This window comes from Plecotus auritus, assembly GCF_963455305.1.
Source record: "Plecotus auritus genome assembly, chromosome: 4".
In the NCBI taxonomy this organism is placed as follows: Eukaryota; Metazoa; Chordata; class Mammalia; order Chiroptera; family Vespertilionidae; genus Plecotus; species Plecotus auritus.
In genome coordinates, this window is record NC_137775.1 from 128,340,504 (window position 1) to 128,584,931 (window position 244,428).

At 38.7% G+C, this 244,428-nt stretch overlaps 1 protein-coding gene across 4 annotated transcripts; it reads left to right on the plus strand.

Annotated features, from left to right (window-relative positions):
* Positions 1–8,196: 8,196 nt before the first annotated feature.
* MKLN1 (muskelin 1) lies at positions 8,197–232,096 on the plus strand. 4 transcript variants are annotated; one of them, XM_080663161.1, is made up of 18 exons: positions 8,197–8,322; positions 89,100–89,169; positions 104,347–104,489; positions 106,777–106,865; positions 119,499–119,608; positions 122,341–122,533; positions 142,418–142,495; positions 146,283–146,348; positions 158,636–158,748; positions 169,034–169,246; positions 175,268–175,489; positions 178,578–178,707; positions 198,396–198,543; positions 200,205–200,319; positions 203,263–203,402; positions 211,797–211,899; positions 219,476–219,530; positions 230,543–232,096. In XM_080663161.1, the coding sequence occupies exons 1-18, from the start codon at positions 8,315–8,317 to the stop codon at positions 230,662–230,664; spliced, it is 2,118 nt and encodes a 705-aa protein (XP_080519287.1). In that variant the 5' UTR covers positions 8,197–8,314; the 3' UTR covers positions 230,665–232,096. The 4 variants fall into 4 exon arrangements, with proteins under 4 accessions (XP_080519287.1, XP_080519289.1, XP_080519286.1 ...); XM_080663160.1 differs by lacking the exon at positions 8,197–8,322 and adding an exon at positions 70,246–70,438; XM_080663162.1 differs by lacking the exons at positions 8,197–8,322; positions 104,347–104,489 and adding an exon at positions 70,304–70,438.
* The last annotated feature ends 12,332 nt before the right edge of the window (positions 232,097–244,428 follow it).

Here is a 244,428-nt window from a genome sequence, read left to right on the forward strand (position 1 = left end):
CCGATCCCCTTGCAGGAATTTTATGCATCAGGTCTCTAGTATATATAATAAAGTTTACTGTTTTGACCATTTTTAAATGTGTAATTCAGAGGCATTAAAGTCTCTTCATAATCTTATGCAACTATCATAACTATATCTAAAACTTTACTTACCATTCAAAACAAAAACTATAACCATTAGGCAATAACTTCCATTAGGGTGGGCCCAAAATGTTTTAAACAACTTTATTATGCTGTGATAACTCTGCCTACCAGGCAGGATGATGGTTTGACTCCTGCATATAAGCAAACTGTGTTGATCTTAATTTGGTCAGTTGCTCTGATTCAAACCTGGAGTTTTGGGCCAGAGAATCCTTGTGCTGTGGGTGGATTTGTTAAACCTAATTTCTGTAGGGATTTTAATGACTGATGAGACTTATTAACCTTGATATCCAAGTTATCCAAATGGCTTGTGACAGTGCATTATTAAGAAGTCTGTAAAAATTAAGTGAGGGATACAGGTCCTCATAAAAATCCTACTGGAGGCAAGCTTTGTTCCAAAATTCAAACTTTTTTGTAAAATTCAACAGTGAAGTCACCTTGAGACTAGGCTTTTCTTTGTAGGAAGTTTTAAATTCATAACTCAATAATTTCATTTGTTATAGGTTTATTATGATCTTCTATTCCTCTTAAGTCAGTTTTGGTGGCTTTGTCTTTCAAATAATTGGTCCATATTATCTAAGTTATGTAATTTATTGGCATAGAGTTGTTCATATTATTCCCCCCTCCTTTTTTTAAGTATTCCCCTTTTTTAAGTCTAACCTTTTTTATTTTTGTATAGTCAATAGTAAGGTCACCTTCTTTTTGTGTGTGTGATTTTAGTATTTTAAGACTTCTCTTTTTTTTTCTCTTGGTCAGTCTAGCTAAAGGCCTACTATAAGTTTTATTGATCTTTTTAAAGAACCAACTTTTGGGTTTCTTCATTTTCTCTATTGTTTTTCTCACTCTTTGTTTCATCAATTTCCACTATAATTTACTATTTCCTTTATTCAGGTTTAGTTTGCTCTTCTTTTCCTAGTTTCTTAAAGTAAAATGATAGGTTATTGATTTGAAATCTTTCTCTTTTTTTAAATAAAGTTATCTACATCTATAAATTTCCCCTCTAAGAACTGCTTTGATACATTCCATAAGTTTTAATATGTTTTGCTTCCATTTTAATCTTAAAGTATTTTCTAACTTCCCTTATAATATTTTGACCTATTGGTTATTTAGGAGTTTATAGATGAATATCCACATATTTGTGAAATTATCAAATTTCCTGATTCTAATTTCTTTCCATTGTGGTCAAAAGTCATATTTTGCATAATTTCAGATCTTTTAAATTTATTAGGATTTGTTTTATAACTTAGGATAGTGCCTAACCTGGAAAATAGTCCATATTCACCTGAGAAGATGTGTATTCTGCTGTTGATGGTTGGAGCATTTTATAGATAGATGCCTGTTAGGTCTAGTTGGTTTATAGTTCTGTTACAAACTATTTAATACATTGTTATAAAATATGATTTTATACCTTTTAAAGAAGTTGACAAAAAAAAGCAAAGTAAATTACATTTAGAGTTTGTTATATCAACCTTCTTATTTACCATTTCTGGTTCTCTTCATTTGTTCCTGTGGAATTGAGTTATCATCTTGTAACTAATTTCTTACTCAAATTCAGCTTTGTTCTCATACACCTCCTTTGTGCTATCATTGTCAAATATATTCTTGTATAAAATTGTTTTTTAGATTATTTTAGAAAGTAAATGAGAAGAAATAAACTGGTACATTGATATACTGCCTTTGATAATATATAATTACATTTACCAGTGATCTTTGATCTTTGTGTGTGGACTTCAGTCACTGACTAGACTCACTTATGTTCAGCCTGAAGAACCTCCTTTTTTCTTGTAACTTTGGTCAGCTAGCAATGAATTCTCTCAGATTTTGTTGATCTGGGAATGTCTTCATTTTACGCGAGACAGTTTTACTAGATAAAAGATTCTTTGTTGACAGGGGTTCCCCACCCCCGCCCCCCAGCACTTTGAATATACTATTTCAATGTCTTCTGACTCTCATTGTTTTTGGTGATAAGTCAGATGTTAATCTTATTTGGGTTCTGTTGTATGGAATTAGCTTTTTATTTTTTCTTGCTGTTTTCAAGATTTTTCTCTTTCAACATTTTTACTAGGTTGTGTCTAAATGTGGATCACTTTATATTTTATCTGTTGAGGTTAGTTGAGCTTTTTGAATGTGTAGACTAATGTTTTTCACCAAATTTCACCAAGTTTTCAGCCAGTATTTCTTCATATATATGTGTGTGTGTGTGTGTGTGTATTGCTCCTCTCTTCTTTTTCTGCTAATCCATTATGCATATGTTAATGTGTTTAATAGTATCTCATATTTTTCTGAGGTTCTGTTCATATTCTTGTTCTTTCTCTCTGCTCTTAAGGTCAAATAATAACTATCTATCTATCAATCATCTATCTATCTATCTTCAAGTTGGCCAATTCTTTCTTCTACCAGGTCAGATATACTATTGAGCCCCACCAAGGATTTTTTTTTCTGTTATTGTACTTTTCAAGTTTACAGTATTCATTGGTTTCTTTTAAAAATATACACTGAGTGGCCAGATTATTATGATTTCTGAACACATAATAATCTGGCCACTCAGTGTGTGTGTGTGTGTGTGTGTGTGTGTGTGTGTGTGTGTATATATATATATATATATATATATATATATATATATATATATATATTAGAGGCCCGGTGCATGAATTCATGCATGGGTAGGGTCTGGCCAGCCTGGCCAGGGGCAGGGGACATGGGTGGTTGGCTGGCCTGCCTGCTAGTCGAACACCTGGTTGAGGGGACAATTTGCATATTAGCCTTTTATTATGTAGGATATACACTGAGTGGCCAGATTATTATGCATTCAGAGATCATAATAATCTGGCCACTCAGTGTATATATCTATATATCTCTTTAGTAATTACCTTATGAGAAATTGTCATTATGCCTTCTTTTGCTTCTTCTTTTTTTTCTTGTTAATCCACACCTTAGGACATTTTTCCATTGATTTTTAGAGAGAGAGGAAGGGAGGGGGAGAGACAAAGAGAGAGAAACATCGATGTAAGTGAGACACGTCAATTGTTTGCTTCCCACATGCACCCTGCCCAGGGCCAGGGATTGAGGATTAAGCCTGCAATTGAGGTATGTGCCCTTGACCAGAATGGAACCTGAAACCCTTCAGTCCACTGGCTGATGCTCCATAAATTGAGCCAAACCATCTTGGGTTTCTTTTGTGTGCCTTTTAAATCCTCACCTGAAGACATGTTTCCACTGATTCTAGAAAGAAAGGAAGGGGAGAGAGAGAGAGAGAGAGAGAGAGAGAGAGAGAGAGAGAGAGAAACATTGATGTGAGAGAGAAATATCCGATGCCTCCCGCACACACCCTGACTGGGGATCGAATCCACAATCTAGGTATGTGCCCTGATTGGGAATTGAATCTGAAACCTTTTGGTGTATGGGATGATGCTCCAACAAACTGAGTCATCCAGCCAGAGCTTCTTTTGCTTCTTTATACATGGTTTTCTTTAGTTCATTGAACATATTTATAATAGCTGCTTTGAAGTTTTTGCTAAGTTGGGAATCTGGGTCCTCTCACAGGGAATTTCTGTTGATTGCTTTTTTCCACCCATGTGTAAGTAGCAAAGCACTTTCCTGTTTCTTTGCAGGTATAATAATTTTTTTGTTATATACTGGACATCTATATATATAAAAGCCTAAGCGACCAGCCGACTGGCTGACCATTCTACCATCTAACCGGTAGCTATGACATGCACTGACCACCAGGGGGCAAACACTCAACGCAGGAGCTGCTGAGCTGTGGTAACTTGGCAGCTGCGATTCTCGGGTGACGTACCCGGAACCAGAGAGAAGGGAGCCCAATTCCAGGGTGCATCACCCAAGAACCGCCCTCTCCCAATCCAGGACCCCTTGGGGGATGTCAGAGAGACGGTTTTGGCCCAATCCTCACAGGCCAGGCCAAGGGACCCCACTGGTGCATGAATCTGTGCCACCAGGCCTCTAATTTTAGATAATGTAATGTAGCAACTCTGGATATTGATTCCCTTAACCTTATTGCTTATTTTTGAGCTTATAAACTTACTGTTATAGTTTGCTTTTGTTGCTTGTTTAGTGACTTAGCTAGACTATTTTAATAAAGTCAATTTCCTTGCAGTGTGAAACCTCTGATGTTGCTCCTTAGAATATGCATGCTTGGTCTTGTGCACAGTCATCCTGGGGTGACAGTGATTTTAACACAGCTCTCTTGGACTGTCTCTATCCTTGATTTCTCGGTTAAGTTGTCTGCCTCTATTGGTATGATCACCAGCTGTTAGGCTTCATTAGATTCTAACTAACCACTCTATTGTTTTCAACAATGCTCTGGAGCATAAATTGCTCCACAATCTGATCCAGAGGTAGTTTTTGAGGCCAGACTTTGAGATTTATTCTGACCCCGGGAGGGCTCTTCTTAGATGTTCTTTTTTCTGGTTCTTTCTGGTACACTAGATAGCCTACAGTCTAGCTTGTTGCAACCAGCTTCCTCTTAATTGCATATCACCAAAATATCCATTGTTTTCCAGAACTCTCTTCAGCGTGACTTCCCCAAACTCTGTTCCAAATAAAGTCTGTTCTCTTGTGGAGAGCTTCAGAACTCTCGGTTCTTATCACCTGCCTCTTCCCCTGGGCAATATCTCTTGAGATTCTGCTCTCAAATTGGGGACAGGGAAAACAACCACTTCTCTTGGAGTGATAACCCTGCTTTATAAGCAGGCCACTGAGTGGCAGCAAGTAGCCTTTGGTCTTCTTGGCTTTTATTTCCCTTTGTGGAACAAGAACTTCAATGGTTGTTTTAAAAGTAATTTTCACCAGTATGGTTATTGTGCTGAAGCGTGGGTCTTTGGAGCTCCTTACCTACCATTCTGGAAATTGTCCCCTAATATCATCTTAATAACAGTAAACCTTTTCTTAACTGCTAACAGTATTTTATGGACTTCTACCCAAAATTTGGTTTCTGATTGAAAATAAATGCAATATGAAGACTATATTGGAGGTGAATTGGAGATAAAGGTACTGATAGATTACCCCAGACCAAATGAAAGCTTTATGGAGAGGCTCTGAGAACTATCTCCCTTGTGCATTCCAAGCACAGAATACCAAAAGATACTGATCAAAATAAACCACTAAACCAGGAATTAGGTGACAAAGGTACTACTTCTTAGTTCTCTTTCTGGTTTTCCGGATGACCATAAGTAACCCAGGCAACATACTCTGAGCTCTAGTTCCTAGGAATAGTATATTGCGTTAAAAGTATTTGTCTCACTACTGGTCCCCAAAATAGGGAATGTAATGTAGATTGTGTTTATGATGGAATGATTTTACTAAATCTTCCCTGGTCCTTTTCCCTCTGCTGTCTCTTGTGACTGACATCATGCATCTGGGAAGCATCTGTCTATACATTAAAAGTTATTACTGTTTTGGATCTGTGAACTCCAGGCTGAGCTTTGGTCTATAATCACCATTTTCTAAATACCTTGAACTTGTTGGATGAGGAAATAAAGTCACAAAGGCTTATCTCTTCCCTCACTAAATGTTTTAATTTGTGAAAGAAAAGGGAGTGGGACACTTGGAATTTTCTGATCGTAGTCTAATTCTAAGCCAGAATTATGTCTCTTCTTACCCAGGCACTATCATTTTTGGTTACTTAAAATGAAGTTGGTTCAAAGCCCAGGTCCAATATGACTTCACTCTTTAATTTTACCACAATATAAAGAATTAATGGAAATTCTTCACAAACTCTTCCAAAAAATAGAAGAGGAATAAACACTTCCCTACTCATTCTTTGAGGTCAGTATGATCCTAATACCAAAACCAGACATCACAATATAAGTACAGAACAATATTGCTTTATGAATGCAGATGCAAAACATTTATGCTAGAACTTGAAAATAGCAACATATAAATATGACTATACACTCTTAGGGAAAAAAAAAACATGGGACAAAAACTTCATAACACTGAATTTGGCAATGCTTTTTGGATAGGACACCAAAGGCATAGGTAACAAAAGGAAAAATAAACATTAAACTTCATGAAAATTAAACATTTTTGTATATCAAGACACTATCAACAGAGTAAAAAGGCAACACACAGAATGGGAGAAAATATTTTCAAGTCATATGTTTGGTAAAGGATTAATATCCAGAATATATAAAGAACTCCTAAAACTCAACAACAACAAAAAAAGCAAACCAATTCAAAATGAGCAAAGGACTTGAATAGACGTTTCTCCAAAGATATGCAAATGACTAATAAGGACAAGAAAAGATGCTTAATATCCCTAACCATTAGGGGGCTGCAAATCAAACTATAATTAGACTACCTCATACCCAGTAAGATGATTGCTATAAAAAAAAATCTAAAAAACAGAAAACAAGTATGGCAAGGATGTAGAGAAATGAGAACTCTTGCGCCTTGTCAGTGAGAATGTTAAGTGGTATAGAAGCTGAGAAAACAGTAAGGCAGTTTTTTTTAAAAAAAAAAAAAATAGAATTACCATATGATGCAGCAAATTCTCTTCTAGATATATACCCAAAATAATTGAAAGCAGGGTCTTGAAGAGATACTTGTATGCCTATATTCACAGCATTTTCACAATAGTTAAAATACAGAAGCAACCCAAATATCCATTGACAGATGAATGGGTAAGCAAAATGTGGTATATACATACAATGGAATATTATTCAGCCTTTAAAGTAAGGAAATTCTGACATATGCTATATGCTACAACATGGAACCTGAGGATATTATGCTAAGTGAAATAAACTAGTAACAAAATCGCAAATACAATATGATTCCACTAATATGAAGTCTCTAGAGTAGTCAAAATCATAGAGACAGAATGTTGGTTTCCAGGGGATGGGGGAAGGGAGAAATGGGAATTTATTGTTTAATGAGTATAAACTTTCAATATTATAACATGAAAAGAGTTATGAAGATGTGATGTTGCACAAGATTATGAATGTATTTAACACTACTGAACTGTATACTTCAAAATATTTAAGGTGGTAAATTTTATGTTATGTGTATTTTAAAACAGTTTTTAAAAATTGGGGGGGAGGGGGAGACTCTCTAGAATGATCAAGTGGGAATTCTCCCAGGAAAGCAAGGTTGGTTTTACAGCCAAAAATCAATTAATGCAATACCACATATCAATAGAATAAAGGTCAAAAACCACATGAACATCTCAACAGATGCTGGGAAAAAAAACATCTGTTCTGTTCATATATTATTTACAATAGCCAAAATATAAAAGCAACAATCCAAGTGCCCATCCATAGACGAATGGATAAAGAAGATGTGGTACATATATGACTGGAATATACTTAGCCATAACAAAAGAATGAAATCTTGCTATTTGCAACAACATGTATGGATCTATAGGGTATTATGCTAAGTAAAATAAGTCAGACACAGAAAGACAAATACTATATGGTTTCATTTAATGTGGAATCTAAAAAAACAAAATAAACAAACAAAATAGAAACAAACTCTTAAATATAGAGAACAAATTGATGCTTATCTGATGGGAGGGGGTTTTGGGTCATAGAAAAAGGTAAAGGGATTAACACATACAAATTACCAGCTATAAAAACAGTTGCAGGGATGTGAAATACACCATAGAGAATATAGTCAATAATAGTGTATGGTGTCAAATGGATACTAGACTTATCGGGGTGATAAGTCTTAAGTTAGATAAATGTCTAATCACTATGTTGCACACCTAAAACTAATATAATACTGCATGTTAACTGTAATTGAAAAGTAAAAAAAAAAAAATTAAAGAACATTATAAGAACAGAGGAGAAACAAATGATCGAGTTTCATTACATGAGGGAGAAATGCCCTCCTGAGACCACCTAGAAAGAAAAGGAAAAAAAAACAAAAAAAAAAAAACAGAAGAAAGGCTAGGGAAGGGAAAAGGGCAGAAGGGGAGTGGGGAGGAAGGGGATGGGAGGGGAGAAGGTTGGGGAGAGGAAGGGAGATACCCTACTCACTGTAATGTGGCCCTATACCTGCAATCAGAGTACTGTCTCCTCTTGCAGAATAGGAAGGAGAGGACAGAGAAGGTCGATTTCCCTCTCCTAGATGCTCTTTAATTGGAGGAAGATTCCTGACAGAGATGTAGAGATGCAAGTAGCAGAGAAGAAAGGATCAAACCAAACCTGAGCAGAATGCCTTGGTGAGTAAAGAATACCTAACAGTTCCTTGCAAATCAAAGACCCTTAAGAAAGCTGCTCATTTTGAGATTTGTAAGATTTTAACCCATAAGGAAATTGAAGAATTATTAAAGTGATTTGTGCTTTACAGCAAGGACACAACTGTTGGTATAAATGAAGTGCTTTGCAGATGTTATAAGATATTGTGGGCAGGGGAAGCCATCCATTTACATTCCCAGAGCTTTACTTTATTAAGTGCCTTGAGTGGTTATTTTTTCAAAGTCTTCTTCCCTTCTCTTCTGAGTGCACTTCTAGTAGGGCATGCTAAAGTTCTATTCATGAAGAAGAATCATTTTTTTCTTCATAATGATCTAGAAGAGACACAACCTAGTGACTTGCTTTCTGGAGCATTGATTTGTAAAAGAGAAATGACCTACAGGGTGCCTTTGGTGAAAACAGTTCTTTCTCTCTGTTTAGCTTCCAGAACTGCAACAGTCTGACCTTTCAGTGCTATTAAAGACTAAACCCTGGGGGAGGAGGTGGAGGTAGCTGGGGAGCCCGTTATAGTTGATAGTAATGATTCTTTGTGCAGACTTCCTGCACTCTGGCTTTGGAGTGACACTTTTTCTTCACCCTTTTGAACTTTCTTTTGGGCTACTTATATATTTACTTATTTATTTATTATTTTAATTCTCACCCAAGGATATGTTCTATTGATTTTTTTTTTTATTTTATTTTATTTTATTTTTTTGGAGAGAGAGGAAAGGAGAGAGGAAGAAAAAAAAAAAAAAAGAAAGAAAGAAACACTGATGTGAGAGAGAAACATCAATTGGTTGCCTCCTGTACATGCACCGACTGGGGATGGAACTGGCAACCTAGGCATGTGCCCTGACCAGGAATCAAAACCTCACTTATTGGTGAATGGGATGATGCTCCCACCAACTGAACCACTGGCCAGGACTGGCTTTTTGATATACACATGACTATGACCACTAAGTCTTCTTACCCCTGGGAAGTGTGGCTTCCAGACAGCATCCCCTCAGGGTAGCTCATGTTTCCATTTCAGAACTCCAATCACAAGTTTGTGGTGTTGTACAGAGAGGTGATTTGCCCATGCTTCCCCTCTCCTTTTCAAAATTCTAGTACATACAGAAAAAGAATCAGAATATTATGATGATCATCCAATATCCATCACCTAGATCAAACAATTGCAAAAATTTGCCACATATTTTTTATTTTTCCTTTTTATTCTTTTTTATGCTGCAGTCATTTAAAGCAAGTTTAAGTATATATATATTTCACCCCTAAATACTTCAAAATTCATCCAGAAATAATTAATACATCTTTGTTAGGTAAACACAGGTCTGTTGTCACATTTAACAAGATTCACATAATTTTCAATACATTCATATATTCCCTATTGTAAAATTTATTTATTTATTTATTTATTTTAGAGAGAGAGGAAGGGAGAAGGAGAGAAACATTTACATGAGAGCGAAACATTGATGGGCTGCCTCCTGCATGCCCCCTACCGGGAATAGAGCCCACAAAGTGTACAATTCAGAGGCACTAAATACCTTTACAATGTTATACAACCACCACCACTATTTCCAGAACATTTTCATTATCCCAAATAAACCCTATACCCTTTAAGAATAACTCCCCAGTTACCCCAAACAATCTTTTAAAGATGGTTAATTCAATAAGCTCCACATATTTCATTTGGTTGTTGTATTTCTTAAGATTTCTAATCTGAACTGCCTCCTCTTGCCACACTCACATATATTTTATTTTCATGACATTGACTTGTTGACAATTCTGGCCAATTGTTCTGTAGAATGTCCCATCTTCTGGATTTGTCTGATTGTTTTCTCATGGTGTTGTTAAACATGTTCTTCTGTCTTCTGTATTTCTTATAAGCTCAGAGAAAGGCTTGATAAGAATCAGGTTAAACTTTTTGATAAGAATTCTTCCTACTGCATCGTATTAGGCTGTACATAATGTCTGGTTGTTCCCCTATTGATGAGGCTAATATTGGTCACTGAATTAAAAATGGGTTTTTAAAAATGGGTTCTTAACTACTTGTGTAGTTTTCAAATGATTATCTCTACTTTGAATGTTCAGATAAAGGGACTCTGAGATGTTGCATGGCACCTAGGAGACAGCCTTTATCCAGTATAAAGGATAAGAGGATTAAGACTGAGGCTTTATGCTCTTTATGGAGTACTAGAGGCCTGGTGCATGAAATTTGTGCATTGGAGGGGCAGAAGGGGGGGTGTCCCTCTGCCTGGCCTGCTCCCTCTCGCAGTCCAGGATCCCTCAGGGGATGTCCGTAAGTGCAGTCAGAGATCCCTCTTACAGTCCGGGGCTCTCGTAGTCCGGGACCCCTCGCTCCTTACCACCCTCCTGCAGCGGAGGCAGGAGAGGCTCCTGTCACCGCCACTGCACTCGCCAGCCTTGAGCCTGACTTCTGGCTGAGCAGCACTCCCCCTGTGGGAGTGTACTGACCACCAGGAAGCAGCTCCTGCATTAAGCGTCTACCCCCTGGTGGTCATTGTGCATCAGAGCGACCGGTCGTTCCCCCGTCCGGTTGATTTGCATATTAGGGTTTTATTATATAGGATATGCAAGTCTGCAAATTTATTGCTAAGGGTGGTCAATCAAGGTAGAAATTTTTGGAATATGAAGTCCAGCAGAGACTACTTTTTCTCTGGGCCCAAAAGAAAATACTCTGAAATTCATTTTTAGCCAGAATTTAGCCATGGAGAAGTAGATCTCTTTGCTAACAATTATTAAAGACAGTGAAATCACTTTGGGAATTCAGATACAGAAGAATCTTTTATGGCATTTTACAATAATTCCCTATCCACCTTCAACTCCCCCACCCCTGCCAAACAACAACAACAACACTTTAAACTCTAGAATAAAAAATTTAGGAAGGGCATTTTCTTTGAATGCAGAATAGATAGATCTTTAGATGTTTCTTGAGTACTGTTTAAATTTTAGAGTAAGGAAAAGTATGTATCTGCTCTCTTTCTTTGATGTTTACCTTTTGTCTTTTAGCTACTATAAACTAAATAACTGATCCGTTGAAAATATAAGCAAGTAGGTTAAAGGATGTCATTATTTAAACTAAGAATTTGGGTTTCTAAAGTTATTTTTAATCTCCATATAAACACTTTTATTTTACAGCAATTAAATATCCAAGTCAGTTAAACTCTGCTCAAGGTTGCCCAGTATTTCTGGATACCCAAAGGGGATTTGGGGTTATTATTGCTTTGAGTGTGTTTGTTTGTTTTTATTATTTTGTTTTTAAGCTAACACAAAGATAGGGGAGTTGTTGTGAATTTTCTGCATAGCAGTACAGAATTTAACCATAGGATACTGGACCAACAATTTTCATTTTACTACTGGAATTAGTAATATCCTTTTTCTTAACTTTTCTGTAATTTTTAAAGATTCTGGCTTCAAAGTTACCAGTTGGGTAGGGAAGGTTGTGCAGGTCCCTTTGATAAATGAGTTCTGCAACAAAAGTACTACCAGAAGGCCTAGCAACACTTTCCCATCACCTTCCATTGGGGATTACTTCATTTGGTGAAGACCTCACCGGTAGATTACAAAACCAATCAGTGGAAAGGGTCAGCCATCCTTTCCCTTTTCTTTTTCCCCCCCTCTTCTTCTTTTCTCTTTTCTTCTCCTCCTCCTCCTTCTTCTCCTCCTCTTATTCTTCTCTTCTTGTCCCTCTCCCTCCTTGTTTTGTTACAAGAGTGTTTTTTGTGTTTTTTAAATCAAATCATAACAAAGCTGGCTTGGCTGCTCTCAGAGCCTCCCAAATTATCAAATGTCTGTCTCTCACTCTGGCCAGTCCTGTCTTTTCTCTTCTCTTCATTGTCACTCATCCTAGGCTGTCATTCTTCAATGACTCCTCTTATTCCCATCAAATGTTGTATTCCCTAAGGATTCCCTTCCTTGCATCAGTCCATGGTATGTCACTGAATACTCAATAGAATCAAAGGAGTGAAAGAATGAATCCAGTGGAGGAGGTCTGTGCCTAAACCTATATTCTAAACTCCCTCTGCCCAACTTCCATTTGTTTTGAACTGCCAGCTCCAGTTTCCTGTCTGGATTCTCTAGGCTCTTGGTATTCTATAAGGATAACCTATGCCAGATCCAGCTCTCCAACATCCCCCAAGGGGTCCTGGATTGTGAGAGGGCGCAGGCCAGGCCGAGGGACCCCATCGGTGCACAAGTGGGGCCTGGGAGAGAGGTGGGAGGTTGGCCAGCAGGGGAGGGACCGCAGGAGGGCTCTAGGGCGTGTCCAGCCTGTCTCACTCAGTCCCGATTGGCTGGACCCCAGCAGCAAGCTAACCTACCCGTTGGAGCGTCTGCCCCCTGGTGGTCAGTGCACATCATAGTGAGCAGTTGAGCGGCCTTAGCATATCATTAGCATATTATGCTTTGATTGGTTGAACGGCCGACCAGACGACTGGACACTTAGCATATTAGGCTTTTATTATATAGGATAATGGAATTACTTGAACCATGCCCAGTACTTCAAAAAAAAGCCTAGAAGACTGTATATGTAGTCACAACAAACTGGACCAGATTGACTAAATAATGGAAAACTTCTTTTCTTTTTGGAGGAGTGGGCAACTGGAAGATGGGGAGATTAACCCACACTAACTCCCTGCAAAGGCTGTATGTTCCTACTAAGAAGGAGTTCTTGTTGGTTGTGTGTGTTTTCTATAAGGTAGGGAGAGTATATTGGAAAGAATACAGGTGTAGAGGTGAGGCCAATCAGAATTTAGTTTCTAGCAATAAGACTTAGACTATTTATTTAACATCTCCAAAACTCAGTTTACTCATCTGTAAAATGGGACTAATAATTTCCATTTTTTTCAGACTACTTGAGGGTTTTTAGGCAATGTGTGTAAAGCACTCATTAATACAATACCTAATAAATATTTAATACTAGAGGCCCAGTGTATGAAATTTGTGCACTGGTAGGGTCCCTGGCGGCTGCCGGCTGCCAGCCAGGTACTCCCTCCCTCCCCCCAGCCACCTGCCAGTGCCAAGGCCTCCCTCCCTTCCTCTGGCCATCTGCTACCTCCCTCCCTTCTCCCAGCTGGTCTGCCCCCTGGTCGAACTCCTGGAAGAACTCAGGTCCAGGGGACAATTTGCATACTACACTTTTATTATATAGGATGTTTTCTTTAGAAATGTGATTTATTTAGTAACACATTACTAAATATAATGATTTTTAGATTAAAACCTTTCAAGGAATAAAGCTCTTGGGGAAAAGAATGAATCTGATTATTGAGAGAAGAGATTGAGAAGCATTAGCATAACAGCTCTACATAGAAACACCAGTACTCCCTTAAGAACTCCTGCCAAGTCCTGAGGGCTCTGACTAGGGAATGTATAAGGAGGTTGCACATCCTTTGTGTTGATGAATGAATCCTAACTTGAGGGGGGACAGTCAGTTCGCTAATCATATCATAACAACATATCCTTAACAACCACCTGCTCCTGTGCTGTGATTCTGACATAGCTCTGGTGATGAGCTTTCAAGAAGTACCAGGTCTGCTCCCAGCTGCCTGTTTATAGAAGCTTGGGATTTTAAGTGGGACGTAAAAGGAATGGAGTGCCATGGGAAAGGGGATAGAAGATGAAGTTTGTGGAAGAGATGAAGGAAGTTAAAGGACCATCATGACTTAGTTTGCACCCCTTGAAAATGGGGCAACAGAATTTATTTCTTGAAGAGATAAGTACTGTTCCAAATCCATTTCTTTCATCTCAGCACCACGGGGATTCTACTAAAAAGTGAAACTTCCTCCTAAATTTCTTACCTCTTCCTCCCCGTAGGCCCTGACAGTTTCCCAGTTCATCCCTTTCTCTAGGCACTCCCAAGATAGGGAGATCAACTGTCCCCTTTCCATTAATGGGCTTAGTTTACGACTAAGAGCCAGAAGCAGGCCAGCACTTTCGAGAGCGCCTGTCCCAGGCCACTGCTAAATGTCCTTTGGTGGAGAGTCTTTGGAGAGGTGACTTGTGGAATCCAACTTCTGAGTTGTTTTTTTTTTCTGTTGGACAAGCCAAATGAATTTGGAATATTCTGTTTTGGGTTGAATTTATCCCTTGTTATTTTAATGGCTGTAACAAGTTGTTTTTGAAATGTTTCCAATCAGCACATCTTTATTTACTGCCCTTAACACCCGGAGGCTACTTGAAGGAGGATTTAATTTCCAAAGTCCATTAAGTAAACAAAAGTTTTCCAATAACATCTTCAGGCAAGCACTGAAAGACCTCATTTTTGCCACAGCACTTGCTTGGCTCCCCCATAATACTTCATTAGTACTGTGCTCAACAAACCTTGTACCATCATTTAAAAACTAAACACAAAGTTACTTACTAATTTATTTTTCTTCTTCTTAATCACCATGTTTAACAAAAAAACAGAAGCAAAAGCAAAACATGTTTTAAATGTGGTACTATCTGACTAGACCCTACGTATATTAAATCAAATAGGCCATGTGGGGGATACATATGATACCTAGTTGGGAGATGGTTATTCACTCTTCTCCTGAGAGAATGAAAATGTCCAGAAGGCACTGATTAGATAAGCAGAGGCTAGCAGGCATGGCTTCGGCTATGTAGGAATTTCTATGGCTTTAAAATTAACTCCAGAATCCCATTAAATGCAATATTCACTGATATTGGGTATGTTCTCTGTTACCTTCTTTTATCTTAATCCTTTGAGAGTCCAGAAATTTAAGGGTTGTATTCATCAAAATAGGCTAATTGTTTTAACAAGTGACTAAAATCTCAATGGTTTGACCCAACAAAATGTATTCTTCTCTTTGTCCATTCTCTTGTCACAGTCCAAAATGGATTGGTAGGGGTAGAAGTGCGTGGAATGTGGTGGTCAATGTCCTATTCAGTAATTCAGGGACCTAGGCTCCTTCCAACTTATACTCTATGTTCCTCTAGGTCAGAATCCTCTCCATTCAGCCAATGGGTAGAGAAAGAGTATACTGCGCACTGCACGGGAGGCTTTTCATGGGCCAGACCTGAAATTGGCACCCATTACTTCCATCCACATTCTTGTGGCCAAAACTCAGTCACGTGGCTCTGCCTAATTGCAATGAAGAGAGCTAGGAAGTATAGTCCAGCAATGTGCCAAACTCACAGGCAAGACAGAGAGCTCTTTGAGGCAGGCCAATCGTTCTTCTGTTCTTGTATATTACCAAAGGTGTGTGAAAAAATGTACTGTCCTATTTACAGGTCACTTAATGCCTAGCCCTGCCACTAATGTCTTGGTCAGTTCCTGGCAAAAGCCCATCTGTCAACATCAACATCAACCTCATTACCACTCAAATGAGTCCACATTGCAAATTTATTCTATTATATTTAGGACTTTCCAGAGGTCCAAGATAACCTGGACCGGGCCTGTGAAGAGGTTCCGATTAAAAGTTGCCTGACAAAGTCATATGTAATATCTAAACCAAATTTTGTCACATGGGACCTATGAGAACAATAAATGTGTTACAAACATTTAAAGGACTGTCTCAATACCTCTTCAAAAACTATGAAAACATATGTTTGTCTTTTTTCAATCACTGTATTTTTCACAGTTGTCATGATTCTGTAATTGTCTGCACTCTTGCTTCCTGCTTCTTTCATTAACCAATTTACAAAGGCTATCTGATAGTGCAACCATTTTAGAGACATCCATTTGTCCTCATTTACTCATCGGCTACTATCCCCGTTGAGATTTTAGCTTCCTCCAAAAATGTTTGTTCATCCTCTTACATAAAGGGGATGATGCTATGGGCCATGTAAGGTAATGATGTTAAAGTCCTCGTGCATTCTGGGCTGTCTTTCTAGTTGTGGTAGGTTTTTACTGCCCTATCCATACTTTCCTTGGATAAGCCAAGCTAAGCATTTATTATATGGCTCATGCAATTAAGGATGCAGTCTTCATTCATTTCTTTATCCATTCATTCCTTCTGAAATATTTATTGAGTATCTACTATGTGCCAGACAGTATGCTAGATACTAGAATCAGAGCAAAGAACAATACATATAAGGCCCCTACCCTTGTGGAGTTTATGAGAGAGACATATTCTAAATAAATAATAATGCAAAATATTAATTACAACTGTAGCATTTACATGGGAAGCTTATTTTCTTTTTAGCAGTTTAGATGACCTCAAATCACCAAGAGTTCTGTTATTTTTTACATTGAGGTCTTTGTTCCTCTGTAAAAACCAGCTTCTTTTCTTTAAGGTAATCATTCATTCATTCTTTCATTTACTGATAATATTCATTAATTCATTAAATATCATTATAAAACTACTATTTACCAGGCACTATGCTAAGGTTTCCAAATACAAAAACAAAAAAACAAGATTCCTGCCTCAGGGGTCATAGTTCAGTTAAGTAGACTGGCATGCAAACCACACAGTATCCTATATAATAAAAGCTTAATATGCAAATCTACCGAACACCAGAATGACTGGTGGAACGACCAGTAGAATGACCGGTCGCTATGATATGCACTGATCACCAGGGGCAGACACTCAATGCAGGAGCTGCTCACAGCCCGCAGGCCCCAGGCCAGCCAAGGTGGGTGCCAGCAGGGGCCCCTCAATCGCCCCGCCGGTCGCCCCATAGATCGGCCCTGATCACCAGCCAGGCCTAGCAACCCTACCCATGCACCATTTTCGTGCACCATACCTCTAGTATTATGATAATAGTCCTAATGGAGAAGTAAAATGTGCAGTGAGGGATAGGAAAGGAGGGCCTAAATCCGCCTGCGTAGATCAGGGAAGACTTCACAAAGGAGGTAGCACTTGGATTTGAAGGGTGAATAAGCCTTTGCTAAGTAGAGAAGTCAAGGAAGAGCATGTGATGGCTGGTTGATCATCAAAGAGTTGTGCTTTCTCATTCCATAGTATGAAAATGTTCTAGGAAGTGGCCCTACTTATTTCCAGTTCCCTATACATCTACAAGTGACAAGTGACACGTTCTCATTAATGGGATGTGAACAGAAGTGATTGCATCATTTCTGGGCTGGGTTAAGAAGTAGGTGTGCCTTTTCTTCATTCTTTTTCCCAGCTGTTAGCTCTGGAAGTAAAACACTGAAGCTTAGAGGATGGCAAAGCTGCAAAATAGAAGGATTCTGGATGGAAGGCTGCTTGTCACACTGAACTGTTATATGACTAAGAAATAACTTTCTGTTGTGTTAATCTATATAGCTTATTTGTTACAGCAGCAAGCTCTAGTTTAGTTAATACAGGGCAGTCCAAGCAAAGTGAACAGTATGTTCAAAGGCTTACTGGTGTGTCTAGCACAGAGTGCATACTCATAAATATTTGATATTGCAGTAAGAGTATTTTAGGAAAATACAAATAGTCCAGTATTGCCAGAGTATAAAATACATGATTGGTGAATATAAAGGGAGGGTGGCTGGATAGGCATGGTGGACCACAAAAAACCTTGAATGCCATGTTGAAGAATCTAGGTTTGATTTGTGGAAGGCGGGAAGCCAATGAAGAATGCTGAAAAGGTTGAGGCATGATACCTAGAATAACAGGATGTCTGAGAAACAACACTCAGGAGCTTCCTTTAAATTTTCTTTAAATGTAAAATGGTAATTCAAAGTCAAAATATAGGATTTCAGAATCAGAACACATCATAGTCTGGTCAAACCTCATTTAACAAATGAGGAAAGCGAGGCCCAGAGAAGCTAAGTACCTATGCCAAGGTCACCCAGCTAAAATCTGGCAGAGATGGGGATAGAAGGCTAGTCTCTTGTTTACCAGCCCTATAGCATTGCTCTTTCCACTGTACCGCAGTGCTTCGGAGCAGTGGAGACCAGCTGGTGTGCCTGTGCTTTCAGTTCTCTAAAGAAGACATTGGGGATTTGGAGGCAGGGTATTTTCCATGGAAGGCTGTCTTCTCTGTAATTCCTCATCTGGCTTGAACCACTACTTTGGAATAGGTCCATTTTTCAGCATCAGATTTCCCTGGAGGGCCACTGGGAATGTGCTTAGTGACCTGTGGGGTGCCCTTGCACTTTCTGAGCATTTGTTGGGAAGATGAGAAGTAGCAGTGGTTTGAGCTCCTGGAAATGCTGCTTGGTACCTTGGCAGCATTGTTGGCTCTCTCAGCGACTGTGGTTCAGCCCTCCAGCTGATTGTCCTTCAGGGGTGAGATCAAAATATCTTCTTCAGCTTGTCTACTTAAAGGGTCAGCCCCTATAGTTGCCATTTTCTGCTCATCATTTCACTACTTCTTGTTTTCATACATTGTTGAGCTGATTCATTATTCATTTTAGAGGCCCAGTGCACGAAATTCATGCATGGGGGAGAGGGGTGTGTCCCTCAGCTGAGCCTGCACCCTCTCCAATCTGGGACCCCTCGAAGGATGTGAGTTGGACATCCCTCTCACAATCCAGGACTGCTGGCTCCCAACCGCTCGCCTGCCTGCCTTCCTGATTGCCCCTAACCGCTTCGGCCTGCCATCCTGATCATCCCCTAACCACTCCCCTGCCAGCCTGATCAACGCCTAACTGCTCCCCTGCTGGCCTGATTGCCCCTAACTGCCCTCCCCTGCTGGCCTGGTCACCCCCAACTGCCCTCCCCTGCTGGCCCGGTCCCCCCTAACTGCCCTCCCCCGGAGGCCTGGTTGCCTCCAACTGCCCTCCCCTGCAGGCCTGTTCCCCCCAACTGCCCTCCCCTGCAGGCCTGTGTCCCCCACAACTGTCCTCCTTTGCAGGCCTGTTTGCCCCCAACTGTGCTCCTCTGCCGGCCTGGTCACCCCTAACTGCCCTCCCCTGCAGGCCTGATCCCCCCAAGTGCCCTCCCTTGCAGGCCTGGTCCCTCCCAACTGCCCTCTCCTGCTGTCCTGATCAGCCACAACTGCCTTCCCCTGCCGGCCATCTTGTGGCGGCCATCTTTGACCACATTGGGGTGGCCATCTTGTGTGTTGGAGTGATCGTCAATTTGCGTATTACCTCTTTATTATATATGATAGTTATTTTACTCCATGTGCTACCCAAGACCATATGACATCCATTTTTAAAATGGGCAAAGGGCAACTATGCTGAAGCCAGTCTCAGGGGAGCATGGCATGTGGTCTGATTTAAGAAGGACAGGATATTAATGAATTATTTTACAACCAGGAAGCCAGAGCACTAGTTGGGGAACAGGGGAGGTCATTTGTCTAAAAGCTTCCAAGAAATCTGGGGAAAATATATTTCTTGATGTTTTTGGTCTAGAGTTATATAATCACCCATTCCTTGTAGTTTGGTTGTATCACCTTTGCCTCCCTTGCATGTTGCTCAATTGATAGCTCAGTGGACTAGGATGAAGTATTAAATGCAGATGAGATTGCTACCTCGGTCCCTAAGGAGTGTCTTGGTGGCACCCAAGGACAATGTCTGATGCAATGTATAGTGCTTGAACATTGAAGTCAGAGCGACATCTGTCACTCACTCATTGTGAGACCTCTGGCAAGTTTCTAAACTCTCTGAGCACCAGTTTCCTCTTATGGAAAATGGGAAAATACTGTAAACTACTGGAGGTTGTTGTGGAATTAAATAAATGAACATATCTAAGGCTTCATTCTGGGCAAGTGGTTGGCTCTTAACAAACACTTTTCAGGCCCCTGAGAAGTTACCATAAATAGCATTCTTTTCTCCAATCTGAATTTTAGGATTCAGATCAAGATGAGAAATGAGACAAAAGAGTAGGCAGATGGAGACCAAAATATTACCTTGATTGCTGTTTACTATGAGATAGAATGGGATACTAAATACTAAATGAGTCTCAGCTTTAGGTAGACTTATTTACCCAGTCACAAGTAACACTTGACCAGGACAGGTCTTCTCATTCTGGGGATGAGGGTTGGGGTAGGAAGGGGACCCTGCCCCAGAGAAGCAGAGCATCCTCACTGTAGCAGGCAGATACCTAAGAGGAAGAAAGGAGGAACTAAACTGAGCATGCCCTATGTAGGCTTCACAATTCCCCAATCAGAATAAGCCCCTCCTCTGTGGAGAGACAAGAAGCTAGAGCAGCCGTGGGCAAACTACTGCCCGTTTGGCTGTTCTATCCAGCCCTCGGAACCGGAACCGAAAGAGCAGAGGATTCTCTTGCTCTCCCCTCCGCTCCTTCACCAGCAGCAGTGTTAACATGGCAACGTCAGGAAACACGGCCGCAGCTCCTTCTTCTGAGTGGGTGTATTTATATCCGCCCATTCAGTAGAAGGAACAACCTCTCAATCTTCCAGAGGCTCCTTGTAATGCCCGTGGACGAGTCCCCCGACATCACCCTGGGAATGCATAGACACATTATCGTGGTGATGTAGGGAGACACGCCCCTGGAGAGCACAGTATCAGAGCATTAGCTAAAAAGGAGACCAACAACACTGTTCCCACTGAAGTTGATGTTTTAAAGACCAAAAACCTTTCAACCCAGCCTACATTGCCATCTACATCTACGTCCCGGGCATAATTTGGAAGTTGCACTAAAGAAAATGTTTAATTTACTGTTTACACATTTTGTTCTTTTCTATTTGTTTTAGTTTTAAATTATTTTATTATATTTAAGTTTAATTTGAAAGGCTTTTGTACCTTTCCTTTGTTAGGCAATTTTATTTTGCCTTTGCCATCTTCAATATAAGGTATGTTACTGTGCTATGATTCCTCCATTTTTTGAAGTTTCAAATTATAATAATTAGTGTTTACATTCTTCTTGTTAAAATGTTTGAAATGAATAAAACTATTGAAATTAAAAAAAAAGACCGTACCCTTTTATGTAATGATGTTTACTTTGAATTTATATTAGTTCACACAAACACTCCATCCATGCTTTTGTTCCGGCCCTCCGGTCCAGTTTAAGAACCCATTGTGGCCCTCGAGTCAAAAAGTTTGCCCACCCCTGAGCTAGACAGAGGGACAGAAGTGTCAAACCTCCACAGGGAAGGAAACCTCAGAAGCATTTCTCCTAATATTTCCCTTCTCTTGCCCTCCTACGATCATCTTGTGCCTGTTACTTCTCAGCCTCTCTGCTTATGAGGGATACATGTAGCCATGTGCCACTGTAGGTAGCCTTGAGTACAAAATGTTTGGAAGAAAAGTGTGGGACAGGGAGGGAGAGGTTGGGTTGAGTTGTTCCTAATTTCAGAATTAGGGGTTAGAGTTCTGAAAGGAGGATCAGTGTTCAGAGACCTGTTCTAGACAGGAGGGCACTGCAGGAGCATAATCAGAATTTCCAGGCATGGGGCAACATCCAATGCCTCAATCCCAAGAGGACAGGTGGGCAGCAGGGTTCCAGCAGCACTTGCATCTGATCTATGAGTCCCAGAACTTTGTCTTCTGGAGATGACTCTCAATACTAGTTATATATGCTCTGCCCAGTTTTTAAAAGTATATATTTTTATTGATTTCAGAGAGAAAGGGAGAAGGAGAGAGAGATAGAAACATCAATGATGAGAGAGAATCCTTGATCGGCTGCCTCCTGCACACCCCACACTGGGTTGAGCTGTAACCCAGGCATATGCTCTGACCAGGAATCAAACTGTGACTTCTTGGTTCACAGGTCGACGCTCAACCACTGAGCCAAGCTGGCTGGGCTTGCTCTGCCCCATTTTTAACCCCATTTTAAAATATAAGCATATTTTGTGATTATAAAAATAATACATACCCACTTTGGAAAATTCAGAAATATAGAGAAGTATAAAGAAAAAAACCAAACTACCCCCGGAGCTGCGGGCTTGGACGCGGAGTCTGCGCCATCTTGATCCGGAAAGTGGAGCTTATCTGAAGCCTGAGAATCCACAACTGCGGCACCCCAGGAACAGCTGCGAGCCCCAGAACAACGCTCCCCAACTGGCGCAAGCACACGGGTTCAGAGGAGCTCTACACTCCACCACGGAAAGGTCAGATTTCGCCTGGGATAAGGTGAGGTCTCTGGTCCCGGCGGGAGAGAGGAACGCGTGTTTTGCGGGAGCTGGAGGACCAGGGAAGTCTGTGCCTAGAAAAGTCCGTGGCTGTAGGGGCTGGCGTGATCTGTGATTGTGGAAAGGGGTCCTCAGAGCTGCTAAGAGAAGGGCACTCTAAAAAGCAACCCATTTTGATCTGAAGTGCAGGGACACCCTAAGAATTTCAGGCTGTCCAGACTTACGCGCAGCCCGTGCGCTCCCTTTGTGCCTGGGTTTACTCGCAGTCCTGGAGTTCGCACACTTGGGCTTTTTCCTCTTCAAATCCTTGCTTCTGATTACTAAGCCCAATACATAGGATCATCCAGTTGGGGACACCCTGGGAGACTGCAGGGGAAAGTTGTTTTTCTGGAACCTGGGGATCGGAGCGGGGAGTGACCATCAGAGAGTCAGCTCTGAGGTAGACCACGCCCACAGGCCGGTGGCAGTGCCACAGGGAAAGAAGGCTCTAACACTGCCTAGAGAGGCCATAGATAGACCCGGAAGTCAATCCAGAAACACTGCCACCCAGGGGCTGAATCACAAATTGACTCTTGCGTAATCAAAAATAAAGGAATACGAGAAATTAAGACACACCGCCTGCTTAAAATCAGGACTGGCTTACAACACCGAAGAGCAGTGGATCGCAGGGAACTGCAATACTGTCTGGACTGAGAAACAGGCGTGCCAAACAGAAAAACAGAGGAAGTGAATGACCTTCACTACTTCACATTTTATTTTTACCTTTTATTTTTTTATTTTTTTATTTTTTTTTATTTTCATTTTTTGCATCTTTTAATCAAGAAACTTTTTTTTCTTTTTTCATCACTTGATTTTACCTTTTTAATGATTACATTTTTATTTTCAATCCGTATTATTACTACTGCTATTTTATCTTTTTTTTTTTTTTTAAAGTGTCATTTTATTTTCTCTTCATTTTATTTTGGGATTAGGGTTCTACATTCTATTTTTTATCTTTCCTTTAGCATCGTTTTACTCTATCTCAACTCTACCTTTAGGCCATCACTCTCTTCCCAACCTCCCCCTTTTCAGTGTCCTGTTTGTCTTACCCTTTTACTGCTTTAGATTTTCCCTATTCTTTCTGTTTACCCCTTGTTAAAATTTCTCCCTACTTACATATCTAATCTCTAATCCCCTGCTCCAAGCCCACATACACCTCTCCCTTCGCTCTCTGAGCTATCCATAAACTTGTCCTTCTCTCTGTCCTTTTGTTGTTGTTTGCTTGAATGTAGATTATATCCAATTTTTATGCTGTTTTTGTGAGATTGTTTTGCTTATTCTTCTTTTGTTTATTTTTTTGTTTGTTTTGTGCTTCAGCTTTCCCTTGCCTCAATCCATATTAGTTGGTGTTGTAGTTTGTATTAATCCCCAGGCACTTGTTGCTGGCATTTGCTGGGATTAGTGATTGTTCTATTGGAGTTTTATCCCCAATATATATAGTCTGTTCCCCTTTCTCTCTTAGTCACTTTCTTGTCTCTCTTACTTTTTTTTTTCTCTTTACTTTCCCTTTTCCCAATTTCATTTTCACACTCCTTTTTTCTTTTTTTCTTTCTTTCTTTCTTTTTTCCTCTTCTTCTTTCTCTCCTATCACCTAATTCGCCTTTCTCTGGTGGTCACCTTTATTGGAGGTTATTAATATTGTGAATACATTCCTGTTCAGTGCCTTGTGAGTTGTACCTGGTAGTGCTGTATTTTGTGCCTTTAAATCAACCCAGGAGAGAGAGAACTACATAACCAGACACCCAGAGAAGAGAGACCATGGGGAGACAAAGAAGCAGCCCGCATATGAAAGAAAAGCAGGCATCACCAGAAAAGGAAGTAAACGAAATGGAGGCAAGCAACCTTCCAGAAAAAGAATTCAGAGAAATGGTCATAAGGTGGCTGAAAAGAATGGAAGACAAATTCGACAATATGAGCAAGAACCAAGAGGAAATGAAGAAGAACCAAGAAGAAATGAAAAATGACATCGCTGCTGTAAAGAACTCAATAGAAAGCATCAAGAGTAGACTAGAAGAAGCAGAGGACCGCATCAGTGAGCTAGAAGACAAGATGGAAAAAAATACCCAAGAAAAGCAACTTCTAGAAAAAAAAATTAAAAGGCAGGAGGAGAGTCTAAGGGAACTTTGGGACAACACGAAACAAAACAACATCCGCATAATAGGGGTTCCAGAAGGAAAGGAAGCTGAGCAAGGAATAGAAAACCTCTTTGAAGAAATAATGACAGAAAATTTCCCAGATATAGGGAAGAAAAAACCCACACAAATCCAAGAAGCTCACAGAGTCCCAAGCAAAATGAACCCCAAAAGACCGACGCCAAGGCACATTATAATTAAATTGGCAAACACCAACGACAAAGTAAGAATCTTAAAAGCAGCAAGAGAGAGACAGAAAGTTACATACAAAGGAACCCCCATCAGACTAGCAACTGATTTCTCAACAGAAACTCATCAGGCCAGAAGGGAATGGAATGAAATATACAAAGTCATGCAAAGGAAGGGGCTGAATCCAAGAATACTGTACCCAGCAAGGCTGTCAATCAAAATTGAAGGTGAAATCAGGAGCTTCACAGACAAAAAAGGACTAAGGGAATTTATTACCACCAAACCAGCAATGCAAGAAATGCTAAAGGGTCTACTGTAAAAAAAAAAAAAAGAAAGAAAGAAACAGGAAGCGAAGAAGTAACACAGGGGTAAAGAATAGGAATGGCGACAAATAAGTACCTATCAATAATAACTTTAAATGTAAATGGATTAAATGCCCCAATCAAAAGACATAGGGTAACAGATTGGATAAGAAAACACGACCCATATATCTGCTGTCTACAAGAAACCCACCTCAGAAAAAAAGACGCACACAGACTGAGGGTGAAGGGATGGAAAAAGGTTTTCCAGGCAAATGGAACTGAAAAAAAAGCTGGGGTAGCAATACTTATTTCTGACAAATTAGATCTCAAACTGAAGGACATAACAAGAGATAAGGAAGGCCATTTCATAATACTAAAGGGAGCAATCCAACAAGAAGAAATAACTCTGGTAAACATATATGCACCCAATACAGGAGCACCCAAATACATAAAAAAACTCCTGGAGGATATTAAGGGAGACATTGACAGCAATACAATCATAGTAGGAGACTTTAATACCCCACTATCACCATTGGACAAATCCTCTAAACAAAACATCAGCAAAGAAACATCAATCCTAAATGACTCACTAGACCAGATGGAATTAATTGACATCTTCAGAACATTTCACCCCAAAGCCACAGAATATACATTCTTCTCAAGCGCACATGGGTCATTTTCAAAGATAGACCATATGTTGGGACATAGGCAAAGTCTCTTCAAATTCAAGAAGATAGAAATCATATCAAGCATCTTCTCAGACCACAGTGGCATAAAACTGGAAATCAACTACAATAAAAACAACCCAAAGAAATCAAACACATGGAGACTAAACAGCATGCTATTAAACCATGACTGGGTTACCAGAGAGATCAAAGAAGAAATAAAAAACATCATGACAACAAATGACAATGAAAACACTACAATCCAAAATCTATGGGACACAGCGAAAGCAGTCTTGAGAGGGAAGTTCATAGCTCTACAAGCCTACTGCAAAAAACAAGAAACAGGGGTAATAAATTACCTAACCCAACAACTCAAAGAGTTAGAAAAAGAGCAACAAGAAAAGCCCAGTGTAAGCAGAAGGAAGGAAATAATAAAGATCAGAGCACAGATAAACGACATAGAGACCAAAGAAACAATACAAAAGATCAACAAAACCAAGAGCTGGTTCTTTGAAAGGATAAACAAGATTGATGAACCTCTAGCCAGGCTCACCAAGAAGCAAAGGGAGAGGACCCAAATAAACAAGATCAGAAATGAAAGAGGTGAAATAACAACAGATCCCGCCGAAATACAAAGGATTGTTAAAAAATACTACGAACAACTCTATTCCAACAAACTGGACAACCTGGAGGAAATGGACATATTCCTAGAAAAATATAACCTTCCAAAACTCAATCAGGAAGAATCTAAACAGCTCAACATGCCAGTAACTATGGAAGAAATTGAAGCAGTCATCAAAGAGCTTCCGGCAAACAAAAGCCCGGGGCCAGACGGCTTCACAGGAGAGTTCTACCAAACATTCAAGGAAGAACTAAAACCTATCCTCCTCAGACTATTCCAAAAAATTCAAGAGGAAGGAACACTTCCCAGCTCCTTCTATGAAGCCAGCATCACCCTAATACAAAAACCAGATAAAGACAACACAATGAAGGAGAATTACAGGCCAATATCCCTCATGAATGTAGATGCCAAAATCCTCAATAAAATTCTAGCAAATAGGATCCAGCAGTACATCAGAAAGATCATACACCATGACCAAGTAGGATTTATCCCAGGAATGCAAGGATGGTTCAATATCCGCAAATCAATAAATGTGATACATCACATAAACAAATTGAGAGATAAAAATCACATAGTCATATCAATTGATGCAGAAAAAGCATTTGACAAAATCCAACACCCTTTCTTGATAAAAACTCTCAACAAGGTGGGAATAGAAGGATCATACCTCAACATCATAAAAGCTATATATGATAAACCCACAGCTAACATCATACTCAATGGGCAAAAACTAAAACCATTTCCCCTAAGAACAGGAACAAGACAGGGATGCCCACTCTCACCACTCCTGTTTGACATAGTACTGGAAGTATTAGCCACTGCAATTAGACAAGAAGAAGAAATAAAAGGCATCCAAATTGGAAAAGAAGAAGTAAAGCTGTCCTTATTTGCAGATGACATGATATTGTACATAAAAAACCCGAAAGACTCCATCAAAAAACTAACAGACTTAATAAATGAATTCGGCAATGTAGCAGGATACAAAATTAACACCAAGAAATCTATGGCATTTCTATACACCAACAATGAACTTACAGAAAGAGAGACTAAAAAAGCAATCCCATTTTCCATCGCACCAAAAAAATTAAGATACTTAGGAATAAACCTAACCAAGGAGGTAAAAGACCTATATGCGGAAAACTACAGGACACTGAAAAAAGAGATAGAGGAAGATGTAAACAGATGGAAGAACATACCATGTTCATGGATTGGTAGAATCAACATCATTAAAATGTCCATACTACCCAAAGCAATCTATAGATTCAATGCACTCCCCATTAAAATACCAACGGCGTATTTCACAGACCTAGAAAGAACTCTCCAAAAATTCATCTGGAATAAAAAAAGACCCCGAATAGCCACAGCAATCCTGAGAAAGAAGAATAAAGTAGGAGGGATCTCAATACCAGATTTCAAGCTGTATTACAAAGCCACTGTCATCAAAACAGCCTGGTACTGGCACAAGAACAGACATATAGATCAATGGAACAGAATAGAGAATCCAGATATCGACCCAAACCAATATGCGCATTTAATATTTGACAAAGGAGGCATGAGCATACAATGGAGTCAAGACAGTCTCTTTAATAAATGGTGTTGGGAAAATTGGACAGATACATGCAAAAAAATGAAACTAGATCACCAACTTACACCATACACAAAAATAAACTCAAAATGGGTACAGGACTTAAATATAAGACGGGAAACCATAAAAATACTAGAGGAATCCACAGGCAGCAAAATCTCAGACATATGCCAAAAGAACTTTTTCAGTGATACTGCCCCTAGGGTAATGGAAGCCAAACAGAAAATAAACAAATGGGACTACATCAAAATAAAAAGCTTTTGCACAGCAAAAGAAACCATCAACAAAACAACAAGAAACCCCACTGTATGGGAGAACATATTTGCAAATGGTATCACTGATAAAGGTTTAATTTCCAACATCTACAGGCAGCTTATACAACTTAATAAAAGGAAGATAAATGATCCAATAAAAAAATGGGCAACGGACCTAAATAGAAGCTTTTCGAAAGAAGACAGAAGGAAGGCCAAGAGACACATGAAAACATGCTCAAAGTCACTAATTATCCGAGAGATGCAAATCAAAACAACAATGCGATACCATCTCACACCTGTCAGAATGGCTATCATCAACAAATCAACAAACGACAAGTGTTGGCGAGGATGCGGAGAAAAAGGAACCCTCGTGCACTGCTGGTGGGAATGCAGACTGGTGCAGCCACTGTGGAGAACAGTATGGAGTTTCCTCAAAAAACTGAAAATGGAACTCCCATTTGACCCAGTAATCCCACTCCTAGGAATATATCCTAAGAAACCAGAAACACCAATCAGAAAGGATATATGCACCCCTATGTTCATAGCAGCACAATTTACAATAGCTAAGATTTGGAAACAGCCTAAATGCCCATCAGCAGATGACTGGATCAGAAAACTGTGGTACATCTACACAATGGAATACTATGCTGCCGTAAAAAAGAAGGAATTACTACCATTTGTAGGCACTTGGATGGAATTAGAGAACATTATGCTAAGTGAAATAAGCCAGTCAATGAAAGAAAAATACCACATGATCCCACTCATTTAGGGATAATGAAAAACATTATAAACTGATGAACAAAAAGATAGTTACAGAGGCAGTAAAGCATCAAACAGACTGTCAAATTACAGTGGTAAGGTTAGGGAGAGGTGGGGGAAATAAGAGATCAACTGAAGGACTTATATGCATGTATATAAGAGTAACCAACGGATGCAAAACATTGGGGGGTGAGGGCATATATGGGAGTGGGGTGGGGGTCGGGGGCAATGATAAGATATGTACACATATAATACCTTAATAAAAATTTGGAAAAAAAAAAAAAAAAGAAAAAAACCAAACTAACACATAGTCTCACTATAGAGAAAAAAAATGTTAACTTTGACTATATTTCTATTCAGTCTTTCTTCTATGCATAGCATCACACAGATAAAATGATTCTACCTATACATATTAAATTTGCATGCTGACTTTTTACTTTAATATTAGAGTATTAGAATCACTTCCCCATGTTATTAAAAGTTCTCAGTAATTAATCATCATTTTAAATGACATTTTCCCAGGTTTCGAGCACATTTGGATCAATTTCTACCAATTTATGAAAATCCCAAAGGTCTGGAGAGATCCAAGTATTTACCTTCTTTTGGGTTGATGAAGGGGGCATTCTCAAAGGCCAGGGCTCTCTGGGGCCTGTGCATGATAATTACTGTACAGTACCTAATCTTCTGGAATCTGGAGAGTTTTCACATTTCTAACAATTGATGACATAAGTGATCAAAAGATGCTACCCTGCAAAATGCAATAATTCAAAACATAGGCCTTTCTTATACATGATGTCATTGTTACATGTTCAAAAGAACCAGTGTTAGTTTGTTACAGCTGCCATAACAAAATACCACAGCTTGGTAGCTGTGGGCTTGCCCATATTTTAACTGGGTTTGCTTTTCACTATTGAGTTGTAATAGATTTTTATATATTCTGAATATAAGTTTCTTGTCAAATATATTTTCAGCAAAGATTTTCTCTCATCCTGTGGGTTGTCTCTTACTTTCTTGATGGTGTTCTGTGTTTTTAATTTTGAAATCCAATTCATCTATTATTTTCTTTTGTTACCTCTGCTTTTTGTGACATATCTAAGAAACCATTGACAAATTTAGGTCATAAAGATTTACTCCTGTGTTTTCTCCTAGGAGTTTTATAGTTTTAATTCTTACATTTAGGTCTATGATCTATTTTGAATTAATTTATTTGTATGGTGTGAGGTATTGCCCAACATATTCTTTTGCATGTGGATATCCAGTTGTTCCAGCATCGTTTATTGAAAAAACTATTATTTCCCTATTGACTTGTCTTGGCATCTTTGGCAAAAAACCAACTGACCTTAAATGTGAGGGTTTATTTGTGGACACTCAATTCTATTCCATTGATCTCTATGTGAATACTTATGCCAATGTCTTCATAATTGTAGTTTTGTTGTAGGTTTAGAAATCAGGAAATGTGTATTTTCCAGCTTTGTTTTTCCTCTTCAAGAGTGTTTTGGCTATTCGGGTTACATTTCCATATGAATTACAGATCAGCTTGCCAATTTCTGAAACACATACACACACACACACCTGGGATCTGGATCTGGACTGCATTGAATTTCATTTTAATTTTCAGATTGTTCATTGCTAGTGTATAGAAATACAATTGGTTTTTGTATATTGATCTTGTGTCCTGCCACATCTCTAAACTTGTTTTATCCTTTTTATTTGTTTTTTAAGGATATTTTTTCCATTTATTATTTTATTTTTATTTTTTTTAGAGAGAGTAGAAGGGAGGGAGTGTAGAGGAAAGAGAGAGAAAGAGAGATAGAAACATCTGTGTGAGAGAGACACATTGATTGGTTACCTCCCCAACCAGGGTCAGGGATCAAACTACAACCCAGGTATGTGCCCTTGACTGGGAATCGAACCTGCCACCCTTTCGTGCATGGACCAATGCTCTAACCACTGAGCAATGTTGGCCAGGGCTATCTTCCATTTTTAATCATGCTTTACTGTTTACTCTGCTCAAGGTGTTGTGTTAGCTACTATAGAAAATGCAAAGAGCAACACGATATGGTCCCTGTCCTGAGTGAGTTTATAGCCTAATTCAAGATATAAGACATAAATCTATTGAGTCAATAATAGCCCATTACAGTAATGTAAAGGGAAGTACAGACTTGCCCAACGAACTTACAGATTACAGCTCTAGCAAAGTTCAGAGGATGGAGAGACATTCAAGGTTGGAGAATGGGTGAAAACAGATTAGGAAGGATTTGAAAGCTTATTGTCCCTCCCTTTCTTCCTTCTTCCCCCCCTTTAATTTTCTTGCTTCTTTTTCTCCCATCCCAACTTCTTTGAAAACATTAATAAAACATAATCATGTTTGTTAGTGGTGCTGTTAGACCTCAATCTTTGAGTATGGCTAGAATTCAAGCCAAGAACTCTACTCAAAGAGAAAGTTTATTTAGAAAGTCACAGAGGTAGAAGTGAGCCAGCTGGGCTGCATGGACTCAGGAAACAAGTTACAGAGGCAAAAGGAGGGCCCTTGGAGCTTAGGGGAAAGAAAGAAAAGATACTCGCCTTAAAGAAAAGGGAGTGGGGAGTCATGGGCATGCTGTAGAGCAGGGGTGGGGAACCTTTATTCTGCTAAGGGCCATTTGGATATTTATAGCATCATCCGTGGGCCATACAAAATTATCAACTTAAAAATTAGCCTGCTACATTTGCTCAAACATTTAATTAACTCACCCCTAATGTCTTGCCAGGGCCAGACCAAATGATTTCTCAGGCCTGAGGGCCAGACGTTTCCCACCCCTGCTCAAGAAAGAAAGCATGCACAGGGTCCTTCATCTTAAGGGTTTTTATCTGTTTTCCAAAGGCAGGGATTTGGGGGGTGTGTGTGGGTGGGTGGGTGGGTGGGGCGGGATCTCAATATAATATTCATCAGCTTTCCACCGTGTGTTCTTTCACGGTTGTGGTCTCTAGTGATTGGTTGGTGCTAGCGTAGGGGGTCATCATTCATTTCATCTGGTCCTGATATCAGTCATTGGGTTGCTTCATCTGGTTTTGCTGCTTTTTCACCCTCATTTATCTCAAACTAGAGACAACTGAGGCCTAGATGTTATCTCTAGTTTGACCAAAACTCTATCTCTGTGGTCAACAGACCCAAAGCTTTGTTACCAAAATTATGTGATGTGGGTCAGAACCTCTTTGTCCTGAGGACTTAATGCTTGAGGGAATGGTCGTGCAAGGGAGAAGGAGGCAGGTGAGTCAGGGTGCTGGATGGGGCCAGTTTGAATCAGCTATTTGTCTCAGTTTCCCCATTCCACTTGCCAAGAAATTTTCCTAACTTCTTACTATCCTGCCTCATGATTATGTATCCTCATTTTTCAAACCTGGCTGATTATCAGAATCTCGTGACAAGCCTGTTAAAAATATAGATTCCTGGTTTCACCTCAGAACTACTATATCATATTCCAGAGGCTGGGGCATAGACAATGGAATTAAAATTTTTATCTGGTGATTATGACTTTAAACTAGGTTTGGGAATCTCTGATGATTATAATAATGGTCTCCAAATGTGGACAGATCCCTAGCTTCATTCCATTGCACCTCTGACTCTATTAAGAATGCTTACAAATCCAGGAGGTCAGAAGCACACCTGAGTAGGAGAGTGTTTGTGAATCTGTGTAATAACTCCTTCATTAATGAAAACATCTCAAAGTATCTACATTACTAAGAGGGATGAGTAGTGTCATCTGTGTTTATGGGAAAGACTTATCCCTGTAAACAAACTTTTATTTTCAGTATTTGTGAATCCTAAAAATCTTGAAAGATCCTTCTGCTATGGAAGATCTTCAGAGTCACTTGTGGGACAAATATCCAGTACTGAGATTTTATAAATTTTAACAGCTTGCCATATTTGCTTAAGATTAAAAATAAATAAATAAATAAATAAATAAATAAATAAATAAATAAATAAATAAAATATTTTTGTTACAAAAGAGGGCCTTCCATCCCATCTCTACCTAGAGGTAACTAATCTCTTAAAGATGGTGGGAATCCTTCTCACATGTTTTTATGTTTTTACTATACAATATATATGTTTTGGGTGTTTAAAGATGTATATAAATAGTGTACATATTTTTCTGGATATTGTGTTTTTTCAACATCATGTTTTTGTGATTTATCATTTGATACTTGTAAAGCTAGTTCTTTCTTTATAATATAGTAATATTATACTAAATCATACTGCAGTATCGTCCCATACTATAAATGTTCTAGAATAATTATTCCGTAGATGAATATTTATGATAGTTTTTAGCTATTTCAAATCATGATGTAATTAATGTCCTTATGTATACTTCATTGGGCACAGGTGTGAGAATTCTTCTAGAATATATCTGGAAAGGAACTTTCTAGGGATACATTCTCAACTTCACAAGATTGCTCTTTAGATTGCTCTCCACAGTAGCTGAACTCATTTTTACTCTCATCAATGATATCTGAGAATTTCTCTTTCCCACATTCTAACCAATACTGCCAAGTTTTAAAAAAATGTACATATCTAGGCCCTGTTTTCAGATTCTGGTAGGGTAGCTCTGGAGTGTGGTTTAAAACAGACCACAGGTGACATAGGAACACAAATATCATTGAGAGCTTCTTCTTCCTGTATGTATATATACACAATCTTAATATATTGATAAGTGAATTGGCACAGTGAGAGCATTCTGTTGCTTTGTTGTAACATCTGTGTTAGCTGCATTTATTTATTTATAAATATATTTTTATTTATTTCAGAGAGGAAGGGAGAGGGAGAGAGAGAAAAACATCAATGATGAGAGAGAATCATTGATCAGCTGCCTCCTGCATGGCCTCCTCTGGGGATCAAGCTCACAACCGGGCATATACCCTGATGGGGAATCAAACCATGACCTCCTAGTTCAAAGCTCAACCAATGAGGCATGCTAGCTGGGCTGTATTGGCTTCATTTAGATCCTTGAAGAAAGGGTAGAGAAGTACCACTGTCCAACATACCTTGCAGATGTATTATGCATCAAACAGGGGTCTGTGATTTACTAGTCCCCTGGGTGGTACTTAATCTAAAGTCCCACCTTTACCAGCTAAGCTGATGGGGAAGGGGCTGGCTTTCTGGACACTATCTTGACTCTTCCTAGGTGTAAGGCTGGGTGTCAGTTGTCAGGGCTTGCATACGTGCCATCGCTTAGGGCTGGGTGCGTGACAGTGATGTCTGCCAGCCCTCTGGGTGGTGTCACTGTGTGGAGCATTTGTGGCTTTTTCAAAGCCCTGAGGAATCTGAGAAGTGAGGGAATGATGCATGAAAACAAAAGGCAGTGGAAAGAGTGACCAGCCAGCAGGCTCCAGCAGGCTAGAACGCTCTGTCCTTGTTATTACTGCTTCATGAAAATGCCGCCGGCTTCCTGGCAAGGTCTGGGAGGTAGAGGCTTCTTAAGAAAACAAGGACAAGTGATCTGTACTTTAAGGTTTGAATCTGGTTTCTCAGCTTCCTCATTTTCCAATGGAAGCTACAGGGTGAGGATGGGGGAACCCTCTGCCCCTTGGTGGGTTATGTCAGTCTTTCCCTCTCTCCTGGCTGCTTTCCCAGGAGTTTTCTCCTCCCACTCATAAGCAACACAGCTCTGGTCTCAGAGGCCTAGAAGGGCTGACTGGGGAGAGATGTTGGGCGGTGCCCCTGACAGAGCAGTTCCCCAAGGAGTGATGTGAAGGTCAGTCTATGGCAGGAAAAAGGGCCTCAGCCATTATTCCCATTCAAGGGGGCTTTGCCACAAAGATATGCTTCCTAGTTTGGGGTAATGAGGCAAAGGGGTGCTCTCATTCCTTGCCTGCTTTCCTCTGAGTTATTCATGCCCTGCTACCACACAGGCTCACAGGATAGCCCACCTCAGTTTTCAGAATTGAGGTAGAAGCTCAGGAAAGGTAAGAGTGTTTATGAACTCACTAGTGGCCCGATGCACGAAATTCGTGCACATTAAAAGGGGATTAATTAGAGGAAATAATTTAATATTGCTATTTGCCCTTTCTCTATAATAGAAGTGTCAGAGATGAAAGAAAATTAGTAAAATGTATATGAAAACCTTCCTCCTATCAGAGTCTGGGGCGCACCATGGGACCCAGAGTCAAGTCCCTGCCCACCCACATACGCCTCAAAATCCTGTGAGACCCAGACCCAGCCGTGCCCCCCCCTCCAATGGGCTAGATCCAGACCTGGCCAGTCCCACCCTTGTCAAGCCCCACCAGTCAGAGGACGTAGCCTCAGATCCCTTGGCCTGGTGCCAGGACGGGGGGCATGGCCTGAGGTCCCCCAGCCCAGACCGGGATGGGGGTGTGCCTTGAGGTCTCCTGTCAAGCCCCGCCAGGTGGGGGACACGGCCTGAGATCCCCTGTCAAGCCCCGCTGGGTTGGGGGCACAGCCTGAGGTCCCCCGGCCTGGCGCTGGGGCGAGGGGAGCAGCCTGAGGTCCCCTAGCCCAGCACCAGGACGGGAAGCGCACCTTGAGGTCCCCTGTCAAGCCCTGCTGGGCGGGGGGCGTGGCCTGAGGTCCCCTGTAAAGCCCCACGGGGGCAGTGGAGGGCTCTCAGGTCCCTGCTGATTGCTCGTTAAGGCTCCTTATGGGAACTTGGCCTCAGCTGTGGGTGCAGCCATCTTTGTGATGGAGTGATGGTCAATTAGCATATTCCCTCTTTATTAGATAGGATTATTGCATGGCTATTTGGACTTATCATTATTGAGCTTGTAAAAGGTCAACCTCTACTTTTCCTCCTGATACCCTCCTTTCTTTGATGCAAATCTAGATGCAAAGTAGGAAGCTGTCCAAATTCTCTTCCTTACTATCTAGCTACGAGGACGATGAATAAAAATAAGGTCAGATACAATAGGGCTGAGCTAAGGGTGTGGTTTGCTTGGCAAAGTTATTTCTCTTGGTTCCCAGTGCTTCTGACTTTGCCTGTGCCTGATGAAGTCCTAAAAAACTAGCTTGAATGTGACTTTTTTTTTTTTTTTTTTTTTTTTTGGTGAAATTCCCATCCATAGACTTAATCTGGTTCCACAGTATCTTATTCTTATAAAAAGCATTCGTCATATTGTGTCACAATTACTTGGGACCATGCCTTATTCTGTGTGTTTGTGTTTTTCCGGCATTTATGGATTCTACTTTAACATAATAGTCCTTTAATGAATATTTACGGGGTGAATCAAATTCCTGAGAGAACACCAATATTCAGCTCTTACATTTTATTAAGGATGCCCTGCCCTTTCCTGGGGGTGACTGCAAGCAGGTTCAGCTCCACATGAAATGGAGGACATGCTACAACAAAATGTAATTTTTTTCTGAGGCACTGCTCCAGCAGGAGCTGGTGTTTCAGATCTATCATTTTGTTACAGGTACAGAAAGTGTTTCCGGGAAACACTGCCACTATTATTTCTGAAAGGCAAGTCAGTGGAAATTGTTACTTTTCCATTTACAGATGGACAAATGGAAGTTTTCTTTCTTTCTCATTTACCAATTACAGAATATCCACTCGTTCAAAGTACTGGGCTAGGGTTTTCATGGCCTACAAAGATGTACAAGGCAAGGTTCTTGTTCGCAACAAGAATGTGGTCATCAGATTAGAATGAAAAGATATTTGTAGCAAAAGTAACTATAACTTGGGAGCATTTAACTTGAATCATATGAGTTGTCCAGAAAGAAGTACCAACGTGAATAAAGAAGGTAGGCAAAAGAATTCCCAGCAAAGGTGATCAGGGCATTATTGTGGTCAATTTGGCATTCAGAGTTGAATAGATTTTATGCTGGTAATTCTCCATTTGGCTGGTCCCTGTATTTCCTGTGACTGCCGTAACAAATGACCACAAACTGGGTGGCTTTAAAAAACCAGAATTTTAGAGAGGCCTCAGAAGAAACCAACTAACACTTTGATCTCAGACTTCTACCCTCTAGAAAATAAATTTCTGTTGTTTAAGCCAAAAAACAAACAAAAACCAAACAAACAGAAAAGCCCAGAATCTTATCTTTTTACAGTTCTGGAGGCCAGAAACCCAAAATCAAGGTTGTGGCAGGGCCATGCTCCCTTAGAAGGCTCTAGGGGAGACTGCTCCTCGCCTCTTCCCTCTTTTGATGGCTCCAGGCTTCCCTTGGCTTGTGGCCACTTCACTCCAATTTCTGATTCTGAAGTCACATTGCCTCCTCCTTTTCCTTTTTCAAAACTACCCGTTTTTCTTTTATTAGGATTCATATGATTGCATTTAGGGCCCACCAAAATAAACTAGGATAAATTCCTCTACTCAGGATCCTAAACTTAAGCACATCTTTTGCTATATAAGGTAGTGTTCTCAGGTTCTGGGTATTAGGGCATGGACATATCCCCCCCTCCCCCACTCCTTTAGAGAGACCACTAGTCAGCCCATGATAGCTCTCCCTCACCCCCATCCCTCTCTGTTCTGCACCTCATGAGGTTGTTATCCACAAATGACATCACCTGGGCTCTCCTGCCTTCTTTCTTTCTTTTAAATATATTTTTATTGATTTCAGAGAGAAAGGGAGTGGGAGAGAGAGATAGAAACATCAATGATAAGAGAGAATCATCAATCGGCTGCCCCCTGCACGCCCTATACTGGGGATCGAGCCCACAACCCTGACTGGGAATCAAACTGTGACCTCCTGGTTCATAGGTAAATGCTCCACCACTGAGCTCTGCCGCCGGCGGGCTCTACTGTCTTCTTTCTTACTGTAGGGTTTGGGCAGTGAGAGGCATCAGCAAGTATCAGAGGGTACGAGGAAAAAGAGACTGATATGCTTCTTTCTCCCAGCTTTAGCACCATGATTCTGGCAGCAGCTGTGCCCCTTCAGGCTCTAGCTCTTTCTAGACTCCCATCACACGACCACAGTTTCCTTCCCTTGTCTCTTCAGCCCTGAATTTCCACTCTTGCTAGTCCTTGGGCGCCTCAATTTTCCTCCCCACTTCCTGCAAACCTGCCTACATCCTTGTAAATAGTGTCTTCAATTATTTTCAAAACCCCAGCTGAGTTGCCTTTAGTTTCCTGCTATGATCTTGACTGATAGAGATACCGGAGGCAAAAATTTAATTTCCAGAAGAGAGAGAGACTCAGGTTGCCTCAATCTAAGTTTAAGTAATGTCCAGTGGGAACTGGAAGATGAGTCAGCACACAATACAGCTGGTTATCTCGTGGGTTCTTCAGCAGTAATATCTGTTGCTTTGTTCTCTATCTGCTATTATTATGACTCTGCTGCTGCTACCCTTGCTACTAAGTACTTTCTAGTTCTTTCTCTATCTCACAGCTTCTATTGCTTCCTGGTTTCTGCTGCCACATCTTTTAGCTTCTCCCTACTGCTAACTGATGGCTCTGCCCCTGTACTTCATATTAACTTCCCCAAAGGGCCGGACTAGGTTAGCTGCTCACCATCAAGTGCAGGCTGTTAGGTGGAGCTTCTTTGATAACGCATCACATCCACATAGATAGGTTTATTGGCCTAGGACGCTCTAGCTCCTGGACTAAATGGTTTTGTTCGGGATGGCAGAATAAATGAACACATAATTTGGTGTCCTATTAAAGGTTGGCATTCTTTAGTAGTTATGGGAGGTAGTTATGGGAGGTATTTTGATACTTCCCCGGAGGGGTTGGGGGAAGTACCAAAACCCACAAATACTTCTGTTGTCCAGTTCCATTGCAGAGGCATGGTGGTCTTGGAAAAGTACAATATATGTTTGAGAAAAGCATGCAGCCCAGAATAGCTGGTGGTATAATTCACATAGAGAAACACTATAGTTGGTAGTAAAGCTGGAAATGTAGGTCACCGGTCACCGGTTTATAAAGGGCCTTGAGTGAAGATTAGTTTTAGAAGGAACTTTACACATTATTCTAGGGGTAGTGAGAAATTACTGAAAGTTTTTCAACATAGGGAAGCAAGATAAAATCAGCTTTTAGGACTATTTATCTGATGGCAGTGATATTCAGATTCGATCAGAAGTAGGTGAATATGGAAACAGAAAGACAATTTGGGAAGGTGTTCAATAGTCCAGTCCAAGTAAGAATACTGGGGACCCAAACCACGGCATTGCTGGAAAGGAAAGGAAAAGCTGGTTGTGAGATACTCAGGATATGAGTGGATTTAAGATTGATGCTAGTTTTGAGCTACTGGTTCAGAATCTTTTCACCATCAGGGATCCTTTCAATTATTTTTATTTTTGGAGGAATACATGAATTCTATCATGTATACTGATAAAAATGACAATAGTATCAGATATTACTATCTCTTGAAAGCTTGACTTTGAGCCAAGAGAATTTAGAAAGTGGTGGTACCAATGAGAGAAATTGAGTCTAGATATCTTAGCCTATGTTTTCTAGAAAAATAGAACTCCAACCAAGAATTAATACTAATGTTTTATTTAGGAGATGCAATCCCAGGGCAGTAAGAGTGAGACAAAAAGGGAAGAGAAACAGAGAAAGATGAGAAGTAATGCAAGATGATGGTTGGACAATCTGCAGAGACAGTAGGTATGCCTTCATGTCCAAGCAGAATATCTCCAGACATGCTATATGGTGAAAACATGCTCAGGTAAGTTCTTGGGAGGGAGACAGGAAAATGAATCCCTCTTTGTGGTTCCCTCCCATCTCCTATTTTGGTTATTATCCTCATACCTCTAGGTTATGTCATATTTTGCCATTGTTAGTCTCTCAGCAAGCCACAGCCAATGCTCTGCGGTATGGCCTTTAATCATGATTGGGAGTAGAGAGAGAATTCACGGCATGTAGCTGGTGAGCCTGATTATTCAGTGGCAGTCAAGGGGGCAGGGGCAGGCTGGGAAAATGGCAGATATAGTAGCAGGACTATGTCGGCCCAAACAAAGCAAGTTAGCTGCCGTGGTGGCTGAGACAGAACAAGGAACTGAGGATTTGAGAAATGATAAGAAACCTGATGAGGCACATAAGATGTGTCTGAAAAACTGAGCAGTACAAAAAAGGTGAAGGCTGAAACTTGCACTTGTGTACAACAGGCAGCTGGAAACTCAGAACTGGAACCACCTCCAGAGAGTCACTGTTAACCTTCTTGAAGGTTACAGAAGAAAGAGTCATAGAGAATTCTATTCCTGACCTGGACAGTATAGAATAAATGAGTAGGCATATGGGCTTGGAGACAAGTAGAGCTGTGTTTACGTCACAGCTGTATATGATCTTGGACAATTTAGTGAATCTCTTTAAGCCTTAGTTTACTATATAGCTCATGCTTGTAAAGCATTTTGCATGATGCTAGGCCTACAGTAAATGCTGACTATATTGTGGTAATTATTATGATCATTAATGTCATTCTTAGATAATTGTGATCTTTTCAATGCTTTCTCTTCTCCAGACTGACTCTGCCTGTGCTACTCCTAAATGCTCCTTGAGCAGGATGGTTGGCTTGAGCCAGAGTCCTTTAGATACTCTCAAGTGCAGGTGCCTCTGGATCACTCTGCACTGGAGGTCATGGTAAGGTGCTAAAACATTAAGCCCCCAAAAGGCAGCACTGCTGACCCACCATCTTTGGTATGTAGCTAGGACATATCTTAGCTAGTCCATTTGCTCTCATAATCCCCGCCCCCCAACCCCGGCCCCGCTTCAAAGTAGGAAAACAAAGTTTTTTGCTCATAACTTTGCCTTGGGGCCTCCCAAAATGCATAGCCAAGTACATAAGTATTTCTAGATCCTCACAATAAAGAGGTTCTTGTAAGACTTTAAAAATAGAAGAGATTAACCTTACACATATAGTATTTGATAGGATAACATCTCTAAATTATACATATCAAATTTTCTTTGTTCCCATAAACGGATATCCTTTTGAATTTATACCAGTATATTAAATGCCAAGAGCAACACATACCTTAAGTACATAACTGCTTTGGAAATTTCTGGAACAACAAAACAAACACATATCACTCTTCTGTTTAAAACTCATATCACTCAGAATAAAAACTCAAAACCTTACCAATGGCCTTTAAGGACTTATGGGATCTAGCCCCCAGTTATCAGCCTCATCTCTTACTATTAGGAGGCAGCACAACAACTTGGCTGCTTAAAAGCTCCCAAAGTCTCTAGAGACAGACTATCTGATGCAGTCCTGGCTCTATAACTTGATAGTTATGTGACTTGGGGGAAGTTATTTAATTTTCTTGTGCCTCAGTCTCCTCACCTAAAAAAGAGAAAAACAGCAGAAAAACAGCATCCACTTTACATAGTTATTGGGAGGATGAGTTAACATTTTCAAGTGCTACTAGTGACAGCTATTTTTTTTTTCCAAATACAAGTGAAAGTTTATTTAGAAAGACACAGAGGCAGAAAAAGTGAGCCAGTAGGGCTGGGGCTGCGTGGGCTCAGGAAACAAGTTACAAAGGGCAGTTGGAGCTTAGGAGACAGAGAGAGAGAGAGAGAGAGAGAGAGAGAGAGAGAGAGAGAGAGAGAGAGAGAGAGAGAGAGAGAGAGAAAGAGAGAGAGAGAGTGTGTGTGAAGGTATGCCCCTTGAGGGGAAAGGTGGGGGGAGTGTGCTCCAGAGAGGGGGGGCACTGCACGACCACTAGAGAGGGCTATTTAAGTGTTTGTTGGATAAATAAAATACTTCCCTCATTCACTGCACTCCAGCCACACTAGCCTCCTTGCTGTGTCTCTAGCAGGCCAAGCGCACTCCTGCCCAAGGGCCTTGTATTTGTTGTTCTCCCAGATGGCCACATGACCAATTTCCTCACCTTCTTCAAGTCTTTGCTCAAATATCACCTTTTAAATGAAGACAGCCCTACTTAAAATTGCAATCCCCTCCTCTATACCTCTGCTTAGCTTATATTTCTCATTAGTACTTACCTACTTCTAAACCTCTGTGTAATTTGCAAATGTATTTGTCTTTCACCTATCTTCCCAAGTGCCTAGAACACTGTATATGACATAGTAGGTATTCAATACAATTTATGGAAAGAATGAATGCACTGTTTGCAACAAAGCTGAGCCTATTCTGAAGACTAATTTGTAAATGAACTTCCTAATGTGTGTGTAAAATGAAAAAGATCTCCCCAAAAGTTGTTCTCTTAATTTGAATAGATATGATCTCCTTCCCACAACATTGTTTAAAAAATTGACAAACTGGTTTTTCCCCCAAAGATATTTAAAGATAAACTTTACTTGAGACTTAGGTCAAGCTATCTTTAATTCCTAGTGAGCATATTCTGAATAGATTAACTCCTGATTAATTGCTAGTGGATTCTGTGGCACTGTCTTTTATCCAAAATGACCTAGAAGTCATGGCCTGTCATCAGGCTATGGAAAGAAGAAAACTAATAAACACCTACTCTAGGTTAGGTAAGCTGCGGGGCTCAAACCTAAGAGGCAAATGTCATCATCGCCATAATAGAGATAAACAAACCAAGGCCCAAATCACATGCCTAAGAGGTGGTAGAGCCAGGATTCAAACCATCAGTTTGCAAAATCCATGTTCTTTCAGTATCTCACTTTTTAAGCCTCAGACTTCTCATTTGTAATATGTAGTAACATTACATAGGCAGTTATTATGACAATTAAAATAACATGTAAAGCAGAGAATACTCAATAAATGACAGCTTTTTCTTATGGCCATACTTTAGGAATGATATGAGATTTTTTTTTCCCATGGGGAGTAATCACATGGCCTCCCCAGGGAGAAAATTATGAGCCCTGACTTATTTGGACTTCATAAGTAAATCCAATGGGATAGATTAGGAGTGGTCACATTTTAAAAATAAAAATTTTTAATTTATTATACTTTCCTTCATTAAGAGTTGACTTTATGGGCTCTATCTAGCCAAATGTGAAACAATTTGATCACCAAAATTTTGTCTGTATTGTACAAAAATGATGGTTGATATGATATTGGATAAAACATCACATAATGGTTATATGAAAGTAATAAAAAGAAAAAGCCAAACATTCAAAGTGATTTAAAAAGTGAGGGAGGGAAGAGGAAGAGATGGGGAAGAAACAGGAAAACAAAACCTTTTTTACAGAACAATGCCAGCTAATAAATGTTGAAGAAATGGTGAGGCCTAAGAAACACACTGTTGTGCAACCCCCAATGTAATAATTGAGTCAATCAAGGACTACCAATGGATGATAAAACCTTTGAGTGAAGAGATGATGGGTGTTATGGGTTGAATTATGTTTCCCAAAAGAGGCAAGTTGAAATTCTAACCCCCAGGACCCTAGAATGTGATCTTATTTTGAAATAGGGTTGTATCAGACATAATTAGTAAAGATGAGGTCATAATCCAGTAGGATGGGATCCTAATCCAATATGACTGGTGTTCTTATAAGAAAAATTTCATGTGAAGACAGAGACACAGGGAGAATGTCATATAAAGATGGAGGGGGGATTGAAGTGCTGCAGCAGCAAGCCAAGGAATGTCTGGGACTACCAGACACTGGAAGAGGCAAGGAAGGTTTCAGAAGGAGCCCTGCTGACACATTGTTTACAGAACTGCGAGACAATAAATTTCTGTTGCTTTAAGCCTCCCAATTTGTGGGTACTTTGTTATAGCAGCCCTAGGTAAGTAACACAGTGGTGAACAGGATAGACACCCTGTATCAAAATATCAATGCACAGATATAGAAAACAAGATGGCGGCATAGGTAAGCACCTAAACTGCTGCCTCACACAACAATTTCAAAACTACAACTAAAAGACAGAACGGACACCATCCAGAACCACAGGAAAGCTGGCTGAGTGAAAATTCTACAAATAGAAGGAAAGAGAAAAGCTCACAGAGAATTGGAGGTACGGCAAAGGGTCTTTGTGTGCGCAGAGAGGAAGGGTGGCTGAGAGCCTGGCTGACTTTCTCTGGCGGAAGGGGGAAGGAAGCCCCCGACCGCACTGAACCCCAGTTCTGACTGCACTGAACCCCAGTTCCAGGCGAGCCTCTGGGGACCCACGCTCTTACGGGGGGAGTCTGGACTCTCGGGCGGAGACTCGGGAGCCGGGGAAGGCAGAGGTCTGAAGGAGCATGCGTGCCAGTGCGCACAAAGGCTGCGGAGGTTGCCACACGCGTGCCAGTGTGCACAAAGGCTGCGGAGGTTGCCACAGGCTTTTCCTAGTGGAAGGGAGTCGGAGGCTCCTGACTTCACTGAACCCCAGTTCTGACTGCACTGAACCCCGGTTCCAGGCGAGCCCCTGGGGACCCATGCTCTTGTGGGGGGAGTCTGGACTCTCGGGCGGAGACTCAGGAGCCAGGGAAGGCAGAGGTCTGAAGGCGCGCGCGTGCCAGTGCGCACAAAGGCAGCGGAAGTTGCCACAGGTTTTGCCTAGTGGAACGGAGTCAGAGGCTCCTGACTGCACTGAACCCCAGTTCTGACTGCACTGAACCCCAGTTCCAGGTGAGCCCCTGGGGACCCACGCTCTTGTAGGGGGAGTCTGGACTCTCGGGCGGAGACTCAGGAGCCGGGGAAGGCAGAGGTCTGAAGACGCGCGCGTGCCAGTACGCACAAAGGCAGCGGAAGTTGCCACAGGCTTTCCCTAGTGGAAGGGAGTCAGAGGCTCCTGACTTCACTGAACCCCAGTTCTGACTGCACTGAACCCCAGTTCCAGGTGAGCCCCTGGGGACCCACGCTCTTGTAGGGGGAGTCTGGACTCTCGGGCGGAGACTCAGGAGCCGGGGAAGGCAGAGGTCTGAAGACGCGCGTGTGCCAGTGCGCACAAAGGCAGCGGAAGTTGCCACAGGCTTTCCCTAGTGGAAGGGAGTCAGAGGCTCCTGACTGCACTGAGCCCCAGTTCCAGGCGAGCCCCTGGGGACCCATGCTCTTGTGGGGGGAGTCTGAACTCTCGGGCGGAGACTCGGGAGCTGGGGAAGGCAGAGGTCTACGAGTGCGCGCAAAGGCAAGGCTAACGGGAAGCCAAGACTGTCTGCTCCGCCCTGAGACTCCACCCCATCCAAGCTGAGCACAGAGGCTATTGCTATTTGGCAAGTCTAATCCTATAAGGCTGTCTCCAGCACCGAACTTCTCCCAGCATAGACACAGCTGATCCTTACAGCCAACTGACCTGGAGGTCAATTCCTCCCAGTGATACCAACAACAATCAAGACTTAATTACAACAAGGCTGTACACACAGTCCACAAAGGGGTGCACCAAGAGTGTCCACCTCAGGTTAACTGGGGAGGCAGACCCACTGGGCCATATTGGAAACCGAGCACACAAATCTACCTTACCAACTCAGGGAAGCAGTAAAAATGCGGCATTAAAGAAACAGATCACAAACGAAAGAAATGGAGGAAAACAAACGACTGGATATAGAATTCAAAACCACGGTTATAAGGCTTTTCAAGAATATCCTAGAAAAGGCCGATAAATATAACGAGACCCTCGAAGATATGAAAAAGGACCAACTAGAAATTAAACATACACTGACTGAAATAAAAAATATTATACAGAGACCCAAAAACAGACTAGAGGAACACAAGAATCAAGTCAAAGAATTGAAATACAAAGAAGCAAAAAACACTCAACCGAAAAAGAAAAAAAAAAAATCCCAAAAGTTGAAGATAGTGTAAGAAGACTCTGGGACTACTTCAAGCGTACCAACATCAGAATTATGGGGGTGCCAGAAGAAGAGAGAGAGCAAGATACTGAAAACCTATTTGAAGAAATAATGACTGAAAACTTCCCCCACCTGGTGAAAGAAATAGACTTACAAGTCCAGGAAGCGCACAGAACCCCAAACAAAAGGAATCCAAAGAGGACCACACCAAGACACATCATAATTAAAATGCCAAGAGCAAAAGACAAAGAGAGAATATTAAAAGCAGCAAGAGAAAAACAGTTAATTACCTACAAGGGAGCACCCATACGACTGTCAGCTGATTTCTCAACAGAAACTATGCAGGCCAGACGGGAGTGGCAAGAAATTTTCAAAGTGATGAATAGCAAGAACCTACAACCAAGATTACTCTACCCAGCAAAGCTATCATTCAGAATTGAAGGGCAGATAAAGAGCTTCACAGATAAGAAAAAGCTAAAGGAGTTCATCACCACCAAACCAGTATTATATGAAATGCTGAAAGGTATTCTTAAAGAAGAGGAAGAAGAAAAAAGTAAAGATAAAAATTATGAACAACAAATACATATCTATCAACAAGTGAACCTAAAATTCAAGTGAATTAAAAACCTGAGGAACAGAATAATCTGGTGAATATAATAGAATCAGGGGCATAGAAAGGGAGTGGACTGATAATTCTCAGGGGGAAAGGGGTAGGGGGGGTTCAGGAAGAGACTGGACAAAAATCATACACCTATGGATGAGGACAGTGGCGGGGGGAGGTAAGGGCAGAAGGTGGGGTGGGAACCGGGTGGAGGGGAACTATGGGGGGAAAAAGGAGAAACAATTGTAATAATCTGAATAAAGATTTATTTTAAAAAAAATATCAATGCACAGACATGAAAGATAGATCCAAAGGTGAGCTTTGTCCGTTACCATTTAATCAAGCCTCAAACTTAACATCACTAGTGCTGGGCCAATTTGACATTATTTATCTCTGGATCTGATGCAATAAAAGATATGCAATATCACTTTGATAGACTGATTGCAATAGGCCCAGATTCACACTTCCCTCATCTACACCCCTTGCAATGACTGTGCAGCAATTCCCATTAAGAGGTACAGTTTATTTCTCTACCACTTGAATCTATGCTGGCTTTGTTACCTTCTTTAGGCAACATAATGCAGTGGAAGTGACAGAATGTCAGTTCCAAGCCTGGGCTTCAAAAGATCTTGCACGCTTCCACTATCTTTCAGACCCCTGTCTCCTCCATGAGAATAGCCTGCTAAGTGTGATAGGTAAATGGAGCTGAGCCAAGTAATCCCAGATGAGGTCATCCTAGACCAGCCAGCACCTAGTCAATCTATTAAATGACTGCAGATTCATGAATGAGTCTGGCCAAAATCAGCTGAGCCCAGCCCAGATCAACAGAATGACTTAGCCAATGGCTGTTAATATATGTCACTGAGTTTTGGGGTAGGTTGTTAGGCAGTAATAGCTAACTGTTGCATGACTTATACAATATTCTTGCCAAATATGTTTAAATGGAAACTAATCATGAGAAAACAATCAGAAAAAATCTAGAATGTGGAACATTCTACATTATAACTGGCCTGGACACTAAAAGTCAATGTCATGAAAAGCAACAAAAAGTAAGGAGACTATTTCAGATAGACAAGGTTTTTCAATCTCAGCAATAATTGACATTTTGGACCAAGTAATTCTTTGTTGGGGGTTGTCCTGTGTACTGTAAGATATTTAGCAGACATCCTTCCTTGGTTTCTATCTACTAGGGGCTATTAGCACCCACAGCTGTGACAATCAAAAGTATCTATCTCCAGGCATGCTAAATGTCCATTTGGGGCACTGGATTAGAGAGACAGAATCAAATGTAATATATGAACTTTGTTAAGATGTTGGTTCAAACATAAAAAGATGGTAATAAAAGACATTTGGAACAATTAGAGAATATGAATGTGGAATTAAATATATTGAAGTGTTAATTTTCCTAGGTCTGAGAAATTGTATCAGTGTTATATAAGTGAATGCTTTTATTCTTGGGAGATGTGTGCAGAATTATTTTGAATGAACTGCCATAAGGTATTCAACCTACTTCCAAATGCTTCAATGGATAAAAATGTATGTTTATAGAAAGATATAAAGCAAAGGTGACAAAATGTTAACAATTGGTGAAGTATTCATTGTATCATTCTTTTAACCTTTTGAGTTTGAACTTTTTTGAAATATAAAGTTGGGGGTAACTTTAAAAAGAGTTAATCTCATCTTCAATGCCTGATTCACTATTAATTTATTTTTTTTTTTTTTTTTTTTCAAATTTTTATTAAGGTATTATATGTGTACATATCTTATCATTGCCCCCGACCCCCACCCCACTCCCATATATGCCCTCACCCCCCAATGTTTTGCATCCGTTGGTTACTCTTATATACATGCATATAAGTCCTTCAGTTGATCTCTTATTTCCCCCACCTCTCCCTAACCTTACCACTGTAATTTGACAGTCTGTTTGATGCTTTACTGCCTCTGTAACTATCTTTTTGTTCATCAGTTTATAATGTTTTTCATTATCCCCAAATGAGTGGGATCATGTGGTATTTTTCTTTCATTGACTGGCTTATTTCACTTAGCATAATGTTCTCTAATTCCATCCAAGTGCCTACAAATGGTAGTAATTCCTTCTTTTTTATGGCAGCATAGTATTCCATTGTGTAGATGTACCACAGTTTTCTGATCCAGTCATCTGCTGATGGGCATTTAGGCTGTTTCCAAATCTTAGCTATTGTAAATTGTGCTGCTATGAACATAGGGGTGCATATATCCTTTCTGATTGGTGTTTCTGGTTTCTTAGGATATATTCCTAGGAGTGGGATTACTGGGTCAAATGGGAGTTCCATTTTCAGTTTTTTGAGGAAACTCCATACTGTTCTCCACAGTGGCTGCACCAGTCTGCATTCCCACCAGCAGTGCACGAGGGTTCCTTTTTCTCCGCATCCTCGCCAACACTTGTCGTTTGTTGATTTGTTGATGATAGCCATTCTGACAGGTGTGAGATGGTATCGCATTGTTGTTTTGATTTGCATCTCTCGGATAATTAGTGACTTTGAGCATGTTTTCATGTGTCTCTTGGCCTTCCTTCTGTCTTCTTTTGAAAAGCTTCTATTTAGGTCCGTTGCCCATTTTTTTATTGGATCATTTATCTTCCTTTTATTAAGTTGTATAAGCTGCCTGTAGATGTTGGAAATTAAACCTTTATCAGTGATACCATTTGCAAATATGTTCTCCCATACAGTGGGGTTTCTTGTTGTTTTGTTGATGGTTTCTTTTGCTGTGCAAAAGCTTTTTATTTTGATGTAGTCCCATTTGTTTATTTTCTGTTTGGCTTCCATTACCCTAGGGGCAGTATCACTGAAAAAGTTCTTTTGGCATATGTCTGAGATTTTGCTGCCTGTGGATTCCTCTAGTATTTTTATGGTTTCCCGTCTTATATTTAAGTCCTGTACCCATTTTGAGTTTATTTTTGTGTATGGTGTAAGTTGGTGATCTAGTTTCATTTTTTTGCATGTATCTGTCCAATTTTCCCAACACCATTTATTAAAGAGACTGTCTTGACTCCATTGTATGCTCATGCCTCCTTTGTCAAATATTAAATGCGCATATTGGTTTGGGTCGATATCTGGATTCTCTGTTCTGTTCCATTGATCTATATGTCTGTTCTTGTGCCAGTACCAGGCTGTTTTGAGGACAGTGGCTTTGTAATACAGCTTGAAATCTGGTATTGAGATCCCTCCTACTTTATTCTTCTTTCTCAGGATTGCTGTGGCTATTCGGGGTCTTTTTTTATTCCAGATGAATTTTTGGAGAGTTCTTTCTAGGTCTGTGAAATACGCCGTTGGTATTTTAATGGGGAGTGCATTGAATCTATAGATTGCTTTGGGTAGTATGGACATTTTAATGATGTTGATTCTACCAATCCATGAACATGGTATGTTCTTCCATCTGTTTACATCTTCCTCTATCTCTTTTTTCAGTGTCCTGTAGTTTTCCGCATATAGGTCTTTTACCTCCTTGGTTAGGTTTATTCCTAAGTATCTTAATTTTTTTGGTGCGATGGAAAATGGGATTGCTTTTTTAGTCTCTCTTTCTGTAAGTTCATTGTTGGTGTATAGAAATGCCATAGATTTCTTGGTGTTAATTTTGTATCCTGCTACATTGCCGAATTCATTTATTAAGTCTGTTAGTTTTTTGATGGAGTCTTTCGGGTTTTTTATGTACAATATCATGTCATCTGCAAATAAGGACAGCTTTACTTCTTCTTTTCCAATTTGGATGCCTTTTATTTCTTCTTCTTGTCTAATTGCAGTGGCTAATACTTCCAGTACTATGTCAAACAGGAGTGGTGAGAGTGGGCATCCCTGTCTTGTTCCTGTTCTTAGGGGAAATGGTTTTAGTTTTTGCCCATTGAGTATGATGTTAGCTGTGGGTTTATCATATATAGCTTTTATGATGTTGAGGTATGATCCTTCTATTCCCACCTTGTTGAGAGTTTTTATCAAGAAAGGGTGTTGGATTTTGTCAAATGCTTTTTCTGCATCAATTGATATGACTATGTGATTTTTATCTCTCAATTTGTTTATGTGATGTATCACATTTATTGATTTGCGGATATTGAACCATCCTTGCATTCCTGGGATAAATCCTACTTGGTCATGGTGTATGATCTTTCTGATGTACTGCTGGATCCTATTTGCTAGAATTTTATTGAGGATTTTGGCATCTACATTCATGAGGGATATTGGCCTGTAATTCTCCTTCATTGTGTTGTCTTTATCTGGTTTTTGTATTAGGGTGATGCTGGCTTCATAGAAGGAGCTGGGAAGTGTTCCTTCCTCTTGAATTTTTTGGAATAGTCTGAGGAGGATAGGTTTTAGTTCTTCCTTGAATGTTTGGTAGAACTCTCCTGTGAAGCCGTCTGGCCCCGGGCTTTTGTTTGCCGGAAGCTCTTTGATGACTGCTTCAATTTCTTCCATAGTTACTGGCATGTTGAGCTGTTTAGATTCTTCCTGATTGAGTTTTGGAAGGTTATATTTTTCTAGGAATATGTCCATTTCCTCCAGGTTGTCCAGTTTGTTGGAATAGAGTTGTTCGTAGTATTTTTTAACAATCCTTTGTATTTCGGCGGGATCTGTTGTTATTTCACCTCTTTCATTTCTGATCTTGTTTATTTGGGTCCTCTCCCTTTGCTTCTTGGTGAGCCTGGCTAGAGGTTCATCAATCTTGTTTATCCTTTCAAAGAACCAGCTCTTGGTTTTGTTGATCTTTTGTATTGTTTCTTTGGTCTCTATGTCGTTTATCTGTGCTCTGATCTTTATTATTTCCTTCCTTCTGCTTACACTGGGCTTTTCTTGTTGCTCTTTTTCTAACTCTTTGAGTTGTTGGGTTAGGTAATTTATTACCCCTGTTTCTTGTTTTTTGCAGTAGGCTTGTAGAGCTATGAACTTCCCTCTCAAGACTGCTTTCGCTGTGTCCCATAGATTTTGGATTGTAGTGTTTTCATTGTCATTTGTTGTCATGATGTTTTTTATTTCTTCTTTGATCTCTCTGGTAACCCAGTCATGGTTTAATAGCATGCTGTTTAGTCTCCATGTGTTTGATTTCTTTGGGTTGTTTTTATTGTAGTTGATTTCCAGTTTTATGCCACTGTGGTCTGAGAAGATGCTTGATATGATTTCTATCTTCTTGAATTTGAAGAGACTTTGCCTATGTCCCAACATATGGTCTATCTTTGAAAATGACCCATGTGCGCTTGAGAAGAATGTATATTCTGTGGCTTTGGGGTGAAATGTTCTGAAGATGTCAATTAATTCCATCTGGTCTAGTGAGTCATTTAGGATTGATGTTTCTTTGCTGATGTTTTGTTTAGAGGATTTGTCCAATGGTGATAGTGGGGTATTAAAGTCTCCTACTATGATTGTATTGCTGTCAATGTCTCCCTTAATATCCTCCAGGAGTTTTTTTATGTATTTGGGTGCTCCTGTATTGGGTGCATATATGTTTACCAGAGTTATTTCTTCTTGTTGGATTGCTCCCTTTAGTATTATGAAATGGCCTTCCTTATCTCTTGTTATGTCCTTCAGTTTGAGATCTAATTTGTCAGAAATAAGTATTGCTACCCCAGCTTTTTTTTCAGTTCCATTTGCCTGGAAAACCTTTTTCCATCCCTTCACCCTCAGTCTGTGTGCGTCTTTTTTTCTGAGGTGGGTTTCTTGTAGACAGCAGATATATGGGTCGTGTTTTCTTATCCAATCTGTTACCCTATGTCTTTTGATTGGGGCATTTAATCCATTTACATTTAAAGTTATTATTGATAGGTACTTATTTGTCGCCATTCCTATTCTTTACCCCTGTGTTACTTCTTCGCTTCCTGTTTCTTTCTTTCTTTTTTTTTTTTTTTACAGTAGACCCTTTAGCATTTCTTGCATTGCTGGTTTGGTGGTAATAAATTCCCTTAGTCCTTTTTTGTCTGTGAAGCTCCTGATTTCACCTTCAATTTTGATTGACAGCCTTGCTGGGTACAGTATTCTTGGATTCAGCCCCTTCCTTTGCATGACTTTGTATATTTCATTCCATTCCCTTCTGGCCTGATGAGTTTCTGTTGAGAAATCAGTTGCTAGTCTGATGGGGGTTCCTTTGTATGTAACTTTCTGTCTCTCTCTTGCTGCTTTTAAGATTCTTACTTTGTCGTTGGTGTTTGCCAATTTAATTATAATGTGCCTTGGCGTCGGTCTTTTGGGGTTCATTTTGCTTGGGACTCTGTGAGCTTCTTGGATTTGTGTGGGTTTTTTCTTCCCTATATCTGGGAAATTTTCTGTCATTATTTCTTCAAAGAGGTTTTCTATTCCTTGCTCAGCTTCCTTTCCTTCTGGAACCCCTATTATGCGGATGTTGTTTTGTTTCGTGTTGTCCCAAAGTTCCCTTAGACTCTCCTCCTGCCTTTTAATTTTTTTTTCTAGAAGTTGCTTTTCTTGGGTATTTTTTTCCATCTTGTCTTCTAGCTCACTGATGCGGTCCTCTGCTTCTTCTAGTCTACTCTTGATGCTTTCTATTGAGTTCTTTACAGCAGCGATGTCATTTTTCATTTCTTCTTGGTTCTTCTTCATTTCCTCTTGGTTCTTGCTCATATTGTCGAATTTGTCTTCCATTCTTTTCAGCCACCTTATGACCATTTCTCTGAATTCTTTTTCTGGAAGGTTGCTTGCCTCCATTTCGTTTACTTCCTTTTCTGGTGATGCCTGCTTTTCTTTCATATGCGGGCTGCTTCTTTGTCTCCCCATGGTCTCTCTTCTCTGGGTGTCTGGTTATGTAGTTCTCTCTCTCCTGGGTTGATTTAAAGGCACAAAATATAGCACTACCAGGTACAACTCACAAGGCACTGAACAGAAATGTATTCACGATATTAATAACCTCCAATAAAGGTGACCACCAGAGAAAGGCAAATTAGGTGATAGGAGAGAAAGAAGAAGAGGAAAAAAGAAAGAAAGAAAGAAAAAAAGAAAAAAGGAGTGTGAAAATGAAATTGGGAAAAGGGAAAGTAAAGAGAAAAAAAAAAGTAAGAGAGACAAGAAAGTGACTAAGAGAGAAAGGGGAACAGACTATATATATTGGGGATAAAACTCCAATAGAACAATCACTAATCCCAGCAAATGCCAGCAACAAGTGCCTGGGGATTAATACAAACTACAACACCAACTAATATGGATTGAGGCAAGGGAAAGCTGAAGCACAAAACAAACAAAAAAATAAACAAAAGAAGAATAAGCAAAACAATCTCACAAAAACAGCATAAAAATTGGATATAATCTACATTCAAGCAAACAACAACAAACGGACAGAGAGAAGGACAAGTTTATGGATAGCTCAGACAGCGAAGGGAGAGGTGTATGTGGACTTGGAGCAGGGGATTAGAGATTAGATATGTAAGTAGGGAGAAATTTTAACAAGGGGTAAACAGAAAGAATAGGGAAAATCTAAAGCAGTAAAAGGGTAAGACAAACAGGACACTGAAAAGGGGGAGGTTGGGAAGAGAGTGATGGCCTAAAGGTAGAGTTGAGATAGAGTAAAACGATGCTAAAGGAAAGATAAAAAATAGAATGTAGAACCCTAATCCCAAAATAAAATGAAGAGAAAATAAAATGACACTTTAAAAAAAAAAAAAAGATAAAATAGCAGTAGTAATAATACGGATTGAAAATAAAAATGTAATCATTAAAAAGGTAAAATCAAGTGATGAAAAAAGAAAAAAAAGTTTCTTGATTAAAGGATGCAAAAAATGAAAATAAAAAAAAATAAAAAAATAAAAGGTAAAAATAAAATGTGAAGTAGTGAAGGTCATTCACTTCCTCTGTTTTTCTGTTTGGCACGCCTGTTTCTCAGTCCAGACAGTATTGCAGTTCCCTGCGATCCACTGCTCTTTGGTGTTGTAAGCCAGTCCTGATTTTAAGCAGGCGGTGTGTCTTAATTTCTCGTATTCCTTTATTTTTGATTACGCAAGAGTCAATTTGTGATTCAGCCCCTGGGTGGCAGTGTTTCTGGATTGACTTCCGGGTCTATCTATGGCCTCTCTAGGCAGTGTTAGAGCCTTCTTTCCCTGTGGCACTGCCACCGGCCTGTGGGCGTGGTCTGCCTCAGAGCTGACTCTCTGATGGTCACTCCCCGCTCCGATCCCCAGGTTCCAGAAAAACAACTTTCCCCTGCAGTCTCCCAGGGTGTCCCCAACTGGGTGATCCTATGTATTGGGCTTAGTAATCAGAAGCAAGGATTTGAAGAGGAAAAAGCCCAAGTGTGCGAACTCCAGGACTGCGAGTAAACCCAGGCACAAAGGGAGCGCACGGGCTGCGCGTAAGTCTGGACAGCCTGAAATTCTTAGGGTGTCCCTGCACTTCAGATCAAAATGGGTTGCTTTTTAGAGTGCCCTTCTCTTAGCAGCTCTGAGGACCCCTTTCCACAATCACAGATCACGCCAGCCCCTACAGCCACGGATTTTTCTAGGCACAGACTTCCCTGGTCCTCCAGCTCCCGCAAAACACGCGTTCCTCTCTCCCGCCGGGACCAGAGACCTCACCTTATCCCAGGCGAAATCTGACCTTTCCGTGGTGGAGTGTAGAGCTCCTCTGAACCCGTGTGCTTGCGCCAGTTGGGGAGCGTTGTTCTGGGGCTCGCAGCTGTTCCTGGGGTGCCGCAGTTGTGGATTCTCAGGCTTCAGATAAGCTCCACTTTCCGGATCAAGATGGCGCAGACTCCGCGTCCAAGCCCGCAGCTCCGGGAGGGGACCCAGCCGCAGTTGGTGCTGCCAGGTCAGGGGAACCCCGTTCAGCAGTCCCCCACCTCCTTCTGGAATTCAGCTGTCTCCCAACCAGCCAACAAACACTCCTTGTGCGTCCCTCAGCTGTTCTTTCTTTCTGCTCCGGGACAAGGCTCGGAACACGTCTGTCTATTCCGCCGCCATTATTCCCTCTCTCACTATTAATTTAATACAATACAAGGAGCAGGCTTGTGTTAAATGAATCTGGGTGCTCCTTCTCTGTTGCCTGGACAATAAACTGGCTCAAACAAGGTATGGGGCCTGGTGCTGAGGAAAAGGGCTGCTCCCAGCCTGAGAAACTATACAAGCTCAGCTTCCATGGGACCACTGGCTTCCTTTCTTGGGTAACATCCTACAGGACCAAAGTCTAGGTGCAGGGCAGCTTGTGTGTGTTTCCCAGACAACTCTGGCAAACAGCTGGCACCGAAATCTGGGCTGCCTGGTGCCAAGGCTGTCTGATTTTTCCATTCACTGATAAGGCTACTCTTGTACTTGTTCCATACAAGGAGACCAAAAGAGGGGCAAAGTTCCCTTTCCTGGAATACAAATCATTCTGCAAGGCCAGCAGGTCAGCCAGGGACAATAAGAGGATAGGGTCTCTGTGCCCTCCCTTCTCTCAATGGCCTTGACATTGTAAGTTTCCTCTTTCCACAGTAAAGCCTAGTTTTTTAACCTGTATCATACCATGCAGTAGAATTCAAATCAAACACGGGCGCATTAAAGTGGCAACTGCAGAGACTCTCCTTGCACGAGAGCTAATATTTAAAACAGACAAAACTCAGAAACCAAAAAGAAAAATGCTGATAAATGCTTTCATGTAAAACGTTTAAAAATTTTATATGGTAAAAGTGAATATAGCAACAACAAGAAAATACAGTAAATACAGCAAAAGACAAATAGCACAGAGGAAAAAATTATTTGCAACTCAAGAGAAAATGTACATACTTCTTTATTATATAAAGAGATATTACAGTTTTATAAGGAAAAAAGGAACAGAAAAATGGGCCAAGAATATGAACAGATATTACATAAAGAAAATAAGAATGGAAAAAATTTACTTGAAAATCATTTAACTTCATTAGTGCTTAGAAAAGTGCAAATCACAACAATGTGATACTATTATTACCTATCAGATTGACAACAAGTTGAAAGTCTGAAAAAACTCAGGTCTGACAGGGTCAAAAATAAACTTAAACTGTTGATGAAAATGTGTATTGGAACCATTTAGGGGTTACAATTTGGGAACATCTAACCCAATCTTAAATGTACACATATTTTGACCTGGCAATTTCATTTCAAGGAATTTATCCTACAGATAGAGTAATACAAGTTCCCAATGACATATGTGTAAGGATATTTATGGAAATATTGTTTACAATAATAATAATGGATATGATTGGAATGTTCATCAGTGGGGCAATGGTTAAATAAATTATGGCACATCCAGTGATTAAAAGATCTTGTAAGATCTGTATGTGTTGACATGGAAATATTTCTGATATATTATTAAATAAATAAAGCAGGGAATAGGGGTTCAGGAAAAACTCACTCTTCCTCCTGTGTCTCTCTCCTTCAATCTCACATTACCACCACACTTTCAACACTTCTGACATCAAGCACTTCTCTGTGACACATTCTGGGTGTCCTATAATTTAATTAAAATTTGATACAATCTACCTGGAGATAGTGTTCGATCCCACAGGTTAAGTGCTCAGTCCTATGAAACTTCCCCACTTCAGATGCCAATCTCAAATAGTAAGTCCCCAGGTTATCTACAACTTCTGACTTGGCTACAAAGGGAGGTTCTTGTGACCACCGCCCCCTTGGATTCGATTATTTGCCAGAACAGCTGACAGAACTCTGGGAAACAAAGTTATATTTACCAGTTTATTGCATAATAGCAACTTAAAGGATACAGATGAACAGCCAGATGGAGAGAAACATTGGGCGAGATCTAGGAGGGACCCTAGTGCAGGAGCTTCTGTCACTGTGAAGCTGGGCTGCCTCACCCTCCAGTTAGGTGGATGTTCACCCCTCTGGAAGCTCTCTGAATCCCATACTATTGGGATTTTTATGGAGGCTTCACCACATAGGTGTGATCAATTGTTAACTCCATTTCTAGTCCTCCTCCTCTCTCTGGAGGATGAAGGGTGGGTCTGGAAATTCCAAGCTTTTCATCATAGCTTGGTCTGTCTGGGGACCAGCCCCCATCCAGGAGCCATTTAGGAGCCCACCTCGTTAGAGCAAAAGATACTCCTATCACCCAGGAAATTCAAAGGGGTTTAGGAACTCTGTATTAGGAAGCGGAGACTAAATGTTAGGACAAACATATACTCCTAGTACTCTTAACATTTAGGAATTTTTACAAGGGTTTTAGCTCTGTGCCAACGGAAGGCAGAGACCAATATATGTATTTTCTATTATCTCACAAGAGGACACTGTATATGATGTAATCTGCTTTGTGTAAAAATGGTATATATATTATATATGCTATGTGGAAAGAATACACTGGAAATAGTTAATGATGCTTACCATCAGATAAAAGTGGGAAGGAGGTTTGCCTTTCCATTTTAAACTTTTTTAATAACAATACATTTTTAAAATATATTTTTATTGATATAGAGGAAGGGAGAAGGAGAGAGAACATCAATGATGAGAGAGAATCATGGATCCGCTACCTCCTGCATGACCCCCACTGGGGATTGAGCCCAAAACCCGGGCATGTGCCCTTGACCGGAATCGAACCCGGGACCATTCAGTCTGCAGGCCAATGCTCTATACACTGAGCCAAACCGGCCAGGGCTTAAACATTTTTGATGTTTGAATTTATTTTTATGTTGGTGTCTTACTTACTTTCACAATGAAAAAAATATAGTAAGTCCTCACTTAATGTCATCAATAGGTTCTGAAACTTTGAGCAAAATGATGTATAATGAAACCAATTTTACCACAGGCTAATTGATATAAATGAAAGTGAAATTCCTAAGGCATCTCATCAACCTTATAATGAAAGGATTTTGAACAAAACAATGTTATGCAAGAAATGCTGTACCTAGATTGTGCCTTGAAACAATTTTCAAAATGTCAGTGACCCTTCCAATACTTTTGTAGAAAATATTTTAATTACTGAAACAGGACAAGGATGTGTGCAGGCAAATTGATTTTAGCTGGGGATGCAAATATGAAAATAATATTGAGCCACTGCAATTGGGTATATGATTTTTAGAATTTAGGAAGACTGAATCAGAGCAGTTTGATTAAAGCAGTCTTGAATCATTCACCCTTTTTAAATTGCTCAGACCAAGCCTTCAGCAAGACTCCCATTGGAAAGCCCAGCAAGGAAAGAGCAATCTGATAGGAAATTTTCTTCCTCCTTCTCTCTCTCTCCTGAGTTTCTTCAGGAACATCGAAGTTAAGATATAAACATGATTCAGAAGCACTGAGATATAAAGAAAATTTGCCAAGGTGCTTGGATGATTCTTGCCCTTTATAAATGCACCATATTTGTGTCTGGCTGATCCTCTTTAAAACACCCAAGGTACTAATCTGAGAGGACAGCTTTTATCAGGGGAACAATTTCTGTTCCCAGTGAAGTGGCACATTCAGTTCCTGATGCAGGCTCACTTAATTCCTATTAGTCATTTCACAGCTGTATGTTGGGAAGAGAAAATCTCAAATGCTTTCGGCTTTCACAAGTAAACCCAAAACAAGGCCTTCCCTCTTTTCCCATAGTTCCTCTTTGTTTACAAATTTCAAGTCAATAAAACCTGTCTATCTTTGTGGCTAATTCTCCTAAATGTTTTAGTTTGTGTGCTGACCTATCTACCTGGTTTCTACTCTACCTGTACGTAGATTTATTGCCATAACAAAGCAGGTGGATGCTGGGTCACCCACCCGTTTGTCATTGAATTGATGGTGCAATTTTTGTGTGGTGGTTTTATGTTTCTAAGGTTGTTCCGGGACACTGCTTAAACACACAGGTCAACTACCAAGTGAGACACTGGCTCTGATCAAGGTTTGTTTATTATTTTCTAGGTTGCTTAAGGACATTAGATGAGTGCACAAATTTGTTATTGTAGAGTTGCTATGAATACTGAAGATGCACATACAAGATTATTATTGTAGGTTAGTTTGTGACAACTGGCCCTGTTTTAGTGATTTCCTCAAGAAGACACTTCGACCAATTATTTAAATGCCTCCCCTCTGCAATTACAATAATAATCATGATGATGACTTTGCAAACGAATATGCATACACTCAACTACAGTTTTTAGTTTCTCTTTTACATTGCTATCAGCTGCTGTCGTTGGGATTATTGAAGAACCGAGAAACATTTTTCTATTGAGGGTCACTGAACTACTTGAAAAAAAAGTAATCTAGGGCCAATACAGGAAGTTATAAAAATAATTATTAGTTAGTATTTAAGGAGTACTAACTATGACGAGGGAGAAAAATAGCACTTTTTCTCCTTGGAGAGAGAAATATAGCAGTTTCAGAACTCATCTGCTTTTAAAATTAACAACAAAATAACTTATTTAATATGATAAATATCTGACAATGGTTTTGTTCTACAGTATAGTTAATTGAGGAGCTGTAAGTGTGAAAGATAATGAAATAAAGGAAACAATGTATGTTGTGGGTAAGGGGAAGAGAATAGAGTAAAAAATGGATCAGATGCAGAAGGTATAGGGGTGAGGCAGAGGGTAAGAAAAGAAAAACAAGGGGTAACAGTCACACCGTTACTCCTGGGAGAGCAGCTGAAGGAGACAGGCAGAGAGAGGAAGGGAAAGAGAAAAATGGGTAAAGAAAGAGGAGAGGGAAAAGACTGAGTAGTGCGGGGATTTAAAAAAATACATTTATGTTTGTTTTAAAGATGAATTTGGGATTTCTAAAGTGTGGCATCTTTATCACCATCACTTGTTTACAATTCTCTTTGACATACTGATTAACCACTGTTCACAGCTCTTTAAGTACTGGAATAATATTAAACGTAGACTTAGTGAATAAGGTGGTAAAGTTGAAATGGAAACCTTACAAAGTGGAGGTCCAAGCTAGCACCATTGCAGTATCTGGTTTCTCCATGCAGATTTTCAGGAAACATTCCAAAGGAAGCAGGAGAGCTCAGGTGTCAGTTACCAGCTGACTGGCTTCCTGCCTGTCAGTTACCAGGCTTTTTGCCTGTCACTGTCCTAAGACATAAAGGGAAAAGTTCTCAACCTTGGCTGCACATACACATCTTTTCATGAATTTAACATTAATATATTGATGCCTAGGTCCCTACCTAATATGTAATTGATTTGGGATGTGGTATGGGGACTTTTAAAAGTTTCCCATGTGTTTCCAATATGCAGCCAAGAGAGAGAGCCACGCTTCTCTCTGAATGTGCACACCAGAATCCCACTGCAATGCTGGGTTTTGGGGCTATGAGAGCAAATTTAATGACTTACAGTAAATTGGATAAAGTAAGTCAAAGGCCAGAGGTTCTCAACCCTTGTGCTATATATTTAGTAAATGGCATGGCTGAAAATCAGATGTAAAGGTTGGGGAAGGGGATTTGAGCTTATTTGGAAATATACAGGAGGAAATACAAATTATCAATATGATAAAAAAGGTCTCTAAAAAGATTTGCATTTGAGAAATGATTTGACCTGATTCCAACATACGAAGGCATCTTGCATCTCCTAGAAGAAAAACGTCAGTTGACCTCCTCAGACTCATCTGAGATGTGGGGGAACCAGAAGATGGTTTGCTCCTTTTCTGCTTGTTTGTGGTCCCACTGGACATCCATGTGTTGCCTTATTCTCTGACCTGCTCTCCAAATTAGATATGGTTCTCTTTTCTAGTGTGGAGCCAGCCTAAAATTTGCCATCACCATGCTCTCCTATTATTGTCATCCCTCAGTTCCTTGTTTCAGGAACACTGAAACCTGTTTAACCTGCCCATACCTGTGCTAATATTCTCAGGAGGAAAAGGCAGAGGAGGAAGCTGTCCCCTCTCAGCCCATGCCTGGTAACAGACACATATTTCCATTTATAGTGGCCTTCTGGGACCAAAGCTTCCTAACCCAGGATGGGATTCTAATATGACGACTTTCATGGAAAATAGGAAGAGGGTTGCCTTGACAGATCCACAGGGGCCAATAGGACAATGAAATTATCTTTACATAATTCCATTATGTTCTGGGGATAGCTTTAATTAGGAAATATATTTGGCCTGTGGTCTTTATGAAGATAATGCTACCACCACTTATGACCACTATTATTTCTTCATATTTTATATGCTAATCCTTTCTGAGTTATTTTAGCCCATTTAATATCTGACTACTTGATTGTGAGCTCCTTAATAGTTAGGTGTTCCCAGCACCTGACACATAGTAGGTGCTCAATAAGTGATTACTGAATGAATAGATAAAAGTTTAAGCAGTCCAGTGAAGGTGACAGCACCAAGATGAAGTGGGGTGGATGGGATGGGGGAATGAGAGGAGCTAGTTCTGTCTCCTCCTTCACAAAAGACCAGGTGATGGGACAAAAGCACTGGCAGATCCTGACTTAAGAATCCTCTTTAACATTTCTTTACCCAGAGGGCTGGATAAATTTTTCTGAGCCAATTTTACTTTTCCCAAAAGACCTTTTCATTCTAAATACATTAGGAATCAGTGTTAATTGCTTTTTGGAATATTATTTTGTCAGATTCATTTAGATGTGGTAATTTGCAAAGTAACTCCCAGCAATTGACAGCTCATCCATAGCCATGTGGTGTTCAGACATTTCCTGGGATTCCTGCCCACCTCTTAGGCAGCTGGCAGGGTTCACCAAACCAGGATATGTGCTCACCTGGGATTAACTTGGAACCAGTAGTTCTTTGTTGCGTGTGGGATTTTTTTAAATTCTGAAAGGGTGAAGGCCCAACCTTACTTAATCCAGAAAAATAAAAGTTCATTAACTCATAATTTAAGAATTAGCAGGCACTTAAAGACCACCTAGTGTTGAGGAAATTGCAGCTGAGACAGATTCAATGACAAGGTCAGTTGTCAGGTAGCTGGGCAACTATGTCTAGAATCTATATTCTTGGTATAGCACCGAAGTGGGAGCTGGGGTCCTCTGGATTTATGCCTGTGTGGATGGAAGTGTTCAATTACAGGTTCTTTTTGAAGCTCTTTTCCTTGGCCAAAGACTTCCTGGTCCTCCTTCACACACACTTCAAGGTCACGCCTCAGACCAAAGTGTTTATAAAAACTAGGCACTTAGGAGAGGAATTGTTGCCAGTTCCTGTACCCCGGCTCCAATCAACCTCAGCAAAGAAAAGGAGGGATTTAGTGGTCGCTGGAACCAGGAATTTCGAGGTTTGGATGCCAATAGGCAAAAGGAATTCTGTCTGATTTCTCTAGCAGGCTATGGCTGCTGCTGCTGCCACCTCCTGGGAGAAACCGACCCAAGCTTCACACTTGAAGCTAGTCTCAATGTTCACCTATGACCTGTGCAAAGGCCCCAGGGGGGGTTGAAATTCCTTTGTTTTAGAAAATAAAGGGGATATCCCCTTACTTAGCAAACAAAACTTTGGCATTTGCTTTTCATCTGCTCCTTTCGGTTGTGTTGTGCTCAAAGAAAAGATTTCAAACAACAATAACAAAGTTAAAATGAGTTAATATAGAAATCAAGAGAGAACAGAAGATTGAGGCAGAACAGTTATCTTTAAGAATACAAGATTGATTCTCTTGGTCTTCTGGATCCTGAATGCTGGGGTGATGTTAGGAATGCATACATTTGAGAATTGTATAATAAAGAGGGCACACATGAGTTTGGTGAATTTTAACCTCCAAGAAACTGAGTACCTGCAAGACTGTTGTGAAGATTAACTGAAATAATGGTGTAAATTCCTGGCATGCAAGAAATGTCCAATGGGAATTATACTGGGGCAAATTCACTCCTCTAATCCCCATGGTGATGTTCTTCATTTACTGACCAAAAAATAGATTGACAGCCCCCATGCCTTTAATTCTTTTAGTCTTCTAATTTATAGATGATCCCTAAGCAAATTCCTTTTATTAAAAAACATAATAATAATAAATTAGTGCTTATGGACTGAATGTTTTTCCCTAAATTTCATATGTTGAAGCCCTAATCCCCTATGTGATGTTATTTGGAAATGGAGCCTTTGGGAAATAATTAGGTTTAGATGAGGTCATGGGGTGGAACCTAATGATGGCATTAGAGACCTTACACTGGGTGCATGCTGGAAAAAATCAATATTGCTGTGAAGGAATCCCTAAAGGTGATTCTGGTGAAAGCTCAGAAAGAGAAGAGGCCAGCTGGAGAGAAAGCTTCTATCTTCTTAGAGAATACATAAATAATTATGTACAGAATGTTGGTAGAAATGTGGACAATAAAGACCATTCTTGTCTTACACAGAAATGAGGAGCATGGTATTGGAAACTGGAGGAAAGGTGATCCTTGTTATAAATTGGCAAAGAACTTGGATGAACTTGCTAGACCTTGATGACAATTCAGAGCAGCCGCAGAAAGGTTGGCCGCCCCCAACTCAGAAGGGTAGTTAGGGAGGGGAGAGCGAGGTTGCAAGGAAGGGGCGAGGTTCGCGGTGTTTGTGTTCCAGTGTTTTGTGGAAGGTAGAACTTACAAGTGATGAAACTGGACATCAAGCAGAGGCGATTTCTATGCAAAGTGTTGAAGAAGTGGCTTGGTTCTACTTGACTGCTTATAGTAAAATGCAAAAAGAGAGAAATAAATTGAGGATGGGACTGTTAAGAGAAAGGAATCAGAATTTAAAGATATGGAAATTTCTTAGCCTATCTATATTACAAAAAAATGAGAAAGCAGTGTTTGGAAAAGAACCCCATGTGTGTGGTTAACTGATCACTTGATAAGGAGATCAGTGTGGATGTGAACCACAGACCTAATCATCTCCCCAGCTGGAACTCCTAGTTTGAACTGAAGGGGGTGGAATGAAGCAAGACTGTTGGACTTCTTGAATTTTACTAGTACAGGACCTGGTTAGAGCAAGGCTATTATTCTTCGAGACTAGGGAAGGATGACCTTGATGACAATTCAAGGATTAGGGCTGCCTCCATGGTTTCAAAAGGGCATCACAACAGTCAGTCCTCACCCAAAGCCTTGACCACCACCAGATAGAGCCCTGGCCTGGTAGAACTGCAGGGCAGGGGTTGGGGGAGGTTTTCAGAAAGTGGGAGAGGGATGAGGGGAAGAAGGTGTCCAGAAGGCAGAGCATCAGGAGAAAGAGATTTATTCTCAAGCCTTGAGATCTCATGGAGTTTGCCTGGATAGGTTTCAGACATGCTTGGGACTAAACATGCTTCTGTCCTTCCTTCTTCCTGTTGGAGTGGGGATGTCTATCCTTTGTAGGTTTGGCTTCACAGGCTCATAGCTGGAAAGGAATTTTGCTTCAGGGTGAGTCTCACCCATATCTAATTTGGATGATAGATAAGACTTTGGACTTTATAGACTTTAGAGTTGATGCTAGTGGGGTTGTTGGGATGGAATTTTGTATGTAAGAACATCCATTTTAGGGGTCAGGGGCAGAAGCAAGAAGGTGGCTGTCTGCAAACCAGGAAGAAGGCTCTCACCAGATACTGAATATACTGGCACCTTGATCTTGCACTTCCCAGCCTTCAGAAGTGTGAGAAATGTTTGTTGTTTAAGCCATCCAGTCTATCATATTTTTGTTGTAACAGCCTCAACTGACTAACACAATTATTGAGAAGGAATTCAGGAGGGACTAAGAGATTCAATTCAAGAACTATTTCTTGAGAATCTACTATGTGGTAGTTATAGAGGATTTAAAGAAGAATAACATAGGTGTAGAGCTAAAAATTTCCCATTAATTAGGAAAAAAAGTGACTGTGAATTAGACACTTGGGTTCTAGATTCAGATCTGTAAACAGACCAGTTGTATAAGTGAATTTAGGCATAACGTCTAACATATTTTGGTATCAGTCTCTTCATTTGATACATACTAACATTGTAAAGGTAAATTCTTCCATTTACAGCATAGCTTGCCTAGGAGATAAGACACTGATTACTGTACTGTGCTTCAACTCTCCAAACCAGCTAAAGCTGTTAAAGAAACCATGAACTTTGAACAACCCCAGTAAGTTAAAGTAAGACCCTTATAGGACCCATGTGAAGATCCCCCCAACCCCGACCTATGAAGTATGGGGCTTGTTTTAAATAGTCATGCACAGAGCTGAGGATTTATTCCAGCCTATTTGGAGTATTTGTTTCAATCTTTAATTCCTGTAACAACCATGACGCCCATTACTAACAATTAAAAACACCTTCTTTCCCACTTCAGCCAATTAGTGTATTCCTTTGCCTAGAAACAAATAAAATCAGCTGTATATGTTTTGCTTTTAAACTCTGGTGATCTTCATTATTTGACAATATCTTGTATTTGAATAGTACTTTACAGTTTACTAAGTCTCTTTCCACTTAGAAGAATGGGATGTAATAAAAAAGGATGGGCTTTTGAGCCAAAGAGATTCTGACTCTGTCACTGACTAGCTATATTTCTTTGGAATAAGTTATTGTATCAGTTAGGGTCCTAGCTGGAAACAGATGGCATTCTGTAATTGGGCAATTTGAGAAGGGACTATTTATAAAGATGTGAGAACATACCAGGAAATCACAGGGAGCAAAACGTAGTTGATTACTGGAACCTAGAACCAGAGAGAGCTGTGGAGAGGCCACTTAGGAGGAGGGCTTGTTACCTTTGCTTGTAAAGGACAGTCAGCCCAGAGTCTTGCAGGCAGGGAGTCAGGGGAACAAATACCCAGTCTCACTCTCTTCTCTCCTGCACATCTGGTGCAGTGGTAAACAGAAGACAAATAATTATTTGGCATTTCTGAGTCTCATTTTTTTCCTTTGTGAAAGGGGAAATAATATTATTTATCTCTCAGGGTTCTGTGAGAGTTAAATGAGAGCTTATATCATAGCAGACAAGCACTTTTCCTTCATTTGGTCTTTAAAACTCCTTGTAAAATAGAAAAGATACATTTTATTAAATTCACTTTATAGTGGTGGAAAATGAGACTCAGAGAAATTGTGACTTTTCCACAGTCTCATAGCTAGAAAAGTAGCAGAACTGGGACTGAAACTGAGATTTTCAACATATACTCTAGGTTTCTTTCGCTAGGCCCGTGGTCGGCAAACTGCGGCTTGCGAGCCACATGCGGCTCTTTGGCCCCTTAAGTGTGGCTCTTCCACAAAATACCACAGCCTGGGCGAGTCAATTTTGAAGAAGTGGCGTTAGAAGTTTAAGTTTAAAAAATTTGGCTCTCAAAAGAAATTTCAATCGTTGTACTGTTGATATTTGGCTCTGTTGACTAATGAGTTTGCCGACCACTGCCCTAGACTATTCTTGTACAGCTGCATCCCTTCTGCAGAAGGCTGCCACGGATGGTTTCTTCTATATAGAGCTGCTGTACCTGGAGCTATGGTGACCATGCTACTCAAGAGAAAAATTTACTGACCTTGTGCCAAAGCCAAAAGAAAAAAAGCAACTCTTGATTGGTTAGATATGAAGAAGGCCAAATGCCTATGGGGTGGTTTGATATAAGACTCTGACCAATACAGGTCTCACATTGGATCCTTGGCAATTCCACTTGGCTATCTATTAGGCATCCCACTGAAGTTAGAATTCTTGATTCCTTCAACCTAAAACTGTTTCATCCTCAAATTCTCCCTTCTCCATAAAAGCATCAATATCTACATAGTGGTGCAAACCCCAAACCCAGGAGTTATCTTAATTCTTTCCTTTTCTTCCTGCCTTACTCATTAGCAAGTTTAAGGACTTTACTTCCAAAATATGTCAACCACCTCTATCTCCTCTGCTAGTCCAAGCCACCCTCATTTTCTTCCCTTTGCATTTCCATGTCATGACTTCTTACCAAGACTGTTAGGGCCTTCTTTGTTCTGACTACACCAGCCGTGGGCAAACTACGGCCCGCGGGCCGGATCCGCCTGTTCTATCCCGTTCTCTTGCTCTCCCCTCTGCTCCTTTACTTTGAATTTATATTAGTTCACACAAACACTCCATCCATGCTTTTGTTCCGGCCCTCCGGTCCAGTTTAAGAACCCATTGTGGCCCTCGAGTCAAAAAGTTTGCCCACCTCTGGACTACACTCTCTCCTCCGTCCTTTGCTCCAGCCACACTTTCTTTTCTTTGAACACACCAAGCATTTTCCTGCTGTAGGCCCATTGCACTTGCTTATTCTCTCTGCCTAGAAGGTTTTTTATCCACTTCTGCATGGCTGGCATTTCTCATTATTGTACAGGTATTAGCTCAAATATTACCTTCTTAGAGAAGCTTTCCTTTACCATCCAATCTAAATATTACTCCAGTGCAGTCTCTTCTTAGCATCTAAATACACAAACTAAAATGATCTAGTTGACCTATTTGTTTATTATACGTTGGCCTACCAGAATGTAAGATCCATGAAAGCAGTGTCCTTGTCTGTACATCCTGACTCCTTAGCATCTAGGACAGAGCCTGGCACATCACAGCCTTTTAATAAATCTTTTTTTTTGCAGGTGACAAACCAAATACAATCAGTTACTCTCTCCAGGAAGTATTCACTGTGAGAACCATACTGAGATTACAAGATGAGTAAAGATGATCACTTTTAGGGGATGACATGATGACTGGGTCACTAGAGTTGCTGATCCCTGAAAAATGATGATCTATTATCCAGGTCTCCATGAAGCCATCAATATGTTCCAATCTTTGAAGTGTGGGGGAACTAGAGGGACTAAATGGCTGCTGACAGTTTCCAGGACTTCCCCATATATCCTTACAATAAACCTCATCACTTAAGGTAATGCCCCAAAGGCAGGAGATAAAGGTTTACCCCTAGGAGACATGAGCTACTGGCAGACTCCTGCAAAATTTGTAATTTCTTTAGTTTTCTACTTTATCTTAACATTTACACAAATGTTGGGTTCAGTATGATCTTTACCTGTAGACATAAATCCAGTGCTTTAAATTATTTTACCATTTGTAAAATCTGTGCTGTAGGAAAGCCATGCTATCCTGAATCTTTCACATTCCCCATGGCAATCATACCGCAGGGATACATGTTAGCAGTCTGAGAAGTTCTGGCATTCTTATTCCTTTGAAACCCAAGTTTTCTTTTAGCACAATCCACTCATTCTTCAAGAAATATTATTGAACATCTATTATATGCTAGAATCTAGACACTCTGACAGGACTGAGGATACAACTGTGAACAAGATATGCTTGATCCATACCTTTATGAGAATTACAGTTTAGGGAGAGAAAATGAGAAATAAAGAGATTAAAATATATTGTAATGCTTGCTAATATAAGGAGGGAAACTCAGGGTACCAAGGAAAATGTAGAAAATGGCACATAATCCCAAAATAAGTGATGAGGAATGATTTTCCAGAATGAAAGAAACTGAAAAAGGAGGAGTTAGACAGGTGAAGAATGGGGGAGGGTATTCCTGGCTTGGCTTACACCAGTGGTCGGCAAACTGCGGCTCTGTTGACTTATGAGTTTGCCGACCACTGGCTTAGACTAAGCCCTTGAGGGAGGCCAGAGAGAACACAAGTTATAGGAGCCGATCCCATGTGTTAGTTCAGTGTGGCTGGAGTAGAGTGCAAAGGAGAAAGGAGAGAGAGAGAGAGAGAGAGAGAGAGAGAGAGAAGGCTGGAGAGGTAGGCAAGGCAGGATGTGATAGGTATCTGCTAAGGCCTTTTGATGTTACCCAAAGGGAACAGAAAGTCATAGAAAGTCACTTGGGAAGAACTGGCTTATATGTGTTTCTTAAAAAAGATTACTCATAGCCCTGGCCAGTGTGGCTCAGTTGGTTGGAACGCCGTCCCATGCACCAAAGGTTGCCGTCTTCGATTCCCAGGCAAGGCACATACCTAGTTTGTGGGTTCAATCCCTGGTTGGGCGTGTAAGGGAGGTAAACGATCGATGTTTCTCTCTTTCCCTTCCCCTCTCTCTAAAATCAGTAAAGCATATCCTTGGGTGAGGATTAAAAAAAAAAAATCACTCATAAACAATAACTCTATGTCTGGAAAAGAACAAGGACTCTATGACATTAGAGTAAGAGGTATACTTAGCACAGGAGGAGCCCCAAATGAATTGAACTGAGTCATCATCTTAATCTTCTCCCCTTAAAAGTATTTCCTTCCCCCAAAGATAACCACTCATCATCCTTGGGGCTAACCTCCTCTGGTCCTACCCACTATCTCTGGACTCCCAGCTGGAGTCACTGGGGTTATAGCATTGCCTAAGGAACACATACTTTTCCAACATGCTGCAACACGCAGAGCACACGTGATCTTGAAGGTTGACATACTGTGGCCTATTTAGCTAGTGGAGGCCACTATTAAGTCTTCCCCTGTGGAAATAAAAAGTCAGGAAAAGATCTGAGGGAGTTTCGGCAGGTTAATGATTATAACGTAAAGAGAATACAATTATCGAGGCGTTTTGACTTTGCATGAGATTTTTCATCCGTCCGGTGGAGATGGAGACACGGTCCAGGCTTTCAAGGGTAAGACCTCTGAGACAATGAGTGACAAGGACTCTGGTGACCACAATGGCTACGCCAAGGGACCAACATGCATACCCCTGACCACCATGTGCCGGATGGGAGCACTGCCTAAAGCTGCCAGGCGTTTAGAGCAAGTGCTCCTTTTTAGATAAAGAAGCTGGTATGATGCCCATATGGCCTTCGGAGCACAAGGATTGTTAGTCCCCCTGGGGTCTTTTTCTTTAAATTTCTCTGTCTCTCGCTGTTTCTGAACTTTTAGGCTAAATGTCTGTCAGAGTTAAAAGTGGGCAGATGTACCAACTAGAAAGTTGATGCCACACAGCTTCCCCAACTGCTTAAAGATTTTTTTTGGTCTGGTCTGGGGTGGGTGGGGGTTTGGGGGTGTGTGTGGCTGAATGTCTGACTGAGTAAACCAATCCCACAGATTCGTGTGAGAGGCTCACAACCAATATTCACACTGAAGGGCAGAGAACCCGGGGCGGACCCGGGAGCGGTTCCTTTTCCCGCCGCCGTGCGCCTCTGGAACCGGCACAGGACGTTGAAAACCACGACAGCTCCAGAGGGAAAAGGCATTCGCTATTGACTCCAGTTCCCTTCAATGCTGTGTCCTTAAAGGGCTTATAAACTGGAGAGGGCAGTGGTTTCCGAAGTCTCCAAGTTCGTCTTCTCCGGTTCCCTCCCTGGCCCATAGTTCCCATTTTTTCTTTCCATCATATATTCTTGGCTTTTTCCTTACCTCCGCTTGTAAGACAGTCCTTTGCGCCACTCCCTCCAAGCCCCACAGGAGAGCCCCTCAGGTGCTCACACTCCCGTCCCAGTTTCGGTAAGTCATTAAGGAGGGTTCAGCTTTGGAAACTCGGAGGGAATCGCGGACCCGCGCGCGCCTCAGCCCTCGGGGCAGCGGTACCCGTGACGCGCAGACCCAGGCTGCGGACGGCCGGGCGGGCCGCGGCCCCTTTAAGACCAGGCCACGCCCCCTCCTCTGGTACGGCCCGCGGTCGGTGGCGACCGCTCTGGTGCTGACAAGATGGCGGCTGGCGGGGCTGTTGCTGCGGCGCCTGAGTGCCGGCTTCTGCCCTATGCGCTGCACAAGTGGAGCTCCTTCTCCTCCACCTACCTTCCTGAGTAAGTGCCGGGCCTTGGGCTGGTGCTACCCTTCTCTTCGGCGTAAGCTCGGCTGGGCCGGGCGGGCAGCGGAGGGCGCCGAGCCGTGAGGCCCAGGCGGGGCCTGGTGAAGGGACGCGCGGCCTCGGAGTCATTTCAGCCGCCGAGAGGTTGGCCGCCCCCGACTCGGGGAGGGTAGTTAGAGAGGGGAGCGCGAGGTTGCGGGGAAGGGGCAAGGTTCGCGGCGGTCCTGGGACGCTTCCACCCAGAGCTGGTGATGCTGCACTCGGGATTTGGGACTTGAGGGCTTGGGGGGCGGGCGGCTCGGGGAGGTGGGACAGGAGTTGCAGCTTTTGGGGTCCGGGCGGCGGGCAGACGGGTGGGGATGTTTCTAAGGTCGTCAGAGCTGGCGGGAGGCGGGGGGCCGATAGTCCAGTCGAGTGCTGCCGGGGCAAAGTGTAAAGCTGAGATGAGGGTTTTGTGTGTGTGTGTGAGTGTGTGTGTGTTTGTTTTTTTGGGGGGGAGCGGGGGAGGTGTCATTAAAAGTGATCAACAGCAAAACAGTGGTGAAACTTACGAAGACTGCAAAGTTGTGCAATTCACCCGAGTCCTTGCAAGTGGGGAGATTTGCAGGGCTCATTTTCCCCTGGCTGGTAGTTCTAAAAAAGATAGGGAGTGGGCAGGAGGGACCTTACAGAGGAGTTCCATTTATATTATGGCTCAGAACATGTATTTATATAGACACAGACCAATTTCCCCAACCTAGAAATTCAAATGTAGACAGAAAAGTCATACTTTAATGAACTTGACTTCCAACGCTGTCTTGGTCTGGATCTCCGATTTAGGTGTTAAAAAGAGTTCCATTACTGCCATTGCATATGTGATACATACTGCATATGTTTTTCTGTAGAAAATTCTGAAAGTACTTTAATGCAGAATTTACTTATCTTTAACTTATTTTGAGAGAAGGAGCAGATCTAATTCCAGTTTTAAAATACAGATAGAGTAACTGATTTTAGTAAAGTTTTTAAGACCCGTGCAGACCCTGAAGAAAAGTGACAGTTGTCCCCCTGGACCATCATCTCATTAGACCAGAATGATTTTATGAACAAAACACATTACAAATAATACACTTTTATGTTACTGAACAAATGAAGTGACAAATCTGTGAAGCACATTCCAAGAAGTTTTCCTCCTATGTTTCAAAAATTCTTCACATCTTATCAAATTTGATTTGTCGAGTCAAATCCATCAAGAGTCTTGAAACAGAGTGGTGGCTAGAAGAATCTAACTCTTGATTGCCAGGCCATTGTCCTGTTGGTCAGGTCAAGGGGTTGGCAGGCAGGCCTTCAGTAGATCTGGTTCCATGAAGGGGGCCAAGTGACCTGTGGTCTGATCTGGCCTGTGTATCTTATTGATGGCTGCTGTATGGCCATGACCTGATTGGTGCTGGTTGAAACTTCTTATTTGAGAGTGAGCCAGGTAAACATTCTTAGCCCTCAGCTGGAGTTGAAATGTGGCCCTAGGTACTTGACTTCTGATTTTCAGGGCTAACAAGTTCTTGAACCTGAAGATAACATCATTTTTCTGTACCCAGGTTAGGAACTCAGACTGTTGGGGATTGGGTGGCATTGTTTGATCCAATAACTATGAAGATACTTTACTGGTCTTGAGTTAAGCTACTTCCAGGATTTTACTCCTCAAGTGTCACAAGTCCCATCTGAGTTACCAGTAATAAGGGAAGAGTACCTTTCAAGCAGGAAATGATCTAATGGGATGGCAACTTGACTGTGACTTACGTTTCTTTATCCTGGCCCCAGAGCACTAGTTTTGGGTTTAGAAGGCAGCTGTTTGAAATTGGAGAAATCTGTTATAATTTTCTCAAATATATTCATAAACTCATATTTAATGTATATTTCACTTTCAAACACTTTCAATTACAGTGTCTTATTTAATGTCTATAATAGGCTGTTGACTTTTGCAACATAGATTTTATTTTAAAGCACTAAACTATTATAATAGAAGAGTGATCTGAACTTTTTTCTTTGAAGGAATGTAGTTGAGTATCACGGAGCTTGAATTTGAGAATTCTGTGTCTGCTGGATTGGTGTATGCCATACCTAAATTGTAAAACTCTTTTTGGTACTGAACTTCTATTAGCAAGTAACGATGCTACAGCTTTGTATGATAGGAATTGTAAGAAGGGATAGACTTTCCTTACATTTACCATAAAATCCTAATAGCAACTGCTCTATCTTTGCTGGCCTTGACAGTCATGTTAAGATACTTCTAAGCAGGTCTAATATTAAGTAAAGCCATTTGTTGAAATTTTCTACAGAGTAGCAAATATTTATGGATTACAAGTCACAGATCTAGGCATTTTGAGGGGTAATAATGTAATGACAACAAAGGGAAACATAACTTGCCTTCAATAGGCTAGCTTCTCTTATGAACACTTTAAGGTTTAATCCTTAAAACAACTGTATGAGGAATCTACATTTTTCAGGAAACAGGCATGGGGAGGTTAAAACTAAGGTCACACTGTTAGATGGAGGCAAAATTTGAACCCAGGCAGTCTGGCTCCACAGTCCATGGTCTTAACTATAGTACTGTTCTGCTTCTGCACAAAGGTGGAGACAGGAAATCAGAGATTTGAAACAGTTGTTGTATTAAAGGCACTTACACTTTAGTTGTGTAAAGATGTGAAATTATGAAAAAAATAGAAGAGTTCAGATTTCTGTTTTCTTCCTAAGGACTTATAATTTTTCTTCCTGAGGACTTAAAATTGCAGAAAGAAACAAACATTTCCCCTTCTGACCCTTTTAGATTTATTTGGACTTAAAATTTTTTTAAAGCAAATCTAGTTATAGATAATGTATTTTTACTTTGAAACTAGTGAAGTGGCCCTTTATCTTTTTAGTGTGCTTAAGAAAACGGTCTGTATTTTACTTTTTTTTTCTGAAATTTACACCTAACTTGGGAATTAAGAGAAATACACTTATTTAAATGATGAATAATTCTTAGAATTACATGTACTTTTTTAAAATATAAGAATATTTTAAAAACTGCTAATCCCTATACTCAAATGTTTCATTGCTATAGCTAATAGTGATACCGCAATTTACTGAGTAGCTACTGTATGCAATATGATTTTTCTATCTAGTTTTATCTAATCGTACAAACCTGCAAGATAGGTATTATATCTGTTTTGCAGATGAGGAAACTGAGGTATATAAAGGTTAAGTAACTTTTCAAGAGGCTTGGTAAGGTCATACAGGTTCAAGAGGCTTAGCAAATTCTGTGACTTAAAAACTGTGGCACATGCCTCTACTCACAACCACCACTTATTGGGTACCTTCTGCTAGTAGTCTTCAGGCACTAGGCTTACCACTTGTAGTTTTTTATTTAGTCTTTTACAAAAACTCTATGATAAATATTATCATTTTATTTTATAACTAGGGAAACTGAGAGGTAAGTTAACTTGCCCAGGTCTAGGAGTTGAAAGGGTAGGAGATAGGATTCTGATCTTGGGCCTATGACTTCTATTACCAAAGCTCCTTCACTATTTTACTGGACTGTAATATGTGCCAGGTTGGGAATACAGATAAGAAATGATATAAAATTAGAATAGAGAGGGAATGATATTTAGGTCTATTTTATCTTTACATTTATGTCTTTGATGTATTAATATGAAAATTGGAAGGACTGTTGAAAGTGTTTTTTATACATTAGGTAATTTCATTGATTTGGAATGACTTGTGTTTGCATATTATTTAAAGACAACATAAGTTTGCGCTAACCGGTTTGGCTCAGTGGATAGAGCGTCGGCCTGCGGACTGAAGGGTCCTGGGTTCGATTCCGGTCAAGGGCATGTACCTTGGTTGCGGGCACATCCCCAGTAGGGGTGTGCAGGAGGCAGCTGATCGATTTTTCTCTCTCATCGATGTTTCTAACTCTCTATCCCTCTCCCTTCCTCTCTGTAAAATATCAATAAAATATATTAAAAAAAAATAAAGACAACGTAAGTTTAGATAGTAAAATTTGATGAATCGTTAAGTGTGTTTACCTTTTTTCTATAAGTCTTTATTTCTTAAAATCAAACATTGATCAAAATTGTTTCTTGAGTTAACATATGGTTCAGAGTAAAAGTGATATATATGATTTGACTACTAGGATAGGAAGTGAACCTATTTCAGCTATTTTAAAATTTCACATTTAAAAATGAATTTGTATTTTTTTCTAATTGCAAAACATCCTAAGAAGTATTTTGTGGAATATTTGCAAAATATTGACCCACAGAAACAACATATATTACTCTTAATACTACCACCCAAAGATAACTCATCACCCTTTGATATATATTGTTCCAGATATTTTGTTGTGTCTGTATGTATATTTCAGTTTTGTTTTGGCTTTTGTTTGCTGTTCTGTATTCTTTTTTCTCTTTAATGTATAATAAATATATCCTCATGTTATTAAATAGCCCTCTGTATTGGCATTTTATTTAATTGGTCCCCTATTCGATATACATAGGCTTTGTGCTTCTTTTGTTTTTGTTTGTTGTTGTTCTTTGACGGTTAAGAGTAATGAGACAGTGTGCTTTACAGAAACAAATCTTGAAATTATTTATGATGAGTTCCTAGATATTGAATTATTGGATTAAGGCTATCAGTTTATTTTCTTACTGTCTGTGTAGGAAACTTCGTTTGATGTACCTTGGCTTTAGTTTGACATTATCCTTAGTAAGTTGGGATTACGAATGTGGTTTTGATCAGACAAGTCCATAGAAATGTATCTTGCAACCCATTGAGTTGGGGACTGTCATACTTTTCCTTTTCCTAAACTCAGATTAGGCATTGGCCTTGTTTGGGAACCTTACAGGCCACTGAAAGTTCTGATATTCTTAGTCTGGTAATCTTACAACTTTAGAAAAATAAAGATTCCCACGATAAAGAAAAAGTATCATGAGGTGGATGGAGGTCTAAAGATTGAATCTGCAGAACTGGCTCCTGGAATTAGAACTTTGTGACTTTTAGCAAGTTATGATTCTTCTCTGAGCATCTTTAGTTTCCTTATGCAGTATTTGTTATCTTGACCAAATGCTGGGAGATTTTATATTATGTTAAAATATTTTTTTTTTTTTTGCTCATAGGCAAATGGTTCTATTATTTGCATAAACTTTTAGATAAATGTGGATTTTTAATAAATGATTTTTGAGCCAGATACAGGGACTTTGTGATGTTTTACATGTAGATAAGATACATTTCAGCTATTTGTGGCGATATAAATTTGCTGTAGTTCAATCATTCAAAAATCATTTTAATTTTAGAGATATAACTATTAGCACCTAAGAATATGGTGATTTTCTTTATATTTACTCTAGGGTTTCTGGTACCCCTTGGATCTGTAGCATGACTCATCAATTCTGAAAAAAAATTTGAGATTCTTCAGATATTGTTTCTGCCCCACTCCTTTTTTCCTTCCCTCTATGACACCAATTAAATCTATATTATATATTTTGTCATGTCCCATTTGTCCCTTACACTTTCTATTATTTTTTTCTCTCCTTATTCCATTCTGGATAGGTTTGACTTGCCTGTGTTCCAGCTCACAAATTCTCTATTCAGCTATGCTCAGTCTGATTTTAACCCTATCTATTTTTTTCTTGATTTCAGCTATAGGGTTTTTTTTTTTAGGGCTAGAATTTTCAGTTGGTATTCCCTCCCCTACCCCTTCTCTCTTCACAATAGACTCTAATTCTCTGGTGAAAATCTCTATATTGTCATAAAATTTCTTGAACATACCAGTCAAACTGCTTTAAAGCCTGTGTCTGGAAACTTCAATACTATCTGGATCACTCATAGGTCTATTTCTATCATCTTTTTCCTTTTGTTTAAGTATCTTGGTTGGTCTAGTAGTTATTGTAATTTTTATTATTATTTATAACTTTTAATTGAATGCCAGACATTATATGCAGATTTAAACGCAATTACAGTTGCAAACCTAATAAATATATTTCTCTAGAGAGGATTCACACATCTTTTGGTAGGCAGGTAGAATAGAGGCAAATCGCCTCAACAGTCAAGAACTAAGCTGACTTAAAGTTGGGTTTTAGGTTTTGTAAACCTCTAGTTTGCCCAACTTTGGTAACCCTGCAGGGAACCTAGCTGAGAGATTGAATTTTTATTGGTCCTCTCCTGCTTTTGTCTCTCCAGCAGCATGAGAGTCCTAAAAGCTTTTCCTTGCTTTTCAATTGCTTTCTGCTGTTTTTTTTTTTTTTTTTTTTTTTTGTGTGTGTGTGTGTGTGTGTGTGTGTGTGTGTGTTTTTAAACTTCTTGCTCTGTATAGTTTAAGAATCAACAAATGCCTCAAGAGGAAAATCAGTACATAGTGTTGTTGGCTTTGTTCTTCTGTGTCTCCCTTCATTATGGAATCTTGACTTCTTAAGTCCTGGGTGTTATGGCAAGATCCAACTACCAAGTTTTGTTCCTTTGGCTCTGTGAAATTATTAAAAGCTTGGCTGACTTTTCTGCCCTTTAGTGGCTGTCCTTTCCTGGTTTCTCAGTCCCTTTCCCTGTGCCATTAAAGAAATAGATGGAATGAACTGAGAGAGGGAAAGCTGTACAGGATGTGGGACTCATTTCAATTAGGTTTTTTTGGCATTCCAGTCTTAGTTCCTCAGAAAGTCTCTGATATCGTAAGAGCTTTTTTCATCCTATATGTTATACAGCCTTTCTAGTTCTAAACGGGAATGTTTTTCTGCTACAGGCTATTCTATCATATCCAGAAGCAGAAAACTGTGTTTAGTTCTTATGGAATAGACTTATACCTTGTAGGTTATGAATTCCTCATAATAATTTTAATGTAATAACCTGACACTTGAACCCCATATTTTTTTGCTCAGTGTTTTTCTTCATTTTTCCTTTTGGCACTTTTAAGTGCTTATTACTAATATCTGATGGGAAAAATTATGGAATAAACATAACATTATTTGTTTAAATTGTTTTAAGTACTTATTGACTAGGAGTTAAAATGAGATTTATTCTTGGTTATGTTGATTTGTAAATCTCTTGAGACTTACTTGTTTATGAAGTCCAGAAGTTGAGAGTTTAATCTTTGCCAGAAATATCTAGTTATTTTCCTTTCCTGGTAATGTAATTTTTATATTATCTACCTTTTTACTAGAATTTTTATGGCAATATTATATTTATGTGAAGACACAGTTTAGAAGGAAGATACTTGGGTCTAATGTAAAGTTGTTGTTTTGTAAATATTGTCAGTATTTAGTACTATTTATTTTTCCTTACATTCCTTTAGTATGACTGATATTTATTATAATTGTCACCTATGTATTTGTTGTTAAGGCATGTTGTTTTGTATAAATAGCAACAGTAAATTATTTTAAGCATCCTTCAATATGTACCCTTTTCCTTCCTTTCATTGTCCCCTTTTTTCCTTTCCCTCTGATTTAAGTAGTTCTAGCAGAAGAGCTATAAAACCTAACTCCTACTTATTCTTTAGCTGTTGCTAAATTGTTGCTTTCTCAGGAAACCTTGTCTTACCCTGTCCCCCCAATGTGTCTGGCATCCCTTCCTCTGCTCCAACAGTTAAATGCTTTCATACAAATGTATACCTTTCTCATATGTCACTTTATACAATTTTAATTATGCACTTATTTGTATGATTACTTGATTAATAGCTATCCCTCCAACTAAACCACAGGCTTCATAGGAACTATGGAAAATTTCCCCCTCCTCTCATATCATTGTCATCCAGCATAATGTTTATTAAATTGATAAGTGAGTGAATTAGCTGTCACAAAAATAATAATTGTTCTATAGTTATGGACATATACATCTATTTTTCTTATAGTTACATACATAATCATAGAAAAAGATCTGAAATCTACAACAAAAAGAAAAAAAGATAAGAAAAATGTTAGTGAAAAGTTTAGACATGGTAGCTAGCCTTGATCCAGAAGGTCCACTTTTGTATTTTCATGGTTTAATGAACAGATGATACTTTTTGACCAGGATATAGGTCTAGGTTAAGTGGGACACAGGTTGGATTTCAGCTTTTACTCCTTAGTGGGTTCTTCTTGAGCAAAAAGTACAACCTGTGCAACAGTATATAGCAGCCCTGCACTTTATACCTGATAGTAGGTCTAGAAAGTTACCAGAAAAAAAAGAGAGAGAGAAGGTTGAAATTTTAAAAATAGAGGAAAATTTTTCTGAGCTGAAGAAAGATTGAAGTCATTAGTTTGAAAAGGCCTGAGAGACTGAAAAAAAAATACCCTCAAGAAGTATACATTCTGATGTAGGAGCCTGGTGCTAGAAAAGCTGCTCACATGAACACTTTGAGGAAGCCACATATGCTGCAGGAGCAGGATGCTGAAGAAACATCTGTAGTGCAGGAGTCTTCTGGGTAAGCATATCTGAACAAGGGAGCAAAACCACTCCTTATTTCTTGAGGTGACTCTCCTGCCCCCTCTGCTGACAAAGCTTAACTTTTGCCAGCTGGCAAAGGAAAGTTACTTAAAGGGACCAAATTCATTTTCAAAGAGTAGGCAAAAAGGGTGAATTTGGAGGTGAGAGTGAACCTATACTAATAAAAGAGTAATATGCTAATTAGACCGGGAGACCTTCCAGACGTCCTTCTGGAAAAAGCCATGGTGGCGGGGCTGGGCATAGGCGGTTAGGGGCGATCAGGTCAGGAGGGGAGGGCAGTTGGGGGTGATCAGGCCGGCGGGGGGGGGGCAGTTGGGGCAATCAGGCCAGCAGGGGGGGCTGCTGGGGGTGATCAGGCTGGTGGGGGGGGCAATTGGGGGTGATCAGGCCGGCAGGGGGCAGTTGGGGGCGATCATGCCGGCAAGGGGGGGCAGTTGGGGGTGAGAAGGCCAGTGGGGGGGGGGGCAGTTGGGGGCAATCAGGCAGGCAGGCAAGTGAGCAGTTAGGAGCCAGCGGTCCTGGATTGCGAGAGGGATGTCCCAGATTGGAGAGGGTGCAGGCTGGGCTGAGGGACACCCCCCCCACCCCCACCCCCATGCATGAATTTCGTGCACCAGGCCACTAATGGGTCCATAATTGGCACACTTATACTTTAGCTTTTGATGTGATTTTTTACTAGTAAACTTTCTCAGCGTTCCATTTATATTTAAGCTGGTTAAGTCTATTTAGTGCAGCCGTGGGCAAACTACGGCCCGCGGGCCGGATTCGGCCCGTTCGGCTGTTCTATCCGGCCCACGGAGCTGAAAGAGCGGAGGGTTCTCTTGCTCTCCCCTCTGCTCCTTTACTTTGAATTTATATTAATTCACACAAACACTCCATCCATGCTTTTGTTCTGGCCCTCCGGTCCAGTTTAAGAACCCATTGTGGCCCTCGAGTAAAAAAGTTTGCCCACCCCTGATTTAGTGTCTGAAGTTTTCTTTTTGGATCACTTGATGATGCCCAATATTGTTTTAGTTGAATTAATATTACGAGTAGGCTTTCACATTTTTATTTTTCATTCATTCTTATAAAATAATAGAACTGCAATAAAATATTTTTTAAAATTATAAAAATGGACATTGGGAGTCCTTTGGAAACAAATGTTGGCTGGCATGTTGGGCATGTTAGCATGTAGGATCTTGACTGACATAGTATTTTAAAGTATTGGTTTATCAACTGATGAACATTCTAAATTTGATAAAGGAAAGGCTGAGAGCTTTAAGCATGTACGATACATATAAGTTGTCTGAAAGTTGAATAAGGAGAATTGATTATCTGTAATAAACTTGTTTTCAAAATTTTATCAAACTGCTTACATTCCATATAATAATTTAAAAAGTCAGAAAAACACTTCAAATTTATATTTGGGCTACAGTGATCTATAATGTGACTTTCCATGTGACATACCTTATTAAGCTTTGAGGAGAGCATTAAAACCAAACAGTCCTGAGCCTTATCCAACTAGTATTTATGTTATAGTTGTGAATTGTGAATTTTACTTGAACAGACATGTGTAGAACTTAAATTTTAAAAGACCAGCATATAATTAGAGTCATATAAATCAGTGACACACTTTGAAAAGCTTATATTGATACAGAGATTTCGGGAGAAATTTTTCTCCAAAGTTAGCATAAAAGCAAAGTAAACAAGTTTTTTTGTGGAGAGTGATATCCATTTGGTCTAAAGTACTTTTGAAATTTTTTTTTCTTAGTTTATCACCATCATTTATGAAATCAGACCTAGGGAAAGAACTAGGTCTGGGGACAACACGTGCATGGTCTTAATATAGCAAACACTTAGCCTGCCCTGATTATTACCAAATCAGAACACCGGGAGTATTTGCAGTGAATTTTAAAAATAGGTTTAAGAATAGTTAAATACGTTTTTCAAATGCTTATAGATCCTTTGTAGTATTTCTGAGGAACAGAGTTTTTAAAATGCTGTGCCATAGGACTTAAGAGGTGAAAGGTCTCTATTAAGACCATGTCAAACTCAAAGGCTAACACAGGCCAAATAAGGTTTAAGTTTATGTGGGCTGCAAAAAAACACAAAAGCTTCAATTTTCATAGAAACATAGGTTTATTTTGATAGAGACATGCTGAATACAAAGGGCTGAAATAAATGAGTCATCGTTAACATAAAATAATAGAACATTTTAATAAAAATTAATATTTTTTCTTGAACATTAACTTACCAGACACCGAATAATTGCACGAATTAATAAGTGTAACACAAATAAACCTATTTTTCTTGTTCTCTGAAAGCGAAATATTTCCTGTTGCGCACACCAAACAAGTCAGTACAAGACTAATGATGTGGTAATGGCTGCTAAAATACTCTCTGCTAGTATTAGTGGAGAGATATGGTGCGCCTGTAAGGGAAATGAGTGCAACATGATTATAGTAATCAGTCATTAGCAAACGTTGTAGTTCATTATTAATAATTATGTATAGTAGGATATTGTAAAAATTAAGTTACTAAATTTTTATTAAAACGTTTCTTACATACTGTTATATTGGCTGGGCTGCAAAAATATTCATTGTGGGCCACATGTGGGCCGCAAGTTTGACATGCTTAAGCGGGTAGGGGGAGAAGTCTCACAAAATGAATGCATTTGGATTAGTTAATATTGGTTTGATCTCTCACCATTAGTACAATTTGAATTATTGCATTAATCTGAGGGGAGGAGTTAGATCTGGTACAAAGGAAAACATGAAAAAATCTAAACAGTAGCATAGAGAGAACACTGAACAAGGACAGGAGACTTGGGCTCTAATCGCAGTTTTGCCACCAATTAATTGGTAATTTTGGATCAATCATTAATTTCTCTGGCCTTTTATTTATTTTTCATACGAAATGAGAGGATTAGATTAAGGCCTTTTTGGCACAGGATAATAGCAAGATGTTGATATTACAGAATAGTTTTTTAAATAAATGTACCTCCCCCATTACACATGTAGTAACTCAAATTAAGCTAAATTATTTGCCCAACAAAGATATTTTTGGAACTTGATTTAGTAAGAAGGTGATTATGATTATTTTCATGTAATTACATGTAAATGCAGCTTTTGAGGGTGCTTGGAAAGAATTGGATATCTTAAATCTCTAATTTCTTTGTAGATATATTGTTATTTTGTCTGAGGTTTGGAGATGTGCATATTAAGCAGTAAACCTTTTCCATATCATGTCCAACTTTAATGGTCTTTGCTTTAGATAGAAAAGGGCAATTTTTACTTTGGAAATATATTCTGAAGGGCCAGTTGTTTAATTTTAGAAGATTGTGATTCAAGCTTTCTGAGGAGTATTTTTATATGGCTGTCTCAGCAAATTTTTCTGTTGTTTGGAGACCCCCAAACCACATTAGTTAGTTTTCTGATTTTGTGCTAGTGAGGGTTTCCAATTTTACCATTCTGTATGGGAATGTTTGTTTATTTTGTTGCCATTCTCTTTTCCCCAGTGATTGCTACATTTTACTTATGTGGAGTGTGTACACATAAGTATGTGATCCCAAAGTGCTTTGAATCCTTAGAGATAATTGCTACAGGCTCAAACATTTTCGAGTGCTTGGTAATAAGGTGACTTGAGTTTTGCTCTGGGTGTTGATAAGCAGATGCCTACTACTATTTGTTAGGCTATTGACATCCTGCAATTTTCAACAATGACTCTTCAGAGTGTAATGTAGGTATTAATTTTGAAATGGAGAAACTTAGGCCAGTAAGAGTGTAACCAAAGTCATTTATTAAGGGAGCATTGAAGCAGAGTTTAGAGTCCACATCTTAATACTGTAAATTCAGTCATATTTTCTACATGACTAGAGTATATTATCAGTGTGAAAAAATTTTAAATTTTACTAATATAAACTTTTTTGTTAATGAAAATGATATCATTGTGTGTCCAGGGTACACTTAAGCATTATGAAATGTACCTGTGCTTAATTTTCTGCATTTTTTTTTTTTTTTTTTTTTTTTTGTCTGTTAAAATGGGAGAGATCATTTTAGGTTAGTTCTTTCACTTACACTTTGGATCTTATTCTGATTTTGTTCATTCAATTATCTCTTTTTTCCCTATGTTATCCACCACTCAGTTTCTACTTCTGCCCCCATTCAATGCCCATTAAACCAACTTTCATTAGTCTTTAAAAAACTTTGCCTTAATCTCACATGTCCCATTTATCTGCTTCCCTACACAGCTAAACTCCCAAGAGCTTGTGTGTTTCTGTCATCATTACTTCACTAATTCATTCATTCAAAAACTTTTAATGAACATTTTCCAAGCATACTCAGCAATAGAGAAAAATGAATACTAATAAATCCATCTTCAACAACTATCAGCATTTTGCCTGACTTTTTATAAAACAATCTATTTGCACCCACCTCTTTTTCTTTCTTCTGGTATGTTTTAAGATGAATATAAAATGAATATAAGATTATTTCATTCTTAAATATTTCCATATGCATCAATAAGAGGACATTGTGTTAGTTTTTGATCGCTCTATAACAAATTATCACAAATTTAGCAGCCTCAAACAATACACATTTATTATTGCACAGTTTATGAGGGTCAAGATTTTGGGCATAGTTTACTATGTAGGTGTATCCTCTGCTTCAGATCTGTTACAGGGCTATAGTCAAGGTGTTGGCAAGGGATGGGGTTTTATCTTGAGTCTTGAGTGGGGAAGAATCTGCATTTAAGTTCATGTGATTGTTGGCAGGATTGTTTCTTGAAAGTTGTTGCCTACATTCTGCCCTTAGTTCATTTCCAATTTTCCCAACACCATTTATTGAAGACTGTCTTGACTCCATGGTATGCTCTTACCTCCTTTGTCAAATATTAATTGAGTATAATGGCTTGGGTCTACTTCTGGAGTCTCTGTTCTGTTCCATTGATCTATATGTCTTGTGCCAGTACCAGGCTGTTTTGATTACAGTGGCTTTGTAATATAACTTGATATCTGGTATTGTGATCCCTCCAACTTTGTTCTTCTTTCTCAAGATAGCTGTGGTTATTCAGGGTCTTTTTGGTTCCATATAAGTTTTTGAAATGTTTGTTCATGTTGTGAAATATGCCATTGGTATTTTACTGGGGATTGCATTGAATCTATAGATTGCTTTAGGTAGTATGGACATATTAACCATGTTAATTCTACCAATCCATGATCATGGTATATTCTTCCACTTGTTTATATCTTCCTCTGTCTCTTTTTTCAATGTCCTGTAGTTTTCTGAGTGCAAGTATTTTACCTCCTTGGTTAAATTTATTCCTGAGTATCTTTTTTATTTTTATTTTTATTTATTTCAGAGAGGAAAGGAGATGGAGAGATAGAAACATCAATGATGAGAGAGAATCATTTATCTCTGCCTCTTGCCCACCCCCCACTCAGGATCCAGCTTGAAACCTGGGCATGTGCCCAGAATGGGAATTGAACCATGACCTCCTGGTTCATGGGGTGACACTCAACCATTAAGCCACAACGGCTGGGCGTCACCGTGTGGCTTTAAGCAGACCCTTTACACAAATGGACTGCAGATAGGAACCCAAGGGCATGCAGACCCTATACACAAATGGAATGCAGATGGAAACACAAACTAAGCTAACTGTGCTTTATTATAGAGTAGAGACTCTGGCCAGTGGATTTAATCTTAGACCTTCTGAGGACAAGATTAGACTTTTTCCATGGCAAGACAGAGGAAGATGGGACCTTGGAAGGGAACCCCCTTAATTTTACATAATCAATAAAGTGTTCTACCATACCTCATCATTTTGTGAGGGCCTCAGGAAATTCTTTTCCCTGTGGTACCCCAAGAACTCCTTTTCCACCAGTAACAGGTGGAGATGCTGAGGGCACCCTACAAAAGCACAAAGAAGGCAAAAAGATTGTTCTCATCTCAACATTGAGAGCTATTGTAGTATATGTTCTTTGTCTTTTCTCCACCAATGTTATTATTACACTAGAGGCCCAATGCACAAAGATTCGTGCAAGAATGGGCCTTCCTTGCCCTGGCTGCCGGCACGGCCTTCGCTCCGGCCCGGAGCCACCTTTTTGCCTTCCCACACTGCCCAGAGGCCCGGAGCGACTGGGATGGGGTGGGCCGTCTTTGTTGGGTTAATTTGCATACTCACTCCTGATTGGCTGGTGGGCGTTGTGAAGGTACGGTCAATTTAAATCTTACTCTTTTTTTTTTTTATTAGTGTAGATGCAACACTTGATTAATCATGTATGTACTGTAAACTACTTTTTCCCTTCACTTAGTATGTAGTGAACATTTGCAACTATACTAAAGTCAGGCTGTAGAATACATCATGATTACATGGTATTCTGTAACATAGGTATGTCATAATTTGTTTAATGAATTCCTTATTGTTAGACAACTAGGTTGTTTACAGTTTGGCTGTTATAAATTGTGCTGTGATGAATGTGGGTGATTTACATGTCCTAGATTATTGTTTAGGTTAAGTTCCAAGAAGTGGAATAATACCGAGGTTGTATAGTGTGGTGATTAAGAGCATTGACTTTGGAATCAGATTGCTTGGGTTCCGATCCTTACTTCTTAGGTGTGTATATTTAGGCAAATTAATTTATCTGTCTCAGTTTCTTAATAGCTTATGTATGGAAAATACTTAGAACAGTGTCTGGGATATAGTAAAAGCTCACAAATGTTAGATGCTAACACAGGGGTGGGCAAACTTTTTGACTCGAGGGCCACAATGGGTTCTTAACCTGGACCGGAGGGCCAGAACAAAAGCATGGATGGAGTCTTTGTGTGAACTAATATAAATTCAAAGTAAAGGAGCGGAGGGGAGAGCAAGAGAACCCTCTGCTCTTTTGGCTCTGCGGGCCGGATAGAACAGCCAAACGGGCCGGATCCGGCCCGCGGGCCGTAGTTTGCCCACGGCTGTCATCATCATGGTTGGCATCATTATTTTTATTTAAAGTATATGCACACTTAAAATGTTTTTGATATGTATTATATTAAAGTTCTCTCCTAAAAAGTTGTATCAATTTACATTCCTACTAGCAAAATATGAAATACTATTTACTGGCTCTAGCCAACAACTGAGATTATAATTAAAGCATTTTTTTTTTTTTTAGGGTGTGAGCACAATATTATAGGGATAATCTATCTTTGTTTTATCTCCAATTTTTGGTTATTATTGATTCTGAATGTTTAAGTTACTTTTTTGTATTTTACATTGCTTATATTTTTCTAGTTGGTTGTTTGCCTTTTAATTTTGTTTGAGGTCTTTTATGTATTTATTTTTACCTTTGTGAGATGTGTATGTAAAAATAATTTTCTGTATAGTTCTGCCTTTAAAGATTTTTATTCACTCATCTATTTGATATTTATTAAGTACCTTCTGTGTACCAGGTATAGATCTAACTTTTTAAAAGTATACTTTTTATTTGAGAATGATTTTACATTTATAGCAGCTCCTCAAATAACCTTGTTTCCTTATTAGATTGATGAAATGCTGAGGAAACTTTTGTTATATCAGTTAAACTTATGGTAAAATTGGGTTCATTATATGTTGTTTCACTTGAAGTCACAGAACCTATTGACAGTGTTAAGGGAGGACTTACTATACAGAAGAGTAGCAAAGGCAGTACAGAGTTCCCATATGCCACTCACCTAGTTTGTCCCTTTGCTAACACCTTATATTACTACTAGAGTCCTGGTGCACGAAATTTGTGCACTTGGAGGGGGTTCTCTCAGCCCGACCTGTGCCCTCTTGCAGTCTGGGAGCCCTCGGGGGATGTCTGACTGACAGCGTAGGCCCGCTCTCTGCAGAGCCATCAGTCAGACATCCTTTGCGCTGCCACGGAGGTGGGAGAGGCTCCTGCCACTGCCACTGTGCTCGTCAGCCGTGAGCCCGGCTCAGGGCTTCTGGCTGAGCGGCGCTCTGCACTGACCACCAGGGGACAGTTCCTGTGTTGAGCATCTGCCCCCTGGTGGTCAGTGCGTGTCATAGCAACTGGTCGTTCTGCCTTTCGGTCATTTGCACATTAGCCTTTTATTATATAGGAAGGACTAGAGGCCAAGTGCATGGATTCGTGCACCCGTGTGGTCCCTTGGCTTGGCCTGCGGATATCGGGCTAAAACTGGCTCTCTGACATCCTCGAGGGGTCCTGGATTGTGAGAGGGCACAGGCCAGGCCGAGGGACCCCACGGGTGCATGAATCCATGCACCAGGCCTCTAGTATGCATATAAGATCTTTGGTTAATCTCTTCCTGCCCTTCCCCCCTTCCCTCTGAGATTCATCAGTCTGTTCCATGTTTTCATGCCTGTGGTTTCCGCTCCTGCATTGAGCGTCTGCCCCCTGGTGGTCAGTGCATGTCATAGCTACCGGTTTGGGTGGTTGAACGGTTGGCCAGTTGCTTAGGCTTTTATATATATAGATGGTACATTTGTCACAACTAAGGTACCAACATTGATTGATGCATTACTGTTACCTAAAATCCACATTTTATTTGTATTTCACTAGTTTCCCACTAATGTTCACTTTCTGATTCAGAATACCATTGAAGATACCATTGACCCTTGAACAACATGCTGGTTAGGGGTGCTGACCCCTCGTTGTAAAAAATCTGCATGTAACTTTTGACGCCCTGCCCCAACTTACCAATAACGTAAACAGTCAATTAATACATATTTTATATATTCTTTTTTTTTATGTAATGTGTTCTTTCAATAAAGTAAGTTAGAGAAAAGAATATGTTAAGAAAATCATAAGAAAGAGAAAAATACTGTCACAGTGCTGCCCTTAGTTATTGAAAAACATCCTCATTTAAGTAGACCCAATCAAGGGTTAACTACTTTTAGTTGTCATGTTCCCTTATTCTTCTCTGGTCTGTGACAGTTTTTCAGTCTTCCTGCTTTTCATTTTATTTAGAGTTTTTAAGACTACTGGTCATGTATTTTGTGGAATGAGGATGTTAATTTGAGGTTGTTTTTCTGATCATTAGACTGGGGAATATCAGTATGGACCCGTGGATATATTTATTTTATACTTTGGCTTATAATCTAATACTACATTATTTATTTTGTTTTTTATATTATTTCAGCTTTGACCATTTATTCTTCTTTCATGTTGATTTCTCTGCACCTTTGGCATGCCCCAGTTATTTTCTTCTTTTTTGTTTGTTTGTTTTTGGTAATATTACATGATGTTCTGGGCTTTAATCTTCTGAATTCCCTGCCCTGACCCTAGAATCAGCCACTTCCCCAACAATCCCTATTTATTTTATTGGACTGTGGTATGTAGAAACCAAGATCTGGGTGTGTTCATTGCCACTGAAGTGTCACTGCTTCTAGTCTCTTTTAGGAACAGAAGTAGGATTAGTGTGTGTACACACACATCTCTATTATTACTTGTGAACCTATTTATATTAAACTAAACATGAGTTCACATTGATATCTTTGATTTTAATCCAATACCACTGGTTCTTTCTAACCCCCCATCCCTTGCTTTTCTGTCCCCACTCCAATGTGAGAAGCTTAGCTCCCACCAGCTACAATCCGTTTATTTATTTGTTCAACCTGAATGTACATATAAAGTGTTTCAGAATTAACCCATGTTCCTGTGAAAGACAAGTTTACCAAATAAAGTACAGTTTTTATGTATGGTTCCATTTATCTTTAGTTTACAGTTTACAGTGAAGGCACCGTTTTAGTTATATCAATTTCTTTTTTATTATATCAATAATATAATAAAGTTAGTTATATCAATTTCTTTTTTCACCTACAGTTCTGCTTTTGATGATGGACTAAAAGAATTTCTTGGTCCATAGATTGATTATATAAATATTACATAAAATGTAATATGTAACAATTATATAATATGTAATAATACAATATAATTGTATCTAATGTATTATATTTATTATTAGGTATTTTACTGCTTTGTTTTTACCTAAAATTCCTAAGTACATCTTCAGGTCATTTTGTCACTTGATATGAAGTAGAACTATGTTTTTCTTGGTTTTCTCAATATTTTGAAATGCTATCTTTATCATATTTTAGAATATAATATATACTAGATGTTTTCTGTTTCTGTTTTATTTTCTCCTCTTTTTCAAGTTCCAGACATTATATACCTTGATAATAATTTTAGCATCTGGTAAATTATTCATCTCTTGGCATATTTATGTTCACTTATTCTTTTAATTTCTATAATTTTCTTTTTTTTTTTATTTCAGGAATATTTTAGTGGATAAACCAAATGACCAATCTTCAAGGTGGTCTTCAGAGAGCAATTATCCTCCCCAGGTAAGATTATGTGTAGCTTCAGATACTATTTAGAAATTAAAATTTAATTAGATAATTGATTGGCATTTATATGGATTTCATTAATAGTTTATTCAGTATTTGAAATTATGAGGTAAATTTTTATTTCCTCTTTTTTTGCTTGTTTAAATTTTGGAAGGATTTTTATTTCATAGGTAAATGCAGTGTGGGATTTGATGAAACATAAACTTTATACTTCTGTCTACTGAAATGTTTAAAATCTAATTTCTATTTTTTCTGGATTACTAATGATAAAAAACTAAGTTTCTTGATCCTTTTGAGAGAAATATTAACTAAAAAGAACTGGTTAAACCCGGCCCATGTGGCTCAGTTGTTGAGCATTGACCTATGAACCAGGAGGTCACAGTTCCATTCCCTGTCAGGGCACATGCCTGGGTTGTAGGCTCGATCCCCAGTAGGCAGGAGGCAGCTGATCAATGATTCCCTCTCATCATTGATGTTTTTATCTCTCCCTTTCCCTTCGTTTCATATATATATGAAATAAATAAAAAGAACTGGTTAAGGTGCTGTTACTGTTCTGAGTGGTAAAACTGATTGGAGTACTGATCTGAGCAGAAGTTGTGACTTCTGCAATGAAACTCAAGTCATTCTGTGTATGTTTAAGGAAATCTAAGATGAACTTTGACTCAATGATACCTTTAGGGGAAAATAAACTTAATATAATTTGTTATTTTTCTGAAGTAGCGTATTTAGATGACATCAGGAACATGAGGTAAATTTTTTCCTTGGGAAGTGATGCGGGTGCCCCACGTTGAACGCCAGTTGCGAGTATTCCCCCCATGTCCCACGTGGTTCAGGGTTCGGGCTCTGGAGGAGGCCGCACGCAAATGAAAGAGACTAGACAAGAAAATAGTTATTTGGAAATATTGGAGGCCAGGCGGGAGCCCAGCTCAAGAGGAAGGACTCCGCTTTGCTCTGGCCTTGCCATCCTTTTTATTCAGGTCTGGGATACACACATAGCCCTTAGGCAGGCAATTCCAATAATAGCTCGATGATAGCCCATCAGCAAGGATTTACATAAGACTAAAAGGTGGAAGTTGCTTCAGCTCCCTTTGTCTCAACTAGACAGTGGGTGCTTGGCTCTAACCCTTGCCAGAGCCTTCAAGGTTAACCAGCCTTCCGGATTCCTTGTCCACCTCTTTCTGCTAGTGAAGGCAATGGGCAGCTTCCAACAAAGTGGTGTCTGTAGACATCTGGATTTAAAGGTAAGTATTCTTTCTGTTATATACTTTCAGTATTAACACATTATGTCCTTATCTTTGAGGAAGAATTAATATTCTCATAGGAAAAACAGATGGGTAAATAAAACTTTATTTTTTTATTCTACTGTAATTCTTGGAAACTAGTCTCTGTACTTATTTTTTCTTTTATTTTTTTTACTATTTGCATATCTTTTGAACCACCTGGTGTTTAAATGTTTCATTACAAAGACACATTTAAACACCATTCTTTGGTGTCCAAAGAATAGACACAGCTTTTATCTATAAAAGACCTGTGGCTGTCACACCCTAACGTGGAACGACCAAACAACCGGTTACCAGGAGGTGCTGGAGCACCTCTTGGTTCCTCCCCCCAGCTCGCAAGCAGCTCGTGGAGGTGGGACAGGGCTTGCGGCTCATGCGGCGCGGCGGGACTCACACGGGGCTGGCAGGGCTGGTGTGGCGGAGGCGGGGCCCGTGGCTCTCGCAGGGCGGGTCTGGGGTACCGCCAGCGCGGAGGGTCTGGGTCTCACGCGATTTCGCGCACTGGGCCTCTAGTATACAATATAAAAAATAATAAAACACCAATTTACTCATCAACCATTTTTAAAAATGAAAATTGACCACAACCTTTTGAAGTCTCCTGTGAGCCCCATCTATTATCCATCCTCTAATTCCATTCCAATAACTATTATTTCATATTTTGTTAAGCACTTTCTTACAGTACTGTTATATGTATATGTTTATAAATATCCTATAATTTAAGCTTTGAAGAGTTTCTTTGAAGTAGAATTGCTGGATCATAGGGTATATGTATGTACAACTTTTTTTTTTTTTTTTAATTGATTTAACAGAGAGAGAGAAAAACATCGATTTGTTCCACTATTATGCATTCATTGTTTGCTTCTTGTCTGTGCCCTGACTGGGATCAAATCTGCAAACTTCCTGTATCGAGACAGTGCCCAAACCAACTGAGCTACCTGGCTGGGGACTATGTTCAACTTTTATTAGGCAGTGCAAAATTGTGTTACAAAATGGCTATATAATTTATATTTTCACTGGCAGTGTATAAAAGTACCTAAGCATTGTATTCTCCCTGTCTTTCTATGGCTGATTTTTAGATTTTGCCAGTCTGGTGGATCTTTCATTGTAACTCACTGAGTTAGGTTCCTGTGAGCTTCTGGTCACATTTTCATCAGCCACTCAATACATAACCTTATTTTATGTGTGTTTCTGTTTAAAGACACTTTATTTTATAGATATTATTTATTCATTAGCATTGAACTCATAGCCAACAGCATTATACTCATGCCTGAACGAAGCTTATTTAACACATTTTCTCTGGAAGGCACATCACAGTCTTCTTATATTTAGAAACACTATATAGAACTTCAGCACTATACGTGGGGACCAATTTAGACAGGGAAATACTAACAGAAAGCACAAAAATATAAAAAATCTGGCACTGCATAGTCATGAAAAGGACACTTATTTATATTATGAAAGCTAAAACAAGAAGGTAGTGTCCCTTGTTTGACCTCATCTGGGAGAACGTGCATCAGGAGACTCAATTTTTTTGCTGTTCTGTGTGATTCCGGGATGACTGAAAGTGCTGTTGGTATTGAGTTTGGTGATAAAAATAAATTTTAGTGAGTAGGCGAATTCACAAATATGTAATCCATAAATAATGAAGAGTGACGATACTGTAACTAACAATTAATTTAGCTTAACTTGAACAGCTTTGAGAATTAGAAAGAGGAAAAGAGGATTCTGAAAAAGATCATCATGATGAAATTTTAGGTCTTGAGGACTTTTTCTAGAATCTACTTTGGATATACTGTTGTTCTGTTTGGTTAATTATTTCATCAGGTTTCAGCAACTGGAAGCAATTTTGTGCATGGGGTGCACAACTGACCAAGTGTTATGAGGGAGAAGACAAAAAAAATCTCAGTAACAAATAGAAAAACAAAAATATAACATATTTAGGGCATTGTTAGTATAAGGATAAGTAATATTCTACTAGGATATTTTAGTGGCCTCTAGGATAGTGTTATCTAGTAAACTTTCTGTAGTGATGAAAATATTCTATAATTTATGCTGTATAATATGGTAGGTGCCAGCAACATGTGGCTATTGAGCAGTTGAAATGAGGTTAGTGCAACTGACAAAAGCAATTTTTAATTTTATTAAATTTTCATTAGCTTAGATTAAATAGCCCCAGGTGGCCATTGGCTATGAATTAGATTTCACAGATCTAAGGCATTACTATTATTAGGGTGTACTGTTTGATTCTGATAGTACTTTACTCTGTCTGTAAGAAATGTTAATTATGTTTAGTATATACACCTTAAGCAGATAAGAAACATAATGGTGCAGGTTATCTAGAGAAGGGTGGTAATCAAACTCAACACCTCTTAGTTACTCCTTTCTTTGCCCAGAATGAGGAAGGACTTACATGTATGCATTGGTGCTAGGATGTATAGCATGTTTTGAGAATGGCACCCCAGAGTGAATAAACCCTAAATACCTCTCTCTAAAGCTCATGTTGGGGTATGAGTGGGGTAGGTAGAAATATAAATATTTTTCTTTTAATATATGTCTATTATAGTTTTTTTTCAAATGGCAACTAAATTGTCAGGACTTAAATACTTGTTAAGTTGTTTGGCCATAACTACTTAATAAGTTGAACTGTTAATATTTCTTTTGGTTTTGGGTGCTGTATTTAGTCATCTATTGCTCTTTAACAAATTACCCTAAAACAATGCAGTTAAAAAACAATAAGCATTTATTATTTCACACTGTTACTGAGGGTCAGGAATCTGAAAGTGCCTTAGCTGGGTTGTTCTGGCTCAGGAAAACAAAAGAATACCCATGTATAGGGGAATGCTGGGATACATTTACTGGTAGACAAAATGAACTGGCATGCCAGTTTACTTGAAGGGATTTCCACTGTAAAATGAGAAAAGCATGATGTAGGGAAGCACCTATAACAGGGGTGGGCAAACTTTTTGACTCGAGGGCCACAGTTGGTTCTTAAACTGGACCGGAGGGCCGGAACAAAAGCATGGATGGAGTGTTTGTGTGAGCTAATATAAATTCAAAGTAAACATCATTACATAAAAGGGTACGGTCTTTTTTTTTTTTATTTCAATAGTTTTATTCATTTCAAACATTTTAACAAGAAGAATGTAAACACTAATTATTATAATTTGAAACTTCAAAAAATGGAGGAATCATAGCACAATAACATACCTTATATTGAATATGGCAAAGGCAAAATAAAATTGCCTAACAAAGGAAAGGTACAAAAGCCTTTCAAATTAAACTTAAATATAATAAAATAATTTAAAACTAAAACAAATAGAAAAGAACAAAATGTGTAGTGTGAAAGAGCCCATTATCAATGTCAGATTGCATCCACTGGACTCTATAAAAACAACCAAGTGCCACTTTTAAATGCCCATTGCAACAGTTTTTCTTATTAAAAGCTGGAAATGGCAGGATATTTATATATATACCCCTACTGTGACAGCCTGGCAGAGCATTACAAAGGAGAAAACCCAGCATCTGGTGATGTCCATAAGTACAAGACTTCAGGCTGTCATTACCAGGAAAGGGTTTCATCCAAGTATTAGATATGAACATTTGATTTTCAGTTTTTCATTTGTCCAATTACTTCTGAAACCCTGAAATTAAGCGATTTTGTAATAAAATCTTTAGTTCATCACATTTCTATACAATCTTTTTGTTCAACCCACTGAATTAGGGTTCGTTCACACTAGCCGTGCTGCCGTTGCAGTGTGGTGCAGTACTGCAATGCAGCGCAGCTAGGGTTAATGCAGGGTACACAGGTTTCCATCATGTTTGCGTTGATGCTAATGTGCAGTGGTGCATGTTAACACAAATGCCCTGTAGCATGCGTTTTTACAGGCGCAAGGGGGAGAAGCAAACACAGCGCAAAGTGCATTTGTTTTGCCGCTAACACATGCGGTTAGTGGCCACGGTAGCGTTACTGATACCGCATCCGTATAGCAAAAAAATGCAGCTGCAGCATGGCTAGTGTGACATGTCCTCTGTGTGTCTTTTTCCCTGCTGTGCGCGTCCGCAGTGGGAAAAAAAACTGCAGTGGATACAAGCCCTAAAAGCTGAAAGTCTTTGTTGTTTTATTAACAAGTCATTGTGATGTACAGAATGTGGGAACAGGAAAGAATTGTGTTTGAGTAGAGCTCTTAATCTTACCTCAGAAAGGCTCTGATACTGTGCTCTCCAGGGGCGTGTCTCCCTACACACCACGATAAGGTGTCTACGCATTCCCAGGGTGATGTCGGGAGACGCGTCCGCGGGCATTACAAGGAGCCTCTGGAAGATTGAGAGGTTGTTCCTTCTACTGAATGGGCGGATATAAATCCGCCCACTCAGAAGAAGGAGCTGTGGCCGTGTTTCCCGACGTTGCCATGTTAACGCTGCTGGTGAAGGAGCTGAGCGGAGAGCAAGAGAACCCTCCGCTCTTTCGGCTCCGTGGGCCAGATTGAACAGCCGAACAGACCGGATCCGGCACGCAGGCCATAGTATGCCCACGGCTGACCTATAATAAGATTCTACCTAAATAATGACTCTCCTTCCCTCACTAATATGTGTATAGCTATGTATGTATGTATATTTGCATTTGATGTCAAGAGCCAAGAAAAAAGAAATGAAAGGATGCACATCTGGTTGTTGGCATTGGTTATTTAAGAGAGGAGGAGATGAAGGAGGAAAATGAGAAAAAATTATTCTAAAAAGTTATTTCAATTAATAAACATTTATGATATTCCATCTGTAAAGTATGTGTGTGTGAGTGTGCATAGAGAGTGAATTTGAAAAATTATCAAAATGGTGGTAGTGGTTATATCAGGATGATGGAATTCAGGTGATTTTTAATTTATTTTAAATTTCAGTCATACTTCTATCTCTTTTATTTTCATTTTCAATTATTTGTAATTTTTATCAACAGAAAAAAATTACGGCCATGTTCATTGTAGTAGGAAGCATATATCTTGAGATTTAATGAGGAAACATTGTATTGATTCTGGATCATCTTTACTAGTAGGGAGTAAATGTAGCATGAATGAAAATCCCATAAATACTTAAAGATAGGATAGTAATTGTATCGTTCTCCATTATCAAATACGTTCCATAGGAGAGACTGATACTGCCACAGAAAACATGCATTTCAAGGTGACTGGTGCATACTTTAGAATTGGTTAAAATGTTTGCATGGGCAGTTACAGATGTCTTGATAATTGCTTTAAAAAGATTAGATCACAGCTCTTTTATAATTATATGCTCCTTCTAAGGTAGTTTAAGGAAAAGTATGGTATTAGGTAATATACTTTGCTTTCTGGGGTTAGAGAGAGCATTTAAAGTTGTTTAACAAACATCAAACATTCTGCTTTTGTATAATCTAAACAGGTCAAAGAAGCTATAGTGATTATTTAATACACTTAGGGTGTGAGTGTATGGGGGGGTGCTTTCGCTTTTGTAATACACTGATACTGATGTTATTCTTTCTCTGTTTGATAAACCATAAGAAGAATATTATAAGAATAAGGGTTACTTGCTAAATGAGAGAATAAATAGAAAATATATGCACTTTAACATAATTTCTACCTGTTTTTATGGTGTTTTGTCTAAGTTTGTGAAAAGATCATTGTATATATTGTATAATACACTTTAATTAATATAATTTATATACAATGAAATGCATGGACCTTAGGTGTAGTTGAAAAATGCATGCACTAATATAATTCATACCCCTGTCAAGATATGAAATGTTTTCATCACCTCAAATCATTCCTTTCAGTCCTTACCAATGAATCTTTAACTCTCACACACTCCACCCAGATGCAAACACTGTTTGGATTTCGTGTGCCATAGATTAGTTTTGCCAATTCTAAAATGTAATATAAATGGATTCATGGAGCATATGTGTGTGTGTGTGTGTGTGTGTGTGTGTGTGTGTGTGTGTGTATATGTATGTATGTATGTATGCATGTATATGTATATATATATTTTTTCTATATGGCTTTTTTTAAATGTGTATCTTTATTGATTTCAGAGAGAAGAGAGAGGGAGAGAGAGATAGAAACATCAGTGAGAGAGAATCATTGATTGGCTGCTTCCTATACTCGCCCTACCAGGGATCGAGCTCTCAACCACAGCCTGTGCCCTGACCAGTAATTGAACTTTGACCTCCTCATTCATAGGTTGACACTCAACCACAGAGCCACAACTGCAGGGATATTAACCTTTTAATAACAGAAATCCTATTTATTTGGTTGTCAATAAAATTTTATCCTATATAATAAAAGCCTAATATGCTAAGTGTCCGGTCATCCTGCTGGCTGTTCAACCAATCAAAGCATGATATGCTAAGGCTGCTCAACTGGATGCTATGAAGTGCACTGACCACCAGGGGGCAGACACTTCGATTGGTAGGTTAGCTTACTGCTTGGGCCCGGTCAATCGGGACTGAGTGAGATGGGCCGGATACGCCCTGGACCCCTCCTGCGGTCCCTCCCCAGCTGGCTAACCTCCTGCGTCCCTCCCCCAGCTCCAGTTGTGCATCGGTGGGGTCCCTTGTCCTGGCCTGCACCCTCTTTCAATCCAGGACCCCTCGGGGGATGTCAGAGAGCTGGTTTTGGCCTGATCCTACAGGCCAGGCCGAGGGACCCCACTGGTGCACAAATTCGTGCACCGGGCCTCTAGTGTGTGTGTGTGTGTGTGTGTGTGTGTGTGTGTGTGTGTGTGTATACACACACACACACACACACACACACACACACTAATATGAAGATATTTTCTATTGGATTTAGAGTTGTCATAAGTGGAGTGATGAATGGTGTACACCATATTGTATAAACACTAATTTTTTAGTAGTTACAACACTGTACCCAACTAACCATTTGTCAGGGAAAACTGACATCTATCTAAACCAGCCGTGGGCAAACTACAGCCCACGGGCCGGATCCAGCCCGTTCGGCTGTTCTATCCGGCCTGCGGAGCCAAAAGAGTGGAGGGTTCTCTTGCTCTCCCCTCCACTCCTTTACTTTGAATTTATATTAGTTCACACAAACACTCCATCCATGCTTTTGTTCCGGCCCTCCTGTCAAAAAGTTTGCCCACCCCTGACAAGATTTAAAACGATGAATAAAGGGTGAAAGGAGGAGAAAAGGATGGGAGGGCATGTACATTAATGAGAAAGACAGAGATGTGAAAGCTCTCTTGCCTACCTGACAGTTGTATTCTTTTTTCTTTTCTTTTTTTTTTAATCTTTATTGTTGAAAGTATTACATAGGTCCTCCTTTTCCCCCATTAATAAATACAGTAGTATTCTTAAGAAACTTTGAGTTACTAAAGATCATATTACCACAGCCATATTATATGGATAAAAGGGATTAATGACTAAAGAATAGCTATCTCAATTTTCTAATTCATTGTCTATAATAACATTTAATGGTTAAATATCCACAAAACAATATGATACATCAACAAAACCAAGAATAAGAATCATATGAGCATCTCAATAGATGCAGAAAAAGCATTTGACAAAATTCAACATCAATTTATGATGAAGAACCAAGATGGCAGCATAGGTAAATGCCTGTACTGGTAGCCTCCCACAACCACATCAAAATTACTGTTAAGTTGCCCTGACCGGTTTGGCTCAGTGGATAGAGCATTGGGCTGTGGACTGAAAGGTCCCGGGTTTGATTCTGGTTGGTTGAGGGCATCTACCTTGGTTGCAGTAGGTTCGATCCCCAGTAGGGGGCGTGCAGGAGGCAGCTGATTGATGCTTCTCACTCATCGATGTTTCTTTATCCCTCTCTCTTCCTCTCTATAAAAAAAATCAATAAGAATATATATTTTTAAAAAATTACAATTAGCGCCCTAACTGATTTGGCTCAGTGGATAAAGTGTCGGCCTATGGACTGAAGGGTCTCAGGTTTGATTCTGGTCAAGGGCATGTACCTTGGTTTAGGCACATCCCCAGTAGGGGGTGTGCAGGAGGCAGCTGATTGATGTTTCTCTCTCAGTGATGTTTCTAACTCTATCCCTCTCCCTTCCTCTCTGTAAAAAAAAATCAATAAAATATATATTTTTAAAAATTACAACTAAGCTCAGCTAGTCCAATTCACATGCCCAGATTGCAGGCTTGATCCCCAGTTAGGGGGTGTGCAGAAAGCAGCCTGTCAATGATGTTTCTGTCTCTCTATCCTTCTCCCTTCCTCTCTCTCTAAAATCAATAAATCATATTTTTAAAAAGTTACAATTAAAATACAGAACAACTATAATTCAGAACTTTCTGAAGGCTGGCTGAATGGAAATCCTACAATCAGAGAAGTATGAAAGAAAGCACTAAGAGACTGCTAGGAGGGATGGAGGCTTGGAACAGGCTGGTCCAATATCCATGTGTGGCATTTGTTTAATCAGGAGACATACTGTGGCTGCAGAGGCCTGCCATGAGGAGCAAGGGATCCCAGCCTCACACCAGCGCCCCCAGCCCAGGGTTCCAGAACTGGGAAGAGAAGTCCCCATAACTTCGGCCTCTAAAAACCAGCAAGGATTGTGGCTAAGTAACCCAGAGGCTGCTGGAAACTCAGGTAGTTTCTCTTAAAGGGCCAGCACATTAAATTACATGGACTTGCTTCCTCTGAGCTCCAGCGCTGGGACAATGGCTGGGGGCGGGCGGACCCAGGGACATACAGGAAGCAACTGGATTGTCTGGCATCAAAGCAAGAACTCGCGGGTGGCTTTCAAGGGTCATCGTTCCTATGCTAAGACCTCTCCTGTCGCAGAACTGACAGGCAGCTATATCTGAGTTTCTATCACCTTGGCCCACACTGTTCTCTCCACCCTGGTGATTCTGAGACTCCGCCCCATCCAATTTGCAGACCCACCCAAACTGTTGCAGTGGCTTTTCCATATGAATGGCCTATCTTGGCTCAGGCTTCAGGCTTTCCTAATATCTCTCAAACAAGCAGCAGCTGGTTTGAGCATGCCCCAGGCCTATCAATAAGAAGCTCAAGACAACTTGGCCTTGCCTGGGTACTTCCAATTCCAACTCAAGTAGCAGCCATCTGTAGATGGCTCTGTAGCTCATGCTGAATGGCCCCAGGCAATGGCTGACTTTGCACCTCCCTGGAGGCCCCAGAGCCAGGTATCCCGGTGGGCAGCTTCAGACCCTGCCATATTACACCTTTACACATCCACAAGCAACACACTCAAGGGACAGACTCAGTGAGCACCAAAGCCCCAATGAAGCAAGTCCTGCTCCATAGGGGTGTCTCCTGCACAGCAGCTCTTCCAATGTAGACACAGATGGTCCATTCCTCCCAGTGATGCCAACAATAATCAAGGCTTGACTACAACAAGACTGTGTATACAGCCCACAAAGGGGTGCACCTAGAGTGCCCAGCTCAGGTGACTGGGGAGGCTGAGGCCCTGGACCCTACAGGACACCTACTACACATAGCAGTTTTACCTAATACATAAAGAACAGAAGAAGTCTCCAGAAAAGGAATTAAATGAAATGGAAGCGAGCGCACTACTAGATATAGTTAAAAACAGTGGTTATACGGTTGCTCAAGGATCTGAATGAGAGTTTCAAGGGACTTAATGAGACTTTCAAGAATCTTGGTGAGAATTTCAATGAAAAAGGACCAGTCAGAAATTAAGCATACACTAACTGAAGTAAAGAATAATTTACAGGGATTCAACAGTAGAGTTGAGGATTCTGAGAATCAAACCAATAATTTGAAATATGAGGAAGGCAAAAAACACCCAATCAGAAGAACAAAAAGAAATGGAAGCAAGCCAATTACTGGATACAGAGTTCAAAACCATGATTATAAGGTTACTCAAGGATCTTCACAAGACTTTCACGGATCTTAGTGAGGACTTCAAGGAACTTAGTGAGAACATCAATAATGTAAAAAAGGACCTGTCAGAAATGAAGGATACACTACCTGAAATTAAGACTAATTTAGTGAGAACCAACTATAGAGTAGAGGATGCCAAGAATCAAATCAAGCAATTTGGAAGATGAGGAAGCAAAAAAAACAAAAACAAACAAAAAAAAAACAACAACAAAAAACCTAATCAGAAGAGCAAAAAGAAAAAAGAATCCAAAAATATGAAGAGAGTATAAGGAGCCTCTGGGACAACTTCAGGTATACCAACATTCCCATCATGGGAGTCCAGAAGGAGAGGAGAGGCAATATTCTACAGAAGGAGAGGAGAGGGAGCAAGATATTGAAAATCTATTTGAAAAAATAATGACAGAAAACTTCCCCTGCCTGGTGAAAGAAATACACTTAACAAGTGCAGAGGGTCCCAAACAAGAGGAAGAGGCACACACCAAGACACGTCATAATTAAAATGGCAAAGGTTAAAGACAAAGAATCTTAAAAGCAGCAAGAGAAAAGCAGTTACCTTCAAGGGAACGCCCATACAACTGTCAGCTGATTTCTCAACAGAAACTTTGCATGCCAGAAGGGAGTGGCAAGAAATATTCAAAGTGATAAAAAGTAAGGACCTACAACTAAGATTACTCTACCCAGCAAAGCTATCATTTAGAATTGAAGGTCAGATAAAGAACTTACCATACAAGGAAAAAGCTAAAGAGTTCATCACCACCAAACCAATATTACATGATATGTTGAAGTGTCTTCTTTAAAAAGAAGGAAAAATAAGATAAAAAACATGAATAATAAAAAGGCAATAAATACATATCCATCAACAATTGAATTAAAAGTCAAAATAAATGAATAAGAATTTGTTATACATTTATTCTTGGCTGCAAGGTGGCTAGGAAGAACTGGCTTGAGAATGGAGGTTGGGTCAGCCAACCAACAGTGTCAACCAAAGTCTGATTGACTGATTGTAATCTCAGCACTGTCATTTATTAGCTGTGTAACTATAGTCAAGTTATTTAGCCTTTTCAAGCCACAATGTCTTCATCTGTGAAATGAGGATGAAGAGGATGATTGTTGTCATTAAAATACTACTCCTGTTCCTCCTCCTACTAAAATGAGATAATGCATGTTAAAATCTGAACAGTGTGACAGACAAGAGACTTACTGCTCACAAAATATTAGTTCTGATCTTATCTTTCATGTCATCACCAGCTTCATTCTTTTATTTTGTTAAGATGAAATTCACACAACCTAAAATTAATCATTTTAAAGGGTACAATTCAGTAGTATTTAGTATATTCACAGTGTTGTATAACTATCACTTCTATCTAGTTCCAAAATATTTCCATCATCCCAAAGGAAATCTAGTATCAATTAGGCACTCTCCTTTTCCCCTTAATCCTGCTCCTGGCAACCATTAATCTGCTTTCTACCTCAGTGGATTTAACTGTCCTGAATGTTTTATGGAAATGGTACCATACAATATATGACCTTTGTGTTTGACTTGTTTCACTTAGCATGTTTTTGAGGTGCAGCCACATTGTAGCACATATCAGTACTCTATTCCTTTTTATGGCTGAATAATATAAATATTCCCTTTTGTTCATCCACTTATCAGTTGTTGGACATTTGGGTTGTTTGCATTTTTTGGCCATTGTGAATAGTGCTGCTCTTAGCATTTATGTACAAGTGTTTGGACACCTTTTTCACTTTATATATACTAGAACTCCTGGGCCATATAGTAATTATATATTTAACTTTTTGTGGAGCTGCCATACTATATTCTACATTGTCTGCACTGTTTTACATTCCCACCAGCAATATATGAGTTATAGTTTTTTTCAACTTCACCGATACTTACTATTTTATTTTTATAATAGAGGCCGGGTGCACGAAATTTGTGCACTCGGGGGGAGGGAGGTGGTCCCTAAGCCTGGATTGTGAGAAGGTACAGGCCAGGCCGAGAGACCCCACCAGTGCATGATTGGGGCTGGGGAGGGATGCGGGAAGTTGGCCAGCTGGGGAGGGACCACGGGAGGGCTCCAGGGCGCGTCCGGCCTGTCTCACTCAGTCCCGATCGGCGGATCCCAGCAGCAAGCTAACCTACCAGTCAGAGCATCTGCCTCCTGGTGGTCAGTGCACATCATAGCAAGTGGTTGAGCGGCCTTAGCATATCATTAGCATATTATGCTTTGATTGGTTGAACGGCCGACCAGACACTTAACATGTTAGGCTTTTATTATATAGGATTATTAGTATAGCCATCCTAGTGGGTGTGAAGTTTTATTGCATTGTGGTTTTGATTTGCATTTTCTTGAGGACTAATGAACATTTTTTAACTTATCCATTGGCCATTTGTTTATTTTCTTTGGTCCAAGGGGTATTGAGGTCCTTTGCCCATTTTTAAATTCGGTTTTCTATCTTTTTGTTGTTGGGCTATAAGAATTCTTTATATATTCTAAATATTAAACCCTTATCAGATATATTATTTGCAATTATTTCTATTCTGTGGGTTGTCTTTCTGATTTCTTGATAGTGTCCTTTGATACAGAAAACTTTAATTTTGATGAAGCTTCTTTAGTTTGTATTTTGTTGCTTGTACTTTTGGTGTCAGTATCTAAGAATTCATTGTCAAATTTCAAATCATGAAGATTTACTCATATTTTCATCTAAGATTTTATGGTTTTAACTCTTACATTTAGATCTTTGATCTTAGAGGATCCATTTGGATTAATTTGATTCATTTTGAGTTAATTTTTCTATATGGAATGAAGTAGGACCACCAACTTCATTCTGATCACCTTTATCACCTGTATTACCCATTGATGTGAATCATGAAGACACTACAGCATGATGAGTTGTTTTTCTGTATAGCTTTTCCCCATGTGTTCAGTCAGTGGTAGTTTCCTTTTTAATTTTTACTAGAGGCCTGGTGCACAGATTCATGTACTGGTGGGGTCCCTCGGACTGGCCTGTGGGGATTGGGCTAAAAACGGCTCTCCGACATCCCCCGAGGGGTCCCGGATTGCGAGAGGGTGGTTCTTGGGTGATGCACCCCGGAATCGGGCTCTCTTCTCTCTGGTTCTGAGTGCGTCACCCAAGAACCGCAACTTCCAAGTCACTGCAGCTCGGCAGCTCCTGCGTTGAGCATCTGCCCCCTGGTGGTCATTGCACATCATAGCTACTGGTCGGATGGTCGCTTAGGCTTTTATATACACTGAGTGGCCAGATTATTATGATCTCTGAACGCATAATAATCTGGCCACTCAGTATGTATATGGGGACATGGTTGGTTGGCCGGCCTGCCTGCTGGTCGAACTCCTAGTCGAGGGGACAATTTGCATATTAGCCTTTTATTATATAGGATATACAATGAGTGGCCAGATTATTATGCGTTCAGAGATCATAATAATCTGGCCACTAAGTGTATATAGGTAATTGAAAATATTCTTCCTAATGTAAAATGTGTTTCCTAATTAACTGATAAAATAATCCCATCTTATCCTGTGTATAATAGGAAAATGTGAGTACATTAGACATGTTTATAGTAGGTCTGGGTGTTTTAATTTATAAAATTTGCAGCAGTGATTACTAAATCTCCTGTTTGTTTCTAGGTTTAAATTTTTGCTATTATAGTCAATCAGAATATAATTGCTATTTTTGCATTATAATATTGTTTTATTTGGTTATTCATAGTCTGTTATGTCTTTTCTTGAGTGATATTTCTTGATTATAAGTGGTCTACTAGTCCTTTTTTCCTCCTTCATCTACAGATGTATTTTCCGGCAGAAAAGTGGTATGTTATGGTAGCCTATATAAGGCTGTTGCATACAATTCTTTAGCATTAAAATAAAATCTACCCGTGCAGGATGGACAGAATAGACCTTATATGTACTTCTCTTATCTGTCCCAAATTTTAACTTTTAAAGTTGTCTCTTTGTTTTAAAAAGAGGAGGATATAATTTGGTCATTCCTTTTTTTAGTACTTGGTTCTGAAGCTTGAAAGGCCTGCTATAGTCCAGAATATCACATTTGGAAAATATGAGAAAACGCATGTCTGTAATTTGAAGAAATTTAAAGTCTTTGGTGGAATGAATGAAGAAAATATGACAGAGCTATTGTCCAGGTGAGTTATGATTATGGGGTGGAAAGAGTTGTCTTCTAAACAAGGTGCAGTCTTAGTTTAGTCTTTTTGTATCTAAATCTGCGTGGTTTGATTTTTCTTTCAAGGTAGGAAAGAATATTTCCACTATTCTATTTCTAGTGACTTATTTTAGTGTTATGGCTTGAGTTAGCTTTTAAAAACAAAACAAAACAAAACAAAAAAAAAAAACCCCACCAGATTCTAGTTAATGTTATTGGAGAATTGCATGGGTGGATTTCTCCAGTGTTAGTGGGAGTGGAATTCTTATGATATCTTGAGAAAAGGAGTTTTTTAAGACTCCTATGGGAGAATGAGATTTGGTAGAAAGGCTTATTTGCATGAAATTACATCCCTCAGTTTCCAAAGTCCAATTTCTCTTAAACCAGTCCTGGAAAAGTTGCAGCTGGGGCTTCAGCAGAGCTAGAATCAAAGCCAATGTCCAAAGTTTCTGTTCCATGGCGAAGTTGAGTTGGGCACAGCACCAGGCTAATTTTAGTCCATCAGTCCATTGTGTGTGGGGTCCACATGACTGTGGGACATGTGGGCTAATGCAGGGGAGCTCGCTCCTTGCAACAAGAGAGTCAAAAGTGCAAGAGGGGACTTGCTTTGTTCAGGATTTTAAATAGTAAATCTTCTGGTGCTTGCAGTGGCTATGCCTATTCTAGCCCATGGTCTGTTTCCAGATATGGCTGACAGGTAAGCACCTTCCCACGTCACCAGATTTTACTGGGCATGTGTCTGTTTTCCAGTCCCTTCCCCCAGTGATCTGTGGGGAACAGACCTGGAGAGTGTTCAACTGCAGTTTCCTGGTAAAGCTGTACAAATGGCATGCCTGTGTAATTTAGCCTTCCCTTTGCTCCTTTTCTGTTAAATAACTAATAACTGGGTTAATTATAATGGTATCAGTTAATATTGTTACCAAACAAGAAAGAATAAAATTTTGTCTTTTTCTAATTATTTTTTAGTCTTCTTTTTGGACTGTAATGACTTTATTTTTTTTTCTTTTCTTTATTTTTTTATTTTTATTTTATTTTATTTTTATTAATTAATTAATTTATTTTTTAATTTTATTTTTTTTAATTGTTTGAAGTATTACAAATAGTACATATGTCTCCTTTTTTTCCCCCATTGACCTTCCCCTAGCCTCCCCTTCCCCCCAGTACATGCCTTTACCTGCCCCCCCCCCCAGTGTTTTTTATCCATTGGTTATGCTTATATGCATGCATACAAGTCCTTTGGTTGATCTAGAAAACTTTCAACTTTAATCAAATCTTTGCTATAATCTTTGCTATAAAAATATAGATTCTATGTATGGATGCATGGAACAGAATAACAGATCTCAATGGTGGAATGGGGAGTGGGAGGGGACAGGAAGAGATTAACCGAAGAACATAAATGCATATATGCATAGTTCGTGGACATAGACAATAGCATGGGGAAGACCTGGGGTAGGGTGGGGTTGGGTGGAGGGGGGCAAAAGGGGAAAAAATGGGAGACATCTGTAATACTGTCAATAATAAAAAATAAAAATATATAGGTTTTATACAAAACATTAAGATTGGTTGCCCTATCCAGAAGTAATATTCTGGGAATTTACTCTAAATTGGAGACTAAAAAGAGAAAAAGTATCTGACTAGCACAGTGCCTACCACTTAGAAAGAGCTCAGAAAATTTGAATTTTAACAACATAGACCACTAGGAATGAAAGGGTTAATTTACCTCATAGATAATGAAAAATCAAATAGCCAGTGGAATGGACAAATAAAGCCATGAGGTTTTAGAATATATTTGTGACAGAGTATGTCCCATTAGCACAATAGATTATATAAGTAAATATTACATTAGTACTGATTACATTTATACTAATTACATTTACATTAATTAAATAACTTAATTCTTTGACAAATTTTGGCCCTGTTTAAATTATAAGATATGAGGGTGAATTGTGTTTTTTTTTATTTTCTTCTTACTGCTTGAATATTTTGTTATATTCAGTTATACATTAAGGATGGTAGGTCATCACAGATTTCCATTTTTTAAGTTAATATTGAACATTTTTCACTAGCCCTCATAATTAAGAGAATACAGTAATAATGCAGATGGTATGAATGTACAAGTTTTGACCTATATTTTCATGTTCAACTACTTCTTTGGTCATATATTTTTAGCATTATTTTAACCTTAAAATCTGAGGGTGGTACTAATCTGAGTTTTAGTGCAGTTACTAAATTATAAAATCAGATTTGACAATCTTATTTTTTTTCCACAGTGGCTTAAAGAATGATTATAACAAAGAAACATTCACCTTGAAGCATAAAATTGATGAACAGATGTTTCCTTGTCGATTCATCAAAATAGGTAAGGTTTTTAGCATTCTGAAGTATAAATAAATTCGTAATACCATCGGTCAGCAAACTACGCCTGGCTGAATCCTGCAGGCCCCCTCTTTTTTAATTAAACATTGCCACGCAGGTTGTTCACATAATGTCTGTCTGCTTTTGCACTACCAAGGTAAAGTTCAGTAATTGCAAGAGACCACATAGCCCACAAAGCCCAAATGTTTCAAACTTTGTAAGAAAAGTTTTCTGACTCCTCCTTTGTAACTCTATAACTGACAGTTATTTGAAGTGGAACTGTTTCCAAATATTTTCTCATTTGAAAGTTTATTAGAAGATTTTATGAGATACAGTGATTTGATTGCTTTGATTGTTTTATTGAAGATTTATCAGTTCTAAAGCTATAACATTTTACAATCAAATACTGATGAATTTCTTAAGGCAGTTTATTATATTCTCTATTCTGTTCTTTTGTATTTCATTGTCTTAGTGAAATGTTGCTCAAACACATAAAACTAATTTCATGACCTTAAGTAATAAATTGCAGAGTATTGTTTGAAAAGTACTACCAAAGGCATGTATTTATTTACCAAGTGTTTTAGCTTGAGAAAATACTTATAATGCCTCTTCAGAATTAATATTTTAGGGTTATTTTATTTTCCTTTAAGATTTATTATTTAGAGGGTAGAAAAGTTAAGGACTGGAATATTTTAATTTCTATCTATATTGCATACCTTTGGAAATATGGTAAAATTGAGATTAAAGTGAATCAGACCCCTCAGAGAATAATAATGAAAGCCAGAATCCCATGTTTTGATTTGGAAGATAATTTCCTCTTTTGGAACAAGCAGTATATTTCATACTCATTCTTTGCTATTCTATCAGGAGTTAGCCTCTTTATTTCATTAAGTCAAATAGTACTGTTGTGCAAAAAGAATATCTGAGGTCTTAATAAAGATTGCCTATAGAGGGAAAACTTTTTTAAATAGTTGGGCTATCCAGTGTATTGTGGGTTGTTTTTTTTTGTAATTATAGTTTCAATTATAATAAATAAGTATAAATAAGAACCTGTGTTCTGTTTTCCTGTGAGAATTTATGAACAAGCAAAGTTTTGTTTTTTTTTTCAAATACGTTTAACTCTTGGTTGTCTCTTCTTTTGTTAATGAATAATTCTTTTCTCAGCATGCAGATCACCCAGTTTTTACAGACTCTTGCATAGATTTAACACTTCTATAATCTTATATTTCAAATGTATAAGCAGTGAAAATATCTTATATTTTCATATAATATGAAACTAGAATTTTTAGTTTTAAAGTACTTATTTAGCTTCTCTTTTGCTTATTCAGGCAAAATGAAGTGTTGTGTTTTTTTTTGTGTTGTTTTTTTAAGCTCTTTTCTTGGTGTTTTTTGTACCTTTCCTTTGGTCATTAGTTTTCTAGAAAATATATACTGATGCTTCTATAGCTCTTAATCCTCTAGTATCATTATTCATTAGAAGAAGTATCAGTAAAAGTCTGTTTTCCTTAGTTGCATAGTTTCTTTTCTTAAAATGTTATAAGAAGACAACTGAGGTTTCTTAGGGACCAATTAGATATTCATCTGCCTAAAGACAAGAATTTGGACCTTATTTCCAGCTCTTTCTATCAAACTTTTAATTATAGGATATAATGATTTTTTTTTTTTTACTTTACCCTGGTGGGTTAGTTTTATGGTATTCAGGCAAAATGTTAAATGGAGCTTCCCCCAAAATTGTAGACACTTACTAGCTCAGCTGATATTTAGGATATTAATATTTAGATAACTTCATATTTCTCACTTTTCTGTTAAAAACTGTTAATGGTGGTCTGCAGTACCTTTGCTTTCCAACCTTTTCCCAACATTTTCTTGCTAAGTTTAAAAAAAAAAAAAAGGAAAATGTGAAACTAAAAGCTTGTATGTTAGGTTAGTATTTTTATTGCTATGTTTCCTTTAAAAATTATGTCAATAAAGCACTTGAGTAATGGTTAGCTCTCTTTTGGTGGTGATTTAGCCCAGATATTTGTTTTACCTAGTTGGTATAAATTGTTAAATTTCTCCTTAAAAGAAAAAATGTCTTTGAGTACTTCATATTTATGGCCTACAATAATATGTTTGAAAGATCTTGCTTTATTTTTAAAAAGTTTATCCTTAAACAAATACAATTTTTTAAATATAATTAGCATTCAGTTAGTCACAGTAAGACTAACTCAATGGCAGATAATTTCCAGATTTGATAATGAATATAGCATCATTAGATTTGGCTTAAACCAAATTTAAGTAAGGCTTAAAAAGTAATTTAAGCTCATATTTATGAAAGATTGTTTCATTTTGAATGTATCCTTTTGTGCATTTTTATACTTATATTCAAATAGTTCTGGTTTACATAATTTCTTAAATGTAATATTTCGGGTACTACAGAAAATGAATATGCACAGATATAATTTGAATCATGTCATTTCAGCATTTATTATTTAGAGCTTCTTATGTTTTATGGTTTTTTATAGTATGTAAGTGCTTTCAATGTGGTATCTCATTTGAACATTATACTGACAGATAAAATTTTTCCTTTTTTGATTGAGGATATTAACAATGGACCAAAGACATAGCATCTAGTATATGCTTACATATGTGCTTATATTGTTTTAAAGTAATAATAATAGTAGGTATTGTTTATGAAGCATCTACCTAACACTGTGTGAGATAGGCATTATTACAGTCACTTTACAGATGAGAAAAGTGAAGTTTAGAGGTTAATTGGCTGGACCAAAACCATACAGGTAGTAAAAAGTAGAGGTGGGATTCAAACTTAAGTCTATTCTCTTACTGTGTGATATATGTAAGTTTTGTTTCCTCAGGTAGATTGTGAAATCTTTGAGGATAGGGACCCTGTATTTTGTTTCCTCAAATTTCAAAAGCACCAAGCAAACTGCTTGCCTCATTAGAGACATTGTATATACACTTTTTGAGTTTATTGTACAGGAGTTTAGAAGGATTAATCAATGGTTTTATGAATTTGATGGAAGAAAAGTTGCATCTTTATCTTCTCTAACCTTAAATACATTTAACATTTCTTCCAATTATGAATATAGGCAATAATTCATAGTAATATTAGCAATAATTCATAGTAATATTGTGACTTGTCACAAATAGAAGTTACAGATTTTCCCCATCACTTTATAGCATGGCAAATATAATAACTTTGAAATTGTAATTATTGGACTGGCCTCTAGATCTTGTTATCTAATGTATCAGTAAAAAAACATATATATGTCTTTACAATTTTTTTTTAGTTGATTTTAGAGAGGAGAGAGAGAGAGGGAGAGAAGGAGAGAGAGATGAGAGAGAGAGAGAGAGAGAGAGAGAGAGAGAGAGAGAGAGAAACATTGATGTGAGAAAGAAATATTGATCGGTTGCCCCACAAATGTGCCCTAACCAGGATCAAATCCACAACCTGGGCATGTGCCCTGACCAAGCGGGAATCCGACCCACCACCTTTCGGTGAACAGGATGATGCTCCAACCAGTTGAGCCACCTGGACAGGGCAAGCATATACACTGAGTGGCCAGATTATTATGATCTCTGAACGCATAATAATCTGGCCACTCAGTATCTATATCTATATATCTATATCTATATGAGGCCCGGTGCATGAATTCGTGCATGGGTGGGGTCCGGCCAGCCTGGCCAGGGGCAGGGGACATGGGTGGTTGGCCGGCCTGCCTGCTGGTCGAACTCCTGGTCAAGGGGACAATTTGCATATTAGCCTTTTATTATATAGGATATATACTGAGTGGCCAGATTATTATGCATTCAGAGATCATAATAATCTGGCCACTCGGTGTATATTTTCTATATTATAATTTTGTTTATTGTTTTTATAACTATATTTCAATACAATTGCTTTACTCTGTATTCCCATGTATTTTCCTTTATGTATTTAAATCTGAGGGGTGTTGGATTATAGGGCTCACCAAACAGCTAAAGGGGGATTCATGGCACAAAAAGGGCAAAGAGTTCATTCAGGACTTATTGTGGAAGTTGAGAGTTGGCATTAGGAAGAAGCTAGATTACAGTAAGGCCTGTAACTAAAAGGAGAAGTTAGTAAAGAAGGGGAGTTATTAGTTGGGACCCAGATTCGAGAGAGCAAGTTAAAAATTCGGAAGGGAAAACTTCCTCAGTGGGAAATGAGAAAACATAAAGTGGAATGGGATGAGGGTATTGGTTACAGAGGACTAGAAGGGCTTACATCCTGAGTCATAGATAAGATAACAGCTATGTGAAGAAATTAGCAAGGTGAGGTAGGGGCAAAGAACGTACCTGGGAGAACTCTTAGAAAGATTCTGGGGGAGTCCTGGTTTTTGGCAGATAGGATGACTTCGATTTCTATGGAGTTCTGGGATTTTTTGTGGCCTGGATGGTTGTGGTTGCTTTAGGGAGAAGCTTCAGCTCTGGCTGGATTCGGCCTGCATTCTGCATTCTCAGGAGTATTTCGAAGTCTAGGATGAGTACTAAGTCTGGGGATGGGGAGGTACCCTGATGGTGGCCCTTCATGAGAACATGTGGAAAGGCAACATTTTAAAAGTGTACTATTAAAAGGGAAATTAATGTAGTAGTAATAGGAGTAGTAGCTATCTTTTATTGAGCACTTACTATGTGCCAGTTACTGTGCTAAGTGCTTTGTGTGCTCATCTGGTTGATTCTTTCAGAATGGTTAAACTTGAATTTTTAGGGACTTCCAGAGTCTGATCTTAAAGTTACTAGCATCTTTCAATAGTTGTTTTAGCTATCTAGGCAAGGGTTTTCCAAGTGATACTACCAAAGTACATTGTGCCACAGATATGTTTCATTGTGTTGAGATGTTGACCCCCTACCCCACTATTCCTGGAGTAATTGAGCCTGCAACCTAGTACCTACCCTTGTGTGCTTTTAAAATATTATCATTTTCTCTGCATGCCATTATGAAAAAGGATGAGAAGCACTGATTCTGATCATATCTCTGTCTGATTGTCTCATGGGAAAAAACTGGTGGTTGGATCCTAGAATATAATCTCTTAGCCTTGGGAATGTGTGTTAGGAATTTCTAATCTTTTTATTTGAGGTGGGAGCAAAGGCATTATTCATTGGAGAACAAAGAATGTGTGCTTGTAGCTCCAATTCACATTTAGATTTCTGACATATAATACATAGTATGTCTAATATGCATTATTAGTGTTGTTAATACCACCAAAAATTATTGGTAAAATTTTAAGTGGGAGTACTTCATTCTGTTCATTCTGTATATATCTCTTTAGTCTTAAACATTAACTGCAGTTGACCCTTGAACAACATGAGTTTGAACTGTGTGGGTCCACTTATATGCAGAACTTTTTCAGTACATTATATAGAGTTGTCCCTTCATATCTGTGTTTCACATCTGCAGACTTAACCCAAATCCAGATAAAAAAACAGATTTTCTATCCAGAGCTGGGAATCCACGGCTGGCTCATACATTATTCTACGTCATTTTACGTAAGGAACTTGACTATCTGCCAACGTGGCTATTAGCAGGGGGTCCTAGAACCATTCCCCTGTAGATGCTGAGGGACAACTGGGTTTTGGGGGGAGTCAAAAGTTATACGTGGATTTTTGTGCGTGGGCCAGTACCTCAGCCTTCATATTGTTTAAGAGTCAACTGTATATATTTTTTAATCCTCACCCAACGATATGTTATTGTTATTGATTTCAGAGAGAGAGAGAGAGAGGGAGAGAGAGAGAGAGAGAGAAACTCAATTGGTTGCCTGCTGTAGAAACCCTGACCGGGGATCAAACCTGCAACCTAGATATGTGCCCTGACTAGAAATTGTACCTGGGACCCTTCCTTGTACGGGATGATGCTCCAGCCAACTTAATCACACCAGCCAGTACTCAACTGTATGTTCTTCATTCATCTATAATATATGATGTTTTTCTGATATAACTTCCTAATTAACCTCCAGCCCAACAATGTTCTTTGAAAGGTGTTAAGAATTAAAACTACCCTGGCCAGTGTGGCTCAGTTGGTTGAGTGTCGTCCTGTGCAACAAAAGGTCACTGATTTGATTCCCAGTCAGGGTATATGCCCAGGTTTCAGGCTGGGTCTCCAGTAGGGGTGTGCAGGAGGCAGCTGATGAATGTTTCTCTCTCCCTCCTCTCCAAAATCAATAAAAACTTTTTTTAAAGGTACAATTACCATTATTTTTTTCCAATAACTTTTTTTCAGTTCTTAAGAACTTAGCTCCTTACATGCGCTTTGGTGGAGGTCATAGGGCAGCACCCACAGATCTAAATCAGGGTGGGGTCTTTGGTCCTTTCGGGCTTTATGAGAACGACTCCTGACTACCTTGCTGTGAATGGCAGAGCTCACATAGTAATGCAGCTTCACATACAGCTTGGGCAGCATATAGACACTGAAGACACTCACTTTGGGAATGCCCCAAATGACTGCAGCCTCTATGTTTCAAATGACAAACTTCTTATTAAGAAACTAGAGGCCTGATGCACGAAATTCCTACAAGAGTAGGCCTTCCTTCCCCCGGCTGCCAGCACCGGCTTCCCTCTGGCATCCGGGACCTGGGCTTCCCTCTGGCCGCTGGCAGGCACCCGTAACCCGGGCTTCCCTCACAGCCCCTGTTGTGAGGATGTCCAGTCTAATTAGCATATTATACTTTTATTATTATAGATATTATTATAGATAGATGGCCTTGTCCTTGGGCACGCAGCGGGCGCAGTTGGTGCAACAAAAAAGCTACACATGGCCATGGCCTTTTTTGGCATGAGCGTTCCTTCTTATCTTGGTCATCTTGGATGTGAGGACCTGAGAGCAATAAAAACATATTTTTTAAAAAGCTAACATAATTACTTGAAAGGTTTTAAGAAAAGAACTTTTTATTGGGATTTGAATAGACGTAATAGGAAAATTTTTTTTTTCATCCTGATTTTATTGATCTTGGACCTCGAACTTGATAATGAATTTCAGATCTCTAACTAATATTATTTTCTTATTAAAATTTTTTTAATGTTGACACAGATCTTTAATATTAGATGTCTGTTTAAACTTGCAGACTATCTTCTTGGGGCCTTGGGTTTAGAATTCTATTTTATTCAGATTGTTATACTAGTTGATGGTTATTCCTGTGATGTAGTAGATACGCTTTTTAAATGGTACTGCCACATAAAGAAATGAATACCAGAACAATAATTTAATATTTGTTGCTATAAAACTTTTTTAAATTTGTGTTTGCATATATAAACTGAAAGCCATATTCAATGTCCCAGGAGTTTGTCTTATAATCTAATGACTGGTTGATATTGACTGTGTCTGTCTTCACTCACAAAGCTTCTTTTGGCATCTAATACATCTTAGCTCATTGAGTCTTTGTTGGATATTTTTTCCATTGCTTTTCAGAGTAGGAGAGAAGGGCGGGAGGGAGCGAAGGGTGGCGGGAGAGGTAGGGAAGGAGAGAGAGAAACATCGATATGAGACACATTGACTGGTTGCCTGCTGCACACATGCTCCCCGACTGGGCCAGGGAGCAAACCCAAAACCCAGGTAGGTTCCCTTGATCGGGAATTGAACCTGAGACCCTTTGGTGCACAGGCTGATGCTCTAACCACTGAACCATGTCAGCCAGGGCTTATTGAGTCTTGATATTGCTAAAAAAAAAAAAAAAAGAGTAATGGACTTGGAAATTAGTTCCTTCAATGTTGATATACTGGACTTTCTGTTTTGATACTTAATTAAATTTGGTAAGTGTTAGTTTCTTAAAGATAGTCTCATTATTCACTTTGAACCATATCAGTGTTAATTAAAATCATTTGGCCTGTCTTGCACTTTGAATTAATCTTTTATCCATGCATGGTTTTGTAACATCATTCATCGGTCATTTTGAAAACATGATTCGCTGAGTTATGCAGATCTTTTAAATGTTAAAACATTTCATTGTATAATTTTAAAAAAATAATCACACTCAGTAACATCACCACCAGTCTCATCAGAAAAGTTGTAAGTGTTGGAAAGTAGTTAAGATCACAGTGGTGGATACCAGTTTTCCAAAATTCTAATTTTTCTGTGAGAGCTTGAATTTTATACTTGGCAACAAATACTGCCAGTTATTTTCTTTGAAATGACAGGTAAATATCTGGCATATACTAAATCTAAATAAATCATAGATGGTGAATCAAGAAAAAGTAGTTCCTGGGGGTCAGGGAACAGCAGGACAAATGGCTATTTTAGCTCACAACTTTCAACTGTACAGGTCCTTTTCCTTGCAGTAAACTTCATACTTTGGTACATAGCAAAGTACTTTGTGTGTAGTTCCCATTGTGTCACACAAAATATTAAAAAGATGTGTACTTAATGATAGGTATTATTAAAATTACTTTTTACTGCATCAGGGACATTCTTAAATGGATTGGCTTTTATGTTTTAGCTGCAAGTGTGTGATGGTGAGGAATACAGTACAATGTGTATCATATTAAGGAATTCTATGCACTTTCATTCCACTACTTTCCATGGTGCCAGCAGTCTTGGTCGTCATTGCTTTTGAACCATGAGTACAAATGTCAGTACGCACGTACACAAAAGTCCTAGTCTTATAAAAACTAGAGGCCCGGTGCACGAAGTTCATGCACTCAGGGGCGGGGGGGTCCCCTCAGCCCAGCCTGTGCCCTCTTGCAGTCCGTGAGCCCTCAGGGGATGTCTTAAGCCAGTAGTTGGACATCCTTAGCGCTGCCGCGGAGGCAGCAGAGGCTCCCGCCACTGCCGCTGTGCTCACCAGCCGTGAGCCCAGCTCAGGGCTTCTGGCTGAGCAGCGTGCCCCCTGTGGGAGTGCACTGGCCACTAGGGGACAGCTCCTGCATTGAGTGTCTGCCCCCTGGTGATCAGTGCGCATCATAGCGACCAGTCGTTCTGCCATTTGGTCCATTTGCATATTAGCCTTTTATTATATAGGATAGTTTCGACTCCATGGGACCTCCTGAAACTATTGTTGGGATTTCCAGGAGCCCATGAATCGCATGTTAAAAACCTCTACTCTGTTCTGTCATTACTGATTATCCTATTTTAAATTCCTTTAAATACTTAAGAGATTTTTTTGATACACTCTTCTCTAATGATTTACCTTCCTTTCCCTCACTAATATCAAACTTAGTTACTAAAAAAAAACACCAAACTTATAATTACTGTATTATTTTAGTATATTTTTTATTATTTTTATTATTTAGGGTATTTTTGTCTTACTTTCAGATTAGCTTTTTCAGTCACATGTCAAGGAAAAATGGATATATACCATTGGGATTTTTATTGCAATTACATTAAATTTACAATTAATTTGACAGGAATTGACACGTGTACAAACATTTGCATTTTCCCATCTAGGAATATAGTATGTCTGTCTATTCAATTCTTATTTAAGATTTTATATTTTCTTAAATAGCTCTTGTATATTTTAAAGTTTATTCTGAGATATTTTAAGCTTTCTTTGCTGTTATAAAGGGGACATTTTTCATTATATTTTCTAGTGGGCTATTATAGGTGTAGGGAAAGTTGATTTTCATATGTTTACTGTGCATATAAACTTAAGAATATTATTTTAGGTAGATAGCTATATCATCTGTAAATGATAGTGTTTTTTTAATTTCCATTTTTCCCTTTTTGCACTGGCGAAGATCTCCCATATAGTATTGAATAGTAGAGATATTGGGCCTCTTTGTCTTGTTGCTGACTTGAATAGCAATACTTAAAGTTTCTCCATTAGGTTTAATTTTTAAGCATTTTTTTATACTTAAAAAATAACCTAGATAAGGAAGTTTTATTTTGCCTTCTATTTATGATGTTTTTGTTAGTGACTAGAAATAAATTTTATTAGTTTACTGTGGCACCAGTTGAGGTAATCAAATTTGTTTCTTCTTTACTTCGTCAACATTGTGAATTATATTAATACTAGAACCCCAGTGCATGAATCATGCACGGGAGGGAGGGGGCGGGGAGAGGAGGGACTGCAGGAGGTTGGCCACTGGCCCTGAGGAGGGAGCTGGCCCACAGCCCCCCTCGGAAAGGGGCCGTGTCCGCCACCACCCAACCCTGGTTCCCCATCCCAGCCCAGGGCCTGAAGGCCCCGGTGGGGTTGGGAGAGAAGGCGACGGTCCGACAGCGCCCCACCACTGTGTGGTTCCCTGCCTTAACCCCCGCTCCTTCCCTCACCGCTGACAAACCCTTGTGTCGAGGGCTGACTTTCAGTAGATCACAGCGAGGGAGCTGCTCTGCTATGTACAAAATCTCGACCCAGAAGCAGGTTTCTACAGATGGTATAGCACCAGGGGCTGATGGGGGCCGTCTGGCTGGGGGAAGGGGCCGGGGGAGGTTGGCCGTGAGGGTGCACTGACCACCAGGGGCAACTCCTGTGTTGAGCATCTGCTCCCTGGTGGTCAGTGTGCGTCATAGCGACTGGTAGACCAGTCGTTTGGTTGTAACAGTCGCTTAGGCTTTTATATATATAGATAGTTCCTATTATTTAACCATCCTTTTATTCATAGAAGGAACTCTACAATGGTTACAGTGAAAACCTGGTAGTATTTTTTGCAACTTAAAGAAAAATTTTTAATATGTCTTCATAGTTGAGATTGGCCTTAAATTTTATTTCTTCTGGATTTGTTTTCATGATTGTGCCACTTTGATAAGTAATTGAACTTTCAGTCTCTTTCTGATATAGTTTAAATTACATCATAATTATTTGTTTTTTGTGGGTTTGGTAGAATTTGCCTAAATCATCTAGCCCTCACCCTGTTTTTTTGGGATGTGTAAATGACCACTTCGACTTTATCTTGCTATCTATTCTATCTAATAAAAGAGTAATATGCAAATTGACCGTACCTCCACTACACCCACAAGCCACGCCCACAAGCCAATCAGGAGCGACCATGCAAATAAACCCAACCAAGATGGCTGTGGCCACAAAGAGCAGGAGGGAGGCTTGGGTTTCCCCGGCAATGGAGGAAGCCAAGCTTTCTGCACACCCTGGCCTGCCTTGGCTTCCACTTAAGGCTATAAAGTTTCAATTATAGAAGATAAATAAATCCCAACAGAAATGGCTGCTGCCACAGAGGGAGCAGAAGGCTTGGCTCCACTCTAGGCTACAAAGTTTCAATTGTAGAAGATAAATAAATCCCAGATACCAGGGCCTCTGCTTGGGTCACCAGGGGGCGTGGTCGGCCTGCAAACCACCACAGTCCCCTTGCCCAGACCGCCCCACGCCCCAAGGGAACCCCCACCCTGATCCGGGACACCCTTAGGGCAAACCAGCTGGCCCCCACCCTTGCACCAGACCTCTATCCTATCTAATAAAAGAGTAATATGCAAATGACCATCACTCCAACACACAAGATGGCTGCCCCCATGTGGTCAAAGATCCTGCCCCCCTGTGGACACAAGATGGCCACCACAAGATGGCCAACAGGGGAGGGCAGTTAGGGGTGACCAGGCCGGCAGAGGAGGGAAGTTGGGGGTGACCGGGCCTGCAGGGAAGGGCAGTTGGAGGGGACCGAGGCCTGCAGGGGAGGGCAGTTAGGGGTGACCAGGCCTGCAGGGGAGGGCAGTTAGGGGCAAACAGGCTGGCAGGGGAGCAGTTAGGCATCAATCAGACTGGCAGGGGAGTGGTTAGGGGGTGATCAGGCTGGCAGGCAGAAGCGGTTAGGGGCAATCAGGAAGGCAGGCAGGTGAGCAGTTGGGAGCCAGCAGTCCTGTATTGTGAGAGGGATGTCCGACTGCCCATTTAGGCCCGATCCTGATCGGGCCTAAACGGGCAGTCAGACATCCCTCGAGGGTCCCAGATTGGAGAGTGTGCAGGCTGGGCTGAGGGACCACCCCCCCCCCCGCTGTGCACGAATTTCGTGCATCGGGCCTCTAGTATATATATAAAAGCCTAAGCGCCTGGCTGACCAGCTAACCGTTTGACTGTCCGATTAGTAGCTGTGATGCACACTGACCACTAGGGGGCAGATGCTCAATGCAGGAGCTGCCGAGCTGCAGTTCTTGAGTGATGCACCCGGAACCAGAGAGGAGGGAGCCTGATTCTGGGGTGCATCGCCTGAGAACCACCCTCTCGCAACCCCGGGCCCCTCAGGGCATGTCGGAGAGCTGGTTTTGGCCCTATCCCCGGAGGCCAGGCTGAGGGACCTGGGCCTTTAGTCTATATATATAAAAGCCTAAGTGACCGGCCGACCAACTGGCTGACCGGAAACTATGATGCGCACTGACCACCAGGGGGCAGACGCTCAACACAGGAGCGGAAACCACAGGCATGGAAACATGGAACAGACTGATGAGTCTCAGAGTGTGTGGGGGGAGATGGGAAGAGATTAACCAAAGACCTTATATGCATACTAGAGGGCCTCTAGTATTTTTATAATTAAAAAAGCCTCGTGATGGCAATCATGTTTCATTTTGCTCTTGTAGCCCCAGCACTTAATAGTACAGTGCTAGGTACATATAAAGTGTTGAGAGAAAATTTGTTGAATGACTCCTAATAGGCTTGAATAGTGATTTTACTTTGCTAAAGTTTTATTTGAACTATGTTAATTTTTTATTTTTCTTTATTCCTTTTTTTTTTTTTCCTCCTCAAAGTTCCACTCTTATCCTGGGGACCCAGCTTTAACTTTAGCATCTGGTATGTTGAACTTAGTGGCATTGATGATCCCGATGTAGTACAACCTTGTCTCAACTGGTATAGCAAGGTAGGACTATATTTTAAAATCCTTATATCATGTTTCTAATGTCTGTAAAGAGAGAATTATGTTTCTCTCTTGTCTTCATTGAGAATAATTTAAAATATTGAGAATAGTGATAATTATTATGATTAATCAACTAACTGTATTGCTCATTTATATTCTCTCAGCTTCTAAGCAGCCTTTATTACTTATTAAATCATTACCACTCTATGAGATAAGTATAATTATTATCTATATTTTACAGATGATGAAGTGAAACACTGAGAGGTTAAGTATTTTGCCTAAGATCACATAGTTATAAAGTGGTTAAGCCAGTATATAGACTCGGGCATTCTGGCTCCAGACTCTGCCATTTTATTATTATAATCTGACCATTAATTTTGTTTTTAACCTATATTGATTGAAATAATTAAACACAGTTTTTAGTGGGGTAATTTTGGTTCTAAATTGCTTTTATCATATATGCCTTCATTCCTATGAAAAATTCCTTTTATAAGAATTTTTGCTTTTCCTTTTAAAGAATTTAATACAGTTTCTATAAATATTCTGATCTTGTGTTTATAGGAAAAAGAAAAATTAAATTTACAGTTTTTTAAAAAATGTATTTTTATTGATTTTAGAGAGGAAGGGAGCGGGAGAGAGAGCTAGAAACACCAATGATGAGAGGGAATCATTGATCAACTGCCTCCTGCATACCCCCACTGGGATTTGAGTTGTGATCTCTTGGTTCATAGGTCGATGCTGAACCGCTGAGCCACGGCTGGGCATATTTAACGATTTTATTCATAGGTCATTTTATATAGATACAGACTGAGAAATGTGTTTAAATTATTGAGAACTAGGCGTTCTGTTTTTGTTTTTTTTTTAAATATCTTTCATGCTTCATTTTTGTTTTTAATGTTTTTAATTTATTTGACTCTTGGCTAATTTGCGGAGAGGCCTCTTTCTTGTCAATCTACTCACTAGTTCCTGATATTTTTATTTGTGAGTAAACTGATTTACTCATAGGAGATTGGGAAACAATATAATATTTTTGTATGGAATTTCAGCTTTTTTGGTCAGTTTAATTGAGAAACTTTTGACTAATTTATTTTTGGCATTTGATTACATTCAATTTAAAATAGATGCTGACTTTTCTGTATTTTGCGTATATTTTTGGATCTCAATATTGTAAATTCTTTCAAGGTGAAGACGATATTTTTAAATGTTAAAAAACACCTTTACAGTGTAATTCACATAGTAGATAGTAAGTCTTTGAAAGGTGCTTCTTTAAGTAAAAAATATTTAGATCCTCTGATAGTTGAATTTTCTCTTTAGCCTATGATATGAATGTGTGTTTTCTTTAATATATTCACATGAACTCTTGATATTTCAGGAAGTTGCAAATTTCACCTCTTTCCCCAACACTATGGAAAGATTATATTTGAGAACTTAAAATTGTTCAACCACATTCACTTTTCAGGTTCTCTATATTTACTCTGAACCTCTAGAAATTAAAATTAAAGTCTTTACCCTCTGAGATTCAATCCTGTTTTGAAGCATTAAAATTCTATTATTTCATAAATCTTCTACTATGTATCTATATACCACCTGATAGAAAATTTAAATGGGGATGATTCAGACTCCTAAGGTCAACACAATAAGAAGGTATTACTGTTTAATATGGTTCTGGATAGTTATGATAAATTTTTATTTACAGGCCAAGGGTAAGAAACTAATAATGTAAAATTAGTTTGGGTATAGAATTATTCAATGAGGGAGAATCTTGGTTAACTACAGTGCTTAAGGAAGTATTTTCAATAACCTTTTATTAATAAAAAAATCAGGCAACTGATTTTTTTTTTCTTGTGAAGCTTCCTAAAAGGTAGCATCTTATTTTCCTGCTTTATTAAAGGATATTGCTTACAAGTAAATCACATTTTTGTTCGATTATCATGTATTGCTTCTGTGTCATTAGTTTTGTTCATTCTTATTTAGAAAATTTGGAAATCTCAAAACGTATTCTTGAACTTACTTTTTATCTTTAAAAATTCTTTATATGAGCTTGTATTTTTGGCATTCATCCTATTACAGGAAAGATTTAGTAAATTAAACATTCCTGTTTTGGGATTCTAGTTTATTAAGATTTTTACTTATTGCTGTTTAAATAGATGAAGTAGTCGAGGGTTAGAAAAAAATATACAATTTAAATAGTCTCTTTCTCATGATTTTGAGTCATAAAACCAGTATGTGAATTTAAAATACATAAATATTTGTCATTCAAGTAATAACTTAATACCAAGAACCAAGAATAAAAAGCATAATATAATTTATGTATATTATTTAATGGTTTCTAGTGGGGTAGAACCAACATTATAATCTGATTAGTAAAAGCCATGAAGTTATAATTTTTACAATCTTAGGTGGGTTTTCATAAGTAGTTTTCCTGCTTTTCTTGAAAGTTCAGGCTCTAGAATTAGGTCTAGTTTCATCTCTTTATATCTTTCATCTTCATGAAAGCTATATCTATATATCTTTATCTCATTCTTATCTTTCTGTTACATATTTTGTGACCTTTGACAGGTTATTATAATTGACTATGCATCAGTTTTGCCATTTAAAAGTGAAAATAACAATATAAGGAATAGGTTTAGCACATAATACATGCTCACTTTAGGTTGGTTAGTTGTCACTTACTATTCCTATAGTAATAACTAAGCAAATCTCTTCTTTTCATATTTTCTCTTGTGTTCCAGTAGTACCGTGAACAGGAAGCCATTCGTCTTTGCCTAAAACACTTTAGACAACACAATTATACAGAAGCCTTTGAATCACTACAAAAGAAAACCAAGATTGCCCTGGAACATCCTATGTTAACAGATCTGCATGATAAACTGGTGTTGAAGGGTGATTTTGATGCTTGTGAAGAGCTGATTGAAAAAGCTGTAAATGGTATGTTATAGACATTAAACTTAGTTGGTTATTAGTGTGATTTCAAATATATTCAAGAAACTTTAAAAAAGAACGTACGCTTATGTGAGTTATTTCCTTTTTTTCTTGTGTGTTTTTTGTTGTTTGTTTTTTACTCTGTAAAGATTGTTAGGTCCTTGGTTAGGGACCTCTTTTATTAAGATAGGTATACAATGTAATGAGACTTGAAAAACAAAAAAGAAGCACATTGAATCACATAGCTAAATCTAAGTTGTCGTCTTGGGAAATCATGCACTTATGAATGAATGATAACATTGACTAGCACTAAACCATGTGGAAAAGGCTTCTAATGTTATCCTCAGTATTAGTAGCCTATTTATTTATGTCATTTTTGTTGATAGCAAATTGTCATTGTTTAAAAGTGTAATTTGAGGAAGGAGATGGTTGGATAAGCCAAAAATGTTATTAATAGAAGGTTATAATGAATGAGGAAATTTATAATGGAAACATCTTTTGTGTGGTGTGAATGCTACATAATTGATGATATTCTTAGGTTTTGAAAGAAATGTGATGTTAGAACATAATGTAATCTCACAAGGTAACTATGTTATAGAACAGTGGTTGGCAAACTCATTAGTCAACAGAGCCAAATATCAACAGTACAACGATTGAAATTTCTTTTGAGAGCCAAATTTATTAAACTTAAACTTCTAACGCCACTTCTTCAAAATAGACTCTCCTAGGCTGTGGTATTTTGTGGAAGAGCCACACTCAAGGGTCCAAAGAGCCGCATGTGGCTCGCGAGCCGCAGTTTACCGACCACTGTTGTAGGATGACACCCATTTGAATATTTAAGGTCTGATATGTTTTGTTATTTTACAAAGGATCTTTGTTGTTTTATAGCAACGGTTTTCAATCTTTTTCATCTCATGGCACACATAAACTAATTATTAAAATTCTGCAGCACACCAAAATATATGTTTTGCAGGTCTGACAAAAGAAAAGATGTAATTTTGATTTATTCACATTGAATAGCCATTGCTGTGTTGACAACTGTCATTTTTTTATTTGACAGTCTAAGAGAAAAGAGGTTAGTGCCCTAGACTAAATAGTCAGGTATTGCGCCTGGCTGGCATTGCTCAGTGGTTAAGCGTCGACCTATGAACTAGTAGGTCATAGTTCAATTCCCGGTCAGGGCACATGCCAGGGTTGTGAGCTCGATCCCCAGAATGGGGCATGCAGGAGGCAGCTAGTCAGTGATTCTCTCTCATCGTAGATGTTTTTTATCTCTCTCTCCCTTTTCCTTCTCTCTGAAACCAATTTAAAAAAATAGTCAGGTATTGTATGTTTTAAAAATTGCACACCAGTTGAAAATCTCTGCTTTATACAATGGCCTCCTTTAAAACAGTTTCCCACAGTGACTTTCATGGTGACAAAGAACAGAATAGGTGCTTCTGGTATAATAAAAAAAATACATATATATATATATATATATATTTGGTCTTTGTACAGTTCCTGGCCCAAGCTTCTTTAACCCTTGAAATATGTGGAGGGATAAGAGCGTCTTGCTTGCTGAGATGACTGGTGGCTGGGTTCCTAGATAGCTTCAGATCTCCAGAAAGACCAAAATATGTGATTAGAGGCTGGAAATTTCAGTAGCACCTACCTCACCACCTCTAATGAGGGGAAAGGGGTCAGAGATTGAGTTTAGTCACCAACAGCCAGTGGAACCTCAACAAAAAAAGGCCCTAAACAACTTGGTTCAAAGAGCTTTCAATTTGGTGAACACATCGAAGTGCTGGGAGAAAGGTATGCCTAGGGAGGGCATGGAAGCTTTACACACACACTTGCCCTATGCCTTTCTTCCATTTGGCTATCCTGAGTTGTATCCTTTATAATAATAATAAGTAAATGACTTTCCTGAATTATGTGATCACACTAAGTTATTGAACTTTGAGGAGAGTTGTGGAAAGCCTTGATTTGTGACCTCTGGGACTTGTGCTTGGCATCTGAAGTGGGGATCATCTTGTGGGACTTTTAACTTGTGGAATCTGATGCTTAACTCCAGATAGATAATGTCAGCATTAAATTGAATTGTTGGATACCTGGTTGGTGTCAGAATTAGAGAAATGGTTGCTTTAAGAAAAACCCCCACACATTTGGTGTCAAAACCATTGTGAGTAAAAGCTGCTTAATGCTCAATATAAAACTTGTGGAATAAAATTTGGTGAATCTTTTATAGAAAGAAATAATCATAGACTTTCTCAATGTTTTTATATATTTTAATCTTATCATTGTTATTATCTAGTATTATTAGGTACTCATCTGATATTGGTAGCATTTTACAACAGAAGAAAACAGAACCAGTACTGCCTTCTTTATAAATTTAAAGTTAACTTAAAATGAGGTGCTCTAGCTCCATTGAGTTACAACAATAAACCTGCCTCTCAGCCTTGTACATTGTTACTGCTTATTTAATTGGGAATGATACTTGCAATTAAATGATTATTATGGCCCTAACTGGTTTGGCTCAGTGGATAGAGCATCGGCCTGCGGACTGAAGGGTCCCAGGTTCGATTCCGGTCAAGGGCATGTACCTTGGTTTCAGGCACATCCCCAGTAGGGGTGTGCAGGAGGCAGCTCGTTGATGTTTCTCTCTCATCGATGTTTCTAACTCTCTCTCCCTCTCCCTTCCTCTCTGTAAAATATCAATAAAATACATTTTTTAAAAATAAATAAATGGTTATTATGTATGAAATAGAATATACTTTGGAATATAAACAAATAGAATATATATGATAATCCTTCCCAAACCATTAAACTGCCACTAGTGAAAGTATATGTGTATGCATGTATGCCATTTCAGAGAATGAATTCTATATATTTTTTAAACTTACGGAATAAGAAAGATACAAGTAATTTTATGAGGTTTTTGTTTTATTTCAAATCTTTGTCATGTAATATTTTGTTAAGGTAAACAACAATAATAGCAAGAAAAATTTCTGACAACTTCCTGAATTCTTAAGCTAAAAGCAGTTACATTTTAAAACTGTGTAGTTATATACACATTTAAGAGAATTTCTTAAAATCATGTCCAACTTTGATACTATGTAGACTTATCTTTCCTGCTCTAGAAAGGAACCAAGTTAAATTGGTAGAAACTATTCTTGAAACTTAGAGTCAAGTCATATTTTTTGTACTCCTCAACTGGCTTGCAACAGTGTTTAGTTAATAAACATTCTTTCCAGGGTTGTTCAGTTTGCTGCTGACTTCACTGATGATAATTTGTTGCACAAATAAGGAACTAAACATTGCAGAGGTTTTTGGCTTCTGTTCCACTAAAAACAGCAGAAAAGGACAAGAAGTTCCTCCTTGCTAAATAGGAAAGTCTAGAGAATCAAAAGCATCTTTTATCAAGCATCTTATAATGGGGGGAAAATACTTGAGATATCTCAAGTATTTTCCCCCCATTATAAGATACTTGAAGAGTATAATAATATACTATATACTATATAGTATATTATTACACTCTTCAAGTATGATCTATATTTTAAGGAAGTGTCTCTAATCAGCCTTTTTTATTTATTTATTTATTTATTTATTTATTTATTTATTTATTTATTTTAATAAATCTTTATTCAGATTATTACAATTGTTTCTCCTTTTTCCCCCCCATAGCTCCCCTCCACCCGGTTCCCACCCCACCTTCTGCCCTTACCTCCCCCCCCACTGTCCTCATCCATAGGTGTATGATTTTTGTCCAGTCTCTTCCTGAACCCCCCCATACCTCTTTCCCCCTGAGAATTATCAGTCCACTCCCTTTCTATGCCCCTGATTCTATTATATTCACCAGATTATTCTGTTCCTCAGGTTTTTAATTCACTTGATTTTTAGGTTCACTTGTTGATAGATATGTATTTGTTGTTCATAATTTTTATCTTTACTTTTTTCTTCTTCCTCTTCTTTAAGAATACCTTTCAGCAATTCATATAATACTGGTTTGGTGGTGATGAACTCCTTTAGCTTTTTCTTATCTGTGAAGCTCTTTATCTGCCCTTCCATTCTGAATGATAGCTTTGCTGGGTAGAGTAATCTTGGTTGTAGGTTCTTGCTATTCATGACATTGAAAATTTCTTGCCACTCCCGTCTGGCCTGCATAGTTTCTGTTGAGAAATCAGCTGACAGTCGTATGGGTGCTCCCTTGTAGGTAATTAACTGTTTTTCTCTTGCTGCTTTTAATATTCTCTCTTTGTCTTTTGCTCTTGGCATTTTAATTATGATGTGTCTTGGTGTGGTCCTCTTTGGATTCCTTTTGTTTGGGGTTCTGTGCGCTTCCTGGACTTGTAAGTCTATTTCTTTCACTAGGTGGGGGAAGTTTTCAGTCATTATTTCTTCAAATAGGTTTTCAGTATCTTGCTCTCTCTCTTCTTCTGGCACCCCCATAATTCAGATGTTGGTATGCTTGAAGTTGTCCCAGAGGCTTCTTACACTGTCTTCAACTTTTTGGATTTTTTTTTCTTTTTTCTTTTTTGGTTGAGTGTTTTTTGCTTCTTTGTATTTCACATCTTTGACTTGATTCTTGTGTTCCTCTAGTCTGTTGTTGGGTCTCTGTATAATATTTTTTATTTCAGTCAGTGTATGTTTAATTTCTAGTTGGTCCTTTTTCATAACTTTGAGGGTCTCGTTATATTTATTGGCCTTTTCTAGGATATTCTTGAAAAGCCTTGTAACTGTGGTTTTGAATTCTATATCCAGTCGTTTGTTTTCCACCATTTCTTTCGTTTGTGATCTGTTTCTTTGTCGCCGCATTTTCACTGCTTCCCTGAGTTGGCAGGGTAGCTTTGTGTGCTAGGTTTCCTATATGGCCCAGTGGGTCGACCTCCCCAGTTAACCTGAGGTGGATACTCTTGGTGCACCCCTTTGTGGACTGTGTGTACAGCCTTGTTGTAGTTAAGTCTTGATTGTTGTTGGTATCACTGGGAGGAATTGACCTCCAGGCCAGTTGGCTGTGAGGATCAGCTGTGTCTACGCTGGGAGAAGTTTGGTGCTGGAGACAGCCTTATAGGATTAGACTTGCTAAATTGCAAAAGCCTCTGTGCTTAGCTTGGATGGGGTGGAGTCTCAGGGCGGAGCAGACAGTCTTGGCTTCCCGGCAGCCTTGCCCTTGCGTGCGCGCGCTTCCAGACCTCTGCCTTCCCCGGCTCCCGAGTCTCCGCCTGAGAGTCCAGATTCCCCCCGTAAGAGCGTGGGTCCCCAGGGGCTTGCCTGGAACTGGGGTTCAGTGCAGTCAGGAGCTTCCGACTCCCTTCTGCTAGGGAAAGCCTGTGGCAACCTCCGCAGCCTTTGTGCACACTGGCGCGTGCGCCTCCAGACCCCTGCCCGCCGGGGCTCCCCCGGGTCTCCGAGTCTCTGGGTGCCTTTCTCTCTACCTGACAGTCCAGACTTCCCCTGTATGAGCCTGGGTCCATGGGGTTTCGCCCGGAACTGGGGTTCAGTGCAGTCGGAACTGGGGTTTAGTGCAGTTTGGGGCTTTCTTCCCCCTCCCGCCAGTGAAAGTCAGCCTGGCTCTCAGCCACCCTTCCTCTCTGCGCACACAAAGACCCTTTGCCGTACCTCCAATTCTCTGTGCGCTTTTCTCTTTCCTTCTAGTTGTAGAATTTTCACTCAGCCAGCTTTCCTGTGGTTCTGGATGGTGTCCGTTCTGTCTTTTAGTTGTAGTTTTGAAATTGTTGTGCGAGGCAGCAGTTTAGGTGCTTACCTATGCCGCCATCTTGGTTTCTCCCTCTAATTAGCTTTTTATTTGCCTAGAAATATCTTTATATTAAAGGTGATTCCTGAACCAATCATTGCCACTTCCTCTCTGACAATGCCAGGGGAAAAAGGAATAATCCAGTGATGATGGGCAAAAGTAATCACCTAGGAACAGGAAATTATCAAAGAAAACCTCTTTTTGCCGTATTTATCCTATTGCCTTTTGAAATGAAAGTTTACTTTGTGAGAAGTGGGTGGATTAAAGTTGTATAAATAGCACTCCAACAGGCTCACTAGTCTGAATTTCCTTAAGTTTCAACTTGAGGTCTTGGTCTCCTTTCTTCCCTCCCCTTTACCTCCTTTATTTCTCCCTTCTTACTCCCCTCTTTGCCTCCTCTTCTTTTTTTTCTCTCTGTAATTTGTCCCTTTTCACCCTTTGGTTTATGCAGTGGTTATTAACCCTCCTTAAATTTTTTTTTAAGTGAGACCTCAAATCTTGTTAGAGTTACCTTTGTGGCAAGGTTCTTAACAGCAAATTTAGTATTATCAATAGCTCTAGGACTATTTATATTCTGTATTTCTACTTGAGTGAGCATTGGTAGTTTATGTATTTGAGGAATATGCTCATTTCATCTTAGTTGGTGAATTTATTGATATAAGGTTGTTCATAATATTTTGAATTTATTGATATAAGGTTGTTCATAATATTTTGTTATCCTCTTCATACCTTTATGTCATCTATTATTTTTGATATTGGTAATTTTTGTCTTTTTTTCCTTAGCAATCTAGCTAGAGAGCTCTTAACTTTATTTTAAGAAAACATTTCTTGGTTTTCCTTTGTCTTTTTCCCCTCTCTGTATATATTTTTCTATTTCATTGATTTATTTTGTCTTTATTTCCTTTCTTCTACTTGCTTTTGTTTTCATTTGCTCTTTTCTGTTTTCATAAATTGAAAGCAGAGGCCATTAACTTGAGATCCTTCTTTTCTAATGTAGGCATTTGATGTCAAGAGTTTCCCTTTAAGCATTCATTTTCTTAGTTCTAAGTCACAAATTTTATTATGCTATGTTTTATTTTTGTTCAGTTTAAGATACTTATGCATAATGACTCATTTTTCTTTCCAACCCTTATGCTTTTTCCCCCTTGTGTTTAGTCTTTTGGACAGGATACTTAGTGCAAGGGTGAGGTGACATAATGATAGTGGAGATACTTGTGTAGTTAGTTCATCATCTCAAAAGAAATGCTTTCAATATTCCATAATTAAAATGATTTTTGATCTGTGATTATTGGAAATCCTGTATCAGATTCCTAGATTGCTAAGAGTTTATGTTATAAATAGATAGTGAATTTTATCACTTTTTTCTTTATCCTTTGTGATATGATTTTTTCCAGCTTTATTCTATTAATATGGGAAATCATAGTAATTGATTTTCTGATGTTAAACCCCAGATATTCTTAACTTGGTCATATAATTTTTTGCTGTATTTTGCTCTATTGGAAATTTTTGTATCAATTTCATTTCTTTAAATGTTTTAGGACTATTCAGGATTGTTGTTTGGTTGGTTTAAAAAGTTATATTTTTCTAGGAATTTGTCAGTGTCATTTAAAATTTCAAACTTATAGACATGAAAATATGCCTAATATCCACTTATTATTTCTTTAATGTTTGCATGATTTCTTGGGATTTCTTTTTTTATTCCTTGTAGTTCTTTTTGTTTTGTCTTTTTCTTTCCATCACTTACTCACACCAGAATTTTATCTAACTCACTGGGTTTTCTTTTTGTTGTTTTTTTTTTTAAGGAACCAATTTCTGTATTGTTGATCCTTTCTGTTACTTTTAATGTCCTTGACTTATGCTCTACTAGATATGTTTAATGTCTTTCTCTCTTTGGGATTAATTTGTTGTCTTATTGAGATGAATGCTTAGCATATTAATTTCCAAACATCCCATTTAAGAATATTAATTTCCCTTTGAGGTAGGCAGTTAGACAGACATGAGCAAATTAAGGACGACGGGCCAGGTACAGAAGGTCACCAAGTACCTAGCAATGGGCAAAACTGGGCTGGGACCTTGCCCCTAGAGCAGGGGTGGGCAAACTTTTTGACTCAAGGGCCACAATGGGTTCTTAAACTGGACCGGAGGGCCGGAACAAAAGTATGGATGGAGTGTTTGTGTGAACTAATATAAATTCAAAGTAAAGGAGCAGAGGGGAGAGCAAGAGAACCGGATAGAACAGCCGGATCCGGCCCGCGGGCCATAGTTTGCCCACGGCTGCCCTAGAGTGACCTTTCCTCCCCTAGCATATTGCTGGTCATGTGGTTCAGACCCTTTTCTGACCTTACTTCCCTAAAGTATTGCTAGGCATCTGCATTAGACCCCCTTAGAAGGAGAATGAACAAGGAGGCTATAGAATAGCCCTTAAGCATTAAGCCCCCAGGATAATGAGGTGCAGACCTGCATCAGATACATCTAGGCCTCAGTTGTGTTTCAGTTCCAGGCCCTGAAATGTAGCAAACGAAATAAGGGATGTCATGGCTGACATCAGGACCAGCTACATTGACCCCTGCCCTGGCCCCAATCAGTTGAAGCCATTACCCAGCCTAAAAGGACACACTTAGAAAGCTGATTAAGATTCTGTTGGAATTTTCCCTTGAGACCTCCAGATAAATTCCCTCAAGATGGAGCACCCAGTGCAGCTCTCTGTGGAATGTGCCTCTGCCTTCCTGCACTCCCTTCCTCCAGGCAGGTTTCCCTTGCCTCTCGCTTTCTCGTAAGCTCCAAGGACCCTACTTTTGCCTCTGTAACTTGTCTGTGCCCGTTTTTTTCTATGGCTCACTTCTTTTACTTCTGTGACTTTGTAAATAAACTTTCTCTTATAGTTTGGGTATTGGTTTTGAATTCTTTCTTAGTCAGAGCGCAAGCACAGGTCTAACACCTGGTGCCATTTTGCTGCCAACACCTCTACTTATTTTTCAGTTGTGCTATGAAGTTTATTTTTATCCAGTTCAGTAATTTCATTATGAAATAATATGGTTGTTTTGTGCGCCATAGTTATATAGAAATATAGTTTTCAGTTTTCAAATACATAAAGATTTTATTTGTTACTGACTTCTAGCATAAGTGAATAGTAGTCAGAGTACATGTTCTGTACAATTTTAGTCCTTTGAAATTTTATGAGACTTAATATATGGCCCACTTTGTTCAATTTGTATAAACATATTTATACTTGGACAGAATGTGAGTTCTTTAGTTGTTGGAGCACAGTTCCATATATCTGTTTGGTTCAGTTTGCTAATCATGTTGCATAAATCTTTACCAATATTGATTTTTTTTTATTTTCACAATTACTAAGAAAAATATGTTAATACTTCCCCCTATGATTGTGGAATTGTCTATCCTCTTATAGTTCTGTCATTTTTTTTGCTTTATATATTTTGAAGCCATGTTTCTAGACATATGAATTTTACATTCTTTTATTTTGAATTAAATCTTTTATTGTTATGAAGTGTGTTTTTATCTTTAGTAATATTTTGTCTTGAAGTATAACTTGTCTTACATTAAGATCTGCTTTCATTTGCTAAGTGTTTGCATAGCCTATCTTTTTCCATCTTTTCTTTTCAACCCTTCTGTATCCTTTTTTAAAAGAAGTATGTCCTGGAAATGTAGTTGGATTTCTTATAATCTGCCTTCTCCTTTTTTTTTTTTTTTTTTTTTTTTTGTTAATCCCCACCCAAGGATATTTTTCCATTGATTTTTTTTTTTTTTTTTTTAGGGAGAGTGGAAGAGAGAGGGAAAGACAGAGAGAAACATCGATGTGAGAGAAACACATCGATTGGTTGCCTCCTGCACAATCTCTGACCAGGGCTTGGGCAGGGGAGAAGCCTGCAACCAAGGTATGTGCCCTTGACTGGAATTGAACCTGGGACCCTTTGGTCCACAAGTTGATGCTCTGTCCACAGAGCCAAACTTGCTAGGGCAAATCTGCCCTTTTTTGATTTAACCATGTGTTTACATGTTTGAATTACTGATAAATATATACATTTAAACCTACCACTTTATATTCTTTGTCATATCTGTTCTTCTTTTTGGTTGTTTCCTATTGTTTTCACTTTTTAATCTTTTCATTTTTATTCATTTGGAAGTAATGCACTCTGTGTATATTTTATTTATGAAATTATGACAAGTATATATACTGTCTAGAAATTATGACAAGTATATATACTTCACAAAATTCATCAGTTCCTTTTCCCTCTTCCCTTTCAACCATTACTATTAGTATAGACTTTCAACTCTCATCTACTCACCTTCCAACTCATACTATTGTCCTTTATTTTGAAATTTGATTCAAAGACCCTATAAAATAGTACTGTTCTTGTTTTATACAGCCAATGTTCATTAATTTTACCCAGATATTTACTAATTTTTTTCTTCATTAATATTTGCATTGCTGATCTTAAAAGTAGGATCATCTTCCTTCTGCCTTAAACACTTCTTTTACAATTTCTCCTAATGCAGATTAACTCTCTCAGTTTTTTTTTTTTAATATATTTTTTATTGATTTTTTACAGAGAGGAAGGGAGAGGAATAGAGAGTTAGAAACATTGATGTGAGAGAAACATCGATCAACTGCCTCCTGCACACCCCCTACTGGGGATGTTCCCACAACCAAGGTACATGCCCTTGACCGGAATTGAACCTGGGACCCTTGAGTCCCCAGGCCGACGCTCTATCCACTGAGCCAGACCGGTTAGGGCTCTCAGTTTTTATTTGCTCAACAATTTTATCTCTTTTCTTGAAGAATATATTTGCTGAATATGGAATTTTAGGTTGACAGTTATCTTCTTCAAATACCTTTTTGGATATTATTCTGCTATTAACCAGTTATTATTTCCAATATTATCAAGAGTATACCATAATTGTCAACTCTTGCTCCTTTGAATTTAATTTTTTTTTCTATGGCTGTTTAAGTATTTCATTTTAGTTTTAGATTGTTTTAAAGTTATACTAACAGGGCAACTCTAATGTGGCAGCACTGTCAGCTTTGTGTATTTTGTTTCCTTCTAATTAAATGTATGTTGCCTTTGTCTATTCTTTCATTTTCTCATTTGTTCTTTTTAACAGTACATTTATGCTGAATCCTTCAAGCTTCTCTAAATCCTTTATCTCATTTCCATTACTATGTTATTAGTATGGTCTTACACCTTGGCCTTCATTTCTGTGATGTTTTAATTTTTTTCTTTCTCTTTTCGTTCAAGTCTAACAACTCATATTTTATTTCCTCTTATTGCTTTACCATATCTTTTCTAAGTATTTATATTTCTACTTTTCACCTGTTTATATATTTACCTTGTGCTTGTATTTTATAGAGAGGGTTGCTTAACTTTTTTATATTCATGGTAAAAAATTTAACTATTTTCATCTATTACATGAGTTCATTTTTTTTGTTAATCAGATTAATTTGCCACTTAAAATAATTCTTTCTTCCTCTTCCTTTTTATATCTTTGTATAGCTCTTGAGTTGATTTTTTTTTTTGTTAGTATTATTAATCTTTAAATGAGATGAGTTTCTTATTGATCAGTAGCTAGGGTTGTGTTGTAGGATAGCAAGATTTTTGCTTTTCACCTTAGGATACTGTTTCTTCTCAGCAGGACTCAAAATGCAAAATCTCTTTTTCCCCACATGACTGCCAGACTGCTTTTGGAAACATGGCTTCTTTCCATATTCTTGCCCATTCATGTCTTTGTGCCTTTGTTTATGCTCTATTCCCTTACCTGATTACTTCTCTTTCTATCACTATTCACTCTTAACTCATTCTTCAAGGCCAGCTCTTTCAAGATAGCTTCTTTTATTATTCCTATACCCCAGTCACTTCCCCTTCTCTTAACTCCTTTTAGCCTTTGTGTTGAAGTTCTCATTTTGTGCATAAAAGATTGTTAGTTTTCTGCCAAGTATAGTTCCAAATATTACATAATTAAAATTATAATAACATGAATTTGAGGGTATTACAATGTGCCATTTACTTTACTGAATTCTATATAAAGTCCTGACTGGGTAGCTTAATTGGTTAGAGCATCGTCCCTATACACCAAGGTTGAGAGTTCCAGTCCTGGTCAGGGTACAATACAAGAAACAACCAATGAATGCGTAAACAAATGGAACAACATCTCAGTGTTTCTCTCTCTCACTCTCTCGCCTTCTTTCCTCTCCCTCCCGCCCTCTCTCTCTAAAAAAATCAGTTAATACAAATTTTTTTTTAATGTATGAAACTCTATATAAGAATTAATTTGTTTAATTCTTATACCTACTTTCTAGGGTAAGTATTGTTGTTATCCCCATTTGATAAATGAGAATGTTAAGTAATTTTCCTAAGACAGCGTAAGCTAGCAAGTGGCAGAGCTAAGATTTGAATCCATACTTTTTACTACTATGCTTTACTATACTAGTAAATATTTACAGATTCAGTTTTCCCATTATTATTGTACTATAAATGCCTTAATTCATATTTTTCTTCAGAATTTGAACAAACTGCTGAAATACATTATTTTTAAAATCTTTTACCTAGCCATTATTACTCTTGAATTATCAAAAAGGTTTTTATGCTCTGCACATTATATACCTATAAATTAATTTTTAATTTTTAAAAATGTGATCTGTGTTTTGATGAGAAATCAGGCAGCAGTACCATAATCTCTGCTCTTTTTGAGGGGGATCTTAGGTGAGGTTATTTTTTTCTTTTGGCAAAAGCTTCCTAAGTTTCATTTTTTGTCATGTACTTTTTAAGATAGTATACACTATTGGAGACAAGAACAGCTTGTGCTTAATTTGGACTACATGAAATGTGTTTATCCTATATAATAAAAGCCTAATATGTTAAATGCCGGTCATCTGTTCAACCAATCAAAGTGTAATATGCTGATGATATGCTAAGACTGCTCAACCACTCACTATGACGTGCACTGACCACCAGGGGGCAGACGCTCTGACCAGTAGGTTAGCTTGCTGCTGGGGTCCGGCCTATCGGGCCTGAACATGCCCTGGAGCCCTCCTGCAGTCCTTCTCCAGCTGGTCAACCTCTGGCGCCTCTCCTCGGCCCTGATTGTGCACCGTCCCTCGGCCTGGCCTGTGCCTTCTCAGAATCTGGGACCCCTCGGGGGATGTCAGAGAACAGGTTTCGGCCCGATCCCACAGGCCAGGCTGAGGGACCCCACTGGTGCACAAATTTGTGCACAGGGCCTCTAGTTTATAATAACCATAAGGGGAAAATGAGGTAGTTTTGGACTGGAGCCTTTAAATAGTTTGAAAATTGTTAGCAACTAGGTCTTAGTGTGCTTTCTCCAAAGTTATATTTCCATTTCTCTTTTATAACTTTATTTTTCTGATTTCCTACTTCAGATTTTATAAAAAATAGATAAATAGAAATATTAGCAACTGCCTGGCTTCCTCTTTAAAAATAGCATTTTTAAAATGTAGATTGTTCCCAGGAACATTTAAATGCCTCACTGTTTCATTTGTTTTTGAGATTTTCAAAACAGTGTAATGGGTGTTGTTATATTTTTATAGATGAGAATGTCATTGTTTCAGTAGAAAGCCTAAATTTTTTTGCTGAATTATATAGAATATCAAAACAAAAGGCCTTTCAAGAATTAGAAATATAGAGAACATGGTAATATTATTTGGGATAGACATGTGAACTTCTCATTTGTTTTTAGATACTGAAAGGAAGTTCTTAAACATTAAAACAATATACTGAAAGCAATGTATTTTGAAAAAAATCTTTACCCTGCTTTAATGTTTGAAGCATTTTTGATTGCCTCAAAGAATTTCAACTTTATGACTTTGATTTCTAAAACTTAAATTTTTTCTATTAAAAAATAAAGTTTCTTTAGCATGTCTCATGGTTTTGAAACAGAATTTACTATTTACCAAAGCCTTAATAAACATTTGTATTACTCCTTTTTGAAATGTAAAATAAGATTCTTAAGTATGTTGTTATATTGAAATAGCGACTAAATGTAAGCTGCTCCAGATTTGATCTGGGCTATTTATTGATAACCCAGTTTTCCTGGCAAAAGGCAATAATGTGTCTTTAAATGAGAGTCATCTTTATCATGTTTCTCTGAAAAGTGCAGCATTCTTTTTTAATCTCTATATTATTTTTTATTTGCAGTGATTGGATGATTTAATATTATAAAATGAAAATGTCAGAAAGGTAATAATGAGTGGGATATTTGTAATGTAAAGAGATGTGAGAGGGCTGTAATTTATGTTTGTTTGTTTTTTTCCAATTGATTTTAGAGAGAGAGGAAGGGAAAGGAAAGGGTGGGAGAGAGAGAAACATTGATCTGTGCCTCCCACACCCCTCCCGATCGGCCAGGGATTGAACTGCAACCTGGCTATGTGCCCTGACTGGGAACCAAACCTGCGACCACTCATTTCACAGGACAGTGCTCTAATCAACTGAGCCACACAAGGCCAGGGCTGTTTCTTGCTGTTGTGTCTTATGTGAAAACATGATTTCTCCGAAAGAAGAGATGTTTCATTTTGTTGTGTTTTTTTGTTGTTGTTGTTTTGGTAGAACAGCTAGCTTCACAAACTGGCTATTGATACAGAACCACTTCCAACTAACAAGAATGCTTCTGTTAAGTTAGTAAGTAGTCTGGAGTAATGGCAAACCAGTGTTCCAGAGAAGAATCAAAACATAAAAAGTAAACTTTAGCTATAGTAGCCAGTGTCTTAAGAGAGAGATTGCATTTTTTCCTTTAAATCATAAGTGATATATTTCAACGTCTTTAGTTTTATGTTTTATTATTCTTTTATAATATTGAATTTGTTTAATCTCATAGTAGAATGGTCTGATATGGTGAGTTTTTTTTCTCCAAAGTCTTGTGTGTGTTTTTCATTTTACCATGTCTATTATTAATAACATTTTATGTTAGATTTCAATTTAAAAACTAGTCTATTATATGTGTGTTAGTCTGTTATATATGTGTGTATCTATATTCACATGTTGTCTATGAAGCGTTGAAAAGGTGTTGGACTTTGGAATGGGGCTTTATACTGTTTCTTTTGAGTTGTTGGGCATGTTATTTAACTTCTCTAAACCTTGATTTTCTAATCTTTGCAGTAATTAATGACCATTGCATAGGTTTAAGTAGTAAATGAGTAAACCTTTGTGGTGTCTTCCACACAGGAGATACTCAATAAAAGTAATTTCTTCTCTTAAGGTGTTTTTAAAAGTTATTTCCAGATTTAATAGTGCCATCCTATATAATAAAAGGGTAATATGCAAATTGACCCTAACTGCGGAACAACCGGGAATGACTGGTCACTATGATGTGCACTGACCACCAGGGAGCAGATGCTCAATGCAGGAGCTGACACCTGGTGGTCAGTGCGCTTCCACAGGGGGAGCGCCGCTCAGCCAGAAGTTGGCTCATGGCTGGCCAGCACAGGGGACCAGGCCTAAGCCATTAGTTGGACATCCCCTGAGGGCTCCCGGACTGCGAGAGGGTGCAGGCCGGGCTGAGGGCACCCCCCTCCCCCCCGAGTGCACAAATTTTCGTGCACCGGGCCTCTAGTATCTAAATAATTTTCTTCAAGTTTTCTAATCGTCTGCACAGAAAAGTAAGAGATAGCAAAGAAAATTGTGTGTGTGACTTTAGACTAGTGAAGACAAAAGGGATTTGTTAGGGAAACGGAGGCAAATTAAAAAGTTCTCAAAACAATTTTTTAAAATGTTTGCATGACTATTTTGTGTGAACTGGTATGACTTGTCAGTGTGCCATTATGTACTAGGAATGTGCTTTATTGAAAGGGGGATTTTTATGAGTAGATTGTTTAAAGGTAAGGAACTTAGTAACATTAAGATGACTTAGAGGAAATGACAACTATGTGGCTCGGAAAGTTTTCCACCCCCTGCCTTTTTTTCTGTTCTAAGCATTTAATATACTGAGCATTTCTGATTATACACTATTAACTATCGTTATTTAGAAGAAGATTAACTTTATTGACCTAGAGTAAGATCATAATTTCTAATATTTTCTGTTTGGGGTACTTAATATTATAAATTTTAGAAGTAATATCTTCTGCATTCCTGATTGTAAATCCTTCAGGCATATTTGAGCGTATACTTTATCCTTGTTAAAACAAGCTAATGTCCCCTGGCCGGGTGGCTTGGTTGGAGTGTCGTCCCATGTACCAAAAGGTTTGGGGTTCCATTCTGGTCAGGGCACATAACTAGGTTGTGAGTTTAATCCCCTGTCGGGCTGTGTACCAGAAGCAACCAATTAATGTTTCTCCCTCTCCCTTTCCCTCCCTCTCCCTCTTTCTCCTTCCTTCTTCCTCTCCCTTCCTCTCTAAAAACTCAATAAAAACATATCTTTTGGTGAGGATTAAAACATTCAAAAAAGCTACTGTCAATGTACAAAGCAATGCTTGTAGAAACATAGCTGTGTCAAGTGAGCTGGCAGGAATAGGCATTTCAGGGATAACAAAAGATGTGAAATGACTTATATTGGTAATAACTATGTTACAAAGTTTTCCTAAGGTTCAGAAAATAGTTCTATATATCTGGTTGTTTTGTGGCTTTTCTTCTGGTAATTATAGTGTTTGATACAAAAAATTGGGGTAACATAAAAGTACACAGAAGAAACCCCCAAATCAAAAATCACCCTAATCTTGTCAAACAAAATCACTTTTAAATTTTTGATGTATGTCAATGTTGAATTTTTGCCATCTGTGAGTTTGTGTGTATATTTAAGAAATTACTTTACAAAAATTATATAATGTTTGAGAGTTTGCTTTTTTTTACTTTGAAAATTACTGACAGTATTTTCTTAGGACAGTTGTCTTTGATAGGAAACAAATAGAATGAAGATCTTGATGGGTAGAGTATTTGTAAGCTTTTCAGGTTATTAAGAGTGAGGCTAAGATTGGTTGAAAAAGCAATTAGAGAATTGAATTTTACCTGCAGTATCCAGAATGACTTAAGATCAGGGATGGGGTCCTTCATCTGATGAGAGCCGTTTCTGTGATCACTCCTTTTGGAGTATTAGCAGAATTTTCCCCATTGGGATTGTGATTTCTCTCTCAGTGGTCATAGAATGCATAAGGGGAAAAAAGGAGATAGAGACATTCCTAAGATGAACATAAGGTAGAACCAGCCAGACACACATAGTTTCAATAAATATATTGGTTCTAACAGTGGTAAAGTTCTAACATGCCTGCATTTGGAAGGATCTTCCGGCTCTATCCAACTCTTAAACACCTTTTTTTTTTTTTCAGATAAAGAACTTAATTGACTTATTTAAAGTTGTGTAACTATATGGGAGACAAGTAATATGGTAATTAGTTACTTTTTTTTAATAGATTTTTATTGATTTCACAGAGGAAGGGAGAGGGAAAGAGATAGAAACATTAATGATGAGAATCATTGATTGGCTGCCTCCTGCACATCCCCCACTGGGGATAAAGCCTGCAACCCAGGCATGTGCCCTTGACTGGAATCGAACCTGGGACCCTTCAGTCCGCAGGTTGACGCTCTATCCACTGAGCCAAACCAGATAGGGCGTAATTGGTTACTTTTAAATAATTTGAAATTTATTACTTTTATACATTTTGCTTTGTATTTTTCATGTGTGCAATTTGCTCATCTCCTTCAGTTTTTCTACTCATTTCTATATATTCCCATCTTTTTCTCTTTCCTCTTCAGTAGCTATTATGTAGACTTGGTGTATATTTTAAAATTATTGTCTTTATTGAATAATTTTATCTTCTCTGTTTAAAAGGAGTATTTAATTTTTTTTTTATTATTGACACTATTACAGATGTCCCCATTTTCCCCTACTTTGTCCCCCTCTACCCTCCCTCACCCCCCCTTCCCTCTGGCCATCATCACACTATTGTCTTTGTACTATTATCTATGTCCATGGGTTATGCATATATGTTCTTTGGCTAATCCCTTCACCTTCTTTCATCCAGTCCCCCTTCCTGGATGAAATAGTATTTAACTCATAGGTGCCTTTCTCAAAACTGAAAAACATTTAATTACTGTGTTTTCTTTCCATATAGTTGTAAATTTACAATTTATATTTTTACTATAATCTTATCTTTACTATTATTAAGAGCTCCACAACATTATATCTGAAAAAAGGATTACCAGCTCTTATAATGAGGGAAGAGTATTGGTTAAAATAGGCTCAATGGGACAAGAATTATCAGAAAAGCCCATGGGGAGTAAATTATATTATAGAAACTTTCTCACTGAGATAAGTTGTGAATCTACTTGTTCCTCTTACTTTGACAAAATATAAATGCTAATTTATTAGTGCTAATTTTAAAAGGAGGAAAGGATAGTAGAACTTTCTTTTTTAAGGAATTTTGAAAAGCCCAAAAGGCAAAGAAAAAGTAAAAATTAAGTGTATATATGGACGTTTCCATTAAAGCCATCTGAAAAGACTTGAAGTGTTGTGGTGTGGTTACAATTCAGCTTCATGATTAGCCAGAAAAAGAGACTAGGGAAATTTCTGTATATTACACAGTCCCTGATGAGTATACAAATCATGGAGAACAGATAGTTTTACTTGTAAGTTCTTTGGAAAAGTATTTGCTTTGAAAGAATTTATCATATAGGTAACTTTATAATCTATTTGGGCTCCTGTAAAAGAAAACCGTAGTTTAAAAAGTAAGGAACTGTTATTATCTATACTAACCTCTATTCTATACTAATAAAAGCCTATGTGGTTGTCACGCCCTCACACCATGATGCCCTCACACGGTAACAATCCATCACCAGGAGGCTTCGTGTGCAGCAGGCGCATGTGGGTGGGCGTGGCAGGGCTGCGTGCGTAGCAAGGCGCGCACAAGTGGGTGGGGACTTGACATTGAGTGCGCAGAGTGGAGGTGGGTCCTGGTGGCTCCGTGCGGTGCGTAGGCAGGTCCCCTGTCTCCAGCATACCTCTTTGGGGCAATCTATCGAGGAGCCCCACATGGGTGGGCGGGGCCTACCCCTTTGGGGAGATCGATCACGGGGCTCCTTCGCTGTGAGAGAGCACAGGCCAGGCTGGGGAACCCCCCCCCCTCCACCCGAGTTCATGAATTTCGTGCACCAGGCCTCTAGTATCACATAACAAGAATTCCATAGGTAGTTTCATGGTTGGTCGATTCAGTGATCCAGTTTCTTTATCTCTGTCTGCTCTGTTATCATCATAGAACTGACTTCATTTTCATACCTCTACAGATTGCTGTAGTAATTGTGTACATTGCATATAGATATGAAAATTTTTAAAAGAATAAAAATAGATTTTTCTTCTCTGTATGTCTGTTTAGAAGTAGGGAACATTTCCTAGAAGTACCCTCAAAAAATCCTCATGGTTCAGTAGCCAGTATTGTGTTCCTTTCTTAATCTTTGTTGAGAGGCATGGGATTAGGGATTGATAATTATTTGGGGGTAGGATATATGTATGTGTGGAGTTCATTCTCCATGATCATTATAGTAACTAGTGTAACAATTCCTCTTAAGAAGTAAATTAAGAATTTATTGATGTGTGATCTAGGTTAAAAGATGTGCTTGCGGTTAAATTTCTTAATTTCTCCCTTTCCCCATCTGTAAAATGGAGATGATAATGCCTTGTACATAAGGTTGTTTTTAGAATTAAATCAGATATTTAAGATAGCATGGATTCTAATTTTAGTAAGTATTCAATAAACATATTAGTAACTATTACTGGTACTTTGATCTCTATGTAGTTTTATACTCAAAGAAAACTATAAAAATGGAATTTTCACTTTAGTGGATTAGTGTTTTTTGTGTTGTTTTTTTTTCCCCTGAAGATATAAGGGCCAAACCAAAGTAGTTGGAGCTTCCATTTTCTTCTCTAGTTTTTTTGTTAGAAGTGACAAAATGGGAAAGCATAGTGAGCTTAATTGAACTGCCATCAAGACAATTGCTTTACATGGTTTTGTCAACCAATACTTTTTATATTTGAGGTAGCATGAAAACTGCAGTGATACATTTTATGAAAATGTGCTATTGTATTAATGATATATTAATAATTTACCTTAATGTAGGCTTCTACATTTTTGTCTTTTTTTCTGCAATAAAAAATTTAAGCTGGTTAAGTTGTAATTCTCTCTCATTCTTTGCTATTTCCAGATGGATTGTTCAATCAGTACATCAGTCAACAGGAATATAAGCCACGATGGAGTCAGATCATTCCCAAAAGCACCAAAGGTTAGCCCTATCTTCTAGGTGTGGGTGCTTTTGCTGTAATGTCTTGATTTCATTTTTTCCCCAGGTAGCTCAAGTTTCAAAGTGCTCTGTTAATGAAAAGCAGGTTTTAAAACAAGACAGTGGGGGCTTGTCCTGGGAGGTGGGAGTGGCCGGGGAGGGGTCGATGGGGGGAAAAGGAAACATATGTAATACTTTAAACAATAAAAAAGAAATTAATTTTAAAAAATAATAAAAAACGTAAAACAAGACATAGGTTCCTTAAGTAGGTGGCAGACTTAGTTTATTATATTAAATTTTTCTTTTAAACCTTTTTGTTTTACTGCTATAACAGAAGATTGGGCAGTTTTTACATAGAATACTATCATAAATTACTTTTATAGAGACACTAAAATTATACGCCATTCTGTTGTAATGCCAAACATGTTTCTGAAAAACCTTAAGTTCTTCAAAATTGCTCACCAGAGCTAATAGGGCTTATGAGAAAAATAGAAATGGGGCATACCATTCTAGATCTACGGAACTTTATAAACAGATACTAATAAAAATGAGAGTAGTAATCCTAATAAAAATAAATAATATTAATACAGTTAAATCTTTGCAGGCACTTCTGTTGAGCATCAAAATGAGTTTGGAGCCTTAAATTCTGGTGCTCATGCTTTCTCCTTATAACTGTAGAACCTAGAGAGCATTTGTTTCTAATAAAGACTGTTTTAATCAAACTTGAAATCTGATTCAGGGTGTAGTCTTCTTCATTAACCTATTTTTTCAGGTGGAGGAAGTTTTTGTCACCCCATCTGCACTCATTACTCTGCCAGATGGTTAGTATAGTAGAAAGTGCAGCAATTCTCTAATGCAACTACTTGCATTAAAGGAAGGCAGTTCTGTCTGGTTGATGTTGCTCAATGGTTGAGTGTCACCCTATGAACCAGGAGGTCATTATTTGATTCCTGGTCAGGGCACATGCTCGGGTTGGAGGCTCGATCCCCATTAGGGGGTGTGCAGGAGGCAGCCAATCAATGGTTCTCTCTCATCTTTCATGTTTCTATCTCTCCGCCCTTCTCTGAAATCAATAAAAATAATTTTTTTAAAAAAAGAAGGAAGGCAGTTCTGTAGATATTCAGCTTTTTCCTGTGATCATCGTATATTGATTGCTAAGGTCTTCTCTTTAATTGTGAGAAAACTTTCTTCTAAAAGTGTTAAACATTAATATACTAAAGAAAATTGCTATGAGCACCCATAATTTCTGCATTATAGGAATATCAATTCTCCTGTTTTTATCAGTCATATATGAGATAATTTTATTCAAAGAAGCAGATTTACAGCAAACATTATAATTGCGTATTTGAAAACTAATGGATTAAATATATAAAGTACAAACATACAATAAATTTATTTCAGTGTTTTCTTAATCTGTTCTTGCAAGTGACATTACTGACTGGGTGAAAAAAGAAGAAAAGGACAAAGCTTCAATGATAATGAATTGCAAAATCTAAACCTAACTATTAGAAAGGAGGAAGAATTTGCAGAGACCTTTTGAATGATTAGCTCTTGAGTACCATAGTAATGAAAAACTTCAGTTTTGCATCTTATTTTTTATATAAGAACTGACTTTTTTTTTTTTTTTTTTTTTTGGTCAGGGTAAGTTAGAATTTATTTTGTCTTTCCATACACAGAAATAAAGGGTTAAGTAGAATTTTAATTCTGTCTCATATAAAAAAAAAAATGCCCAAAAGGTAGTAAATGCATTTTTTTTAATTTATTTAATTCTTTATTTTTTTTAATTATTGTTTTTTATTGTTTAAAGTGTTACATATGTCTCCTTCTTTGGCAACATTCTTTTTTTTATTTTCTTTATTGATTAAGGTATTACATCCTTATCCCCCTTTTGCCCCTCCACCACCCCACTCATGCCCTCACCCGCCCTGGTGTCTGTGTCCATTGGTTATGCTTATATGCATGCATACAAGTCCTTTGGATGATCTCTTCCCCTTACCCCCACCCTCCCCTACCTTCCCTCTGAGGTTTGACGGTCTGATGGATGCTTCTCTGTCTCTGGATCTGTTTTTGTTCGTCAGTTTATGTTGTTCATTATATTCCACAGAAGGGTGAGATCATGTGATATTTATCTTTCTCTGACTGACTTATTTCCCTTAGCGTAATGCTCTCCAGGTCCATCCATGCTGTTGCAAATGACATCTTAGTCTTTTTCATAGTATCCCTGTGAAATTAGTAAAAGTTGCATGTTTCCTATTTTACATAGGCAGAAGCTAATACAAGGAAAGTTATTAGCCAAAGTAATATATTTCCATTAATATGAGAGTTATAAAGAAAACTTTGGGTTCTCTGGTTTATATGTCAAGTAAGATATTAGAATCCTGTAACCTATTGAACCATTGCAATGAAGTTATATCTTCATTTATATAAAATTTTGTATAAAGTAAGATTAGATATAAGTTTAGGAATGGTTTTCTCCTACAGAAGTTTAAAAATTTTTCTGATTATATTGAAACATACCTGTTAAGCTTTGTAATGGAAATAATAAAAGAAAAGCAAATCTTAGTTTTCTCAGTCAGTGCTCATATAAAATAGGTGGTCTTTTATGTGGAAACTATTTTCTGAAATACTGGCACAAAGTTAACACAGTAAGAAAATTATCAAGGGTATAAAACTTGATAAAATCTTAATTTTCAGTTGCTAGTTTTGTGAACTTTAAAACTGTACATTCTACTTATAAGTTGTGCCTGGATTATAGACCTGATATCTAATTCTGTAATTGTTTCCCACCTCACTTTGTCACTTCAGTAGTTTAGAGTTTTCTTGTCTGAGGTTTTTGTGGAATATCCTATATTATTGATGATTTATGACATTGGTCATAAATACATTGAAAATAGCTTCTAATTGCAATAATAGCCAGAAAGCAATTGGAAAAAAGAGCAAGATAATTATTATAAACAATAGGGGCCCAGTGCACGAATTTGTGCATCTTGAAAGGAACTGTGGGCCACAAGGCTGCAGTGGGCACAGGGGTGGGTCTTGGCCCATCCTCCGCACCCCCACCTGGCCCCTCCTGTCATGGCCTCCGGACCCCTGTCTGCCGGCAGCCCTGCTCCCTGCACTGGCCCCACTCGCACCCGTTGACAGCATGGAGCTATTGGGGCCGGCACCAGTAGTGGGTGTGAGTGGCGGCTGCTGCCCCAATCTCCCCTCAGGAGTAGGGGGCGGTGGAGAAGCCCTCAGGGGCGATCAGGCCAGCAGCTGCTGCTTGCACCTGCTGACAGCACCGAGCGATCAGGATGGGCGCCGGGCACCAGCAGCGGGTGCGAGCGGCTGCTCTGGTGCTGGCAATGGGTGCAAGCAGGGCTGGCACTGGCAGCAGGTGCAAGCGCCGGCAGGACCATGGTGCATGGGAGCAAAGAATTTTCAGTAACCACCAGAGGCTTGCCCTGATGACAGCAATCAGCACCCCGCCTTAGTCTGGCGCCCCTGCTTACCTGCTCCACCATCCCGCCGTGCTGACACCCACCATGTTCCCTGCGTGCCCCTAGTGGTCAGCACACATCATAGCAACCGGTTGTTCGGTTGTTCCACCATTCTGTCTATTTGCATATTAGCCTTTTATTATATAGGATAGCTATGTGTCATATTATTTCTTTTGAGTCTTTTTACTTACTGTTAAAAGAATAAGTGTGTGTTATTTTCACTAGTCATTACAAGCTTATGAATAAAGTTACTTTGGGTTTGCGGTTCTGTGTTTTTCCTTTAAAAGAAAATATTATTTCTACTTCAGGTGATGGAGAAGATAACCGACCAGGAATGAGAGGGGGCCATCAGATGGTTATTGATGTTCAAACAGGTGAGGGATACTTGCAAAGGAAAGCAAATTTTAAAATAAATTTATGCATTTTTAAATATCAGGTAAACATGAATTTACATTCCATTCATTCCAAAGGTTAAATGTTAATGCCTATAACCAAGTAGCAAAGAAAATAGGCATTAGCCACAGGCATAATCTAAACTAGGTAGTGACCCAGGAGAGGAGAGGCTGCTGAACAAATGAAATTAAATAACCTAAAAGAAATGTAATGTGTAGCCCTTTATAGCTGTGTGTGTGTGTGGGGGGGGGGTGTGTATTTGTATTTGATTTTCATAGTAAGCTTTGATATATTTCTGGATTTTCAGTGCATTTATATTTTAATGTCATACTATGGGAATTATAGTAATGAAGGGGATGACACAAGATATATTTTAGAGGGAGAGACTATCAAATTAGTCTTGTTGGACTAATTAAGTGTTGTTGGATCCATTAATTGCTAAACACTGTTCACAAGCCTCTGAATCATTTACTTTATTCTTTTTTGCTACCTTTTAAATTTTCTATAATTTGGTATGGAAAATTTTTCTTAGGTTACTGTAGGCGAGGACAGCTTAAATATCATTATATTTAGAGGTTAATGCTAAAATTATAATAGGTTTCAAATTACCACCTTGAAAAGCAAATGCCAAAATTTTAGTTTAATTTGACTTTATTATCTGATATTAAAACTCTTTACTACATAGAGTGCTAATATTCATTCACTCATAGTACTTTAGGAATAAATAAGTTATTATTGTTGACATAAAATAATTAAGAGTAAAAATTATTTCAGTGCAGATAATCTAGGCATTAATGTACATTCACAAATATTTTGTAAATAACGAGAGAATATATTTTATTTAAAATTAACTGCTAAATTCATATAGTAACCTGTGAACTTGTTTACCAGTATTATTAGGTCTCTTTGGAAAAGGTTCATTTCAAGGCCTAGCGATTTGTTTTCCTGATCTTGGTCCCTCTTCTTCCTCCCACAGAAATAGGTTTGACTCAGTTTTAGAATCTTAGGCATCTAGGCTTTTTTTTTTCTACCCAAGTGTCTAGGAAATGTACGTATGCTTATTTCTTAAAGAATCAGATTTATGTACAAATGGTTTTAAATCTAGAACAATTAAATACTTGATGAAAATTTGTGTTTAGATTGTCTCCAGTATATATTTTTTTCAAACTCCTTTGAAAATATAGTGGAATTTATAATGCCTTTGTTATGTCTGGGTGGCAGTTACCTAGTGGTTTAAAATTTTCCACTCTAAAATGGAGTTGCAGAAAATTTTATTCACCAGCATTCCTTTTAGAAATGAATTATTATTTGGAAAGGTGCGTGGGGTACAACCTAAAATGCCTAGGAGAACTGATTATAGAAGGAACTATTCTTTGCAGTACAATGAGAACTTTTAAGACCAGAGAAAGGGGACAAGGAAAAACATAGAGATAAATGGTAGTGGAGCCAGCAAATGGCAGAATGCATACTTTTTGTGACATGAGTCTTCTGTCACCAAAATCTTACAAGTTTTCTCTAATAAAATTGAGTTGGGAATGTGTGTGTGTGTGTGTTGGGGGTTTGGTGGATTAGGGTGGAAGAACTGGTGGTGCAATTAGGTTTGGGGTCTAGTGTGAGGTGGGGCAGGAGCGCAATTTCTGAGAATTTAGTTGTCTGGAAGCAGAGAGAAATGTAAGGAAAGATGCCCTAGAACAATGGTCGACGAACTGCGGCTCGTGAGCCATGGTTTGCCGCTCTGTTGACCAATGAGTTTGCCGACCACTAACCTAGACTCTCGATTCCAATAATTACAGGCCGTTGTTGTTCCTTGTGATTAAGCCCCTATCCCAGAGGTCGGCAAACTTATTAGTTAACAGAGCTACGAACTGCGGCTTGCGAGCCGCAGTTTGCCGACCACTGCCCTAGGACAAGTCAGAGAAAGATTTTTGAACTTTCACAAGACTGCAATTATGGTTTAGGTTAAGTTTAAACAGATGTCTGGGTAATCCAGGAGTCTGTTATGATCAAGAAAAAAAAGTAAAAAAAAAAATTAATACTATTGAAAAATCTAGTAACTTTTATATCTTGGCATTCCCAGTCTTTTCCTAACCATTACTGTCTATATTCCTTTCTGTCACCATTCTGTATCCTATTAGTATTTCAGTGTTTTCTTTTTTGTTTTTTTGTTAATCCTCACCTGAGGATATTTTCCATTGATTTTTAGGGAGAGAAAGGGAGGGAAAGACACACAGAGAGAAATATCAATGTGAGAGAAAGACATTGATTAGTTGTCTTCTGCACCAGGGCCAGGGATTGAGCCTGCAACCGAGGTACATGTTCTTGACTTGAACCAGGCACCCTTCGGTCCGCAGGTTGACTCTCTGTCCACTGAGCCAAACCGGCCAAGGCTTAATCAGGTTGATCTTAATCATCTTCAAAATGATTGTATTTTTTTGTAAATATTTAAAAGAACCTTTTCTATTCCAGTCTTACTTATATAACAACCAAATATAGTGTTTGGGGATTGAGTTTGTAGGAAAGGCGTGTGTGTGTGTGTTAGACATAGGACTTTTGACTTTTTGTTTGATCTTGAATGAGTTATAATAATTTTGATAAAAATAGGAATAATAAATTAAGCTATACTGAAATTATAAGAAATAATGTACTTTATATGTAAAGTATGTATTGTTTATGTAATTTATATGCAGCATATTAATATGCAGTTTATATTGTGGTTTTTGACAGAATCTCACAGTGGAAATATTTTTAAATAATTAAAAAATTTATAAAACAATTTAAAATAACTTGAAAAGCAGTGTTTGCGGGGAGGGAGAATAACTTACCCAGTATTATTTTGGTATATTTGTCTCATCCTATTAATATAAAAGCCTATGTGGTCGTGACACCCTCACGCTATAATGAGCAATCACCAGGAGGCTGCATGTGCAGTGGGCGCACGTGGGTGGGCGGGAGCTTAACACTGTGTGAACGGCGCGGAGGCGGGTGTCGCGGCTTTGCGCGGCAAGGCCGGGCGTCCCGAGGCTCCACGCGGCACGGAGGCAGGTCTTGCGGCTCCGGCCTACTTCTTTGGGGCAATCCGTCGAGGAGACCTGGATGGGTGGGCAGGGCCTACCTCTTTGGTGTGATCGATCACGGGGCTTTCGCACTGTGAGAGGGCACAGGCCAGGCTGGGGGACTTCCCCCCCTCCAGTGCATGAATTTCATGCACTGGGCCTCTATTATATATGTTGTCCTAATTTTAGAAAGTAAGGGAAGCCATATACTTTTAAGATTTTTAGAAAAAAAAAAAATTAAACCCCATTTAGTAATTTAGTTGATAATGTGTAGGTAGGGTTAGTAATGAAGAATGATTTTTCCAAGTAGAGTTTGAAGAACCTGGAAGTTTCATCTTTATGAAGTTGGTACCTAAGGAGTAAAATAGAGTGTAGAGAAGCCCAGTTGTTAATTTAAGTATGCATTCCGTAGGTTTCCAAAATGAAGGCTCTTAATCTGTTGAAGTTATATACAAAAATTTTGTTTGTATGTACATTTTTCTGGGAAGAGAATCCATGAATTCTGATCATCAAAGGGACTTTTGACTCAAAAAATTAAGAACAACTTCACTAGAGTAAAACTTCGTAATCTTTTTAAAGTGGCTTCGTAGTGTTTCATATATGTTGTTTTCTTAAATATTAAATACTTAATAATACCTAAATTTTATTTCTTTTTTAGTCTATAGGTTTTTTTTTTCCATTTTGCTGCAGCTCTAAGAATAGAGTTACCATTTTTAAAGGTACATGATGATGAAGAAAAAAATTAAAAAATAAAAAAGTACATGATGACATAAATGTTACTATTTAATTTTCAAACCTTCCTTCCTTCCTAAGTGAATTCTATCATTTATACCATGATAGAGAAGGAATTTAGTATTTTGTTCTACTGGATGTATATGTCAGTTTCATTTATTATAATCTCTGTAGCTGGTACCTCTCTACTTATTAGATGCTTCTACTCTGAATTGGGTTTCCACTCTGAGGAAATTAGGTGAATAAAAAGAGAGAAAAGGCATGTCTTTTTTTTTCAGGGTTCAAGTCTGTTCAGATGAAAATTTAACTGTTCATTCTACCAGGAAGTTCTTTGTTATGTAACTTGCACTAAATTTTGAGAACCTGTAATGCCTGCCTTTTTCCCTCTGTCAATCAGAATAGATAGTAAGACCCAGGCAAAACCCCAGTATTTGATATCTACAAAAGAAGTTTGAGGGGGTGATGCTTGTCACTTGGAAGAGCCTTTCTATGGAAAGCTGTACCTTTGACTATTCTATATTAATTCTGTGCAAGTGCCTTTTTTTTTTTTTTTTTTTTTGCACTCAGTGCCACATAATTGATTTTTCTAATGTTCCTTAAAGAAACCTTTGAAGGAAGTAGGTGAACATGGGTTTTTGTTGTGAATTACAAATATATTCAGATGGCTATAGATCTGTAGCTATATATACACTGAGTGGCCAGATTATTATGATCTCTGAACGCATAATAATCTGGTCACTCAGTGTACTTCTCTTGAGTACCTCATTTATTTGATATCAAAGATACTAGAAATCGTGCACCTGATCAGTTTTCCCCTTTGCACTGGCTGATAGAAAGCTCAGGGCAAATAGGTGGTTGATCTCCAGCAAAAGTCTAGAATACTTTTGGTACCCATTTGAGATACAAATATACTGAGTGGCCAGATTATTATGCGTTCAGAGATCATAATAATTTGGCCACTCAGTGTATACTGTTATCACAAAGGAGTTCTGAAATATAACCTTAATTAAGAATACAATGTATATTGTCATAGGCAGAAAATACAACCTTTTAGCTGGGAAAATAACTGTGTTGAATTTGCTAAAAAGATCAGTGTTATCTAGATAGGTTTTAAATCATAACTTTCTGTTTTAAAAAGGGAGGTGGATGAATCCAGTTGATAATCTGCTGGATCCTGAGAGTTCAAGGAAATGACTGAAGCTTATAAAACATCTTTCCCCTTCTTTTTTATTGCTCTCTTCAAATTTTCTCATGTCCATTTAAGGTCTTCCTAATTGTATTTTTAGAAGGATTAAACTTTTAAACTAAATATTCTGACAATGTTTAATTTATCTTGAGTATAAATTTGTATTTCGTAAAATTGCATTTTCCACTTCATTTTTTCCCCTTTCGGTGTCTATATTAAACTAAGAATTAAGATAACCTCCTTCACTAGCCTGTTAACACTTCTACTTCTTCTGTTTGACACAAGAATTTTATCTTAAGATTGGGCTCATGCTGTGTTAGTGCGATAGCGTATGTATTCTATACTGTTTCAAACTGGAAAAATGAATTTAACTACAAAAATAGTGTGCCATCTTGTGGAGGATAATGCAATCAGCACAGTCAGTTTTACCATTAAAAATCAGAATAGGATAGATAATTGCATTCAGGTTCTTAAAATAAAAAGCCTGCTTTGTGAAAAATGGTGGGAAGACACTGATGTGTTAACATATCTACCTTGTTTTTAGTGTACATAAGATATGTAGTTTGGTACTACTGGCACTAAGTAGCTGTAGGGTTTATTCAGTACTGCTACCAAAAAGACCTGTACCAAAGAATATGGTTGAATTTTAGTTTTATGGCCTAAGTAATGAGAGATTTATTGATTGGTTGATGATTGATTCATTTATAGTCTCTTAGAATGAAATTGGTTTAAAATTTTGAACATACGCTATTATTGGTCAATTTAATTCCAATTCCTTTCTTTTATTGGCTCCTCCTTTTCAGTCAGTCTTATATGCTGCAATATGCTATCTTATATGCTGCAAGTTGCTAAGTCTGCCTAAAATCTTCTGTAGCTACTCCAAAGTCTGTGGCGTCAAGTTCTTAGTTTCTATATTTTCATTTAAACCCTTCCATTCCATGTTCTGGCCACTGCCTGTCTTTTTACCCTCATTACCTTCTGTGTTCTTCTTTTAAATTGAACAGTGCATTTATTCATTGCACAGTTTTTACCACTTTGCATGCATTAATTAAGTCACAGTTGCTTTATGAGATAGGCACTGGGTGCCATTTTAGAGATGAGGAAATCAGTGGTTAAGGAACTTGATGATGGGGATCACACAGCTGTGGTGGTAGAGCTACAATTCTGTTCGAGACCTGTGTGACTTAAGAGTCCATGTCTTTTAAAACACTTTTTGTGTTTTTCTGTCTTTACCTTTATTTTTACTCTGCTGAAATGTCCTCTTTTTGTCCCGCATTCTGTCAACAAAGCCACCTTGTGATGCAAATACCACTGTTACCATGAAACCTTTCTGATGACACTTATCTACCCTGCAATCATGGTGATTTATGTACTTGTTTTAAAAATATGTTTTTATTGATTTTTTTTAGAGTGAGAGAAAGGGCGAGGGAGAGGGAACAAGATAAACATTGATGTGAGAGGGAAACATTGATTCGTTGCCTCCCGCACTTGCCTCAACTGAGAATTGAACGAGCAACCTGGGTATGCACCCTGACCAGGAATTGAACTGGCAACCTTTCAGTGCATTGGATGACGCTCAGTCAATTGAACCACACCAGGCAGGGCGATATACTTGTTTTATATTGTTGATTTGAGTGTAAGCTCCTTGAGGATAGGGACTCTTTTTTTATTGTTTTTTTTTTTTTATATATATTTTATTGATATTTCACAGAGAGGAAGGGAGAGGGATAGAGAGCTAGAAACATCGATGAGAGAGAAACATCGATCAGCTGCCTCCTGCACACCTCCCACTGAGGATGTGCCCGCAACCAAGGTACATGCCCTTGACCGGAATCGAACCCGGGACCTTTCAGTCCGCAGGCCGACACTCTATCCACTGAGCCAAACCGGTTTCGGCAGGGACTCTTTTTTTAAAAAAATCTTTATTGTTGATAGTATTACAGATGTCCCTCTTTTGTCCCCCATTGCTCCCCTCCACCTGGTTCCCACCCCATCTCAGGCCTTCATCACCCTATTTTCTGCATCCATAGGTAATGCGTATATGCATATAAGATCTTTGGTTAATCTCTTCTCGCCTCTCTCCCCCACCCCTGCCTCCTTCCCTCTGGGATTCATTAGTCTGTTCCATGTTTCCATGCCTCTGATTCTATTTTATTCATTAGTTTGTTTTGTCTATTATAGTGCTTGTTTATTTTGTTTTTTAGATTCAACTGTTGATAGATATGCATTTATTGCTATTTTATTAATATGTTTTATTTATATTTTTCTTCTTAAAGAAGACCCTTTAACATCTCATATAATACTGATTTGGTGGTGATAAACTCCTTTATTTTTTCTTGTTTGGGAAGCACTTTATCATTGATTTAATTCTTGGAATCCTCTATTCTACTGCCTATTCCCTGTATTCTTACAATTCTAAATGATAGCTTTGCTGGGTAGCGTAATCTTGGTTGTAGGTCCTTGTTTTTCATTATTTTGAATATTTCTTGCCATTCCCTTCTGGCCTGGAACGTTTCTGTTGAGAAATCAGCTGACAGTCATATGGGCACTCCCTTGTAGGTAACTAACTGCTTTTCTCTTGCTGCTTTTAAAGTTCTCTGTCTTTAATCCTTGGCATTTTAATTATGATGCATGGGCCTCTTTGGGTTCCTCTTGTTTGGGACTCTCTGGGCTTCCTGGTCTGTTTCTTTCACCAGGTAGGGGAAGTTTTCTGTCATCATTTCTTTAAATAGCTTTTCCATATCTTGTTTTCTCTCTTCTACTTCTGGCATCCCCATAATGTGAATGTTGGTATGCTTGAAGTTGTCCCAGAGGCTCCTTACTGTCTTCATATTTTTGAGTTATTTTTTATTTCATTTTGTTCTTCTGATTGGGTTATTTTTGAGTTATTTTTATTTCATTTTGTTCTTCCTCATATTCCAAATTGTTGACTTAATTCTTGGAATCCTCTATTCTACTGTTGATTCCCTGTAAATTATTATTTATTTCAGTTAGTGTATGCTTAATTTCTGACTGGTCCTTTTTCATGTTAACATTCTCAGTAAGATCCTCGAAAGTCTCACTAAGTCCCTTGATGCGCTCATTAAGTCCCTTGAAGCTCTCATTAAGATCCTTGAAGCTCTCATTAACATCCTTGAGTAACCGTATAACCATTGTTTTGAACTCTATATCCAGCATTTTGCTTGCTTTCATTTCTTTCATTTGTAACATGTTTCTTTGTCTCTGCATTTTGGTTGTTTCCCTGTGCTTATTTCTATGTATTAGGTAGAGCTGTTATGTCTCCTGGAATTGGTAGAGTGGCCTTTGTATTAGGGGTTACGTAGGGCCAGGTGGCTCAGTCTCCCAAGTAACCTGAGCTGGGGACTCTAGGTGTGTCCCTGTGTGGGTTGTGTGTACAGTCTTGTTATAGTTGAGCCTTGATTGCCATTGGCGTCACTGGGAGGAGTTGGCTGTGAGGACCAGCTGTGTCTACAGTGAAAAAGCTGCTGTGCAGGAGACACGCCTATGGAGCAGGACTTGCTTCATTGGGGCTTTGGTGCTCACTGAGTCTGCCCCTAGAGCGTGTTCCTTGTGGATGCATAGACTTGTAATATGGTATGGTCTGAAGCTGTCCATCGGGTGCACTGGCTCTGAGACCTCCCAGGAGGTGCAAAGTCAGGCACTGCCTAGGGCCACTGGCAGGAGCTACAGTGAGATCTGCAGATGGCTATGACTTGTATGGGCTAAGAAGTGCCTGGGTGAGGCCCAGCTATGAAGCAAGGCGTTCTGGTGTTAGTGCTGGGTCTTGGGCTTTTTATTAATTGGTTTGGGGCATGGTGATGCCAACTGCTGCTTGTTTAAGAGTTTTTAACAATGTCTTAAGCCTGAGCCAGGACAGACCATATATGGAAAAGCAATTGCAAACAACTTGGATGGGGCTGCAAATTGGATTGGGTGGGGTCTCAGGGAATCACCAGGGTGGAGAGAACAGTGTGGGCCAAGCTGATGGAAACTCAGATATGACTGCCAGTTTTGCGATGGGGGGAGGTCCCACAGGAACATGACCCCTAGGAGCACCCCTGTGGGAGAAAGCTGCACCCAAGTTCCTGTTCCTATGCCAATTCCTCCCCGTATGTCCCTGGATTCCCCCAAAGCTTCTGCCCTGTACTGGAGCTCAGAGGAAGCGAGACCATGTAAATTCTTGTGTGGGCCCTTTAAGAGGAAAACCTGGGTATCCAGCAGCCTCCATGTCACTCAGCCACAATCCCTGCTGGTTTTTACAGCCTGAAGTTATAGGGACTTCTCTTCCCAGCTCTGGAACCCTGGGCTGGGGGTCTGGTGTGCGGCTGGGACCCCCGCTTCCTTGGAGATATCCCTCCCAGTTAAAAAAACGCAACATGTGAGTGTTGGACCAGCTCAGTCTATGCCTCCGCTCCTCCTACCAGTCTCAATGTGCTTTCTTCTTTGCTTCTCTAATTGTAGGACTTCCATTCAGCTAGATTTCAGGTGGTTCTGAATGATGGTTGTTCTGTATTATAGTTATAATTTTGATGTGATTGTGGGAGGCGGTGAGTACAGGTGTTTACCTAAACCGCCATCTTAGTTCCTTCCCTTGTCTTTTTTTTTTTTTTTTTAATCTCTAATGTGCCTTGCCAATTCAGATTAGTATTCAAAAAATATTGACCATACATGCCTCTGAGTGCTGGAAGAAATGGGTAACTTCTATAGCCTGTTCTCCTTTAAGAAAAAATAAAAAGAGAGGGCTGCTGCTTGAGGAGGATTATACTGTCCCATGGATATACATGAATTGTTATATAATCTTTAAGCTTGAGAATGGACATTCAGTAAACCAAACTACTATCCTGTTGCAAATAATGTTTTTTTCTACTTTCTTAACTTCTCACTACAGTTCTCTCCAATTATTTCTATACTCTTTAAAAGTTCCTTACATTATTTATCCATTAAATAATACTTTTGCTGCCATTTGTTTCTAGATAATATCTCATCTCTGAATGATTTGAATTAAATAATTAGATGATTTAATTAAAATTTTGTTATGCATTTCATTCAGGTATGTCAAAAGGTCCTATTTCTCTCTGATTTATTCAATTTTACTATTAAACTTCAACTGGGACCACAAAGTATTCATGGACAAGAATGACATCTTGGATTAATTCCATTGGGATGCTTGCTCTGTGCCAGATTTTATTTTGCTCAGCTATCAATGAGGCTGTTGTGGAAATGTGGGTTTTCTTTGCTGTGAGAATTTATGCGTACAAAGAGATCTGCTTTCAGAAAGAACATTGAGAACCCAGAGTCCAAGAGGAAGGGTTATTAAAGTTAATGAACCAGGATAACCTTATCCAGAGGGTGCCCAGAAACATTATAAAACAAAAGGTCAATTGCTATTGCTATTTTAGTTATAAACCCCCGCCCTCTCTAGGCTTCAGAGTTTAACAGGGTTAACTGCCTTTACAGTGAGGCCTTGGCAAATAATATTTAAGCCAGATGAAAATTTTTTAATTTTTTTCCTGTAAAATTCTATGTATCTGGGCAGTATTGTGTGCCATTTCAGAAACAGAATGTTACTTAACTAATGAGAGTGGATTGTTTTGTAGTTCTGATACAGTAGTTCACATTTGTACAGAGCCAAAGTGTTCTAGGTACTGAGTTAGACATGGAATCAGACGCAAGTATTTTTTATTTCTGTGCGTTGTAAAGCTAGAAATGCTGTTCATACTTGACAGCCTTCAGAATGTTTTCATGAACTTGTATCTGAAGAACTTCACAACACTGGGAGTTTTGTAAATAAGAAAACTAACAACCAGTGAGGTTAAGTGACCTGTCACTGAGTTAGCACTAGAACTCAGTCCTGTTCCAGTGGTCTATTCTTATCCAGAGTATTGTTTTGATTTCCCAAAATTCTTGGGGCGTAGAATGGGATGTTTCACTTAGAAAGTTTACTTAGAGTTTGAAATTATATGACAAAATTGCAAAAACCTCTTAGAAGACAGCCCAACTCTATGAATGGCAAGACACTTCTTAAAGGGTATGACAGTATTTCCAAGTGTACTTTGAATTATAACCCTTTATGGTGGGGCATAACTTTGATGACAGTCTCTTCATATATAGGACTAGGGCAGTGGTCGGCAAACTCAGTCAACAGAGCCAAATATCAACAGTACAACAATTGAAATTTCTTTTGAGAGCCAAATTTTTTAAACTTCTTCTAACGCCACTTCTTCAAAATAGACTCGCCCAGGCCGTGGTATTTTGTGGAAGAGCCACACTCAAGGGGCCAAAGAGCCGCATGTGGCTCGCGAGCCGCAGTTTGCCGACCATGGGAGTAGGGCATGTTAGTTAGAGAGTAGATGGCTTTATAGTTTTCCTGTGATGTCTAATTAAATTTATAAAAAATAATTGTTGGGATTGTATAACTGGTAGACATAAGACATTTATTTACAAAGGGGGGAAGTATTTGAAGAAAAGGCACTTATTATACAAAGAAGAATGGTATGATACACATTGTTATGTGTAAAGATTTTCACATTTTACTGAACAAGAGATCAAGTTTTCTCACAGGGATAAAGTCTATGGATATAGTAGATATTTCAGAATTAGAAGATGCCAAATTCTCACGATACCTACAAATGACTGAAAGGTTGACTTATAAGGAGTAAAAGCTACCACAGTATATATGGAAAAATTTCCCATGGGAATACCGAAGCCATATGCATCACTTTATTCTTAAGATATCTAACTCTAACTTACAGCTAATTATTGTTTTTGGTGTTGCATTAGAGAGAAAACAGTTATAATGTGATTTTTTTTTCCAGAAATAGCTAGATGTCTATGTTATATTTTACATTATGTATTTCTTGGGTATTTTTTTCTTTCTCTTTTTTCTCTTTGCAGTCTGAAGCTGCATTATTAAGAAGATGGGAAATGTAAATTTTTCGTGGCCTAACACAGAAACTCCTATACTGGCTGAATATCAGATTCACCCTGGATACTTTAAAAATATAGACTCTTTTTTACCTACTAAATACCTATGGAAGCAGAATCTTCTGGAATTCCTCCCCATTGTCTGTATTTTTATAAATCTCTCAATGTAGTGGTTCTACAGCAGCCTTTCCACTCATGTTTAGGAAATACTAGTCTAGAAATATTTTTGGAATGCTACCAGTTTAAAATTTTTAAGTTTATTTAGATGTACCTTTTTAAATGGTTTTAGAGACAACTGGCTAGGTCTGGATGCCTAGACTTAAATTTTGTCCTTAAGTTTATCTTTTTACGCATATTTTTCTAATTTTCATAGAGACCGTTTATTTGTTTGGTGGCTGGGATGGAACACAAGATCTTGCTGACTTCTGGGCGTACAGTGTGAAGGAGAACCAGTGGACATGTATCTCTAGAGACACTGAGAAAGAGGCAAGTTCTCACACTTTTCATCTATCGGTATTGCAGTAGGGGTGTGGGTTTACACTTCTTTTTTCTGGATAATTTCTATTCTAATATATATCAGCAGTGATAGCAGAAGAATTTGTGGTGAACAAGTTTGGCTTAAGTACTTTTACATTCCAGCTTCTATACATGCTTCTTCAATTACTTGTACATGAACAAATCTATTTTACAGAATTAAATAGCAGTGGTTATCTGATACTAGAGGCACGGTGCATGAGTTCATGCACGGGTGGGGTCTCTTGGCCTGGCCAGCAGTCGGGGCCGTCTTGCCCAGGCTTGGGGGGAGGGACCGCGGAACATGGCCCGGCCGGCCCCGATCAGAGCTGGCCGGCTGCAGGGAGAGACTGCAAGAGGTTGGCCAGCCAGGGGGAGGGACCATGGGAGGTTGGCCAGCCACTGGAGGTTGGCCAGCCACTGGAGGTTGGCAGTGGGAATGCACTGACCACCAGGGGTTAGCTCCTGTGTTGGGCGTCTGCCCCCTGGTGGTCATTGCACGTCAAAGCGACCAGTCGTTCGGTCGCTCAGGCTTTTATATATATATATATCATTTAGTTTTTACTACTTTCCTGGGAATGTAACTGTAACTATCTTGTTTTTTTAAGTTCCTGTCACCTCTACTCTTATTTCAAGCATTCATCATATTTTGAGTTCTTCTGGAAAATTGTGCTTTGGATGTCTTCACTATCTCACTATTTTGGCCCCTTACTATTTAACAACATATCAGTTTTATGAATGAAACATTTTATTTTTACCTAAAATTGTATGTATGTATTTGTGCTTCTTGATACATGTATCCATCAAGCATTTCGGTAGTGAATAAGATGGCTTGATTTGTGGCTTTGAATTAAGTAAGTACATAATTATACACTGGTATAAAGTAAAAATTAATTCTGTTTTTTTTTTCCCCAAATCTTTTTTTTTAATGTTTTTATTTATTTTAGAGAGAGGGAAAAAGAGAGGGATAGAGAGATAGAAGCATCGATGAAAGAGAAACATCCATCTGCTACCTTCTGCATGCCCCTTACTGGGGATTGAGCCCACAACCCAGGCATGTGCCCTGACCAGGAATCTTATCTGGTGACCACTTGGATTATGGATCAACGCTCAACCACTGAGCCAGCCTTGCTGGGCCCAAATCTTTATAGAACGTTTCATTGTATCCTATGTCTAAGATGTTTCAGATTACGAGGTTAGATATAAACTGTAACAAAACAGTAGGAGCTGCAAGTGAAAAGTGGGAGAAAAAGACCTAATTTAAAACCCACTGAGTTTCATCTAGGGAGGCCATTTCAAAAAAGATCTGATGCTGTGTCTTTAATCCCAGGACACTGGATTCTTGCATACTCATGTATTCCCTGGGTTAATAATTTAATTAATCATTCTTATCTTTCCAAAGGTATTTTAAAATTCAGATTTCTATTTATTATTTCAGTAAAAGTATGTAAAAATGGCCTTTGTTTTTAATATTAAAGTACCATTTTCTGAAATGATATTTCTATCCTCAACAAAAATAAAGACACCTAAAAAAATACCTAACTTTCTTCTCTTCAACTATTTTATTATTTTAAATTTATCTTTATTGTTGAAAATATTACAGATGTCCCCCTTCCCCCCCACCCACTAACCCCCTCCACTCCACACCTGCCCCTCCCAGGCCTTTATCACACTATTGTCTGTGACCATGGGCTATGAATATCCTATATAATAAAACCTTATATGCCAATCAACCAAACATCGGAACAACTGGTCACTATGATGCACACTGACCACCAGGGGGCAGACGCTCAACCCAGGAGCTGCCCACAGGCCCCAGGCCAGTCAAGGCTGGTGCAAGTGGGGGACCCCAATTACCCCGCCAGTCACCCCGCAGAGGGAGGTGACCTGCAATGGTGGGTGGTGGGGCCAGTGAGTGGGCAGCGCCAGGCCGACCAAAGCAGGTGCCAGCGGGCCCCCCACCCCCACCGCATCGCCCTGCAGATTGGCCCTGATCACCAGTCAGGCCTAGGGATCCTACCCGTGAACGAATTTCATGCACTGGGCCTCTAGTATATGCATATAAATTCTCTGGTTAATCTCTCCCCTCCCGCCCCACTTCCTTCTGAGATTCATCAGTCTGTTCTATGTTTCTAAGTCTCTGGATCTATTTTGTTCATCACTTTATTTTGTTCATTAGATTCCACATATGAGTGAGATCATGTGATACTTATCTTTCTCTGACTGGCTTATTTCACTTAGCGTAATATTCTCCAGGTCACTCCATGCTGTCTTAAAGGGTAAGAGAGCTTTTTTTTTTTACAGCTGCATGGTATTCCATGGTGAAATGTACAACAGCTTTATTATCCACTCGTCTACTGATGGGCACTTGGGCTATTTCTAGATCTTAGGTATTATAAATTGCGCTGCTATGAACATAGGGGTGCATATATTCTTTCTGATTGGTGTTTTGCGTTTTTTAGGATATATTCCCAGAAGTGAGATAACTGGGTCAAATGGGAGTTCCATTTTTAATTTTTTGAGGAAACTCTATACTCTTCCACAGTGGTTGCACCAATCTGCATTCCCACAAGCAGTATATTAGGGTTCCCTTTTCTCCACATCCTCGCCAGCACTTGTCATTTGTTGGTTTGTTGATGATAGCCATTCTGACAAGTGTTAGGTGGATACCTCATTGCTGTTTTAATTTATATCTCTCAGATTATTAGTGACTTTGAGCATTTTTCCATATGTCTCTTGGCCTGCTGTATGTCCACTTTGGAGAAGTGTCTATTTAGGTCCTTTACCCATTTTTTAATTGGGTTGTTTGTCTTCCTTTTCTTAATTGTATGAGTTCCTTATAAATTTTGGAAATTAACCCCATATCAAATGTATCATTGCCAAATATGTTCTCCCGTGCAGTGGACTCCCTTTTCATTTTGTTGATAGCTGCTTTTGCTTTGCAGAAGCTTTTTTTTTTCTTTTGATGGAGTCCCATTTGTTTATTTTCTCCTTAGTTTCCCTTGCCCTAGGAGATGTATCGGTAAACATACTGCTACGAGAGATGTCTGGGATTTTCCTTCCTATGGTTTCTTCTAAGATTTTTATCTTCAACTATTTTAAATGTAGGTTGATTGCATTTGTAATTACTCTTGCAATAAACCTAGAATTTATCCAGAAAATCTCCTTCTTATTCATAGAGTGCATCTAATTAATGCCTAAGTTTCAGCACTTCTAACACCCAGTATGACATTTCACATGTCTTTTCCTGTCTTCTTGGCATTAATTCCAACTTTATAGTTTCTTTCTTAAAATTTTTACCTCTGTTGTTGACTCCAGATCTATTTTCCATTTATTAGCACAGCTTTTAGAAAGCATATTGGGTCATGTGACACCTGCTCAAACCCCATGGTTAGCTTCAATCCATTTCAGTTATCTATTGTATTCTATTTCATTTTGAACTTAACAAAACTTCAGTGGCAAATAATAATACGCATTATTTTACTCAAAAGTTTACAGATTGGTTGGGTCATTGTTTTGGTTTTGGCTGGGCTCACTAATGTGTCGGGACTCAGCTGGCTGTCAGCTAGTGCAGGATAGCTTCAGCTGGGACAATTTGGCTCTGTTCTAAGTGGTTGCTTACCTTCCTGTTGGCTAGCTGGGGACTTGTTCTCATGTCTGGGGTAGGGCTGCAAGAGGAATGAGGTGGACATGAGTATGCCACCAAATTTACTATTGTTCCATTGGCCAAAGAAAGTCATGTGACCAAGTCCGGTGTCACTGTGTGGTGAGGGGTACTGTCAAAGGGTATAGATACAAGGAAGTTAGAATAACAACAGCAGTAATCAGAATGATAAAGCAATTTATCTACCTAGCTTTTGTTTGTGGGTTTTTTTGTTGTTGTTTGTTTGTTTGTTTGTTTAGAGTAAAAACTTCAAATTTCTCATCAGGATTTGTTCACCATTTCTAGCCTCATCTCCTGACTTTGTATGCTAGCCATATCTATAGTTGCTGGAATTATTTGACTTTCTCATCTGTATCCTTTGGCAATAGTTTTTTCCCTGTTTGGAATTAACAGAGGGTTGTCCTCCCATGCACCCTGCTTCCTCTGTGTAGTGTCCGTGTCTTCTCCATGCAGAATTAGTAGCTTTTTTTTTCTTTTTTATGTGCCCATTTAATGCCTTATATTCCTTGAATGGGTTATTGTAATGATTGGTTTGCATTCCTGTGTTCCTACGCAGACTCTGAATTCCTTAAGGCATAAATGATATACTTACTCTTCAGTGAATAATTAGGTGATATTAATTAAATGAAAAGTTAATACTGGGGGCGATCAGGCTGGCACGCAGAGGCAGTGAGGGGCAATCAGGCCAGTGGGGGCGGGGCAGTTTGGGGTGATCAGGCAGGCAGGCAGGCAGGTGAGCAATTAGGAGCCAGCGGTCCAGAATTGTGAGAGGGATGTCCAACTGCCAGGTTAGGCCCGGTCCCCAGGATCAGGCCTAAACCAGCAGTCGGACATCCCCCAATGGGTCCCGGATTGGAGAGGGTGCAGGCTGGGCTGAGGAGACACCCCCCCTCCGTGCACGAATTTCATGCACCGGGCCTCTAGTTATGAAAATAACATTGATTTTGTGGACTCCCTGAAGTGTTTTTGAAGACTTCAGACTGCACTGAGAATAGCTGCTTTAATGTAATCCACAATCCCTATTCAGAGGTAGATAATCATCCCAATAATTTCTTAGTAATGTCCTCTTAGGTGTTCCACTGTCAGCCTAACCCCTATCCCTGACTTAGGACTCTGTTCATGATCATGCATTGCATTTCAACGTCATGTTTTTTTAGTCACCTTCAGTCTGGAATAGTTCCTTAACCTTTTCTTGACTTTGACATTTTTGGAATACAAAGAAGTTATTTTGTAGACTGTCCCTCAATTGGGTTTGTCTATTTCCTTAAGATTGCATTTAGGTTAGGCATCTTTAGCAGGAATACCATGTAGATGACATGACATTGGGTCTTCCTTATTGTATTTTACCATAGATTTGTCTGATACTAGCTTTGATCAGTTGGTCAAGGAAGGTGCCCTCCAGACTTTCCCATTCTGTAATTAATAAATAAATTTCGAGATTATGAAAATATCCTGTTACTCATCAAACTTTTATCCTTTTAGCATCCATTGATGAAACTGTTGAAGCTTTCCCAAAGTAGTTGTACCATTTTATATTCTTGCCAAAAATATTTGAGAGTTGTTGTTGCTCCCTATCTTCATCCCCATTGATCTTTGTCAAAATCAATTGGTCATACAAGTATATGTCTCTTTTTGGACACTCTATTCTGCTCCATTATCTTTTGGTCTGTTCATATATCAATATGGTACTCCTTAAGGTCAGGTAATGTAGAACCTCTTTATTCTTTTTTTTAAATTATTCAGATTCTTCTAGGTCCTTCACATTTGCATATAAATTTTAGAATATTGTCCATTTTTAAAACTGTTGGGATTGCCGAAACCGGTTTGGCTCAGTGGTAGAGCGTCGGCCTGCGGACTGAAAGGTCCCAGGTTCGATTCCGGTCAAGGGCATGTACCTTGGTTGCGGGCATGTCCCCAGTAGGGGGTGTGCAGGAGGCAGCTGATCGATGTTTCTCTCTCATCGATGTTTCTAACTCTCTATCCCTCTCCCTTCCTCTCTGTAAAAAATCAATAAAATATATTTTAAAAAAAACAAAAAAAAAACTGTTGGGATTATTGGGAATGTAATGAATCTATAAAGCAATTTGGAGAGAATTGCTGTCTTATTTAATAGTCTTGTAATCCATGAACATCGTTAAATCTCCATTTATTTCAATCTTCTTTAATATCTCTCAGTATTCTTAGAATTTTCATGTTAGAGGTCTTGGATATTTTTTATTCAATTGATCCCAGTATATTTTGAATTTTCATGCTATTTTAAATGGTACTTAAAATTTTTTTATTAGCAAACAAGCTGCTAATATAAAGAAGTAAATTGTTTTTTTAACTATTGCCTTTGTATATGTTACTTTTCTAAATCCACTTCTAATAGTTTCTTTGTTGATTTCTTTGGCTGTTTTCATCAAATAGTCATGTCATCTATGAATAGGAACCGTTTTACTTTTTTTTCCATTCTCTTTTTCTATCATAACTTGCTATTTTATTTTTTTAAATTAATGCCTTATTGCACCGACTTGGACTTCCAGTATAATGTTAAATAGAAGAGGTGAGACTAGATATCCTTATCTTGTTTCAGATCCTAGCAGGATCTGTATTTCACCACTAAGTGAAAATTAGATTCTGGATTTTTATACATTCCTTATTAGATTAAGGAAGTTTCTGTTCCTAGTTTGCTGTGAGTTTTTCCTCATGAATATATGCTGAGGAAAAATGCTTTTTCTATATGTACTGATACAATCATGTTTTTCCCTTTAATTCTGTTAATGTGATGAATTAATTTGATTGATTTTCAAATATAAAATCAACTTTGCATTCCTGAGATAAACCCTTTAGTTATAAAATATCCTTTTTATATCTTGCTGCATTCTGTTTGATAATATTTTGTTAAAAATTAGTTTTGTGTCTCTGTGTACTAACTGCCTGTATATTATTTCTCCTCCTCCTTTGTAATATTGTTACTTGGTTTCAGTGTTATATTGTCCTCATAAAGTAAATTAGGAATGGAATACAGTACAGATTTAAAATGGAAGTTATTTTTCCTTTTCTGAAAAATTTTGTATAAATTTGATATTATTTTTTTCTTTAAGTGTTTGATAAAATTTACCAGTGTAGGTACATAGGAGTAGTGCTCTTTGTAGGAAGATTTTAAATTATAAATGCAATTTTCCAGTAGATATAATGATTTCAGATTTTCTCTTTTGTGTCAATTTTGGTAATTTTCAAGGACTATGTCTATTTTATCTACATTGCCAGATTTTACTTGTTTTTTTATACTGGGCCCTTATTTCTTTTTAATTTGTAGTGAACTTGTAGTAATATTTCTGCTTTCATTTATAATATTGGCAATTTGTATTTTCTCTTTTTAAAAAATTAGTCTTAGAATGGTTTATAATTCTATTAATCTTTCAAAGAACCAAGTTTGTTGGTTTTGTCTGTTTCCTATTCTATTTATTCCTATTATTTTATTTTTTAACAGGTTATAATTGCTCAACATTTTAATAGCACTCTTTTTTAAAAATACATATTTTTATTGATTTCAGAGAGAAAGGGAGAGAGAGATAGAAACATCAATGATGAGAGAGAATCATTGACTGACCTCCTCCTGCATGCCCCCTACTGGGAATTGAGCCTGCATCCCTGGCATGTGCCCTTGACTGGAATTGACCCTGGGACCCTACAGTCTGCAGGCTGATGCTCTATCCACTGAGCCAAACCAGCTAGGGCAAGGGTGGGCATACTTTTTGACTCGAGGGCCACAATGGGTTCTTAAACTGGACCGGAGGGCCGGAACAAAAGCATGGATGGAGTGTTTGTGTGAACTAATATAAATTCAAAGTAAACATCATTACATAAAAGGGTACGGTCTTTTTTTTTTATTTCAATAGTTTTATTCATTTCAAACATTTTAACAAGAATGTAAACACTAATTATTATAATTTGAAACTTCAAAAAATGGAGGAATCATAGCACAATAACATACCTTATATTGAATATGGCAAAGGCAAAATAAAATTGCCTAACAAAGGAAAGGTACAAAAGCCTTTCAAATTAAACTTAAATATAATAAAATAATTTAAAACTAAAACAAATAGAAAAGAACAAAATGTGTAAACAGTAAATGCGGTTAGTGGCCACGGTAGCGTTACTGATACCGCATCCGTATCAGCAAAAAAATGCAGCCACAGCATGGCTAGTGTGACATGTCCTCTGTGTGTCTTTTTCCCTGTTGCACGCGTCCGCAGTGGGGAAAAAAAACTGCAGTGGATACAAGCCCTAAAAGCTGAAAGTCTTTGTTGTTTTATTAACAAGTCATTGTGATGTACAGAATGTGGGAACAGGAAAGAATTGTGTTTGAGTAGAGCTCTTAATCTTACCTCAGAAAGGCTCTGATACTGTGCTTTCCAGGGGCGTGTCTCCCTACACACCAGGATAAGTTGTCTACGCATTCCCAGGGTGATGTCGGGAGACGCGTCCGCGGGCATTACAAGGAGCCTCTGGAAGATTGAGAGGTTGTTCCTTCTACTGAATGGGCGGATATAAATCCGCCCACTCAGAAGAAGGAGCTGTGGCCGTGTTTCCCGACGTTGCCATGTTAACACTACTGCTGGTGAAGGAGCGGAGGGGAGAGCAAGAGAACCCTCCGCTCTTTCGGCTCCGCGGGCCAGATTGAACAGCCGAACAGATTGAACAGCCGAACGGGCCGTAGTTTGCCCACGGCTGAGCTAGGGCTTTAATAGCACTCTTGCTACTGAAAATGAAGCAAGAAGTTGTTACTCTCCTAATACAATTTCAAATTTCACATTCTAGGAAGTATGGAATTGATTTATTTATTATATATTACCCCATCCTTGTTTTTGAGATTATTTAATTATACAAGAAATTCTTTCTCAAAACTTTTCACCTTATCTATTGAAGATTTTTCTTGATAAAAATCTTTAAAAATAAGTTTTAGGATAATAATTAGTATGAATACTAAAATGCAGATTGATTTATTTAAGTATATTTTTATTGATTTCAGAGAGGAAGGGAGAGGGAGAGAGAAAGATAGATGAGAGAGAATCATTGATGGATGCATGCCCCACACTGGGGATCGAGCCCACAACCTGGGCATGTGCCCTGACCTGGAATTGAACCGTGACCTCCTGGTTCATAGGTCGACATTCAACCACTGAGCAACATCGGCCAGACTAACATGCAGATTTAAATCAACTTAATATCTGGGTTAATAACATTAATGTCAAACTGTTCTTTATGCTGAAGACCTTTATTGCTTCAAGTAATCTAAATAATGCTAGATTACTCTTCATATAGTACCACTTTTTAATTTTATTTCCTGCTCTAGAAACTTGTAATAGTTATTTATTGCTTATAAGATTTTATCTAGTCTCGTCTGTCACATTCACCAAGCTTTCTATTTCTGCCTTATACTTCAACTCTTTTGTTTCTGCAGCAGCAATTCTTCATCTCAGTCATAACCATACACATTGTAGTAAATGTATTTTTGCTTTTGTTTCTCTTCTGGAAAAAACAACAGTCTGGAATAGTGGAAAGAACATAGTTTTTGCCTTGGTTGTCCTGGGGCTTAGATTCTCTATCTTACTTTCTAGTTTTGTGACTGTGGACAAATTACTTAGACTCTATGAAATGATATTTCCTTATAGAGTTGTTATACAGATTAAATGAAATATATACACACACACATAGTAATAATATAGACAGAATTTAGGAGATATTTAACAAATATCAGTTCTGGTTTCTTTTCCATCTTTCAACTAATTCAGTCTTGCCCATTTGAAGGTTTTTTTTTTTTTTTTTTTTTTTTTTCGCTTCATGAACTCTACTTTTAGTTTATACTATAATAATTTTTACCTTTTATTCAGTCCTGTGATATAAATGATCTCAACTAATTGATTTTTTTTTTTTTTTGGTAATATACTGTTCTTCCTATATTCCCCTAATTGTGTTATTGATTCAGTCAGGAAAGTCACTTTTATATAATATAAAGTGTAGATGAAAAAGCCAAAGACTTGGATTCTCATTCTGCTTGTCTCACTAGTGTACTAGTTTTCAGGAGGATGCCTCTTATCTTTTGACTTTTAGTTCCTGTCTTTAAAAGGGGTTAATTGAACTAGAGATTTTATAAAGGGTCCTATTATGAAATTCAGTGATTCTAGATATTCTTGGAATGCCTATCTGTGCTAGATTCTGGTGAGAAATTCTGATGAGAAATATTTTAAAGGACTAAATGTGTCTTTAAGTAGATCAACATATAATAGAGAATTAAACTCTGTGCACAAATGATTAAAATGCAATGGAGTATGTAATAGAAGCCATATAAGTGTTATGAACAGAATGCCATAGGGTACAGAATAGTTCATCTCATCTTTCCTGGTAGATTTTAAGCATTTCTATGGAAAGATTATCTCCTACTACTTCTTTTGCTTTCCTTGAGAGATTTAAGCCTAGTGTTGGGCTTGTATTAGTTGACTTGCTATGAGTTTCTGAACAAAGCTTGTAATGAAAGTCAACAAAAAGAGGCATTTAATTTTATTTTGTTATTCTTTTAATTTCTTGTTCTTTTTTTTCTCTCCATAGAATGGTCCCAGTGCCAGATCATGTCATAAAATGTGCATTGACATTCAACGAAGGCAAATCTACACATTGGGCCGTTATTTGGATTCCTCTGTGAGGAACAGCAAATCTCTGAAAAGTGACTTTTATCGTTATGACATTGACACTAACACATGGATGTTACTCAGTGAGGATACTGCTGCTGATGGAGGGCCGAAATTGGTGTTTGATCATCAGGTTTGGTGCACAGCTAAATATATGGTAGAATTAATTAGTGCTTAGTAACTTTCTTTTAGTGTTTATGTCACATGTTATGCTTAATAATCTAAGTTATCTCTTAGATTTCTATTACAAATACCTGTGACAGATAATAGAAATAACTTGTACCAGTAGTTGTAAAGTTATCCTTTAAAATTTTTTTCTTTTGTATATTGCAGGATAAAATACTAAGATCTCAGAACACAAATGTTAATTTATAAAAACTTTAGATAGTAGATGGAGCAGTACATATCAGGAAAAACAAATTTAGTTGTATAAAAAAATCTAGGAATCATAACAATAACAATTTTCCCTTTTAAAACTAATTATTCTACATTCCTGGAAGAAATTTAAAATTACTTTATAATGAATTCAGGAATTTGAAATCTAGAGCTTTTCTTCCAATTTGTGTGAAATATATTTACCTTTGTATATAATCACAAACATTATAAAACAGATAGAAATTTGATATAAACTAGATGAAGTTTAAAATCGGCACCAATAAAAATCATATAATGATGTTGTAGACAAGACTACACATAGCGATATTGTAAGCCATTTTAATATTAATATGCATGTAAGTCTCATCATCTCCATCAGTGTCATTATCATTTTTATCTATATTTGAATATGTACTCCATGTCAATCAGTTCAGTATAGTTCAGTACCTCAAACAAAACACTAACCACTTTGAATTCTGTAGGCAGTTTTATTTGATTTAAACCATGTCCAAAGTTTTTTTTGGAGTGTGGGGGAGAGAAAACTTTCAAAAAATCTTTAACACTGTAATGATGAACATAGCATTGTCTAGTACTTGAGAAATAGGAGATGGTGCTATAATTACGATCGAATCTAGTTTAGGCCTAGCTTATCTCCTATCTTATATCTGAATTAAAACCAAGTCTTTATTTATTGTTTATTACATATTTTTGTTAATTATTTACTTTAAAAGTATTCTTGCGCTATATTTATATTAACAATTAGTTGTTATAGTAGATTGGTAAGGAAAAGAGGAGTGGGTTATATGCCTATCAAGTAAGTGGTGGGTGGAAAATCAAAAACATTAGTCCTCAAGTATTCTTCCCCAGATTGAATTTGGAACTTCTGCTGGCTCTACGTAACTGAGCTCTGCAAAGCTTTTGCACTTCCCTGCGACATCCTCAGTGTTTTCATGTGGAAAATAAGAGCTCCAAAAAAAGTTTGGCTGGTTCTGATCTTTTAAAAACAAAACATGAACAGATAACATTTTGAGGGAAACAATTTATTTTCTTGCTTTCAACTGGTTACAAATGTCTTTTACAAAAGATGCTTATGTCTTTATTTTCACAAGTTGAAAAAAGAATAGCTTAGGGGTAGTCTTAAGTACAAGTATATTGTCCTTATGTGTGGTCTTTGTTTCTCTTGACTGCGATAAAATAGAATGTTCCTTGGAAGCTAGGTTCTGTTAAATGTTTGGTTTTCAACTGATTAGATGTTTGATCATCTAATCAAACATCTAATCAGAAGAAACCAGGATTTCAGTGCTAATTCAGCTAATAACTAGCTCTGTGACCTTGTGTAATCTGTATAAGCCTCTAGTTTCTATTTTGTTTCATGTAAATAAAGCTATAAGTAGGAACTTCAAAATTACTTAGGGCTGTTCATGACACTTTAAGATTTGACACAACGCTCAAGAATGTGAGAAAGCTAGAGGCATAAAAACGCTTTAAAAAGTTACTTTGCAATTTTGAATTTAACAGTTAATAAATTTAAAGCTTTGGATTTATTAAGAACGTAGTGGCAGCTTAGTTCTGAAGCTTTCGATGTTGTTGCTTTGTGTGATTTTCAGGAACAATGAGAACCAAACCAAAAAAAAAAAAAAAGATTTAAAAAAAAAACACAAGTCACATATTCAGCAAAACCAGGAGCCAAAGAAAACCCACAACTCCCAATTTCTTGTAAGTTTAGCCAAAAATAACTGATATATTCAGAACCTGTATTCAAGCTGACAGCAATGTAACAGGGGAGAACTGGGAATGTAGAGGGAGCCTAGCAGAGTTACATCTTAGCAGGGCAGACTCTGGGGGAGTTAGTGAGATAAAATATGCAAAGCACCCAGAATGGCTCAGAAGTGGTAGATATCAGAAAGCACCATCTTCTAAAAGTTTGGGAAACACCGTGACAAGTGTGAACAGTGCTCCTTTTGCAATATCTAGTGAAGGAACTAGAGGAAATCAAGTCTTGAGATAGAAACACACCCCCCAGACACACACACACACACACACACACACACACACACAGATGAGGGTTCATAGAGTTTAAAAAAGACAGGGCTTCACAGATGGACTACATTTTGAAGAAGCCATTTAATTCAGTAGCAACAGAGGAGGGAGTCCTTGAGCAAGAACATTACCCTTTCATAGGAACCTTCTGTTATCTGGTCCAGGGAAATTCAACAAATTTAAATATGAACATTTAAAAAGCTTAAAACACGAAATTTTCAGAGAGGTACTCTAAGGAAAATTAATAAAAAGAAGACCAGCAAAACTTTCCTTCACACAATAGCAGATGAAAATTATATATCAGTATCTGAACATGAATTAAATGATTTAATGAAGCTTGATACTTTGAAGAAAACTACAAAGCATAAATTCAGTAGTGCAGATGAGATGACCAAATAAGAGGAGCAGGTGAAACGGGACCTGGTAAAATTCAGGAAAGAAATTGAAGAAAACATAGTAGCATTTTCAGAAATGAAAATCTACATAGAGCATAATAAAGAATAGGTAAGGGTCATATAGCATAGAAATAAGAAGAGCAGGTAATATAGAAATAAAGATTAAGAAAAGGATTAGTCAGAAAATTATAGATAGAGAAGACAGGCAAAAATAAGCCAACATACATATAATTGGAGACATTAAATACAGAAACCAAAATAATGGAGCAACAAATATTTATAATAAAATTCAAGAAGACTTTTCTGAAGAAAGAAGACTATTTCACATTTCAAAAGGGTGTGTTATAATCAGAAAGGAAAAAAGTTGACCTATGCATTCAATTCTAAGACTTATGTTAGTAACAGTGGATTTCAAATATAAAGAAGCCATTTTAGGGGGAAACTAGGCAAAATGATCAAGTCACCTATAAGAGGAATAAAATGAGACTGGTATCAGATTTCTCTACAGCTACATTCAGTACAGGAAACATTAGAGCAACATCTAGAAGGTAGGAAAAGACAATGTGAGTCAAGGATTTTATATCTAGAGAAACTGTCCATCAAGTATGACAACCTTTTGAAGAAATTACTAGAAAAAGGAATATAAGCTAGCCAAGAATTGGCAGGAGAAACTTCAGTCAAGGATTGGAGATCTCAGCTCATTGACATTCACCTTGGGTCAGTGTGGATCATTGGCAGGCTGAACACATACTTTTACTGTTCTCCTGCCCGTATCCTATGAAATGACAATAGAACACATTAGTAATAGTGTTGAAAACAAAAAAGAATGCCCTTTGGAAACTTAAAATTAATTGGGGGTGCGGGGGGTGGGGGGGAGAATTCCTTTAAGGTAGAAAGCAGATAGGACGAGATCCAACCGGAAGAAACTAGAGCCTATATGATGGAAGCCACAAAGTTTATATAGCTAAGGCAAACATTAGATGATCAGTGGGAGACTGAACAGCAAAGCATTCTTCAGTTTGAGTAGCACTTAAGTGTGATATTGTCCATAGGTCAGGTGTTGAGTGTTGGCATTGGAGCTGGAAAGGTAGAGCAATACTCCCAAGGGCAGCTGAAGAGCAGCGGTGGAACCCTTCATAGCATCACATGTCATTTCTCCCATCCAGTCCCTTTAGGCCGGCTATTGTATATGTAGCAGGCAAATGACTAGTGATTCTCAGATATAAAAGAGGACTAGAACAACAACCAAAAAATCCATATATTTTAATGTAATTAATACCATGAGACGGGTGCTGAAGTCAACAAATTAAGAATTAACAAAGAAAAACAGTAGTATAAACTGAAGAAGCCTTTAGGATAAGTTTAAGTGATATTTTTAGAGCAATTCAGACAGCTATTGCATTCATAAAAGACATACCTAGAAAAGTTACAAATTAAAGGTTTTTTTAAAAATCTCAGCAAATTATTTGAAAAGCAGAATGGACACACCTCAAAATGGTTACTAAACTAATGAGCTGAAATTATGAGAGAAAAGTTAAGAAACAGAGAGAAGGTCCTGAAGTTCCAATACCATCTAATAGGAGTTCTAGAAGAAGAGAATGCTGGCCAAAACAAACTCAAGGTAAAAATGAAGAAAACTCCTAAAGATGAAGAAAGACAGTTTTCAGAACGATGGGAACACCAAGTGCAGTTCAGGATGAATGAAAAAGAATATCCCTGCCTAGATACTTAATGAAATTTCATAACCAAGGATTAAGAGAAAATCCTAAAAGCCTCAGAGAGAAGGCTGACAACTGAGAACAAGCGCATCAAAATTAAATATCCCCCAAAGGAAAGAGACAATCCCTTTGTAGCCATATGAAGTAGAATTTAGGGGCTAAATAACCATAGGAAACCTGATAACAGAGATTTGCCAAAATTAGTATAACTCTGAATTTATGAAAATATAATTGCCTTATGTAATGTGTGTCCCTCGGGATTTTCAGCATGATCCCCAGGTGTTTGGAGAGACTTACGCCTTAAGTATTTAGGACAGGGTACTGTGACTCAGCTTCAGTGCAGCCCTAGACAGTAATATATATAGTAGGTGAATGGGGCCATACTGAGTTGTCTTCAGGAACGTATGTATTGCTTTTAATGATAGGATTATTGAAGATTAAAGAGTGAGAACACTTTCTTTGGGAGGCCAGGGACATGAAAACTTTATCTCAGTTTTGCAACCATATTCATTATTTCTATTTATTCATTAAGATTTCACCTTTGAGGTATAGTAGATTTTCATCTTAATTTATGAAAATCTGCTAGAAACCTGGGAAATGGCAAATAAGTGGATCTTTTTAGTGGTAGCTAAAGATTAGAAGATGCTAGAGTCTTTTTTTTTATTTTAATTGTTTAAATTTTATTGGGGTGACATTGGTTAGAATCTTCTTTTTAACATTAATTTTAAAACCAAATTTTACAATTATTAAAAAAACCTTTTTATTAAAATGCAAAAAATGAAAAGCAGAAGTAATTGGAGGAGAGAATTGAACATACAATGGCTAGTGTTTGTGCTTTCGCAAAATAATGTTTTGTGTGCACAATTTTTTTAATTATAAATGCCACTTGTATTCAGTATCTAATTTCCAACTTATACTTACATATTCTTTGAAATAGAATTTAATTCTTATTTATTATCTTCGACAAATGACTTTTCTCAGATATTTTTATGAAAAACTATCATCTGAGTTGAAAGAATTAAGTTTGGCTTTTGAACTTAAGTTGCATAACATACCTCAAAGAAAATTAAATTTATAGTATTGTGTTAAAGAAATCAGTCTGGAGACTGTTGCAAATGTCAGTTTGTTTTACTGTTTTCTAACATAATTTGAAGAGTTTTGTAAAATAAATGCAGAGAGATGAATTTAGTTGCATCACTCATTCACATATCTGCTCTCTTATTTAATGGTAGCAAGATTAATAGAATGCTTGCAAGGAGTGTGATCACTTTTTACCCATAGAGTATGACCTGTATTCACTCTTAGGTTTACAGATCAGCACCTCATGTATTATTTGTTGGTTGATGTGGTATAAAAATTATGCGGTTTCAAGAATGCATAAAGCTCTTTAACCCAACATATTTTATTCTCAGAGGGAAAAATTGAAACGAAAAGGTATTTAGAAATCCATCTGCCAGATGGTTGACAGTATTGCAATAAATGCGTATGATAATCAGGGGTGGTACTTAGCATTATTAAGACATGGTTCAAGTTTTTTTGAGAATCTAAAACTACACACATTGGTTTCATTTTAACACATGACAGGAACAATCTAAAACTGTTCAATCTATTTTTTTATTCTGATAGATGTGTATGGACTCAGAAAAACATATGATCTACACCTTTGGAGGTAGAATTTTGACTTGTAATGGCAGTGTAGACGACAGCAGAGCCAGTGAACCACAATTCAGTGGGTTGTTTGCTTTCAACTGTCAATGTCAAACCTGGAAACTTCTTCGAGAAGACTCCTGCAATGCTGGGCCTGAGGATATCCAGTCTCGGATAGGACACTGCATGCTATTTCACTCAGTAAGAATATTCTGTACATTGTGTTATGTTATTTTGTCATGTGTATCTCAGTAAGAAAAGTGGTGAAATCTAATTCCTCAGTAAGTGATCAAAACTTTTCATTAGATATAAATGATTAGTGTTAGCAATGATAGACAAAAAATAAAACTTTTTAACAGTGAACTGTTATAATTGAGGCTCTTTTCCATCAACTTAGTAATTCCTAAATAGTTATCACCTGAATAATAATATAGGTATTTTTTTACTAACTTCATTGCTTATATAGATCTATTTCTATTTATTTATTAACTGCAAGATCAATTTTCTTATCTGTTCTTATTTTTCCCTTTGCTATTCTTCATTAAGTGCAAATAATTAAGAATTGACATTATAGAATTAAAATTAAAATTTATCAGCAAAACCAACATACAGACATTGCATTAAACTTTTCAGATGCTACAGTATAAACTTGGGCCTCTTTCTGTGAATATAACTTTAAAAATATATTATGGAATATTTTAATCATATGCCAAAGTGGGGAGAAGAGTATGATAAATTCCTGTGTACTTGTTAATTTCAACAGTTATCAATATTTCACTGTTTTTCATATATCTACCCCACTTATATATCTTTTTTTTTAAATGTTCCTTTGATTTTTTTAAGTGCTGGGGTATTTTAAAGCAAATCCCAGTTACTCTTACCATGACACCTATAAATATGATAGTGTGTCACTAACAGTTAAGGATTGAAAAAAACATAATTGCAATACTATTATATTATTAACCAAAGTAAAAGCAATTTCTTAACAACATTTAATGCATAGAATTTTTCTGAAAAACTGAAAAGTACCTTTTCATAATTGGTTTATTCAAGTCAGGGTTCAGAAAAGTCTAAGTATTACATTTGGTTGTCAGATCTCTTAATTTTATTTAATCCATAATAGTACTCACCCCTCTTATTTTATTCCCCACATACCACTTATTTGTTAAAGAAACTGAATTATGCGAGCTTTAGAATTTCTTGTATTTTTGATTTAGCTGATTTTATTTTCTCATAATGTCATTTATTGTGATCTTTTATCCATATTTCCTGGTAGTTAAATCCAGAGTCACTTTAAAACAATAATTTTTCAATTACAGTTGACATATAATATTAGTTTCAGATGTACAACCCAGTGATTAGATATGTATATAACTTACAAAGTGATCACTTCCATAAATCTAGTATTTGATTTTAGATTCACTCTCCCTTTTGGGGAGCGCAAAAGGAAAGGTGCAGGAATACTTCATAGGTGGTCTGATTGCAAAATATCGAGAGGCATTTAATGTGTAGTTGTCATACTTTTGGTGGTGTTAAAATTGTTCAGTGAATTCAGGTGCTATCAACCTGATTATTAATTATAAAGTTCTCTGTCAACATTTTACCTCATGGCTCTAGCAGCCATTATAGTCATTGCCTAGATTTCATTAAGATTTGTCAAATGGTGATTTTTCTAATTGTGCCATTTCTTCTGCATTTATTAACTGATTGTATTATTAAAAACTTATTCTCATTAACTGTATGGCTACTCTGATATGTAAACTGCATAGGATAGGTAATATAAATTGATTTTCTTCCTTTATCACTTTTTTTATATTAATGAGTTGAGGCTCCAAAGTTAACCGATAGATTTTTTTAAGTGTTATTATGAACTCATCAATTTTTATATATTTGATGTGTTTAATCCAGTGATATCATTACTCTTTAAGTCCTCACCCAAGGATATTTTTCCCATTTATTTTCAGAGAGGGTGGAAAAGGGGGTTGAGGGGACATCAATGTGAGAGAGACACATGCATTGTCTGCCTCCTGCATGTGTCCCAACTTGGGCCAGAGATTGGAATCAAACCGGTGACACATTGGTGCCACACCGGCCAGGGCCATTAATTTTTTTGATGCCCAAAAATTTTCTCTATTTTTGGCCAGTAGGCATGCCCCCCTCCCAGTATATGTGTGTGTGTGTGTGTGTGTATGTGTGTGTGTGTGTGTGTGTATGTGCATGCATAATGTATATGTGTATATATGTATGTTTGTGTGTATAATATATATATATCCTTTTTAGTAAGAGAAAAATTAAATCATGAGTTTATACTGATATATCTAATACAAATGAAAGATTATAATTTTTAATATCTTTGATTTTTATATATCTTTTAAGTTTAAAATCTTCCTTCCTAATGTCAGTATTTTATTATTCTGTCTTATAGTTAACAGAATAGCAAAACTAACAGCAAAATCATGAAATGCTGTTTAAAATTGCTTTCTTATTATTTTTCTGTTTAGGATATAGCCCACTAAGAAAGATATTCAAAAACATGAATTAAAATCACTAGAAATATTCTCTATGTGGTCATATCTTTGTGTACCGATAGGTTTATTTTTTTTTTCCTAATTTCAGAGATTTTTTTCATTTGAGTTAATTTGTTTTCTAATTAAATAAAAACATACACCTGGTTCTAAAGGCAAACCCAAAAGTCTGGGTACTTTAAGAGAGATCTAGTGTTATCCCTGTTGTCTTCCTGTTCTGTCCCTTCTCCAAGAAGTAACTGTCTTTTATTAGTTTACTTTCTTTGTTTCTTTTTGGAGAAAGAAACAAACACATACACATTTCTTTTTTTCCTTTCTTGCACAAGAGAGCACCTTGTATACATTATTCTGCACCTTGCTTTTTTTTAATGTTTTTATTGATTTTTTAAAAATTATTTTTAGCAAGGAAGGGAGAATGAGAGATAGATACATTCATGAGATCAATTGTGGCTTCCTCAACTCGGGCATGTGCCCTGACCGGGAATCGAACCAGTGATCTCTTGGTGCATGGAACTCTGCTCAACTGAGTCACACTGGATGGGCTGCACTTTGCTTTTTTACTTTAATAAGATATCCTGGAGATCACCTCTTAGCCGTATATAGAAAGCATCTTCATTTTTCTTTGCACCGTCATAGTACTCCACTGCATGGGATCTGTCATAAAATTACTTTTATAGAGGTTTAAATTTTTTAAAGATCATTCTGAATTTTTCATGGAAGTGACTACTTTCTCTGTTCTTTGCCATTTTTTTCTTATTTTTCAGAAAAATCGTTGCTTATATGTATTTGGTGGCCAGCGATCGAAGACCTATTTGAATGATTTCTTTAGTTATGATGTGGATTCTGATCATGTAGACATAATATCAGATGGCACCAAGAAAGACTCTGGAATGGGTAAAGGCATTTAATGATTCTTCTCTCATGTCTTAAATACTTTAGAAGGTGGACGACTATAGCCCATTTTCTTTTCTTTCTATCCATTCCTCACCCTTTCCCCATTTCTTGAATTGAGGTAATTCTGACTAAGAGGTCAGAAAACTTGTTTTTGTCTCTTTCTTCCAGCTAAATTATTCAATTCTCTGTTTAAAATATATTAATATTTCCTTGGAGCAGAAAGATAGTATATGAATCTCTATGGGAATATTTTGTGTGCTTATTGAGGAGGAGGGGCTTTGCAAGAATTGATATCCTAAAAACTATATTATTCTATATTTGCTAATCAGTTTCATTTTCTGCTTTCAGTATAGTAACTTATATTATGCACTAGCATAGTAGAGTCTGTCTTTGTTCTGAAGGAGGACATGTAATGGTAATGCCTTTTAAGTTTACAAATTCAGCATTCAAGAAGTTATTCTCCTCATAATAGGGTGAAAGGTTTGCCTCAGATAATCCCAGTTTTATGTATATTGCCCTGAAATAATTATTAAAACTGCCCCATTCACTCTCAAAAGTATCCTATTTTAGATGATACACAGTTACCCTACATAGTAGTCACTTTGCCTGTGATTAGTATGCACAGGAGAATGGTATTTTTGTTTAAGGCCAGTGGTTTAAAATGCCTAATTTGAGCAATAGGGTGAGAAATTAGAATAGCTTGCTTTTCCTTTTAGCTATTATTTATAAAAACAGATTTTTTAAATTATAATAGTTGTTCATATTTAGGAGGGAAAGTTTCCTTTTAACAAAAGATTGCACCATTGTAAAAAGAAACAAACAAAAAAAACCCACACATGAAGTAGTTTGCCTTTAGGACCCTTCTCCCATACTTTCTACTAGCACTTTTTTTTCTGGGGAAAAATGAAATGATAAAGGCTCTGTGGAGGCAAAGGGGTCAGGGCAGAAAATAGGACAGTTAAACCTATAAACTGAATAGTAGAACTTCTAACCACATCCCTGTTCCCAGAATGCCAGACATATGTCTCTTACAAAAGACTGGAATCACCTTTTTTGGAGGAAATGTCTGGCCTCAGAGAAGATATTTCCACATACTTTTGTTTGGGGACCCTCCATGTCAATAAAATGGCTAATCTCGCTGCCTGGTCCACTTTCACAGCCCAGTCCCCCTATAGTGTTGCCCACGATATACATAACATTTTCAGTTTTTTTTATTTCGTCACTCTTATTGAACTGTCAGTTAAGTATCTTCTGTATTAGGACCTTCACTATGGAAGAGAGAAAAAACAAAACAAACTTGAAAACAGAAATCTGGAGTAATGCACTGAACACAAGTAAATTAAAATAATAATGATCAAGGCCAGTTTTCTTAGAGGAAAGGATCTGCATCCATAAAACTATAATAGGATGCAATGAAAAATCAGAGACTAAGAAAGAGCTTTCGGAAAAGAAATTTTGTTAGAATAAAAAAGTAGAAGAGTTGTAAGAAATCTGAAAAATAGACAAAAAGACAGAGTTGAAAATTAGAGAAAATAAGGACCTTAGAAAATCAATCCAGGAGTTCCAATATTGAACTAATAAGAGTTTCTCAAGCTATAGAGAACAGGGAAAATGGAGGAGACTAGAGCCTATCTAATAAAGAGGGAATATGCTAATTGACCCTCATGTCGTTGCAAAGATGGCGGTGCCTACAGCCAATAAGGAGGGAATATGCTAATTGACTGTCCTGCCCTCAAAGATGGTGGGACCCACAGCCAATAAGTGGGGAATATGCTAATTGACTGCCCCCCTCAAAGATGGCAGCGCCCACAGCCAATAAGGAGGGAATATGCTAATTGACTGCCATGCCTCAAAGATGGTGGCGCCCAGTCCCCTCAGCCCTGCCAGGGCGGCAAGGCCAGGCCCGCCCCCAGGCAGGCCCGGCCGCTCTGTGCGCCTGCCTCCAGAGTTCCTCAGACCCCCAGCCGGCCAGGGCCAGCCTGAAGCATAGGCAAGCCTTGGATGGCGGCTGCCCAGCCACCCAGGGTCACCCGAGGCTCAGGTAACCAGGGCCAGCTGAGGCTTGCGCTTCCGGCAGTGGCAGCAGCAGAGGTGTGATGGGGCGTTGCCTTCTGATCGCCAGGTCGCCTCCTGCCCCTGAGGGCTCCCGGACTGTGAGAGGGGGCAGACCGGGCTGAGGGATCCCCCCTCCAGTGCATGAATTTTCATGCACCGGGCCTTTAGTTTATAAAATAAAGAAATAGCAGAAAATTTCTCTAAACATTGGCTCCAGATTATAAATGGACACCTACAGAAGTCAGTATGTCAAATTTAGCAAAATAAAAACCATCATTGTTCACCGTGGAATTTCACATATCAGGGTAAAAGAATATCTTAAAATTTTCTAGGGTAAAATGAGGTCACATTCAAAGGACTAGGACTTAGAGTGGATATACAAATTCTCAACAGTATTAGAAACTGTAAGATAAGGGGAAACAAGGTCTTAAAATTCTGAGGGATAATTATCATGACCTAGATTTCTACTTATAGCCAAAACACCAATGAAGCAAGAGGGAAGAAATACTGTTTTCAAATATGTATGGCTTATGAATAGAATCTGTTTGCCTCAAGTAATAGAAAACCTAGGGAACCATGGCTTAAACATATAAGGAATTTTTTCTCTCACAGAATAAGAAATCCAAAGATAGATAATCTGGACTGATGCAGTGACTCAAGCAGTATCTTAAAGGCCCCCAAGTTCTTTTAAATTGTTCTGTTTTCCATCCTTAACATGGTGATAGTCTCATGGTGGTAAGTTGGCTGATGCACCTCAAACGATGTCCTCATTTTAAATAGGAGAGGAGGAAAGAAAGCAAAACTTGCCCAGAAAGCTCCCTGTGAAACCTGGCTTCAAGAGAGTCTGGGAAAGCAAGTATTTAGCTTTTCCAGCCTATATTTATGTAGTACACTGGGGAAAGGGTTTGGAAGTGGCTATTAGATCAGGCAATCAAAAGTGTCTGCCACACAATAATAAAATATGATAGATCTGCTCTAGCTGGTGTGGCTCAGTTGGTTGAGCATCATCCAGTGCACTGAAAGGTCACCAGTTTGATACCTGGTCAGGGCACATACCTAGGTTAGAGGTTTGATCCCAGGTTGGGGTATATACAGGAGGCAACTGGTTGATGTTTCTCTCTCTATTCTCCTCCCTTCCTCTCTCTAAAATCCATTAAACATTTTTATAAAAATTATAAAGAGCAAGGATTTGAAGTTTGAGTGCAAATAAAGTCATCCCCGTGCCCTCCCCCCCTCCCCCCCCCCCCAATTCTAAGTAAGCTGCTTCCCAAGATAAAAAGAAAAAAGTGGCAAAGAGTAATAGTGGTATAGAATTAGTAAAAGAATAAGTAAAAGATTTCACTGTCATAAGTAGGCTTTAATGACTGTTATTTGAAGGTTTTAAAAAATAATTAGTATAATGCTTCATTCATTGTTATGATTAGACTTAGAGCCATCAAAGTATAATTGTTTTGTTTTTTAGTTCAATTTTGTTTTGATTATAAAAGTAACATTCTCATTGTAGATAATTTGGAAAATATAGAAATATGCAAAAAAGAAAATGTATCAAACCATCCAGATGTAATCTGTTAACATTTTTATGTAGTTCCTTCTACTCTTTTTAAACTTATTTATTGTATAAAATTTAGTACAATTTTATTCTGTTTTTACATTTTCATTGAATTGACATTTTTTCCCATCAATATAATTTTATTATTATGGATTAGAGGTATTAGTAGAAAAGACAAGAAGATTCAGTTTCTAAGTTACTGCTATAATCAGCTTTTGTGAAATCAGAATCACCAATTTTGCTATGCGTTAATTTTTAATTTATGGTGCATTATCCCACCATGCAAATTAATTCATTAATTTAATAACCTTTGTTAGCATCTAAGTTTGACCCTCTCCATTCCTCCTTCCCAACATATTTCAGTGCCTTTATATGCCAGGTGTGTTTTATAGATTGTATAAGATCCCTTCTCAAAAAGAACTCACATTGTAGTGGAGAGAAACATGCAGTTGCCTTCTACGTACTGTGAAGTAAAAAAATTGGATGTTATGATAATGAGTAACATTGGAAGTCCCACTTAGGTAGAGTGGGTTGGAAAATCATCTCTGAGGAAGTAATCTTTAAGATTTAAGACAAAAAGTAGAGAATTAGGAAGAACTATGTTAAGAACTGAGAGAAAAGCAAGTACAAAGGTCCCAAAGCAGGAAATAACTTAGCATGTTCCAGAAACAGTGGGGCTGGTGCAAATTGAGAGTGGGAAAAGTTGGTATGAAATGACGTTGAAGAAATAGTTGTCTGATTATTCAGTGCCTTTTACAAATGCAAGAACTTTCGATTTTTTTTTTAATAGGAGATTATTGAAAGGCTTAATTACAGGGTCTTGATCGAATTTAAGTTTTGAAAATATCACTCTTTTGTCTACATACAGAATGGTTAATTTTGTCAGTATGCTGATAAATTGCGTTGTCCAAAGGCTGTATGTATGATGGATGCCTTAACTGAATTTTTTATGGCATGGTTGATCAGTTAGAACTTCTGTACTTGGGAAATTTTCCCAACTAAAACTTTTTGGTTATACTTGGAATTGTGGAACCTTAGTGGTTCTGTTGGCATATTAGGAAACTGAAATTCTCTCTTTTTTTAAATTTTTTTCCATCTCTTTTCCTCCATCCCTCCTTTCTCCCTTCTCTCCTTTTCCTCCTTCCTTACTTCCCTTTCTTCCTCCTTCCCATCTTCCTGTCCCTCTCTCTCCCCCTTTGCCTCTCCTCTCATTTTTCCCTTCTGTTTTAGTTTCTTCCCCATTCCCCCCTTTCTCTCACTGTTTCCCTTGTCTCCCACCCCAGGAGCTTTTGATATGTGGCCAAGATTGAAAATCACTGTCTTCAAGCCTATCTCATTTCTTAGTCAAAGTAACCTTGAGTAAATTGCTTCATGTCTCAGCCTTAGCTTGCATGTCTGTAAGTGTCCAAAATTGCATTTCAAGGAAAATAGTGTCCCTGCTCATGGCAGGGTAGAGATGGGTTGACCCTCTAGTGTAAACTGGTGTTAATTTGGGTACTTCAGTTTTTACAAGAGTATGTCAGTACTACCTAAGTTCAGTACTATCCAGTAATCAAGTCATGTCGGTTTTACCTCCATCTTCTCTGTATTCCCATTGCTACTCACTGGTTTAGGCTATCATCACCTATTTGGCCTCTGTTTCTAGCCTTCCTCTTCCTGTGACTCCTATCCTTCTCCCCAACCCATTCTTCACATTGTAAGCAGAACATAGCTGTTCCCTGTTAACACCAGTAAGTACATAACCATGCATTTTAACGTTTAAAAAATATTTTTTTTTATTGATTTCAGAGAGGAATGAAGAGGGAGAGAGTTAGAAACATCAATGATGAGAGAGAATCATTGATCAGCTGCCTCCTGCATGCCCCGTACTGGGGATCAAGCCCACAACCTGGGCATGTGCCCTGACCGGGAATTGAACCCTGATCTCTTAGTTCATAGGTCAATACTCAACCACTGAGCCATGCCAGCCAGGTGCACTTTAACATTTATACAACAGATTTTTTTTGGTCACCTACTAGATGCTAGATAAGCACTAGAGATACAACTGTAATTAAGCTCTATTTTTATGGAACTTATAGTTGCTCATAGGGAGAAAAAAGTAGACGGACAGCCTTACGTTTTGGTTACTGCTAATAAGGTAAGAAAATCCCTTTTAAAAATACAAACCTGATAGTTTTCCTTCCCTGCTTAAAATCTTTGTTTCTTTTTGTCCTCAGGATTAAGTATAAACTAAGCCTGACTCACAGCTTCCTTAATGATATGCTCCAGCTTACTTAGTTCCAGCCCCATTCTTGCTATCCACCCACACCTTGCCACCAGTTCTTTGTTTCATGACCACTGAATATTAATTCTTTATGTATAGAATACTTTTTCTTGCCTTCGGTTTTCTGCTCATGCTGTTCTTCCTACCTGATCACTCTTCCCTCCTACCTCCAAAAGTTAACTTCTGCTCCTCTTTCATATTTTAGCCTATTGACCATCATCTCCTGAAATTCTCTAACTCCTCAAGCTCAGGTTAGAAATTGAAGCATATAGTTCTAACCTTAGTTGTTAACACAATTCTAGGTATTCACCTTGCAGCATAATCTACTAGTAGACTGTGCTTTTTAAAACCTGTGAAAAGCTCAGCTAAAATACATAGACTTTACTTAAGATTTCTTAAGGAGCATTTAGTCTTTTTAGTACTCCAGATCAAAAAAATCTTTTACTGGATTTAGTTAGAGTTAGACCATTTGGAAAACCTCACATTAGAGGATTATGGTATAATGCAGCGATTTTCAACCTTTTTCAACTCATGGCACACATAAACTAATTACTAAAATTCTGCAGAACACCTACAAATATATTATACTTTTGATTCATTCACACCAGACAGCTATTATTGTGTTGGCTGTTGTCACTTTTTTTATTTGACAATCTAAGGGAAAAGAGGTTAGTGTCCCTGACCAAATAGTCAGGTATTACATGTTTTAAAAATTCTTTCACCACACTGGTTGAAAATCACTGGTATAATGTATTGAACTCCCATAGAATTACTTTTACCTTATTTAAAGTTCATTTAAATTTAATTTTATCTTATTTTGTAAGCCATGAAAAGTCCTTTTAAAGACAAGGCAGGATACTATTTAAATGTCCACATTATTTAATATTCTTAGAAACACTAATTTCATTCCATTACATGGATGCTCTGTAGCTTATTTAAATATTCTATTTATTAACTGTTCTTCTGAAGCTTTTTTTTTACTATAGTTAATTACTGTAATTTGAGATGGACTTAACATATAATTACTATGTTTATATATGATTCAGTAATGTGAGTTATTTGATTAAAACTGCATTTATGATGTGAGTTTCAATTGGATTGTTTGAAATCATAGAAATTTGTTTGAACTTTTGAGGTCACCAATTAGAGATGATATATCTAATTCTAAAATGGTTGCTTCTTGTTATAATTTTTTATTTTGCAGATACTATAAAATCTTACATTGTTGTTCTTTATAATCACTTAAATGAATTATCTCAAGATTGAAGAAACCTCAACTCTTACTTTTTCACCAGAGTATAATAATTGTATGCTCCCCTCAGGAGAAAATTATAATTTAAATGAGAGGATTGGCAGCTGCTTAGAAAGAAGGGATTTATTAGCATTGTGTCTAACACATACATAATTAACATCAAAATTCAGCACATGTAAAATTTGGGTTTATTTCTGAATAACTTGGCAATAAATCCATGGACACAGTGGGTTTAACAGACTCTCCATATGTAAGCTCTCTATTTAACACTAATTGGAAATTATGTTTAGAAGATAGTCTGTCATACCAACATAGCTCTATGGTATGCTATTATAATAGAACTAGAGGCCCAGTGCATGAATTCATGCATGGGTGGGGTCCTGCCGGCCCGCCCTGTTGGGAGCCGATCAGGTGGGGCCGGCGTGGGGAGGGGACGCGGTAGGTTGGCCAGCTGGCCCCAACCCCAATTGGGGTGGGGAGCTGGCTGGGGGGGGGGGGGGGGGCCGCCCCCAATCGGGCCGGTTGGCCAGCAGCATTGCACATCATAGCGACTGGTCGTTCTGGTCGTTCCAGTCATTCCAGTCATTCCGGTGTTCCAGTCGCTTGGCTTTTATATATATAGATTACTTTCTCATGGCTGTATTAAATGCAAGGTAACAAACATATTGAGTCTTCGTCATTTGCCAGATGTTAAGTCAAGCATTGGTGATACAGAGCTCTTACAACCTAATTCCTATTCTAAAATAGCTTTGTGTTTACTTGCTTTGTTCCTTAAATTTGGTTGACTTTATTTTCCCACATCTGCCACTCTTTTTTCTAACCATAGTGGCAGATGGTTATAATTGAAAGAATAGTGAACTGAGAATCAGAAAACTTGGTCTCTTCATCTGGGTCTGCCACTCTTTTCTCTGCAACTTTGGCAAAATTATATAACTTCTCTGGACCTGATTATTCATCTGAAAATGAGGGGATGAGACAGTTGATCTTAAGGCCTCATCTAACTCCGAAATTTTGACAGTTAAATTTCCTACCCTTCTGTTATCAGGCAGTGAAATTAACACAAGTGCTATGTTAGTTATGTCTGCAAGATCCTATTTATCTATAAACATATTTTCATGAACCTTAAAAGCAAAATCTTACTGTCATCTCAGCCCTAGGAATATGCTTTTATTGTGCTAATTGACATTGTGTTTTTAAACATATAAAGTTTTAATGTTTTTGACCCTTTTAGACTTGTATCAATTAACTAAATAAGGCCAATTCATCAGTACAGAGAAGATTATGAGGCTAATGATTTGCTGTCATTAATATAGATTAGTTAACCAAGCTAGAAAATGATAGTGCTTATATTCAACATAACTTGGTTTCATTGCTTTCCATTTAGCATCTTTCATATTTGATATGCCATTCTGCTAAAACTGGATTATGTACATTTTTCTCTCAATATTATTGTAAATAATAACTTTCCATAATTTCTCCCTTTTAATTCTCCCCAGGAGTGTATTTCCTAGTTACAGGCTCATCATGAAAGTACAGTATTCATATTTTTAATATAAAATTTGTCATTTGATAATGTTAAAGTTCACCTTAAACATAAAACATGCAAGAACAATGAAGACAATTTTGAAAATGAAAGGTAATAAAGTAGTATTAACACAACAATTTATATTTATAAAGCTACAGATTAATGAAATGGAATAGAATAGATCATATAAAAATATCTCCAAATACATATGAGAATTTATTGTATGATAAAGTGGTATTTCCACTCAGAGAAGGAAAATGAATTATGCAATAAATGACATTAAGATGCCACTTAGAATTGGTTAAAAATAAAATAAAATCTGCATCTCTGATGTCTATCACAAAAATGCTAGAGAGATTTTAAAAATGTTTTTTGAATCTTTATTGTTGAAAGTATTACAGATGTCCCCCTTTTTCCCCCCTGTTGACCCTCTCCACAGCACTCCCACCCCCTCCTCAAGCCTTCACTGCACTATTATCTGTGTGCATGGGTTATGCATATATGCATATACATTCTTTAGTTAATCTCTTCCCACCCCCCACCCTGAGAATTATCAGTCTGCTGCATGCTTCCATGTTTCTGGATCTATTTTGTTTGTCAGTGTATTTTGTTCATTAGATTTTACATATAAGTGAGATCATGTGATATTTGTCTTCCTCTGACTGGCTTATTTCACTTAGCTTAATACTCTTCAGGTCCCTCCATGTTGTTTCAAAGGGGAAGAGTTTTGTTGTTTTTTTTAGGCCTACGTAGTATTCCATTGTATAAATGTACCATAGCGTTTTTATCCACTCATCTACTGATGGGCACTTGGACTAATTCCAAATCTTAGCTATTGTAAATTTTATGCTTAAGAAATAAAATTATAAGTCTGGTTGTTTTTAATAATTTAGGATTGGGAGAAGACCTTTCTAAATATGATACAAAACCCAGACGTTATTAAAAAAAAAAGTTTTGGTTTTTTTTTACATATTAAAAAATATATGGAAAATATTTATATCAAATAATGATAAACTAACAACTCAGACAAAGGTTAATGTCCTGCTATAAACAAAAAGCTCATACAAACCAATAAAAAGGAATAATTTTCTAGTAGAACATGGCAAATGACATGAACATATAGTTCAAAGAATAAAAAATAATTCAAATAGCCAATACATTTAATTAAAAGATTGCTCACTGAATATTGGTATTTATTAAAATATAACATATGTATACTCTGGGTAAGCAGATTTCCCCCAGGAATTTTTCCTAGTCATATACTGCTACAGATGCATAAAGATAACCTATACAGAGATATTTATTACAGTACTAGAGGCCCGGTGCATGAAATTCATGCACTGGGGGTGGGGGGGGGGGGCAGTTGTCCCTCAGCCCAGCCTGCAACCTGTCCATTCTGGGACCCTCTCACAATCTGGGACTGCTGGCTCCCAACTGCTCACCTGCCTGCCTATGTGATTGCCCCAACCGCTTCTGCCTGCCTGCCTGTTCCCCCCTAACCACTCCCCTGCCAGCCTGATCGACGCCTAACTGCTCCCCTGCCGGCCTGATCGCTCCCAGCTGCCCTCCCCTGCCGGCCCGATCGCCCCCAACTGCCCTCCCCTGCCTGCCCGTTTGTCCCCAACTGCCCTCCCCTGCTGGCCCAGTCGCCCCTAACTGCCTCCCCTGCAGGCCTGGTCACCCCCAACTCCCTCCCCTGCAGGCCTGGTCATCCCCAACTGCCCTCCCCTGCCGGCCCGATCGCCCCCAACTGCCCTCCCCTGCCTGCCCGTTTGTCCCCAACTGCCTTCCCTGCTGGCCTGGTCGCCCCCAACTGCCTCCCCTGCAGGCCTGGTTGCCCCCAACTGCCCACCCCTGCAGGCCCAGTCGCCCCCCAACTGCCCTCCCCTGCAGGCCTGGTTGCCCCTAACTGCCCTCCCCTTAGGCCTGGTCCCCCCCAACTGCCCTCCCTCCCCTGCAGGCCCGGTCATCCCCAACTGCCCTCCCCTGCTGACCATCTTGTGGCGGCCATCTTGTGACCACATGGGGGCAGCCATCTTGTGCAAGGGTGTGACGGTCAATTTTCATATTACCTCTTTATTATATAGGATTGTTTGCAAGAGTAAAAAAATCTGGAAACAGCTCTACTTGTCCACCAGTCAGTAATCAGTTAATAAGTTATGGTTGATGTATTTAGTGAGTTGAATTCATTGTAGCTTAATATAACTGAGATAGATCAATAAATACTATATTGCCCAGTGTCAAAAGTTAGTTAGGATTTTACAAAAAGTAAATGATGAGTGCTAGAAACCCAGGTTCAGGTAAAATAATATAAGTTTTAAACTAGAGTTATTAATGGAGCTTAATAAAGTCTCATTTAATGTTTGAAATATCCCTAATTTAGAAGATAAGAAGGTGGCAGACACTGTTGGTTGCCATTGGCCTTTCTTAACCAAACCATGATTCCTTTAATGGCAAGTTGCCCAGCCCAGGGGATGAATCATGATTAGTCTCAAGCATTCATTGTTCCTTTGCCAGATTCCCTTTCCATGCCTCACATGTGACAGAGTTCTGGCCAATGATATGCAAGGAAAATCTCCTGGAAGACATTAGGGAAAAATGTCCTCCCTAAGGAAGTGATGCTTAGAAGTGGTACTTGGAACTTTCCAAAAATGAGAGGAAGGACCAGACAATTATAGGGATGTTAACCTAATGTCACGATTTAGTTGAATTGCTGAGCCACAACAACTGGGCTGAATTCTACTTTTTAAATTATGTACATTGCATTACTTCTTTAATAATTTTTCCTTGTGAGTTATTTTATAAAGACTAGTTAAGTTTCTTGGCATTTAGTCAAGCTTTTTGGCTGTTGAGTCTAAAAGCTATTAAAATATTATCTGTTGCAAATCTCCTATCCATTCCCCCTCCCCCTGCTACTACCCATTAAAAACTGTTAAATTGAAAAGATAGCCTTATTTTCATCTTGGGAAGAAAATTAATACAGAAGGTGTATTAGTACTTATAACATGTTAGAATGAAAGCTTTTCTTAATCTTTAGGTGTTTTTAGTTTTTGATAACACTATTTTTGTTCAACTAGTTTTTAGTAGTTTTATACTAGAGGCCTAGTGCATGAGATTCATGCACTCAGGGGGGTCCCTCAGCCCGGCCTGCGCCCTCTCGCAGTACGGGAGCCCTCCAGGGATGTTTGACTGATGGCTTAGGCCCACTTCCTTAGCAGCTCCTGGCTGAGTGGCGCTCCCCCTGTGGGAGCGCACTGACCACCATGGGGCAGCTCCTGCCCTTGAGTGTTTGCCCCCTTGTGTTCAATGCGCATCATAGTGACTGTTCATTCCGCTGTCTGGTCGATTTGCATATTAGCCTTTTATTATATAGGATATTTACTAGAGGCACGGTGCACGAAATTCACGCATGGGTAGGGTCCCGAGGCCTGGTCAGCGATCAGGGCCGATTTGTGGGGCGATGGGGCTCCCACTGGCACCCACCTTGGCTGGCCTGGTGCTGCCCACTCGCCAGCCCCAACCCCTGCCGCTGCCATTGGTTGGCTCCCCCTGTGGGGCGATCAGGAGGGCCCCCCCTGGCACCCCCCTTGGCTGTCCTGGGGCCTGCAGGCTGGGGGCAGTCCTGCGTTGAGTGTCTGCTCCCTGGTGGTCAGTGCATGTCATAGCGACCAGTCGTTCCACTGGTTGTTCTGCCAGTCAGTCAATTTGCATATTAAGCTTTTATTATATAGGATTTTTTCCTGTGTTTTTCCTTTTTTTCTTCTGTGTTTTTTATCTTTCCTATATACTAGTGTATGTTGTTTGGCTACTCTCCTCACCTTCTTTTATCCAGGCTACATCCCTCCTCCCTCCCCTCTGATCTCTGTCAGTCTGTTGCATGCTTCCATGCCTCTGGTTCTATTTTGGTCATCAGTTTATTTTGTTCATTAGATTCCACATACAAGTGAGATCATATGGTACTTGTCTCTCTCTGACTGGAATATTTCACTTAGCATAATGCTCTTCAGGTCCATCCATGCTGTTGAAAAGGATAACAATTCCTTCTTTTTTTACAGTGTGTAGTATTCTATTGCGTAAATGTACCACAGCTTTTTTTTTATTCACTCATCTACTGATGGCACTTAGGAGTGTGCAGGAGGCAGTCAATAGATGATGTTTCTCTCTCATCCATGTTTCTATCTATCCCTCTCCCTTTCTCTTTCTCTAAAAATCAATAAAACATTTATTTTTAGTAGAATTCAAACAACATAAAGAGCTACAAAATAAAAAGTATTTCTGCCAAAATAGCAAACTAACACAGGCTCTTCATTCTCTTCCCTAAAACCAACTCTGGAAAAATAAGGAAAGGCAACTGGCCTTCAGAAACTCTTTAAATGAGATAGAAGACTTTCTCTCCCCTAAATTAACTTGAGTCAGTTCTTATTCCTTCACTGTAGAAACTAGCAGGAGTAATCCATCCCACTAGTCCCAGAATCCAAAGAACATTATGCATTATGACAGTGCACAATCCCTATGGGAGCTAAGAATTGATAAAAATAGATGTGGACGACTGTCATCGGAAAGGGACTGGGACTGAGGTGGGTGTGCCCTGTCATGGTCTGGAATGTGTGGGTTCTTTTTTTTTTTTTTTAATCCTTACATAAGGACATTTTTATTGTGTTTTTTCTTTGAGCGAGAGAGAGGGAGAGAGAAAAACGAACATCTTTGTGGAAACATCAATAGGTTGCCTCCCATACACACCCCCAATGGCGATCAAACCCATGACTAGCAATGTGCCCTGACTGGGAATTGAACCCAAAACCTTTTTGGTGTATAGCACAAGCTCCATCTGAGCCACCTAGCCCTGGGTGAATGTGTGGGTTCTTGACTTTGTGCAGGAAATAAGTGATAAATGGTGATGAAATTATCTTGAGAAAATTTGTTGCCTGAAGAATAACACTAGGACCAAAATTCTAAGCAATAAAAACAGTGAGGGAGGGGAAATGGGGCACCATATAAATTCTGGAATTGTGATTGGACTTACAGGGAAGAAAATACTCTCTATTATTAAAACTTTTTTCAGCCAAAACCGGTTTAGCTCCGTGAATAGAGCGTCGGCCTGCGGACTGAAAGGTCCCAGGTTCGATTCCGGTCAAGGGCATGTACCTTGGTTGCGGGCACATCCCCAGTGGGGAGTGTGCAGGAGGCAGCTGATCGATGTTTCTCTCTCATCGATGTTTCTAGCTCTCTATCCCTCTCCCTTCCTCTCTGTGAAATATCAATAAAATATATTAAAAAAAAATTTAAAAAAAAAAAACTTTTTTCATTCCAAAATATATTATACAAGGCTCAAAATCTAATGGATCTTTATTTTCTTTCATGCTTTCTTTTCCTGTGTCATATATCACTACCACTGTTTCTTATATCCCATGTCATTTTTTCTTGGATTCCATTTTTTGGTTTGTTTTATTGAAATAGCTCCTCAAAGAATTTGTAAAGATTAAAGATTTATTGAGGTGAAATAACTTGATAATATGAAACTAGTATTGAAACCAGTGGTTTAATATCCTCATTTGACTGCAATTTTTCATTTTTTGCTTTGAAAAACAGTGTCTTGATTTAGGTGCTTAGCATACATATTATTATGAGTTATTATGTCATCTAACTGGCTAGCACAAAATCAATACTACAGCACAGTGACAACAGTAGAAGAGATAAATTGGACTTTATAAAAATGAGAAACTTTTGTGCTTCAAAGGATACCATCAAGAAAGTGTAAAGACAACCTCTAGAATGGGGGAGGGGTAATTCTGCTAATTATAAATCTGATAAGGGACTTGCATCCAGAGTATATAAAGAACTCTTAAAATCTATCCTATATAATAAAGAGGTAATATGCAAACTGATCATCATGCCCTCACAAGATGGCTGCCTATGACCAGGCCGCCAGGGGGGTTAGTGAGGGACGACCAAATGACTGAACAAGCAGGCTGTGTGGGGCAACCAGGCCAGCAGGGAGGTTAGTGAGGGATGACCAAATGACTGAACAAGCAGGCTGCATGGGGCGACCAGGCCGGCAGGGGGGTTAGTGAGGGATGACCAAACGACTGAACAAGCAGGCTGCATGGGGCAACCAGGCTGGTAGGGGGGCAGTTGGGGGCGACCAGGCCAGCAGAGGGACAGTTGGGGGCAATTAGGCTGGCAGGGGGGGCAGTGAGGGGCAACTAGGCTGGTGGGGGTGGGCAGTTGGGGGCGACCAGGCCAGCAGGGGAGGCAGTAAGGGGTGACCAGGCTGGCAGGGGGGGCAGTTAGGAGCAACCAGGCCAGCAGGGAGGGGGCAGTTGGGGGCGACCTGGCCAGTAGGGGGGGGCAGTTAGGGGTGATCAGGCCGGCATGCAGAGGCAGTGAGGGGCGATCAGGCTGGCATGGGGGGGGGGCAGTTAGGGGCAACTAGGTAGGCAGGCAGGTGAGCAATTAGGAGCCAGCGGTCCAGGATTTTGAGAGGGATGTCTGACTGCTGGTTTAGGCCCGATCCTGGGGATTGGGCCTAAACTGGCAGTCGGACAGCCCCCGAGGAGTCCCAGATTAGAGAGAGTGCAGGCTGGGCTGAGGAGACCCCCCTCCCATGCATGAATTTTGTGCACCGGGCCTCTAGTATATATATAAAAGCCTAAGCGACCAGTCACCTGGTCACTATGACCTGCACTGACCACCATGGGGGTAGACACTCAATGCAGGAGCTGCCCCCTGGTGGTTAGTGCGCTCCCACAGTGGGAGCACCGCTCAGCTGACTAAAGGGCACCAGACCAGGGCTCACGGCAGGCGAGTGGCTGCTGAGCTCCGCTGTGGTGGCACGATCCTCTCCTGATCGATCGGTACTAATGACCCTGTAGCAGGCATAGCTGGGCTGGGGCCAGGATGAGCGGGAGTGGCAGGCGGTGTTGGACTGCTGGCTTGGGCCCAATCCCCGCAGGCCATGCTGAGGGACCCTACTGGTGCAAGAATACGCGCACTGGGCCCCTAGTTCAATAATAAAGAAACAAATAACACACTTCTAAAATAGGCAAAGGATTTAAATAGACATTTCTCCAAAGAAGATATACAAATGGCTGATAACCACATGAAGAGATACCTAACATCATTAATCATTCAAATGCAAATCAAAACCACAATAGGATATCACTCTATATCCACTAAGATGTAGTAAAAACGATGGACAATAGCAAATGTTGACGATGTGGAGAAATTAAAACCTTTTTAAATTGTCGGACATGTCAAATGATGCAGCCTATTCCATGAGGAGTTGGGAATGGGGAATGGGGAGTGACCGTTAATGTATATAGGGTTTCCTTTTGGAGTAATTAAAATATTCTAAAATTAGATTGTGATGATGGTTTTCCAGTGGGTATACTAAAAAATACCAAGCGGTACACTTTAAATGGGTGAATTTTATGGTATGTGAAATATATCTCTATAAACATGGTAGTCTTACCTACCTGAGTATTGTAAACCTGCCCACTGCTTAAACGACCCTTGTCATTTTTCTCTTCTGATACTAAGGTGCTTTTAGGCAAAATGTGACCATATGGAAAAAAACGGAAGCATGTACAACTTGTTCTTACATTCTTCTATGTTCTTATATTTCTTCCCCAGCTCAGTACTATTTTAATCCCCTCTCTTTGATGACTCCACCCCCACTTAGGGAATTCAAAATATCTTTCTCCACTGATTTCCATTTCGCTCAAAAATTTCCATTTCCTCAGTGGGTCCTTATTTAAAGTAAGCAGTTTGTTGCATTAGTTTCTAACACATAATCTCTGATATTTGCATTTTAAAAGATTATAGAACAAAGGTCAATAAACTATTTCTATAATAAACCAGATGTAAGTATGGCGTGTCCCCCCAAAAATGTGTACACACTTTGAATGATTATAAAGTCAGTACTTACTAACATACAGTTCATTTTCAAATTTTAAAAGAATCTATAGAAATGACTCAATTTTTTTGTCAATACCTGTTTTAGAACTGATGACCGTCCTGGTCCAGGCACTGTTGATAACACAAAGCAATGGAATCACAAACATCAAGAATCATTTCCTTTGGTATTTGTGTGCCCCCCGTTTGTTGACTCTTGCAGTTTTGTACTATAAACTTTATCTTTTATGTATCCCCATAAAAGAAAAGTCTAGTGAATTTTTTAGGATAAATTTTCTTTGTTCAGAGCTTAGTCTGGCTTTACCCATTATTTCAAATCAGTTAAACCTGAAAAGGAGTGAAAATTAAGTGAGTTATCAGCTGTTAAAGTGTATATACATTTTGGGGGACACCCTACCTATATTTTGAGTTTTACCAGCCATAAGTGTTCTGTTGCAGCTACTAAGCCTTGCTACTATAGGGTGAAAATAGCCAGAGATACAATGTAAATGAATTGATGAGGCCTTATTTGACCCTGATCAGATCAAGCCATAGTTTGCCAATCTATATTATAGATTTCTTAATTTTAAGGCTCAGTATTAAGACAAAATGGGAGAAAGAAATTTAAGTGCAATAAATTTAGGCAGTTATGTCCTCCACTTCCACCACTAATAAAAAATTATTTCATTTTCACCTGGCCGGTGTGTCTCAGTGATTGAATCAGGAGATCACAGTTCTATTCTTGGTGAGGGCACATGCCCGGTTGCAGGCTCATCCCCAGTAGAGGGGGTGCAGGAGGCAGCCAGTCAGTGATTCTCTCTCATCATTGATGTCTCTCTCTCTCTCTCTCTCTCTCTCTCTCTCTCTCTCTCTCTCTCTCTCTCTCCCTCCCTCCCTCCCTCCCTCTCTGAAATCAATAAAAATATGTATATTTTTATAAAGTGATTACATATTTTTACAGTTTTATCTTTTTTCCAAGGTTATTTTAGGAATAGAGGTCAAAATCTTGGCCCTTTGAAAGTTTACCAAGACTTATTAAGAAAATATCAGAGTTTACATAAACACTAAGGAGTATGGCACGAGGGTCTAGGTTTTTGTTAAGATTGGGTCTGTGTTTGAATGAATATAAATATACATAAATATACTTGTGTATGGATGCATACAAATTATTGTTTTGTGTGTATAATCTTTAAATACACTTACTGTGGAATACATTTGGATGTTCTCTAAAATATCTCAAATTTATTGAATAGCAGTTTAAGAGGACACATGAATTTAAGGTAAATTGGAAAAAAATAAATATAGTATGGCTAGCATCTCCTATTCTGAATTGATTTGAGATATTTTTCTTTAGTTTGATGTTTGTTTAGCTTTCTGAGCATATGATAATTGTTTATCTATAAGAAATGTAGTGTTGCCCTGGCTGGCGTGGCTCAGTAGTTAAACCGTCGGCCTGGGCACCAGAGGGTCATGGGTTTTATTCTGGTCAAGGGCATATACCTGGGTTGCAGGTTCAATCCTGGGTCCCTCTCCGAGCATGTGAGGGAGGCAACCAATATATGTTTCTCTCTTACATTGATGTTTCTCTCTCTCTTCCTCTCTTTCTTTCTCTCTCTCCCTGCCCTCCCCTTTCACTCTCTGAAAATCAATGGAAAATGTCCTTTGGTGAGGATTAACAAAACAAAAAAAGAAAGAAATGTAGTGTTGAAACAATACATTGTTTTAGATACATGGCAATTATGTTTAATATAAAATTATATTTCAACTAATATCCTATATAATAAAGATGTAATATGCAAATGGTCGTTACGCCGTGAAGCATAACAACTGACTGTGTAATGACCGACTGCGTAACGACTGGATCACGGGTCAGCAGGATAGTGGGGCAGTGAGCTACAAGCGGGCAGCGGAGAGCTACAGGAGGGGGCAGGGCGGCAAGGTATGAGGAGGGGCGGGGGGACAGAGGGAGCTACAGGAGTGCAGGGCAGCGGGCAGAGAGCTACAGGAGGGTGGCAGCGAGCTACTGGCTACAAGCGGGCAGTGGAGAACTATAGGAGGGGCAGGGCAGCAAGCTATGAGGGGGGAGGGAGAGCTACAGGAGGGTGGGGCAGTGGGCGGAGAGCTACTGGTGAGCTACTGGCATATGGATTCGTGCGCAGGGCTACTAGTTTCCAAATAACATGGATGAGAACAATTTACATTTGCCATATCAATGTTTTACAAATTTCTGGGTAATGCAGAATGACCATCATTCATTTAATGGATTTCAAAAAAAAAAAATAAAACATTAACTCTAGGGAGTTCGATCTACTCTGGAAAATATATTTGGGGCATATTATACACCAACATTTTTTTTTCTTGGAAATTATGTCATTTCATATTATATCATGACAAATATTTTAAATGCTTCTGACCATATTAAACAAATCTGTTTCAGTTTTTGTCAAATTTTGTTTTTCCAGATCAAGATTTGAATATTTTATCTCTATTATTAAATTAGAGCTGACCCAGATAATAAATCAGTTCAAGTATTGCCCTTTTTCTCAGTCAAAATGATTACATTGCATTCTTCCTTCTATCTCTTTTTTAGCTCCATTCTGGTAGTTATCATTTATTTATTCTGTCAACAAATAGTTGATAACTATTGTATGGCAGCCATTAGGAACAAAATCATGAACCAAATAACCTTGGCCCTTGTACAGCCTATATTCTAGAGTGGAGAGAAAACAATAAACCATTATTTGTTTGTTTACATTTATTTATTTTACCTTTTTTTTTTTAACCTGAGAATGTGTTTTTTTATTTTAAAGAGAGAGGAAGGTAGAGAGAGAGAAACATCAATTGGTTGCCTCTGGTACCTGCTCTAACCATGCCCCATGGGATAGAACCCCCATCCTGGATGTGTGCCCTGACCTGGAATCAAAATGCAACCTTTTGGTCCAAACTATGCTACAACCAAGTGAGCCACTGGCCAGGGCTGTTTATTGTTTAATATAAAAGTTATGTAGTGTGTTAAAAAATAAGTTGTGGTCTTACCCTACAGAGTAGGGTAAGGATGTATTAATCTTTAACAGAATAGCACTAATCTTTTACCTAATGAAACACTGTCTATGTGAACATTGTCCTCTTATTGTTTTCTTTCATTTTATAGTTCCAATGACAGGATTCACACAGAGAGCAACCATTGATCCAGAACTGAATGAAATACATGTCTTATCTGGACTCAGCAAGGACAAGGAAAAGAGGGAAGAGAATGTCAGAAATTCATTCTGGATTTATGACATAGTGAGGAATAGTTGGTAAGGAGCTCTTGTCTGTACTGCAGTTCCAATTTAACATTTCTTGAGGTTGTATATTCAGAAGAAGAGGGAACTGGAGGACTTGTGTTAATTTGTGATGTTAAAACAGGGCACTTAAGAGAACTTCTTCCATTCCGTAATGGAGGGTAGTGCTCAACAACTGAAGAATTTATTATTTTCTAAATACGACATTTATTTACAGTAACAATGAAAGTGTACTGTAGTTTTATTGTGAATAGGTAAATGGGTTTTTAGCTCTTTCAGCCTTTGTTTTGAACCTTCATAAATGTTTGTGTTTCAAAACATGAGGTAGGTTGTTCTTAAGTGAGGTTTTGATGGACATTAAAAGAACTTAAGATCTCAGTTCTCACAAATCAGATTATTTTATGGGAATGACCAGAACTTTAAGATTTGATGTAAACAAATTTATAATTGTTTTGTGGGTAATTAGACATGCAATTAATTTGCTGTCTACAATTGTATTAACACTAGAGGCCTGGTGCATGAAATTTGTGCACTCGGGGGAGGGGGTCCCTCAGCCCAGCCTGTGCCCTCTCGCAATCTGGGAGCCCTCGGGGGATGTCCGACAGAGGGCTCAGGCCCTAAGCCGGGGAGTGGGGCTAAGCTCGCAGTCAGACATCCTTAGCACTGCACAGAGGTGGGAGAGGCTTCCGCCATTGCTGCTGTGCTCTCCAGTTGTGAGCCCGGCTCAGGGCTTCTGGCTGAGTAGCACTCCCGCTGTGGGAGCGCACTGACCAACAAGGGGCAGTTCCTGCATTGAACATCTGCCCCCGGGTGGTCAGTGTGCATCATAGTGACCAGTTGTTCCGCAGTTTGGTCGATTTGCATATTAGCCTTTTATTATATAGGACTAGAGGCCCGGTGCACGAAATTTGTGCATGGGGGGTTGTCCCCTCAACCCAGCCTGCACCCTCTCCAATCCGGGACCCCTTGTGGGATGTCCGACTGCCAGTTTAGGCCTGATCCTGGATCAGGCCTAAACCGGCAGTCGGACATCACTCTCACAATCCTGAACTGCTGGCTCTTAATCGCTCACCTATCTGCCTGCCTGGTTGCCCCTAACTGCCCCCCCCCCCCCGCCAGCCTGATTGCCCCTAACTTCCCCCCCTGCTGGCCAGGTCACCCCCAACTGCCCCCTCCCTTCCGGCCTGGTTGCTCCTAACTGCCCCCCCCCCCCCCGCCAGCCTGGTCACCCCTTACTGGCCTCCCTGCTGGCCTGATCACCCCCAACTACCCCCCTCTGCTGGTCTGGTCACCCCCAACTGCCCCCCTTGCTGGCCTGGTTGCCCCCAACTGCACCCCCCCTCCAGCCTGGTTCCCCTAACTGCTCCACCCCCTCTGGCCTGGTCACCCCAACTGGCCCCCTGCTGGCCTGGTCGCCCCCAACTGCCCCCCTGCCGGCCTTGTCGCCCCACGCAGCCTGCTGTCAGTTGTTTGGTCATCCCTCACTTCCCTCACTAACCTCCCTCCCAGCCTGTTCACCCCACACAGCCTGCTTGCTCAGTCGTTTGGTTGTCCCTCACTAACCCCCCTGCCAGCCTGGTCATAGGCAGCCATCTTGAGCTTGCATATTACCTCTTTAGGATTATGTATACTGCTAATTTTCTAGGATAGCATGCCTTAAAAGCAATGTCTTGCAGGTCTTGTGTCTATAAAAATGATCAAGCTGCAAAGGATAATCCAAGTAAAAGTCTTCAAGAAGAAGAACCCTGTCCAAGATTTGCCCATCAGCTTGTATATGATGAGTTACACAAGGTATCCTAACTACATTGACCTGTAAATTTTCCATGACCTGCAGTCTGAAAGAATCCAAAAAATATGTTTTTTATTATTTTTAAGTGGATTTGAATAAAAAATTATAATACATACCAGACATTTAATAGAGTATGTAGCAGGCGTTCAATGTTATTTTCCCCTAAAATTCCTTAAGAGAATAAACATTTTTGCATAGATGGTAACTCCTTGAACTTTCCTCTTTGGAAAATGGTCAGTGGCTACTTCTTAATTCATAGATCAGATACATAGCATGGCCTATTGTATAGTTTTCAGCATTTGGGTTCCATGTCTCATGATATGAAAAGGTATATATAACTTCCTGATTTTAGATTTCATTGTTTAAGAAATCTTTTTATCTTTATTTTTCCTATCTATGAGTGACATATCTTTTCCATCTGCTTTGTGAAATAGTATGGCATTCTGAAGTTTAAGTGTCAGTTAGTGTTCAGAATGTTTTCTTTAACTATTTCTCCCTTAAGCTTTACATGTAGTTTAGTGATTGGGCTCAGATTATATAGTAAGCTACTGACATAACCTATATAATTTCCATTTAGATCACAGATGAATATTTAAATTTTATATCATTTGAGACCTTCATGTTAAAGATACCATGGGAGTGGATAAAAGCCCTTTCTCTTAGTGTCTCCCAAATTAAAGGGTAAATGAATTTCCATCCTTAGGATAGAAATAATATTGCGATTCTATTACACTATTCAATATAAATTTATTTTTTTGATGAATCCTCACCTGAGGATATTTTTTCCATGGATTTTTAGAAAGAGAGGAAGGGAGGGAGTTGTAGGGGAGGAAGGAGGGAGGGAGGGAGACAGAGAGAGAAACATCACTGTGAGAGAGACACATCGATTGGTTGCTTCCCGCATGTACCCCGATGGGCTGGGGATCAAACCTGCAACCCAGGTATGTGCCCTTGACCAGAAATCGAACCCAAGACCCTGCAGTGCAAAGTTCAATACTAACCACTGAACACACTGGCCAGGGCTTGAATATAAATGTTTTTAAAATTTCAGAAAATGCCTTTAACACTTTGTGCAAGTACAGAATATCACTAAAACTAAATAATATAATAGTGAACATTATTGCATTCCTTTTACATTTATTTTTTGGTACTAATTGAGTAATGGAATATTTTAAAAGTTATTTCACAAATTATATGTGCCATTTAATATTTGACCTTAAGGCTAAAGCTAAATTAAGATGCTAAAATTTTTTAAAAGTTTCTAATTACTATTGACCTTCAGTGATTTGACATCTTTTTTTAATAGTTTTTTAAAATATGTCTTTTTATTAATTTTAGAGAGAGAAGAGAGAGAGGGAGAGAGTAACATTGATTGACTGTCTCCTGTACACCCCCTACTGAGGATTGAGCCTGAAACCAGGGCATGTGCCCTAACCTCGAATCCAACCAGCGATCTCTTGATGCTTGGGATGATGTTCAACCAACTAAAGCACACCGGCCAGGTTGTCATCTGTCCTTTTTAAAGATATAATTTATTATAATCAACACTTGATTAACTTGATAATCCCCATTATTCATTGCCCTCAAAGTATACATTGGATTAGCTTCTTGCTATTGTTAATAAACAAAATATAACTGAGCAAATTTGAAGGTCACATTGGGTATTAAGCCATTTATGAATTCAGCAGCATCTTATCTAGCAAGCAGAGAAATTCTCTGAGGGATTAAGTGTTGTCCTGGTCAGTGTGGCACAGTTGGTTGGAGCATCGTCTAGCTCATTGGTAGGCAAACTCATTAGTCAACAGAGTGGCAAACCGCGGCTTGCGAGCATATGTGGCTCGCGAGCCGCAGTTTGCCGACCACTGGTCTAGCTCACCAAAAGGTGGCAGGTTCAATCCCTGGTCAGGACATAGGGCATGTTAGGAAGGCAACTGATTGATGTTTCTCACCTCTCTCTCTTTCTCTCTCTCTCTCTCTCTCTCTCTCTCTCTCTCTCTCTCTCTCTCTCTCTCTCTCTCTCCCCTCCCCCCCACCCTTCCTATCTCTAAAATCAATTAAAAAAAACATTTTTTAAAATATATTTTATTGATTTTTTACAGAGAGGAAGGGAGAGGGAGAGCGAGAGAAACATCGATGAGAGAGAAACATCCATCAGCTGCCTCCTGCACACCCACTACTGGGAATGTGCCTGCAAACAAGGTACATGCCCTTGACCGGAATGGAACCTGGGACCCTTGAGTCCACAGGCCAATGCTCTATTCACTGAGCCAAACTGGTTAGGGCTAAAAAAAAAACTTTTTAAGATGGAAGTCTTTTATAGAAAAGAGGGTGAGGCAAGTAAGTCATCAATAAGAGAGAAATGAAAGTTCATGGAGGAAAGTAAAGAGTTTAGGTGACGCTGGCTTCTCACTAGGTGAGCTGTGGAGTTTCAGTTGGCTGGGCTTCTTGCTGGACAAAAAGAAAATCTTCCTGCTTAGGTGTTAAAGCAGTTGCGCTTTCTGTTTGGGAACGAAAGGGCCTCTCTTTCTGTTGGGGTTTGTAGTTGATGTCTTCCAATATGGGGGTATTTGACTTCCAGTGATAGGTAATTGACTTCTATAGTCTATCCCAACTTCAGTTTTGGTTGAAGTTTTCTTTATTCATTTTTACACTATCATTGCTTTTGTTTGATGTGTCCATTGTCAGTGTAATCATGGTAATAGAACTTATTTTAATATAAAATGTAATTTAGGAAGTAGTCACAGTAATTTAAAAAGTAAAGTGGAAACTTGAGAAAAATTAAGAGAAGCAATAATATTTTGATTTTTTTTTTTTTAATATGAGTAAGGCTAAGAAAGGTACCTATTACACAGTATTAGCAAAATGAAGAAGTTTTACTGTCACTTAACATAGTTTCTTAAGTATGCACGTCTTTTTAAAAGTCTGGTTTGTTTTGTTTATTACAGGTCCATTATTTATTTGGTGGGAATCCAGGAAAATCTTGCTCCCCAAAAATGAGATTAGATGACTTCTGGTCACTGAAGTTGTGTAGGCCTTCAAAAGATTACTTACTGAGGCATTGCAAGTACCTCATAAGAAAACACAGGTATAAAAATAATTCACGGGAAACTTTTATTTAACTTTGTCAGCTATTGTTAGTATTATATTACCTAAGCTTTAGAGATGTGCCTTTGTCTTTGGAAAGTTAGTAACATAAAAGTGTAAACACTGAAGGTCATGACTTTTGTAGGTGCCCTGTTATCCTCCTAATTTTGGTTTCTTCTTTCAAAGGAAGACACAAAGTGAAAATAGATATTGATGCTAAATTTTTAAAATATAGGACAAGGAAATTTTGCAACTGTTAAAATAATGGAAAAAGTTTCTGTGAAGGTGATTAACTTAACATCAAGTAACTTAAGGCCTAACCACTACAAATTACATCAGTTCTAGATTATTGACATATGCCTGACTTGTTGATAACTTTAACTGTGAATGTGATGATATAGTTTATTAATAATATGTTTATAATTTGATGTTTCAGAATACAACTTTAAATAGAATTAGTTTTATGTCATTACCTTTGCTAATTAATTGTAAAATCATGTAATTAAACATTTTCATGTATGTCTCTTGAGTCATGTTTGCTTTTTAAAAAGACCTAGCAGGTGTTAAGCTACTAAAAAAATGTAGAAAAGTATATCTGTCCTTTTGGTTTCTGATAGTGTTAGATGATAAATATTTATAGTTTGAAAGAAGTTAACCTTTAATGATGATAAAAGCTACCATTTATTGAACAATTTTTGTGTGCTAGATCTTGTATGTTATTCTCACAATAAGCCAATGGAGGAAGAACTGTTACTGTCACTTTTTTATAAAAGAAGAAATGATGGAGAAACTTTTAAATGGGTTATATAACTCATCTAAGGTCACTCAACCGTACGTGACAGATAGAATTTGATCCTGAGTATTCTGATTCCAGAATTCTCCATTTCATCACCATCACCACCACCAACACCACCACTACCACCACCACACACACGCACAGAGGCACATACTAGTGTGTATACACACGTATGTTTATCTGTTTATTATATAATATGTTTTATATAGAATATAAATACATGAAAGTCTGTGTAGATATAAATTAGACTATTCCTTTATCATATGTTTACTTATTGTTGCTTTTCACAAGTTATACTTGAGAGATAAATTAATAACAGAAGCTAGTTCTGTTTCTTTGGCATTACTGTGAATAATTAGTATATTTTCTGTAGAATCTACAGGAGAAAGGGTCTGAATCTTCACATTGTCTGGATGGCAAGAATAAATTCTGTTTTATTAACAAGATTTAAGCTTGAGGTACCTTTGCTAATGTTTACATTGCTAAATTTTATTCTTCAGTACTTTACTTAATGTACCTAGATACTTAATATTAAACTTTGTTTTTATAAGGATATGGGGAAGTTATAGAGCTCTTTTTCTACCTTAAATATAACAACTGGTCATTGGAATGTTAGAGTGAGCTTTTTAAAAAAATTTCCTGACCAAAAGTCCATTAGAAATTAAAGGAAATTGTTTAATGCTGCATGTAAAGAATTGGAACTCACAAATACTTCCCTCTGGCTTTGAATTGTAAAAGTATTGCATGGGTAATAATAAAGAAGAAAATGAGTCTTCTCTCCCTACCAAAAGAATTGAATCACTTATCATCCCTCCATTCAGGAGTAATATTTTGGTGTATATCCTTCTAACTATATGTACACACTATTGTTTTGAATCTGATTTCTTTCAGTGAATGATGTATTATAAACATTACCATGTTAATAAATACAAGTACAAATCATAATTGTAATGGCTGCATAGCATTCTACTTTATGTAATTCACTTAACCTTTTATAGAATATTTATTCTCAATTTATTTGCTATAGTTAATATTACTGTAGTTAAATAATATTATTGTTAATATATATATTTCTATATGCACCTCTATCTAAAAATTCTGTAGGATAGTGGTAGAATTGGGAAATTATCATTTTCCCTCCTTCCCATAGCCCAGCCATCCTCAGAAGTGTTACTCTTTTTTATCTTTGGAAGTTGTTTTTCTCCTTTAGAAATATATCAGTGGGCAGGTGAAATGACAGTTTGGGAATCTGAAATATTATGTATTAGGGCATGCTTTAAGTTTTAAGTACAATCATCATTGCTAGTAACTTGATTCTAGTAAAGGTGTAGAGTGAGGAGTGAAAGTTGATGAACAATAAACGAATAATCAGTAACAAATCACTTAGACTCTTAAATATATGATGAAAGAGTCTTACAAATGTTGTACAAGACTAAGTCATTAAATAAAATGACTGAAATTGAAAGGCAGTAAGTTTGTGTGGTTGGGCAAATAATCAACATTGGAAATTTTCTACTATGGGAAAGAAAGTGTGCCAGTTTATTTCAGAACCTCAGAAAAGCTCTTGAAGGGGAATATAAGAATGTTTTATATAGATTATCCATTTATATATATTATTTTCAGTAGAGTAATAATAGCATAAAAATGTGGACCATAGTACTCTTCTTTTCTGATCTTGACTACTCTTTGCCTCTAGTTCTGTAGCTAATAGTTATATTGGAAAAATATTATACCTGAACCTTGGATTGATATTCAAGCCTTCTAGTTTAATCTTTCTGGAGATTACTTTGCTTATGTGTAAAATGGCCAAAGCAACCACTTAAGTGTTTTTATAAACATCAATAAAACTATTCATATAAGAAATATTTATTGAGCACCTTTACTGTGCTAGATATTGTCTTAGGTTCTGTGGATATGTCAGTGAAGAATACAAAAATTTCTATCCTCAAGTTTCCTTCTTAATAAAGGGAGGCTAACAATAAGCTTAATAAGGAACTTATATGTTAGATAGTAAGTCTTCATGAAAAAAACTCAATCAGGTTAAGAACTATTTTTGTATAGGTGAGGGAGCTGGGGATGTGATTTTTAAATAAGAATATTAGGATAGACCTCACTGCAAAGAAGACATTTGAGTAGAGACCTAAAGAACATGAGAGAATGGATCATATAGATATTTGAGAGGGAAAGTGTTCCAGATAGGTAATAGACAAGGCTCTGAGGTTAAAAATATGCCTGGATTATTTGAGAAATAAATTGAGGAGGACAGTGTGATAGAAGTGGAATAAGTGAAGTGATTATGGTAGGAGACAGGTAAGAGAGATAAAAAAGGGGTCAGATTGTGAAGGTCCTTTGGCTTTTACTCTGAGTGAAAGGGTAGCATTGAAAGATTTTACATTGAGGAATGACACGTTCAGATTTAGCTTTTATTTAAAACAATTCTGGCGGGGGGAAAAGGAGATATATGTACTACTATATGTAATACTTTAAACAATAAAATTAAATTTAAAAAAAAAAAACACCAAAAAAAATTCTGGATTTTCTTCCAGAAGAACTGGGTAAAAGGTCATGGCTATTTTCACTCGGGGGGAATTCTTTAGAAACAGCAAGTTAATGTAGTTCAGTTTGGTGCACTTAAAGTTCTGGAGATCAAAGAAACCAAGATGGCGGCATAGGTAAGCACCTAAACTGCTGCCTCACACAACAATTTCAAAACTACAACTAAAAGACAGAACGGACATTATCCAGAACCACAGGAAAGCTGGCTGAGTGGAAATTCTACAACTAGAAGGAAAGAGCAAAGCTCACGGGGAATCAGAGGAGCGGCAAAGGGCTGAGGTACGGAGACACATGCGCAGAGAGGAAGGGCGGCTGAGTGCCTGGCTGACTTTCTCTGGCGGGAGGGGGAAGGAAGCCCCTGACTGCACTGAACCCCAATTCCAACTGCACTGAACCCCATTTCGGAGCGAAACCCCATGGACCCAGACTCATACAGGGGGAGTCTGGACTGTCAGGTAGAGAGAAAGGCACACGGAGACTCGGAGCCGCGGCGGGCAGGGGTCTGGAGGTGTGCGCATGCGAGTGCTCGCAGAGCAGATTGAATGCAGAGGTTGCTGCAGGCTTTCCCTAGCGGAAGGGAGTCGGAAGCTCCTGACTGCACTGAACCCCAGTTCCCACTGCACTGAACCCCAGTTCCGGGCGAGCCCCTGGGGACCCACGCTCTTAAGGGGGGAATCTGGACTGTCAGGAGGAAACTTAGGGGAGCCGCGGAAGGCAGAGGTCTGGAGGCACACGCGCAAGGGCAGGGCTGATGGGAAGCCAAGACTGTCTGCTCTGCCCTGAGACTCCACCCCATCCAAGCTGAGCACAGAGGCTTTTGCAATTTTGCAAGTCTAATCCTATAAGGCTGTCTCCAGCACCAAACTTCTCCCAGCGTACACACAGCTGATCCTCACAGCCAACTGGCCTGGAGGTCAATTCCTCCCAGTGATACCAACAACAATCAAGACTTAACTACAACAAGGCTGTACACACAGTCCACAAAGGGGTGCACCAAGAGTGTCCACCTCAGGTTAACTGGGGTGGCCGACCCACTGGGCCATATAGGAAACCTAGCACACAAAGCTACCCTGCCAACTCAGGGAAGCAGCAAAAATGCGGAGACAAAGAAACAGATCACAAATGAAAGAAATGGAGGAAAACAAACGACTGGATATAGAATTCAAAACCATGGTTATAAGGTTTTTCAAGAATATCCTAGAAAAGGCCAATAAATTTAGCGAGACCCTCGAAGATATGAAGAAGGACCAACTAGAAATTAAACATACACTGACTGAAATAAAAAATATTATACAGAGACCCAACAGCAGACTAGAACGCAAGAATCAAGTCAAAGATTTGAAATACAAAGAAGCAAAAAACACTCAACCGGAAAAGCAAAAGAAAAAAGAATCCAAAAAGTTGAAGATAGTGTAAGAAGCCTCTGGGACAACTTCAAGCATACCAACATCTGAATTATGGGGGTGCCAGAAGAAGAGAGAGAGCAAGATACTGAAAACCTATTTGAAGAAATAATGACTGAAAACTTCTCCCACCTGGTGAAAGAAATAGACTTACAAGTCCAGGAAGCGCACAGAACTCCAAACAAAAGGAATCCAAAAGGGACCACACCAAGACACATCATAATTAAAATGCCAAGAGCAAAAGACAAAGAGAGAATATTAAAAACAGCAAGAGAAAAACAGTTAGTTACCTACAAGGGAGCACCCATACGATTGTCAGCTGATTTCTCAACAGAAACTATGCAGGCCAGACGGGAGTCGCAAGAAATATTCAAAGTGATGAATAGTAAGAACCTACAACCAAGATTACTCTACCCAGCAAAGTTATCATTCAGAATGGAAGGTCAGATAAAGAGCTTCACAGACAAGAAAAAGCTAAAGGAGTTCATCATCACCAAACCAGTATTATATGAAATGCTGAAAGATATTCTTTAAGACGAGGAAGAAGAAAAAAGTAAAGTGAAAAATTATGAACAACAAATACATATCTATCAACAAGTGAACCTAAAAATCAAGTGAATTAAAAATCTGAGGAACAGAATAAACTGGTGAATATAATAGAATCAGGGACATAGAAAGGGAGTGGACTGATAATTCTCAGGGGGAAAGGGGTATGGGGGGGGGGTCCAGGAAGAGACTGGACAAAAATCGTACACCTATGGATGAGGACAGTGCGGGGGAGGTAAGGGCAGAGGATGGGGTGGGAACCGGGTGGAGGGGAGCTATGGGGGGAAAAAGGAAAAACAATTGTAATAATCTGAACAATAAAGATTTATTAAATTTTTTTTTAAAAAGTTCTGGAGATCATCTATTAGCATTTGGGGGAAAGATGTTGGCTGTATTACATTAGTGAGTCATCAGTAAGGAAAAGGAGCTTGCTCAGGAAGAGTAGAGGGATGTAGGGCATTATCTGAGGATCACCACTGTTTGAGGGAAGGCAGAGGAAGGGATATTCCATAAAAGAGATCCAGAAAGTACAGTAAGATTCCAGAAAACTTTGAAGGTTGCAACAACTGAATTTCTTGATGGATTTGATATGGGTATGAGAAAAACAATAGTTAAGGATGACTGCTAGGGTATCTTAAGAATCTTGTCTACTAAATTGAACTGACAATAAAAGGCCCAACTTAGACATTTGAGAAAAACAGACTCTTTTTTTTTTCTACCACCTTTTAAAATGACTTAGAGTTTTGAGGGGCTTATTACATTGGGGACAGAATAGATAGAAATTGATTTCTGAATTGAACATGAAAATTACCTTTTTAATTCAAATCTCATATTAAATTAGATACCAGGTCTTTCATTATATAAAAGCTTACCCTGTACTGATGTGCTGGCTTATTTATTTTTGTTGTTCTTTTGGGAAATAACTACTTCTTTTTCAATAAAATATAAGTTTGGAGGGAGAGAAGTATATTGTATGCCAAGAAAGTGTCTCCTGGTTCTTAATGGTACCATGTAATATAGCAAATAAAGTGCCACTATATATATATATATATATATACATATATATATATATATATGTATATATGTATATATGTATATATGTATATATATATGTATATATGTATATGTATATGTATGTATGTATAAAATGTTCAAGTTTCCAAAATTGTTTATGAATTGGGGCATAGAAAGGGGCAAAAGAAAAGAAATTTAATAGGGTTAATTCCTGTTCCTTTTACAGGGCAGAATTGTTGGCTGAAATACAATTCTAGCCTGCAAACCCAAATCCAGTGATAAAATTTTGCAAGCCAAATAAAAGCTTAGAAAAGGAAGAGAGAGAGGATAACTTACAGGAAAATTGATCTCTTTACTGGATTTAATAGGATGGTAGGTGTGTTTTGGTTAGGTTATTTCAGGTTGCAAAGGAGAAAGACATGCTTAAAATAAATTCACTGAAAGAGAATTTATTATGAGAATTAAGGCAGTTTCTCAGCATTTAAACACTGAGGCATATGGAGAATCTCTGCCTAAGGAACTCTCCTCTGAGGTTTGTAAGGCTGGCTGACAGTCATGGTATTGTCTGGTATACGAGAACTGTAATATATTGATAGTCTTTGCCCCTGCCTGAAATACAGGTAACCCTATCACTAAGGTTAGCTCTAAAGACAGGAAATTATTGAGGCCATCAGCCTTAACACCATTGTGAATAGCTCATTATTTTCATTTTCCAACTGAAATTAAATGTCTTTTCTTTCTCTCTGAACATTTGAAAAGCATACAAATTTATTATAAATAAATCCATATATAGTTATGCTATAACAAAAGGACATTATCTTATTTAAATAGATAGTCCCAAACAGACTTTTAAAAAAAAAAAAAAAAAAAAGATCTCATTCTTTCCTTTTCAGCCTTGGAATCAGATAGTCCTGTGTTAGATTCTGCTTCTGCCACTTACTACCTCTTATCTTGGCCAAATTCATTCTCAGGTCTCAGTTTCTCATCTGTTGTTTTTTGTTGTTTTTTTTTAATGATGATAAAGTTATTGTCATCATAGAGTTACTAGAGGCCTGGTGCATGGATTCGTGCATATTGAAAGGAAATTAATTAGAAGGTGGTCGGCGGGGCAGGATTAGGTGAGACAGGCCAGACACACCCTGGAGTCAACCTCCCGCCGTCCCTCTCCTGCCGGCCGCACCTGGGGCAGTGCCAGGGCTCGAAGGGCATCTGCAGAGTGAGTGGAGTCCTTCTGGCGGGTGGGGTCCCTTAGCCTGGCCTGCGGGGATTGGGCCGAAACCGGCAGTCCAGCAGCCCCGGTTGGGTCCCGGAGTGCAAGAGGGCACTCTGCAAAGTTGCTGTCGCTCGGCAGCTCCTCATTGAGTGTCTGCCCCCTGGTGGTCATTGCGCATCATAGCTATTAGCCAGTCAACCAGTCGCTTAGTCTTTTATATATATAGATTATTGTGAGGATAAACAAGGTGATATATGCTTGATACAGTGTCTAGCACATGACAAAGGCTTGATAAGTTGCAGCAGTTTGTTGGTATTGTTATTACTGACTAAGGCATGGAAATAATTTCATTAAAATTATCTAATCAGTGTGAATGATATTTCATCAAAAGAACCTAGTCATTTCTATAGTACCTGTTAAGCACCTCCATTTGGGACGGCGGGGGCGGGGGGTGGGGAGGATATTACACAAATCTAATAAAGTATTTTTATTTTATCTCTACTTGTTTTTTATGAAACCTACTTGGCTTCCCCCCCCCCCCCCCCCAGTTTATGTAAACTATTTGACATATTTACTATGTTTTGTAGTTGATTTTATCTTAGCTTATAGTTTTAAGAGGAGGGTGGAAGTGTTCTCACACAGTCTCTAGGAGCACAGCTGCCTGTGCCCACCTGGCATTACCATTACATCTCAGGGACTCCACATCTGCACTATCTATGTGACAGTCTTCTCATTTCCGGATTCCCAAATGCAGGGTTTTTAGATATTCACATAACTCCTCATATACAGTGTCCCCGCTCTGAAAAACATTTCTGATGTTTTCTTATAACTCCAGACAATTATTATTCTTTTTTTACATTTTTCTAGGTTTGAAGAAAAGGCCCAACTGGATCCTCTTAGTGCTCTGAAATATTTACAAAACGATCTTTATATAACTGTGGATCATTCAGACCCAGAAGAGACAAAAGAGGTAAAGGTGGTAATAAACTTTAGAAATTGAGCTTTAAAAAAAAAGTTTTCCAACTTCTGATTTTGCTCTTAGATGTTTAAATGAAAATATGATGGTTCTAATATTAAAAATGACAGAGCAGATGAAATAAAAATTAAATAGGCTTATTTTCATGTGACATAACATTCAAGTCATACACAAAACCCTTGATCCATTTACAACAGGATTATCAGGTATAAAGTTTTAATTTAGATACTAGTTTTATGCATTGGGAAGAAAATAGAAATTTTACTCCCATTGCCCCATGCTTCTTTTACTCAGGGATTACATAATGGTTCATTATAAACTTTTCTGTTGATACTCCGAAACCCGCTTAAAGAAGAAAGAAAACTCCCCTTTTCTGTAGAGAGAAGGTGAAAAGATATTGATGGGAGTAGAATCCTTGCTGCCTTGATAGATAGTTATGCAAATGTTGTATCAGGATAGTTTGACTATAACTACTAACTTCACTTGTCAGTGGTCCCTAAGTTTGAGAAATGAGTAGCAGATCATTGCTTTTCAGGCTATTTTGTTTTTTGGGTTGTTGTTTTTTTGTAATCTAACATGGATGGAACAAAAGATCTATTACTATTATTTTTATGAATATACCTACAACAAGTTTCATGGTTTTATAGCCTGTTTTCCTACTAACTTCTGAGATTCTTTTTGTCATACTTTCCTTTTGATGACTGTCCTTATTCATAGTTCATCTAGCAACATCTGAACCATAATTCATTTCATCTTCCACTCACAGAATTGGTGCTAATTATATGTAGTACTGTCCCTTACAACTATTTCTGTTAGCTGTTGCTTTGCTTTGGCTTTGTAATAGCAACATCAAGCAGTGCTTTTCTCTATTCAGCATAGGTTTCAGATTTAATATTGAATCACTTTCAGGCACCAGGTTCATTGTACTTTCAAGCAGTAGAGCCTATCTGTCCTTGGCAACAAAACAAAGAAATACTCTTTCATAGTTGCCTACTGTGAAAATAATTCCTATTTCTCTTATTTGGTATTGGTTACAACTCCTCATACTTTAGGGGGTTCTTCTCAAAGGAAGACAGTTAATTGTCTTTCCTTGAGTCTTCAGTCAATTCATGATACTATGTTTTCTCCATAGTCTAAAATGGCTAGAACATGGAAACAATTTTTCTCTAATTTTTTAAAAAGCAAACCGAAACAAAATATTGCCAAGCAAATAATTTCAGCTGCAAGTAGGCCAAAGAAAGACAGTTTGTTCTTAATGCTAAGCTCTTGGGAAAACCAGGACAGGGAGTTATCTCAGATTCAAACAGAGCAATTTTTAAAATTTTGGTAGTGGATTTCACTTTGTCTCCTTTCTTTATTAGTCTCAAATTATGATTTTGTATGCCACAGACTTCTGTTCTATTTCTTAAAAGTTTTATTTATCAAGAGTTGTTTAGCCCTAGTAGAAGTTAGTTAAAATGATGTTGTGCATGTGTTTTTCAGCATCTTTTTCAAAACAATACCCTCACCCTAAGATACTCCTCTGTCTGATCCTATGAACAGAAAACTGAAAACATCCTGACATAGATTTTTGTAAGATTATTATTTTTTTATTTTTATTGATTCAGAGAGAAAGGAAGAGGGAGAGATAGAAACATCAGTGATGAGAGAGAACCATTGATCGGCTGCTTCCTGCACGCCCCCCACTGGGGATAGAGACCACATGTGCCCTTGACCAGAATCGAACCCAGGACCCTTCAGTCCACAGGCTGACGTTCTATCCACTGAGCCAAACCGGCTAGGGCAATTATTTTTTTTTTAATGTGTGAATGGATTTTGTTTTGGAGAAATAAATTTCTTGATGATGGTTCCAGTATATACACTTACAGTATTTTTAGTAAGCTATATAGATCTTCATTCTCCTTTTAAGAAATCATTCCACTTATCAAGAAAGGCCTTAATGCTATCCAATACTTTATGTAGTAGTTTATTTTTGTTCTCTGTATACACTTTATTAAATTTTCACTATATTAAGTTGTTACACAGCAAAGTGGTTTTTAGGATTTTCTTTGGAGGGGGGGTTGTTTATCATCATGATGGTGATCATCATGATATTGGGGAAATAGTGGTGAACTACCATTATATACCAAATAATGGTTCTTTGCTTTTGTCCAGTCTCCAGAACATGGGTTCTAAATTAGTGATGAGCTTCTAGTAAACATTATGAGAATGACATCCCCCACCCCCAAGGAAAGACCCAAGAAGAGGATGCGTAAATCAATTCCATCATTCAGAGGATTCTCTAATAGGGAAAGAGAAAAACAAAAACAAACAAGTAAAGCAAGTTTTAACTGGTATTGCACATTATTTATTTAAAAAAATGTCTGCTGAGCTTCCAGAGTACTGGTGTAATTTAACAAATGTGTGTTGAGTCCCTTCAGTATGCCAGGCATTCTTCTAGGCACAAGAGGAAAAAAAGGTAAAGGGATGTCAGAATTAAAAGGGGTGAGAAATGGGCAGTTGCTGTATTAAATAAGATGATTATAATAGACCTCATTTAGAAACGAGATTTTCACAAAGACTTGAAGAATATGAGGAAGTGATCTAAGACAGTGGTCGGCAAACTCATTAGTCAACAGAGCAGCAAACTGCGGCTTGTGAGCCTCAGTTTGCTGACCATTGATCTAAGACAATAATTTGGCGAAGGGAGGGCTAGAACAAAGACCCAAGGCTGAGTGCATTCTGGCTTTGTTTAGGAGAACATCAAGGAGGCCATTGTGGCTGGAGTAGAGGTGAGATGGGTAAGAGTGGTTAGAGGTGAGGTCAGAGAGGTAAGAGCAGGGATTAGAGATTGTGAATGATTTAGTAAGCCATTGCTGGAACTTTGGCTTTTACTCTGAATGAATAAAGAGCTAGTTCAGAGTATTGTGCAGAGGAGTGATATAATCTGCTCTATATTTTAGATCACTCTATTGTATTGAGGATAGATGAAGGAAGAAGAATGAGGATTCAGACAGAGAGACTCATCGGGGAGATTGTAGAAATCTAAGCAAGTGATTATTGTAGCTCAGACCCAAGTAGTAGTCATAGAAATAGTTAGAAGTGAAGTAGAGCAGATTCTCAATATATTTAAAGATAGAACTAACAGAATTTTATGATGGATTGGACATATGGTTTGAAGTAAATGACTCCAAAGTTTTTTACCTGAGTGAATGGAGTTATTATCAACCACATGAAAATGCAATGGGTAGATCTAGTTTGTGGTGGTGGGTAGGGACTCCTGGCTGGGATTGGGAATTTAATGTTGGGTATGTTCAGTTTGAAATGTCTATGAAACAGCCAACTTGAGGTGTTGATGTGGTAGTTAGATATTCAAGTCTAAATTTGGAGGAGAGGTCTGGATTTACTCAGATTGTATATCACTTGGTACCTGTTAAAATCCTAGACCCGTAATTTAATAATATTATTTCAATGACAGGGTTTTTTTCCCCCATCCTTCTGTATGTAGAGCCAATAAACCTTAGATGTTAGAAAAGGGAATTAACCCTCAAAATAAGTAGAAGATAGGAAATTAGTGAAATAGGAACAAATATTAGAAAAGATTTAAAAAGTGAAAGGTTGGCTCTTTGAAAAGGTGAATAAAATAGGTAAACCCCTGAGAAGACAGAAAAAAAAAAGTGAAAACATAAATTATCAACATCACAAATGAAAAGAGGAAATCATTACAGACCCTACATACATTAAAAGGTAATAAGGGAACATTATTAATAACTTTGTCAACAAGTTGCTAATTGGTGAAATGGACAGATTCCTTAAAAGACACAACTTATCAAAGCAGATACAAGAAGAATTAGAAAATCTTAAGGAACTTCATGTCAATTACAGAGATTGAATTTGTAATTGAAAACTGACTAATAATGAAAACTCTGCACTTCATTGGCTGTGTCGTTCAATTCTATCAACAATTTAAGTTATAAAAAAAAACACCATTTCTACACATAGACTCTCAGAAACCAGAGGAAGACAGTATACTTTCTAAATTCTTTTATGAAGCAGCTTAACTCTGATATAAAAACACAACAAAGAGCCCTGGCCAGTGTGGTTCAGTGGCCAGAGCATCTCACATGGATGTTTCCCTCTTTCTCTCACTTTCTCTCTCTCTCCTTCCCTCCCTTCCACTCTCTAAAAAACAATGGAAAAAGTATCCATTGAGTGAGGATTAAAAAACAAACAAAGATATTACAAGCAAAGAAAATCACAGACCAATGCCTCTCATGAATACAGATGCAAAATTCTTAATAAAATTTTAGCTATTTGAATCCAGCAATATATAAAAAGTTTAATGCACAATGACCAAGTAGGGGCTTATCCTAGGACACAGATTGGTTTCACATTTGAAAATCAGTCATTCACCACTTTGACAGAATAAAGGAAGAAAACCATAGATCATCTCGATAAATCAAGAAAGGGGCACTTGAGCCAAAACCGGTTTGGCTCAGTGGATAGAGCGTCGGCCTGCGGACTGAAGGGTCCCGGGTTCGATTCCGGTCAAGGGCATGTACATTAGTTGCGGGCACATCCCCAGTGGGAGGTGTGCAGGAGGCAGCTAATCGATGTTTCTCTCTCATCGATGTTTCTAGCTCTCTATCCCTCTTCCTTCCTCTCTGTAAAATATCAATAAAATATATTTAAAAAAAAAAAAAGAAAGGGGCACTTGACAAAATTAAAAAACCATTCATGATAAAAATTCTTAGCACACTAGAAATAAAAAGAAGCTTTCTAAGTCTCATAAAGGGCATCTATGAAAAACGTGTCAAAAGACATCCTCTATTTACCATGTAAGAAAAAGAAATAAACAGCATGTAGATTGGAAAGGAAGAAGTGAAATTGTTTGCACTTGTAGATGACATTTTGTGTACATAGAAAAGCCCATGCAGTCTGCAAAACAATATACTAAGTGAATTTAGCAAGGTTACAGAATGCAAGGCCTTTAGGGGGAAAAGCAATTCTTTATATACTAGTGGCCCGGTGCACAAAATTCATGCACATTAAAAGGGGGACCCAGAGTCAAGTCCCCGTCTACCCACATGCACCTCAAAATCGCGTGAGACCCAGACCCGGCCAGCCCCACCCTTGTCAAGCCCCGCTGGGCAAGGGGGCGCAGCCTCAGGTCCCTTGTCAAGTCCCGCTGGGCGGGGGGCACGGCCTGTGTTCCCCCAACCCAGCACTGGGGGTGCACCTTGAGGTCCCCCGTCAAGCCCCACTGGGTGGGGAGCACCGCCTGAGGTCCCCTGTCAAACCCTGCCAGGCAGGGGGGCACAGCTTCAGGTCCCCTGGCCCGGTGCTGGGGTGGGGGTGCAGCCTGAGGTCCCCCAGCATGGTGCCAGGGTGGGGGGCGTGGCCTGAAGTCCTCTGTCAAGACCCCCTGGTGGGGGGCACGGCCTGAGGTCCCCTAGCCCAGCACCAGGACGGGAAGCGCACCTTGAGGTCCCCCATCAAGCTCCGCCGGGCGGGGGGCGTGGCCTCGGGTCCCCTGGCCTGGCGCCAGGGTGGGTGTCACGGCCTGAGGTCCCCTGGCCTGGTGCCGGGGCAGGGGGTGAGGCCTGAGGTCCCCTGTCAAGTGCCCTGCCTGGTGCGGGGCATGGCCTGAGGTCCCCTGTCAAGCCCCATGGGGGCAGGGGAGGGTGTAGCCTCAGGTCCCTACTGATTGCTCGTTAAGACTCCTTAAGGGAACTTGGCCTCAGCTGTGGGTGCAGCCATCTTTGTGATGGAGTGATGGTCAATTAGCATATTCCCTCTTTATTGGATAGGATTTCTTAGCAGTGAACAATTAGAAGAGGAAATTTTAAAACCTGTTTATATTAATATCAAAAATAATTAAATATGTAGTTATAAGTCTGTTGTAAGAAGTTAAGTAAGACCTAAAATGGAGAGACATATCACATTTATGGATTGAAAGATTAAAAATTGTTAAGATGCTCATTCTCCCCATATTGGTTTTTAATTTACTGTGGACCCTATAAACAAGCCAGCAGCCAGCAAGTTTGGGTTTTGTCGTCATTGTTAAAATCAACAAACTAATTCTAAAATTTATTTGGAAATTCAAAAAGGTCCTGCACTGGCCAAAACAGTGTTGAAAAAAAAAGAAGTTGGAGATCTCATACTACTTGATTTCTGAACTCTGTATTGTGGTAGACAGATAGGTCAGTAGAACAGACTAGAGCAGTGCTTGGCAACTCATTAGTCAACAGAGCGGCAAACCGCAACTCGCGAGCTGCATGTGGCTTGCGAGCTGCGGTTTGCTGACCACTGGACTAGAGTACAGAAATAGACCCACGTCAGTGGAATCGATTTTTATTTATTTTTTACCAGGGTGCCAAATCCATTGGGGAAAGGAAAGTCTTTTTAACAGATGTGCTGATATCTCAACCCCTATCTCATATTTTATATAAAAATTTAAATTAAGATGGATTATGGATCTAAATATAAAACCCAAAACAATAAAAACTTCAAGAAGAGCCCTCACCAGTTTGGCTCAGTGGATAGAGCGTCGGCCTGTGGACTGAAGGGTCCTAGGTTCGATTCCGGTCAAGGGCACATGCCTGGGTTGTGAGCTAGATGCCCAGTGAGGGGCGTGCAGGAGGCAGCCAGTCGGTGATTCTCTCTCATCATTGATGTTTCTATCTCTCTCCCTCTCTCTTCCTCTCTGAAATTAACAAATATATATATATATATATATATATATATATATATATATATATATATATATCTTCAAGAAGAAAATAGATTATCTTCACAACCTTGGGATAGATCAAAGATTTCTTGGACATGACATAAAGCCACTAATCATAAAAGAGAAAATTGGACTTCAACAAAATTAAAATCTCAAAGACATTATTAAAAACTGGGCAATCCACAGACTAAATATTTGCAGTTGATATCTCTGACAGATGATTGATACCCAGCATATATAAAGAACTATGTATAGGTGGGCAAAAGTAGGTTTACAGTTGTATGTGAATCATAGAGTTTATTCTTATATTATTTATATTATTTATTTGTTATAGCTGTAATTCATAACAATGTAATTGTACATGGGCATGGAATACCAGTCTAACTTGTAATTTAGGAATGGCCTGAGCATAATAAGCATGCTTTTTTTCCTCAGAGTTTGGTTTACACAGTAGTGTTTTAATTAGCATGTACTTATTTTTGAAATGAGAATGTATATGTACTAAGAATTAATAACTGTCCAGGACACCAATCTATCCATATGTGATAGACTATCTCACACTGGGGAAAGTAATTTTCTATTTTATTTCAGTTGACCAGTTATTTGTTAATAAATACATATCTTAATAAAATTTTCAAATAAAATAATTCCAGAACTTGGTTCAGTATTTTGGAAAATAATGAGCAATCCAATAGAAAAGTCAGCATATTCTTTTATCTAAATGTGGTGCTCTTCTTGCCACTCTTTGGTAAATAGACTTAAATGCAGAGGCATACAGTGGCTAATGTATAGTCATAATTAGAGAAGTTACTTTTCTCTAATGTGCTTAGCTAATTTGTTTCTATTTTTCTTTTATAGTTTCAGCTCCTTGCTTCAGCTTTATTCAAATCTGGTTCAGATTTTACAGCTCTAGGTAAGTATTCCCATGTAGTTTATTCACCCAGGTGCCCTAGCATTTGGGAGGTTGGAGTTGGGGTTTTTTTAAATGGAACATCAGAGGAGATGTTCATCTAAGCAATGGAACAAGTTTCAAGGTAGAAAGCAAAATTTCTGATAACTTACTACAAAGTTATTATCAGTCACCAGTTCATAAAACAGTTTGCTTTTCCTGTTCCACCAAATGCTTCCTTATTATGCAAACAGATGACAATTGAAGCATGATCAAAATAAATTAATTTGTATAGCATTGTTTTCGAATACAGGTTGTATTATTGATGTACTTACTATGAGATAACACTTGTTAGTTGAATGATTTTTCCTCTCAGTTTGTTCTTTGTGGTGTTCTGTGGTGTCAACAGAATGGTGATGGGGTATGGTGATAGGGCAGGCAATGAAATAAATCTCTTGGGAGCAGAGAAAATAAATTATCTTTTTCCTGAAAATTGGAATTTTTGTATGCTGGCATCTTGATTGTTCAAGACAAATTCTACTTGAAACTCAAGTGTTTCTTTTTAAAAATTGATTTTAGATTGAGAGGAAAGGAGAGAGAGAAACAGCGATTTGTTATTCCACTTATTTATACATTCATTAGTTGATTCTTGTATTTGCCCTGACTAGAGATCGAACCTGCAACCTTAGTGTATCGGGACTATGCTCTAACCAACTTAGCTACCCAGCCAGGGCAAAACTCAGTATTTCTTAAAGAAACCAAGACTGATGAATCTTATACATCCATCTTCATTTAAGAGTATTCTCATTTAATATTAATGAATTATTAAAGTAAAGTAGACTGTAGTAAAGTGGGGAATTTGTAGCAGTTCCAGAACCCAGAGCTTTAATTCAGGTGAATTTTCAAGATCTTTTTGTAAGTCATTTTTATAGCTTCACTTTTCAGCAAGGTAGTAGCCTTTTGAAATATGGAAATGTCCAGCTTTTCTCTTGTTATTATAAGATGTAGTCACACAGTAAATGCATATTAATCTCATTGGTGCCACTGCTGTTATTGTGTGCCTTAGAGTTGAGCAACAGTATTGAAGTTTTCTAGTATATGTAATATAAATTCTACTCTTTATCTCTGGAATAAAATAACACTTTGGGATATCAGTTTAATTTCTTTAGTGTTTGTCCTTTTGTCTCTTAAAGGTGAACTATACCTCAAAGGAAAAAAATAAAGACCATATGTAATTCTGGTATTCTTCACTGGGATGGGAAAAAAATAGCAGTGTTCCTTGGGGTGTTGCCCTTTCTTTTTCCTCAATGGCTAATTAAGGCTTTTCTACTGATCAAGGCAACTGCAGTATGGAGGTCTAGTTCCCAAATATGTCGAGTTCCACAGGGCAAGACTGGGCAGGCTGCTGCTGTAAAATATGACTCCAGTAGGTTCTTCTAAAAATGTTGGTAGTTGTTTGTGACTATTCCATACAGTGGGTGGGATACATAAGGGCTTTTAAAAAAGATGTTTTCAGGATGTTAAGAAATCTCAACCTTGTGATGGAAAATTTAGGTATAAGCATTATTTTAGAAATTCATGCCCTTATGAATTTTACCATTTGAAACAGATTTAGAGCTAAATGAATTGGGAGCCTGGCACATAGATATTCAGTTTGAATGAATATTTGCCTTGTTATATGTGGATAGCACAGTCCGGAGCTGTTATTTTTACTTTATCGGTGGGCAGTACTAAAATGTCTCTGGCTGACTTATAGAACAAGAATTTCTTGCCAAAACCAGTTTGGCTCAGTGGATAGAGCGTCAGCCTGCGGACTGAAGGGTCCCAGGTTCGATTCCGGTCAAGGGCACGTAACTTGGTTGTGGGCACATCCCCAGTAGGAGGTGTGCAAGAAGCAGCTGATCGATGTTTCTCACTCATCGATGTTTCTAACTCTCTATCCCTCTTCCTTCCTCTCTGTAAAAAATCAGTAAAATATATTTAAAAAAAAAATTTCTTGGCAGTTATTTAAATACTGCCTGGTGCACGAAATTCATGCACTGGGGGAGGGGGAGTGGGTGTCCTTCAGCCCAGCCTGCACCCTCTCCAATCCAGGACTGCTGGCTCCTAACCGCTCAACTGCCTGCCTGCCTGATTGCCCCTAACCGCTTCTGCCTGCCAGCCTGATCACCCCCTAACCGCTCCCCTGCCTGCCTGATTAACACCTACTGTTCCCCTGCTGGCCCGATCGCCCCCAACTGCCCTCCCCTGCCAGCCTGATTGCCCCCAACTGCCCTCCCCTGCCGACCTGATCTTGCCCCAACAGCCCTCCCCTGCTGGCCTGATCTCTCCCCCAACTGCCCTCCCCTACTGGCCTGATCTCGCCCCCAACTGCCCTCTCCTGCCGGCCTGATTGCCCCTAACTGCCTCTGCCTGCCTGATCACCCCTAACTTCCCTCCCCTGCCGGCCTGATCTCGCCCCCAATTGCCCTCTCCTGCAGGCCTGATCTCACCCCCAACTGCCCTCCTCTGCTGGCCAATTTGGTTCTGATTGGTCGGTTTCTATGCCAGTCAGTATCAAAAGCTCCGCCTCCTAGGCAGCCATTGGCTCCTTGCAATTCACCCAGATTTGGTTCTGATTGGTCAGTTTCTATGCCAGTCAGCATCTCTGGGCCTATCTCTGGGCCTTATCATAGAAGCAGGGCTGATCAGCAGCCGCCCCAGGCTGCTGGCGAGCGGCTGAACTGCTGACCTCTGGGAGAGAGAGAGAGAGGCTTGGCTGCTGGTGAGGGAGAGAGAAGCAGGGTCTGATCACCCTGCTTCTCTATCTGCGCCTTGCCAGCAGCCCCTGCCACTGCTGATCAGTCCCTCCTCTCTCTCTCTCCCAGAGGTCAGCAGTTCAGCCCTCTCGCCTGCTGCGCCTCCCGGTCGAGCCTCCCGGTCGTTGCGGTTGTGACAGTCCCAGGGTTTTTATATATTAGGATGTTAGGCTGTTGTCAGCAAATATTTTACCTTTAGCTTAACTCCTTTCTTCTGTCTCTGCCCTGTTCACTGCCAGCTAATATATTTTGTCAGAAACAGTTTGTTTTATTTGGATTTCAAACAAACCTCAAATGCTCTGAGAACAATACAAACACAATGGAAAAAATACAAAAAGAAAATTCCTGTGGAGTTTTGTTTCCTACTTTGTCTAAAGGGAGGCAGTATATTTAGTAGTTAAGAGATGAGAACATAGTATAGTGGTTCAGAGTTAGAATCTAGGTTTACATATCAGCTCTGTCACTTGCTAATTTTAAAAGTAACCTTGAGCAAGTCATCTTCTTAATAATTTATTCATCTATAAAATGGAGGTAATGAGAGTACTTACCTTATGTTGTTGAGAGAACTAAGTGAAATAATTACAGAAAACAGCAAAATAAAACACTAAGTGCTCAATTTAGGGTACTGTTGTTAACTCCCTTAAAAATATAATCTTTGGCCCGGGCGGTGTGGCTCAGTGGTTGAAGGTCTAACAGTTTGATTCCAGGTAAGGGCACATGCCCAGGTTGTGGGCTTGATCCCCAGTAGGGGACATACAAGAAACAGTTGATCAATGATTCTCTCTCATCATTGATGATTTTATCTCTCTCCCTTTCTCCCTTCCTCTCTGATATCAATAAAAATACATTTAAGAAAAATTTTTAAAATATATGTATAATCTTTGTATCATGGTAAATTTGGATGAGGCACAAATTCACATGGCATGCTAATTTTAATAAGGAGAAATCTGATATATTGAAAACGAAAAATACTTTGCATAAAAATTTATGAACAAAAGTACCTTTTATAGGTTTCATGCCTACTTAGAGTTCCTGGTTCTTGTCCTCATTCATTTTCTGTCTGATTGTTTTACCTTTACTCCACATAGAATTGAAATCAAATGGGTTATTTCGTGTGTGTGTGTGTGTGTATGTATGTGTGTGTATGTATATATATATATGTATATATATATATATGTGTGTGTGTATATATATATATATATATATATATATATATATATATATATCTTTAATGATAAATAAACCAAATATTTCATTTTCTAAATCTTATAAGAGGAAATTTGCCTCAGCCTAACTTTCTGATTCCCTTCAGAATTAATCTAGTCTATCTTAATTTCTTAGAATTAAATAAAAGTATTTGTTAATGTTATATGTAATTTAAAGAATTAGAAAGATAATGATTTATAAGTAAGTAGCTGCCATTATCTTAGTCTTAAAAAATTACTTCAGGGAAGAATAACCTCTAGGGATCTTTAGTTTAGAGCTTCTGGTGGCTGTGGGCACTTTTAAGCTTTAACTCAGACATTTTGCTAATTTTAAGAGCAATGTCTTTTTTCCAGAAAGTATCCTTTGGATCAGTTAAGTGTATTTTCAACAATGTATGTGGCATGTAGGAGAAATCTGGTCTATAGAACATATTGCCTTTTTGGTCTTCATACCTCTTTTTATAACTTTTACAGTCCAAATATGATGTGCAAGTATGAATTCAGATAAATATTTAAAACATTTTATACAGTAAGTAGTTAGTGCTTTTTGGCACTGACATTTGTCAGTAAGGTGCATTATCAGTTTCACAGAATTTGCTATGTCCTTTTAGCCCACAAAATTTAGATTTCAGCAAGATACTTTCTTCAACCTCTTGTCTGTAGCTCACATGTTTGCAGGTGCTTTTTATATAATAACTAGAGGCCCGGTGCACGAAATTCGTGCACTGGTGTGTGTGTGTGTGTGTGTGTGTGTGTGTGTGTGTGTCCCTCAGCCCAGCCTGCGCCCTCTCGCAGTCTGGGACCCCTCGCTCCTTACCACCCGCCTGCTTGCTCCTTACCACTCAGCGCACTGCCGCAGAAGCGGGAGAGGCTCCTGCCACCACCACTGCACTCGCCAGCTATGAGCCTGGCTTCTGGCTGAGCGGTGCTCCCCCTGTGGGAGCGCACTGACCACAAGGGGACAGCTCCTACATTGAGTGTCTGCCCCTGGTGGTCAGTGCGCATCATAGTGACCAGTCATTCTGCCGTAACAGTTGCTTAGGCTTATATAGACTAGAGGCCCGGTACATGAAAATTCGTGCACTCACGGGTGGGGGGTGTGTATCTCTCAGCCCATCCTGCACCCTCTCACAATCCAGGACCCCTTGGGTAGGGTCCCTAGGCCTGGCCTGAGATCAGGGCCTATCGGGGCTTTCCTTCCCCCGGCTGCAGACAGCTGGCCCCACCCCCGCCACTGCCACTGCTTGCCATCTGTGCAGCACTGCCCCCGCTCCCCTGCCACCGGTGGCCTCCCTCTACAACAGGCATGGAGTGTGATGGTTTGGCTGGCCTGGGCCTCCCTCTGTGGGGTGATCGCTGGCTGGCTGCACACCTGCCACAGCGTCGCTGGCTGGTGGCCTGGGCCTCCCCCTTTTTTTTTTTTTTTTCCTTTTTTTTTTTTAAGAAAGAGTAATGTTTACTGAGCAATACAGAACTTAGTATTATGAAGGGTTTACCAGGATGGAAATGCACTGCACCCCGCCCCTGCCACCCCCAACATCTAGAGACTACAGTACTTAGAAGTTACACACAGTGGCCATAACTGCTGAATATCTGTTTGTAACAAACAAACCATAGCATATTTATACTGTATCACATCGAGTGATTATAGAAATCCATTTATATATTGCTTGTATAAAATCTTTTTTGTAAAAAATATTTTAAAAAAAAGAAAGTATAAAAAATATGTAGGATTGAAAGCCCTGCCAGGACAGCCAGTCTGTAAACATTCAGTGAGTATGTGCTTTGGAAGGGCGCCCATGCCTCGTACCCACAGCAACTCCAGCAGGGCTGGCGAGGGTGCACCCTGGCTGCCACTCTGGGAAGGACTGAGCTGGACCACGGTGGTTGGGTACAGCAGGGCTGGGCACTGTGCCCTTCTCCAGCCTTGCATCAGGATCAGGGTCAGGGCTGGGGGCAGGCAGATTGCATTTTCACTCAGAGTTCCATACTCAGCCTAATTTTGGTTGCAACTCATGGCTTTTCCTCGCTGCTTGGAGGTCCTGATGGAGAAGCTGGAGAAGTGCCCACAGCTGCCTGATTGGGCATCTCTCCAGCCCAGAGCCTCTGTTCTGCCTCCTGCAAGCCTGGCCCCAGGCAGAACAGCCCACCCTCAAGACTACTTTGGTCTCAGCGCTTGGTCCTGGGTTTCATCATCCTGGGTTTCTTCCCCTGGTGTGGCTGATCTGAGTTTCACAAAAAAGTCTGGCCGATGCTGGTTGTGTTGAGCATTATTGAAGAGTTTTTCATGCAGCAAGGAAGAGTCCTCTGGGACCCTCCTCCTCCTCCATCTCCTCATCTCCTCCTCCTCCTCCCAGCCCATGGTTACTTCTTCTCCAGCTGCTCCAGCAGTGGGTTGCCTTCTGAGTCGGGGGTCTTAACACTGTTGGTCCTGATGATGCAGGTGGGGCAATGCTGGCTGAGCATCAGGATGAACTGCTGCCACTCCTGCTTCAGCTCATCCATCTGGGTTTTCAGCTCCACATTCATGAGCTCCAGCCACTCAGATTCCCGCTACAGAAACTCCTTCTACACCTTCTTCTTGTTCCGGCATGGGGCTGCCACCACTTTGTTCTTTTCCCAGCGCCTTTTCCTCCACACTACTTGTAAAATGCCAATCACATAAAATTTTCATGATGATTCAATGTTATATCAAATATATATCCAGGGATTTAAGTCTTAATATTTAGTGCCCATCCACTCCTTCTCAGCTCTTTATAATATGACTTTAATTCTCTATTCATTAAAAAAAGCTGTAATTACTATTAAATATATGCAAAGCTTTTTTAAAATTGATTTTTAGATAGAGAGCAGCAAGAAGAAAGAAAGTGAAATATAGATTTCCTGTTCCAGTTATTTATGCATTCATTAGTTCTCCAGAGCCTGCAGGCCGGGGGGAGGGACCCAGAGGCCAGTCCGATGGCAGCATGTCTCTGGTTCCCCGGAGCCTGCAACCGGGGGGAAGGACCAAGATTCCCCGATGGCAGCATGGCTCCGGTTCCCCAGAGCCTGCGGGCGGGGGGAGGGACCAAGAGGCCAGTCCGATCACAGCATGGTTCTGGTTCCCCAGAGCCTGTGGGCAGGGGAGAGGGACCCAGAGGCCAGGGCGATGGCAGGATGTCTCCATTCCCACAGCTCGCTCCTGCTGCCATGCCACGGGCGGCTGGGGCCCAGACTGACTCCCGCCACGCCGGCCAGGACCCAGACTGACTCCCACCACGCCAGCCGGGACCCAGACTCACTCCTGCTGTGCCGGCTGGGACCCAGGACTGACTCATACCGCGCCGGCCAGGACCCTAGCCTGCTATTCGGTCATTTAGGTCGTGACAGCCCCTGGCTTTTTATATATTAGGATACATTTATTATTAGAACTAGGAAGTATAAATAAAAAAACTTGTATCCAGGAAAAAATGAGAATTTTTGCAACTACTACTTCTTCACCATAAATAGGAAAAACTACATGGTCTTTGTAGGATGTTAACTTAAAAATATACAGGCAGTCCTCGGGTTACATCGGAGATCTGTTCCTATGGTGCGACATAACTCGATTTTTAAGTCAGAACCCACCTACATAAGCACCTACGTCACTCACATGGAGCACATACACAGCAGTAATGAAGTGGAACAGTAAAAAAAAAATTAAAAGAAAGATAATTCCTGACCTTTACTTGTGGTAAATAAATAATAAAAAACATAAAGCACATATGTCGAAATGATGGAACTTTTTTTTTAAATAAATACTGTAAATGGGAGATGGCGACGTAACCTTGAAATGATGTAAGTCGAGTCCAGTGTAACCCAAGGACTGCCTGTATTCCTAATAGGTCACTTTCTTTTTGGAGCAGTCATTGTCTTCAGTCATGGTAATAGTGATAAAGTGATAGCTAGTATTACTGAGCACTTCCTATGGGGCCACATACTATTCTAAGCACTGACAAAATTCATTTAATTTCCATTGTAACCTTATGAAGTAGCTACTCTTATGATCCCTTTTAATATTCAAAGAAACTAGGACACAGAGAGGCAAAGGTAACTTGTCCAAGAATAGTGCTAGTGAGTGGGAAAACCAGGATTCAAACCTTAGTAGTATGGGTTCATAGCTCATTCCCTAAATCACTAACTATACCACCCTTCATTGAGCTTTACTAGTTTTCACTCTTCTGAGTGATCAGTTCCTCATTTCATTCTGTGGTAAGAAAAAGTGATTAGGATGAGACATGAGATTTAGAATCAATACAACCTTTTTTTGTCCTATCTCTGACATTTAAGTAGTCATGTCACTATTTATGAGTTTCTTAGTGTCCCACCCTTTTTAAATGTATTAAAAAAAATGAATACAAGTAAAAGCATAAGATTCTCCTTGAACAACTTTCCTCAATCTTTGTCCCCACTTCTCAAGTGTAACCACTCATACTGGACAGCTCTTTACACAAACACACACAACCATATACACAGACATCGAGATACAGTTGATTCTCATTATTTGCAAAAGTTACATTCTGTAAAGTCCTCGGGAACATTGAGTTAATGAATACTGAACCATTCCTCCTATGGGACATACACAGGTTCCTGCAAGCCTCTGCTCACATTTTTGTCAACGTAGCAGTACATAACCTTGTTTTATGTGTGTTTTTGTTGAAAGATACCTTATTTATATGTTTATATTGTTGATTCATTAACATTGAACTCATAGCCAGCAGCATTAATAACTCATTTTTAAACAAAGCTTATTTATTTAACAAACAAATTTTTCCCATAAGGCACATCATGGCCTTCTTGCATTTAGGAACAAAAGACACCACTTCAGCACTATACTTGGGGGCCATTGTAAGCAGTGATGTCACCCAAAACAAAGCACAAAATGCAAAAAACATGGCACCAGTAGACTATTTAAATGTATTAAAGAGCTGAAACAAGAAGACAGAGCATCATCCAGTTTGACCTCAGCTGAGAATGTGTGCATGTGGTGACTCAAATTTTCGCTGCTCTGAGCATCTCTGCAAAGTGCCACCAGTATTGATTGTGGGATTGTAGGCAGGCACACAATTGACTGTATATATTTATGTACACACACATAGGTGCATAGTTTTGGTGTTCTGGTTTTATTGTATAATATAAAAACATGTATTTTGCATTGTAAATTTAAAATGTAATGATGTAACTTGGAGATGTTTGCATGAAACTACACTAGCTCTATTATATTCTTATTAGTGACACATAGTATTCCATAATAGAGGTCTACCATAATTTAACCATTCATCTAACAAAGTATAATTTCAATTTCCTCATTGATAAAGTGTGAAAAAGTAAAAAATGTTCTCTGGAGGATTAAATGAACTTAGCACATTGCCTACAACTTAATAAGCACTCAATCTATAATAATAAAAGGGTAATATGCTAATTAGACAGGACGTCTTCCAGGCGTCCTTCCTGACGAAGCCGGGCCCAAGGGAAGCCAGCCCGGCTCCCGGGTGCCTGCTGGCAGCCGGAGGAGGGAAGCAGCCCAGGTCCCTGGTGCCGGAGGGAAGCTGGTGCCGGCCGCTGGGGGAATAAAGGCCTACTCTTGCATGAATTTTCATGCATTAGTCCTCTAGTTGGTTAATAAAAATAAATGGGCTTTGGAGTCAGATAGACATGGATTCACATTCCATTCTCTTCCCTTACCAGCTGTGGAACCTTATTCAATTACTGAATTTCTCTACGTTTTCCCATATGAAAGTGGAGTTTATGATAACTGCTTCATTGTTTTTCTGACAGTGCAATGCAGTCATACAGAAAGCACCTAGCACACAGTAGGAACTTAGTGTTTCTTCCCTCCTAAATCATTTGATCTCATGAAAATGGTATTACTTCATTAGAGTACTGTCACAGAATCAAGACCACAACATTTTCACAAATAAAGAAAAAGGGAAAACCCTAACATTGAATACAAAGAGAAACAAACAAACCTGCCTATCAAATTAGTAACATTACCATGCAGTAGGGACAAGGGGAAGGACATTAAATCTTTTTAGTACAGTGTTTAGACTATACACTCACAGATATACTCTAAAGACAAAAGCGAAGAATCTTGAGTTTTTGCTGGTAGTGGTATGGGTATAGGAATTCTGGAACATTTTTCGTGTATTAAGTTGAGCAAATGTGTAAATATGATGATGTTGCTGGGAGTTGGTTTTCTTAGTGGGAGAAAGGAGGTATAAATATAGAACAGGATAAAGAAAGGAAGAATCCTGTGAAGGTTCTTAAAAAATTGGAATAGCAATAAAAACAGGAACTCACAATTCTGTTAAAGAAAAAATACACTATGTATATACTGTAATGTGTATACATATATATATATATATATATATATATATATATATATATATATATATATATATATATATGCCTGGAAACATAACACCCTTGGGAATTAGTACAACTGATCTGGTTTCTAGATATCCTTCACCACTAAAAGGAATTAGGGCTCCATGGAAAAATAGCTGACTCCAGAGCTGTGTAAAGATACGCTTGGATATCTACCAGAAAGTAAGGAAGTGCTCAGAAATTAACAGGGATATTTCAAAAAGACAGGAGCTTGAAAGAGTTCTCACTGGCCAAATCTAGGACCACATGAATATTAAAATGATACCAATGAATATCACATTGAACAAGGAAAGGATCCGTGAAAACATATTAATACAAACGAATAAAAGTCAGAAAAGGAATGAAATAATCCTCAATGGACTAGAAGAGGAAAAGGCTTGCAGGAAAAGGAAGAGAAATCACTATTAGTTACTAAAGTGCTGGTTATTTGACTAGGTTCTTTTCACATCAGTCATTGAAAATGCTACCAGCTAGTCAGAACTGGGGTCAGGACCCATAGCTCTAGTTTTAAAGCCTGTTTTGGTTTTGGTTTTTCAATTATACATTGCTGCTTTTCTCAACTGGCTTTTCTGTTATGTGTTGAGTTTTAAACACAATGGATGAATTTCTTTGTATCTCTCCTTCACAGGCTTTTCGGATGTGGATCATACCTATGCTCAAAGAACTCAGCTCTTTGACACCTTAGTAAATTTCTTTCCTGACAGCATGACTCCTCCTAAAGGCAACCTGGTGGACCTCATCACACTGTAACTGAAGAGTCACTGGACAGAAATGGAGACCAGGAGTCTGCTTTCAGTATTCTGGATTTCAACTCTACTGACTGACAATTAGGCCGCAGTGACTGAGGACTGCACCAGAATTCCGAAGGCATCTTTACCATCACAAGTTCTAACCCTCTTTCTTCATACCTGACCTCAACCCTATTCTCCTCATCCCATTCCTCAGTTAAGTTAATAATAAAGTGAAATTGGTGTACTTTCCATTTAAATATATATATATTTTTTACTTTAACTTTTAAAAATTAATGAGTATAAAAAATAATAATCAGGTAGTTTACCCTTTCCTGATTTTTATTTCATTTTTATAAAATTAGGGCAAGTAAGCACTATTAACAGACCCAGTGCTACACGAATTGGGATTGTGTTGTTTGGTTGTGTGACCTTTCTTCTTTCTCCTCCCTTCCCATTTCACTTTACCTTGCATCACACAACTGCTTGTAGGTGGTGTCACTTGTTTACCTCTTCATTCTTAACAGTATATAGTTCTGTAGGGCAATTGATGTATGTTAAAGTGATGTATATGTGTCTCTGTTGACTAGAGTCTTGTATTACATTAAGCAATAGGAGAAACAGAGGGCTCAAATTTATGTTCCTCTTCATAGAACTGAAAAATGAAACCCAAGATTGGTCCAGGCATTTATCTGAGATTGGCCTATAGTGTTTCTATGGTGGATATTATAAGCTTTGAGTCACAGAAACTTAAACAGAAGAGTATCGTTCAGAACCTTTAAGAGCCATTATAAAAGTTACCAGCAGGAGGATTCTAGAAGTGATTAATATGTTCATTGATACCTGTGTGGCAGTTTTGGAAGAAAATGGCTTTTCCCCCTGATAGAGCTACACAGATCCAGGGCTTCCATTATTTCCTGTGCTATCAATCCGTAGCATTTTCGTTTGGGAGGCTGGGTGTCCAGAGCTCTGCTTTGTTGATCCAGACACATTGGCTCCGCACATCTGCTTCTGCATACTGATATTTTAAAGAGTATGGCGTGTAGTTGTCCAATGGAATACAACTGACAGGCATTTCGCTAAGCACATAGACTAGGATTTTTTAAATGAAGAAAAAGAACAATGGTGCAAATACTTTTCATTAAACTAAAAAAAAAAAGGCAGATAGGTTTGTCCATTTTTTGTGGAAGGTGGAGATATTTATTATTCCATGAGGTGCTATGGAATGCAATATAGGAAACCTACACCTGACCAGTGCTTATTACATTTGCTCAAAAGTATGCTGTGTTAAAAACAAGTTGTATTTTTAAAAAAAAAGTGTGCTGTGTGCAACTGATACCCACCATGCTTAAAGCAGACTAAGTATAATGAATGTTCATCAGTCCAGTGGCTCTTAAAAGTGAAAGACTTTATGGAATTCAGTACGTACTTGAGTAGCAAGATTAGGTCTCACCAAAGAAAGAGAAGAAATTGAGTTGCACTTTTGAAAAGTCTCATATGTAGGAATGAGACTTAGAGATCCATCTTCACTCTGTATTGCATAGTTTTACTTTTTTGGGGGATGGACAGAAATCTATTTTTCCTAGTTCTAGGCTTGAATCTTGGGCTTTTTAGCTTTCCAAGCTTCCCAAAGCAATCAATATAGTGATTTATTAAACAATTAGATCTGTACCTTATCTTGTGAAAGATATATAATTTAGTAAGTACCAAAATTTGTGTAGCTGCAGAATAACCAATTGACTTTACAGATGAGCAAATAGAATTTACTTATATACTTGTACAGTTTCATAAAATGATTTTTCTGAGTGACAGTCTAGAATATAAAATATTAATATCACTAATATGGTAGCCAATTGAATTTCATTTTGTGAAAACAAGTATAAATCAAAGAGTTGATAGGGAAGAACTTGAACTTGATAAGAGTTTCTAAATTTAAAACCTCAAATTTTGCTCTCTGTGAATTCTGGCACTTTAAAAACATTAACCAAATGAAGTTCTGCTGCCCTCCACAATTTATTTTTATAATGCTTTGTCCCTTTTTTTCATTCATTTAGATTCAGTATTTGGAGGAAACTCGGTGACTTTTTTGTTCTTGTTTTTCCCTGAAAGTACTAGTAGTTTTGTTTTGTTACATATACTTATTTTCATTTTATCTTTTACTTTATTTAGGTGTGGGACTTTTCCTTTTTATTTCTGATTTTTTTTTTTTCGAACATGTTTAAATGGGGTTGACTAATAGCAAACACTTTAATGTTGCTTAAGTGAGAAACTGTTGAGATTATTGACTAGGTAAATCAGAATTTGTATCATGGGGCTTTACACTGCTGGTAATGATTGTAGGAGAATGTAGGGCTTCATTATACCTATGCCCAAGAGTGACACATTGGTCACATTTCACATCACTGTTTTAAAACTTATTTATAGATGTAATGAGTAACTACATTTATTTCCAAGAATTCCAGCAGTATATGTAATTTAAATAATCTAATTTGGTATTTAGATACATTGTTTAGATAGCCAAGTAGCTGTTTTAGTATTTTTTAAATCTTTCTAGTTTAGTAAGTCTCAGATTGAAACACCTGGTTTATGCTAGTTAGTGGACTACAGTTTGTTCATTTTTATTATCCCTAGCTTCAACTTCATTCCCATTTCTCTTTTCTTCCAGCCAAATATATTATTCCAGAATAATAAACTAGAAATAGTTTATTTAAACTAGAAGTAAACTAGATCTTTAACATTTTCAGTGCTTATACTTCATGAGAAATTCTCTGACTTGTAGGGCACTTCTAAAATTCATCTGCATTTTGTGGAATGACAGAGACCTCATGTGGCCAGCTTGAATAATTCAAATGTATTAATCTCTTATGCAAGCAAAATAATTTAGACTTGGATGCCTAACTCTGTGCTAAAGCTGACAGTATTAACCTTTAGCAAGATCATTTTTTTAGTATATTTTTATTGATTTCAGAGAGGAAGGGAGAGAGCGATAGAAACATCAATGATGAGAGAATCATCAATCGTCTGCCTCCTGCATGCCCCCCACTGGGGATCGAGCCCGCAACACGGACATGTGCCCTGACCGGGAATCGAACGATGACCTCCTGGTTCATAGGTCAACAACTCAACCACTGAGCCACACCAGCCAGGCAGCAAGATCATCTTTTTTAAACCTGGTTTTCATTTGCATTAAAGTTGGCCTATGCATGTCTAATAAGTAAAAACTGATAGAGAACATTAGAAAGTTAACTCTTTGGTTTATCATAGACAGGCTTGTTGGGTTCAGAACTTAGTGATTTTAAGATTGTAAAATTGCCAAAACCGGTTTGGCTTAGTGGATAGAGCGTCAGCCTGCGGACTGAAGGGTCCCAGGTTCGATTCAGGTCAGGGGCACGTACCTTGGTTGTGGGCACATCCCCTGTAGGAGGTGTGCAGGAGGCAGTTGTAAAAAATCAATAAAATATATTTTAAAAAATAGATTATAAAACTATTCTTGGGTGAAATATGTATGTTGAATATAAGTGGTTGCCAGCTTATCCTCCAGTGGGTCTTTTCACATCTGCCTTATAAATGCTATTTACAGAAACATGATCAGTTTTATGTAATAAAACAGTTTTAAAATCTAACCTGCAAACAAAAGCTAGTTTGAGGCATTTAATCATTTAGTGAGGAATGGAGAATGATGCTTAATGGATGAAAAGGCACTTAGACAGGAGTATGTTCCTGATTTTATTCTCTGAATTATACTGTTTCATGGGAATTACATGAGAAGTTACCCTGTAATTATTCCTACCACCATATGAAATTCATTGAGTAATTGTGGGTCATTGATTATTTCCTGAGTAAATATGTTAACTCTTTAGCTGGTTGGATGTTGCAAAGCAGTTGAGAATTACGGATTCAAGTGACTTCTCTGGGGGCTGGGGTGTCCTTCCAATGTGTACTCTAAACAGAGTCATCTAGCCATAAAAAATATACTCTTCATAACCCTTCTTTTCTTAGAAATCGATTTTCATCTGCAATGTCATCCTTTTGTAGATTCTGACCTGAATTTTCACCAAGTTTTAAATTCTTAAAATAGCCTTGATCTGGGATGTGCAGGCTTCCTCAGAAGAGGTTTATAGAAGAAGTATCATAAAGGGTCTGCACATGGCAATGCTTGAGGATTAGATTTTTGGGGCTTTTTCACTCAAAGATTCTTTTTTTTTTAATTCTCACCCGAGGATATTTTTCCATTGATTTTTAGAGAGAGTAGAAGAGTGAGAGAAATATTGATGTGAGAGAAACACATTGACTGGTTGCCTCCTGCACGAGCCCTGGCTGCAACCAAGGTACATGCCCCTGACTGGAATTGAACCTGAGACAATTTGGTTCGCAGGCTGACACTCTATCCACTGAGCCAAACTGGCCAGGGCTCAAAAATTCTTATAGTCCTAATTAGTTAAATAGCATCATTCTTTTATAATTTCTTTTTATTTCTTTTTATTTTTTTTATTTTACTGTGGGCTGTATCTCCCTGTGATTTGTATTCATGCTGAAATGACTTGGCTATCTTAAACTTCTAGTCTGCAGTATGTCAGTTGAAGGTGGAAGTTTCCAAGTTTGTTGAAGTAATTAGCCTACTAGATGAGCTGAATGATGATGTCATTGTTTGTTTTGGCGGGAAGGACTCATTGCAATTTATGGGTTTCTTCATTAAATGCTTTTCATTCTTCTCAAAAAGTACTATCTTAGGGATTTTATTTATACATAATTTTAACCTTGATTTCCTTCTACCCACTAAATACTGTGAGTTGTGTTGTAATTATTTTTCTGACTTTATTCTTGACTCTTTTAGCCCTAGACTTTCTAGATTTTCTATAGCATTGCTTACGGGTGTTGTGCTGCTTGAGAAAAAAAGTTATAATCATTCTGAGACATCATTATCCATTATCCTTGTTTATGACAAGAGAATAGTGAAATTAAAACTTGCGCATTATTAAAGAATTAATGTTCAGATATTGCTATAAAAATGCTCGTCATTTTCATATGGGGGATAGTAATATGGTTATGGCAGCTTTAATGGAGGGGCCAGTGTTGGCTTCTTTTCCTGACACTAGGAAGTGTATTCATAAAGTTATTGATAAGGTACAAGTTTCATAGCAGAGCTTATGGAATTTACATCACCAGCATTTCCATTTGCCTATTGTCTTTCCTTTCTTTATACTTTTTAGCCTTTTTCCCCTACTTCCAACTCCTCTGAGTAGCACTGATTTTCTGCTGAAGTTGGAATTGGTGTTAAGAATTGACTTTTAATTTCAATATAATTGAGCATTGGTAATAGCTTTGATTGCCATGAAATGATTGGTATTCATTTTTTCTTAAATAAAAGTATTGCAGGCTTAGACATGTCTCTTCCCCTCAACAATGTGAATTTAGTTCAAATTCCAAATGACTAAATCTTATTCCTAGTCATAGCCAATGATAAAGTCCTCTGACAATAGATTCTATAGCCCTTAAGGAGTCATGAGAGATTATAGTAATACAGATTTCCTAGTGGTGCAGAGAGCGGTGTCCTGTGGGAAATCATATCACTGTCTGTTTGTTGGGTAGAGCCCTAAAGTTCTAGACCTGAACTAGGAATCCCAGTTCAGAGCTTGAAAACACCAGAACCAAAGGGTAGTTCTAGTTTCTCTTTCACATTAGAGTCATTGTTTGGAAATAAAGTTTGCAAATATGCTTTCAAGTCCTCAAACACTGCCTGGCTTGATTTAAAACAGGATGTTATGTGGATGTTATCCAAGAGCTAAAATGGGAGAAATGTTCAGTAGGGAAGTAGACCATTTGTAAGATATCACTTATAATTGTGAAACAATTTGTCTTTTTGTTTGTTGTTCACACCATCTTAATGAACTATGCAACTTAAGTGTGCAGTGTTCTATTTTGCCTGTCTGTGGCATTTTCACTTGAGCCTCAGGAACAGAGCTAGAGAGGAAAATGAGGATATGTTAGTAAAGAAAAAAGGAACTTTTAAAAAAAATTATTCATTTCAGAGAGGAAGGGAGAGAGAGAGATAGAAACATCAAAATCATCAATAGGCTGCCTCCTGCATGCCTCCTACTAGGAATTGAGCCTACCGCTCAGCCACTGAGCTACACCAGCCAGGTGGAACTTCTTTTTTTCTTTATGGATTTGAAGGTGCACAAATCTAAATGAAAAAGAAAGCTCTTCCTTTCTAGCCCTAGATTAATTTTATTAATGCAGTGCTGGAAAGAAGACTTATCAAAAGGGATCAAAGCTCAGTTATTCTGAATAGTTGTTGGAAAGCAGCATTTCTTGGTTAGTTTCTTTTCTCATCTTCTCCCAAATAGCTGTTAGTGATCTTGAAACAAACAAACAAAAAAAACAACAACAGTGTAACCCGGCCAGAGTGGCTCAGCAGTTGCGTTGCCCATGAACCAGGAGGTCATGGTTCGATTCCCAGTCAGGGCACATGCCCAAGGTTGTAGGGTTGATCCCCGGTGGTGGTGGGGGGGGGGGGGGGAGGTGGAGTGGGGGGTTGCAGGAGGCAGCTGATCAATGATTCTCTCTCATCATTGATATTTCTATCTCCCTCTCCCTCTCTGAAATCAATAAAAATATATTTTTAAAAACACAATGTAATGGCTCTAGATCTTAAACTAGGTGAGTAGTTTATTATGTACAGCTAGTTCCTTGATAAGGATCCAGAGGGAAAGCCAGCACTACAACATTTTAACATGCAGTTTGGGGCTCCCACGGGACTTGCTTTGCATGGAGGAGAAGCTCTTGTTGCAGACAGCTCTGTACCATCTGGGATGCTAGCATTTAGGAGTTAGTTGGATCTCTGAGCTGTCTGTCACGTGAATACCAGCCTAAGGAGATCACCACTCTTCAGTTTCCTTCAGGGCTTAATGAATGCCAAATTAATTGGCAGGAAGGGAAAACACTGTTGATATACTAAACAGGCCTGTATGCATAACTAAAGAGTTGCTCAAGTAGACAATTTTGAGCTTTATTTCTCTCCTTTGTTAACCAACCTCAAGAAAGCCTTTGTTCAGTTTAGGGCATTCCGTTAGTATTTTTTTTTAAGCCCTTCAAAACAGAAAAAATATTGTCATTTCACGCTTAACTTATAACCCATACAAAATTGAACTGACATCAATTTAGTTTCCATGTTTTAAAATAAATTAATTCTACATAATCCCAAAGGTCTGTTTATTCTACTTGGCCAAGAAATACATACATGAATTCTGGGCTTGGCATTAGAAGTGTTAAATAACTTTGATTATTCTCTAGGTTGCCTCCACATCTGCAAAGTGTTAATTAAATTAGAGAAGGTATTCTAGAATAAGGCTAACGCTATTGCGGCTAGCAGAGTCTTACAATTATTTTGCAACAAAACAGAGGAGAGGATCTTATGCCATCAGGGCCATGCTATCAGATGTTTGTGGATGCCTGTTCTGGCATGTTTCTTGGAGTTACTGTCTTTACTTTCTTGGGATGAGGGGGAGAAGGGGGCTTTACAGTTTTTTAATAGGCTACTTTCATCTTTTAAAGGCTTAGTTTAACTTTACACATACACATTAGCTATACGTGTAAAAGCACTGGATACAACATTGTAAGATATACTAAAGTAGTTTGTCTATTCAACCCCAAATTTGATAGGATATGAAAGTTTAAAAGTTTAAGTATGAATAGTCTATGGGGAATATATATATATATTTAAAAGTTATGTATTGGTCTCCTTTTTTTTTCTCCTTTCCCAGAAATACTATTTTGGTGACTAACCAGCTGTAAACTGTGTTCTCCCTCAATTGTATACCACCCTTTTTTTTTTATTAGAGAAATAAAAATGGACTTTCTTTCTTAAACATTACATTTAGCCTGGCCAAGAGGTGCTGTGATTGTATTCTGTAAGCCAGCTTGCTTTTTTGACTTGTGCAAAATGTCTTTTGAAATGTATAAATTAGATAGTATAGTATTAATTTCCTTTATTATAGTCAATTTAGAAATTGCAATATAATGTGGTGTTTTTCTATGAGCAGATTCTGCTATATATATATATATATATATATATATATATATATATATATATATGGATATATATATATATGGATATTAAATAGTTGGCCCTTGAACAACACAGGTTTGAACTGCGGGGGTCTACCTATATGTGGATTCTTTTCAATAAATACTGTATATATTTTTTCTCTTATGATTTTCTTAACATTTTCTTTAGCTTACTTTATTGTAAGAATACAGTGTCTGATACATATAACATACAAAATATGTGTTAGTTAATTGGCTGCGTGTAAATTGGTAAGGCTTCTGGTCAACAGTAGGCTGTTTAGTAATTAAGTAATTAAATTTTGGAGGAGTCGGAAGTTATATGTGGATTTTCGAAATGGATATCCAACAGTGCAGGAGTTGAGGGTCCCTACCCTCTTCCCCCATTTTGTTCAAGGGTCAGCTGTATATATTTTTCTTTTAAAGAGATTTCTTCCCTGCTACCACTTCAGAATCTTATGTGCTGTTGCGTCTGCAGCCTCAGAAGAAGAGTACAGGAAAGCTAAGATGAGGCCCTCCTTTTCCTGTCTTGGTCTTCGTCTTGGTAACAAACATTATTCCATCTTTCAAAATAGCATGTGTTAAAGTTGTTTTTAAGTCAACTCTTTTACTACTTTTATAAATTAGAAGTACTCAATGGCCAGAAATTAAGATCCCTCCATTTATGGATGCTCAAACCAAAGTTGGACTGGAAGTTAGATTGAGAAGGAAGGTACAACTCCTTCCACAGCCAGCAGAACTGCTCTTTCCAGGCCTGCTTGGTAACGCTGTGATAGATGGCTCCTTCTCTGTCGCAGCGTCTCCTGCACCGGAAACACGGTGTCACAGCAACCTGCTCTTTGAAAGTTGGAAAGTGTTAAATATCTTTTATGAGACTTTTAAATGATAACATTTATTGATGTTTGTGATTATATAAGTATTTATTATAGAAATTTAGGAAATAATTGTAAAGAAGGAAAACCACTATATATTAGCTGATGGGACTTAACTCATTTTCTTTTTCCTGACTTCTATAACCCAACATGTTAGAGGACAGAAAAAGTTGTTTTTTTTTAAATTGACAGTCATTCTCATTGTCTTCTACCACATGTGTGGAGGACTGGGATGCAAGCATTTGTGCCTACTCTTCTATTCCTTTAAACATTGTCCTTTTCTAGACAGTCTGGAAACAATTCTGTTGATATGTATCTTTTAAGCCTAAATTATGGGTGTAAGTGTTACCCAGAAACTGTAGAGAGCTGCCTTGTTCAGGTCATTGGGAACTTCTAAAACTCATTCCAATTCTTCAGCTCTTTGTGCACCATTATGGACATTGGGGCATCTTCATATCCACGAAGAGCTTTCTGTTTCCATGTATTTTTAAATATGACCATTGTTAAACCCACACCCAAAAAGGATGTACTTTTCAAAAGCCAAAGGAAAAGCAGAGAAAAGCAAAGCAAAAAGAAAACAGGCAAAAGGAACATAAATGTAAATAAGGAGTCCTTGAAACAAGCGTGCCCTTAATCATACATAAGCAGGTGTCTCTTCAAAAAGTGTATTTCTTTGCTCACAGCTAAGATTCGGAAGTTTTGTATTTCATTTGAGACTCCTTTTCTTAGCGGGTGAAGGCAATAACTGCCGCCTGTCAGGGCTCCATTCTTTTGTTCACCCTCTTTGGTGGCACGTGGGGGCTTAGGGCTGTATCCTGAGGTTCCTAAACCAGAAATGGGAATCATGAGGGAGCTCAGGAACAGCAGACGTGAGCTAGTTGTGGCTGTTACACAGAAGTGCTTTGGGGCATCAGAGCTCTTCTAGCGTCGGCATTGTTCTCAGTCGCTGTTGCGCCATGTGGAGTGTTCTGCAGTCTCTGGTTCCTGTCATGATCCTCTGTCGCTCAATCTGTGTGGACATTGTAGGCTTCGTTCTTTGGTACAGTAATCTTCTGACCCCAGGTTTGATGAATGTTTTCAACACTGCTTTGTGCATAGTGATCTGCTGAACAATGGCAATTGTAGAATTGTTGTATGTAATGTACATATGGAGAAAGAATGTATTTTGTTCATTTTCTTAATAAAAAGTTATATATGGACACTACAAGTTGTCTCTTGTTTGCTAAGACTACTTTTGAAGTCAACTTGTAAAATGTTTATGTACTTTGCAGTTGTTACATTTTTTTCCTCAAAAAGGTTTTATTCAGGCTTCCCAAGAGGAAAATGATACACAGTGTAGAAGGGCCTTTGGCACGAAGTTTCTGGGGAGGCTTTCATTTTTAAAGAACTGCAAATTCATAAAGTGAGGTTTTTTAATCTGTTAATGACCAGTTCAATTTTACCTGTTTTATATATTTCTTTAAGGGAAACACAAGTATAGGTTAGGAACTGGAAGAGAAAACTAATGGTAGAAAAGATAGTAACAAAAGAGAACCCCAGAGCTGAAGGTGTTGCAAAGTTTGGAAAACTTCTGGATCCCTGTCCACAGTGAAAGCGTTTGAGCCTTGAAAAAAATAAACTCAGAGTTATGCCAAAGAAATGGATCTCAAGAACAAAGACCTGCACTTGGCCTTTACATCTGATTTGTTTTACATTTTCTTGGCTTAGTCCAGTGGTCAGCAAACTCATTTGTCAACAGAGCCAAATATCAACAGTACGATTGAAATTTCTTTTGAGAGCCAAATTTTTTAAACTTAAACTTCTTCTAACGCCACTTCTTCAAAATAGACTCGCCCAGGCCGTGGTATTTTGTGGAAGAGCCACACTCAAGGGGCCAAAGAGCCGCATGTGGCTCGCGAGCTGTAGTTTGCCGACCACAGGCTTAGTCGTCCTACGTTTTGCAATGAATTAGTTCGTCAACTGATTTTACTCAAAATAATTATATTTCCTCAATTTACAAATCAAATCCATCTTGCTTTATCACTTCCATTTCTTGAGTGTGCTTTGAGCATGGGTCGTAGGTGATATTTGTTTTCAAAACAGGAAAACCTGAAGTGATCAGGCAAGGAATTGGCCTTTCCTTGGTTAATCCAGGGAACTAACTCAAAATGATGGAAATGTGGGATACAGTCTCCTCTCCCTCAATACATTTGTCTTTTGGTGGGAAGTCAGCAGTAAGCAAAGAGGGCTTTGTGTTGAATTCCATGCGATACCAGCTGTTCCCACCTTGAGTGTGGAGACCTACCTGGATTGGAAGTGCTGCCTCACGAGCTTCTAGTTACCTGAGGAGCCGATCAAGCATCTACTAAGGAAATGCCAGTGTGTGCCCGTACAGCCACAGAGTTCATAGGAATTGGAATTTTTATTCTGTAGATGAAGGCAGTATTTTTTTTTTTTTTTTTTTTTTTTTTACCACTAACGCTTCCGATTTGGAGGGTGTAGTGTGAAAGGCTAAGTGATGGCTATCCTGAAGCCCAGGTGAGTCCTGGCATAGCCTTAGATACTAGTTGGTTACATTCCTGCTTTTCTTCAGCACCACACTCTCCTCTCCCCTTACACATCTTGGAAGGAGAAAAGAGGAGAGACGGGCTTTCTATGGCATAGGAGAGGTGGGCAGGAGCATGGTGCTTGGACTAGCCCGTCGTTGTTACTCTGAAGCTTCTCATGTTCACAGGGACTTCCTCCCTCAGCTTTCACTTGGGAAAAGCAAAGCCATCAGTTTCATGTAGAAATATTCTTCCAGGGAAGAAAGACAAGCTGTAGGTAGAGGTGGCCTGTCTACTGCTGTGCTGCTAAATTCTGATGGTTGGCAAACCCCAAGAGGGGAGATTGGGACACTGGCGATGTCTGTTGCATAGAATGTACAGCTGCCCTCTGAACGTGGGCCGTGGGAATGGCGTAGCCCAGGGCAGGAGTCAGCAACCGACGTTTATTTCCAGATCGGGCATAGTCTCAACTTCCCTGCCTCACTTTCTCATCTCTTAAGTAAATGTTGGCAGCAGATCTTGTTTGCCAGGATCCCATTGACTTTTTAATCTGCAACATGCCAAGGTCTTTGAAAATTTCAAGCTATCTCAGTATTCATCACTAGTGTTAACTATAATAGCCAGTGCTATTCTTCGCTCTTTCCCTTGGGGTCCAGAAAAAGGCTGGGGGAGACTGTGAGTGACCAAGAGGCATAACAAAAAAATGAAAACTGAGAGTGGCTCTGGGTTGGCAGGGCAGAGAGGAAGAGAATGGAGCCTGAGGTCTAATTTGTAGCCAACAATAAACTATGAGTCATTCTCTTCTCAGAACAGTGTGCCTCCAGCATGGCCCAGGGGCCTGCCGAGTTCCTGGTACTTGTATTCCTTTCTGTATCTTTGGCACACTCTTGAAGTTAACCTCAGAATACCCCTGGCCCAACTCTGGTCCACCGTTAAGGGTGATAACTGCCTTTCAGAACTCCCACATAAAATCATATTGTAACAGTGGTTGCATTCTAGAAATATACTCTGTTGTTGGAGCTCAAGCATTAATGTGGTATTGAAAAAAAAAGAATATAGGACTGAGAGAGAAAAGTTGTAGATCCAAGGCCTAGCACTGCCATTTAAATAGCTGCCTGTGAAATGTCAGAGAGAATCCATCATCTCTGTACCTAACTTCCCTATTGGTAGTGCTGATAGTTCCTAAGTAAGATATGTAAAAATGTTTGTAAACTGTAAGATGTCAGGTGTAGGGAGCAGTTATAGGGTTAAGCTTCGGACTGACCTGCTGGCAAAGCCGCAAACAAGTCCCAGCTTAGAGGGCACAGCCCTCTTAGCATAATTAAGCTTGATCTTGTGACAGCTCCCTAGATCTTCCCTGGGTAGCTAATGGGCTGTGGGAGGTGCAGCAAGTGCTGCCAAAACAAGTGAAACTTACAAGAACATTGTAAATTACCTTGTTTACCTCTGACTATAAAATAAAGCATCAGCTTGCAGTCTGGATCTGTTCTGTGGTCTCAGTCACACACAGAAGATCCACCTAGACCCAGCTTATTCTCTTTGTCTTTTCTTCATCCTTCGCCGGCCCTCCCTCAGGCTCGCCAAACCCTTGGCTGTGCTGGCGCTGCACAAGTGGCGCCCAATGTGGGGCTGAGTTCGGCCCAAGTGGCACTCAATGCGGACCTGAGAGTGAGGGAACTGCAATTGTCAGGTGAAAGGAGGCCCCAAGGCATGCGCACGCAGTAAGTAAGGTAGGGATATAGTACTAGCTAGGTGTAAAACATGGGAAGTTCAGGATCGCAGGGAAAGAATGTATGCGTATCCATGCTTAAGGCTATACTCCAAGCAAGGCGCTGTTCTGTGAGGTATGAACAGCTTTTCGATTTTTTGGATTTTGTGAGTAAAACCTGCCCAAATTTTCTGAGGAAGAAAAGGTAAATATAGAGGCATGGAAGAAGGTAGGAAAACAACTTCGCGATCATTATATAGCTGAAGGTCCAGAGGAAATGCCTGCCTCTACTTTCAGTCTGTGGTCCCTGATTCGTGACTGCCTAGAGCCCACTCCAGAAAGGGAGTGGAGGAATGTGGCAGGGGAATCAAGACAGGGGAAGGTTGCCAAAAAATTAACCGCTGCTGACTTAAGCCCTTTATTTCATATACTAAGGGGAGATTCATCTCCGTCATCCCCACGCTGCTTGACAGAGGAAGCCAAGACAGCCTTACATAAAGTTGAGGATGCCTTAAGTTCAGCACAACTTACTAGAATTGATTACTCCCTTCCCTTACAGGTTTTAATTTTCCCTACGACACATACACCCACTGGGGTCATTTGGGAAGCTCCTGGAG

Excerpts from the sequence above, each read along its gene's own strand:
- MKLN1 (XM_080663160.1), top strand. The coding sequence starts at position 70,341 with ATGGCGGCTGGCGGGGCTGTTGCTGCGGCGCCTGAGTGCCGGCTTCTG. Across the intron at positions 119,609-122,340 it reads GTCTCAACTGGTATAGCAAG|TACCGTGAACAGGAAGCCAT; the intron begins GTAGGACTATAT and ends GTGTTCCAGTAG. Across the intron at positions 200,320-203,262 it reads TATATGATGAGTTACACAAG|GTCCATTATTTATTTGGTGG; the intron begins GTATCCTAACTA and ends TGTTTATTACAG.